General features: G+C 44.3%; 1 protein-coding gene across 4 annotated transcripts; it reads right to left on the minus strand.

The window, feature by feature from the left end:
- Window positions 1-27,840: 27,840 nt before the first annotated feature.
- On the minus strand, window positions 27,841-224,092 carry LOC138650175 (disintegrin and metalloproteinase domain-containing protein 10-like). 4 transcript variants are annotated; one of them, XM_069740617.1, is made up of 16 exons: window positions 223,977-224,092; window positions 203,443-203,593; window positions 197,549-197,667; window positions 175,420-175,566; window positions 165,137-165,222; window positions 164,712-164,834; window positions 154,853-154,945; window positions 148,649-148,817; window positions 109,663-109,832; window positions 96,226-96,397; window positions 85,904-86,048; window positions 63,092-63,275; window positions 45,358-45,457; window positions 41,406-41,623; window positions 30,475-30,571; window positions 27,841-29,812 (listed from the first exon to the last, which is right to left on the minus strand). In XM_069740617.1, the coding sequence occupies exons 1-16, from the start codon at window positions 224,032-224,034 to the stop codon at window positions 29,679-29,681; spliced, it is 2,166 nt and encodes a 721-aa protein (XP_069596718.1). In that variant the 5' UTR covers window positions 224,035-224,092; the 3' UTR covers window positions 27,841-29,678. The 4 variants fall into 4 exon arrangements, with proteins under 4 accessions (XP_069596718.1, XP_069596719.1, XP_069596720.1 ...); XM_069740618.1 differs by lacking the exon at window positions 175,420-175,566; XM_069740619.1 differs by lacking the exons at window positions 96,226-96,397; window positions 109,663-109,832.
- Between the last annotated feature and the right edge of the window lie 64,266 nt (window positions 224,093-288,358).

The following is a 288,358-nucleotide window of genomic DNA, read 5'->3' on the forward strand; positions in this document are numbered from 1 at the left end:
TACACCAATACCTCACATGTGGGGGTAAACCACTGTTTGGGCACATGGTAAGGCTCGGAAGGGAAGGAGCGCCATTTGACTTTTTCAATGAAAAATTATCTCCATCGTTAGCGGACACCATGTCGCGTTTGGAGAGCCCCTGTGTGCCTAAGCATTGGAGCTCCCCCACAAGTGACCCCATTTTGGAAACTAGACCCCCAAGGAACTTATCTAGATGACTAGTGAGCACTTTAAACCCTCAGGTGCTTCACAAATTGATATGTAAAAATGAAAAAGTACTTTTGTTCACAAAAAAATTCTTTTCGCCTCAATTTTATCATTTTCACATGGGCAATAGGATACAATGGATCATACAATTTGTTGGGCAATTTCTCCTGAGTACACTGATACCTCATATGTGGGGGTAAACCACTGTTTGGGCACTCAGCAGGGCTCGGAAGGGGAGGCGCGCCATTTGACTTTTTGAATGGAAAATTAGCTCCAATTGTTAGCGGACACCATGTCGCGTTTGGAGAGCCCCTGTGTGCCTAAACATTGGAGCTCCCCCACAAGTGACCCCATTTTGGAAACTAGACCCCTCAAGGAACTTATCTAGATGCATATTGAGCACTTTAAACCCCCAGGTGCTTCACAGAAGTTTATAACGCAGAGCCATGAAAATAAAAAATAATTTTTCTTTCCTCAAAAATGATTTTTTAGCCTGGAATTTCCTATTTTGCCAAGGGTAATAGGAGAAATTGGACCCCAAATGTTGTTGTCCAGTTTGTCCTGAGTACGCTGATACCCCATATGTGGGGGTAAACCACTGTTTGGGCGCACGGCAGGGCTCGGAAGGGAAGGCATGCCATTTGGCTTTTTAAATGGAAAATTAGCTCCAATCATTAGCGGACACCATATCACGTTTGGAGAGCCCTGTGTGCCTAAACATTGGAGATCCCCCAGAAATGACCCCATTTTGGAAACTAGACCCCCAAAGGAACTAATCTAGATGTGTGGTGAGGACTTTGAACCCCCAAGTGCTTCACAGAAGTTTATAACGCAGAGCCATGAAAAAAAAAAAAATTATTTTCTCAAAAATGATTTTTAGCCTGCAATTTTTTATTTTCCCAAGGGTAACAGGAGAAATTTGACCCCAAAAGTTGTTGTCCAGTTTGTCCTGAGTACGGTGATACCCCATATATGGGGGTAAACCACTGTTTGGGCACATGCCGGGGCTCGGAAGTGAAGTAGTGACATTTTGAAATGCAGACTTTGATGGAATGCTCTGTGGGTGTCACGTTGCGTTTGCAGAGCCCCTGATGTGGCTTAACAGTAGAAACCACCCACAAGTGACCCCATTTTGGAAACTAGACCCCGAAAGGAACTTATCTAGATGTGTGGTGAGCACTTTGAACCCCCAAGTGCTTCACAGAAGTTTATAATGCAGAGCCGTGAAAATAATAAATACGTTTTCTTTCCTCAAAAATAATTATTTAGCCCAGAATTTTTTAATTTTCCCAAGGGTAACAGGAGAAATTTGACCCCAATATTTGTTGTCCAGTTTCTCCTGAGTACGGTGATACCCCATATGTGGGGGTAAACTACTGTTTGGGCACATCCCGGGGCTCGGAATTGAAGTAGTGACGTTTTGAAATGCAGACTTTGATGGAATGCTCTGCGGGCGTCACGTTGTGTTAGCAGAGCCCCTGATGTGGCTAAACAGTAGAAACCCCCCACAAGTGACCCCATTTTGGAAACTAGACCCCGAAAGGAACTTATCTAGATGTGTGGTGAACACTTTGAACCCCTAAGTGCTTCATAGAAGTTTATAATGCAGAGCCGTGAAAATAATAAATACGTTTTCTTTCCTCAAAAATAATTATTTAGCCCAGAATTTTTTATTTTCCCAAGGGTTACTGGAGAAATTGGACCCCAAAAGTTGTTGTCCAGTTTCTCCTGAGTACGCTGATACCCCATGTGTGGAGGTAAACCACTGTTTGGGCACACGTCGGGGCTCAGAAGGGAAGTAGTGACTTTTGAAATGCAGACTTTGATGGAATGGTCTGTGGGCATCATGTTGCGTTTGCAGAGCCCCTGGTGTGCCTAAACAGTAGAAACCCCCCACAAGTGACCCCATTTTAGAAACTAGACCCCCCAAGGAACTTATCTAGATATGTGGTGAGCACTTTGAACCCCCAAGTGCTTCACAGATGTTTACAACGCAGAGCCGTGAAAATAAAAAATCATTTTTCTTTCCTCAAAAATGATGTTTTAGCAAGCATTTTTTTATTTTCACAAGGGTAACAGGAGAAATTGGACCCCAGTAATTGTTGCGCAGTTTATCCTGAGTATGCTGGTACCCCATATGTGGGGGTAAACCACTGTTTGGGCACATGTCGAGGCTCGGAATTGAGGGAGCACCATTTGACTTTTTGAATACAAGATTGGCTGGAATCAATGGTGGCGCCATGTTGCGTTTGGAGACCCCTGATGTGCCTAAACAGTGGAAACCCCTCAATTCTACCTCGAACACTAACCCCAACATACCCCTAACCCTAATCCCAACTGTAGCCATAACCCTAATCACAACCCTAACCACAACCCTAATTCCAACCCTAACCCTAAGGCTATGTGCCCACGTTGCGGATTCGTGTGAGATTTTTCAGCATCATTTTTGAAAAATCCGCGGGTAAAAGGCACTGCGTTTTACCTGCGGATTTTCCACGGATTTCCAGTGTTTTTTTGTGCGGATTTCACCTGCGGATTCCTATTGAGGAACAGGTGTAAAACGCTGCGGAATCCGCACAAAGAATTGACATGCTTCGGAAAATACAACGCAGCGTTTGCGCGCGGTATTTTCCGCACCATGGGCACAGCGGATTTGGTTTTCCATAGGTTTACATGGTACTGTAAACCTGATGGAACACTGCTGCGAATCCGCAGCCAAATCCGCACCGTGTGCACATAGCCTAATTCTAAAGGTATGTGCACACGCTGCGGAAAACGCTGCGGATCCGCAGCAGTTTCCCATGAGTTTACAGTTCAATGTAAACCTATGGGAAACAAAAATCGCTGTACACATGCTGCGGAAAAACTGCATGGAAACGCAGCGGTTTACATTCCGCAGCATGTCACTTCTTTGTGCGGATTCCGCAGCGGTTTTACAACTGCTGAAATAGAAAATCGCAGTTGTAAAACCGCAGTGAAATGCGCAGAAAAAATGCGGTAAATCCGCAATAAATCCGCAGCGGTTTAGCACTGCAGCGGAAAAATCCGCAGAGGACCAGAATACGTGTGCACATACCGAAACCCTAAACCTAGCCCTAACCCTAGCCCTAACCCTACCCCTAACCCTACCCCTAGCCCTAACCCTAGCCCTAACCCTAATAATCTATCTCAGTGATCAAAATGCACTTTGGAACGAATCTGCCGGCCGGCAGATTCGGCGGGCGCACTGCGCATGCGCCCGCCATTTTGGAAGATGGCGGCGCCCAGGGAGAAGACGGACAGACCCCGGCAGGATCGGTAAGTATGATGGGGTGGGGGGGAGCACGGGGGGGGGATCGGCGCATGGGGGGGTGGATCGGAGCGCGGGAGGGGTGGAACGGAGCACGGGGGGGTGGAACGGAGCACGGGGGGTGGAACGGAGCACGGGGGTGGAACGGAGCACGGGGGGTGGAACGGAGCACGGGGGTTGGATCGGAGTGCAGGGGGGGTGATTGGAGCACGGGGAGGGTGATTGGAGCACGGGGGGAGCGGACAAGAGCACGGGGGGAGCGGAGCACAGGACAGAGGGGAGCCGGAGCAGTGTTCCGGACAGATCGGTGGCTTGGAGGGGCGATAGGTGGGGTGGGGTGGGGGCACATTAGTGTTTCCAGCCATGGCCGATGATATTGCAGCATCGGCCATGGCTGGATTGTAATATTTCACCAGTTATTATAGGTGAAATATTACAAATCGCTCTGATTGGCAGTTTCACTTTCAATAGCCAATCAGAGCGATCGTAGCCATGGGGGGGTGAAGGCACACCCCCTGGGCTAAACTACTACTGTCCCTGTCCCTGCAGATCGGGTGAAATGGGAGTTAACCCTTTCACCGGATCTGCAGGGACGCGATCTTTCCATGACGCCACATAGGCATCATGGGTCGGATTGGCACCGACATTCATGATGCCTACGTGGCGTCATGGGTCGGGAAGGGGTTAATTAGGTTAGCAGTTAACAAAAAAAATGCCAGATCTGACCTTCAAACCAGATTAGAAAATAAATTCGCAAAAATAGAGTTAGCAAATCAAATGTCCGTTTCTCTTTATCTCTTTAAACAAATCCAGGAAACAAAACTCCAGCTTGATGCTGTACTCACCACTAGGACGGAAAGATCACTAACTTGGACTAAGGCCACCTTTTATAATTATGCTAACAAACCCAGTAGAATGCTAGCACGTAAACTACGTGCGAGAGAATCACTCAATACAATTTTTTTCCATAAAAGACCCTACAGGCAAGGTGTCAACACATCCGGACACCATTTACAATATAGAGTATTACATAACTACTACCAAAATTTATAATCTGCAGCCTCCGCCACCTCCCCTTCTGCAAAAATTTTTACAAGATCTCCGACAACCCAAAATTTCAGAACTGATGGCCCAACAACTCCACTCAAATATTTCTGTAGAAGAAATAACCTCGGCTGTTAAAAATGTAAAAAAAGGAAAGCCCCCCCGGGCTGTTAGGAGTCGAGTTTCCTCTGCTGCACAGGGGGAATCTCGATCCATCTCCGCTGCGGTCTCCCATTCCCCTCCAGCCGCAGTGGAGTCTGCTCAGCAGGGACGTCGATCCCAGCGTCTCGCTCAGTCTGACTCTGTGAGAAGAGTTATTGCTGCTTCTCCAGCTTCTGCCTTTGAAGCCTATTCTGGTCAGCAGCGAGCGGACTTCTCTGGGACTAAGTCCTTATCTGCACACACTGAGCATGCCCAGGGCAAGATCTCCCGTTGGAGATCGAGGGTCATGTGCTCAGGCTCTGCGGCACATTCCATTGGTCCTCTTGGCAGGTCCTAGAAGGGCAAAAGTTCTGTAGCCATTTCCTGTGCTGCAGCTATATAAACTGCGCATGACCGCACGGCCATGCGCTAGTATTGTCTTACAATTGATATGTGTGTATGTGTGAGTGCAAGTCGTTCTTGGTTACCCCTTCCCTATTGAATGTCTGTTCGCGGAAGGTGTACGGCTGCTATCTAGCGCCCGACTTAGCCTACTACACTAAACACACATCACAGCGTCCTGTAGCTGTGCCTGCCAGTACGGCGCCGTGCGCCTGCCTTGCGCTTTCCATACCCAAGTCTGGGTGGTTAGTGGCGTCCGTTAGTGCGGCATCGCTCGCGCACTTGTGCGCTTATATTTCTGAAGGTTCTCTACACACCCAGTTGCGGTGTTGTGCCAGCAAGGGCCTAATCGGGCTTCAATCCCTTCTGGGGTTAAGTCCGCTGGCCACTTGCTCGCTCTCTAGTGCGGTATTGCGGTCCTGTGAATTAACAGGATCGCTTTCCTCACGCTGGGTGAGGTTTAACCCACGCGTGTTTACTTTAGTGTACCGCTATAGAGTCTGCAAATTGCTAGCAGCAGGTTCTCACCTGCACGGTGGACCCCGGACTGCGAACGCATCTTCGTCACCTGTCTTGGTGCGTTCCGCCAGTCCTAACATAATACTAGCGCCAGGGTCTGGCTAGTAAATGGCAGACGGTCAGCGTCTACAGCAGTACATCCAGCAGCTGGAGGGTAGGTTGGCGGCTCTCGAGCGCACAACCTCAGCTGTGGACGTTACTGCTGTCGCTGTTCAGGCTGCAAGTGCAGCTGCAGCCAGTTTGTCCGCTGCCACCCCTGCTCCGACCTTATCCCGTCTCCCGCTTCCAGACAAGTTTGCTGGTGACAGTAAGCCATGTCGGGGATTCGTGAGCCAGTGCTCCATACTAGGGTTGAGCGAAACGGGTCGAACATTTTCAAAAGTCGCCGACTTTTGGCTAAGTCGGGGTTTCATGAAACCCGATCCGACCCCTGTGCGGGGTCGGCCATGCGGTACGCGACTTTCGCGCCAAAGTCGCGTTTCAATGACGCGAAAAGCGCCATTTCTCAGCCAATGAAGGTAAACGCAGAGTGTGGGCAGCGTGATGACATAGGTCCTGGTCCCCACCATCTTAGAGAAGGGCATTGCAGTGATTGGCTTGCTGTCTGCGACGTCACAGGGGCTATAAAGAGGCGTTCCCGCCGACCGCCATCTTACTGCTGCTGATCTGAGCTTAGGGAGAGGTTGCTGCCGCTTTGTCAGAAGCAGGGATAGCGTTAGGCAGGGTCCATTAACCACAAAACCGCTTGTGCTGCAGCGATTTGCACTGTCCAACACCACCCTCGGTGTGCAGGGACAGTGGAAGTTTTTTTTTTTTTTTTTTTCCCCTCAGCGCTGTAGCTCATTGGGCTGCCCTAGAAGGCTCCCTGATAGCTGCATTGCTGTGTGTACGCCGCTGTGCAAACCAACTGCTTTTTTCAAAGCACAAATCCTCTTGTTCCTTCCTTTCTGCACAGCTATCTTTTTTGTTTGTCCACACTTTTTATTTCATTTGTGCATCAGTCCACTCCTTATTGCTGCCTGCCATACCTGGCTGAGATTACTGCAGGCAGGGAGATAGTAGCTGCCTGCCATACCTGGCTGAGATTACTGCAGGCAGGGAGATAGTAATTGTAGGACATTCCCTGTTTTTTGTTTTTTTTTTTTTTTGGTGGGAGATTAAGATTGGCAATTTGGCATTTCTGCTAGAGTGCCATCCCTGTGTGTGCCATCTCTCTCACATAGTGGGCCATAGAAAGCCTTTTCATTTTTCTGTATTTTTTTTTGTGGGGTGTATAAATTCTCCCTGATAAAAATACAGTGGGAGATTAATATTGGCCTTTGGGCTTGTGTGCCAGTCCTGAGTGTGCCATCTCTCTCACAAATAGTGGGCCATAGAAAGCCTATTTTATTTTTTTTGGGGTTTTATAAATTCTCCCTGAAAAAAAGGGAGATTAATATTGGCCTCTGGGCTTGTGTGCCAGTCCTGAGCGTGCCATCTGTGCCAGCCCTAGGCGTGCCATCTCTCTCACAAATAGTGGGCCATAGAAAGCCTATTTATTTATTTTTTTGGTTTTATAAATTCTCCCTGAAAAAAAGGGAGATTAATATTGGCCTCTGGGCTTGTGTGCCAGTCCTGAGCGTGCCATCTGTGCCAGCCCTGAGCGTGCCATCTCTCTCACAAATAGTGGGCCATAGAAAGCCTATTTAATTTTTTTTTTTGTTTTATAAATTTTCCCTGAAAAAAGGGAGATTAATATTGGCCTCTGGGCTTGTGTGCCAGTTGTGAGCGTGCCATCTGTGCCAGTCCTGAGCGTGCCATCTCTCTCACAAATAGTGGGCCATAGAAAGCCTATTTAAATATTTTTTTGGTTTTATAAATTCTCCCAGAAAAAAAGGGAGATTAATATTGGCCTCTGGGCTTGTGTGCCAGTCCTGAGCGTGCCATCTGTGCCAGCCCTGAGCGTGCCATCTCTCTCACAAATAGTGGGCCATAGAAAGCCTATTTAATTTTTTTTTTTGTTTTATCAATTTTCCCTGAAAAAAGGGAGATTAATATTGGCCTCTGGGCTTGTGTGCCAGTTGTGAGCGTGCCATCTGTGCCAGTCCTGAGCGTGCCATCTCTCTCACAAATAGTGGGCCATAGAAAGCCTATTTAAATATTTTTTTGGTTTTATAAATTCTCCCAGAAAAAAAGGGAGATTAATATTGGCCTCTGGGCTTCTGTGCCAGTCCTGAGCGTGCCATCTGTGCCAGTCCTGAGCGTCCCATCTCTCTCACAAATAGTGGGCCATAGAAAGCCTATTTTATTTTTTTTTTGGGTTTTAGAAATTCTCCCTGAAAAAAGGGAGATTAATATTGGCCTCTGGGCTTGTGTGCCAGTTGTGAGCGTGCCATCTGTGCCAGTCCTGAGCGTGCCATCTCTCTCACAAATAGTGGGCCATAGAAAGCCTATTTAAATATTTTTTTGGTTTTATAAATTCTCCCAGAAAAAAAGGGAGATTAATATTGGCCTCTGGGCTTCTGTGCCAGTCCTGAGCGTGCCATCTGTGCCAGTCCTGAGCGTCCCATCTCTCTCACAAATAGTGGGCCATAGAAAGCCTATTTTTTTTTTTTTGGGGGTTTTATAAATTCTCCCTGAAAAAAAGGGAGATTAATATTGGCCTCTGGGCTTGTGTGCCAGTCCTGAGCGTGCCATCTGTGCCAGCCCTGAGCGTGCCATCTCTCTCACAAATAGTGGGCCATAGAAAGCCTATTTAATTTTTTTTTTTGTTTTATAAATTTTCCCTGAAAAAAGGGAGATTAATATTGGCCTCTGGGCTTGTGTGCCAGTTGTGAGCGTGCCATCTGTGCCAGTCCTGAGCGTGCCATCTCTCTCACAAATAGTGGGCCATAGAAAGCCTATTTAAATATTTTTTTGGTTTTATAAATTCTCCCAGAAAAAAAGGGAGATTAATATTGGCCTCTGGGCTTCTGTGCCAGTCCTGAGCGTGCCATCTGTGCCAGTCCTGAGCGTCCCATCTCTCTCACAAATAGTGGGCCATAGAAAGCCTATTTTTTTTTTTTTTTGGGTTTTAGAAATTCTCCCTGGAAAAAAAAAGGGAGATTAATATTGCCCTTTGGGCTTGTGTGCCAGTACTAAGCGTTCCATCTCTCTCTCTCTCTCAGTCAGTGGGCCATAGAACGCCTATTTTTGGTTTTATTTGTTTTCTAAATTCTCCCTGAAAAAATCATTTTATTTTATTTGGTTTCTAAATTCTTCCTGATAAAATCATATTTTTTTTATTATTTTTTTTTCTAAAGTCTCCCTGAAAAAAAAAAAAAGAAAACAACCCAAAAAAACAGTGGAAGATTAATATTGGCCTTTCTGCTTGTGTGCCAGTCTTGACTCCTGGGTGTGCCATCTCTCTCTCTCTCTCTCTCTCTCTCTCTCTCTCCAATTGTGGTCCATAGAAAGCCTATATTTTTTTTCCTTGATTTGGGTTCCAAAATCTACCAGAGAAAATAACTCCATCAATCATTGGTAGAAAAATATTGGCCTCTGGGCTTGTGTGCCACTCCTGATTCCTGTGTGCGTCATCTCTCACTCAGTGGCCCATAGAAAGCATATAGTTTGTTACATTTGTTTTCTAAATTCTCCCTGCAAAAATCTATTTTTTTTTTTTTGGGGGGTTTCTAAAGTGTTCCTGAAAAAAATAAAAATAAAAAAAAAATAATAGTGTGACATTAATATTAACATTTGTGCTTCAGTGACAGTCCTGCGTGTGGGGCATCTCTCTAATTTGCAGCCACCAAAAAAAGAGTGTGTAACATTGGGCCTGATTTTCGCTGTGGTCTCACCAACCTGTAAAGGGGTAGCTAAATCATACTGAAGTTATAGCTCACCGTGTAAGTTGTGTGACTGCAACAAATAACGTTAGTTTGGTTACGTTTTTAAAACAATGAGGAAGTCTAGTGGAAGAGGTCGTGGCCGGGGGCGTTCATTGTCAGCTGGTAATGAGGGTAGTGGTAGTGGTGGAGCATCAGGTGGTCGTGGGGGAAAAAATATTGCACCTAAGTCTGGAGCTGTGGAGCCAGGTTCGTCGTCTGGCTACACAAGGCCTCGAACGCTCCCTTTTCTGGGATTAGGAAAACCGCTTTTAAAGCCGGAGCAGCAAGAGCAAGTTTTGGCTTATCTTGCTGACTCAGCCTCTAGCTCTTTTGCCTCATCTCGTGAAACTGGTAAAAGTAAAAGCAGCGCGTCGTTAGTGGATGTTCACGGTCAGGGACAAGTCACTTCCTTGTCCTCTTCAGCAAAAACAACAACAGAGAAGAATGCAGCAGGCGACACAACGGGTTACTCCATGGAGCTCTTTACACATACCGTCCCTGGCTTAGAAAGTGAAGCAGTTAACAGTCCATGCCCATTACAAATTGAATCTGACATGGAGTGCACTGACGCACAGCCACAGCCAGACTACTATGCTGGTCCTTTGACTCAGACCACAACATTGCCCTCGCAGGGTGCTGATCAAGAATCAGACCCTGATGAGACTATGTTGCCCCATCACGAACGCTATACCACCGAACGACACGGTGACACAGACGAAGTTGCGCAGGAGGTACAAGAAGAGTTATTAGATGACCCAGTTCTTGACCCCGATTGGCAGCCATTGGGGGAACAGGGTGCAGGCGGCAGCAGTTCTGAAGCAGAGGAGGAGGAGGGGCCGCAGCAGGCATCAACATCGCCACAGGTTCCATCTGCCGGGCCCGTATCTTGCCCAAAACGCGTGGCAAAGCCAAAACCTGGTGGAGGACAGCGTGGCCATCCGGTTAAAGCTCAGTCTGCAATGCCTGAAAAGGTATCCGATGCTAGAAAGAGTGCAGTCTGGCATTTTTTTAAACAACATCCAATTGATCAGCGCAAAGTCATCTGTCAAAAATGTTCTACTTCCTTAAGCAGAGGTCAGAATCTGAAAAGTCTCAATACTAGTTGCATGCATAGACATTTAACCACCATGCATTTGAAAGCTTGGACTAACTACCAAACGTCCCTTAAGGTTGTTGCACCCTCGGCCAATGAAGCTAGTCATCAACGCAACATCCCTTCCGGCAGTGTAGGACCACCATTTAGCGCACCACCTGCTGTATCTGTGCAGGTATCTTTGCCAGGCCAAAGCAGTCAGGGTCAGGGAATCACCAGTTTCGTAGTAGGAAACACTGCATCTAGGGCACCGGCGGCAACAATACCATCTCCCACCGTCTCTCAGTCTGCCATGTCCACCGGCACCCCCGCTAGTTCCACGATCTCCAGCTCTCCAGTCCAGCTCACCCTACATGAGACTATGGTTAGAAAAAGGAAATACTTAGCCTCGCATCCGCGTACACAGGGTTTGAACGCCCACATAGCTAGACTAATCTCGTTAGAGATGATGCCCTACCGGTTAGTTGAAAGCGAAGCTTTCAAAGACCTGATGGACTACGCTGTACCACGCTACGAGCTACCCAGTCGACACTTTTTTTCCAGAAAAGCCATCCCAGCCCTCCACCAGCATGTTAAAGAGCGCATCGTCCATGCACTCAGGCAATCTGTGAGCACAAAGGTGCACCTGACAACAGATGCATGGACCAGTAGGCATGGCCAGGGACGTTACGTGTCCATCACGGCACACTGGGTAAATGTGGTGGATTCAGGGTCCACAGGGGACAGCAAGTTTGGGACAGTTCTGCCTAGCCCACGGTCTAGTAAACAGTTGTCTGTAGCCGTTCGCACCCCCTCCTCCTCCTCCTCCTCCTCCTCGTCCTCCTGCAGAAGCAAGAGCTCGTCCACAGACCGCAGTCGCACAAACACTCCATCCGCACCTGCCACTGTTGCACACCAGGTCTCCCATTATGGGGCAGCTACTGGCATACGTCAGCAGGCTGTATTGGCTATGAAGTGTTTGGGCGACAATAGACACACCGCGGAAGTTCTGTCCGAGTTCTTGCAGCAAGAAACGCAGTCGTGGCTGGGCACTGTAGATCTTGAGGCAGGCAAGGTAGTGAGTGATAACGGAAGGAATTTCATGGCTGCCATCTCCCTTTCCCAACTGAAACACATTCCTTGCCTGGCTCACACCTTAAACCTGGTGGTGCAGTGCTTCCTGAAAAGTTATCCGGGGTTATCCGACCTGCTCCTCAAAGTGCGTGGACTTTGCGCACATATCCGCCGTTCGCCTGTACACTCCAGCCGTATGCAGACCTATCAGCGTTCTTTGAACCTTCCCCAGCATCGCCTAATCATAGACGTTGCAACAAGGTGGAACTCAACACTGCACATGCTTCAGAGACTGTGCGAACAGAGGCGGGCTGTTATGTTTTTGTGGGAGGATACACATACACGGGCAGGCAGTAGGATGGCAGACATGGAGTTGTCAGGTGTGCAGTGGTCGAAGATTCAAGACATGTGTCAAGTCCTTCAGTGTTTTGAGGAATGCACACGGCTGGTTAGTGCAGACAACGCCATAATAAGCATGAGCATCCCCCTAATGCGTCTGCTGATGCAAAGTTTGACGCACATAAAGGATCAGGCGTCTGCACCAGAGGAAGAGGAAAGCCTTGATGACAGTCAGCGATTGTCTGGTCAGGGCAGTGTACATGACGAGGTACCGGGCGAAGAGGAGGTGGAGGATGAGGAGGATGATGGGGATGAGTATATTTTTAATGAGGAAGCTTTCCCGGGGGCACGGGAAATTGGTGGCGTGGCAAGGCCGGGTTCTGGTTTTTTGAGGGACACAAGTGACGTAGATTTGCCTGCAACTGCCCCTCAACCAAGCACAACCGCAGATTTGACAACGGGAACTTTGGCCCACATGGCGGATTATGCCTTGCGTATCCTCAAAAGGGACACACGCATTACAAAAATGATGAACGATGACGATTACTGGTTGGCCTGCCTCCTTGATCCTCGCTATAAAGGCAAATTGCAAAATATTATGCCACATGAGAACTTGGAACTAATATTAGCAACAAAACAATCAACTCTTGTTGACCGTTTGCTTCTGGCATTCCCTGCACACAGCGCCCGTGATCGTTCTCACACGAGCTCCAGGGGCCAGCAGACCAGAGGTGTTAGAGGGGCAGAAATCAGAAGTGGCGTTGGCCAGAGGGGTTTTCTGACCAGGTTGTGGAGTGATTTTTCTATGACCGCAGACAGGACAGGTACTGCAGCATCAATTCAAAGTGACAGGAGACAACATTTGTCCAGTATGGTTACAAACTATTTTTCATCCCTTATCGACGTTCTCCCTCAACCGTCATTCCCATTTGATTACTGGGCATCCAAATTAGACACCTGGCCAGAATTGGCAGAATATGCATTGCAGGAGCTTGCTTGCCCGGCAGCTAGTGTCCTATCAGAAAGAGTATTCAGTGCTGCAGGTTCAATACTAACAGAAAAAAGGACTCGTCTGGCTACCCAAAATGTAGATGATCTAACCTTCATTAAAATGAACCACAACTGGATTTCAAAATCTTTTGCCCCACCCTGCCCGGCTGACACCTAGCTTTCCTATGAAAAGGTCTTGCCTGTGGACTATTCTGAATGACTTTTCCAATCTCGTAATTTTCTTCACCTGATTGTCCAGCATACGACATGTTTCCACCTCACGAAATGGCCAAACTCCCCACACGGGGCCGTGCTATCGCCACTTTGCGCTTGGACCCTTGAGAGTGCTGTTTGTCTGAAGAGGTGGGTGTGGCCGCTTTTGGTCGACGGCACTGCCACTGGGTCCCTCATAGTACAATAAAGTGTCTCTGGCGGTGGTGGTGCGCACCCAACGTCAGACACACCGTTGTAATATGAGGGGCCCTGTGCCTGTACCGCCGGCCACAAGACAGTTCCCCCCCCCAGCTCAAACAGTGCTCTACCACTAGCAAAATTATCTCTCACAGCTTCACCAATGTGTAGTCTAGCCGCTGACATCCTTCAATGCCTGGCACTGACAATACCATTGTTTTGACATTTTTGTTATGTTAGGCCTTCGAAGCCTGTCTGCGGTCCCTTCTTTCTACAACTACTACACTGACCAGGCCACTGCTGGCCGTGTTACCCTGGAACCAATTTAAAAGTGCCTACAGTCAGCCCAATTTTGTTATGTTAGGCCTTCGAAGACTGTCTGCCGTCACTCCTTCCACTAGACTTCCACTGACCATACACTGCTGCCCATGTACCCCTGGAACCAATTTAAAGTGCCTACAGCCAGCCCAATTTTGTTATGTTAGGCCTTCGAAGCCTGTCTGCGGTCACTCCTTCCACTAGACTTCCACTGACCAGACCACTGCTGCCCGTGTACCCCTGGAACCAATTTAAAAGTGCCTACAGCCAGCCCAAGTTTGTTATGTTAGGCCTTGGAAGCCTGTCTGCGGTCACTCCTTCCACTAGACTTCCACTGACCAGACCACTGCTGCCCGTGTACCCCTGGAACCAATTTAAAAGTGCCTACAGCCAGCCCAAGTTTGTTATGTTAGGCCTTGGAAGCCTGTCTGCGGTCACTCCTTCCACTAGACTTCCACTGACCAGACCACTGCTGCCCGTGTACCCCTGGAACCAATTTAAAAGTGCCTACAGCCAGCCCAAGTTTGTTATGTTAGGCCTTGGAAGCCTGTCTGCGGTCACTCCTTCCACTAGACTTCCACTGACCAGACCACTGCTGCCCGTGTACCCCTGGAACCAATTTAAAAGTGCCTACAGCCAGCCCAAGTTTGTTATGTTAGGCCTTCTAAGCCTGTCTGCGGTCCATTCTTTCAACTACTACTACACTGACCAGGTCACTGCTGCCCGTGTACCCCTGGAACCAATTTAAAATTGCCTACAGCCATGTGTTATTATTTTAGGCCTTCGATGCCTGTCTGCGGTCACTCCTTCCACTAGGCCTCCACTGACCACACCACTGCTGTCCGTGTACCCCTGGAACCAATTTAAAATTGCCTACAGCCAGCCCAATTTTTTTATTTTAGGCCTTCGATGCCTGTCTGCGGTCCATTCTTTCAACTACTACTACACTGACCAGGTCACTGCTGCCCGTGTACCCCTGGAACCAATTTAAAATTGCCTACAGCCATGTGTTATTATTTTAGGCATTCGATGCCTGTCTGCGGTCCATTTTTTCAACTACTACTACACTGACCAGGTCACTGCTGCCCGTGTACCCCTGGAACCAATTTAAAATTGCCTACAGCCATGTGTTATTATTTTAGGCCTTCGATGCCTGTCTGCGGTCACTCCTTCCACTAGGCCTCCACTGACCACACCACTGCTGCCCGTGTACCCCTGGAACCAATTTAAAATTGCCTACAGCCAGCCCAATTTTTTTATTTTAGGCCTTCGATGCCTGTCTGCGGTCCATTCTTTCAACTACTACTACACTGACCAGGTCACTGCTGCCCGTGTACCCCTGGAACCAATTTAAAATTGCCTACAGCCATGTGTTATTATTTTAGGCCTTCGATGCCTGTCTGCGGTCACTCCTTCCACTAGGCCTCCACTGACCACACCACTGCTGTCCGTGTACCCCTGGAACCAATTTAAAATTGCCTACAGCCATGTGTTATTATTTTAGGCCTTCGATGCCTGTCTGCGGTCCATTCTTTCAACTACTACTACACTGACCAGGGCACTGCTGGCCGTGTACCCCTGGAACCAACATCAGAAAATATAAAAATAAGTATTTTGCTTATAAAAAAGAAAATACTGGTGAGATATCAAATGCAGACATTTTAACATTAAAAACAAACACACAACTAAAATCTGGTACAGTACTAAAAATGGCCACCAGCTACAATTACTTTCTCCTGCAAGTAGTTAACTGAAAGTTTTTTTAAATTGAAAACACACATATGGCATCCACCGAGTGTTGTCCTGTCGCGTCTTCTTTATATTATTGCCGAGAAGATGCAAAATAATGAAAATAATAAAATCATTAATTACCAAAATAATAGAGAAAGTCAACACCACATTGCAAATAAACATTCATTCCAAATAAAGAAGCAGGGCGCGTCCGAGGGTGAGTATATACCTAATAAGAATATAATCACCCTCGGACGCGCAATGCTTATTTCCAACAGCCTTCCTTCCTAAGAATCAGCCCTTCCGTCGTGTAGAGAGACGTTGTGTTACACTCCAAGGTGTTCCCCAGGTTGCCTTTCCTGAGCTTCGATCTTCCGGCTCTCGTTTAGTAGTTCTTGGAAACTACTCTGCATTAGGCCTTCAAATTGGGTATGGGGTGTAGAGAGATGGTGTGTTCCACTCCAAGGTGTTCCCCAGGTTGCCTTTCCTGAGCTTCGATCTTCCGGCTCTCGTTTAGTAGTTGTTGGAAACTACGCTGCATTAGGCCTTCAAATTGGGTATGGGGTGTAGCGAGAGGGTGTGTTACACTCCAAGGTGTTCCCCAGGTTGCCTTTCCTGAGCTTCGATCTTCCGGCTCTCGTTTAGTAGTTCTTGGAAACTACACTGCATTAGGCCTTCAAATTGGGTATGGGGTGTAGAGAGAGGGTGTGTTACACTCCAAGGTGTTCCCCAGGTTGCCTTTCCTGAGCTTCGATATTCCGGCTCTCGTTTAGTAGTTGTCGGAAACTACGCTGCATTAGGCCTACAAATTGGGTATGGGGCGTAGAGAGAGGGTGTGTTACACTCCAAGGTGTTCCCCAGGTTGCCTTTCCTGAGCTTCGATATTCCGGCTCTCGTTTAGTAGTTGTCGGAAACTACGCTGCATTAGGCCTACAAATTGGGTATGGGGTGTAGAGAGAGGGTGTGTTACACTCCAAGGTGTTCCCCAGGTTGCCTTTCCTGAGCTTCGATCTTCATGCTCTCGTTTAGTAGTTGTCGGAAACTACGCTGCATTAGGCCTACAAATTGGGTATGGGGTGTAGAGAGAGGGTGTGTTACACTCCAAGGTGTTCCCCAGGTTGCCTTTCCTGAGCTTCGATCTTCATGCTCTCGTTTAGTAGTTGTCGGAAACTACGCTGCATTAGGCCTACAAATTGGGTATGGGGTGTAGAGAGAGGGTTTGTTACACTCCAAGGTGTTCCCCAGGTTGCCTTTCCTGAGCTTCGATCTTCCGGCTCTCGTTTAGTAGTTGTTGGAAACTACGCTGCATTAGGCCTTCAAATTGGGTATGGGGTGTAGCGAGAGGGTGTGTTACACTCCAAGGTGTTCCCCAGGTTGCCTTTCCTGAGCTTCGATCTTCCGGCTCTCGTTTAGTAGTTCTTGGAAACTACACTGCATTAGACCTTCAAATTGGGTATGGGGTGTAGAGAGAGGGTGTGTTACACTCTAAGGTGTTCCCCAGGTTTCCTTGCCATTGCTTCGGTCTTCCGACTCTCGTTTAGTAGTTGTAGAAAAGTACACTGCATTAGGCCATACAAAATGGGTATGGGGTGGAGAGAGATGGTGTGTTACACTCCAAGGTGTTCCCCAGGTTGCCTTTCCTGAGCTTCTATCTTCAGGCTCTCATTAAATTGTGGTTAAATGGAACAACTGCATTTGGCGTACTAGTTGGTTTGGGGCCTACTATCGGTGTCTGCCACTCCTTGCTGTTCTCCTCCACTGAACAAAGCTGTGCCGCCTGTTTACTACGGTTGCCAATTTTGAACTGCATTTCGACTACTTACTGATTTGGCCCTACTCTCTGTGTCAGCCTCTCATTCCAGTTGTCCTCCACTGCAATGCCCCCTGGTTATTCCTGTGTTACCAATTTTGAACTGCATTTAGCCCACTTTCTTCTTTGGGCCTATATCTGTGTTTCCACTTCATCGTGCCCATTGCCCAGCCAGTGATAGATGAGTCTGCTGGTACATTGACCCATAACGCAACATTCCCCGTGCACGCTACACAACAACATTGTGACCCTGCTGAAAGTCAGGTTGCTCTTCCCGCATACCATACCACCTTACACGGGGACAAAGAGGAAGGTGCAGATGAAAGTGCAGGTTCCTTCATCAGGTGGGGGGAGGAATACTAGTTGGCGACGTCACTGGCACAGGGCCTCTCATAGTACGCAAAAGTGTTGCTGCCGGTGGGAGGCGCCCCCGCCGTGCAAACACACCGCTGTACTTTGAGGGGCCCTGTGCCAGTGCCAATGCCAACGAGTGGGCCCCCCCTGCTTGCTCAGGTTCACAGCACTTGCAAAGTTGAAATACTTACCTCTCCCTGCTCCACTGCCGTGACGTGGTCCAGATTTCCTGGGCCCACTAATTACTTGAACCAGCCCTACCCCCCACAACTTTAGCCAAATGACCCCCAATTTCAAATGCCTTCCAATTATTATAAGGTAAATTACGCTTGACAAGCTTCATTAAGAAGAATGGATGGTTTTGACATTAAAATGGCCACTCTAGGTGTTTTCCTGGCCCCCACTCACTGCCGACTATGCTGCCCCATTGACTTGCATTGGGTTTCGTGTTTCGGTCGATCCCGACTTTACGTCATAATCGGCCGATTTCACTCGACCCGACTTTGGACATAGTCGGGTTTCGCAAAACCCGGCTCGACTCTAAAAAGGTCAAGGTCGCTCAACTCTACTCCATACATCTCGAGCTGCTGGCTGCACGTTTTCCTACGGAACGGGCGAAAGTGGGATTCATTATATCTCTCTTGTCGGGCAGGGCGTTGGAGTGGGCAACGCCGCTTTGGGAACGTGGTGATCGTGTGGTGCAGAGTGCTCCTATCTTCCTGGACGCTCTGAGGCAGGTCTTTCTGGGACCTCGTGTCACCCACGATACCGCGCTCCAATTGTTGGCAATTACTCAGGCTTCGTCCATGGTCAGCCAGTTTGCCATCCTATTCCGGACTCTAGCTTCTGAGCTGGAATGGCCGGATAAAGTCCTTATTCCGGTGTTCTGGAAAGGACTGGCAGATCATGTGAAGGACGCCTTGGCCACCAGGGAGATTCCCGCCACACTGGAGGAGCTTATTACTATAGCTACCCGCATCGATCTCCGTTTTAACGAGCGGAGGTTGGAGCGGACCCAGTGTAGGCAGAGGTTTCGGCTGGCTCCCATCTTTGCCAAACCTCTAGAATCTCCTGTTATGGCGTCCGACTCCCATGAGGCCATGGAGGTTTCTCGAGCGGGATCTAGGTCTCAGACCGCTCGAGTACCTGTGCTATGTAAAAATTGCCAGCAACCGGGACATTTCGCTAATAAATGTCCACGGCGGTCGGGAAAACGATCGCGTCTAGTGTCCATTGGAGGAGGTTCACTGGACACCGCGGCATTTTCCTCAAAATTGTCCTTTAAAGGGACAATCCTGTTAGGCATATCCACTCTTACAGTAGAGCTTTGTGTGGATTCAGGAGCAGAGGGAAATTTTATGTCTTCTGCTTTTGCTCAGCGCCACGCAATACCTCTGGCTATGCTAGCCAAACCAGTAACCGTGAGAGTGGTGAATGGGTCGACACTTCCATTACAGATCACACATCAGACTGTCCCTTTCACGTTAGCCATGTCCCCATCCCACCAGGAGACTATTTCCCTTCTTGTCCTTCCCGAGGGAATGGATGAGATTCTGCTGGGAATGCCCTGGCTTCGTTTCCACTCCCCACATATTGAGTGGACCTCTGGGAGGATATTGGGTTGGAGTGAATCCTGTAAGGGCAGATGTGTGAAAGAGTGCGTTCAGGTTTCCACCACTGAGATACCCGCAGATCTCTCTACTCTCCCCAAACACTATTGGTCTTATGCAGACGTCTTTTCCAAAAAAGCCGCGGAGACCCTTCCGCCTCACCGTCCCTATGACTGTCCTATAGATCTCTTGCCTGGAGCAGAACCTCCTCGGGGACGTGTCTATCCCCTCTCTCTCCCGGAAACGGAGGCTATGTCCCAATACATCCAGGAGAATTTGGCAAGAGGATTTATTAGGAAGTCAGTGTCACCAGCTGGGGCAGGGTTCTTCTTCGTACAGAAGAAGAATGGAGAGTTGCGTCCTTGCATAGACTACAGGGGTCTTAACGCCATCACCGTTAAAAATAAGTACCCGCTGCCCCTGATTTCTGAGCTTTTTGATAGGCTACGGGGAGCTAAGGTATTTACCAAATTAGACCTGCGGGGAGCTTATAACCTGATTCGCATTCGTGAGGGGGACGAATGGAAGACGGCGTTTAACACCAGAGATGGGCATTATGAGTATCTGGTGATGCCCTTCGGGCTCTGTAATGCCCCAGCCGTTTTCCAAGACTTTGTCAACGACATCTTCCGGGATATGCTTTCCACCTCGGTCGTAGTCTATCTGGATGATATTCTCATCTTCTCTCCAGATATTGACTCCCACCGGAGAGATGTTGGCAGAGTCTTCGACCTCTTACGGGCAAACTCTCTTTACGCAAAGTTGGAGAAGTGTGTGTTTGAGCAGGAGTCTTTACCTTTCTTGGGCTATATCATCTCTGCCCAAGGATTGGCTATGGATCCTGCCAAACTACAGGCTGTGATGGACTGGCAAGAACCCCATTCACTTAAAGCGGTGCAGCGCTTTATGGGGTTCATTAATTATTACCGCCAGTTCATCCCCCATTTCTCAACTTTGGTAGCTCCCTTGGTAGCCCTCACCAAGAAGGGAGCAAATCCCAAAGTGTGGTCTGAAGAGGTCTCCAGGGCCTTTTCTTCTACTAAGTCTCATTTTGCTAGCGCTCCCATCCTACATCGTCCCGATGTCGATAAGCCGTTTATAATGGAGGTGGATGCCTCTTCCGTTGGTGCTGGAGCAGTCCTCTTCCAGAAGGATGCTCAAGGTCGGAAGCATCCGTGCTTTTTCTTCTCCAAGACCTTCACACCAGCGGAGAGGAATTATTCCATCGGGGACAGGGAGTTGCTAGCGATGAAGCTGGCTTTCTCTGAGTGGAGACATCTCTTGGAGGGGGCTCGTTTTCCCTTTCAAGTATTTACAGACCATAAAAATTTGCTATATTTGCAAACAGCCCAGAGGCTAAATTCTCGCCAGGCCAGATGGTCCTTATTCTTCTCCCGATTCCACTTCACCCTCCATTATGTCGCTGGGGAGAAGAACATTCGAGCTGATGCTCTTTCTCGCTCTGTTGTGTCATCTGAGGAGGAGGAAGGAGAGCCTCGGCTTATTGTTCCTTCTGAGAGCTTGAGAACCGTGGCTCCGGTGTCGCTTGAGTCTGTGCCTCCAGGCAAGACTTTTGTGCCCATAAATTTGCGACCGGAGGTTCTCTCTTGGGCTCATTCCTCCAGGGTGGGTGGACACTTTGGGACTAAAAGGACATCTGAGCTGCTGGCGAGGACGTACTGGTGGCCGCATATGCTGCGAGATGTCAGGGATTACGTTCTGGCGTGTGTCTCATGCGCCAAAAATAAGTCTCCTCGACAACGGCCGTCTGGGTTACTCTATCCCTTGCCGGTGGCAGACAGGCCCTGGGAGATGGTCGGGATGGACTTTGTAGTGGGTTTGCCCAAGTCTCGCGGCTGTACCGTCATTTGGGTAATTACCGATCATTTCTCGAAAATGGTGCACTTGGTGCCGCTCCCACGGTTACCTTCTGCACGGGCCTTGGCAGCGTTGTTCATAAGACACATCTTCCGCCTACACGGCATGCCAGACAAAATTGTCAGTGACCGGGGTCCCCAGTTTGCGTCTCGGTTCTGGAGAGAGCTTTGTCGTCTTCTCAGCATTGAGTTAAATCTCTCTTCCGCATATCATCCCGAGACGAATGGGTTGGTAGAGAGGGCCAATCAGACTCTGGTCACATATCTGCGACATTTTGTTTCTGCCAGGCAGGATGACTGGGCATCTTTATTACCATGGGCAGAGTTCGCCCTTAATAACGCTGTAGCCGATTCCACCGGTCAGACTCCTTTCCTCCTTAATTACGGCCAGCATCCGCGGGTTCCTGTGCCTATGCCCGTGTCCTCTGCTGACTCCAGGGTGGCAGACTGGGCAGTGGAGGCACGGGACATTTGGGACCGCACTCAGGATGCCATTCGGGCCTCGAAGGAGAGAATGAGGTCCTCCGCCGATGCACATCGGCGCCCTGCCCCGGCCTTTGCTCCTGGCGACTTGGTGTGGCTCTCCGCCCGTAACATCAGGCTGCGAGTTGAGTCCACTAAGTTTGCTCCTCGCTACTTGGGCCCATTCAAGGTCCTCGAGCAGGTTAATCCCGTGGTCTACCACCTGGCTCTTCCTCCACGCTTGGGTATCACCGACACCTTTCATGTGTCCCTCTTGAAACCCGTATACATGTCCCGGTTTTCCGAGTCATCTGCCGGGACATCGGGTTCGTCTACGGACGATTACGAGGTGAACGCTATTTTAGGGTGCAAGGTGGTACGCGGCAAAAAGTTTTATTTGGTGGATTGGAAGGGTTATGGTCCAGAGGACAGGTCTTGGGAGCCTGCTGAAAACATTCGGGCCCCACAGCTCATTGCTGCCTTCGAGCGTAGCGAGGCCCAAGGAGGGGGGGGCCCTAGGAGGGGGGGTAATGTTAGGAGTCGAGTTTCCTCTGCTGCACAGGGGGAATCTCGATCCGTCTCCGCTGCGGTCTCCCATTCCCCTCCAGCCGCAGTGGAGTCTGCTCAGCAGGGACGTCGATCCCAGCGTCTCGCTCAGTCTGACTCTGTGAGAAGAGTTATTGCTGCTTCTCCAGCTTCTGCCTTTGAAGCCTATTCTGGTCAGCAGCGAGCGGACTTCTCTGGGACTAAGTCCTTATCTGCACACACTGAGCATGCCCAGGGCAAGATCTCCCGTTGGAGATCGAGGGTCATGTGCTCAGGCTCTGCGGCACATTCCATTGGTCCTCTTGGCAGGTCCTAGAAGGGCAAAAGTTCTGTAGCCATTTCCTGTGCTGCAGCTATATAAACTGCGCATGACCGCACGGCCATGCGCTAGTATTGTCTTACAATTGATATGTGTGTATGTGTGAGTGCAAGTCGTTCTTGGTTACCCCTTCCCTATTGAATGTCTGTTCGCGGAAGGTGTACGGCTGCTATCTAGCGCCCGACTTAGCCTACTACACTAAACACACATCACAGCGTCCTGTAGCTGTGCCTGCCAGTACGGCGCCGTGCGCCTGCCTTGCGCTTTCCATACCCAAGTCTGGGTGGTTAGTGGCGTCCGTTAGTGCGGCATCGCTCGCGCACTTGTGCGCTTATATTTCTGAAGGTTCTCTACACACCCAGTTGCGGTGTTGTGCCAGCAAGGGCCTAATCGGGCTTCAATCCCTTCTGGGGTTAAGTCCGCTGGCCACTTGCTCGCTCTCTAGTGCGGTATTGCGGTCCTGTGAATTAACAGGATCGCTTTCCTCACGCTGGGTGAGGTTTAACCCACGCGTGTTTACTTTAGTGTACCGCTATAGAGTCTGCAAATTGCTAGCAGCAGGTTCTCACCTGCACGGTGGACCCCGGACTGCGAACGCATCTTCGTCACCTGTCTTGGTGCGTTCCGCCAGTCCTAACACGGGCCTGATGGTCTTACGGCAGCATATTCTAAAAATTTTTATGAGATCCTCATGCCTCACATCAAAGGCTTTTGCGATGCTTTTTTTCATGGCTCACAAATGCCCCCAGAATTTTTTGTTGCTCATGTCACTGTAATACCCAAACCCAAAAGAGACCATCTCTTGACTAAGAATTATAGGCTCATTTCTCTACTAAACATAGATTTAAAAATTTTCACAGCAATTATTACCAGTAGACTAAACAAATTGCTACCTTCTCTTATCCACCGAGACCAGGTAGGATTCATACCAACAAGACAGACCCCGGATAACATTCGACGTAATCTCAATGTCATTCACATGGGAAACCTATGTAAGGAACAGCTCCTATTCCTACCCTTAGATATTGAAAAGGCTTTTGACTCGTTATCATGGACATATCTATTTACAGTTCTCTCTAAATTTGGTTTTACCCCCGAACTCATTGTGTGTCTTAAATTATTGTACGATCTTCCCACAGCATATTTTAAACTTCCAACAACAAGCCCCACACCTATAATTATACAACGTGGCACTAAGCAGGGGTGTCCACTTTCCCCAGCCCTTTTCACATTAACTATAGATCCCTTAGCCAAAGCTATTAGGACAAATCTGAACATAACAGGACTCACAAATTTGGGCGATCAATACAAAGTTAGTCTTTTCGCAGATGACCTCCTTTTAACTATTACTAACACCCACACTACCCTCCCTAATCTATTTTCATTGCTCCATGAATTCGGAGATATTTCGGGACTCAAAATTAATATTAACAAATCTGAAGCACTTCGTTACCAATAGCAATACCAGCCAAGACATTTTCCAAATTATACTCCACTATTAACAGATTCATATGGCAAGGAAAGAAAGCTAGAATTACACAAAAAGTAATGTTTTTCCATAGAAGACTAGAGGGTATATCACTTGCGAACTTTGCACTTTATTTTAAATCTGCCCAAATAGCACAACTGACATATATCTGTTCTCAAAATCATAAACCAAGATGGGTCCATTTAGAGTCTCCTCTCATTAACCTATTCCCATTACCCGTTCTAATGTGGTCTACAGAGAAAATCCAAAAAGATATAAACCTAACGGCACCCTTTACAGCCCATTCTCTTATTCTTTGGAGGAAAGCTAGATTTAAATATAAGCTACAATCTGAACCTTCCCTTTTAACCTCCATCGTATGCAACCCGATGTTCTTACTGGGCCTCAACACAAATATGTTTACATGGTGGATCCTACAGGGGATTACTACATTAAAACACTTGTGCTCTCCATTTAACATTTTACTGGATAGGCTGGAATTTGTTTGGAATTATGAGCCTCCAGTTGGAGAGACCATGCACATAAACCAGGTCTTCCACTTTGCCAGTAGTATAGTATTCTTCCAAACAAAAACTCCCTACGTGTGTCTAGTTTTGAGCAAAATGCATCAGTGACCCAATGGGAAGAGGAACAATATCTTTAATATACTCAATTATTAACCCACCTCATGATGAGACAAAATTGAAATTCATGATACAGTGGGAGGAGGAGATGGATTCGATTTGCCATTGAAGGATTGGAGATTTTGTTGTGATACATTGTCCAAGGGAAGCCACCAATCGCCCCTTGTGGAGACCTCATTGAAAGTCCTCCACAGAACCTACCTAGTGACAACTAAACTTTACAGTACATATACAAATATTTCAGCTGCACGTTTTTTTGAGGCTGTGGTCTACCTGAGGACATGAAACACATCTGGTGGACTTGTCCAGCAGTCTCGGCTCTGTCATAGAGTGAATCTCATGGTGAATCAATTGATAGGCAAGAAAATTATTCTGGATCCTGCCGTTTTCCTCCTTGGGGCAAGGCACTCGTCTCTTCCTAAAGGTCTTCATAAATTAGTAAATTTTCTTTTCATGGCTACCAAAATTCATATAGCAGCAAAATGGAAATCCCCAACGCTGTCATTTCTGCTTGTTAAAGAAAGGATGAATAATATGTAAAGCGCCAAGGAATAAATGGTGCTATAATAATATAATAATAAATAATAATAATATTATGCTTTATGAATTCATTGAAGCTACTAGAAATGACATATGGGATCAGTTCTTTAAGATTTTGAGACCATGGATAGATTTGGAATCTAATACACAAATGGACCAGATTTTACGTCTTTCACCGTAACATCTTCGGACAGGGGAAATGGGGAATTAGATCTAGAACTTCAATATATAATCAATCTGTATTTGTCCTTGGTTCGCCGTGTGGGTGAGATTGGACTGGAAGTATCATTGAAACTAGGGTAATAATGATACTACAATGTTTACTTTGGATTTAATACTTTCTTTCCCTACTGTTTTATCCTCTTGCTGTCACTGTATTGTCTTTCCCTATGTCAGTTATATGTTTCTTATGATAAGCCAAAAATCCCCCCGCAAGGGAATATGTTTCCAATGTGTATTCTTTTTTTACAGTTAAAAATTCCAATAAAAACATGTTGAAATTAATACCAATGTTAGCTGTGTTTAGTGTAGAGATAGGTGCTAGGTATCATCTGCTGGAAATGAGTGTTCCTTCTGGTCACAAGCATCTCTTCCACAGTCCATAACTTGATTGCTTTTTTCATGCATTCATTGACAAATTCAATTTTTTTACGGTGATCTGTACTCAGAAATTCATCAAAGTAGGCGGGGTTGCTTGCTTTCCTCCAAAGCTTGTTGCTGTCATATACAAGAAAAAAATCTATTCGGGGATGATTCAAATCCATTCTATATTCTGCAATAATACCGCTAAGTAGGGATAGCGTATTATAAGCATCTAGTCAGGGATTATTGCCTTATAAATTATAATCTGCTTTTTTCCATGGACTCATTGACAGATTTGTGTATTTTACGGTAATCTGTACTCAGAAATTTATCAAAGCAGGCAAAATTAATTGATTTAATGTATCCATTCACAGTTTCTCTGTACCATCTGTATGTAAGAGGTGGTGGTGGAAGACCTTACGCAACTGAAGCTGGAATTACCTCTTCAGAACTCTCCATCACTTTGTTTTCATCCATTTTTGGGTGCTTCTTGAAGTATTTTGAGGGTCATTGTCCTGCTGGAAGATTCATGATCTAGGATGCAAGCCCAGGTTACTGACACTTGGCACTACATTGGGACCCAAAATCATTTGGGAATTTTCACATTTCTTGAGGCATTGCACACAGTGAAGGCAACCCTCAAATATCTTTGAACCGCCATCATATTTGACTGTAACTACTGTGTTATTTTATTTGTAGGCCTCATTCCATTTACAGTAAACAGTAGAATTATATTCTTTACCAAAAAAGCTCTTTCTTGGTCTTATTATTATTATTATTATTATTATTATTATTATTATTTATAAAAACTATGAAAATGGAGTAAATAGTCAGATAATGCGAGTTAACCTCATCACATCTTCCACTTGACCTCTGGATGCTGGCTTGAAGGATAACAGTAAGTGGGATATGCCTCTAACAATATTCAACCAGACAGCCAAGACATCCAGACAGCCAAGAGATCCATAGACCAAAGAATCAGAGACTCTTTACAAAACCACAGCCAGGAGCACTCTACAGGATAGCTGCCAGATCCTGGCTCCATCATGAGGGACACAGATTTGACCATGGCCCCAGTTGAAAGAATACAGATCTGCTTCATTGACCATTACTGAGTCATGGATATGTTTGGAGTAGTCAGGATTTGGACCCACCGGTCACCTGAGCCCCATTGAAACATTTGGCAAAGCCAGGATGTTCAGAGAAGCCAGGATATGACCCTCCGGCCACCTGGCCTTGTACCTCAATGGACTGTCAGCTTCTTAAGCATGTTGTTAAATCCTATCTGTGTGCCACAGGTGGGGGTAGTCAGCCCTGAAATCTCTGAAGTCACAGCAAGTCCAGGCAAGTCAGTGGAAGGATTGGACAGTACTATGTGTTAATTGCCTGTTTTGTGGTTCAATAAAATGTTGTCACACTATTTTACTCTCACCCTGTGGTGTCTGAGTAGTATTGTGCCCATGGTAAACGGAGAGCAGGCGTTCGGTGGGATGATCGATGGCCCATGCAGTTTTGGCTAGCATACTAGAACACCCACTGATCCTTGTGTCTCCACAGCCCTTCACATTATGTTTTAATGTTGTAGCTGCCTATATCCAGTCTTTGCACTGCAATAGCCTGCACTTTCTGGGATTTCACACTTGCATTTATCCACCAATTGTATTGATTCACGCTCTCAGGTAGGCAGTAGGTAGCGTTCATACAAGAACTGGATTCTTGTATTAAAACAATGTGACATTTATTTTTCACTGGTTGCACAGTACAAAACAAAACAATAAACAAATTCCTAGCCCTGTGCAGGCGGTAACTAAACAACAAAGACCCTGGCTACTGATACACGGCTGAACTAGTCCCAATCTAGTCAAACAGGACAACTATTGTCCATAGCAACCACTGATACTTGCAGTTTGATGAACATGACCTGTGCAGTCTCTTCTCAGAGTGAAATTCTGGCTTGTCTCTTTCTCCAGTTCCAATACAATCCACTCTGGTCAGCTTCCCACAGCTGACTCACTAATGCACCACCACCAGACTTGCTACAATATATATGGTATATATATATATATATATATATATATATATATATATATATACACACATATATATATATATATATATATATACGGTATATATATATACATATATATATATATACCGTATATATATATATATATATATATATATATACAGCCATGGCCAAAAGTATTCACACCCCTGCAATTCTGTCCGATAATACTCAGTTTCTTCCTGAAAATGATTGCAAACACAAATTATTTGGTATTATTATCTTCATTCATTGTGTTCAAAAAACACAAAAAGAATTGTCCTAAAGCCAAATTGGATATAATATCACACCAAACATAAAAAAGGGGGTGGACAAAGGTATTGGCACCCTTTGAAAAATCATGTGATGCTTCTCTAATTTGTGTAATTAACAGCACCTCTAACTTACCTGTGGCACCTAACAGGTGTTGGCAATAACTAAATCACACTTGCAGCCAGTTGACATGGATTAAAGTTGACTCAACCTCTGTCCTGTGTCCTTGTAAGTACCATATTGAGCATGGAGAAAAGAAACAAGACCAAGAACTGTCTGAGGACTTGAGAAACCAAATTGTGAGGAAGCATGAGCAATCTCAAGGCTACAAGTCCATCTCCAAAGACCTGAATGTTCCTGTGTCTACCGTGCGCAGTGTCATCAAGAAGTTTAAAGCCCATGGCACTGTGGCTAACCTCCCTAGATGTGGACGGAAAAGAAAAATTGACAAGAGATTTCAACGCAAGATTGTGCGGATGTTGGATAAAGAACCTCGACTAACATCCAAACAAGTTCAAGCTGCCCTGCAGTCCGAGGGTACAACAGTGTCAACCCGTACTATCCTTCGGCATCTGAATGAAAAGGGACTGTATGGTAGGAGACCAAGGAAGACCCCACTTCTTACCCCGAGACATAAAAAAGCCAGGCTGGAGTTTGCCAAAACTTACCAGAAAAAGCCTAAAACGTTTTGGAAGAATGTTCTCTGGTCAGATGAGACAAAAGTAGAGCTTTTTGGGCAAAGGCATCAACATAGAGTTTACAAGAGAAAAAAAGAGGCATTCAAAGAAAAGAACACGGTCCCTACAGTCAAACATGGCAGAGGTTCCCTGATGTTTTGGGGTTCCTTTGCTGCCTCTGGCACTGGACTGCTTGACCGTGTGCATGGCGTTATCTAGTCTGAAGACTACCAACAAATGTTTCAGCATAATGCAGGGCCCAGTGTGAGAAAGCTGGGTCTCCCTCAGAGGTCATGGGTCTTCGAGCAGGACAATTACCCAAAACACACTTCAAAAAGCACTAGAAAATGGTTTGAGAGAAAGCACTGGACTTCTAAGGTGGCCAGCAATGAGTCCAGACCTGAATCCCATAGAACACCTGTGGAGAGATCTAAAAATGACAGTTTGGAGAAGGCACCCTTCAAATATCAGGGACCCGGAGCAGTTTGCCAAAGAAGAATGGTCTAAAATTCCAGCAGAGCATTGTAAGAAACTCATTGATGGTAACCGGAAGCGGTTGGTCGCAGTTATTTTGGCTAAAGGTTGTGCAACCAAGTATTAGGCTGAGGGTGCCAATACTTTCGTCTGGCCCATTTTTGGAGTTTTGTGTGAAATGATCAATGTTTTGCTTTTTTGCTTCATTCTCTTTTGTGCTTTTTCATTTAAGACAAATTAAATGAAGATAATAATACCAAAGAATTTGTGATTGCAATCATTTTCAGGAAGAAACTGAGTATTATCTGACAGAATTGCAGGGGTGTGAATACTTTTGGCCATGACTGTATATAGTTTTCAGCTTTATAACACTTATAGTGTTTTGTTTTGTTTTTTCAGTTTAATACGATATCCCATCTCAGTATATATACAAAAACTGTCAATCATTCTATGAGTCTTTTGTTCGGTTCAGCGGCTTTTTACGTCAATTACTGAATAAAATCATTGTGAAGAAATGGTCTTCTGGCATCTTAGCAATATACCAAAAGGCTCAGCTGACTTTCCTTAACTTTTACTTTCACATTAGAGATTCTCTACAATATAGACTGTTATTTTAGATTCTGGTCTCTGACTGCACATAAATGGAAGACATATATAATTCTTCTTCCTGCTCACTAATAGGTCCTTGATGGTCGGTCCTGGATCTTCTAGAATTAGCTCTACTAGTTGGCTTTGTTGTTTTTTGTACTAGAAAAAAAAACAGATTAACAATTTTATAAGTATAAAAAAGTGTCAAAAATAAAACCAAGCTTAATCATATGAAAACTTATGTGAGTTTCTTGCTTTCTTTCTAAAGCTAACAAGTGAAAGTCAAGTAACAGTGCCACTGATATATTATAGGTATGTAAATAAAAATCTTTATTATTCAATGACAAAAAAATGAAAATGGTGAGGAGTTGTAATATTTAATGTCCATTATTATTATTAGTTTGGATTAAATTGTTAAACTTTACTAATCTTATGTTTTGAGCTGGTGGGGCAGGGCTCTGGACAGTATTTGTCTTCTTCCCCTTCTGGCAGCTGAAAATGTAATCCTAGTGCTATATTGCCATACAACTGGGGAGGCACTTCTTCACTGAAAACTAGGGCTGACCACCTGAACATAAGATTGCTATGCAGAGAACTGACTGTAAGGAGAGTGACTGAGCATGCAAGTCTACACACTTTGAACACCATATGGAAGGTCTTTGAAGGTCTTTATGTAATATATAAGTCTAAAGAAATATTCTGTCAGAGCCTTGTTCTCAGACTTGGGATGAGTCCTAATGATCAGCAAGTTATTAGCTATCTTGAATGTAGGTGAAAACTTACATCTATGGCACAATCCTTTTAAGAATTCTCATTGTTACCTGTACTGGAGTCCAGAGTCCGGCCAAATATAAATATGGTCCCAGCCATCATGGCTCCAAGTGTTAATATAATGAGGAGAATCGCCCACCATCGAGTCTATATGAAATAGAAAAGAAGAATACATATAAGCCAATTTAGCGAAAACTTTATACACAAATTATTTTGGACACATTGTTTTGTTTTGTAGCAAGAAGAAAACAATATTCTGCAACACATATCCAGTAAACTTTGTTTCCAGGAGATCCACCTTTTGTCAGTACAGGGACGTAACTATTCAAAGCCTTGCAGCAAAAACTTAATAGATCTTTCTCTAGTTCAAATTCAGTGAAAGGGCAGCAACTATTGGGAAATTTTGAGAAAAACAGGTATCTTTCAATAAGGGCTCTCAAAAAATTGACACCAAAGATAAATAAGGTATGGTCTGAGAATAACTCTCAATTCAGAAAATACTTCTTTAAGGGCTGTCACTTTAGACATGGGTATACATTTAACAAAATTGTCTAAAGGAAAAAAAAACAATCAACATGAAAGCTTTGCTTTTTGAACAGGCCTTAACCCCTTCACCAGTCAAGCCAGTTTTCACCTTTATGACCAAGCCAAATTTTTCAATTCTGAACAGTGTCAATTTAAAAGGTTATAACTCTGGAATGCATCAACATATCCCATTGATTCAGAGACTGTTTTTTTCGCAACATACTGTATTTCATAATAATGGTAAAAATGTTCTGACTTGACTTGTGTTTGTGTGGGAAGATTTGGAAATTTAGAAATTTTCTAATTTTAATTGTTATGCCCTTAAACCAGAGTTATGTCATACAAAATAGTTAATAAATTACAAGTACCATATATCTACTTAACAGCAGCACGATTTTCAAAAAATTATGCTTTTGTTAGGAAGTTAGAAGGGTTAAAATTTGAACAGCAATTTCTATTTTTTTCAACAAAACTTACAAAACCATTTTTTTCGGGACCACATCACATTTTAGGTGACTTTGAGGGCCCTATGTGACAGAAAATATCCAAAAGTGACACCATTCTAAAAATTGAACTCCTCAAGGTGCTCAAAATCACATCTAAGAAATTTATTAAACCTTCGGGAGCTTCACAGTAACTAAAGCAATGTGGAAGGAAAAAATGAAAATGTGACTTTTTTCCATAAAAATGTTACTTTAGCCCAAATTTTTTTAACAGGAATTTTTTTTAACAGGAAAAAAGGCAGCATACAATTTGTTGAGCAATTTCTCCAGAGTATGCAAATACCCCATAGGTGTTGGAAAACCACTGTTTGGGCACACGACAGGGCTTGGAAGGGAAGGAGCAACATTTGAATTTTCAAGCACAAAATTGTCTGGAATAGATAGCGGATGCCATGTCGCATTTGCAGAGCCCCTGATGTGCTCAAACAATAGAAATTCCCCCATAAGTCACCTGATTTTTAAACTAGACCCCTCAAGGAATTTATATGGTATAGGTGTGTGGTGAGAACCTTGAATCCCCAGGTACTTCACAGAATTTTATAATATTTAGCCGAGAAAATAAAAAATCATTTTTGCCCATAAAATGTTGTTTTAGCCCCAAATTTTGTATTTTCACACAGGTAACAGGGGAAGATGCACTGTACACTTAGTTGTGCAATTTCACCTGAGTACGTCGATACCCCATATGTGGAGGGAAAATACTGTTTGGGCACATGGCAGGGCTTGGAACGGAAGAAGCACCATTTAACTAAAAAAATCAAAATTGTCTGGAATCATTAGCGGATGCTAGGTTGCATCTGAAGAGCTCCTGATGTGCCTAAAGAGTGGAAACCCATTTTGGAAACTAAACCCCTCAAGGAACTTATCTAGAAGTGTGGTAAATAGAAATTGGCGAACCTGGACAGTAAGGTTCGGGGTTGGCACCTAACACCTACTGTTCAGGCATGGACCTCAAACAAGGACTTCTCCAGGAAGTTCAGGTTCAGCACCCCAAACATCGAGTGTTATGTGCATGACAACATGAGAAACACTTGTGGCTCTGATTGGTGGTAAGGTCATTACATGACAGCATCAGCCAGCAGCTGTGACTGGCAGTAAAAAGTTTACTGTCGGTCATACACGTCGTCTGTATTGACATCAAGCTCACGGAATAGTAATGGAGAGGTGTCTATTAGACGCAGATCCTATAGTTATATAGTAACTAAACACACAGAATAAAGTCCTTTATTTCAAATAGAAATGCATACCATTTTACCTTTTTATTTAAAAATAAAAACAAAAAATATATATTCACCATATGTCCATTCCATTGAAGCCCTCATCCACTTTAAAAATAGAAAATACTAAACAACAATAATACTCACCTAATGCCTATTACATTGAAGCCCTGGTCTCCTGTAAAAATAACAAAAAATGAAAAAAACTATATCCCTTACCTGTCCAAAGTGAACATGTCCCACGCTGTAATCCATGTACATGGAGCCAAGATGCGACTGTCCAGACTGAAACCACGGGAGAGTAAACTTCTACGAGCGCAGCCTCAGTGACTAGCGGTGACGTTGTCAAGGTTACCGCTCGTCCCTGAGGCTGCATTCTCAGCTCACTTCACTGTGAGCTGGAACAATGAACTGCAGTGACCTCAGTGAAATCACCGCTAGCACAGTGAGAAAAAGTCCCATGCTGCAGTGCTGAGCTAATTGAGTTCACCACAGTTCACCATAAAAAATTCTCACAGTGAACTGTAGGGAAAATTTTAAATAACATTTGCGATTACATTTATCTTGCCCTTTATGCTAAGCACTTACAGTTCATTGGGGTTTCCATTTAAATCTCCGCGTGACGTGATTTAGATGAAACTCCTAAATGATCCAGTCACTAAAATGAGGCAGCAGAGTTACTCTGGACTTCATATGGCCTGTGTCCAGCATTGTTCTTCTTTTCAGAAGTGCACAAAACTGTGGTTAACTGTGCTTTTATTCACGCCAAAAAAGATGGACACCACCGGACCACATGCCAGATGACATCCCATATGTCTCATTCTTGGAGAATCTTCCGCCGGGAGTTCTGTCTGAATCACGCATTTCAGAGATTTACACTTAAAACCCAGTGTTAGCGCTCAATGTAGAGAGCAGGATAAATGGGAGCCGAGCCTTACTGCGATGTTTGCGAAGTGGAATGAACACATTAACAGCAGGTGAAGAATTGGTTTTCTATATTTTTTATGCCATTCCTCATATGGTATAAGTGATTAGTCAACTTTTTTGTTCGGGTCGCAGTGATACCAGATTCATATTGCTTTTTTATGTTTGGCTGCTGTCACACACTAAGGCTACGTTCACACTAGCGTTATGCTAGTTTGCGTCGGGGTTTGCGTCGGGCGATGCAGCGGCGACGCATGCGTCATGCGCCCCTATATTTAACATGGGGGACGCATGCGTTTTTGTTTGTTGCGTTGTGCGACGGATGCGTCTTTTTTGCCGCAACAAGTTGCATTTTTCTTGCGTCCAAATTTCGGCAAAAAACTACGCATGCGTCGCAAAACGCAGCGTTTTGCGCGCGTTTTGGTGCGTTTTTGCGTGCGTTGTGTGCTGCGTCGCCGACGCAGCGGCACACAACGCTAATGTGAACGTAGACTTAAAGACACTTTTTATTGTAAAAAAAGTAACGTCACAGTGTCATGTCAGGACTTTATTTTGTGGGACGAGTTTTTATTGGTACCTTATCATTTTTTAATCGCTTTCTGTTTTGATTTTTGGAAGGCAGAATTAACTAAAAACATCAATTCAGGTGATAAAATTGATAAGGCAGCTTACATTTTTACTCTTTTACAGAATAAAAAATAATTTTAAAGAAAAAATAATTATTTTTGCATTATTGTATTCTGAGAGCTATAGCATTTTTATTTTTTCAATGATGGAGCTGTTTGGTGGCTTGTTTTTTGTAGGACAAGATGACATTTTCAGCTATACCATTTTTATTTGTATTCGTCTTTTTGATTGTGTTTTATTCTACTTTTTGTTTGGTGGTATGACGAGAAAACATAGTTTTTGCCTCATTTTTTATTTATTTTCTTACGGTTTTCACTAAAAGGGTTAACTAGTGTGACAGTCTTATGGTTGGGTTGCTTGCTGGACGTGGTGATACCAAACATGTACGGTATATTTTTTGTTTCTTTTTTCTACATAAAAATACAAATTTATGGGTATAAAATATACATATATATACATATACATACTGTACATATATATATATATATATATATATATATATATATATATATATGTAGTCCAACTATTCAACTAAATCACAAAGGAGAGTAGGAGAGTATACTAACAACACCACCAAACAGAAAACTACCCCTAAAACATGAATCTTTATTAATAACCACAGGTAATACCAACAATCAAGAAAATAGATTAAAAACATCCCACCAGGGATTCTCAGCCCAGCAATCAGGGTAACGGACCATATAGGGAAGAATATACCAAAAGAAAAATGAAAAAATGAAAAAGTGATAAAAAATGAAAAATATGAAAAAATAATATACAATGTATAATATACCTTCCCAGTCCCTAATAGGCCCTGAAGTCTGATAACCTTCCTGTCAGCAAAGGTTGGCACCCTAATTTGCGATGTGGCGCCCCCGCTCAACGGCAGCTGTCCCTTCAATCCCTAGGCAATCCCTCCGTCTATCACAATCACAGGTACAAGAACAATTGATTGTAGATCAAATTAGATCTACATCTATTGCATAACCACAGTCAGCACTACTATATGGCTCTAATCCAATCTCAATCTTATAATTCTAACCTCCTGCTCCAGTGAAACCTAGTCTCTGACATTGGTATTAATTAGAGCTTTATTGCATATGACGTATAGTCAGACTATGGAGCCGGAAGATCAGTGGCTATACTAAGTCTAAGCTGCCCTTCTGGGTATCACAAGAAAAAATCAATCAATTATGCACTCCAGATCCAAATAGTTATTGGACCAAAAAATCATTCTCATCTTTCTCAAAGAAAACAATATTCTCCTGTTTATAGTGTGCATCTCAGATACCTCATATTATAAAGTGCTGAGTGTGCAAATAAAGTGTAGAATCATAGCTCATAGATTTGGTCACTTAGCTTATCACTTCCCAACAAGTCCCTTCAAACAGCTGTGACGATACACCAGCTCTCACTGTCCCGACGCGTTTCTCCCCCATGCATCCTTCCCTGAGGGTTCATCGGGGACTTAGAAATAACTCCAATTGTCCTTAATAGGATGGCGAGCTTCAGACAGGAACCATTCTCCTATCTGCACAGATTCTGGCAGTTGAAGTGTACCTACAATAAAAATTACAGACCTCTCCATTCTTTGTAGGTGGGAAAATGTGTAAAATTAGCAGTGTATCAAATAATTATTTTGGCCACTGTATATATATTTTTTATTATTATTTTGTGATTTTTGTAAAAATATTTTGAAAATGTTTTTTTTGTTTTTTTTTTACTTAGGGTGGTTTCACATTTGCGTTTTTTTTTTGCGTTTTTGCGGTAAAAAACGCAAAAAAACCGCATGCGTTTGTTTCTCCTATACTTAACATTAAAAACGCATGCGTTTTTTTGCATGCGTTTTGACGCGTTTTTGCAACGCATGCGTTTTTTTACAGCATGCGTTTTGTTGCAGAAATGCAACATGTAGTAATTTTAGCGGCGTTTAGCGGCGTTTTTTTGCCACGAAAAAAACGCATGCGTTTTTTCGCGGTAAAAAACCCCATTGATGTCTATGTAAACGCATGCGTTTTTAAGCACATGCGTTTGCATGCGTTTTCAAACGCATGCGTTTTTATAGAAAAACACAAGAATACACACTTATAAGCTATCCCCCAACCCTAACCCTATAACACAAACTCTAACACAAACTCTAACACAAACCCTAACCCTAACCCTAGGGATCCTAACCCTAACACAAACCCTAACCCTAACCCTAAAACACAAACTCTAACACAAACTGTAACACAAACTGTAACACAAACTGTAACACAAACTAACACAAACTGTAACACAAACTAACACAAACTCTAACACAAACCCTAACACAAACCCTAACTCTAACCCTAGGGATCCTAACCCTAACACAAACCCTAACCCTAACCCTAACCCTAGCCCTAAACCTAACCCTAGGGATCTTAACCCTAACCCTAACACAAACCCTAACCTTAACCCTAAAACACAAACTCTAACACAAACTCTAACACAAACTCTAACACAAACCCTAACCCTAACCCTAGGGATCCTAACCCTAACCCTAACACAAACCCTAACCCTAAAACACAAACTCTAACACAAACTCTAACCCTAACCCTAACCCTAACCTTAACCCTAGGGATCCTAACCCTAACACAAACACTAACCCTAACCCTAACACACAAACTGTAACACAAACTGTAACACAAACTGTAACACAAACTGTAACACAAACTGTAACACAAACTGTAACACAAACCCTAACCCAAACTGTAACCCTAGCCCTAACCCTAACCCTAGCCCTAACCCTAACCCTAGGGATCCGAACCCTAACCCTAGGGTTAGGATGCCTTAGGGTTAGTGTTGTGAATTCTGTTGTCGGGCTCCCTCCTGTGGTCATGAATGACACTTCGGCTGGTTCTGTCCATGGACTTTCTCTGGTGGCTGTGGGTGTTTCTGAGTTTCCTTCCACAGGTGACGAGGTTAATTCGTTAGCTGGCTGCTCTATTTAACTCCTCTTAGATCTTTGCTCCATGCCACCTGTCAATGTTCCAGTATTGGTCTAGTTCACTCCTGGATCGTTCTTGTGACCTGTCTTCCCAGCAGAAGCTAAGTGACTGCTTGTTTTTCTCTGGTTTGCTATTTTTCTGTCCAGCTTGCTATTTTGATTGTTGTCTTGCTTGCTGGAAGCTCTGGGATGCAGAGGGAGCGCCTCCGCACCGTGAGTCGGTGCTGAGGGTCTTTTGCGCCCTCTGCGTGGTCTTTTTGTAGGTTTTTGTGCTGACCGCAAAGCTACCTTTCCTATCCTCAGTCTGTTCAGTAAGTCGGGCCTCACTTTGCTTAATCTATTTCATCTCTGTGTTTGTATTTTCATCTTTACTCGCAGTCATTATATGTGGGGGGCTGCCTTTTCCTTTGGGGAATTTCTCTGAGGCAAGGTAGGCTTTATTTTTCTATCTTTAGGGCTAGCTAGTTCCTTAGGCTGTGCCGAGTTGCATAGGGAGCGTTAGGAGCAATCCACGGCTATTTCTAGTGTGGTTGATAGGATTAGGGATTGCGGTCAGCAGAGTTCCCACGTCCCAGAGCTCGTCCTATATTATCAGTAACTATCAGGTCATTCCGTGTGCTCTTAACCACCAGGTCCATTATTGTCCTGACCACCAGGTCATAACAGGTTAGGGTTAGGGTTACGGTTACAGTTAGGGTTTTTGTTAGGGTTAGGAACCCTAGGGTTAGAGTTTGTGTTTTAGGGTTAGGGTTAGAGTTTGTGTTAGGGTTAGGGTTAGGATCCCTAGGGTTAGGGTTAGGGTTTGTGTTAGGGTTAGGGTTAGAGTTTGTGTTAGGGTTAGGATCCCTAGGGTTAGGGTTAGGGTTTGTGTTAGGGTTAGGGTTAGGATCCCTAGGGTTAGGGTTAGGGTTTGTGTTAGGGTTAGGATCCCTAGGGTTAGGGTTAGGGTTTGTGTTAGGGTTAGGGTTAGAGTTTGTGTTAGGTTTAGGGTTTGTGTTAGGGTTAGGGTTAGGATCCCTAGGGTTAGGGTTTGTGTTAGGGCTAGAGTTTGTGTTAGGGTTAGGATCCCTAGGGTTAGGGTTAGGGTTTGTGTTAGGGTTAGGATCCCTAGGGTTAGGGTTAGTGTTAGGATCCTTAGGGTTAGGGTTTGTGTTAGGGTTAGAGTTAGTGTTAGGGTTAGGGTTTTTGTTAGGGTTAGGGTTAGGATCCCTAGGGTTAGGGTTAGGGTTAGGGTTCGTGTTACGGTTAGGGTTATGATCCCTAGGGTTAGGGTTAGGGTTAGGGTTTGTGTTAGGGTTAGGATCCCTAGGGTTAGGGTTAGGATTTGTGTTAGGGTTTGTGCTAGAGTTTGGGTTAGAGTTTGGGTTAGAGTTTGGGTTAGAGTTTGGGTTAGAGTTTGGGTTAGAGTTTGTTTTACAGTTTGGGTTAGAGTTTGGGTTAGGGTTAGAGTTTGTGTTAGGGTTAGGGTTTGTTTTAGGGTTAGGGTTAGGATCCCTAGGGTTAGGGTTAGGGTTTGTGTTAGGGTTAGGGTTAGGGTTTGTGTTAGGGTTAGGGTTAGGATCCCTAGGGTTAGGGTTAGGGTTTGTGTTAGGGTTAGGGTTAGGATCCCTAGGGTTAGGGTTTGTGTTAGGGTTAGGATCCCTAGGGTTAGGGTTAGGGTTTGTGTTAGGGTTAGGATCCCTAGGGTTAGGGTTAGTGTTAGGGTTAGGATCCCTAGGGTTAGGGTTAGGGTTTGTGTTAGGGTTAGAGTTTGTGTTAGGGTTAGGGTTTTTGTTAGGGTTAGGATCCCTAGGGTTATGGTTAGGGTTAGGGTTCGTGTTACGGTTAGGGTTATGATCCCTAGGGTTAGGGTTAGGGTTTGTGTTAGGGTTAGGATCCCTAGGGTTAGGGTTAGGGTTAGGGTTTGTGTTAGGGTTAGGGTTAGAGTTTGTGTTAGGGTTAGGATCCCTAGGGTTAGGGTTAGGGTTTGGGTTAGGGTTAGGATTTGTGTTAGGGTTTGTGCTAGAGTTTGTGTTAGAGTTTGGGTTAGAGTTTGGGTTAGAGTTTGGGTTAGAGTTTGTTTTACAGTTTGGGTTAGAGTTTGGGTTAGGGTTAGAGTTTGTGTTAGGGTTAGGGTTTGTGTTAGGGTGAGGGTTAGGATCCCTAGGGATAGGGTTAGGGTTTGTGTTAGGGTTAGGGTTTGTGTTAGGGTTAGGGTTAGGATCCCTAGGGTTAGGGTTAGGGTTTGTGTTAGGGTTAGGATCCCTCTGATTACTTTTAGAAAGTATTGCACTGAACGAGCATGGGAGCATGGTTTAAGGGGTTTTCCATAGCCTGGTGACCCAAAAGTCGTCATGATGACCACGGGTCACCATAGCAACAATCAAGCTCTCATGATTATGTTGCAGTGGTGCTGATCAGAGCTGAGCTCGCTCCCTCTCCCTGCCTTCTAAACACTGCGATTGATATCGATCACAGCATATAAGGGGTGAAAATGACAGGAGCAGTGCGGGTGCTGTTTCTGACAGTGAGAGACGGGTGTCAGCTAAGATTTTAGCTGAACAACCAGCAGTGATCACGCGCACAGTTTTTGTGGCACAAAATCACCAGGAGGTATCCAAACATCCCAGGTCAGGAAGTCCTTCCCAACCAGGCCATATGGATACATCCAAGGTCTTGAAGGTGTTAATTGTGCAAACTTGATGATGAATGAATTCTCACAAATCTTCACCCTGGACTAAGACATCATAGTAATGAGAATTAAAGCTATTTTTCACTACAGTACTCACACAATCCCCTTTTAATCATTATACTTGCCCAAATAAAATCAGTGGTGGCACCATTCCAGTGCTGTCGGCACTGGCTCTCCCAAGGATTGCCTGACATTGTTATGCTATATGATTCCTGTAGTCAATCAGCAGCAGTTTCACTGTTCTCTCCTTCAGAAAAGCTATTGCTGACACTGCTGCAATGGCACCTGCGCCTGAGTGAGTATAGGTGTTACTATTTTACTGGGGGAAAAAACTATTGAGAAGGGGTTGTCGAATATTGTACAACTTTTTAAAGGACTCTTAACTAATTATTATTCATCACTGTCCATTCAGAAACATCAACATTTTTCAAACTAAACTTATTGGACTGCAGTTCTAGAAGTCCTGACTCAAGAAGGGATGGTAAAAAACAAAGAGCTGGATAAAAAAAAAAAGTTCACATTATGTAAAGACTAAATTTCAGTGAAAGCTCTTATGGTAAGTGGGGTCCTTTCTCTCTCTCTTACGCCTATAAAGTGTACGTTGTTATGGTAAGAGGGGTCAGTTCTTTTTCTCTCGCCTGGCAAGTGGAAACTCTTGTCGTCGCAGGGATCCTCTCTCTCTCTTACACCTAACAGGATAATTTCTTATGGTCAAGACTGGCATAATTTCTTTCGCTTGTAAGCTCTTATATTAAGTAGAGTTCTTTATCTCTCTTACGCCTATAAATTGTAAGCGCTTATGGTAAGATGGGTCCTTTCTCTTTCTCTCGCCTGGAGAGTGAAAGCTCTTATGGTGAGATGGGCCTATTCACGCTCTCTCTCTTTCACCTGGAGAGTGTAAACTCTTATGTTCAGCGGGTTCCTGTCTTTCTCTCTCTCCATCTTTCTTACGACTATAAAGTGTAAGCTCTTATAGTGAGAGGGGTCTTCCAATTCTCTCTCTCTTTTGCCTATAAAGCGTAAGCTCTTATGGTCAGTGGGTTCCTTTCTCTCTTGCCTGTTAAAAGTAAATCGCTATGGTCAATGGGGTCCTCTCTCGCCCATAGAGTGTAAACTCTTATGCATTCATTCTCTTTCATGCTCTCTCCTCTCCCTCATATGTACTTTGCAAGTAATTACAAGCTTTCCTTGACTGAGGTTCAAGCTAAATTATTAGTTGCAAATTGAATTTTTGGGGAACATTTGGCAAAGTCGGTAAATTCAAATTTCAAAAGATCGGCTCATCTCCAGTCAACAGCTATCTCTCCTGATTCCTCCATACATAGAAATGCTCAGAGGCTGAGCGCTTTTGTTTTCTCAATGAAAGAGCTGCTGCCAGACTCCAGTAGGGGCTTAACTTCTGGAGAACAAAAGGATGAAAGGATCACTCCTTGGTAATCTGTCATGAATAATGATTGATCCTTATATTCCTACATATGAAGATGTGTAGGTTTAAATTAGCTAATGTACCCATTATGTAATCATATATCACAAAATATGTAATTACCTTCATCCAGGCTGCAGGGTCAAACTCTATTAAATTTAAGAATGAATTTTTCAGTCTGGCAATGGGTCCATCTGCATCAACAAGCCGGCAGACATGAAATTTATCACAGTAGCCTTGTCTCTTCTCACATGGTGCACCAGCAGGTAGAAATATCAAAGTCATATTAAATAGATGTCCCAGCTCATAAGACTTTGTACTTCTACAGGAATGCACATCGCCTGTAAATCAGTCAACAGAATATTATTAGAATACAATAACCAGATATTAAAGTGTTTATATTTTGCTGATCTATTCACATGATTGGCCATTAATATCAGACAGATCAATGGGGGTCAAACACCAGTCCTTCTTTACTGATCACCTGTTTATTGCTTCTACAGCAGACAGTAGTACCCAGTGTACACAGCTGAAAAAGCATGACTTCAGCTGATGTCTAAGAACGCCGTTTGTGCTCGAAACGCGTCTAGCGACTACATGGTAGCTTCCATCCAAATGATGTAATTTTTCGCTTGTCAGCAGTGATAAGTTTTCCATCCATGCTGTCTGTCAGTTTCCAAATCTGTTAACGAACAACTTTTTGGGAGCACCAACCACAACCTCAACCTTCCAGACACTACTCAGACAGGTGTACTGTTTTCTTTCACCATAAATCTCCTGTTTAAGAAGAGCCGAGTAGTTGTGAATAGGGTTTAAGTCAGGTGTAGAAGGATTGGCCATATCATGGCCTGCTCTGGCTAGCCAAGCAGTGGAGTACTTGATGCATGCTATGGAGCATTGTACTGTATACAAATCACAGTTTCCTTGAAAAATGCAGACTTTTTCTTATACCACTGCTTGAAGAAAGTCTTCTGACAACTGACAGTAGGATTGGAAGTTAATTTTGAGTCCATCTTTAAACTGTAAAGGTTCAACTGGCTCATCTTTAATAATATCAGCCAATACCAGTACCCCACCTCCACTTTGCTGTCGTCTGAGATGAAGTGGAAGTATGTGCCCATTACTGAGTCAGCCACGGACACATCCATCTGGTCCTTGAAGGGTCACTCTCATCTCATCAGTCCATGAAGCCTTTGGCCTAGTCTTGACATTTCAACATACGTTTTTCATTTGGAGGTGGTCGGGTTTTAGCCTTCCTTAACTTGGCCATGTGTCTGAGCACTGAACACCTTGTACATTCGGGCACACCTGGGAGGTTACAGTTCTGAAATATGGCAGCACTGGAGGATAATGGGTTCCTGGTCGCTTCACATTTGATTCTCAAATTTTTGGCAACTAAGGTGCATATTTTTTCTCAAAAGGTTTTTTAACACCCTTTTGACTATTTTCAACAAAACTTTGATAATTCTGGGGTCACACACTAATAAGGTGCATCCCTGTGTAAGAGTTTTACCAATTTTTTACTTTTCAGAGTCAGGTATGTCTCTTTTTTAAGCACATTTTCCCTGAGTAAAACAGCTAATAATTCTGAACACTTTGATAAAAGGTGTTGTATCCTTAGGCCAAATCCTTCTTCATTATACCTACATACATCACCTGATCTTCTTCAAACCAATAGGCATTGAAGTTTATACAGCTTTGACTTGGAGAATATGCATCAAAATTACAAGGAAAAAATATTCACTTGAATAATAATTGTGCAGATAGTGTATTTAAAGGGAACCTGTCAGGTCCTCTGTGCCCCAAAACCACCAGACCAGCAGTTGCCTTTGCATATATAGAAACACAGCGTAACAGTCCCTGTGTTACATTACATACATACAGTTGGGAAAAAAAAGTATTTAGTTGGCCACCAATTGTGCAAGTTCTCCCACTTAAAAAGATGAGAGAGGCCTGTAATTGACATCATAAGTAGACCACAACTATGAAAGTCAAAATGAGAAAACAAATCCAGAAAATCACCCTGTCTTTTTTTGCAAGATTTATTTTGAAAATTAAGGTGGAAAATAAGTATTTGGTCATTAACAAAAGTTCATCTCAATATTTTGTTAAATATCCTTTGTTGGCAATGACAGAGGTCAAACGTTTTCTGTAAGGCTTCACTAGGTTGGCAAACACTGTTGGTGGTATATTGGGCCATTCCTCCATGCAGATCTCCTCTAGAACAGTGATGCTTTGGGCCTGTCGCTGAGCAACATGGACTTTCAACTACCTCCAAAAGTTTTCTATGGGGTTGAGATCTGGAGACTGGCTAGGCCACTCCAGGACCATCAAATGCTTCTTACAAAGCCACTCCTTCATTGCCCTGGTGGTGTGCTTGGGATCATTATCATGCTGAAAGACCCATCCACGTTTCATCTTCAATGCCCTTGCTGATGGAAGGAGGTTTGCACTCAAAATCTCACGATACATGGTCCCATTCATTCTCTCATGTACAAGGATCAGTCATCCTGGTCCTTTTGCAGAGAAACAAAGCATGATGTTGCCACCCCCAAGCTTCACAGTATGGTGTTCTTTGAATGCAACTCAGCATTCTGTCTCCTCCAAACACGATGAGTTTTGTTTCTACCAAACAGTTCTACTTTGATTTCATCAGACCATACGACATTCTCCCAATACTCTTCTGGATAATCGAAACGCTCTCTAGCAAACTTCAGACGGGCCTGAACATGTACTGGCTTTAGCAGGATTCACGTCTGGCACTGCAGGATCTGAGTCCCTGGTGGCATAGTGTGTTACTGATGGTAGCCTTTCTTATGGTGGTCCCAGCTCTATGCATGTCATTCCCTATGTCCCCCCCCCGTGTGGTTCTGCAACTTTTGCTCACTGTTCTTGTGATCATTTTGACCCCACGGGGTGAGATCTTGCGTGGAGCACTAGATCAAGGGAGATTATCAGTGGTCTGTTATGTCTTCCATTTTCTTACTATTGCTCCCACAGTTGATTTCATCACACTAAGCTGCTTGCCTATTGCAGATTCAGTCTTCCCAGCCTGGTACAGGGCTACAATTTTGTTTCTGGTGTCCTTCAACAGCTCTTTGGTCTTCACCATAGTGGAATTTGGAGTGTGACTGTTTGAGGTTGTGGACAGGTGTCTTTTATACTGATAACAAGTTCAAACAGGTGCCCTTACTACAGGTAATGAGTGGAGGACAGAGGAGCCTCTTAAAGAAGAAGTTTCAAGCCTGTGAGAGCCAGAAATCTTGCATGTTTTTAGGTGACCAAATACTTACTTTCCACCATAATTTGCAAAATAAATCTTGCCAAATCAAACAAGGTGATGTTCTGGATTTGTTTCCTCATTTTGACTCTCATAGTTGTGGTCTACCTATGATGTCAATTACAGGCCTCTCTCGTCTTTTTAAGTGGGAGAACTTGCACAATTGGTGGCTGACTAAATACTTTTTTTCCCCACTGTAAGCAGATCTTTAGAAAAAGTATGTCTAAAGTCTGTTTAAGATATGTAAATGAGGGTTTTGACTAGTTGAAGGGGCATTAGTATCCCCAGAGTAGACGGGCCATAAATCAGGCTATCACTCCCCTGTGTCGTGATAACATAACTTACAAGCACCGGTGACATCGCATACGCTATACTTACCTTGAGCATGTGCACGGCTTCTTCCCTGCTCATCATTGATCCTCTGAAGCCGGGTATATGTGTCCTGGCTTCAGAGAAACATACTGCACATGATTGAAAGTCTCTGCACTTCCGATCATACACACTAAGGTTGCTACTGTCTTTTGACTGGACCAGAAAAAATGGCACTATTTCCTTCTCTAATGGAGAGCCAAGAAAATCAGAGCCAAAAAGAAAAGAAGCCATCCAAGAATTTCTGTCCATTCATTACAAAAGTGTGGTTCTAAAAACTTCCGAAAGGTCTAAATATTTTCAAATTAATAATTATTATTTTCATCCGGTTGACAAAGGAAAATCACAATTTTGAGAACATTCCAAAATTTGATTCGATTTATATTGGCCCAAGCAGATCCATTCTTGAAACATATTTGTTCTTACCTGGTCTTTGACAGCAGAGATGGCATTTTATATACAGTGATTGGGTATCACAATCACATTGCTCTAAACCATATTTCTTGCACACTGATTGGCGGCACATCTGAAAAGAAAAAGAAAAATGTGCTATAATGCGCAACACAGTTCTTGCTTTTTGAATCCTAATTTAATTTGAAAACTATTACAATTCAGCCATGATTTGCTTGTGGTCATAAAAGATTTTATCTGTGGACAGCGACAAATTTTTAGTCTATGCAGAATATATAGTTTGAGATTAAAAAATATTGCAGATATTCATCTTCAGTAGAATCATCAGCACTTATACATTGTGGGAGAATGAGCTGTTTGACTTGGGACATATGGCAAGCATAATCAAAATTATATTATTGAGGCTAACAGGCAGATTATTTCTACAAAAAAAGACAAAGAGATCATACAAAATAATATATATAGTTTACATAGCACCATCTGCCATCTCCACCATAGTTACAGCTAAGTCTGGCAAGCCCAGCTTTTTTTTTTTGCAGGCAATGACTGTCTGAAAATAGCCACAGTCAAGTAATTACCGTATATACTCGAGTATAAGCCGACCCGAGTATAAGCCGACCCCCCCTAATTTTGCCACAAAAAACTGGGAAAACTTATTGACTCGAGTATAAGCCTAGGGTGGAAATGCAGCATTTACCGGTGAATTTCAAAAATAAAAATAGATAATTATTTACCCATAGCTGTGCCATATAGTGCTCTGCACCGTTCATATTGCCCCATATCTGTGCCCCATATATGCTCTGCACCGTTCATTTTTGCCCAATATCTGTGCCCCATACAGTGCTCTGCACCGTTCATATTGCCCCATAGATGCTGCACAGATGCCCCATAGTGCTCTGCACCGTTCATATTGCCCTATAGATGCTGCACAGATGCCCCATATATTGCTCTTCACAGTTCATATTGCCCCATAGATGCTGCACAGATGCCCCATATATTGCTCTTCACCGTTCATATTGCCCCATAGATGCTGCACAGATGCCCCATATATTGCTCTGCAGCGTTCATTGTGCCCCATAGATGCTGCACAGATGCCCCATATAGTGCTCTGCAGTGTTCATTGTGCCCCATAGATGCTGCACAGATGCCCCATACAGTGCTCTGCATCGTTCATTGTGCCCCATAGATGCCCCATATAGTGCTCTGCAGCGTTCATTGTGCCCCATAGATGCTGCACAGATGCCCCATACAGTGCTCTGCAGCGTTCATTGTGCCCCATAGATGCCCCATATAGTGCTCTGCAGCGTTCATTGTGCCCCATAGATGCTGCACATAAATCTGTGCCATGGCCGCTGCTGCTGCAATAAAAAAAAAAAACACATACTCACCTCTCTTGATTGCAGCTCCCGGCGTCTCGTTCCGGCGTCTCCCCGCTCTGACTGATCAGGCAGAGGGCGCCGCGCACACTATATGCGTCATCGCGCCCTCTGACTTGAACAGTCAGAGCGCAGACGCCGGGAAGATGGAGCGACGCCCGGCGGCTGGAACGTGGACAGGTAAATATAACATACTCACCTAGTCCTAGCGATCCTCGCGCTGTCCCTGCCTTCCTCCCCGTCTTCTGTGCTGCAGCCTCTTCCTGTCAGCGGTCACCGGCACCGCTGATTAGAGAAATGAATAGGCGGCTCCACCCCTATGGGAGGTGGAGTCGCCTATTCATTTCTGTAATGAGCGGTGCCGGTGACCGCTGAAGAGGGGAAGAAGCTGCAGCACAGAAGACGGGGAAGAAGGCAGGGACAGCGCGAGGATCGCTGGGACTAGGTAAGTATACCTCAGCGCCCTCACCCCCTCACCCGCCGACCCCACCGTTACCGTGACTCGAGTATAAGCCGAGAGAGGCACTTTCAGCCCAAAAATTTGGGCTGAAAATCTCGGCTTATACTCGAGTATATACGGTAGTTGGGCAGTACTGTAAACACAAACATTTTTTGTCCCAATTCATAAAGTTTTTTATGCCGGTCTTGATGAGAGGGAGTTCGAGGCGCCTGATTCTTTAAGAGGTGCACATATTTAAATGAATAAGGTGAGGTAGAAAAATATTGGGAATTGAGAGTCCTCAGGTATAAAAGTGGTCTGCAATCTGTATGAGTCTCACCACAAATCTTACTCCAATCAAGGTCTGGGTAAGATTTATTCCCCTGTTAGGCTGCCGTCTGTTATGTTTGCTAATGACAGGTGTTATGAAGGCAATCCAGAAACACAGTGTGCTTAGCGATCAGAGCGCACACAGTGATCTGACAAATACCCAAAAATACAAGAACGAGCTCTGAGACGTGGAAACTCTGTAGACTGCACACCTGATCCTATCCTAAACACAACTAAAAGCGGCTGTGGATTGCGCCTAACAACTACCTAGGCAACTCGGCACAGCCTAAGAAACTAGCTAGCCTGAAGATAGAAAAATAGGCCTGACTTGCCCCCAGAGAAATTCCCCAAAGGAAAAGGCAGCCCCCCACATATAATGACTGTGAGTAAGATGAAAAGACAAAACGTAGGGATGAAATAGATTCAGCAAAGTGGGGCCCGATATTCTAGGACAGAGCGAGGACAGTAAAGCGAACTTTGCAGTCTACAAAAAACCCTAAAGCAAAACCACGCAAAGGGGGCAAAAAAAAAACCACCGTGCCGAACTAACGGCACGGCGGTACACCCTTTGCGTCTCAGAGCTTCCAGCAAAACAAAAGACAAGCTGGACAGAAAAAAAGCAACAAAAAAGCAAAAAGCACTTAGCTATACAGAGCAGCAGGTCACAGGAACAATCAGGAGAAGCTCAGATCCAACACTGAAACATTGACAAGGAGCAAGGATAGCAGCATCAGGCGGAGTTAAGTAATGAAGCAGTTAACGAGCTCACCAGAACACCTGAGGGAGGAAGCTCAGAAGCTGCAGTACCACTTGTGACCACAGGAGTGAATTCAGCCACAGAATTCACAACAGTACCCCCCCCTTGAGGAGGGGTCACCGAACCCTCACCAGAGCCCCCAGGCCGACCAGGATGAGCCGCATGAAAGGCACGAACAAGATCGGAAGCATGAACATCAGAGGCAAAAACCCAGGAATTATCTTCCTGAGCATAACCCTTCCATTTAACCAGATACTGGAGTTTCCGTCTAGAAACACGAGAATCCAAAATCTTCTCCACAATATACTCCAATTCCCCCTCCACCAAAACCGGGGCAGGAGGCTCAACAGATGGAACCATAGGTGCCACGTATCTCCGCAACAACGACCTATGGAATACATTATGTATGGAAAAGGAGTCTGGGAGGGTCAAACGAAAAGACACAGGATTGAGAACCTCAGAAATCCTATACGGACCAATAAAATGAGGTTTAAATTTAGGAGAGGAAACCTTCATAGGAATATGACGAGAAGATAACCAAACCAGATCCCCAACACGAAGTCGGGGACCCACACGGCGTCTGCGATTAGCGAAAAGTTGAGCTTTCTCCTGGGACAAGATCAAATTGTCCACTACCTGAGTCCAGATCTGCTGCAACCTATCCACCACAGAATCCACACCAGGACAGTCCGAAGACTCAACCTGTCCTGAAGAGAAACGAGGATGGAACCCAGAATTGCAAAAAAATGGAGAAACCAAGGTAGCCGAGCTGGCCCGATTATTAAGGGCGAACTCAGCCAACGGCAAAAAGGACACCCAATCATCCTGGTCTGCAGAAACAAAACATCTCAGATATGTTTCCAAGGTCTGATTTGTTCGTTCGGTCTGGCCATTAGTCTGAGGATGGAAAGCCGAGGAAAAGGATAGGTCAATGCCCATCCTACCACAAAAGGCTCGCCAAAACCTTGAAACAAACTGGGAACCTCTGTCAGAAACAATATTCTCAGGAATGCCATGCAACCGAACCACATGCTGAAAGAACAAAGGTACCAAATCAGAGGAGGAAGGCAATTTAGCCAAGGGCACCAGATGGACCATTTTAGAAAAGCGATCACAGACCACCCAAATGACTGACATCTTTTGAGAAACGGGAAGGTCAGAAATGAAATCCATCGAAATATGTGTCCAAGGCCTCTTTGGGACCGGCAAGGGCAAAAGCAACCCACTGGCACGAGAACAGCAGGGCTTAGCCCTAGCACAAATCCCACAGGACTGCACAAAAGTACGTACATCCCGTGACAGAGATGGCCACCAGAAGGATCTAGCCACTAACTCTCTGGTACCAAAGATTCCAGGATGACCAGCCAACACCGAACAATGAAGTTCAGAGATAAGTTTATTAGTCCACCTATCAGGGACGAACAGTTTCTCTGCTGGACAACGATCAGGTTTATTCGCCTGAAATTTTTGCAGCACCCACCGCAAATCAGGGGAGATGGCAGACACAATGACTCCTTCCTTGAGGATACCCGCTGGCTCAGATAAACCCGGAGAGTCGGGCACAAAACTCCTAGACAGAGCATCCGCCTTCACATTTTTAGAGCCCGGAAGGTACGAAATCACAAAGTCGAAGCGGGCAAAAAATAACGACCAACGGGCCTGTCTAGGATTCAAGCGCTTGGCAGACTCGAGATAAGTCAAGTTCTTATGATCAGTCAATACCACCACGCGATGCTTAGCTCCTTCAAGCCAATGAAGCCACTCCTCGAATGCCCACTTCATGGCCAGCAACTCTCGATTGCCCACATCATAATTACGCTCAGCGGGCGAAAACTTCCTGGAAAAGAAAGCACATGGTTTCATCACTGAGCAACCAGAACCTCTCTGTGACAAAACCGCCCCTGCTCCAATCTCAGAAGCATCAACCTCGACCTGGAACGGAAGAGAAACATCGGGCTGACACAACACAGGGGCAGAACAAAAACGACGCTTCAACTCCTGAAAAGCTTCCACAGCAGCAGAAGACCAATTAACCAAATCAGCACCCTTCTTGGTCAAATCGGTCAATGGTTTGGCAATGCTAGAAAAATTACAGATGAAGCGACGATAAAAATTAGCAAAGCCCAGGAACTTTTGCAGACTTTTCAGAGATGTCGGCTGAATCCAATCCTGGATGGCTTGGACCTTAACTGGATCCATCTCGATAGTAGAAGGGGTAAAGATGAACCCCAAAAATGAAACTTTCTGCACACCGAAGAGACACTTTGATCCCTTCACAAACAAAGAGTTAGCACGCAGGACCTGAAAAACCATTCTGACCTGCTTCACATGAGACTCCCAATCATCTGAGAAGATCAAAATGTCATCCAAGTAAACAATCAGGAATTTATCCAGATACTCACGGAAGATGTCATGCATAAAAGACTGAAACACAGATGGAGCATTGGCAAGTCCGAACGGCATCACTAGATACTCAAAATGACCCTCGGGCGTATTGAATGCAGTTTTCCATTCATCTCCTTGCCTGATTCTCACCAGATTATACGCACCACGAAGATCTATCTTAGTGAACCAACTAGCCCCCTTAATCCGAGCAAACAAGTCAGATAACAATGGCAAGGGATACTGAAATTTAACAGTGATCTTATTAAGAAGGCGGTAATCAATACACGGTCTCAGCGAACCATCCTTCTTGGCTACAAAGAAGAACCCTGCTCCCAGTGGTGATGACGATGGGCGAATATGTCCCTTCTCCAGGGATTCCTTCACATAACTGCGCATAGCGGCGTGTTCGGGCACGGATAAATTAAATAATCGACCTTTAGGGAATTTACTACCAGGAATCAAATTGATAGCACAATCACAATCCCTATGCGGAGGTAGAGCATCGGACTTGGGCTCTTCAAATACATCCTGATAATCAGACAAGAACTCTGGGACCTCAGAAGGGGTGGATGACGAAATCGACAAAAATGGAACATCACCATGTACCCCCTGACAACCCCAGCTGGATACCGACATGGATTTCCAATCCAATACTGGATTATGGGTTTGTAGCCATGGCAACCCCAACACGACCACATCATGCAGATTATGCAACACCAGAAAGCGAATAACTTCCTGATGTGCAGGAGCCATGCACATGGTCAGCTGGGCCCAGTATTGAGGTTTATTCTTGGCCAAAGGTGTAGCATCAATTCCTCTCAATGGAATAGGACACCGCAAAGGCTCCAAGAAAAACCCACAACGTTTAGCATAATCCAAATCCATCAGATTCAGGGCAGCGCCAGAATCCACAAACGCCATGACAGAAAACGACGACAAAGAGCATATCAAGGTAATGGACAGAAGGAATTTGGACTGTACAGTACCAATGACGGCAGACCTAGCGGACCGCTTAGTGCGCTTAGGACAATCAGAAATAGCATGAGTGGAATCACCACAGTAGAAACACAGACCATTCAGACGTCTGTATTCCTGCCGTTCAACTCTAGTCATAGTCCTATCGCACTGCATAGGCTCAGGTTTAACCTCAGGCAGTACCGCCAAATGGTGCACAGATTTACACTCGCGCAAGCGTCGACCGATCTGAATGGCCAAAGACAAAGACTCATTCAAACCAGCAGGCATAGGAAATCCCACCATGACATCCTTAAGAGCCTCAGAGAGACCCTTTCTGAACAAAGCTGCCAGCGCAGATTCATTCCACTGAGTGAGTACTGACCATTTCCTAAATTTCTGACAATATACTTCTATATCATCCTGACCCTGGCACAAAGCCAGCAAATTTTTCTCAGCCTGATCCACTGAATTAGGCTCATCGTACAGCAATCCGAGCGCCAGGAAAAACGCATCGACACTACTCAATGCAGGGTCTCCTGGCGCAAGAGAAAATGCCCAGTCTTGAGGGTCGCCGCGCAAAAAAGAAATAATAATCAAAACCTGTTGAATAGGATTACCAGAAGAATGAGGTTTCAAGGCCAGAAATAGCTTACAATTATTTTTGAAACTTAGAAACTTAGTTCTATCTCCAAAAAACAAATCAGGAATAGGAATTCTTGGTTCTAACATAGATTTCTGATCAATAGTATCTTGAATTTTTTGTACATTTATAACGAGATTATCCATTGAAGAGCACAGACCCTGAATATCCATGTCCACACCTGTGTCCAGAATCACCCAAATGTCTAGGGGAAAAAAAAAAGTGAACACAGAGCAGAAAAAAAAAAAGGATGTCAGAACTTTTTCTTTCCCTCTATTGAGAATCATTAGTTAGGCTCCTTGTACTGTTATGTTTGCTAATGACAGGTGTTATGAAGGCAATCCAGAAACACAGTGTGCTTAGCGATCAGAGCGCACACAGTGATCTGACAAATACCCAAAAATACAAGAACGAGCTCTGAGACGTGGAAACTCTGTAGACTGCACACCTGTTCCTATCCTAAACACAACTAAAAGCGGCTGTGGATTGCGCCTAACAACTACCTAGGCAACTCGGCACAGCCTAAGAAACTAGCTAGCCTGAAGATAGAAAAATAGGCCTGACTTGCCCCCAGAGAAATTCCCCAAAGGAAAAGGCAGCCCCCCACATATAATGACTGTGAGTAAGATGAAAAGACAAAACGTAGGGATGAAATAGATTCAGCAAAGTGGGGCCCGATATTCTAGGACAGAGCGAGGACAGTAAAGCGAACTTTGCAGTCTACAAAAAACCCTAAAGCAAAACCACGCAAAGGGGGCAAAAAAAAAAACCACCGTGCCGAACTAACGGCACGGCGGTACACCCTTTGCGTCTCAGAGCTTCCAGCAAAACAAAAGACAAGCTGGACAGAAAAAAAGCAACAAAAAAGCAAAAAGCACTTAGCTATACAGAGCAGCAGGTCACAGGAACAATCAGGAGAAGCTCAGATCCAACACTGAAACATTGACAAGGAGCAAGGATAGCAGCATCAGGCGGAGTTAAGTAATGAAGCAGTTAACGAGCTCACCAGAACACCTGAGGGAGGAAGCTCAGAAGCTGCAGTACCACTTGTGACCACAGGAGTGAATTCAGCCACAGAATTCACAACAGCCGTCACACTAGCAGTATTTGGTCAGTATTTTACATCAGTATTTGTAAGCCAAAACCAGGAGTGGAACAAATAGAGGAAAAGTATAATAGAAACATATGCACCACTTCTGTATTTATCACCCACTCCTGGTTTTGGCTTACAAATACTGATGTAAAATACTGACCAAATACTGCTAGCGTGACGGCAGCCTTACCCTTTGGGCCAGTCCGAGCCTGGGTATAAGTGTGGTATAAAAATGTTGTGACTTTTTATTATTTATTATTATTATTATTATTTATTTATATAGCACCATTAATTCCATGGTGCTGTACATGAGAAGGGATTACATCAAAATACAAATATCACTTACAGTAAACAAAACTAACAATGACAGACTGGTAGAGAGGGAAGAGGACCCTGCCCTTACAGGCTTACATTCTACAGGATTATGGGGAAGGAGATGGTTAGTCGAGGGTTGCTGTAGCTCCAATGGTGTTGAGTTGGCCGTGTGGTCTTTACAGGCTGTAAGCTTCTTTGAAGAGGAGGGTTTTCAGGTTTCTTTTGAAGGATCCAAAATTCTTTCCCAGCGATTGCTAGGAAGAGGCACGATCAGCGGAATATACAGACGCTGAAAGGCGGGGGACCTGGGTGACAGGCTGACACACGCAGTGCGCATGCCCAGGAATCCTAGCCCCGCACTGTGCATAATGCATAACACACTGCGGGGCTGTGATTCCCAAGGTGGGTGGCTGCACTGCCCGCACAGGCGCAGTCTGCAAGCCTGGCTGGGACGTCAGATGGCCCCACACAGTAGTACACAGCGCAGGCGCCGATTTTGAAGTGAAAACAGTGCGGAGGGGGCGGTGCCAAAAGCCCCTGAAGATTGGAGTGACGGCAGAGTACCGGTTCAAGCTGGGGAGTGAGGACCTGCCTCCCTGGCGAAAGACAGGTATTTTGGAGAAGTTTCAAAACGCTTTATTTTGGGAATACATGAACCAAAAACTAAAAGAGCCACCTTGTTAGAATGCAGCATTACTGCTGCACAAGGTGGCTCTTTTAGTTTATAACGGCTGGAGGGGGGTGACAGTGGCCCTGTAAAGAAATCTTTCCTAGATGTAGGAATCCCTTTTTTCTACCCAAAAGGAAAGGCTATTGAGCATTTTGAAAGTTTTTGGAGTGAATAATTTATGCACCAGTTTTTTAGTATTGATCATTAAAGATAAGCAAATTTACCAAAATTAGAATTTGATAGATTAACTAATTCAGGTTTATTCTATGCAAATGGAATGAGCCCCAATTGCTGAGAAATAAACCCCTATCCATGCGCTGAGATTGTCACACCCTAAAACGTAATGAACAGATGGGTGAGGAAGGAGTTACCTCATGTCTTCTGCTGGCTTCCAGCCCAATTTGCTTCAGCAGGAGGTCTCTTCACCTTTGGTGCTGGCTAGGCTTCAATGTACATTCTGACATTATTACATCAGAACATATGCTGCGACCACATGCTCATGTGAGGTGGCGCTTTATAACGTCAGGCAGTGCACTGAGGCCCAGTTGACATCTGAAGTACAAGCAAAGAGTGAAGAAGAGATAGGCAGAGGACTGCCAAGCAGCTGTGTCAGTAAAAGCAGGTGAGGGGCTAGGGGAGTATAATTTTTATTGTTTTCTAACCCTTTCCTAGGGTTTTCTTATCCAGAAAATGATAGCAGACTAGCAAGTAATTTGATAGAATAGCACGTTAGGGTTGACGGAACGCACCAAATATATTTATTAGATGAGATAGGTGCGTTCACAACCCGGGATCCACCGTGCAGGAAAGAACCTGCTGCTAAGTAAGGCGGTGAAGTAAATTAGTATAAACGAACTCTGTTACTTCACAGAGCCCGTAGTAAAGAGAACGCTGTGCCCTGTTTAGCTCACAGGGAACACAGCTACTGAGTAGAGCCGACAGTGGTCATGCAGTCCCAACCAAACTCACTGCTCCTCTCCCGTGGAGCCGGAATTCTAATGGCTATTAGCCAGCCCTGAATTCACTCATGAGAATCTCTTCGCCTGGAGGTGCCAGCATTCTAGGGGCTTATTTCAGCCGGGTCCCTGACCACACACATGACCACACTGGCGCTGAGGTCGTACATATTTGATACTAGAGCATGGCCGTGTGGTCATGAAAACCTTTTATAGCTGCAGCAACTTCAGGACCTTCCTAGAAGGACCAATGGAAGGCTGCCACAGAACTTGATCAGGTACAGGGCCCTCCTGGAGGACCAATGGAAGTTGCTGCAGTACCTGAGCATGTGACCCTAGACCTCCACTGAAAGATCTTACCCTGGGCATGCTCAGTGTGTGCAAAGCAGGACTTAGTCCCAGAAAAGCCTGCCCGCCGCAGGCCAGTGCAGGGTACAATAGCAGAGCCTGGAGAGGCAGCAGTAACCCTTTGCACAGTATCAGATTCAATGAGACGCTGGGACCGATGTCTCCGCTGAGCAGGCTGCACTGTGGACGATGCAGAATGGGAGACCGCAGCAGACACGGCTCGACATTCCCCCTGTGCAGCGGCGGGAACTCAACTCCTAACAGCACATACCAAATTCTTAACAATTCAGATTTGAATTTTTTTTTTAAAATTTCATATTAATTCAAATTGTTTGGAGTCTGCTCACTCTTTCCTATTGAATGTACAGTATATATACATTTCCTAATGAAAGTTCACTTGTTCGAATAAAGGAACAGCAAACAAAGATTTCTCAAGAAAAGAGAAATAGCATTATCCAGGTCAGCGAAAGTAGTCTCTTGGCCTAGAAAATTACCAAACTGCATCATGTGAGTGCCATGACAGTTAGAAGAATACGAAATGAAGTCTGTCCATCCATGCAAAAGGCAAGAGGAGGACATCTAGGCAAAATATTGGAGTTTAAAAGTTTGCTTATCACAAGTTCTATCAGTTTTGGCGTGAAGTTTGTATGTTTTGTAATAGTAAGATCCCAGACACCCATGCAAGCACAGTGTGATGCACATAATACAAGTCTGGAATGGTGGCTCACAAAATAGTGAAGAAGCCTCGACTTCAATATGGTCATAAGAAGTGTTGGCTCGAGTTTGTAAAAAAGTATGAAAATGGTCAGTAAAAGTTTGGAAAAGGGTGATTTATAGGGATGAGATGAAAGTTAGCAGGCGTACTGCACAACGGAGGCAGCGGATGCATTTCTCCGGCGCATCCGCTGCCCCATTGTAAGGTGCGGGGAGGTGGGGGCGGAGTTCCGGCCGCGCATGCACGGTCGGAAAAAGCGGTCCGTCAGGAGCAAAAAACGTTACATGTAGCGTTTTTTGATCCCGACGGTCCGCAAAAGCATGACGCATCCGTCGCTCGACGGATGCGACGTGTGGCAATCCGTCGCAAATGCGTCGTCAATACAAGTCTATGGGGAAAAAACGCATCCTGCAAGCACTTTTGCAGGATGCGTTTTTTCTGCAAAACGACGCATTGTGACGGATTGCAGAAAACGCTAGTGTGAAAGTAGCCTTAACCCTTGCTCTGCCTCCTGTGTGTCACTGCATCCTACGCACCTGCTAGCATCCTACACAGCATTACATGAACACCCGATTTCTTAAATTATGACTGGTCAGAACAATCAAAGTAATTGTTACCGTCACTTTTCGTGTCTCCCCTATTTCCTCATCGATTGTAAGCTTGTGAGCAGTGCCCTCATCCATCTTGGTATCTGTTCTTTATGTGATTATTGTTATTCTGTAATGTCTTTTATTGTCTGTACAAGTCCCCTCTAAAATGTAAAGTGCTGCGGAATATGCTGGCGCTATAGAAATAAAGTTTATTATTATGATTTATTATTCTGTAGGCTGAAGGTCATATATCATACATAAATTTGACTTACAACTATTTAGCATATGATTCGTTATGCAGATTCTTGTCTTGTCACTGAATTGCTACTGTTTTGCTCCTAAAAAATTTTTTTTTATTTTTTATTATTTTGTCAGTATTTTGTAAATCCATCTTTGGGTTTCATAGTTACATAGTTCCATAGGTTAAAAGCAGACCTCTGTCCATCAAGTTCAACCATTCTCCACGAATTACGCATTTTGTCATAATTTATCAGTAAGGCTAGGTTCACTGCTAATGTCTGCTAGCGGACTTCGTTACATGGTGAAATTATCACAATTAACGTCATGTAACGGATCCGTTAGCGCACCCATTGACTGCAATGTGCTAACGGACCCCTAACGCATCACAAACGTATGCCATTTTTGGCATGCTTCTGCGATGTGCCGTTAGTTTCAGACGGACCTCGAACGCTGCTTGCAGCGTTCAGGGTCCGTTCCTCGGTAGCACAGATCAGGCATCTGCGCTAGCGGGATTGCCAAATGCAATCCCTTCTTGGACATTGCGTTAGCTCAGTCTGTTAGTGTATACGCTAAACGGATTGCACTAACGCAATGTGAACCTAGCCTTACACACAATGCTATGTGTACTGATGAAATCATCCAGCCCTTTTTTAAAAAGTTGTTACAGTGTCTGCCATTACTACCTCTTATGATAGGGCATTCCACAGTCTGACTGCGCTTACTGCAAAGAACCCTTTCCTATCTACCCACTGGAATCACTTTTCTTCCACCTGTAATGAGTGCCCCTTAGTCCTTGGTATGGTCTTTGGAAGGAATAAGTCATGTGCCAGGCCTTTGTACTGGCCACACATATACATACAATTGAGATCTGCTCTGAGGCATGTTTTTTTCTAAGTTAAACAAGCCCAACTTTTCCAACTTCTCATCATATGAGAGGCCTTTCATCCCTTGTAGTAATGTAGTTGCCTGCCTTTGAACTGACTCTAACTTTCTGAATACCCTTTTTAAAATGTGGAGCCCAAAACTGGATGACAATAGTGCCTGAATCTTTCTGGACATGTTCTCGATTAGTTTCAAATATGTCTTGACCAAAATCTGATTCCAGGTCTCTTCTACACATTCCTAAAGTTGTGTACTGGTCAACTGACTTGAGTATTTATATAGTTTTTTTCTTCAACTCTATCTACAAGTGTTTTATTGGGTTGAGGTCTGGAGACCAATCCAGCACATTTATTTCATTGTCATTGAACCATTTCTTCACCAATCTCGACATATGCTTGAGGTCACTGTCCAGCTGGGACACTATGTCATCCTTTTCATACCCATAGTACTCAAGTGTATGAAGTAACTCTTCTTGTAGGGTACTCACATATAGCTCAGCATTGAGACACCCATCGATCCTGGTCAAGTATCCAATGCTTTTGGCTGTGAAACAACCCCATATCATCAGGGTTCCTCCACAGAACATGGCAGTTCCTTCAATTTCTCAATTTATTAGCACCTTTTTCCCTTGTTCATTTCAGACCCATTTGCACCCATCAGAGACTAGTCTGCTAACTTTCATCTCATCCCTATAAATCACCCTTTTCCAAACTTTTACTGACCATTTTCATACTTTTTTACAAACTCGAGCCAACACTTCTTATGACCATATTGAAGTCGAGGCTTCTTCACCATTTTGTGAGCCACCATTCCAGACTTGTATTATGTGCATCACACTGTGCTTGCATGGGTGTCTGGGATCTTACTATTACAAAACATACAAACTTCACGCCAAAACTGATAGAACTTGTGATAAGCAAACTTTTAAACTCCAATATTTTGCCTAGATGTCCTCCTCTTGCCTTTTGCATGGATGGACAGACTTCATTTCGTATTCTTCTAACTGTCATGGCACTCACATGATGCAGTTTGGTAATTTTCTAGGCCAAGAGACTACTTTCGCTGACCTGGATAATGCTATTTCTCTTTTCTTGAGAAATCTTTGTTTGCTGTTCCTTTATTCGAACAAGTGAACTTTCATTAGGGAATGTATATATACTGTACATTCAATAGGAAAGAGTGAGCAGACTCCAAACAATTTGAATTAATATGAAATTTAAAAAAAATTAAAAAATTCAAATCTGAATTGTTAAGAATTTGGTATGTGCTGTTAGGAGTCGAGTTCCCGCCGCTGCACAGGGGGAATGCCAAAGAATTGGCGTAGTCTTGGAGACGGGAGTCGGAGGTTCTGATTATTGAGGATATTTACCTTAGGTCATTAGCAGAACGGAGGGCATGGGTAGGGTGGTAGACGGAGACGAGGGAGGAGATGTTGGATGGTGCTGAACCTTGGAGCGCTTTGTGGGTGAGAGTGATAAGTTTATATTGAACTCTGGAATGCATGAGTAACCAGTGCAATGATTGGCACAGGGTAGAGGCATCTGTCCAATGGTTGGTAAGGAATATGATCCTGGCTGCAAGCATTCAAGAGAGATTCGAGAGGGGAGAGTTTGGTAAGAGGGAAACAGATTAGTAGAGAGTCACAATAGCCCAGATGAGAATGAATAAACAGTAAGAGTTTTTGCAGAGTTGAAAGTAAGTAAGGTCGAATTCTAGAAATGTTTTTGAGGTGCAGATAACAAGAGCAAGCCAGTGACCAGAGGTGGGGGTTGAATGAAAGCTCCAAATCAAGTATGACCCAAAGACAGCGGGCATGTTGCTGGGGAGTAATGGTAGAACCACAGATAGAAATGGCAATTTCGGGCAAAGGTAGGTTAGAGGAGGGAGGAAACACAAGGAGTTCAGTTTTCAACAGATTCAGATACAGGGAGGACATGATGATGGAAACTGAATCTGTTGAAAACTGAACTCCTTGTGTTTCATGCCTGGAGCATGCATAAATTCTGCGTCTTGGTGTAGGTGACATGATGATATCATTCCTTCACCCCGATTTGGATGCTCATTGTGCTGGCAGAGTCAGGGTTAGGTGAGTATACTGTGTTTTTTATGATATAAGTTAGTATTTGTAAGGGAATGAGAGGACATTATACAATATGTAGGTGGATGTGAGGGACATCATGCTATATATAGTGGGATGTGGAGACATCATACTGTGCATAGAGAGCTGTAGGGCACTCATCCTATATATAGTGGGGTATGGGGATATTAAACTGTATATAGGAAGCTGTTGGGGCCCCATTCTGTGTGTAGCGAGCTGTTGGGCCCCATACTGTATATAAGGTGCTATGAGGGACCACATACTGTATATAAAGGAGCTTTGGGGGACATCATACTGTAAATACGGAGCTGTGTGGACATCATAGATATAAAGGCAGTTGGTATTCTAACTGCCAAAGGAGGCATTATTACTTTCTAGGGGCAAAGTGTGTACACTATTACTTTCTAGGGCACTCACAGAAAGCCTTAATATTTTATTGGTTGTTATTTTACTTTCTAGAGAGCACAAAGGGGAATTTTACTATGCAAGGAGCACAGTGGTGGGCATTTTTATGAGAGGCATTAAGAGGAGCAACATTATCATGTTACACAGAAGGTGCAGAAATAGGGACAATTACAATAGCATAGACTTAGCCTATTGGTATCATCAGGATGAAAAGTTGGTGTAGGTTGGAAATATATGGGTATTATTTTGGAATGTGAGAAGACAAATGTATTTGTTGTAAACTCTACAGACTTGCCACTGCTGGAGAAGTTATGTCATTCTGAGACATATGGAAAAGACGGGAAAAGTAAATGACTGCATTAGAAAGCACATCACCTGAAAGTCAATATACAATGCTAAAAAAAATAAAGGGAACACTTAAACAACAGAATATAACTCCAAGTAAATCAAACTTCTGCGAAATCAAACTGTCCACTTAGGAAGCAACACTGTTTGACAATCAATTTCACATGCTGTTGTGCAAATGGAATAGACAACAGATGGAAATTATTGGCAATTATCAAGACACACTCAATAAAGGAGTGGTTCTGCAGGTGGGGACCACAGACCACATCTCAGTACCAAATGGCTGATGTTTTGGTCACTTTTAAATGTTGGTTGTGCTTTCACACTCGTGGTAGCATGAGACAGACTCTACAACCCACACAAGTGTTTCAGGTAGTGCAGCTCATCCAGGATGGCACATCAATGCGAGCTGTGGCAAAAAGGTTTGCTGTGTCTGTCAGCATAGTATCCAGAGACGCTACCAGGAGACAGGCCAGTACACCAAGAGACGTGGAGGGGGCCGTAGGACAGCAACAACCCAGCAGCAGGACCGCTACCTCAGCCTTTGTGCAAGGAGGAACAGAAGGAGCACTGCCAGAGCCCTGCAAAATGACCTCCAGGAGGCCACAAATGTGCATGTGTCTGGACATATGGTTAGAAACCGACTCCATGAGGATGGTCTAAGTGCCCCACGTCCACAGATGGGGGTTGTGCTCACAGCCCAACACCGTGCAGAACGCTTGGCATTTTCCACAGAACACCAGGATTGGCAAATTCGCAACTGGCGCCCTGTGCTCTTCACGAATGAAAGAAGGTTCACACTGAGCACGTGACAGATGTGACAATGTCTGGAGATGCCGTGGAGAGCGATCTTCTGCCTGCAACATCCTTCAGCATGACCGGTTTGGCAGTGGATCAGTATTGGTGTGGGGTGGCATTTCTTTGGAGGGCCGCACAGCCCTCCAGTGCTCGCCAGAGGTAGCCTGACTGCCATTAGGTACTGAGATGAGATTCTCAGACCCCTTGTGAGACCATATGCTGGTGCGGTTGGCCCGGGGTTCCTCCTAATGCAGGACAATGCCAGACCGCATGTGGCTGGAGTGTCGCACCAGCTCCTGCAAGATAAAAGCATTGAAGCTATGGACTGGCCCGCCTGTTCCCCAGACCTGAATCCGATTGAACACATCTGGGACATCATGTCTCGCACCATCCACCAACCTCACGTTGTACCACAGATTGTCCAGGAGTTGGTGGATGCTTTAGTCCAGGTCTGGGAGGAGATCCCTCAGGAGAACGTCCGATGCCTTATCAGTAGCATGCCCAGACATTGTAGGGAGATCATACAGGCATGTTAAGGCCACACCCACTACTGAGCATCATTTCCTTGTCTTGAGGCATTTCCACTGAAGTTGGATCAGCCTGTAACTTCATTCTCCACTTTGATTTTGAGCATCATTCCAACTCCAGACCTCGGTGGGATATTAGTTGTGATTTACGTAGATCATTTTTAGGTTTTATTGTTCTCAACACATTCCACTATGTAACAAGTAAAGATTTACAACTGGAATATTTCATTCAGTGATATCTAGGATGTGGGATTTTAGTGTTCCCTTTATTTTTTTTGAGCAGTTTATATCTGCAGTGCAATCTTTTATCATATTCTTCAGAATTGCTATATGGTCACCCTAAGGCAGTAATATCAGTCTTGGTTTTTGTATATTTTTTATACCAGAATAAAAATCATTGTTCTCAGCAGCATATCGCCCCTTGTAAACAGGAGATTTGCTTCCGATAACTTGATATGTATGGGGACAGAATGCTCTATTAGTGATCGTTCTGTCCCCATCATTCTTTTTTCAACGTGTGTAAAGAGGCCAATAAAAAAGCGCCAAACCATATGAATATAGTCGATAAACTCTCGTTTAATGGTATAAAATGTTATTGTGTGATGATACAAATATATAAGCATTTGGGGCCCCACTTTTTTTTGTCGAGGCTACACTTTGTCTAAAACTGGCCTTACTGGAATGGTCATCCAATGAGTTTATAGAGGCCATATTTAATTGAGATTACTGGGGGTTTTTTTATCGTTCTTTTCATAACCAAAAGTTGTCAAAAAAACTTAACACTTTACTTTCTATACTGAATTGGGCCCAATAGAAAATATTTTAATTTTCCCTAAAATATACAATATATGTGACTTAGATTGATGCACAAAAAATGACTTACCCCATTCAGACAAATTCTTGTTCCAGAGTTGCACAATGTGTAGTTGCTTTTTGAAGTGGAAGTGGGACATAAAGAAATTGTTCCTGTGCAGAAACTTTGAAATGTACATTCAGCTTCCTCGCGACACAGTTCCCCTTTAGGCTTATATGAGCAGAAGTTATTGCAGCACTGTCCTTGACTGGGACTAAAATGGTTATAAAAAGATTGATGTTGGTCCACTCACAATATTACATTTAGGTGATATTGTATTACAGTGTCATTAAATGCATGTGACACTATTATGAATATGGTAAAAGAGGATCAATGAGGAACTACTTCTAGACCGAGGAGATTGCTTCCCTATGACCCATATTAAGAGAATTATGGCTGCCCACCAAAGCAAAAGCTAAAAAAAAATTTAAATACAAATAATTATGCAGGTCTTATGTATAGAGATAGCAAACATTTACCAATAGTGCTCTTAATTCACTATACAAACATTTTGCCCATACATACCAAAGTCCTTTCCTAAACATCCAACATGTTTGACATAATTTTGCAAATAAACATTCTGAGGTCATTGAGTTTTAATTGACAAGGTCATCTCTAGTAATTAGTAAAGTAGCACTCATTCAAAGCGCCAGCTTTCCAAATTGTGAAAAAAAACATTACTGCATAGCCATTGATTGGATAGAAAATATGTATATAAAACTCTGATGTCTGAATTTTTGAGGTTCTTTTGATGCAAATATAGTCTTTTTAATGGTAAATACAAATATGCTACTGGTTACCAATAATAAACATCTAACAACACACTGTAGTATAAGACTTCATAGGTTTCTTAAATTGTAAAACTTATCCCTTTTGAGGGGTAGATGACTATCGTGATGATGTTTATGAACAGCATGAGCAAACAGAAAAGGCTGTGGCTTTTTTACACTGGGTGGTACAAAAATTATCCCTTTTTGGGAAGCATCAAAACCTTTTTTTTGCTAAATGGACAAGTCATTCAAAAATTATCTCTTTATTTAGGGAGTTAAAACGGATGTGCTGTTTTGACCGGGAAGAAGAAATTAGTTCTCAACTAGGAATGAAAAATTATCCCTTTTTTGGGCACTGCGACAGGTTTGCTACTTTCAAGCACATATATTTCTGAAGGAAATATTGCAAAATTAAATCCAGGAAGTGATTGACCATAAGGCAACCAGAATGTTCTGAACATTGTTGCTCACAAAAATTTCTAGCCACAATATATAGGGAGTCAGCCAGCGTGAATGTCTCTTTGTCCACTGAATGACTTTTCTTACCCATGCCTTCAAGCTGTAAAAGTGATTAGAAGTGCATTGCCTTTCATGTGTAAAAACTGCACTGCCTGCTTGAGATGGGGTCATGTCAGTTGAGCAGGATATGGAGAAGGTGTAGAAGAGACAGATAACTGTTGCCTGGCTGTGAAAATAAATGTAGCTTCCAGTCACGGAGGATCTATCATCTATCAAAGTTGTAGTGTTGCTTCATTGCCGCTCAAATATTCAACTAGTTGGCCATGAAATACATGTATTGTCCTTGTCAGTAGTGGCGGCTCCAAGTATATAAAGAGCAGTGCACTTTATAGCCCAAAAACAAGTTGAGAGAGCAGCCTACCTTCTCCTTCACATGAAAGAATAGAGAAGGCACCTGTTTCTGTGAGAAATATTGGCCGCTGTGTGTCTCCCAGTAAAGATGAGTGCACCATCTAATTTCTCAAAAACCAGATCTGTTTTGGGACAACTGTTTAAATAGTCAAATCAAATATGTACAGTTGTGAGAAAAAGTATTTGCCCCATTCCTGATTACATATTCTTTTGCATGTTTGTCACACTTAAATGTTTCAGATCAACAAACAAATTTAAGTATTAGACAAGATAGCACAATTAAAAATGCAGTTTTTAAATGAAGGCCTTTATTGTTAAGGGAAAAAGAAATCCAAACCTACAGGGCCCTGTGTGAAAAAGCGATTGCCCCTTAAACCTAATAACTGGTTAGGCCATTCTTAGTAGCAACAACTGCAAAGAATTTGCGATAACTGGCAATGGGTTTATCACAATGCTCTGGAGGAATTTTGGCCCATTCATCTTTGCAGAATTGTTGTAATTCAACCACATTGGAGGGTTTCCAAGCATGAACTGCCTTGTTAAAGGGAACCTGTCACCTGAATTTGGCGGGACCGGTTTTCGGTCATATGGGCGGAGTTTTCGGGTGTTTGATTCACCCTTTCCTTACCCGCTGGCTGCATGCTGACCGCAATATTGGATTGAAGTTCATTCTCTGTCCTCCGTTGCTCAGGCGTGTACTACGGAGGACAGAGAATGAACTTCAATCCAATATTGCGGCCAGCATGCAGCCAGCGGGTAAGGAAAGGGTGAATCAAACACCCGAAAACTCCGCCCATATGACCGAAAACCGGTCCCGCCAAATTCAGGTGACAGGTTCGCTTTAAGATCAAGCAACAACATCTCAATCAGATTAAGGCCACTCCATAGTCTTAATTTTGTTTCCCTTAAGCCATTCAGAGGTGGACTTGCTGTGTGTTTTGGATAATTGTTCTGCTGCATAAACCAAGTGCACTTTAGCTTGAGGTCACAAACAGATGGCTAGACATTCTCCGTCAGGATTTTTTGGTAGACAGCAGAATTCATGGTTTCATTTACCATAGCAAGTCTTCCAGGTCCTGAAGCAGCAAAACAGTCCCAGACCCTGACACTATCATCACCATATTTTACTGTCGGTATGATGTGACTTTTCTGAAATGCTGTGTTACTTCTACACCAGATGTTATGGGACATACACCTTCCAAAAAGTTTAACTTTTGTCTCGTCAGTGCACAAAGTGTTCTCCCAAAAATCTTGGGGATAATCAAGTTGTTTTCTGGCAAAACTGAGACAAGATTTTATGTTCTTATTGCTCAGAAGTGGTTTTTGACTTGTAACTCTGTCATGCAGGCCATTTTTGCCCAGTCTCTTTCTTATAGTGGAGTCATGAACACTGACCTTAACTAAGGCAAGTGAGGCCATCAGTTCTTTGGATGCTGTTGTGGGGTCTTTGTGACTTCTTGGATGAGTCATCACTGCACTCTTGGGGTAATTTTGGTAAGGCCGGCCAGCCACTCCTGAGAAAGTTTACCACTGTTCTATGTTTTCACCATTTGTGGATAATGGCTCACACTGTGGTTAGCTGTAGTCCCAAAGCTTGAGCAATAGCTTTCTAACCTTTTCCAGACTGATAGATCTCAATTACTTTGTTTCTCATTTGTTGCAAAATTTCTTTGGATTACAGCATGATGTCTCGCTTTTGAGTATCTTTTGATCTACTTCACGTCGTAAGGCTGCATAAACCAAGTGCACTATAGCTTGAGGTCACAAACAGATGGCTGGACATTCTCCTTCAGGATTTTTTGGTAGACAGAAGAATTAAAGGTTTCATTTACCACAGCAAGTCTTCCAGGTCCTGAAGCAGCAAAACAGCCCCAGACCATGACACTACCATCACCATATTTTACTGTTGGCATCATGTTCATTTTCTGAAATGCTGTGCTACATCTACACCAGATCTTATGGAACATACACCTTCCAAAAAGTTAAACTTTTGTTTCGTGAGTACACAGAGTATCTCCCAAAAAATCTTGGGGATAATCAAGTTGTTTTCTGGCAAAACTGAGACAAGCCTTTATGTTCTTATTGTTTAGCAGTGGTTTTTGATTTGGAACTCTGTCATACAGGACATTTTTGCCCAGTCTCTTTCTTATGGTGGAGTCATGAACACTGACCTTAACTAAGGCAAGTGAGGCCATCAGTTCTTTGGATGCTGTTGTGGGGTCTTTTGTGACCTCTTGGATGTGTCGTCGTTGCGCTCTTGGGGTAATTTTGGTAAGGCCGGCCAGCCACTCCTGAGAAAGTTTACCACTGTTCCATGTTTTCACCATTTGTGGACAATGGCTCACACTGTGGTTAGCTGTAATCCCAAAGCTTGAGCAATAGCTTGATAACCTTTTCCAGACTGATAGATCTCAATTACTTTGTTTCTCATTTGCAGCAAAATTTCTTTGGATTACAGCATGATGTCTCGCTTTTGAGTATCTTTTGATCTACTTCACTTTGTAAGGTAGGTCCTATTGAAGTGATTTTTTGATTGAGAACAGGTGTGACAGTATTCAGACCTGCATGTGGTTAAGAAATTTGAACGCAGCTTCCCAAAGATGTGATAAACTCAATTACTTTATGTTTCAAGTGTGGGGGCAATCACTTTTTCACACAGGGCCCTGTAGGTTTGGATTTCCTTTTCCCTTATTTCCTCAGTAATAAAGACCTTTATTTAAAAACTGCATTTTGTGTTTACTTGTGTTATCTTTGTCTAACATTTAAATGTGTTTGGTGATCCGAAACATTTAAGTGTGACAAATATACAAAATAATAGGAAATCAGGAAGAGGGCAAAGACTTTTTCAAACAGCTGTATGCATATACAGTTATATGAAAACGTTTGGGCATCCCTATTAATCTTAAGCTTAATGTTTTATAAAAATTGTTTTTTTGCAACAGCTATTTCAGTTTCATATATCTAATAACTGTTGGACACAGTAATGTTTCTGCCTTGAAATGAGGTTTATTGGAAAATGTGCAATCTGCATTCAAGCAAAATTTGACAGGTGCATAAGTATGGGCACCCCACCAGAAAAGTTACATTAATATTTAGTAGATCCTCCTTTTGCAAAAATAACAGCCTCTAGTTGCTTCCTGTAGCTTTTAATGAGTTCCTGGATCCTGGATGAAGGTATTTTTGACCATTCCTCTTTACAAAACAATTCCAGTTCAGTTAAGTTTGATGTTTGCCGAGCATGGACAGCCCTCTTCAAATGATCCCACAGATGTTCAATGATATTCAGGTCTTGGGACTGGGATGGCCATTCCAGAACAGTGTAATTGTTCCTCCGCATGAATGCCTGAGTAGATTTGGAGCAGTGTTTTGGATCATTGTCTTGCTGAAAGATCCATCCCCTGCATAACTTCAACTTTGTCACTGATTCATGAACATTATTGTCAAGAATCTGCTGATACTGAGAGGAATCCATGCGTCCCTCAACTTTAACAAGATTCCTGGTGCCGGCATTGGTCACACAGCCCCAAAGCATGATGGAACCTCCACCAAATTTTACTGTGGGTAGCAAGTGTTTTTCTTGGAATGTTGTATTTTTTGGCCGTCATGCATAACGCCTTTTTGTATGACCAAACAACTCAATCTTGGTTTCATCAGTCCACAGAACCTTCTTCCAAAAAGAAATTGGCTTCTCCAAATGTGCTTTTGCATACCTCAGCTGACTCTGTTTGTGGCGTGCTTGCAGAAATGGCTTCTTTCGCATCACTCTCCCATACAGCTTCTCCTTGTGCAAAGTGCATTGTATAGTTGACCGATGCACAGTGACACCATCTGCAGCAAGTTGATGCTGCAGCTCTCTGGAGGTGGTCTGAGGATTGTTCTTGACTGATCTCACCATTCTTCTTCTCTGCCTTTCTGATGTTTTTCTTGGCCTGCCACTTCTGGCCTTAACAAGAACTGTACCTGTGTTCTTCCATTTCCTTACTATGTTCCTCACAGTGGAAATTGACAGGTTAAATCTCTGAGACAGCTTTTTGTACCCTTCCCCTGAACAACTATGTTGAATAATCTTTGTTTTCAGATCATTCTACTCAATACTGAGCAAAGGATCTAAATACTTATGACTATGTGATATTTTAGTTTTTCTTTTTTATTAAATTTGCAAAAATGTCTACATTTCTATTTTTTCCAGTCAAGATGGGGTGCAGAGTGTATATTAATGTGAAAAAATGAACTTTTTGAATTTACCAAATGGCTGCAATGAAACAAAGAGTGAAAACTGTAAAGGGTTCTGAATACTTTCTGTACCCACTGTTAATGTAATGGTAGAGGTATTAACCCTAGAGATGAGCGAATCTTTTGACTTTTGGTTTAGTTCGGCAAACATTTAAATGTTCACTGATTTGTTCGACGAACTTAGTCGAACGTCAAAAGCTACGCCTCCCCTACTGCACTTTTTCAGGCACATGACAGCTGATCTGATCAGCTGTCATGTGTTCCCCTAACAGCTGCGGATGGAATCGCAATCCACCCGCAGCTGTTAACATGTTAAATGCTGCTGTTGGTTTCTGACAGCAGCATTTACCATGCACGTGCCAGAAGCGGGTCGCAAACAACGTCAATAGGCGCCCCTGTTACATGACCACGGGGTGTCAATAAGTTGGTATGACAATCCTGGGTCTGACGGAGACCCCTGTGATTTTCATTGCCATTCTGTCAGATGACAGCATGAGCTCGCAGCTGTGACTGGAGGTAAAACGTTTACCTCCAGTCACAGGCGTCAGCTGATGTGATTACTGCTCCCATCAGCATATGCCTGCTGCAGCTGATAACAGCTACAGCAGGCACCAATGATAGGAGTATTCATCAGCCAGCACCTCCACTATAAATAAATGAAAAAAAATAACATGAGATCCCCTGTATTTTTGATAACCGGCCAGGCAAAATTGGCTGCAATCCTCAGCTGTCAGCTTTAGCAAGGCTGGTTATCAAGAATAGATGGGTCCCACACCATTGTTTTAATAATTTAAATAAATAATTTAAAAAACTACGTGGGGTTCTCCCCATTTTTGACAACTAGCCAAGCTAAAGCAGATAGCTGGGGGATGGTATTCTAAGGCTGGGAAGGGGCCATATATAGTGTCTTCCCCAGAGTAAAAATAGCAGCCCATAGCCACCCCAGAAAATGAGAATCTATTAGATGCACCAATGTTGGCAAGTGGGGTAATAGTTGGGGGGTTGATGTCACCTTCGTATTGTCCGGTGACATCGAGCCCATAGGTTAGTAACGGATGACAGGGAAGGAAAATTGTGGTTTATTATTTTAATTCTGTTACAGGAGACCATGGCTTCTGTGGACATGCGTATGGGTTAATTTAGGTTCATTAAAAAAGTCCTTGTCATTCTTTCAATCAAAGAACTTTATTTTGTCTGTGTGTTTATTTACAATATAACTATAGGATTATTAATGGATAGGTGTCTTATAAGCGCCTCTACATTACTAACCAGACAATACAAAGGTGACATCAACCCCACAAATATGAACCCAACGTGCCACCACCACAGGGCAAGTGTGAAGAACTGAGCAAAGCAGAATTACCGCACCTTATAAATGTGCCATTCTGGGGCGGCTGTGGGCTGCTATTTTGAAGCTGGGGGCCAATATCCATGGCCTCTTAAAATCCTGGGAATGCCAGTCCCCAGCTGTCTGCATTAGCTTGGCTGGTTGTCAAAAGGGAAGGGACCCCACGCGTTTTTTAAAATTATTTACTTAAATTAAAAAAAGGTGTATGACCCCTCTATTCTTCGTAACCAGCCGGAGAACAGTGCAAACAGTACTGCTGATTACCAGGTGCTGGAATGTGTCACACTGATGACACAGAAATGTCTTCCGTGTGTCATCAGTGTGCGCGTGTGCAGAACATTTTGCAGCCCGTGCTGCTACTGGAAACACTGACATCTGAAAGAGACCTTAATTAACTGGGTCATTTACTGAACTTTTGACGACTTTTGACGATTTTTAGGAAAAATGCTTGGGAATCTGAACACTAATTCAAATTCGATAATTTTGTGCCGAATATGAGATTGTCAAATGTTTTACGAACACGTTCGCTCATCTCTAATTAAGACCTAACTTTTTTAACAATATTAAACTGAATGAATTATGACAAAAATTAAAGGACAGTAACAAGTCACAACCAAACATGTATAAGGTGCATAAGAATGAGGTGCTCATTGATATCAGTTCTCTTTAAAATAATGGTTTAATCTCACTCATTAATCCTAATGAGACTTATCTCTCCTGAGTTCATGTATGGGGCATGATAGGGTATATTAGTGCCAGTTCCCCTGTATCTGAGCTCCTGCTGATATTGGCTCTAAAGGGATACATCTCATCAGAATTGATGGATGAGATTGAAACATTATTTTTAAAAGCACTGGTATTAATGAGCACCTTATTCTTATGCACCTTATACTGTACATGTTTGGTTGCGACTTGTTACTGTACTCTCACTCATGGCTGGTTACTTGTTATACTGTTTGAACATGAGAGTGCATTAGGACCTCTGCCTAAAAAAGGGGATCCTTTTACCGTTTAACATTAGGGTTGAGCGAAACGGGTCGAACATTTTCAAAAGTCGCCGACTTTTGGCTAAGTCGGGGTTTCATGAAACCCGATCCGACCCCTGTGCGGGGTCGGCCATGCGGTACGCGACTTTCGCGCCAAAGTCGCGTTTCAATGACGCGAAAAGCGCCATTTCTCAGCCAATGAAGGTAAACGCAGAGTGTGGGCAGCGTGATGACATAGGTCCTGGTCCCCACCATCTTAGAGAAGGGCATTGCAGTGATTGGCTTGCTGTCTGCGACGTCACAGGGGCTATAAAGAGGCGTTCCCGCCGACCGCCATCTTACTGCTGCTGATCTGAGCTTAGGGAGAGGTTGCTGCCGCTTTGTCAGAAGCAGGGATAGCGTTAGGCAGGGTCCATTAACCACAAAACCGCTTGTGCTGCAGCGATTTGCACTGTCCAACACCACCCTCGGTGTGCAGGGACAGTGGAAGTTTTTTTTTTTTTTTTTTTCCCCTCAGCGCTGTAGCTCATTGGGCTGCCCTAGAAGGCTCCCTGATAGCTGCATTGCTGTGTGTACGCCGCTGTGCAAACCAACTGCTTTTTTCAAAGCACAAATCCTCTTGTTCCTTCCTTTCTGCACAGCTATCTTTTTTGTTTGTCCACACTTTTTATTTCATTTGTGCATCAGTCCACTCCTTATTGCTGCCTGCCATACCTGGCTGAGATTACTGCAGGCAGGGAGATAGTAGCTGCCTGCCATACCTGGCTGAGATTACTGCAGGCAGGGAGATAGTAATTGTAGGACATTCCCTGTTTTGTTTTTTTTTGGTGGGAGATTAAGATTGGCAATTTGGCATTTCTGCTAGAGTGCCATCCCTGTGTGTGCCATCTCTCTCACATAGTGGGCCATAGAAAGCCTTTTCATTTTTCTGTATTTTTTTTTGTGGGGTGTATAAATTCTCCCTGATAAAAATACAGTGGGAGATTAATATTGGCCTTTGGGCTTGTGTGCCAGTCCTGAGTGTGCCATCTCTCTCACAAATAGTGGGCCATAGAAAGCCTATTTATTTTTTTTTTTGGTTTTATAAATTCTCCCTGAAAAAAAGGGAGATTAATATTGGCCTCTGGGCTTGTGTGCCAGTCCTGAGCGTGCCATCTGTGCCAGCCCTGAGCGTGCCATCTCTCTCACAAATAGTGGGCCATAGAAAGCCTATTTAATTTTTTTTTTTGTTTTATAAATTTTCCCTGAAAAAAGGGAGATTAATATTGGCCTCTGGGCTTGTGTGCCAGTTGTGAGCGTGCCATCTGTGCCAGTCCTGAGCGTGCCATCTCTCTCACAAATAGTGGGCCATAGAAAGCCTATTTAAATATTTTTTTGGTTTTATAAATTCTCCCAGAAAAAAAGGGAGATTAATATTGGCCTCTGGGCTTGTGTGCCAGTCCTGAGCGTGCCATCTGTGCCAGCCAGCCCTGAGCGTGCCATCTCTCTCACAAATAGTGGGCCATAGAAAGCCTATTTAATTTTTTTTTTTGTTTTATCAATTTTCCCTGAAAAAAGGGAGATTAATATTGGCCTCTGGGCTTGTGTGCCAGTTGTGAGCGTGCCATCTGTGCCAGTCCTGAGCGTGCCATCTCTCTCACAAATAGTGGGCCATAGAAAGCCTATTTAAATATTTTTTTGGTTTTATAAATTCTCCCAGAAAAAAAGGGAGATTAATATTGGCCTCTGGGCTTGTGTGCCAGTCCTGAGCGTGCCATCTGTGCCAGCCAGCCCTGAGCGTGCCATCTCTCTCACAAATAGTGGGCCATAGAAAGCCTATTTAATTTTTTTTTTTGTTTTATCAATTTTCCCTGAAAAAAGGGAGATTAATATTGGCCTCTGGGCTTGTGTGCCAGTTGTGAGCGTGCCATCTGTGCCAGTCCTGAGCGTGCCATCTCTCTCACAAATAGTGGGCCATAGAAAGCCTATTTAAATATTTTTTTGGTTTTATAAATTCTCCCAGAAAAAAAGGGAGATTAATATTGGCCTCTGGGCTTGTGTGCCAGTCCTGAGCGTGCCATCTGTGCCAGCCAGCCCTGAGCGTGCCATCTCTCTCACAAATAGTGGGCCATAGAAAGCCTATTTAATTTTTTTTTTTGTTTTATCAATTTTCCCTGAAAAAAGGGAGATTAATATTGGCCTCTGGGCTTGTGTGCCAGTTGTGAGCGTGCCATCTGTGCCAGTCCTGAGCGTGCCATCTCTCTCACAAATAGTGGGCCATAGAAAGCCTATTTAAATATTTTTTTGGTTTTATAAATTCTCCCAGAAAAAAAGGGAGATTAATATTGGCCTCTGGGCTTCTGTGCCAGTCCTGAGCGTGCCATCTGTGCCAGTCCTGAGCGTCCCATCTCTCTCACAAATAGTGGGCCATAGAAAGCCTATTTTATTTTTTTTTTGGGTTTCAGAAATTCTCCCTGGAAAAAAAAAGGGAGATTAATATTGCCCTTTGGGCTTGTGTGCCAGTACTAAGCGTTCCATCTCTCTCTCTCTCTCAGTCAGTGGGCCATAGAACGCATATTTTTGGTTTTATTTGTTTTCTAAATTCTCCCTGAAAAAATCATTTTATTTTATTTGGTTTCTAAATTCTTCCTGATAAAATCATATTTTTTTTATTATTTTTATTTCTAAAGTCTCCCTGAAAAAAAAAAAAAAAAAAACAACCAAAAAAACAGTGGGAGATTAATATTGGCCTTTCTGCTTGTGTGCCAGTCTTGACTCCTGGGTGTGCCATCTCTCTCTCTCTCTCTCTCTCTCTCTCTCTCTCTCCAATTGTGGTCCATAGAAAGCCTATATTTTTTTTCCTTGATTTGGGTTCTAAAATCTACCAGAGAAAATAACTACATCAATCATTGGTAGAAAAATATTGGCCTCTGGGTTTGTGTGCCACTCCTGACTCCTGTGTGCGTCATCTCTCAGTCAGTGGGCCATAGAACGCCTATTTTTGGTTTTATTTGTTTTCTAAATTCTCCCTGAAAAAATCATTTTATTTTATTTGGTTTCTAAATTCTTCCTGATAAAATCATATTTTTTTTATTATTTTTTTTTCTAAAGTCTCCCTGAAAAAAAAAAAAAAAACAGTGGGAGATTAATATTGGCCTTTCTGCTTGTGTGCCAGTCTTGACTCCTGGGTGCGTCATCTCTCAGTCAGTGGGCCATAGAACGCCTATTTTTGGTTTTATTTGTTTTATAAATTCTCCCTGAAAAAATCATTTTATTTTATTTGGTTTCTAAATTCTTCCTGATAAAATCATATTTTTTTTATTATTTTTTTTTCTAAAGTCTCCCTGAAAAAAAAAAAAAAAAAACAACCAAAAAAAACAGTGGGAGATTAATATTGGCCTTTCTGCTTGTGTGCCAGTCTTGACTCCTGGGTGCGTCATCTCTCAGTCAGTGGGCCATAGAACGCCTATTTTTGGTTTTATTTGTTTTATAAATTCTCCCTGAAAAAATCATTTTATTTTATTTGGTTTCTAAATTCTTCCTGATAAAATCATATTTTTTTTATTATTTTTTTTTCTAAAGTCTCCCTGAAAAAAAAAAAAAAAAAACAACCAAAAAAAACAGTGGGAGATTAATATTGGCCTTTCTGCTTGTGTGCCAGTCTTGACTCCTGGGTGTGCCATCTCTCTCTCTCTCTCTCTCTCTCTCTCTCTCTCTCTCTCTCTCCAATTGTGGTCCATAGAAAGCCTATATTTTTTTTCCTTGATTTGGGTTCTAAAATCTACCAGAGAAAATAACTACATCAATCATTGGTAGAAAAATATTGGCCTCTGGGTTTGTGTGCCACTCCTGACTCCTGTGTGCGTCATCTCTCAGTCAGTGGGCCATAGAACGCCTATTTTTGTTTTTATTTGTTTTATAAATTCTCCCTGAAAAAATCATTTTATTTTATTTGGTTTCTAAATTCTTCCTGATAAAATCATATTTTTTTTATTATTTTTTTTTCTAAAGTCTCCCTGAAAAAAAAAAAAAAAAAAAAAAAAAAAAAAAAAACAGTGGGAGATTAATATTGGCCTTTCTGCTTGTGTGCCAGTCTTGACTCCTGGGTGTGCCATCTCTCTCTCTCTCTCTCTCCAATTGTGGTCCATAGAAAGCCTACATTTTTTTTCCTTGATTTGGGTTCCAAAATCTACCAGAGAAAATAACTCCATCAATCATTGGTAGAAAAATATTGGCCTCTGGGCTTGTGTGCCACTCCTGATTCCTGTGTGCGTCATCTCTCACTCAGTGGCCCATAGAAAGCATATAGTTTGTTACATTTGTTTTCTAAATTCTCCCTGCAAAAATCTATTTTTTTTTTTTTGGGGGGTTTCTAAAGTGTTCCTGAAAAAAATAAAAATAAAAAAAAAATAATAGTGTGACATTAATATTAACATTTGTGCTTCAGTGACAGTCCTGCGTGTGGGGCATCTCTCTAATTTGCAGCCACCAAAAAAAGAGTGTGTAACATTGGGCCTGATTTTCGCTGTGGTCTCACCAACCTGTAAAGGGGTAGCTAAATCATACTGAAGTTATAGCTCACCGTGTAAGTTGTGTGACTGCAACAAATAACGTTAGTTTGGTTACGTTTTTAAAACAATGAGGAAGTCTAGTGGAAGAGGTCGTGGCCGGGGGCGTTCATTGTCAGCTGGTAATGAGGGTAGTGGTAGTGGTGGAGCATCAGGTGGTCGTGGGGGAAAAAATATTGCACCTAAGTCTGGAGCTGTGGAGCCAGGTTCGTCGTCCGGCTACACAAGGCCTCGAACGCTCCCTTTTCTGGGATTAGGAAAACCGCTTTTAAAGCCGGAGCAGCAAGAGCAAGTTTTGGCTTATCTTGCTGACTCAGCCTCTAGCTCTTTTGCCTCATCTCGTGAAACTGGTAAAAGTAAAAGCAGCGCGTCGTTAGTGGATGTTCACGGTCAGGGACAAGTCACTTCCTTGTCCTCTTCAGCAAAAACAACAACAGAGAAGAATGCAGCAGGCGACACAACGGGTTACTCCATGGAGCTCTTTACACATACCGTCCCTGGCTTAGAAAGTGAAGCAGTTAACAGTCCATGCCCATTACAAATTGAATCTGACATGGAGTGCACTGACGCACAGCCACAGCCAGACTACTATGCTGGTCCTTTGACTCAGACCACAACATTGCCCTCGCAGGGTGCTGATCAAGAATCAGACCCTGATGAGACTATGTTGCCCCATCACGAACGCTATACCACCGAACGACACGGTGACACAGACGAAGTTGCGCAGGAGGTACAAGAAGAGTTATTAGATGACCCAGTTCTTGACCCCGATTGGCAGCCATTGGGGGAACAGGGTGCAGGCGGCAGCAGTTCTGAAGCAGAGGAGGAGGAGGGGCCGCAGCAGGCATCAACATCGCCACAGGTTCCATCTGCCGGGCCCGTATCTTGCCCAAAACGCGTGGCAAAGCCAAAACCTGGTGGAGGACAGCGTGGCCATCCGGTTAAAGCTCAGTCTGCAATGCCTGAAAAGGTATCCGATGCTAGAAAGAGTGCAGTCTGGCATTTTTTTAAACAACATCCAATTGATCAGCGCAAAGTCATCTGTCAAAAATGTTCTACTTCCTTAAGCAGAGGTCAGAATCTGAAAAGTCTCAATACTAGTTGCATGCATAGACATTTAACCACCATGCATTTGAAAGCTTGGACTAACTACCAAACGTCCCTTAAGGTTGTTGCACCCTCGGCCAATGAAGCTAGTCATCAACGCAACATCCCTTCCGGCAGTGTAGGACCACAATTTAGCGCACCACCTGCTGTATCTGTGCAGGTATCTTTGCCAGGCCAAAGCAGTCAGGGTCAGGGAATCACCAGTTTCGTAGTAGGAAACACTGCATCTAGGGCACCGGCGGCAACAATACCATCTCCCACCGTCTCTCAGTCTGCCATGTCCACCGGCACCCCCGCTAGTTCCACGATCTCCAGCTCTCCAGTCCAGCTCACCCTACATGAGACTATGGTTAGAAAAAGGAAATACTTAGCCTCGCATCCGCGTACACAGGGTTTGAACGCCCACATAGCTAGACTAATCTCGTTAGAGATGATGCCCTACCGGTTAGTTGAAAGCGAAGCTTTCAAAGACCTGATGGACTACGCTGTACCACGCTACGAGCTACCCAGTCGACACTTTTTTTCCAGAAAAGCCATCCCAGCCCTCCACCAGCATGTTAAAGAGCGCATCGTCCATGCACTCAGGCAATCTGTGAGCACAAAGGTGCACCTGACAACAGATGCATGGACCAGTAGGCATGGCCAGGGACGTTACGTGTCCATCACGGCACACTGGGTAAATGTGGTGGATTCAGGGTCCACAGGGGACAGCAAGTTTGGGACAGTTCTGCCTAGCCCACGGTCTAGTAAACAGTTGTCTGTAGCCGTTCGCACCCCCTCCTCCTCCTCCTCCTCGTCCTCCTGCAGAAGCAAGAGCTCGTCCACAGACCGCAGTCGCACAAACACTCCATCCGCACCTGCCACTGTTGCACACCAGGTCTCCCATTATGGGGCAGCTACTGGCATACGTCAGCAGGCTGTATTGGCTATGAAGTGTTTGGGCGACAATAGACACACCGCGGAAGTTCTGTCCGAGTTCTTGCAGCAAGAAACGCAGTCGTGGCTGGGCACTGTAGATCTTGAGGCAGGCAAGGTAGTGAGTGATAACGGAAGGAATTTCATGGCTGCCATCTCCCTTTCCCAACTGAAACACATTCCTTGCCTGGCTCACACCTTAAACCTGGTGGTGCAGTGCTTCCTGAAAAGTTATCCGGGGTTATCCGACCTGCTCCTCAAAGTGCGTGGACTTTGCGCACATATCCGCCGTTCGCCTGTACACTCCAGCCGTATGCAGACCTATCAGCGTTCTTTGAACCTTCCCCAGCATCGCCTAATCATAGACGTTGCAACAAGGTGGAACTCAACACTGCACATGCTTCAGAGACTGTGCGAACAGAGGCGGGCTGTTATGTTTTTGTGGGAGGATACACATACACGGGCAGGCAGTAGGATGGCAGACATGGAGTTGTCAGGTGTGCAGTGGTCGAAGATTCAAGACATGTGTCAAGTCCTTCAGTGTTTTGAGGAATGCACACGGCTGGTTAGTGCAGACAACGCCATAATAAGCATGAGCATCCCCCTAATGCGTCTGCTGATGCAAAGTTTGACGCACATAAAGGATCAGGCGTCTGCACCAGAGGAAGAGGAAAGCCTTGATGACAGTCAGCGATTGTCTGGTCAGGGCAGTGTACATGACGAGGTACCGGGCGAAGAGGAGGTGGAGGATGAGGAGGATGATGGGGATGAGTATATTTTTAATGAGGAAGCTTTCCCGGGGGCACGGGAAATTGGTGGCGTGGCAAGGCCGGGTTCTGGTTTTTTGAGGGACACAAGTGACGTAGATTTGCCTGCAACTGCCCCTCAACCAAGCACAACCGCAGATTTGACAACGGGAACTTTGGCCCACATGGCGGATTATGCCTTGCGTATCCTCAAAAGGGACACACGCATTACAAAAATGATGAACGATGACGATTACTGGTTGGCCTGCCTCCTTGATCCTCGCTATAAAGGCAAATTGCAAAATATTATGCCACATGAGAACTTGGAACTAATATTAGCAACAAAACAATCAACTCTTGTTGACCGTTTGCTTCTGGCATTCCCTGCACACAGCGCCCGTGATCGTTCTCACACGAGCTCCAGGGGCCAGCAGACCAGAGGTGTTAGAGGGGCAGAAATCAGAAGTGGCGTTGGACAGAGGGGTTTTCTGACCAGGTTGTGGAGTGATTTTTCTATGACCGCAGACAGGACAGGTACTGCAGCATCAATTCAAAGTGACAGGAGACAACATTTGTCCAGTATGGTTACAAACTATTTTTCATCCCTTATCGACGTTCTCCCTCAACCGTCATTCCCATTTGATTACTGGGCATCCAAATTAGACACCTGGCCAGAATTGGCAGAATATGCATTGCAGGAGCTTGCTTGCCCGGCAGCTAGTGTCCTATCAGAAAGAGTATTCAGTGCTGCAGGTTCAATACTAACAGAAAAAAGGACTCGTCTGGCTACCCAAAATGTAGATGATCTAACCTTCATTAAAATGAACCACAACTGGATTTCAAAATCTTTTGCCCCACCCTGCCCGGCTGACACCTAGCTTTCCTATGAAAAGGTCTTGCCTGTGGACTATTCTGAATGACTTTTCCAATCTCGTAATTTTCTTCACCTGATTGTCCAGCATACGACATGTTTCCACCTCACGAAATGGCCAAACTCCCCACACGGGGCCGTGCTATCGCCACTTTGCGCTTGGACCCTTGAGAGTGCTGTTTGTCTGAAGAGGTGGGTGTGGCCGCTTTTGGTCGACGGCACTGCCACTGGGTCCCTCATAGTACAATAAAGTGTCTCTGGCGGTGGTGGTGCGCACCCAACGTCAGACACACCGTTGTAATATGAGGGGCCCTGTGCCTGTACCGCCGGCCACAAGACAGTTCCCCCCCCCAGCTCAAACAGTGCTCTACCACTAGCAAAATTATCTCTCACAGCTTCACCAATGTGTAGTCTAGCCGCTGACATCCTTCAATGCCTGGCACTGACAATACCATTGTTTTGACATTTTTGTTATGTTAGGCCTTCGAAGCCTGTCTGCGGTCCCTTCTTTCTACAACTACTACACTGACCAGGCCACTGCTGGCCGTGTTACCCTGGAACCAATTTAAAAGTGCCTACAGTCAGCCCAATTTTGTTATGTTAGGCCTTCGAAGACTGTCTGCCGTCACTCCTTCCACTAGACTTCCACTGACCATACACTGCTGCCCATGTACCCCTGGAACCAATTTAAAGTGCCTACAGCCAGCCCAATTTTGTTATGTTAGGCCTTCGAAGCCTGTCTGCGGTCACTCCTTCCACTAGACTTCCACTGACCAGACCACTGCTGCCCGTGTACCCCTGGAACCAATTTAAAAGTGCCTACAGCCAGCCCAAGTTTGTTATGTTAGGCCTTGGAAGCCTGTCTGCGGTCACTCCTTCCACTAGACTTCCACTGACCAGACCACTGCTGCCCGTGTACCCCTGGAACCAATTTAAAAGTGCCTACAGCCAGCCCAAGTTTGTTATGTTAGGCCTTGGAAGCCTGTCTGCGGTCACTCCTTCCACTAGACTTCCACTGACCAGACCACTGCTGCCCGTGTACCCCTGGAACCAATTTAAAAGTGCCTACAGCCAGCCCAAGTTTGTTATGTTAGGCCTTGGAAGCCTGTCTGCGGTCACTCCTTCCACTAGACTTCCACTGACCAGACCACTGCTGCCCGTGTACCCCTGGAACCAATTTAAAAGTGCCTACAGCCAGCCCAAGTTTGTTATGTTAGGCCTTCTAAGCCTGTCTGCGGTCCATTCTTTCAACTACTACTACACTGACCAGGTCACTGCTGCCCGTGTACCCCTGGAACCAATTTAAAATTGCCTACAGCCAGCCCAATTTTTTTATTTTAGGCCTTCGATGCCTGTCTGCGGTCCATTCTTTCAACTACTACTACACTGACCAGGTCACTGCTGTCCGTGTACCCCTGGAACCAATTTAAAATTGCCTACAGCCATGTGTTATTATTTTAGGCCTTCGATGCCTGTCTGCGGTCACTCCTTCCACTAGGCCTCCACTGACCACACCACTGCTGTCCGTGTACCCCTGGAACCAATTTAAAATTGCCTACAGCCAGCCCAATTTTTTTATTTTAGGCCTTCGATGCCTGTCTGCGGTCCATTCTTTCAACTACTACTACACTGACCAGGTCACTGCTGCCCGTGTACCCCTGGAACCAATTTAAAAGTGCCTACAGCCAGCCCAAGTTTGTTATGTTAGGCCTTCTAAGCCTGTCTGCGGTCCATTCTTTCAACTACTACTACACTGACCAGGTCACTGCTGTCCGTGTACCCCTGTAACCAATTTAAAATTGCCTACAGCCATGTGTTATTATTTTAGGCATTCGATGCCTGTCTGCGGTCCATTTTTTCAACTACTACTACACTGACCAGGTCACTGCTGCCCGTGTACCCCTGGAACCAATTTAAAATTGCCTACAGCCATGTGTTATTATTTTAGGCCTTCGATGCCTGTCTGCGGTCACTCCTTCCACTAGGCCTCCACTGACCACACCACTGCTGCCCGTGTACCCCTGGAACCAATTTAAAATTGCCTACAGCCAGCCCAATTTTTTTATTTTAGGCCTTCGATGCCTGTCTGCGGTCCATTCTTTCAACTACTACTACACTGACCAGGTCACTGCTGCCCGTGTACCCCTGGAACCAATTTAAAATTGCCTACAGCCATGTGTTATTATTTTAGGCCTTCGATGCCTGTCTGCGGTCACTCCTTCCACTAGGCCTCCACTGACCACACCACTGCTGTCCGTGTACCCCTGGAACCAATTTAAAATTGCCTACAGCCATGTGTTATTATTTTAGGCCTTCGATGCCTGTCTGCGGTCACTCCTTCCACTAGGCCTCCACTGACCACACCACTGCTGTCCGTGTACCCCTGGAACCAATTTAAAATTGCCTACAGCCATGTGTTATTATTTTAGGCCTTCGATGCCTGTCTGCGGTCACTCCTTCCACTAGGCCTCCACTGACCACACCACTGCTGTCCGTGTACCCCTGGAACCAATTTAAAATTGCCTACAGCCATGTGTTATTATTTTAGGCCTTCGATGCCTGTCTGCGGTCCATTCTTTCAACTACTACTACACTGACCAGGGCACTGCTGGCCGTGTACCCCTGGAACCAACATCAGAAAATATAAAAATAAGTATTTTGCTTATAAAAAAGAAAATACTGGTGAGATATCAAATGCAGACATTTTAACATTAAAAACAAACACACAACTCTAATCTGGTACAGTACTAAAAATGGCCACCAGCTACAATTACTTTCTCCTGCAAGTAGTTAACTGAAAGTTTTTTTAAATTGAAAACACACATATGGCATCCACCGAGTGTTGTCCTGTCGCGTCTTCTTTATATTATTGCCGAGAAGATGCAAAATAATGAAAATAATAAAATCATTAATTACCAAAATAATAGAGAAAGTCAACACCACATTGCAAATAAACATTCATTCCAAATAAAGAAGCAGGGCGCGTCCGAGGGTGAGTATATACCTAATAAGAATATAATCACCCTCGGACGCGCAATGCTTATTTCCAACAGCCTTCCTTCCTAAGAATCAGCCCTTCCGTCGTGTAGAGAGACGTTGTGTTACACTCCAAGGTGTTCCCCAGGTTGCCTTTCCTGAGCTTCGATCTTCCGGCTCTCGTTTAGTAGTTCTTGGAAACTACTCTGCATTAGGCCTTCAAATTGGGTATGGGGTGTAGAGAGATGGTGTGTTCCACTCCAAGGTGTTCCCCAGGTTGCCTTTCCTGAGCTTCGATCTTCCGGCTCTCGTTTAGTAGTTGTTGGAAACTACGCTGCATTAGGCCTTCAAATTGGGTATGGGGTGTAGCGAGAGGGTGTGTTACACTCCAAGGTGTTCCCCAGGTTGCCTTTCCTGAGCTTCGATCTTCCGGCTCTCGTTTAGTAGTTCTTGGAAACTACACTGCATTAGGCCTTCAAATTGGGTATGGGGTGTAGAGAGAGGGTGTGTTACACTCCAAGGTGTTCCCCAGGTTGCCTTTCCTGAGCTTCGATATTCCGGCTCTCGTTTAGTAGTTGTCGGAAACTACGCTGCATTAGGCCTACAAATTGGGTATGGGGCGTAGAGAGAGGGTGTGTTACACTCCAAGGTGTTCCCCAGGTTGCCTTTCCTGAGCTTCGATATTCCGGCTCTCGTTTAGTAGTTGTCGGAAACTACGCTGCATTAGGCCTACAAATTGGGTATGGGGTGTAGAGAGAGGGTGTGTTACACTCCAAGGTGTTCCCCAGGTTGCCTTTCCTGAGCTTCGATCTTCATGCTCTCGTTTAGTAGTTGTCGGAAACTACGCTGCATTAGGCCTACAAATTGGGTATGGGGTGTAGAGAGAGGGTTTGTTACACTCCAAGGTGTTCCCCAGGTTGCCTTTCCTGAGCTTCGATCTTCCGGCTCTCGTTTAGTAGTTGTTGGAAACTACGCTGCATTAGGCCTTCAAATTGGGTATGGGGTGTAGCGAGAGGGTGTGTTACACTCCAAGGTGTTCCCCAGGTTGCCTTTCCTGAGCTTCGATCTTCCGGCTCTCGTTTAGTAGTTCTTGGAAACTACACTGCATTAGGCCTTCAAATTGGGTATGGGGTGTAGAGAGAGGGTGTGTTACACTCTAAGGTGTTCCCCAGGTTTCCTTGCCATTGCTTCGGTCTTCCGACTCTCGTTTAGTAGTTGTAGAAAAGTACACTGCATTAGGCCATACAAAATGGGTATGGGGTGGAGAGAGATGGTGTGTTACACTCCAAGGTGTTCCCCAGGTTGCCTTTCCTGAGCTTCTATCTTCAGGCTCTCATTAAATTGTGGTTAAATGGAACAACTGCATTTGGCGTACTAGTTGGTTTGGGGCCTACTATCGGTGTCTGCCACTCCTTGCTGTTCTCCTCCACTGAACAAAGCTGTGCCGCCTGTTTACTACGGTTGCCAATTTTGAACTGCATTTCGACTACTTACTGATTTGGCCCTACTCTCTGTGTCAGCCTCTCATTCCAGTTGTCCTCCACTGCAATGCCCCCTGGTTATTCCTGTGTTACCAATTTTGAACTGCATTTAGCCCACTTTCTTCTTTGGGCCTATATCTGTGTTTCCACTTCATCGTGCCCATTGCCCAGCCAGTGATAGATGAGTCTGCTGGTACATTGACCCATAACGCAACATTCCCCGTGCACGCTACACAACAACATTGTGACCCTGCTGAAAGTCAGGTTGCTCTTCCCGCATACCATACCACCTTACACGGGGACAAAGAGGAAGGTGCAGATGAAAGTGCAGGTTCCTTCATCAGGTGGGGGGAGGAATACTAGTTGGCGACGTCACTGGCACAGGGCCTCTCATAGTACGCAAAAGTGTTGCTGCCGGTGGGAGGCGCCCCCGCCGTGCAAACACACCGCTGTACTTTGAGGGGCCCTGTGCCAGTGCCAATGCCAACGAGTGGGCCCCCCCTGCTTGCTCAGGTTCACAGCACTTGCAAAGTTGAAATACTTACCTCTCCCTGCTCCACTGCCGTGACGTGGTCCAGATTTCCTGGGCCCACTAATTACTTGAACCAGCCCTACCCCCCACAACTTTAGCCAAATGACCCCCAATTTCAAATGCCTTCCAATTATTATAAGGTAAATTACGCTTGACAAGCTTCATTAAGAAGAATGGATGGTTTTGACATTAAAATGGCCACTCTAGGTGTTTTCCTGGCCCCCACTCACTGCCGACTATGCTGCCCCATTGACTTGCATTGGGTTTCGTGTTTCGGTCGATCCCGACTTTACGTCATAATCGGCCGATTTCACTCGACCCGACTTTGGACATAGTCGGGTTTCGCAAAACCCGGCTCGACTCTAAAAAGGTCAAGGTCGCTCAACTCTATTTAACATGTTTGCTAGACCTAGAGGTCTTAGTGAACATCAGCCAGGCTCAGACATGTCCAAAAGGTATAGAATCTGGAAAAGCTCCCTTATATAGACAACATTGTGCAGCATTTGGTGCAGTGGTCTTGAAACACATTGACACATGGCGGTCTTCAGATTAACTTCCTGTTCTTTAGTAATGTTCTACACAAGTTATGTGCTGCAATCCACTACCAAAATATTTGTGCCTCTGCCATGTAATGCAGATGAAGATTTCAATTACACACACCCAGGGACACCTGTATACGGTGCTTAGGGTCAGTGAAACAACCATCGGCCCAATTTGTCCATTACACTGCTTGGCCTGCCCTCATCTTTAATATTGTCTGTCAGGTATGGACTGGGGCTGAAATTTAGCCCTGGCATTTGAAATCACACAGGCCCTGTCCCCAGGCACCAGATGGGATATATTACTAATATTACCCTGGATGGAGGAAAGCAAGATATCCTACAAGACCAATATTTCAAATGAAACCCTTGGCCTGATGGGGTAAGTGACGGAGTCAGTGACTTTGTGGTCCATCACAAATCTTAACAGTATGGATGTCTTGAGAACACTGATTCTTTTAACAACATAGCAGATAAGGCAGCCCATGACCAGACAGGCCCTTCTGGCATTTGCTGGAATTGCCAGATGGCCAGTCTGGCCCTGCTGGCTGTGATAGCCCCCATGATTGATTGTGCTATATCATGTGATGTAATTGTTTCAGAGCACTATGAGGAAGCAGGCGCAGCCACACCTGATTTTATTAGCCCAATTTCTAGGTTTTCAGCTGCGTTTGAAATGGGTATTTTTTTTGCGATCCTTGTGAACCGAATCACCAAGTGGGGATGCTGGTACTTACAAATCTGAGGAAATTCAACTTAAAGTTGATCCTTGGCGGATTGCTCAGCTCAGCTCTACTATCTATTAACATATCTATTTGGTAGATACTACTGCACACATAAAACATACATTTTATTTAGTTTTCTCTTTTTGTTTTTCTCTGCATGCCTAGTCCTATATTTGAAATGTAAACCATAGCATACCTGCATTGTTTACCAGGCTTTAATGTACACTGCAAATCTTCTCCTGCATTGACACCATAACAGCACAAGTCATTTTCCTTAAGGCCTACATCACATTGTTCCCCATCTTCCACTATTTGATTGCCACATGTTGGTCGACCACTTTCTGAAAAAAATAGCACAGAGATTCAGCAACTTAAATGACTGTAATTTTCATGTGAAATTTCATACTGATTGTAAGCAGCACAGAGAAGAACACACAAATCACTGATTCATGTAGAGCAAACCTTGGCAAATTGTGGCCTACGAACCAAGACAGCCAGATGGCTGAACACAGTGGTGCATGAGCCACCACATGATACCACCCAACCATGCCTGTGTCCTACTTTCACCATTATCTGCATCCTCAGGATGCAGATAGCAGTGACTACAATGGTGGAGGAAGTAATAGACAGCTCCTCCTTTCACCATTCAGTGTGTGCTAATGAGACAACAGATGTGATTACATCAATGAGGCTGTTTGTGCGTGTGTGTGTGTGTATGTGTGTGTGTGTGGGCTCCTATTGTACAAAGGGGAGAAAACTCAAAAGGGGTGATAAAGTAAACCACCCCCTAAATGAAGCGAACCATCACTATTAAAATTAATTATTTTTTATTGAAAACATTTTTTTTTAAATATAAAAAGCAACATATATATTATACACAAAGAACATACCCCAAGGAGGGCAACACTGGCAAATCAATTAATATCAAATAACGTTCGATTATACTTAAATAAGTGTTTATGCATCCAAATAATCAATTGTATATAAAATATGCATTTGCATATGAATTATAGTATCAACTGGTTCACCAAGTGCTAAAAAGCATCTTTTGGTTGATTTGGCAAATAATCCCCATATATGCATATATATTCATGCTACATCTCAATGCAAACACTTAAACAACCTATACTTCAAACTAAGGGGATAATAATCCTATTCAAAAAGATCCATATTCAAAGTGCATGTGGGACATTACCTCCTTTGTTGGATATGGATCTTTTTGAATAGGTTACTATTATCCCCTTAGTTTGAAGTTTGAAGTTCAATAACACAAACGTGGCCTTTTCTGGCAAAACGGGAAACAAAAGATCACGTAAAGTACAGTCCATAGGCCCGCAGAGATCCACCTACTCAGGGTGCAATCAACAGTCCAGCATAGTTGCACATAAACACTTCTCTGGAGCTTCCTGACTCCGCATCCACAGACAGACAAAAAAAACCTCAGTGGTCAGACATTTAACTTGTTGAACCACACCCTGGGGGAAGAGATATGGCGAGTAACCATCGCACCCATCTCTTACAGTCACTCACAAAAAAGCCCAATTCGATCATGGCTGACTAACCCATCTCAGCACATAACAAGCAGGAGCAAATCTTCTGGATTTTTACATCATGGAAGACAGCAATCTTGGTGATAACTATCTCCCCTCACTTACATTGCCAGTGACCCTGCCACACTGTATATAACGGGACAGTGAGTACAATCATACTGTATAAAGGGAGCTGTGAGGACTATCACACTGACTATAGGGGGTTGTAGTGGGGTGGGCTGTGAAGACCATCATAATGTCTGCGAGAGGGCTATGGTGCCATCAATCTGTGACAATTATCACATGTGGGGGCTGTGATGAACATTATAATAAATCTGTCATACAGTGAATAGAGCTGTGGGGAAATCATACTGTGTAGGGGGCCATGATATTATGGTGAGGAGCATATTGTGTGTGGGAGCCATCATGCTATGCTATGGGAGTGCTGTGGCAAACCTTACAAGGTTCGGTTCGGTGAACGTTTCAATGTTCGCTGGACATGTTCATTGAACGGTTCGTCAAACGTACCCAAACTCCATTGGATTTAATAGGATGCAAAACCAAAAGCATAGCCAACACCTTAAGGGGGTTAAAAAACTTGCCAAACAGCTCAAATTAGGGGAAGACACCAGGAAAAGAGGCATCAATTGACCCAGAGTACAAATAGTATAATTGAGTAGGGTGAATGCATGGGACAGTGCTTGGACCAACATTTCTAGATGAAGCATTGATCAGTAATAGGAGGATGAGAGTCAGGTGTAGGCCTGGTGCTCTGAGAGCCCTGCCAAATTCAGGCAACACACATGAAGGAGACCTAACTTGGAGTCCTCACATTTCCAAAAATTAGGGGCAGACACCAGAAAAAGTGGTATCAATTGACCCACAGTAGAAATTTGATAATTGCACAGCAGCAGTCAGCCATGTACCATTCATGAAGTATCAAGGTCTGGGCCAGCATTTACAGCTTTGAATTTAAGTTTTAATTAAGTACTGCCAGTCAGGGAACCCTACTGCTACAGGCAACACACATGACGGAGACTCAACTTGGATTCTCCACATTTAAAAAAATCATTGTCACAATGTTACGACTGCGACCGCAAACGCGGCCCAGCCGACGCCTCCATGTCACCAGACCATGACGATATGGGGCGAGCGTCCCAGGTGGGAACAGAATGTGGACCCAATGGACCACATAGGGTAACCTGGACCTACCCAGACTAGGGAAGGACAGAGGGTAGGGTCTGTGGCAGCTGAGCATGTGGACAAGATGGCGATATGCAAAACTTCAGGTATGAAGAAAGAAAGTTTACTTAAATGAAATCACAGTACATAAACAGAACATAATGATGCCAGGCTCCCGATTCCGCACATCAAGGAAGGGTACATGTCTCAGGATAACAGACAAAGGCAGGAGGATATCACGGGTTGATGCAGTCCAGGGTTATCTGGCATGGGCATACTAGGACAGCCTCTCTCTCAGCCTTCAAGCGTAGCACAGGCTCAGCAGGAGAACATCAGACACCGACCTAGGACAGACGTCATCACAGAATGGACCCCGGGAATCCAGCAGAACATTGGGACACAGACAGAACATCAATACTCAGGCAGGACATAGGCTGGACATCAGGACACAGGCTGGACATCAGGACACGGGTATCTATTTTACTCCTGGGCACTTAAGCCCTTCTGAGCTTTATGGACGCCAGGCCCTTCTTAATCTAAACAGGAAGCTCCCTTCCTTTTACTACCATGACACCTCCTGCATTAACTATTTACACTGATCTGGAGCATTGCTAGTCTATGTGTACAAAATGCCCCCATCTAGTGACCCAATATGTGTACTGTGCTCTCCCTGCATACCATTCAATTGGTACAGCCAAAGGAACATTAAAATAAGTATGTTCAATATCTATACATACAGTATATATATCAGCATTAAATATACATTTTAACAGCAGTACGAGACAACGTATATACATTTACACATACTCCACCCCGGGACATGCTCAGGGGCTCAGGACGGCTACTGCGACCCCTTACACTACCAGTAATGTGGATGCCCCTTATATTTCCATTAACTGATGACAGACCTGAGGGAGGGCTTGCTTTTTTGTGGATTGAGTTGAAGCTTTTATTGGGAACATTTTACATAACGTTTTGCATCACAGTTATCTGGCACTCTACGCTGAGCACTTACTTTGGGGGTTTCCATCTAAATCTCTGAGTGACATGACAGATCAATCCCCCGAGGGATCCATTCACCATAGTGAGGCAGTAGATTTACTCTGGCCTCCGTCTGGCCCCTGTTCAGAGGTGTCCTTTTCAGAAGTGCACAAAACTGTGGCTGATGGCACTTTTATACAATCCTAAAAAGACTTAAGGTACCTTCACATTAAGCGACGCTGCAGCGAGCTAGACAACGATCCCAATCGCTGCAGCGTCGCTGTGTGGTCGCTGGAGACAGTGCCTCCAACTGCCTGATTATAGGGAATCTTCCACCGGGGGTTCTGTCGCTGTGCTTTCCTGCACTGACTGTGAGCGCCGGCCGGAAAGCACAGCGGTGACGTCACCGCTGTGCTTTCCGGCCACTGCGCTTACACAGTGCAGAGAAGCAGAGCGCCGGAGAGGACAGACACCGGAATGTAAGTATGTAGCGTTTGTTTTTTTTTACGTTTACGCTTGTAACCAGGGTAAACATCGGGTTACTAAGCGCAGCCCTGCGCTTAGTAACCCGATGTTTACCCGGGTTACCAGTGAAGACATCGCTGAATCGGCATCACACACGCCGATTCAGCGATGTCTGCGGGAGGTCGAGCGACGAAATAAAGTTCTGGACTTTCTGCGCCGACCAACGATGGCACAGCAGGATCCAGATCGCTGCTGCCTGTCAAACTGAACAATATCGCTAACCAGGACGCTGCAACGTCACAGATCGCTAGCGATATCATTCAGTGTGAAGGTACCTTTACACCACTGGATCACAGGTCAGACAACATCCACAGTGCCTCCAACTGCCTGATTATAGGGAATCTTCCACCGGGGGTTCTGTCTGAATTACGTATTTAAGATTTACACGGAAACCCCTGTGTTTGCCTTCAGCGCAGACTGCAAGATAAATGTGCGCCGAGCCTTACTGCGATCTTTGGGAGGCAGAATGAAAATATCAGCAGTAGGTGAAGTTTTGTTTTTATTTACTTTTTACGACGTTCCTCATGTGGTATAAGTGATTAGGCGATTTTACTCTTCGAGTCGGTGCGATTACAGTGATTCCAGATTTATATCGGCTTTTTATGTTTGGCTGCTGTCACACTAAAAGACGCTTTTTATTGTGAAAATTAGTTTTTGCATCACCATATTTTGAGAGCTATAATTTTTTCAGATTTCGGCCAACACAGTCATTTGTGGCTTGTTTTTTGCGGGACGAGCTGACGTTTTTATTGGTACCATTTTCGAGCACATGACATTATTGATTGCTTTCTATTCTGATTTTTGGGAGACAGAATGAACAAAAACCAACAATTCAGGAATTGTGTTTTTTTTTTAATGCGTGTAGTAAAATTGATAAGACAGCTGTCTTCTTCGGGTCAGTATGATTACAGCGACACCTCATTTATATAGTTTTGTTATGTTTTGGCACTTTTACACAATAAAAATTATTTTCTAGAAAAAATAATTATTTTTGCATCACTTTATTCTGAGAGCTATAACTTTTTATTTTTCTGCTGATGGAACTGAGTGGTGGCTTGTTTTTTGTGGGACAAAATGATGTTTTCAGCGGTACCATTTTTATTTACATCGTCTTTTTGATCGCATTTTATTGAACTTTTTGTTCAGCGGTATGATGATAAAGCATTGTTTTTTGCCTAGTTTTTTATTTATTTCTTTTATGGTGTGCACTGAAGGGGTTAACTAGTGGGACAGTTTTATAGAGCGGGTCGTTACAGACATGGCTATACCAAATATGTGTATATTTGAAGCATCCCCAGATCATCACCGATCCTCCACCAAATTTCACAGTGGTGGCAAGACACTGTAACTTGTACGCCTCTCTAGGTCTCCGTCTAACCATTAGATGACCAGGTGTTGATCTGGAGATGCTTCAGCAAGGCTGGAATTGGGCAGGTTAATCTTTGCGAAGGACGTATGAATCAAGCCGCATACAAAGTGATCCTGGAAAAACAGTTGATTCCTTCTGCTCAGGCAATGTTCCCTAATTCTGAGGACTGTTTTTTTCCAGCAGGACAATGCGCCATGCCACACAGCTAGGTCAATCAAGGTATGGATGAAGGACCACCACATCAAATCCCTGTCATGGCCAGCCCAATCTCCAGACCTAAACCCAATTGAAAACCGCTGGAATGTAATCAAGAGGAAGATGGATAATCACAAGCCATCAAACAAAGAAGAACTGCTTACATTTTTGTACCAGGAGTGGCATAAGGTCACCCAAAAGCAGTGTTAAAGACTGGTGGAAAGCATGCCAAGATGCATGAAAGCTTTGATTAAAAATCATGGTTATTCCACAAAATATTGATTTTTGAACTCTACCTGAGTTAAAACATTAGTATTGTTGTTTCTTAATGATTATGAACTTGGGATTTTTTTTGCATTATTTGAGGTCTGCAAGCAATGCATTTTTTTGTTATTTTGACTATTTTTTATTTTCAGAACATAAATACAAAATTTATTGCTTCGAACTTCGGAGACATGTTGTCAGTAGTTTATAGAATAAAAGAACAATTTACATTTTACTCAAAAATATACCTATAAAGAGAAAAATCAGAGAAACTGAACATTTCAACGGTATCTTAATTTTTGCCAGAGCTATATATGTACTCTATGTGTATATATCTACTATATATGACCATAAACTTATCCGTCCTAGTGTGAGAGCTAAGGTAGTCCCCTAGAAAGAGCCCGTCCGTGCAGATACATAATAATCAACCCAAGATATAGCTTTACCCAAACCGTGCACGTAAGGTCTAATGGATGCTCTCCTCCAGTGCCCCGACGCGCGTTTCGCCCCCTGCTTCTTCCGGAGGCTTGACTATGGGGTAGGGAGGGTTACTTTATAGGGGGCCGTAGCTAATGAAGGTACCAGCATTGAAGAGAAAGATCGCTGAGCGGAAGTCCTGTGAGGGCTCAACGGCGCATGCGGCCATCAAAGTACTCCGTGACGAAGGAACGCTTCCTAACTTGCGCCAAGAGCAACTTAATTGCTGCTGCTTTGGTTGTATATGGTCATTACAATGGCAGTTTGCAATTTTCACTCAGTAACATCCACTACTTGTTTCTGAAACCACCCATGGAGTCAAAATTGTCACTACACCTGAATATAAATTTACAAATGGGTATAATTTCCAAAATGGAGTAACTTGATGTGGGATTATGCTTTTCTAGCACATAGGGGCACTTTATATGGAGTCCGCAAATTATTCTTGGAAAATTTACGCTCCAGGAGGCAAATATTGCTCCGTCCCTCCCAAGTCTTGCCGTGTAGCTAAGCAGTACTGTACATTCACATATGGGGGTTTTCTACATTCAACAGAAATTGTGGAACAAATTTTGGTGCCATTATCAAAATGTAAAGCTTGGAGCTAACACTCAATCTTGGTGGTAAAAATGTAAATATTTATTTCTTCACTGCCCAGTGGTATAAAATTCTGTGACACCCTGTGGTTTCAATATAATCTCTGCACCCCAAGATAAATTCATTGAGAGGTTTTATTTGTAAAATGGGGTCACTTATGGGGGGTTCTGCTGTTCTAGAACCTCAGGGGCTCTACCAATGTGACATGGCACTCTCAAACCAGCGCAGCAAAATGTGCATTGTATTATGGCGCTCCTTCCCTTCTGAGGTTTGCACTGTGCCTCAAAAGTAGTTTTCGACCACATATGGGGTATCGGTGAACTCAAGAGAAATTGCACAACAACTTTTGGGGTCCATTTTCTCCTGATACCCTTATGAACATAGAAAATTTAGAATTAAAAAGATTTTTATTGGAAAAATGTCATTTTTTTATTTTCACGCTTAACGTTATAAACATTTGTGAAGCACCTGGTGGTTTGAGGTGCTCAATGCACATCTAGATACGTTCCCTAAGGGATTTTGTTTGCAAAATGGTGTCACTTGTGGGGGGTTTCCACTGTTTAGGCACATCAGGGACTCTCCAAACGCAACATGGTGTCAGGTAATTATTCCAGCAAATTTTACATTCAAAAATTTAAAAGACGCTCCTTTCCTTCCAAGCCCTGCTGTGCACAGTTGTTTATATTCACATACTGGGTATCGGCGTACTAAGGAGAAATTGCACAACACATTGTATGGTGCAATCTCTCCTGTTACCCCTATGAAAATGCAAAATTTGTAGCTAAAATCATTTTTGTGGTAAAAATATGATTTTTTTATTTTCATGGCTCAATGTTATAAACTTCCGTGAATCAGCGGGGGTTCAAGTTGCTCACCACCCATCTAGATAAGTTCCATAAAGGGTCTAGTTTACAAAATGGTGTCACTTGTTGAGGGTTTCCACTGTTTAGGCACACCAGGGGCTCTCCAAACACGGCATGGCATCCGCTAATTATGACAGCAAATTTTACATTGAACTATTGAAATGGCGCTTTTTCCCTTTCAAGCTTTGCTGTGCGCCCAAACAATAGCTTTCCACCACATATGGGGTATCGGCATGCTGAGGAGAAATTGCACAACAAATTGTATGGTCCAGTTTCTCCTGTTACCTTTGTGAAAGTTTAAAAAAAATAGGTCATAAGGAAAATTTTTGTAAAAGAAAGTTAAATATTAATTTTTTCCTTCCATATTCCATTAATTCCTATGAAGCACCTGAAGGGTTAATAAACTTCTTGAATGTGGTTTTGAGCACCTTGAGGAGTACAGTTTTTACAATAGTGTCATTTTTGGGTATTTTCTATCATATAGACCCCTAAAAGTAACTTCAAATGTGAAGTGGCCCCTAAAAAAAAGGTTTTGCTAATCTTGTTGTAAAAAAGAGAAATCGCTGGTCAACATTTAATCCTTATAACTTCCTAACAACAACACAAATATGTTTCAAAATTGTGGTGATGTAAAGTAGAAATTTTCAAAATTTTAGCCAAATTTTACATTTTTTCACAAATAAACGTAAGTCACATCAAAGAAATTTTACCACTGTCAGTGGTCAGAATCAGTGGGATCCTTTGAAGTGTTCCAGAGTTATCTACTATATAATTGTCTAAGGGTCACTTCCGTCTTTCTGTCTGTCTGTCCTTCTGTCTGTCATGGATATTCATTGGTCGCGGCCTCTGTCTGTTATGGAATCCAAGTCGCTGATTGGTCTGTCATGGCTGTCGCTACCAATCAGCAATGGCCAGAGTCCGATTAGTCCCTCCCCTGCAGTAAGCGCCCGGCGCCTGCTCCATAATCCCCGCAGTCACCGCTCACACAGGGTTAATGCCAGCGGTAACGGACCGCGTTATGCCGTAGGTAACTCACTCCGTTACCACCGCTATTAACCCTGTGTGACCAAGTTTTTACTATTGATGCTGCCTATGCAGCGTCAATAGTAAAAACATCTAATGTTAAAAATAATAAAGAAAATAAAAAATCATTATATACTCACCTTCCGCCGCCTTTCCCGCTCCTGGCTACGGTCCGGTGACTGCACCATGCAAGCGGCAGGTTCCGGTGGTATGGGAGAAGGACCTGCCATGACGTCACGGTCATGTGACTGCGACGTCATCACAGGCCCTGCGGCGTGAGAAGGACCTGCCATGACGTCACGGTCATGTGACCGGGACGTCATCACAGGCCCTGCGCAAGAACGACCTGCCATGATGTCATGGTCATGTAACCGCGACGTCATCACAGGTCCTGCGCGACAAGGACCTGCCATGACGTCACGGTCATGTGATCGAACTACAACTGGCCCTCGGAAGGTGAGTATATGTTTTTGTTTTGTTTTTTTTTAACCTGTGACATACGTAGCTGGGCAATATACTACGTGACTGGGCAATATAGTACGTGACTGGGCAATATACTACGTAACTGGGCAATATACTGCGTGGCTCTGTGCTGTATACTACGTGACTGGGCAATATACTACGTGACTGGGCAATATACTACGTAACTGGGCAATATACTGCGTGGCTCTGTGCTGTATACTACGTGACTGGGCAATATACTACGTAGCTGGGCAATATACTACGTGACTGGGCAACATACTACATGACTCTGTGCTGTATACTACGTCACTGGGCAATATACTACATAGCTGGGCAATATACTATGTGGCTGGGCAGTATACTACGTCGCTGTGCAATATACTACGTGGCACTGTGCTGTATACTACGTCACTGGGCAATATACTACGTGGCTGGGCAATATACTACGTAGCTGGGTAATATACTACGTGGCTGGGCAATATACTACGTGGGCTGTGCAATATACTACGTGGGCTGTGCAATATACTACATGGCTGGGCAATATACTACGTTGCTGGGCAATATACTACGTGACTGGGCAATATACTATGTGGCTGGGCAATATACTACGTGACTGGGCAATATACTACGTGGCTGGACAATATACTACGTGGCTGGGCAATATACTACGCGGCTGGGCAATATACTATGTGGGCTGTGCAATATACTATGTGGCTGGGCAATATACTACGTGACTGGGCAATATACTACGTGGGCTGGGCAATATACTATGTGGACTTTGCAATATACTACGTGGACTGTGCAATATACTACGTGGACATGCATATTCTAGAATACCCGATGCGTTAGAATCGGGCCACCATCTAGTGATCTCATAAATTGACAGTTGTCAGAATAGTAAAAATTGGCTTGGTCAGGAAGGCTTTGGGGTGAAGGGGTTAATCCCCTATGTTTTGCTTCCTTCTATTTGGATATTTCGTAAATACTTATACTGTATACTATTTCAGTTGTAAATCAATTATGGAATAAACGTGAAATATAATTTACTTACCAACAAAACACTTGTCCTTTTTTATTTTTAAAAGGGTCGCTATATAATAAATTGAGCAGGTAGAAAATTTGTCATTATTGTACTGGTTTCCATCCATGGCATAAGGAAACATCAAATAATTTCCATTCGGACTGGAAACAGTGAAATTTGCACACTGATCATCTTTGTCATGCTGAAAACAAAATATGCCATGAATAATTGTTAAAGAACATTTACATTAGAAAAGTTATGTACTATAGAAACTGTAGAACTTTTATCAAATTACAGTAAATTCTGTTTTTTTTGCTGTACTTGGATCTGCCATAACTGACTAGTGTGCATGTTAATGAGAAACAGAAATAAACTGCTGCCAGATGATTTTGAAAAAAACGCCCTGGGGATGTGACAGGTTCCCTTTAAGTTATTTTGTCCTATTTGATTTTTGCTTCACAAAAAAAAGAAAAACTTGAGTCAAAGAAATTATGAGCTAATTGAAGGAAGTGCTGGGTGTTAGACACCAACCAATCTACTATTGATGACCTACCCTGCAGATAGGTCTTCAATGCTTATGTCTGGACACCGTCCTTAAAGGGAACCTGTCACCAGAAATAATGCTGTTAACCTGCAGATACACGGTTCATATCCAGGTTAACAACATTATAATGCTCTCCGACGCCTGCACGCAGCCGAATACAGCAGGGAGGAAATGAAGTTTATTCTCCTCTCCAGCATTTGGTATTCAGTCATAGGGGTGGCGCCGGTTGAGCAATTTAAAGCCAATGTCAGTTAGGGCCATGGGCGTGGTTATAGCGAACCGTTCTGTATACTCAGAGCGTGACTGAACCACCATGACTGAATACCGAATTCTGGCGAGGATAATAAATTTCATTTTCTACCCACTAAATTTGGCTGTGCGCAGGTGTCAGACAGCTGTTAACCTGTAGATTAACCGCATATCTGCAGGTTAACAGCGTTATTTCTGGTGACAGGTTCCCTTTAAGTGTATTGCCAATTTAAGAAGCACAGGACATCTGTGAAGGTCCCACTTTTCGTTACATCCCACTATGGTAATCAGGCTATTGTTGACAGCATAGAAATTGCTTTATAATTTCAAGGCTATTTTAACTTTTTTATTTGTTCCTGTTGCGTTGTAATTGCAATGTACTGATAAGCATATGCTATACCAAACTGTAATATACTGTGCCTATTTTGGCTGTAGACTGTGGTGTAGTGGGCTGGTGGCCACTGTAAATGAGGGCTCTACAATAGTGTAGCTAGACCGTAGAAATGGTAATTTTCTGGCTGCAAGCATGCAGGAAGAAGTACTAGTGTTAGCGCTGGCCCATTAAAAGTTCAACGTTGATGTAGATTTCTGCGATGTGGTGCCAAATTGCTGTGTTATTACTGAGTTCGGTAGGGGAAAAAGAGGAGTCTATATATAATCAGTGCTTGTGCAAGGTGGGTAGTGTGCAGGGAGCACAAGAGGTATGCCTGAGAAAGTTACTGTTGGCCTAAAAGTGTATTATTAGTGTAACGTGGCATGTGGCGTGTTATGACCTGGTGGTCAGGACAATAATGGACCTGGTGGTTAAGAGCACACGGAATGACCTGATAGTTTCTGATAATAAGGACGAGCTCTGGGACGTGGGAACTCTGCTGACCGCAATCCCTAAACCTATCAAACACACTAGAAATAGCCGTGGATTGCGCCTAACGCTCCCTATGCAACTCGGCACAGCCTAAGAAACTAGCTAGCCCTGAAGATAGAAAAATAAAGCCTACCTTGCCTCAGAGAAATTCCCCAAAGGAAAAGGCAGCCCCCCACATATAATGACTGTGAGTAAAGATGAAAATACAAACACAGAGATGAAATAGATTTAGCAAAGTGAGGCCCGACTTACTGAACAGACCGAGGATAGGAAAGGTTACTTTGCGGTCAGCACAAAAACCTACAAAAAGACCACGAAGAGGGCGCAAAAAGACCCTCCGCACCGACTCACGGTGCGGAGGCGCTCCCTCTGCGTCCCAGAGCTTCCAGCAAGCAAGACAACAAATTAAATAGCAAGCTGGACAGAAAAATAGCAAACCAAAGAAATACAAGCTGGAACTTAGCTTCTGCTGGGAAGACAGGTCACAAGAACGATCCAGGAGTGAACAGACCAATACTGGAACATTGACAGGTGGCATGGAGCAAAGATCTAAGTGGAGTTAAATAGAGCAGCAGCTAACGAATTAACCTCATCACCTGTGAAACTCAGAAACACCCACATGGACAGAACCAGCCGAAGTACCATTCATGACCACAGGAGGGAGCCCGACAACAGAATTCACAACAGTACCCCCCCTTGAGGAGGGATCACCGAACCCTCACCAGAGCCCCCAGGCCGACCAGGATGAGCCAAATGAAAGGCACGAACCAGATCGGCAGCATGAACATCAGAGGCAAAAACCCAGGAATTATCTTCCTGACCATAACCCTTCCACTTGACCAGGTACTGGAGTTTCCGTCTCGAAACACGAGAATCCAAAATCTTCACCACATACTCCAACTCCCCCTCAACTAACACCGGGGCAGGAGGATCAACGGATGGAACCACAGGCGCCACGTATCTCCGCAACAACGACCTATGGAACACATTATGGATGGCAAAAGAAGCAGGAAGGGCCAAACGAAATGACACAGGATTGATAACCTCAGAAATCTTATACGGACCAATGAAACGAGGCTTAAACTTAGGAGAGGAAACCTTCATAGGAACATAACGAGACGACAACCAAACCAAATCCCCAACACGAAGTCGGGGACCCACACAGCGCCGGCAGTTAGCGAAACGTTGAGCCTTCTCCTGGGACAATGTCAAATTGTCCACCACATGAGTCCAAATCTGCTGCAACCTATCCTCCACAGTATCTACACCAGGACAGTCTGAAGACTCAACCTGCCCTGAAGAGAAACGAGGATGGAAACCAGAATTGGAGAAAAACGGCGAAACCAAAGTAGCCGAGCTGGCCCGATTATTAAGGGGCGAACTCAGCCAACGGCAAAAAGGACACCCAATCATCCTGATCAGCAGAAACAAAGCATTTCAGATATGTTTCCAAAGTTTGATTAGTTCGTTCGGTTTGGCTATTTGTCTGAGGATGGAAAGCCGAGGAAAAAGACAAATCAATGCCCATCCTAGCACAAAAGGATCGCCAAAACCTTGAAACAAACTGGGAACCTCTGTCAGAAACGATGTTCTCCGGGATACCATGTAAACGAACCACATGCTGGAAAAATAATGGCACCAAATCAGAGGAGGAAGGCAATTTAGACAAAGGTTCCAAATGGACCATCTTAGAAAAGCGATCACAAACCACCCAAATGACCGACATGTTTTGAGAGACGGGGAGATCCGAAATAAAATCCATAGAAATATGCGTCCAGGGCCTCTTTGGGTCCGGCAAGGGCAAAAGCAACCCACTGGCACGAGAACAGCAGGGCTTAGCCCGAGCACAAGTCCCACAGGACTGCACAAAAGAACGCACATCCCGCGACAAAGACGGCCACCAGAAGGATCTAGCCACCAAATCTCTGGTACCAAAGATTCCAGGATGCCCGGCCAACACTGAACAATGAATCTCAGAGATAATTTTTGCAGCACCCGCCGCAAATCAGGGGAGATGGCAGACAAAATTACCCCCTCTTTGAGAATACCCGCCGGCTCAGGAACACCCGGAGAGTCAGGCACAAAACTCCTTGACAGGGCATCAGCCTTCACATTCTTAGAGCCCGGAAGGTACGAAACCACAAAATCAAAACGGGAGAAAAATAATGACCATCGAGCCTGTCTCGGATTCAACCGTTTGGCAGACTCAAGATAAGTCAAATTCTTGTGATGTGTCAAGACCACCACACGATGCTTGGCTCCTTCCAGCCAATGACGCCACTCCTCGAATGCCCACTTCATGGCCAACAATTCACGATTACCAACATCATAGTTACGCTCAGCAGGCAAAAACTTTCTAGAAAAGAAAGCACATGGCTTCATCACCGAGCCCTCAGAACTTCTTTGCAACAAAACAGCCCCTGCTCCAATCTCAGAAGCATCAACCTCAACCTGAAACGGAAGCGAAACATCTGGCTGGCACAACACAGGGGCAGAAGAAAAACGACGCTTCAACTCCTGAAAAGCCTCTACAGCCGCAGAAGACCAATTGACCACATCAGCACCCTTCTTGGTCAAATCAGTCAACGGTTTAGCAACAGTAGAAAAATTAGCGATGAAGCGCCGATAAAAATTAGCAAAGCCCAGGAACTTTTGCAGGCTCTTCACAGATGTCGGCTGAGTCCAATCGTAAATGGCCTGGACTTTAACAGGGTCCATCTCGATAGTAGAAGGGGAAAAATGAACCCCAAAAATGAAACCTTCTGAACTCCAAAGAGACACTTTGACCCCTTCACAAACAAGGAATTCGCACAAAGGACCTGGAACACCATTCTGACCTGCTTCACATGAGACTCCCAATCATCCGAAAAGACCAAAATATCATCCAAATACACAATCAGGAATTTATCCAGGTACTCTCGGAAGATGTCATGCATAAAGGACTGAAATACTGATGGAGCATTGGAAAGCCCGAATGGCATAACCAGGTACTCAAAATGACCCTCGGGCGTATTAAATGCTGTTTTCCATTCATCGCATTGTTTAATACGCACAAGATTAATCGCCCCTCGAAGATCTATCTTGGTGAACCAACTAGCCCCTTTAATACGAGCAAATAAATCAGACAGCAACGGCAAAGGATACTGAAATTTGACTGTAATCTTATTAAGAAGGCGATAATCAATACAAGGTCTCAAAGAACCATCCTTCTTGGCCACAAAAAAGAACCCTGCTCCTAACGGTGATGACGACGGGCCAATATGGCCCTTCTCTAAGGATTCCTTTATATAACTCCGCATAGCGGCGTGTTCTGGCACAGATAAATTGAACAATCGGCCCTTAGGAAACTTACTACCAGGAATCAAATTAATTGCACAATCGCAATCCCTATGAGGAGGTAGGGCACTGGCTTTGGGCTCATCAAATACATCCCGATAATCCGACAAAAACTCTGGAACTTCAGAAGGAGTGGAAGACGAAATAGACAAAAATGGAACATCACCATGTACCCCCTGGCAACCCCAGCTGGACACAGACATAGATTTCCAGTCCAATACTGGATTATGAACCTGTAGCCATGGCAACCCCAAAACGACCACATCATGCAGATTATGCAACACCAGAAAGCGGATATCCTCCTGATGTGCAGGAGCCATGCACATGGTCAATTGGGTCCAATACTGAGGCTTATTCTTGGCCAAAGGCGTAGCATCAATTCCTCTCAATGGAATAGGATACTGCAAGGGCTCCAAGAAAAAACCACAGCGCCTAGCATACTCCAAGTCCATCAAATTCAGGGCAGCGCCTGAATCCACAAATGCCATAACAGAATAGGATGACAAAGAGCAAATCAGAGTAACAGACAATAGAAATTTACTGTACCGTACCAATGGTGTCAGACCTAGCGAACCGCTTAGTGCGCTTAGGACAATCGGAGATAGCATGAGTGGAATCACCACAGTAAAAACATAGCCCATTCCGACGTCTGTGTTCTTGCCGTTCAGCTCTGGTCAAAGTCCTATCACATTGCATAGGCTCAGGCCCATGCTCAGATAGTACCGCCAAATGGTGCACAGCTTTACGCACACGCAGGCGTCGATCGATCTGAATGGCCAAGGACATAGACTCATTCAGACCAGCAGGCATGGGAAACCCCACCATGACATCCTTAAGGGCTTCAGAGAGACCCTTTCTGAAGATTGCTGCCAGGGCACATTCATTCCACTGAGTGAGCACAGACCACTTTCTAAACTTCTGACAATATATCTCCGCTTCATCCTGACCCTGACACAGAGCCAGCAAGATTTTCTCTGCCTGATCCACTGAAATAGGTTCGTCATAAAGCAATCCAAGCGCCAGGAAAAACGCATCAACATCACGCAATGCCGGATCTCCTGGCGCAAGGGAAAATGCCCAGTCTTGAGGGTCACCACGTAACAAAGAAATAATGATCTTTACTTGTTGAACAGGGTCACCTGAGGAGCGAGGTTTCAAGGCAAGAAACAATTTACAATTATTTTTGAAATTCAAGAACTTAGATCTATCACCAAAAAACTAATCAGGAATTGGAATCCTAGGCTCTGACATCGGATTCTGAACCACAAAATCTTGAATGTTTTGTATCCTTGTAGTGAGATCATCCATCCAAGAGGACAGACCTTGAATATCCATGTTTACACCAGTGTCCTTAACCACCCAGAGGTAAAGGGGAAAATAGAGACAAAACACACTGCAAAGAAAAAAAAATGGTCTCAGAACTTCTCTTATCCCTCTATTGAGATGCATTAGTACTTTGGGCCACCTGTACTGTTATGACCTGGTGGTCAGGACAATAATGGACCTGGTGGTTAAGAGCACACGGAATGACCTGATAGTTACTGATAATAAGGACGAGCTCTGGGACGTGGGAACTCTGCTGACCGCAATCCCTAAACCTATCAAACACACTAGAAATAGCCGTGGATTGCGCCTAACGCTCCCTATGCAACTCGGCACAGCCTAAGAAACTAGCTAGCCCTGAAGATAGAAAAATAAAGCCTACCTTGCCTCAGAGAAATTCCCCAAAGGAAAAGGCAGCCCCCCACATATAATGACTGTGAGTAAAGATGAAAATACAAACACAGAGATGAAATAGATTTAGCAAAGTGAGGCCCGACTTACTGAACAGACCGAGGATAGGAAAGGTTACTTTGCGGTCAGCACAAAAACCTACAAAAAGACCATGCAGAGGGCGCAAAAAGACCCTCCGCACCGACTCACGGTGCGGAGGCGCTCCCTCTGCGTCCCAGAGCTTCCAGCAAGCAAGACAACAAATTAAATAGCAAGCTGGACAGAAAAATAGCAAACCAAAGAAATACAAGCTGGAACTTAGCTTCTGATGGGAAGACAGGTCACAAGAACGATCCAGGAGTGAACAGACCAATACTGGAACATTGACAGGTGGCATGGAGCAAAGATCTAAGTGGAGTTAAATAGAGCAGCAGCTAACGAATTAACCTCGTCACCTGTGAAACTCAGAAACACCCACCAGAGGAAGTCCATGGACAGAACCAGCCGAAGTACCATTCATGACCACAGGAGGGAGCCCGACAACAGAATTCACAACAGTGGCGGTAGCAGTGGACGAGGTACTCATCTCTTACTCGCCAGCACATTAACTGAAGGTGGGGGTCCTGGCTGGGTGTGTGGACTTTTGCTATGGGGCGTTACGCTCTTGCAGGCCACATGTTTCCCATGATTTAGGTTGGCCAGGACCAGATGTTGAACAGAACAATTCACATTATACAATAAAGCAATGCACATGTTCTTCAAGGGGGAAAGTGGGCAGTATGTCCATCTACTCACATTTCCCCCTTTTTTAACGATGGAGGTCCTCTACCACCTGGAAGACACCAAACACTTCACCACAAATAAACGTTATGGAGTCCTTTTCCTTGTTTATGTTCACAGTTATTGTTATGTTCTTTACATGAACTGATGCAAACCCTCAAAAAAACTGTGATATTCCAAGTTGTGAGATAGCAAATCCACTGCATATGGTATGTTTAGTGCACTCCTCTTCCAGGATGCCGTTCCCTTTCTGTCGATCGAAAAATAGGAAAATTCAGTTCAGCAGGGCCCGCACCCATTCCTATCTCCTTTATTTATTCTGATTCACATCCACTATCCACCATACCTTGGTTCCGTTAACAGCAAGGTAGTAGGGGTTGGTTTGGGGGTCGGTGAGAGCCTCACTGGAATCTGTGCTTTAAAGGCTTCTAGTCACTTGGCTCTGCTGATGGCCAGACTTTTGCTATGGGGCGTTACGCTCTTGCAGGCCACATGTTTCCCATGATTTATGTTGGCCAGGACCAGATGTTGAACAGAACAATTCACATTATACAATAAAGCAATGTACATGTTCTTCAAGGGGGAACGTGGGCAGTATGTCCATCTACTCACATTTCCCCCTTTTTTAATGATGGAGGTCCTCTACCACCTGGAAGACGCCAAACACTTCACCACAAATAAACGTTATGGAGTCCTTTTCCTTGTTTATGTTCACAGTTGTTATGTTCTTTACATGAACTGATGCAAACCCTCAAAAAAACTGTGAAATTCCAAGTTGTGAGATAGCAAAACCATTGCATATGGTATGTTTAGTGCACTCCTCTTCCAGGAAGCCGCTCCCTCTCTGTCGATCGAATCTTATTCTGAATCACATCCGCTATCCACCATACCTTGGTTCCATTAACAGCAAGGTAGTAGGGGTTGGTTTGGGGGTCGGTGAGAGCCTCACTGGAATCTGTGCTTTAAAGGCTTCTAGTCACTTGGCTCTGCTGATGACCAGAAACCAAGTCAGAGTAAGGGTCCCCATCTGACTCTCCTCCTGCCTCTGATCCATCCACAGGGGACCCTGTGACCTGCTCTGCCAAGCTACCTGGCCTTCCCTCTTCTTCTGGCCACATACCTCTAACTCTTCTGTCCTTACACCTGGCTGGCACACAAGCCTGCTCCCTAGATTCTGTCCTTAGCCTAGTCCAAGACAGAAACTGACACCTATCAGGATGGTGCTTTCTCATTTGGCATCAGCGGTCTGCCAGATAAGGAAGCAATGTTGTGAATTCAGCTTTTAGGCTCCCTCCGGTGGTTGTAGAGGGTAATGCAGTTGTGCCTGGACTGCAGGATTGGACAGGTGTATCTACTAATTGCAAAACTGACTGGGGTATATAGCTTTGCAGGACTCTTTAGTCCCTGCCAGTTGTCCATTGTTTTTGGAGGATTCACATCCCTTCTGGTCTCTCCTGTTCGCTGCGCTTTTCTTCAAAGATAAGTCCTGGCTTTGTTTTTGCTGTCCACCTGCGGTAGACCTAATAGTTCTGTGCATTTTCATGTTTTGTCTTGTCCAGCTTTGTCTGTGAAGTATTTTTTGCAGCCTTGTTGTGTCTCTCGAGATGCAGATATGCCCTCCATGTCTTTAGTCAGATGTGGTGTTTTGTATTTTCTGTGGTGGATATTTTCTAGTGTTTTAATACTGACCGCATAGTACTCTGTTCTTTTCTTTCTATTTAGCTAGTATGGCCTCCTATGCTAAATCCTGATTTCATGTCTGCGTGTGTTTTTTCCCTCTCCTCTCACAGTCAATATTTGTGGGGGCTGTCTGTCCTTCGGGAATTTTCTCTGAGGCAAGATAGGTTTCCTGTTTCTGTCTTTAGGGGTAGTTAGTTTCTTAGGCTGTGTCGAGGGGTCTAGGGAGTGTTAGGTACCCCCCACGGCTACTTCTAGTTGCGCTGCTAGGTTCAGGGTTTGTGGTCTGTACAGGTGCCACCTTCTCCAGAGTACGTCTCATGCTGCTCCAAGGCCACCAGATCATAACAAGCAATCACTCCCTTCATGAAGTTGTCCTTCAGCCGCTGCCTCACGAGGTCCATGAACTCTCACAGCCGACCATGACCTCTTCCTCCATTGAACAATACACTCAACATCAGGCCTTCACAACTCTCAACTCTGTCACCGTGTGGTGCTACACTCTCCTTTACTTCCTTACACTGGGTGTGGTTCTTTTCAGCCCACCATTCCATTTGCTCAACTTCACCCATTTTCCTTTGTCACCCTGCACTAGGTGGGCTTTCTTCTTCCACTTTGCCTTACTGGGGTAGACACCTCATACTGTGGGTTGGCACTTTCAAACACAACACTCCCTTCCACAGGCAAAACCTCTAGTAGGCTGAACAGTTCTTTGCGCCCCTTTGTATCTTTTATGCCCACGATGGCCAGTGTGCTGCACCAGTAGCTGCCATCTTAAAGTTTGTAAGCGCCATCTCTTCATTCTTCCTAGTAAGAGATTTGATCCTGTCGACTCCGCTAAGTGTAACGTGGTGCAGGGTGGTAGCCATGGGTGAGATATTTATCTCTTACGCCCCCACACATGACATGAAAGTGTGGGTCCTGGCTGGGTGTGTGGACTTGTGCTCCGGGTGAACTACAGTCCAGTTAATAAGAGTCCTATTCGCAATGCATGGTTCCACATCCTCTTCCCACTCAAGGAAACTAGTTTGTAAATATGGCCGGTACTTAGCTTCTCTGCTCCTGATGCCTTGGAACTCCCAGGGGCGCTCTCTTCATCTCACATTCTCTGTCCCATCCTGGCCTGTTACCTTTCTGAGTTATAAATCTGGAGCAGTACTGCTAGGCGTCCCCTCCCAGGACCAGTCTCCATTTGACCACTCTCTTCTTCTGTCGGTTTTCCTTCCTTTTTATTCTGGATCACGCTATCCACTATCTCAGTCTCCTCTTGTTTCGGTACACCCACAGCATACGGCACTGCTTACTGTCAAAACCTTTTGTCTGCTTCTGGCGCACACTGGGCCCTATCTAACAGGAAGCTGTCTTTGTCCCTTCACCTTAACTCCTCCCACTCTGGGCCAATCCAACTATTGACGCTAACCCAACCTACTGTTGGGCTGAACACAACACCAACACTTGTAATGCATACCACTACTCACATTATACAATACAGTAGTACAATGCATGTTCTTCAAGGTGGAGCACGGGTAGCATGTCCTCTCCTTACACTAAGAGTCTGTTCACCAAAAACTGTGCCACTGGCTTTAAATCAAAGGACAATTGGAGCAAATGCCTTTGATCATGAGTGGAAGCTGATCAGTGAATTACTAAATATGAGAAATCTAGCAAGCCAGAAGGGCCAAAGTAAGACTTTGCAGTATTGTCACAGTGGGAAAGTTTGTGAACTGATGGACAGAGAACTTGATTTTGTGATTGGTTTTGTGTGGAGACTGTGTTGGCTGTGTGAGACTTCAGTCCCGATAGGAGACAGTGTTGACTAAGTATGGGCTGTGCGGGGCTTCAGCTCTGATAGGGACAAGTGGAAAGTGAGAACTTAGTTACACTGTGGCTTAGAACTGTTAGTTCCAGTCCTATCACACTAACTGAACAGTGGAATCTAGAGTGGCAATAGTAGTCCAATGGTCAACTGCAAAAAAAGCCAAGTCTCAGAGAGTATTGCTCCTTCTGTATGAAGTGAAAGGTTAAAGTGCTGCATTACACGAGTAGATGAAGTTAACCTGTGACAAGTTACAGTTGTTATGTCTGAAGACAATGTTGATCTGTGTGAGGGTAAAGTTAATCACATTAGCTATTATTGCAATACTAATACTACAGTTAGGTCCATATATATTTGGACAGAGACAACATTTTTCTAATTTTGCTAATAGACATTACCACAATGAATTTTAAACAAAACAATTCAGATGCAGTTGAAGAACAGACTTTCAGCTTTCATTTGAGGGTATCCACATTAAAATTGGATGAAGGGTTTAGGAGTTTCAGCTCCTTAACATGTGCCACCCCTGTTTTTAAAGGGACCAAAAGTAATTGGACAGATTCAATAATTTTAAATAAAATGTTCATTTTTAGTACTTGGTTGAAAACCCTTTGTTGGCAATGACTGCCTGAAGTCTTCAACTCCTGGACATCACCAGACGCTGTGTTTCCTCCTTTTTGATGTTCTGCCCGGCCTACACTACAGTGGTTTTCAGTTGCTGTTTGTTTGTGGGCCTTTCTGTCTGAAGTTTAGTCTTTAACAAGTGAAATGCATGCTCAATTGGGTTGAGATCAGATGACTCACTTGGCCATTCAAGAATATTCCACTTCTTTGCTTTAATAAACTCCTGTGTTGCTTTGGCTTTATGTTTTGGGTCATTGTCCATCTGTAGTATGAAGCGACGACCGATCAGTTTGGCTGCATTTGGCTGGATCTGAGCACACAGTATGTCTCTGAACACCTCAGAATTAATTCGGCTGCTTCTGTCCTGTGTCACATCATCAATAAACACTAGTGACCCAGTGCCACTGGCAGCCATGCAAGCCCAAGCCATCACATTGCCTCCGCCGTGTTTTACAGATGATGTGGTATGCTATGGATCATGAGCTGTACCACGCCTTAGCCATACTTTTCTCTTTCCATCATTCTGGTACAGGTTGATCTTGGTTTCATCTGGCCAAAAAATGTTATTCCAGAACTGCGCTGGCTTTTTAAGATGTTTTTTAGCAAAGTCCAGTCTAGAGTTTTTATTCTTGATGCTTATGAGTGGCTTGCACCATGCAGTGAACCCTCTGTATTTACTTTCATGCAGTCTTCTCTTTATGGTAGATTTGGATATTGATACGCCGACCTCCTGGAGAGTGTTGTTCACTTGGTTGGCTGTTGTGAAGGGGTTTCTCTTCATCCTGGAAATTATTCTGCGATCATCCACCACTGTTGTCTTCCGTGGGCGCCCAGGTCTTTTTGCATTGATGAGTTCACCAGTGCTTTCTTTCTTTCTCAGGATGTACCAAATTGTAGATTTTGCCACTCCTAATATTGTAGCAATTTCTCGGATGGGTTTTTTCTGTTTTCAAAGCTTAAGGATGGCTTGTTTCACCTGCATGGAGAGCTCCTTTGACCTCATGTTTACTTCACAGCAAAACCTTCCAAATGTAAGCACCACACCTCAAATCCACTCCAGGCCTTTTATCTGCTTAACTGAGAATGACATAACGAAGGGATCGCCCACACCTCTCCATGAAATAGCCTTGGAGTCAATTGTCCAATTACTTGTGGTCCCTTTAAAAACAGGGTGGCACATGTTAAGGAGCTGAAACTCCTAAACCCCTCATCCAATTTTAATGTGGATACCCTTAAATGAAAGCTAAAAGTCTCAACTTCAACTGCATATAAATTGTTTTGTTTAAAATTCATTGTGGTAATATCTATAACCAAAATTAGAAAAATGTTGTCTCTGTCCAAATATATATGGACCTAACTGTATATTGTGCTGTTGCAAGCTAAAGTGAGCTGTTCATAAAGAGGACAAGAACTGGGATAGAGATTGCGTTGATCTCTTAATGGTTATCGATAATGCTCAAATTGTGCATTGCTGGGTGCACGTTTTCATGCCCAAAGGATATTTGGGAAGTAAAGGGTAGTTGGGAGCGAGTTTTAGGAAAGATAGTGGCTTAAAGCTCTCAGCGATCCATGAATTCATTAGGTCCATAAAAGCAAATTGCCTGGTGAAACTTAGTGACAAACACCTAGGCAGGGAAGGCTGTGGCAGGGTGTAGCCTTCTAGAGATCCAGAGAGGCACTGTTGGACTGACTAAAGTAAACAACCAATTTAGGCACAATTAGACCTCTGTGAATTCCTGGACGTGGTAGGGAAATCCTCAGAATTGGATCTATAGTTAACCATCACAATCATCATGAACAAATATTCCTCAACATATTACTTTTTTTTTTTAACCCGCTACCAGAAAAAATATGCATACTTACAGGAGAGCCCAAGCTATGTGCAAATTCATGCGCCAGAGTAATATGAATAAGTCTTGGAGGCAAATATTGTCCATACTTTTGTATAGTTACTATTCCAGTGTTTCGGGAGGCCTCTGTGGCAGGTGCATCTTTAAATTTGGAAAACTTAGAACATATTCCTCCAGTATTCCCTGTGTAAAACATAATACTTATACAGTGTTTCAGACAAGACTAATCAAAAATAAGAATGTGTCAAAATATCTTGTATATTGTCTTCTGTGTTTCCTAAGAAGTAAAATATTTAACCACTTGAGGATGTGGCCTATTTTGGCCCTAATTACCAAACTATTATTTTTGTTTCACAGGAGCAATAGTTATATTTTTTATGGATATAGCCATGTGAGAATTGATTTTCGCAGGATGAGCAAAACAGCATTTCTGTCATTTTATTCATGTTTTCATTTTTCTCGTTCACAAATAAAGTGTTAACTATTCTGTGGCTCAAATGAATTAAGGGAACACTTAAAGCGAACCTGTCACCAGGTTTGGCTGATATAAGATACGGCCACCGCCTTTCAGGGCTTATCTACAGCTTTTTTTAACAAATGGGTAAGAAGTTAAGGATTTTCACTACGAATTATGTCCTACATCTGATCAGATCTATGTCAGACCTCATGATGTAAATATTCACTAACGTTTGGATCATTGATATTTTTGTTTTCCTTGGGTCTAGTAGTTATGTGAAGATATACAGTTTATCATTTTTCTTTAAGTGTGATTTCTTCTGTCTGGTTGTTGTGATGCCATTTTCCTGGTGATGAATAGAAAGTGCATGAAGTTGTCATCATGCAAGACCTTAATCTTAGCCAAAATGCTTTAGAAATTGTGATCAACTTTGGAGGAAGTTTTCCATGGTTGTCCACTTCTAGGTTTGTCAGCTGTTATATAATCTTTTTCTTTTTTTTATTATATGAGACACTTGACTCTGAAAGCAGATGAGTTCCATGGATACCTCTTTTTGACTTTTGCCTGACTTCTCTCTCAGAATAATAAGTATCTTGACATCTGGTGATAAATTTGGCTTTGTCTTTGCCAAGTCTTAACCGAAAAACACACAAAGAAAAAACATTTAGGCAAAATTCCACTACCCATGACAAAATGTGCAACACAATTGGCCTAGCAAATATTGAAAACTAACACACAAAGTCAATGTCAAACACAATTTTCATTCTTATAGCTGACAACCATTTGCTTTTGGTTTAATAACATCAGCAGGAAAATGGCATCACAACAACCAGACAGAAGTAAACAGTTTAAAAATAAAAGGCAAAAACTTTTGGAAGCCACTGTATGCAAACTAAGGCATAAGTTGTATTTTATGAAACCTTTCTTTTTTTGTGACTTAAATGTGTATCACATATTTGATTTAAGAGAACATAGAAGTCTCATCTGTAGAGATGAGCACATTTATTACAGTGACATATAATTTTACTGTTCCTGTGTTAGTTACATGCTTCACACTGATAACTCCCCCTTCCATATATAAATAATCCCTGGAGACAGGTTTTCATGCAGATCAGTGTCTGGCCCATAGTCCTGAACAGTTCATTTACATATAAGAAGAATGTGGATTTCTCTGGAATAAGACATCAGATCACAGATATCAATGTATCATTATGGTCAACTTCCTATGACCTATATACCAATACAGACAGCTTAGGAAGGCTGATCTTACTGACAGATTCACTTTAAGTAGTAAATTTAAAAAAAAAATTGGCATCACTTTAAAGATACTGATGGACAGAATAAAGTTAACATGTTTATGTACCACCGAGTGCTTGCTATATAAGCAAAACTGAAAAAAGTAACAAATTATGTTTTTAAAACCCACAAAGATGGGTTTTTTTGCCAACAGAAAAGTTATGGCTTTTGGAAAGCTAATTTTGGCTATGATATACTATGGGCACCTATTGTAAAAAATATACTAGTATCTTCACTCAGATGTATAATAAATTTAAGTAAATTTAAGTGACGCCTACAGTGAAGCATGGTGGTTGCAGTGTCCTTACATGGGGCTGCAGTACTGCTGATGTCAGGGAGCTACATTTCATTGATGGTGTCATGCATTCATAGATGTGCCCTTGATAGAAGTGCAATTTCCCAACATGACAAGGATCCAAAACACACATCTGTTGTATTTCTGAAGAAGAACAGGGTGAAAGTGATTGAGTGGCCAAATATGTTTCCTGATCTGAATGCAATGGGCAATTCCAAAGAGACAAATTGACCATCACTCTCCACCCTGCATCTACGCTCTAAAAGAGGTCGTTCTTGAAGAATGGAACAACATAGATTTTGCAGTATGTCACGAACTTGTTCATTCCATACTTAGAAGGCTTCGTGCTGTCCTTAAAAATAATAATAATCTTTATTTTTATATAGCACTAACATATTCCGCAGCGCTTTGCAGACATTATCATCGCTGTCCCCAATGGGGCTCACAATCTAAATTCCCTATCAGTATGTCTTTGGAATGTGGGAGGAAACCGGAGTACCAGGAGGAAACCCACGCAAACACGGAGAGAACATACAAACTCTTTGCAGATGTTGTCCTTGGTGGGATTAGAACCCAGGACGCCAGCTCTGCAAGGATTCTGTGCTAAACACTTAACCACCGTGTGGCCCTCATGTAGGTCATGCAAAATACTAGATGTAGTAGTTTTTTCTGTAAGTCATATTCATTTTTGTTTCAACTAATTTGTGTCAAACTGATAATTTTGTAATAAAAGTTATATTATTCTTGCTTTTATGCTTTAGGTTAAATGTTGGAAATTGTTCTTTTGTTCTTGTGTTCAGTGAGATATTGATTAAAATTTTATTTTTCAAAGGGGTGTACTCAATTATCCTGAGCTACACAATTCCTTGGGACCGTCATACAATATACACACGTGGTCAAAATTGTTGGTACCCCTCGTTTAATGACAGAAAAACCCACTATGGTCACAGATATAACTTGAATCTGACAAAAGTAATAATAAGTAAAAGATCTATGAAAATGAACAAATGAAAGTCAGACATTGCTTTTCAACCATGCTTCCACAGAATTTTAAAAAATTAAAACTCATGAAATAGGCCTGGACAGAAATGATGGTACCCCTCAAAAAAAATGACAAAAGGAACATGTTAAATCAAGGTGTGTCCACTAATTAGCATCACAGGTGTCTACAATCTTGGAATCAGTGAGTGGGCCTGTATATGGGGCTACAGATACTCACTGTGCTGTTTGATGTCATAGTGTGTATCACACTCAACATGGACCAGAGGAAGTGAAGGAAAGAGTTGTCTCAGGACTGGAGATAAGAAAGAAAATTATAGACAAACATGTTAAAGGTAAAAGTAATAAGACCATCTCCAAGCAGCTTGATATTCCTTAGACTACAGTTGCACATATTATTCAGAAATTTAAGGTCCATGGAACTGTAGCCAACCTCCCTGGATGTGGAAGGAGGGAAATTGATGACAAATCAAAGAGACGGATAATACGAATGGTAACAAAAGAGCCAAGAAAAACTTCTAAACAGGTTAAAGATGAACTTCAAACTCAAGAAACATCAGTGTCAGATCGCACCTTCCTTCGTTGTCTGAGCCAAAGTGGACTTCATTGGAGACGACCAAGGAGGACACCATTGTTGAAAAAAATCTTTAAAAAGCCAGATTAGAATTTGCCAAACTTCATGTTGACAAGCCACAAAGCTTCTGGGAGAATGTCCCATGGACAGATGAGACAAAAGTGGAATGTTTTGGCAAGGCACATCAGCTCTATGTTCACAGATGGACAAATTAAGCATATCAAGAAAAGAACACTGTCCCCACCGTCCCTACTGTGAAACATGGAGGAGGCTCTGTTATGTTCTGGGGCTGCTTTGCTGATCTGGCACAGGGTGTCTATAATCTGTGCAGGTTACAATTAAATCTCAAGACTATCAAGGGATTCTAGAAAGAAATGTGCTGCCCAGTGTCAGAAAGCTTGGTCTCAGTCGCAGGTCATGTTCCTTGCAAGAGGATAATGACCCAAAACACACAGCTAAAAACACCCAAGAATGGCTAAGAGGAAAACATTGGACTATTCTGAAGTGGCCTTCTATTAGCCCATCACCTAAATCCTATTGAGCATCTGTTCTGTCTCCGCCATCTAATATTGCTACCCTGATTATCTGTTTGCGTAATTGCAGGTTTCTCAGTATGGATGTTCATATCTTTATTTGTTTTTAGTGCTTTGGCTCCCTCTAGCGGTCAGAGTTATGTTGGCAGTTCAATCTTGTTTTTGTATTATCCATGTCTGATTCTCCTCCTCCTTTGCAATGCATTATGGTAGCTCAGCCTCCATTTCCCTCCATTTTTCCTTTCACTTTCTTCGGTTTGCCTTCAAGGAAAGACGCTTCACTTCATCCCCCTTGCGATTGCATTGCCGGTATGTCTTTATGCTTCCTATAGATATTTCTGCTCTATATTAGCTTAGTTTAACCAGTTGTACTCCTAGTTTAGTCACTAGCTTTCTAAATGTTATGCATAATGTATATCATGTGTATTATGTATCTGTTCTATGCCATGCACTGATTCTATGTATATCATTGTTCACAGTTTCACCACATCAATATACCACTACGTTTAATAAAGCACAGACTCAACCACAGTCTCCTTATTGGACCCCGGTATAGCGGTTTAGCTGACTGTATAGCTACGTATGAGCCTGCCTCAGCTAGTGAGGACAGAACAGTGAAACGGCAGCCATCCAACTAGTGGGATTCAAGTCACCGGCTACTCAGAGACTAAATACAGCTACAGCAATCTCTGCACAGCCAAGCACTTTCCCAAGACACCATGTCTCACAAATCGCATAGGACAAGATCTGTTACTTTCGTCTCCTCAAAGACAACATCCATCAGCAGCGCTGTCGCCATTGCCCGCGCAAATGCTGAAGCTGCCAAAATACGAGCGAGCTTTGCTGACCAAGAGATGCAACTTAAATTAGAAAAAGCATGCCTAGATAACGAAGAGAGAAGGTCGCGCTTAGAGAGAGCCAATCAAGAGAGAAGGTTGCAGTTAGAAAAAGCACGCATAGATGATGAGAGAGCCGATCAAGAGAGAAGGTTGCAGTTAGAAAAAGCACGCATAGATGATGAGAGAGCCGATCAAGAGAGAAGGTCGCAGTTAGAGAAGGCACGTGTGGATGCCGCCTTAGAACGCCTAGCAGCAAAAAGGGAAGCTGCCGCAGCCCTCGCCGAAGCAGAATCGCTAGAAGCCGCGCAAAATCCCAAGCTGCATAGCCAAAGCAGTACGTCGAGTCTGGAGTTTCCACTGCAAGACTCACCACAACGCACATTTCAGTATGTTAATGACCTTCCTGATCCAAACTATAACCCTGAACCAGTACCAAAACCAGAATACGACACCTCCAGCGAAGTGAGCGAGAGTCGTCACGAGGCTCAGGACAGAAACAAACTCGAAAATGTGAGGCAAAACAACTCTGCTAATGACTACCTTGCCCCTCATCAGGTAACCAACGTGGATCACCCTGCTGACACACCGTACATCAGGCCGAAGCAATACGACACCGGCTGGCACCACCCTGAGGACACTAACAGGTACGAACGCACCTCACATCACTATCAGGGCGACCCATCACCAGTATACTCTGCTGACAACCGGTTCACGACAGAATTTGCCAAGTTCTTCACACGACGTGAACTGGTTGCCAAGGGACTCATGAAATTCACTGACCGAGCTGAAGGTTACAGAGCTTGGAAAGCTTCCTTCCAAAATGTCATTAGAGACTTGGGGCTGCAACACAGGGAAGAGATAGACCTGTTAGTCAAATACCTGGGAGAAGAGTCAGTCAAACACGCAGTAAGGATCAGAGACATTAATATAAACCGCCCTGAGACTGGCCTCAAAGAGATCTGGAAAAGGCTGGATGAGTGTTACGGCTCAGCAGAAGTAATAGAAAGAGCCTTGTTCAAAAGAATCGATGACTTTCCTAAAATATCTAACAAAGGTCTCCAGAAACTTAGAGAGCTAAGCGACTTGCTAAAGGAAGTCCAAGTTGCCAAATACGAGGACGACCTACAGGGACTTGCATTTCTCGACACAGCCAGAGGTGTTAACCCTATAGTCCAGAAGTTGCCCTACAATCTGCAGGAGAGGTGGCTCACACATGGTTCCACGTACAAATACAAACACAGCGTTCCATTCCCTCCCTTCTCCGTTTTTGTAGACTTCATACACCAACAAGCGAGAATTAGAAACAATCCCAGCTTTGACTTTGCAATACCATATGCCACACCGTCACCACCTGCAAATCCACGCAGAACATCTGTGGCAGTACACAAGACTTATGTTTCTTCTTCAGGTTCTAATTACAGGTCTGCTGGCTGCTCCCAATCAGAGACAAAGGTGCAGGACCCTGACAAGCAGTGCCCACTTCATCAGAAGCCTCATCCTCTCCTGAAATGCAAAGCCTTCAGAGGAAAATCTATGCCAGATCGCAGAAGCTTCCTGAAAGAAAACGGTATCTGCTACAAGTGCGGCTCGTCCACAGCTCATCTCGCCAAGGATTGCAAGGTCAGTGTAAAATGCACAGAATGTGGCACCACAGACCATAACACCGCTCTACACCCTGGCCAAGCTCCATGGAGTACACAAAACACGCCAGCTGACAGTGAGCATGGCGAGGAGGAAAGGAGCACTGATACAGCTACGCCAGAGATCACTTCACAATGCACCGAGGTCTGCAAAGGGACAATAGACCGTAGATCCTGTTCAAAAATATGCCTCGTCAAAGTATACCCGAAGGGCCATAGAGACCAAGCTGTAAGACTGTATGCTATCTTGGATGATCAAAGTAATCGATCCTTGGCTAGATCAACGTTCTTTGACCTATTCAACATCAAAGGGCCAAGCACTCCCTACTCCTTAAAGATGTGTGCAGGTACTGTGACAACAGCAGGCAGGAAAGCTACTGACTACCAGATCGAGTCTTTAGACGGACAATTCTGCCTACTGCTACCTACGATCATCGAATGTAACCAGATCCCAGACAACAGATCTGAAATCCCTACACCAGATGTAGCAATCCATCACGCTCACTTAAAACGAATAGCACACCTTATACCGGAACTCGACCATCAGGCCCAGATAATTCTGCTGTTGGGGAGAGATATCCTGCAGGTTCATAAAGTGAGACATCATATCAATGGACTCCACAATGCTCCCTATGCCCAAAGGCTAGACCTAGGATGGGTCATAATTGGCAACGTATGCTTGGGACGCATGCACGCCCCATCTTCTGTGACAAGCATGCTGACAAATACATTGGAGAAAGGACGTCCATCTCTGTTTCAACCTTGTAACAATGAGTTCCATGTCAGGGAACTGCCACACAGCATCCAACTGCCCAACCATTTAATAGACTTTACTCACGACAGCAGTATAGTGTCGGGAAGCTATGAGGATCAGTTAGGGTGCACAGTCTTCCAGAGAACTAAGCAGGACAACCAAGTGGCAATGTCGGTAGAGGACAAGTTGTTCTTAGAGGTAATGGACAAGGGACTCGTTAAAGATGAGACCAACAGCTGGGTCGCACCTCTTCCCTTCAAAACCCACAGACCACGTCTACCGAACAACAGAAATCAGGCATTACAACGTTTCTCCTCTCTCATTCGTAATCTGCAAAAGAAACTAGAGATGAAAGATCACTTTTTCTCCTTCATGTCAAAGATTTTTGAAAACTGTCACGCAGAACTAGCTCCCACTCTCAAAGACTCTGAAGAATGCTGGTTCCTACCCATGTTCGGAGTATACCACCCTAAGAAACCAGGCCAGATCAGAGTCGTGTTTGATTCCAGTGCTAAATTTAATGATGTCTTCCTGAATGACGTTCTGCTGACAGGACCAGACCTCAATAACAAACTACTGGGTGTACTTATGCGCTTCCGTAAGGATTACATTGCCTTCATCGCTGACATCCAGCAAATGTTCCATTGTTTCCTTGTGAGAGAGAGAGACAGGAACTTCCTAAGATTCTTCTGGTACAGAGACAATGATCCTACTAAAGAAGTCACAGAGTATCGCATGAGAGTGCACATCTTTGGCAACAGTCTTTCACCTGCAGTCACCATTTACGGACTCAAAAGGTCTGCTCAGGAAGGAGAAGCAGAATACGGAGCAGATGTCAGACAATTCATAGAAAAGGACTTTTATGTCGACGACTGTCTAAAAGCCATGCCTTCAAATGAGACTGCCATCAGTCTTCTCAGGAGAGCTCAGGACATGCTTGCCTGCTTGAACCTTAGGCTTCATAAATAGCCTCAAACAGCCAAGAACTCATGGAAGCGTTCCCTTCTCAGGACCTATGTAATGGTCTCAGAGACCTGGACCAGGGGTCAGACCCCGCACCAATGCAACGCAGCCTCGGGCTTCTCTGGAATCTACAATCAGACACTTTCACCTTTCAGGTCAGCCAGGAAGAAAGGCCTTTCACACGTAGAGGCGTCCTGTCTACCATCAACAGTCTGTACGACCCCTTGGGTTTCGCAGCTCCTGTTACTATACAAGGCAAGGCCCTACTAAGAGACTTAACTAGGGAAACATCTGACTGGGATGCACCTCTGCCACCTGATAAGAGGATCCAGTGGGAAGAGTGGAAGAACTCGTTAGAGGCACTCTCCAACCTGTATGTGCCAAGACCATACACCCCTGTGCCATCTACTGAGATACAGAGCCAAAGACTGTACGTATTTGCAGATGCTTCTGTCAAAGCAATTGCCGCTGTTGCCTACCTCAAAACTGTAGACTCCAAATGTCAGTGCCACATTGGTTTCGTCATGGGAAAGGCCAAACTCACACCACAACCAGATCACACTATACCCAGGTTAGAGCTTTGTGCCGCAGTCTTAGCCGTTGAGTTAGCGGAGTTCATCGCATCCAAAATAGATATCGACCTGACACAGGCCAAGTTCTACTCAGACAGCAAAGTAGTCCTGGGATATATCCACAACGAAACCAGGCGATTCTACGTTTATGTCAATAACAGAGTGCTACGAATCAAGAGATCAGTTCACCCACAGCAGTGGCATTACATACCCACAGACCAGAATCCCGCAGATCATGCAACTAGAGCAGTTGACGCAAGTCGACTAGGAAGCACAATGTGGCTCTCTGGACCAAAACTATTGTACATTGAGGAATGTTTTCCAGACACCTTCGAACTTGTAGGAGAGGACTCAGATGCTGAAATCCGCCCTCAGGTGTCTATACTACATACAATGACCTCTGTTATCCAGCTTGGATCTTGCAGGTTCAACAGATTCTCAAGTTGGAAGTCACTTACTCCAGCCATTACCTGCCTGACTCATATAGCTCGCTCATTCAGGACCACCAGAACTCGTGACATGGAAAAATGTAAAGGAGCAGCGAGGCTTACCCACGAAAGCCTAATCACCTTCATGGCTGAAGCTGCAGCTATAATCAATGCAAGACCCCTAGTTCCAGTTCCTAACGACCCGGAGGAGCCTTTGTTATTGACTCCAGCTACTTTACTTACCCAGAAAACAGGACTGTCCAGTGCCCCTCCAGGAGGATTCGACGTGAAGGACCTCTACAAGCGCCAATGGAGACAGGTACAAAGTCTTGCAAATACTTTCTGGGACAGGTGGCGCAAACAATATTTGTCTACCCTGCAGCCACGTACCAAGTGGCAATCTACTAAACCTAATCTGAACATAGGTGACCTCGTTCTTGTGAAAGACTGTCAGATTCACCGGAACCAGTGGACACTTGGACTAGTTACCGCAACATTCCCGAGCAAGGACGGCAATGTCCGCAAAGCTGAACTAAGGATGACCAAAGGGAATGAACCTAAGACATTTTTCAGACCGGTATCTGAACTGGTCCTATTGTTGCCTTCGGAAGAAAGGAGTAGTGACATCCGTTGATGCCAGACGGGGAGTGTTCTGTCTCCGCCATCTAATATTGCTACCCTGATTATCTGTTTGCGTAATTGCAGGTTTCTCAGTATGGATGTTCATATCTTTATTTGTTTTTAGTGCTTTGGCTCCCTCTAGCGGTCAGAGTTATGTTGGCAGTTCAATCTTGTTTTTGTATTATCCATGTCTGATTCTCCTCCTCCTTTGCAATGCATTATGGTAGCTCAGCCTCCATTTCCCTCCATTTTTCCTTTCACTTTCTTCGGTTTGCCTTCAAGGAAAGACGCTTCACTTCATCCCCCTTGCGATTGCATTGCCGGTATGTCTTTATGCTTCCTATAGATATTTCTGCTCTATATTAGCTTAGTTTAACCAGTTGTACTCCCAGTTTAGTCACTAGCTTTCTAAATGTTATGCATAATGTATATCATGTGTATTATGTATCTGTTCTATGCCATGCACTGATTCTATGTATATCATTGTTCACAGTTTCACCGCATCAATATACCACTACGTTTAATAAAGCACAGACTCAACCACAGTCTCCTTATTGGACCCCGGTATAGCGGTTTAGCTGACTGTATAGCTACGTATGAGCCTGCCTCAGCTAGTGAGGACAGAACAGCATCTTTGGAAAGAGCTGAAACATGCGGTCTGGAAAAGGCAACCTTCAAACACGAGACAACTGGAGCAGTTTGCTCTTGAGGAGTGGGCCAAAATACCTGTCGAGAGGTGCAGAAGTCTCCTTGACAGCTACAGGAATCATTTGATTGCAGTGATTGCCTCTAAAGGTTGTGCAACAAAATAATAAGTTAAGGGTACCATCATTTCTGTCCAGACCTATTTCATGAGTTTTATTTTTTTTATTCTGTGGAAGCATGGTTGAAAAGCAATGTCTGACTTTCATTTGTTTATTTGTACAAGTCCCCTCTATAATTTGTAAAGCGCTGCGGAATATGTTGGCGCTATATAAATAAAATTATTATTATTATTATTATTATTATTTTCATAGATTTTTATTTATTATTACTTTTGTCAGATTCAAGTTATTTCCATGGCCATTGTGGCCGATCACGATGACGTACTATTCACGCCCATGGTCAGACAGGCCCAGGTCACCTGGACGAGATAATAATTCGGATGTCGGATGTCAGAGAGGGGACATGCTTGTCTATAATTTTCTTTCTAATCTCCTGAGACAACTTTCCTTCACTTCCTCTGGTCTATGTTGAGTGTGATACACACCATGTCACCAAACAGCACAGAGAGTATCTGTAGCCCTATATACAGGCCCACTCACTGATTCCAAGATTGTAGACACCTGTGATGCTAGGTAGTGGACACACCTTCACTTAACATGTCCCTTTTGTCACATTATTTTCAGGGGTACCAGCATTTCTGTCCAGGCCTATTTCATGAGTTTTATTTTTTTTTTTTTATTCTGTGGAAGCATGGTTGAAAAGCAATGTCTGACTTTCATTTATTTATTTGCATAGATCTTTTATTTATTATTACTTTTTTCAGATTCAAGTTATTTCTGTGACGATTGTGGGGTTTTTTGTGCATGTAAATGGGTCCATCTGTTGTCCATGTGCACCACAGACCTCAGGTGGAGATCAAACAGATCCATCATAGCCAGTGTGCTAATGAACATGGTCGATTTTCCACAAACTGGTGGTCTGCATTGAAAAAAATAACAGTATGCACACAAAGCCAGTCATACGCACAATTTTCAGACATGACTGACCAATTCTTTCATATACAGTGGGGGAAATAGGTATTTGATCCCTTGCTAATTTTGTAAGTTTGCCCACTGACAAAGACATGAACAGTCTATAATTTTAAGGGTAGGTTAATTTTAACATTGAGAGATAGAATATAAAATCCAGAAAAACACATTGTATAAATTATATAAATTTGTCTGCATTTTGCAGTGAGAAATAAACATTTGGTCGCTCTGGCAAATAAGACTTAATACTTGGTGGAAAAACCCTTGTTGGCAAGCACAGCAGTCAGACATTTTTTGTAGTTGATGATGAGGTTTGCGCACATGTCAAGAGGAATTTTTGTCCACTCCTCTTTTCCGATCATCTCTAAATCATTAAGATTTTGAGGCTGTCACTTGGCAACTTGGAGCGTCAACTCCCTCCATAAGTTTTCTATGGGAATAAGGTCTGGAGACTGGCTAGGCCACTCCATGACCAATCAGAGACGCGGGATTTCCAAGACAGACAGACAGACAGAAAGACAGACCAATCAGAGACGCGGGATTTCCAGGACAGACAGACAGGCAGAAAGACAGACAGACAGACAGACGGAAAAACCCTTAGACAATTATATATAAAGAAGATATAATTGTCTAAGGGTTTTTCCGTCTGTCTGTCTGTCTGTCTGTCTTTTTGTCTGTCTGTCTGTCCTGGAAATCCCGCGTCTCTGATTGGTCGAGGCCGCAGCGACGATGATGTCATAAAGGATGTAGACATCCCGCGTCTATCTATCTATATCTATCTATATATATAATTGTCTAAGGGTTTTTCCGTCTGTCTGTCTGTCTGTCCTGGAAATCCCGCGTCAATCAGCGACAGGCACAGCGACGATGATGTCATAAAGGACGTAGAAATCCCACGTTTCTGATTCAGCGACGGGCACAGTATCGACGTAGATGTCATAATGGTTGCCATGGCGACGATGATGTCATAAAGGTTGCCTCGACCAATCAGCGACGGGCACAATCTGCAGCGAATTCTGGAATCATCATTGTCCATATACTACGGGGACATGCATATTCTAGAATACCCGATGCGTTAGAATCGGGCCACAATCTAGTCTATATATAATTGTCTAAGGGTCACTTCCGTCTGTCTGTCTTTCTGTCACAGTTATTCGTTCACTGATTGGTCTCGGCAGCTGCCTATCATGGCTGCCGCGACCAATCAGTGACGGGCACAATTCGATTAGTCCCTCCCCTACTCCCCTACTCCCCTGCATTCACTGCCTGGCGCCCGCTCCGTAATCCCCTCCACTCACCGCTCACACAGGGTTAATGGCAGCGGTAACAGCCCGCGGTGTAATGCGCTCCGTTACCAATGCTATAAAACCCTGTGTGTCCCCAACTATTTACTATTGATGCTGCCTATGCGGCATCAATAGTAAAAATACGTCATCTTAAAAATAATTAAAAAAACAAAAAACCTGCTGTACTCCACCCTCCGCCGCCTTTGCCGCTCCTCGCCACACTCCCGGGTCCGCTCAATTGCAAGCGGCAGCTTCCGGTCCCAGGGCTGATGTGCGACAAGGACCTGCCATGACGTCACGGTCATGTGACCGCGACGTCATCATAGGTCCTGCTCACACAAGCCCTGGGACCGCAAGCTGCCGCTTGCAGTGGATCGATCCCGGGAGCGTGGCGAGGAGCGGCAAAGGCGGCAGATGGTGAGTATAGCAGGACTTCCAACGGGCCTTCGAAAGGTGAGTATATGTTTATTTTTTTTTTACGTCTCTATACTACGTGGCTCTGTGTTGGGCAATATACTATGTGGCTCTACTATATACTATGTGGCTGGGAAATATACTACGTGACTGGGCAATATACTACGTGGCTGGGCAATATACTACGTGGCTCTGCTATATACTATGTGGCTGGGCAATATACTACGTGACTGCGCAATATACCGTACTACGTGGCTCTGCTATATACTACGTGGCTGGGCAATATACTACGTCACTGGGCAGTATACTATGTAACTGGGCATCATACTACGTGACTGGGCAATATACTACGTCGCTGTGCAATATGCTACGTCACTGGGCAATATACTACGTGGCTGGGCAATATACTACGTCGCTGGGCAATATACTACTCGGACATGCATATTCTAGAATACCCGATGCATTAGAATCGGGCCACCATCTAGTCTACTATATAATTGTCTAAGGGTCACTTCCGTCTTTCTGTCTGTCTGTCCTTCTGTCTGTCACGGATATTCATTGGTCGCAGCCTCTGTCTGTCATGGAAATCCAAGTCGCTGATTGGTCGCGGCAAAACAGCCACGACCAATCAGCGACGGGCACAGTCCGGAAGAAAATGGCCGCTCCTTCCTCCCTGCAGTCAGTGCCCGGCGCCCGCATACTCCCCTCCAGTCAGCACTCACACAGGGTTAATGGCAGCGTTAATGCAGCTATTAACCCTGTGTGACCAACTTTTTACTATTCATGCAGCCTATGCAGCATGAATAGTAAAAATATCTGATGTTAAAAATAATAAAAAAAATAAAAAATTGTTACATACTCACCCTCGGTTAGCTCCTGGATCAAAGCGGCCGGTTACCGATGCTCCTCGCGACGCCCCGGTGACCGCTCCATGCATTGCGGTCTCGTGAGATGATGACGTGCGGTCTCACGAGACCGTTACGTCATCTTGTGAGACCGCAATGCACTCTTCAGACCGGAGCGCGCGAGGAGCATCGGTAACCGGCCGCTTCGATCCGGAAGGTGAGTATGTAACCATTTTTTATTTTAATTCTTTTTTTAACAGGGATATGGTGCATACTACGTGACTGGCCAATATACTACGTGACTGGGCAGTATACTACATGTCTGTGCTGTATACTATGTGGCTCTGTGCTGTATACTACGTGACTGGGCAATATACTATGTGGCTGGGCAATATACTATGTGGCTGGGCAATATACTACGTGGATGGGCAATATACTATGTGGCTGGGCAATATACTATGTGGCTGGGCAATATACTACATGGCTGGGCAATATACTACGTGGCTGGGCAATATACTACGTGGCTCTGTGCTGTATACTACATCACATATAATCAAAGAAGAAAAAGAGCCAAAAAGAACGTGCACACCTGCTACAAAATATATAGCAAAATATAGAATAAATTTTATTACAACCAAAGACACCATACAAATATAAAATCAATTAAAAAACTGTACTAAACTACACAACACCCCCATATAACAGCCTATGCAGGAAATACGAAATCTGCAAAAAACACGCTAAATATACTGTACTAATAAACACCTAGTTCACAAGAAATACAATATGAGGTATACCAACATGAATGTTTATAACAAAGATACACCGACCAAGCCCTCTAAAAAACACACACACACTATAGGCATCCCTATATGTGTCCTAAATGAAAACAAATGAAAGGGCATATAGCGTGTACACATATATAATATGCTGGTGGCCCTGAAAGGGTGAAAGGAATGCTGAAAATGAGTTAAATTGAGGTGTTCCTGGGGCTGCCGCCGTGGCTCTTGAGGTAGTGAAGTGCTATGGGGGTCAAGACCTTACCTTGATTTTATATTTGTATGGTGTCTTTGCTTGTAATAAAATTTATTCTATATTTTGCTATATATTTTGTAGCAGGTGTGCACGTTCTTTTTGGCTCTTTTTCTTCTTTGATTATATTTGTTGTTTTCATGCCTAATGTAGCACCCTGTTACCTCATCATATACTTGCTTATATTCTAGTGGTGCACCCGCCACTATTCTTATTTTCAGTATACTACATCACTGAGCAATATACTATGTGGCTAGGCAATATACTTCGTGTCTGTGCTGTATACTACGTGGCTCTGTGCTGTATACTACATCACTGGGCAATATACTATGTGGCTAGGCAATATACTACGTGGCTGGGCAATATACTATGTGACTGGGCAATATACTACGTGGCTCTGTGCTGTATAAAATGTCACTGGGCAATATACTATGGGGCTAGGCAATATACTATGTGGCTGGGCAATATATTACGTGGCTGGGCAATATACTATGTGGCTGGGCAATATACTACGTGGGCAATATACTACGTGGTGGGGCAATATTCTACGTGGACATGCATATTCTAGAATAAACGATGCGTTAGAATCGAGCTACCATCTAGTATATATATATATATATATTATATATATATATATATATATATATATACACAGTATATATGTATATACACTGCTCACAAAAATATATGGAACACTTAAACAACAGAATATACTGTAACTCCAAGTAAATCAAGCTTATTTGAAATCAAACTATCCACTTAGGAAGCAACACTGTTTGACAATCAGTTTCACATGCTGTTGTGCAAATGGAATAGACAACAGTTGGAAATTATTGGCAAGTATCTACACACTCAATAAAGGAGTGGTTCTGCAGGTGGTGACCACAGACCACATCTCAGTACCAATGCTTTCTGGCTGATGTTTTGGTCACTTTTGAATGTTGATTGTGATTTCACACTCGTAGTATCATGAGATGGACTCTACAACCCACACAAGTGGCTCAGGTAGTGCAGCTCATCCAGGATGGCACATCAATGTGAGCTGTGGCAAGAACGTTTGCTGTGTCTGTCAGCAAACAGGCCAGTACACCAGGAGACATGGAGGAGAGCAACAACCCAGCAGCAGGACCGCTACCTCAGCCTTTATGCAAGGAGGAACAGGAGGAGCACTGCCAGAGCCCTGCAAAATGACCTTCAGCAGGCCAAAAATGCATGTGTCTGCTTAAATGTTTAGAAACCAACTCCATGAGGATGGTCTGAGTGCTTAACATCCACAGATGGGGCTGTGCTCACAGCCCAAAATCGTACAGAATGCTTGGTATTTGCACTGAACACCAGGATTGGCAATTTTGCCACTGGCACCCTTTGCTCTTCACAGATGAAAGCAGGTTCACACTGAGCACATGTGACAGACATAACAGAGTCTGGAGACGCCGTAGAGAGTGATCTGCTGCCTGCAACATCCTTCAGCATGACCGGTTTGGCAGTAGGTCAGTAATGGTGTGGGGTGGCATTTCTTTGGAGGGCCACACAGCCCTCCATGTGCTCACCAGAGGTAGCCTGACTGCCATTAGGTACTGAGATGAATCCTCAGACCATATGCTGGTGTGATTGGCCCTGGGTTCCTCCTAATGCAGGACAATGCCAGACCTCATGTGGCTGGAGTGTGTCAGCAGTTCCTGCAAGATGAAGGCATTGAACCTATGGACTGGCCCTCCCATTCCCCAGACCTGAATCCGATTGAACGCATCTGGGACATCATGTCTCGCACCATCCACCAACGTCACGTTGCACCACAGACTGTCTAGTAGTTGGCGGATGCTTTAGTCCAGGTCTGGGAGGAGATCCCTAATGAGACAATCTGCCGCCTCATCAGGAGCATGCCCAGATGTTGAAGGGAGGTCATAAAGGCATGTGGAGGCCACACACACTACTGAGCATCATTTCCTTGTCTCGAGGCATTTTCACTGAAGTTGGATCAGCCTGTAACTTCATTTTACACTTTGATTTTGAGCATCATTCTAACTCCAGACCTCCGTGGGATATTAGTTGTGATATACGTTGATAATTTTTAGGTTCTATTGTTCTCAACACATTCAACTATGTAATGAATAAAGATTTACAACTGGAATATTTCATTCAGTTATATCTAGGATGTGGGATATTAATCTTCCCTTTATTTTTTTGAGCAGTGTATATATATATATATATATATATATATATATATATATATATACAGTGCCTTGCGAAAGTATACGACTCCCTGGAACCTTTCAACCTTTTCCCACATGTCATGTTTCAAACATAAAGGTACTAAATGTACATTTTTGGTGAAGAATCAACAAGTGGAACACAATTGTGAAGTTGAACAAAATTTATTCAGCTTTGATCAAGTTTCCTGTGCATTTATAGCTCACACATCCCCAAAAACATCAGCGATCCACCTCCATGCTTTACAGTAGGAATGATGTTTCTTTCATCATAGGCCTTGTTGACCTCTCTCCAAATATAAGGTTTATGGTTGTAGCCAAAAAGTTTAATTTTAATCTCATCACTCCAAATTACCTTGTTCCAGAAGTTTTGAGGCTTGTTTCTTTGCTGTTTAGCGTATTGTAGGCGAGATCCTTTGTGACATTTGCGCAGTAATGGCTTTCTTCTGATGACCCGACCATGCAGCCCATTTTTCTTCAAGTGCCTCCTTATTGTGCATCTTGAAACAGTCACACCGCCAGTTTTCAGAGAGTCCTATATTTCAGCTGATGTTATTTGTGGGTTTTTCTTTGCATCTCGAACAATTTTCCTGGCAGTTGTGGATGACATTTTTGTTAGTCTACCTGACCGTGGCTTTGTTTTTACAGAGCCCCTGATTTTCCATTTCTTAATCACAGTTTGAATGCTGTTGACTAGCATTATCAATTCCTTGGATATCTTTTTTTGTAACTCTGGACCAAGTAGCGCCCCTCACCCTCAGAACCTCCAAGTACAGAGTAAAACATCCCAGGCTCACATCGCAAACTCACCTTCTCCAGCGACGCTCTAGAAGTGCTGAAAGCTTATGGAGGAAAACTGGCTTTGGTCGCAGGGTGGATTTTTGGCATGTTGTCAGAGCTCAAGTTGCAGTTCAAGTGAAGGTCTCGGGTGCTGGGTTTCTTTTTATACACACACACTAATTAACCGATCATTTACTGAGCACAGATGAGGATGTAAACTAGGATTGGGGGCATTATAAAGACCAGGTGACAAAATTTTTGTCTTGCCAAAATGTGACCATTCTGTGTCCATTAACTGATCAATATTTCTGCATTGATGCCAATTTATTTTCTTAACCTAAACCACATTTCAGAGGGTTTTAGCTTTCAAAAGTATAATTTATACAACCAATGGATGATTTTAACGTCAGGTTATAAGCTTTTATTTACATAACATGGATAAGCGACATAACTTCTGTCAGGGAATGTATCTGAAACTCTACCTCTCCAAAACTGAACTTCTTCTGCTCCCACCATCTGCTAACCTCCTTAAATCTGACATTTCCCTCTCTGTGGGTGGCACCATAATAACACCCCGGCAGCAGGCACGCTGTCTGGGTGTTAAGGTACCTTCACACATAATGATTTCGTTAACGATATCGTTGCAACGTCACACTTTTTGTGACGTAGCAACTATCCCGCTAACGATCTCATTCTGTGTGACAGCGACCAACGATCAGACCCCTGCTGGGAGATCGTTGGTCGTTGGGGAATGATCAGGACCTTTTTTTTGGTCGCTGATCACCCGCTGTCATCACTGGATCGGCGTGTGTGACGCCGATCCAGCGATGTGTTCACTTGTAACCAGGGCCGCGCTTAGTAACCCGATATTTATCCTGGTTACCATTGTAAAAGTAAAAAAAAAAAAACACTACATACTCACATTCCGATGTCTGTCACATCGCCCGCCGTCAGCTTTCCTGCACTGACTGTCAGCGCCGGCCGTAAAGCAGGGCACAGCAGTACTGAGCATCCTCCGTCACCTCCCAATTCATTGCAAGTCCATGACAGTGTCTTCTCTCAACTATCAGTTTACTATAAATTGTCCCATGCACCTATGCGCCTCCTCTTTCCAATAAATTATAAGTCCCTGATAGCATCACAATTAATTCATTTCACGTCCATATCTAATGTCCTCCTCCCCATCCTACTGTTCATAAGTCCATTATAAGTCCCCCTTACTCCCATCCCAATCTCCCACATGCATCATTATCCTCTCCACCAACACCATTATTGCCCTCTCCACCACCTCCATCATTGTCCATTTGCCATCCAAATCATTGTTCTCCCCCACCACTGTTGTGAATTCTGTGGCAGAGCTCCCTCCTGTGGTCACAAGTGGTACTTCGGCTGATTCTCTCTGTGAGCTTCCGTTGGTGGAGAGTGGTACTGCGGCTTCTGAGTTTCCTTCCTCAGGTGATGTGGTGAAGTCGTTAGGTGCTGCTCTATTTAACTCCACCTAGTGCTTTGATCCTGGCCTCCAGTCAATGTTCTAGTATTGGACCTGTTTCCTCCTGGATTGTTCCTGTGGCCTGCTGCTCTGCATAGCTAAGTTCAGCTTTTGCTATTTGTTTGCTGTTTTTTTCTGTCCAGCTTGCTTATTTGTTTTTTTCTTGCTTGCTGGAAGCTCTGGGACGCAGAGGGTGTACCTCCGTGCCGTTGGTTCGGTACGGAGGGTCTTTTTGCCCCCTTTGCGTGGTTGTTTGTAGGGTTTTGTGTTGACCGCAAAGTTACCTTTCCTGTCCTCGCTCTGTTCAGAGGGTCGGGCCTCACTTTGCTAAATCTATTTCATCTCTACATTTGTCTTTTCATCTTAACTCACAGTCATTATATGTGGGGGCTGCCTTTTCCTTTGGGGTATTTCTCTGAGGCAAGGTAGGCTTATTTTCTATCTTCAGGCTAGCTAGTTTCTCAGGCTGTGCCGAGTTGCATAGGGAGCGTTAGGCGCAATCCACGGCTGCCTCTAGTGTGGTTGGAGAGGATTAGGGATTGCGGTCAGCAGAGTTCCCACGTCTCAGAGCTCGTTCTATGTTTTTGGGTTATTGTCAGGTCACTGTATGTGCTCTGACTTCTATGTCCATTGTGGTACTGAATTACCAGATCATAACAGTACTGGAGGCCAAAAGTACTAATGATTCTCAATAGAGGGAAAAAGAAGTTCTGAGACCATTTTTTTTTCTCTGCACTGTGTTTTGCCTTTTTTTTCCCCTAGACATTTGGGTGGTTCAGGACACAGGTGTAGCGATGGACATTAAAGGTCTGTCTTCATGTGTGGATCAGCTCATGGCAAGAGTACAAAATATTCAAGACTTTGTGCTTCAGAATTCTATGTTAGAACCAAGAATTCCTATTCCTGATTTGTTTTTTGGAGATAGAACTAAATTTCTGAGTTTCAAAAATAATTGTAAACTATTTCTGGCTTTGAAACCTCGCTCCTCTGGTGACCCAGTTCAACAAGTTAGGATCATTATTTCTTTTTTACGTGGCGACCCTCAGGACTGGGCATTTTCCCTTGCGCCAGGAGATCGTGCATTAAGTAATATCGATGCGTTTTTCCTGGCGCTCGGATTGCTGTACGATGAACCTAATTCAGTGGATCAGGCAGAGAAAAATTTGCTGGCTCTGTGTCAGGGTCAGGATGAGATAGAGGTATATTGTCAGAAATTTAGAAAGTGGTCCGTACTCACTCAATGGAATGAAGGTGCGCTCGCAGCTATTTTCAGAAAGGGTCTCTCTGAAGCCCTTAAAGATGCCATGGTTTTCCTATGCCTGCTGGTCTGAATGAGTCTATGTCTTTGGCCATTCAGATCGGTCGACGCTTGCGTGAGCGTAAATCTGTGCACCATTTGGCGGTATTATCTGAGCATAAACCTGAGCCTATGCAGTGCGATAGGACTTTGACCAGAGTTGAACGGCAAGAACACAGACATCTGAATGGGCTGTGTTTCTACTGTGGTGATTCCACTCATGCTATCTCTGATTGTCCTAAGCGCACTAAGCGATTCGCTAGGTCTGCCACCATTGGTACGGTACAGTCAAAATTTCTTTTGTCCGTTACCTTGATCTGCTCTTTGTCATCTTATTCTGTCATGGCATTTGTGGATTCAGGCGCTGCCCTGAATTTGATGGACTTGGAGTATGCTAGGCGTTGTGGGTTTATCTTGGAGCCCTTGCAGTGTCCTATTCCATTGAGAGGAATTGATGCTACGCCTTTGGCCAAGAATAAGCCTCAGTACTGGACCCAGCTGACCATGTGCATGGCTCCTGCACATCAGGAGGTTATTCGCTTTCTGGTGTTGCATAATCTGCATGATGTGGTCGTGTTGGGGTTGCCATGGCTACAAGTCCATAATCCAGTATTAGATTGGAAATCCATGTCTGTGTCCAGCTGGGGTTGTCAGGGGGTACATGGTGATGTCCCATTTCTGTCTATTTCGTCATCCACCCCTTCTGAGGTTCCAGAGTTCTTGTCTGATTACCGGGATGTATTTGATGAGCCCAAGTCCGATACCCTACCTCCGCATAGGGATTGTGATTGTGCTATCGATTTGATTCCTGGTAGTAAATTCCCAAAGGGTCGACTGTTTAATTTATCTGTGCCTGAGCACGCCGCTATGCAGAGTTACGTGAAGGAGTCCTTGGAGAAGGGGCATATTCGCCCGTCATCGTCGCCATTAGGAGCAGGGTTCTTTTTTGTGGCCAAGAAGGATGGTTTGCTGAGACCTTGTATAGATTACCGCCTTCTAAATAAGATCACGGTTAAATTTCAGTACCCCTTGCCGTTGTTATCTGATTTGTTTGCTCGGATTAAGGGGGCTAGTTGGTTCACCAAGATAGATCTTCGTGGTGCGTATAATCTTGTGCGTATTAAGCGAGGCGATGAATGGAAAACTGCATTTAATACGCCCGAGGGCCATTTTGAGTATCTTGTAATGCCATTCGGACTTGCCAATGCTCCATCAGTGTTTCAGTCCTTTATGCATGACATCTTCCGAGAGTACCTGGATAAATTCCTGATTGTGTACTTGGATGACATTTTGATCTTCTCAGATGATTGGGAGTCTCATGTGAAGCAGGTCAGAACGGTGTTTCAGGTCCTGCGTGCGAATTCTTTGTTTGTGAAGGGATCAAAGTGTCTCTTTGGGGTTCAGAAGGTTTCGTTTTTGGGGTTCATCTTTTCCCCTTCTACTATCGAAATGGACCCTGTTAAGGTCCAAGCCATCCATGATTGGACTCAGCCGACATCTCTGAAAAGTCTGCAAAAGTTCCTGGGATTTGCTAATTTTTATCGTCGCTTCATCTGCAATTTTTCTAGTATTGTTAAACCATTGACCGATTTGACCAAGAAGGGTGCTGATGTGGTCAATTGGTCTTCTGCTGCTGTGGAAGCTTTTCAAGAGTTGAAGCGTCGTTTTTCTTCTGCCCCTGTGTTGTGTCAACCAGATGTTTCGCTTCCATTCCAGGTCGAGCTTGATGCTTCTGAGATTGGAGCAGGGGCTGTTTTGTCGCAGAGAAGTTCTGATTGCTCGGTGATGAAACCATGCGCCTTCTTTTCCAGGAAGTTTTCGCCTGCTGAGCGAAATTATGATGTTGGCAATCAAGAGTTGCTGGCCATGAAGTGGGCATTCGAGGAGTGGCGTCATTGGCTTGAAGGAGCTAAGCATCGCGTGGTGGTCTTGACTGATCATAAGAACTTGACTTATCTCGAGTCTGCCAAGCGGTTGAATCCTAGACAGGCTCGTTGGTCGCTGTTTTTTGCCCGTTTTGATTTTGTGATTTTGTACCTTCCGGGCTCTAAAAATGTGAAGGCGGATGCTCTGTCTAGGAGTTTTGTGCCCGACTCTCCGGGTTTATCTGAGCCGGCGGGTATTCTCAAAGAGGGAGTAATTGTGTCTGCCATCTCCCCTGATTTGCGGCGGGTGCTGCAAAAATTTTAGGCTAATAAACCTGATCGTTGCCCAGCGGAGAAACTGTTTGTCCCTGATAGGTGGACGAATAAAGTTATCTCTGAGGTTCATTGTTCGGTGTTGGCTGGTCATCCTGGAATCTTTGGTACCAGAGAGTTAGTGGCTAGATCCTTTTGGTGGCCATCTCTGTCGCGGGATGTGTGTTCTTTTGTGCAGTCCTGTGGGATTTGTGCTCGGGCTAAGCCCTGCTGTTCTCGTGCCAGTGGGTTGCTTTTGCCCTTGCCGGTCCCGAAGAGGCCTTGGACACATATCTCTATGGATTTTATTTCAGATCTTCCCGTCTCTCAAAAAATGTCAGTCATTTGGGTGGTTTGTGATCGCTTCTCTAAGATGGTCCATTTGGTACCCTTGTCTAAATTACCTTCCTCCTCTGATTTGATGCCATTGTTCTTCCAGCATGTGGTTTGTTTACATGGCATTCCAGAGAATATCGTTTCTGACAGAGGTTCCCAGTTTGTTTCGAGGTTTTGGCGAGCTTTTTGTGCTAGGATGGGCATTGACTTGTCTTTTTCCTCGGCTTTCCATCCTCAGACTAATGGCCAGACCGAACGAACCAATCAGACCTTGGAAACATATCTGAGATGCTTTGTTTCTGCTGATCAGGATGACTGTGTGTCCTTTTTGCCTTTGGCTGAGTTCGCCCTTAATAATCGGGCCAGCTCGGCTACCTTGGTTTCGCCGTTTTTCTGCAACTCTGGGTTCCATCCTCGTTTCTCTTCAGGGCAGGTTGAGTCTTCGGACTGTCCTGGTGTGGATACTGTGGTGGACAGGTTGCAGCAGATTTGGACTCATGTAGTGGACAATTTGACCTTGTCCCAGGAGAAGGCTCAACGTTTCGCTAATCGCAGATGCTGTGTGGGTCCCCGACTTCGTGTTGGGGATTTGGTTTGGTTATCTTCTCGTCATATTCCTATGAAGGTTTCCTCTCCTAAGTTTAAACCTCGTTTCATTGGTCCGTATAGGATTTCTGAGGTTCTTAATCCTGTGTCTTTTCGTCTGACCCTTCCAGATTCTTTTTCCATTCATAACGTATTCCATAGGTCATTGTTGCGGAGATACGTGGCCCCTATGGTTCCATCTGTTGACCCTCCTGCCCCGGTTTTGGTGGAGGGGGAGTTGGAGTATATTGTGGAGAAGATTTTGGATTCTCGTGTTTCAAGACGGAAACTCCAGTATCTGGTTAAGTGGAAGGGTTATGCTCAGGAAGATAATTCCTGGGTCTTTGCCTCTGATGTCCATGCTCCCGATCTTGTTCGTGCCTTTCATATGGCTCATCCTGGTCGTCCTGGGGGCTCTGGTGAGGGTTACTGTTGTGAATTCTGTGGCAGAGCTCCCTCCTGGGGTCACAAGTGGTACTTCGGCTGATTCTCTCTGTGAGCTTCCGTTGGTGGAGGAGAGTGGCACTGTGGCTTCTGAGTTTCCTTCCTCAGGTGATGTGGTGAAGTCGTTAGGTGCTGCTCTATTTAACTCCACCTAGTGCTTTGATCCTGGCCTCCAGTCAATGTTCTAGTATTGGACCTGTTTCCTCCTGGATTGTTCCTGTGGCCTGCTGCTCTGCATAGCTAAGTTCAGCTTTTGCTATTTGTTTGCTGTTTTTTTCTGTCCAGCTTGCGTATTTGTTTTTTTTCTTGCTTGCTGGAAGCTCTGGGATGCAGAGGGTGTACCTCCGTGCCGTTGGTTCGGTATGGAGGGTCTTTTTGCCCCCTTTGCGTGGTTGTTTGTAGGGTTTTGTGTTGACCGCAAAGTTACCTTTCCTGTCCTCGCTCTGTTCAGAGGGTCGGGCCTCACTTTGCTAAATCTATTTCATCTCTACGTTTGTCTTTTCATCTTAACTCACAGTCATTATATGTGGGGGCTGCCTTTTCCTTTGGGGTATTTCTCTGAGGCAAGGTAGGCTTATTTTCTATCTTCAGGCTAGCTAGTTTCTCAGGCTGTGCCGAGTTGCATAGGGAGCGTTAGGCGCAATCCACGGCTGCCTCTAGTGTGGTTGGAGAGGATTAGGGATTGCGGTCAGCAGAGTTCCCACGTCTCAGAGCTCGTTCTATGTTTTTGGGTTATTGTCAGGTCACTGTATGTGCTCTGACTTCTATGTCCATTGTGGTACTGAATTACCAGATCATAACACACCACCCCATCATTGCTCTTTTCACTACCTCCATCATTGCCTTCTCCCCCACCACCTCCATTGCACTTTCTACCACCTCAAACATTGTTCTCGCACACCACTTCCATAATTCCCCTCTCCAACACCCCAATCATTGCCCTCCCCCATCACTTCCATCTTCATTCCCTCCCCCACCATTGTCCTTTCCACCACATCCATCATTGCCTTCTCCTCCACCACCCCCATCATTGCCTTCTCCCCACCATACCCATCATTGCCCATTCCACCACTTCCATTATTGCCTTCTCCCCCTCCACCCCATCATTGCCTTCTTCACCACCTCCATCATTTCCTCTCCACCACCTCCAATCATTGTTCTCACCCACCACTTCCATCATTTCCATCTCCAACACCCCAATCATTGTTCTCCGCCACCATTCCCTTAATTGACCTCCCCACCACCCCATCATTGTCCTTTCCACCACCTCTATCATTGCCTTCTCCCCCACCACCTTACCATTGCCCTTTCCACCACCTGCATCATTGCCTTCTCCCCCACCACCTCATCATTGCCCTTTCCACCACCACCATCATTGTCCTTTCTGCCACCACCATCATTGCCTTTTACCCCACCACACCATCATTGCCCATTCAACCACCTCCATCATTGCCCTTTAGGCATCAGAGCTGCTGTGATCGCTCCCTGTCCACCGCACATGAGGGCAATCTGGCCAGGGGCCAGATAAACAGGTCAGATTGTCCTCACTCCTCACTCCCTCCACCTCTGGGCCCCAATGCAGCTGCACCAGCTGCACAAGCGGTATGTCTGCCCCTGAGGGAGACACTACCAAAGGGACCAATTCCTTTAAAAGGATTTATGTAAAACATTAGGGATGCAAATGGACGGAGGAAGCTTTAATCTGAATGCCACTAGATTGATCACTTCCAGGATCTCATATGGACCAATAAACTTTGAACGCAACTTCGCCAATGCCACTTAAGCTTAATATTCCTAGATGACAACCAAACCTTATACCAAATCTTAAAAACAGCACTCACAGAACGTTTTCTATCTGCCTTCCATTTTTAGCGAATCTGATAGGTCCCAATATTCTTTTGAATCTCCCTCCAGACATCCCCAAGTCTCTGCATGGCATCCTCTATCCCTGGACATTCAGAGCTAATCCTAGAAAATTCAGCAAAATGAGGATGAAAACTATAATTAGTGAAAAATTATGAGGTTCCTGTGGACTGATTTATTTGACTGTTAAAGGCAAACTCAGTGAAAGATAAAAACGAAGACCGATCCTCAAGCCGAGCTGCCCCAAAGCACCTTAACATTTGGTCCAAAGATTGATTTGTTCTCTCAGTCTGAAGTAGCAGAAGGAGCCAACGACTGAACTTTACGGATCTCTTCTTCCAATTCCGAGGTTACAATAGAAACTACAATACCATGAGGAATAATACATTTAAATCTAGAGAAAAACAATGACCATCTGACCTGTCTAGGAGTTAGTTATTTAGCTGACTCAATGTAAGCTAGATTCTTGTGATCAGTGACCACAACCACAGTAACTGGATGAACCACCCTCTCCAAAAAATGCCTCAAATTCCTCAAAGGCCAATTTAATAGCAAGTAACTCATGATTTCCAACATCATAATTTGTTTCTGCAGGTGAGAATTTTTTTGGGGAAAAAAGCACATGGACATGGGGCAAACAGGATCATGGGGTGCATTAAAAGAGGTCTGGATACACATGATGAGAGCATTATACTGCATCTGTACAAATCCCTAGTTAGACCGCACATGGAGTACTGTGTCCAGTTTTGGGCACCGGTGCTCAGGAAGGATATAATGGAACTAGAGAGAGTACAAAGGAGGGCAACAAAATTAATAAAGGGGATGGGAGAACTACAATACCCAGATAGATTAGCGAAATTAGGATTATTTAGTCTAGAAAAAAGACGACTGAGGGGCGATCTAATAACCATGTATAAGTATATAAGGGGACAATACAAATATCTCACTGAGGATCTGTTTATACCAAGGAAGGTGACGGGCACAAAGGGGCATTCTTTGCGTCTGGAGGATAGAAGGTTTTTCCACCAACATAGAAGAGGATTCTTTACTGTTAGGGCGGTGAGAATCTGGAATTGCTTGCCTGAGGAGGTGGTGATGGCGAACTCAGTCGAGGGGTTCAAGAGAGGCCTGGATGTCTTTCTGGAGCAGAACAATATTGTATCATACAATTATTAGGTTCTGTAGAAGGACGTAGATCTGGGGATTTATTATGATGGAATATAGACTGAACTGGATGGACAAATGTCTTTTTTCGGCCTTACTAACTATGTTACTATGTTACTATGACACAGGTTAATCAGTGTTTTGGGCCCCTGCTATAAAATTGTCCCCACTCCAACATCCAAAGCATCCACCTCCACAATGAATGGTTCTTGGAGAATGTGTTGAATTAGAATAGCAGCAGACACCCAACTATCAAACCCTGAGATTCGCCCCCTTACGCGTGAGGTCAGTAAGAGGTTTATAAATCTGAGAAAAACCATTGGCAAATTTTCGGTACTAGTTGGCGAATCCAAGAAAACGTTACAGAACGATGAGATCCTGAGGTTGAACCCAATTAATTATGGCCTGCGCCTTCCAGAGTCCATCCTAAATCCTTCTGCTGACAAGTACAAAAAAAAAGCGTAAAATGACATTCGTGAACAGAAAAAAAACACTTCTTTAAATTAGCAAACAAAGAGTTCTCCTTCAATCTTTGTAATACAACACGGTAAGAGTTCAAATTAGGAGACAAAATTAAAATATCATCCAGGTAAATCACAACATATCTTCCAATGCAATCAGAGAAGATATAATTCATAAAATTTTGAAAAACTTTAGGTGCATTGGATAACCCAAATGACATGACAAGATTTTCAAATAAATCCTCAGACGTTAAGAACATCATTTTCCACTCATCACCCTTCCATATGCATATCAAATTGTATGCCCCTCTAAAATCAAGTTTAGAAAACTACCTGGCACCCAGAAGCTGATTATATAGGTCAGGGATGAGTGGAAGTGGGTGTTACCATCTTTTCAGTTAGCCATTAAAAGGTATCAACCACTGAGGACTCTCAATTCTAACTATTTTTCTTGGAAGTGGGTGAGTATTTTTAACCGTGATTTTGTTTAGTTCTCTAAATCTAGGAAAGGGCGGAGATCCATTCCCCATCTTTCTTCTTTACAAAGAAAAATCCGTCAGCTACAGGGGAGGAAGAAGGATGGATATTACCATTATGCAAACTTTTGTTAACATATTCTTTAACCCCTTAGTGACTACCAATACAGTTAGTGCTGGTACCAACTATAGTCGTTTAACCCCTTGAATGCTGCTGTCAAGAATGACTACAGCATCTAGATGGTTAAAAGAGTCTGGGGGCTTCCTCTTTAAATCTCATTGGTGCTCTGAGATCTTGATTGTGTGGTTCTCATGTTTGCCATGGCAATTTATGGCTAAATAATGGACTTAAAATCTGCCAGCTACAGTGCCCTGTTAAGAAGTGATCAATATTTACATGGTAAAAATAAACTTCTCGTCAAAGCAAGTCGGGAACTAAAAATAACTTTCATTGGACTATTTGAAAAAAACCAAACACAACATAGAAAAAAGTGCAAAGTGCAGTAAAGTGCAAAAGTAGGCATGTAACATATAAGTATATCAGTAACCAAGTAGCATCCTCCCTATGTCATAAATTGTGGAGACCAAGGTAAACCTCAGCTGAAATACTAGGCCCTTAATCAGGGAAACCTAGTCACAGTAAAAAGGAACCTACCCTTTGGGGTGGCGTCTGAGACATTAACTGGCCGAAAGAATCTATGAATCTATGGGGGAATCTATTACGGGACATGCAGATCATGACACCCAACATGTTCACTATATCTGAGGATACAGCCTGCAATAAGTGGTGAGATCGTTCCCATATCTTATGATAAAAAGGCACTAATAGTATGGTGCTATTATCCATTTTACTATAGGGCTATTTATGTTTAAGTCATATTGTGTCTTCCAATGGCTCCACCTCCAATAAATGGACCTACTCCTGGGAAGTATAATGGCCTGCTGTTCACCGTGTCTCTCATAGATTCTGTGGTCCATTTGTATGGCCTGGGTCATGGCCTTCGCTAGAGAACAAGTAACTAGAGCAGTGGTCCCCAATCCAGGCCTCGAGGGCCGCCAACAGTGCAGGTTTTCAGGATTTCTTTAGTATTGCACAGGGGTTGGAATCATCACCTGTGCAGATGATCACATTACCACCGATGCAATACTAAGGAAATCCTGAAAATCTGCACTGTTGGCAGCCCTCGAGGCCTGAAGTTGGGGACCACTGAACTAGAGCATCCTTAAGGGTTTTGGAAAGGCCTTTATGGAACTGGCACCTGAGAGCTGCATCATTCCACAGAACTTCAGTGGACCACTATCACAATTGAATCCAGTAGTACTTAGCAGTGTGGCCCCCATGTGCCATCTTCATAACCTTTACATAGTAACATAGTTAAGGTTGAAGGAAGACTAAGTCCATCTAGTTCAACCCATAGTCTAACCTAACATGCCCTAACATGTTGATCCAGAGGAAGGCTAAAAAAAACCCATGTGGCAAAGAGTAAGCTCCACATTGACAAAAACAATTCCTTCCCGACTCCACATACAGCAATCAGACTAGTTCCCTGGATCAACACCCTATTAAGGAATCTAATATATATATATATAACCTGTAACATTATACTTTTCAAGAAAGGCATCCAGTCCCCTCTTAAATTTAAGTAATGAATCACTCATTACCACATCATACGGCAGAGAGTTCCATAGTCTCACTGCTCTTACAGTGAAGAACCTGCATCTGTTGTTATGCTTAAACCTTCTTCCCTCCAGACGTAGAGGATGCCCCCTTGTCCCTGTCTCAGGTCTATGATTATAAAGATCATCAGAAAGGTCTTTGTACTGTCCCCTCATATACGTATAGATTAAGATAAGATCACCCCTTAGTCATTGTTTTTCCAAACTAAATAGCCCCAAGTGTAATAACCTATCTTGGTATTGCAGACCCCCCAGTCCTCTAATAACCTTGGTCGCTCTTCTCTGCACCAGCTCTAGTTCAGCTATGCCTTTCTTATACACCGGAGACCAGAACTGTGCACAGTATTCTAAGTGTGGTCGTACTAGTGACTTGTATAGAGGTAAAATTATGTTCTCCTCATGAGCATCTATGCCTCTTTTAATGCATCCCATTATTTTATTTGCCTTTGTTGCAGCTGCCTGACACTGGCCACTAAATGTGAGTTTGTCATCCACCCATACACCCAGGTCTTTTTCATTGACAGTTTTGCCAAGAGTTTTAGAATTAAGCACATAATTATACATCTTATTACTTCTACCCAAATGCATGACCTTACATTTATCCCCATTAAAGCTCATTTGCCATTTGTCAGCCCAAGCCTCTAGTTTACATAAATCATCCTGTAATATAAAATTGTCCTCCTCTGTATTGATTACCCTGCAGAGTTTAGTGTCATCTGCAAATATTGAAATTCTGCTCTGTATGCCCCCTACAAGGTCATTAATAAATATGTTAAAAAGAAGAGGGTCCAATACTGACCCTTGTGGTACCCCACTGATAACCGCGACCCAGTCCGAGTGTGCTCCATTAATAACCACCCTTTGTTTCCTATCCCGGAGCCAGCTCTTAACCCACTTACACATATTTTCCTCTATCCCCATTATTCTCATTTTATGTATCAACCTTTTGTGTGGCACCTTATCAAAAGCTTTTGAAAAGTTCATATACACTATGTCCACTGAGTTCCCTTGGTCCAGTCCGGAACTTACCTCTTCATAGAAATTGATCAGATTTGTCTGACAAGAACATGTACTATGGAGGACAGAGAATTTACTTCAATCCAATATTGCAGCCAGCATGCAGCCAGCGGGTAAGGAAAGGGTGAATCAAACACCCAAAAACCCCGCCTCCATGGCTGAAGATTGTTCCCTCCAAATTCAGGTGACAGTGTCCCTTTAATATTAGGTCTAGCAGTGCCCCCTTCTTGTTAGCTGCTGAACCAGTTGTGAAAGGTAATTGTCTCTCATAGTTGTCAAAAACCGATTACCTTTGTTTGCTGGAACTGCAGGTTTCTGTTCCCCAATCTATTTCAGGGTAGTTCAAGTCCCCCACAATAATGACTTCTCCTTGAGTTGCAGCTTCATCTATTTGCTTAATTTAGATATTCTCCGATGCTTCCATTATTTTTGGAGATTTATAACAAACCCCTATCAGTAATTTATTGTTTTTTCCCCCTCCCCTTATCTCCACCCACAGGGACTCTACATTTTCTTTAGATTCACCTATATTATCACGCAGAATGGGTTTTAAGGAAGATTTTACATATTAAACGTGCGCTCTTGAGGAATGCCGGTGAGCGGGTACACACTTCCAGTGGCGACGGCGGTGCGCACGCGCACAGTAGACACGCTGCATAATGAATGCCACCATAAAAGAGCCCGCATCGGTGAGCTCAATACATTCCCTCTTTTTGATAAAGCCTACACAAAATGCGCATCAGGGGGGTTGATTCGGCCCCCAGGCATCTGACTCTACTCAACATGGGTAAGATACTTTATAACTAGGTATACCGCTATTGCTTTTTTCCCCTATATGGATGATGGTCACTATGACAGCCTTTGGGGTATGCATTATTTTACGGATATCCAATTCTCTCTAACTTATATTGGTGCTATGTGAATACTATTTGGATTGGGTGCCATATACTCTATATGATTTATTGTGGACTATATTAGTACCATGGGTTTGGTTTATACAAAATGTTTTGAATTTGCTGGGGATTTACTGTTTCTAAACTAGGGCCTTTTTCCTTTGCTTTACTTCTGTGTTATTTTGTGATTTATTTTGTTCATAGTATTTATAATAAAAAGTACAATTTTTAAACTTAATTTTCTTTGTGTATGGAACTCCATTTTTCGGTGCTTAAATGATTTTACATATAGACACACACCTCCCCCTCGCTTATCCATTCGGTCATTTCTGAACAGAATATAGCCCTGCAAGTTAACAGCCCAGTTATGGCTCTCATCCAGCCATGTTTCAGATATCCCCACCATGTCATAATTATGCTCCAATTCTAATTCGTCAATTTTGTTGGCGAGGCTTCTGGCATTAGTATACATGCACTTTATGTATCTCTCTGTACCTCTATTCTTTCTTAAATTATTAATTGTTCTAACCCCACCCCCCATGCCACCGCCACCCCCAACTTCCTTATTTGTGCCCAGGTCTCTATCTGCACTATCTTCCCCTCCTATAAAATGAATACCCTCTCCCCCATTCCCTAGTTTAAACACTCCTCCAACCTTCTAGCCATTTTCTTCCCCAGCACAGCTGCACCTTCCCCATTGTGATTCAGCCCGTCCCTAGCGTAGAATTTGTAGCCAACTGAGAAGTCGGCCCAGTTCTGCAGGAACCCAAACCCCTCATTCTTACACCAATTCTTGAGCCACTTATTAACCTCCCTAATCTCCCATTGCCTCTCTGGCGTGGCACATGGTGCAGGCAGTATTTTGCAAAATACCACGTTGGAGGTCCTTGCTTTCAGCTTGCAGCCTAATTCCCTGAAATCGTTTTTAAGGATCTTTCACCTACAGTACCTCTAACTTTGTCATTTGTGCCAATGTGCACCATGATCGCTGGGTCCTCACCAGTCCTTCCCAGTAATCTGTCAACCCGATCAGCGATATGTCAGACTCGAGCGCCAGGTAGGCAGCACACCGTTCGATGATCCCTGTCTTTGTGACAGATTGCCATATCTGTTCCCCTCATAACTGAGTCCCCCACTACCAGCACCTGTCTGGCCTGCCCTGCTCTCCTATTTCCCTCCTTACTGGAGCAGTCACTCCTCCGGCTTTCAGAGGACATGCCTGGCTGCAGCAATGTTACCCCGGTACTGGCACCCTGCTCATCTGCCAACTTAGCAAACTTATTGGGGTGTGCCAGATCAGGACTAGCCGCCCTGGCACTCTTCCCTTCCTAACTGTCACCCACTTCCTAACTGTCACCCAGCTAGCTACCTCACTGTCCTGCAGCTCCATCCTACCATCCCCCCCTCATCTATCCCATTGAGCATCTTCTCAGTAAGCAGACGACTCCTTTCCATATTGTCAATGGATCTCAGTGTTGCCAGCTGCACATTTAGATTCAGAATCTGGGCTTCCAAATGCACAATGTGCTCACATCTCGCACAGCAGTATGCACCCTCGACCGGCTGCTCAAGGACTGCATACATGTGGCAAGATGTGCACTGGAAGGCATTAACAAGAGTGGAGCACATTTCCTAATGGGGATTGCACAGACAGAAAAGTTAAATAAATAAATGCAAAGTATTAATAAAATACAAAGAGCAATTCAATAATTCCTCCCTTGGAAACTCCCTGAATCCAAAGTCACTGAATCACAAGTCACACACTTACCGCCGTTCACACTTACGCTTAGGTCACACTCAGCTCATTCACACACGCTAAGCTGAAGATTTAAAGAGATTTTTTTTTCTTTTTCCCCTCAGCAGCAATCCACCTTGCTGTTCAATGCACTTCCCAAAAATGATCGGCGACCTGGATCCTGTCAGGTTCATAATAGATCAGACCTAAAGTGTCAAAAAAGGCGTCTACAAAAGACAGTTCTGGGGATTGTGGGGAAAATGAAAATGCCCAGGTCTGAGGATCCCCTCACATTAGGGACATTATTATCTCCACCTGCTGGAACTAATCCCCTGACGACCAGAGACATGTTTAAAAATAATCTGCAGCTTTTCCTGAACATCTTCCACTGTTCTTTATCTACAAAAAAATTATCAGCGAGGGCCATTACAGGTTTGGGGGAGACTAACTATACATCAGAGGGTACTGACATCACAGCTACTGCCGGGAGTGGAGGGCTATAGGAAGTATTCATGCAATTAATTATCTTACCCTGCAACTGCTTTTGTGATGATTCCAGACTCTGGCATTCCTTATCCAGATCCTGAATCATCTACTTCAAATTCGCCACCTGGTCACTAAGCATGTTAACAGGATGTATACTGGTGAAAAAGAAAAACGTACAGTATTGGCCAGACATAATGTGAAGCCAAGTCACTTCTCATGGACAAACTGTGGGATAGTCAAAAAGTCCAAGGTCAAAAGCCAGGAGGGAAGAGACAAAAGCATAGTCAGATCACTGTCCAAGGTCAAAATGCCATGAGGATAGCGGATAAAAACACAGAGGTTAAAGAAATGGGTGGTCAGAATGAGGTCCAAGGTCATTCAATGAAAGATCATAAAGCAAAACACTAGACACTGAGACAATCAAATGCACTTAGCTGAAGCTACGTCTGACAGAGGTCTGGGACTAAAAGCCCAGCTAAGTAGTGGAGCAATCACCTGGAAGCAATTAACTAGGATACTGAGTTGTCAATCAAAGTAGTGAAAGCTTCAGCATGCTCCTGTACCAGATTGGACGGCTGAGCCATCAGTAAGTACAACCCAGACACATGAAGGGGTGGAATTGTGACAATTTATATGTCTGATCTACAGACACCTGTTATATACGTATCTCATGAAATAAAATCCAAGATTAATTGGGCAAATTCTTTGGGACCCATCTCAGATGAGTATATCCCCAAAATATCACACAGATTATCACAACTATATGTCACACATAGGGCATACAAAACACATTTTTGGCTGCTTGCCCACAGGTCCTATGTGCCCTAAATGAAATGTACTGCAGAAGAGGTGAACCTTCTACACATGATATGAACTTGTCCATATGTACAGATGTTTTGGACAAAACAGTTTTAAATTTAATCCATCTAGTGATGAGAGTCACAGTTCTAAGAGATCCTATTACGCGTATTCTGGGATATAACGATACCAACTGAACAGATGATACTAGGGTCCATATTAATATAAAAATACAAACTTTATTATTAAAATATAACAGACTCAAGTAATGGGGGAATAGTCACAAAGAATTGTCACACACAGTATAGTGCAAAATTGTCCACGCAGGGAACCAAATTGTAACTATGAGGTAACAATCATCACCCTAAAATATATTACGTTCTAAATTGTGTCATATAGGGTACATTCCATCATATGTCACCTCAATCGTGCCCCTAACGCCCACCAAACCACGCTATATCATTTATCTAAGAGTAAGCCTTTAAGCGTAAATACAGATAATACTGTAATTAGCCACAGTAATTACCGGCAGTCCAAAGCACGATATACAATTCAGTCCATGCGCGTCCGCCTCGACAAGCGTTTCGGACCTTCCTTCTTTGGGGGGCCTGCACACCTCTAGTATGCATCTTATTTATATCCCTACCGCCATTATTACGGCTTGAAAGGCATCACCATGTGACGGGAAGTGACAGTCCCGGACGGAAATGAAGCGCCCGTCTCCATGCCAACCGCGACACCAGGTGGCATCGGTGTCACGTGGCGGCAGGTCCTGACTGGACACTACCCACCACAGAAAGATGCTGAAAGCCACCGGGGGCAGCAGAAGCAGGGTAGATGCGTGTGTACAGGCCGAGAACACCTTCACCATAGCGCTGTCACAATAATATCAAAAAGTGTGAGATTATCATCAAATATTAAAGAGAGTAAACCATATCTTAACCATAAAGTAAAAAAAATTAGAAAAAAAAAATTTGATTTTAACACAATGCATTTATCGTTACAGTAACAAACGCTACATAATAATATCATCTGAAGTTTCATATGGACATAATTTATTAGTCAAGTGCGGAACTCCATTGATACATATATTGTATCTTATTCTCCTCCTCATTCATGCTTTCCAAGGCTGGATATATCCCGAAACCGTGTATTGCAATAAAAGTTGACGCTGATAATCAAACCACACAGGGATGGGATGACATATATTTATATAGGAGGTAAATAACTATATCTGCTAATATAAAATAAACAATAAAAACACATTAAAAACATATACACATACTGGGTAATATTTCAATAAGCAGCAGGGGACCTTATCAGAATTATCCCTAGACTAATGGAATCATTGATCATAGAAATGGGGCAAAGCTCATATTTTCATTGAGTCCAGATGGATGGACCGTGTGAAGGGTTCAAATCCATCTGGACTCCTTTTGGGCAAGTCTCTTTGATATTCCACCCCCAAGGATGCCGACCTCAAGTTTGTCGATACCACGGACCATGAGGAGGCTTCCATCACAGCCATGATAATCCCTAAAATGGCGGGGGAGAGTTTTTAACATGGATGCGTCCGTCTATGCTGTATGTCCGTGCAATAAAATATATGTTGGTTGGACCACACGACAGCTCTAAGTACGCATCAGAGAACATTGATGGTAGTGTAGCTGCAGTGACACAGACGGAGGCATCCATGTTAAAAACTCTCCCCCACCATTTTAGGGATTATCATGGCTGTAACAGTACCCTCCTCAGGGACTGTGATATCGACAAACTTGAGGTCGGCATCCGCGGGGGTGGAATCTCAAAGAGACTTGCACAAATGGAGCCAAGATGGATTTGAACCCTTCAAACGGTCCATCCATCTGGACTCAATGAAAGTATGAGCTTTGCCCAATTTCTATGTTCAATGAATCCATTAGTCTAGGGATAATTCTGATAAAGTCCCCTGCTGCTTATCGAAATGTTACCCAGTATGTATATATGTTTTTAATGTCTTTTTATTGTTTATTTTATATTGGCAGATATAGTTATTTACCTCCTATATAAATATATGTGATCCCATTCCTGTGCGGTTTGATTATCAGTGTCAACTTTCATTGCAATACACGGTTCCGGGATATATCCAGCCTTGGAAAGCATGAATGAGATGGAGAATAAGATACAATATATGTACCAATGGAGTTCCGGACTTCACTAACAAATTATGTCCATATCAAACTTCGAATGATATTATTATGTAGTGTTTGTTGCTGTAAGGATAAATGTGTTGTGTTATAATCAAATTTTCTTTTTTCAAATTTTTTTTACTTTATGGTTAAGATATGGTTTACTCTCTTTGATATTTGGTGATAATCTCACACTTTTTGATATTATTGTGACAGCGCTATGGTGAAGGTGTTCCCGGCCTCTATGCACGTGTCTACCCTGCTTCTGCCGCCCCCGGTGGTTTTCGGCGCCTTTCTGTGGTGGGTGGTGTCCAGTCAGGACCTGTCGCCACATGACCCTGACCCTGCCTGGCGTCGTGGTTGGCATGGAGACGGGCGCATCATTTCCTGCCAGGACGTCACTTCCGGTCACGTGGTGACAGCTTTTAAGCCGTAATAATCGCAGTAGGGTTATAAATAAGATGCATACCAGAGGTGTGCAGGTCCCCGAAGAAGGAAGGTCCGAAACACGCGTCGGGACGGACGCGCATGGACTGAATTGTATATCGTGCCCTGGACTGCCGGTAATTACTGTGGCTAATTATATTCGGAATTTACGCTTAAAGGCTTACACTTAGATAAATGATATAGCGTGGTTTGTTAGGCCTTAGGGGCACGATTGAGGTGACATATAAAGGAATGTAACCTATATGACACAATTTAGAGCGTAATATATTTTATGGTGATGATTGTTACCTCATACTTACAATCCGGTTCCCTTAGTGGCCAATTTTGCACTATACTGTGTGTGACAATTCTTTGTGACTATTCCCCCATTACTTGAGTCTGTTATATTTTAATAATAAAGTTTGTATTTTTATATTAATATGGACCCTAGTATCATCTGTTCTGTTGGTATCGTTATGTGATTTGTGATGATAGGTCACACTAGTCCTAATTACTTATAGACATGGCCCTGATAATTATTTAGGGTAAATTGTTGTAATGTGTTATTGTTGTATAAGATTTCGCTATCTGGCATTCTGGAATAAGTAGATGAAACATTTGCAGATGAACAGCGGAAAGTAGTGATTGCAAGACTTCTTTAAGGAAATTTATTGTTTCTCCCTGGTTGTCAGAAAATCTACCCAAATACAGGGAGTTCATTAACAAGGTCAATTATATTATTCTTATGGAAAACATGTGTACCTTAAATAAGTCATAAATATCTATGGGGTGTGTTCTTGGTTGACACCAGAAAAATCTATAGGCCTTCAAACACACAGGATTACTGTAATGTTTGGTGAAGTAGTATTGAGTATATCTCACTGTTCCCAAAGAATCAGAATTAGGTATTTGAAATAGAATTGTTTCTGTAATTTCCTACATTGATATTTTCACTGTGTATGCCGTAAGTTTTTTCTTCATTATCGAGATTCGTCATGCTTGTTTTATTGGGATAGTTGTGGGGGGAAGAAGGCTGAATTTTTTTTCCTCTTTTTGTTTTTGTTTTGCTGTATATTTTTGGAAAACTTAATAACAAAATACAAAATCAATGTGAAAATTGCCTTGGCAGCAAAAGGTAAAATGTGAACTTGAAAAATATTAAAAACCTGAAAATGTCAAATGTTCAAATGTCTACTGTATGAAGCTTTGTTTCTACATTCTGTTTGGAGACTTTACCTTCTTTTCCTATCCAAGCAAGCCCAAGGATCCCATTGTAATCTCTATTTGTCAACAAGTATGAGAGGCACACGTTATTCCAGTTGGCACTGGAGTGTAACATAAGAAGTTTTTCTGGTCCAATATAAGCTGAATGCATACCACTGCCAGGCTGTTCCTCCTGAATTATCTGAAATATTGGTAAAAATAAATCACATATAATATACTTTCACAGTGTAAAAATTGCAACCCAGCCTCTCAGTGCAAAGGTTTCCTGACTTCATCAAGTAGCTGCTTAAGGCAGGGGGTCACACTTGCGAGTTCAATGCGAGAAACTTGTGCGAGTCTCTCGCATCAATACCCGGCACTGCCGCCGACTCTCAGGACTGGAGCATGCGCATACATGTATTTCTATGCAGCCGCACACTCCAGTCCCAAGTCCCGGCAGCAGTGCTGGGTATTGATGAGAGACTCGCACGAGTTTCTCGCATTGAACTCGCAAGTGTGACCCCAGCCTAAAGCTGTGGATTGGGCATTGTAGGATGTAGGAAGAGGCATGGTGGTAGCCTACTTAGAGAAGCCGTGCTTAAGTTACTTTCACAGATCCACATGAGTATTAACTTAAAAATAGACTGATTTTGTCCTTAGGTTTCATCCTTGTTTGTTTTTCAGTGAAACAGGCAAATTGGCAGACAATGAATTAGTTATAAATGCATGAAAAATTAATAGAATGCCGAAGTACAAAGTATGTCTTTTGCATTTCATCCGTTCTTTAAGGATCCCCATAAACTTTAATGTCAGAGTTTGATCCACAAAATAGACGAGAATAGGACATGTTCTGAATGGACTGGAGATATAAATCCACTTAAAAAAAGATGTGTGTATGGATTAATTAAATTTGATTGCTGTGCTCTCTGTAAAAAAAAAAAAAGCAGACAGCACAGTGTATGGGTGAATGCATCCTTAGGCGAAGCAGCTAGTCCCTTGCAAACTTATGTGGTTCATCCAACCTTACTTAATCATTTAGTAATTGATTTGATATCAAGCAAAAATGGCACTCGTAGTAGAAACATAACTCCAAACTAAAATCTGTAATTGGGCCTCAAAACTATCATGGTCCTTTTATAACACTTATTAGCGCCTTAAAGAACCAAGGCCCAAGTACAATTGCTATCTCTACAACCTCTATAACTATGCTCATGGCCCTTTGGTTTTGCTTGAACATGATTAAATATGTCTTGGAAAAAATATTTTATCATAGAAATAATCAGATACCAATTTTTCCTACCTGGCAGCCGATGTCATGATTCGATAGCAATGTCTTTCTTGTAAGCAATGCGCTAGCGATAGTAAATGTTGCTACAAAGGACTTTAACATTTTACAATACCATTACGCTAAGATTATTCTTTGTACACTTAGTTAGTATGATGATTATGAATGGACACCTTTCAAAGCATTTTTTTTAAGAACCTTTTCCCAGAGGCGTATCTAGGATTGGTGTAGCCAGGGCATGTGCCTCGTGCGCAGCCGGCAGGGGGGCCAGGTCAGCTGCCTAACACGGCAGTCTGAAGGTTTTCCCCGGCGGTTGCATTCTGCTGGCCCCTGGACTAGAAGTCGGCAGTTCTCTGAACCGGCTGTCAAGCTGATAGCCAGCACAGAGAAGCTGCAGCGCTCTGGCTCCCAGCATTCAATTGTACTTGCGTCATTCAGACATGGGTACAATTGAAGCTCTGACCACCGGGTCAGAGCAATGCCAGCAGTGTGATCAGGTCATGGGATCACACTGCTGACTTCACTCGCTGGCGCCCAGAGACACTGTTTGGTAGTAAGTGCTCCACGTTAGTAGAGCTGAAGTCACCAAAGATTGGGGGGGTATTTACTGCCTGGGCAGGAGTTGTGATTACTATGTGTGTGTGGTATTTACTGTTTGTGTCTGTATTTACTGTGTGTGGGGGTATTTACTGTGTGAGGGTATTACTGTGTGTAGAGGTATTACTGTGTGTAGGGGTATTACTGTGTGTGCTGTGGTATGGCGAGTGGCCATGTGGTTAATGGGCGGTATGTATCACAGAGATGGGTGGCCCTGTGATGGAAGCCTGGGCTTATTTTCCTCAGTAGATCTACTGATGAGTGTTACTATACATTGGGAAGGCTTCCAGGGGACTTGGAGAGATGGGTGGGTCCAGTCACCTATATACCCCACCCAAGGGGGTGTGTCTGAACACCCAAGATGGAGTCTGTGTGTTGCACATGGGCAGTGCTGGCTAGGCTGAGCCGGAGATAGGAGGCATGTGGTATAACTCCGGAGAGGACACGACGCCTCTGAGGATAAGAGGTATCCGGGAACCTGTGCGGTTGTCACGGACAGTTAACGGACACTAATCCATGTTAGACACAACAAGGCTCAGTGAGGACTGTGGGTACTGTAGAGCGGAATGGTTGCCAGACGGTGCACAGGGTGCTGCATGTTATCAATGAGACCTGGTTTATGGTGTGTATTAATAAACCGAATGGACTGTTTAACCCTGAGTGTTCCAGCGCATGCTTCAACGACAAGCCAAGTGAGTATCCCCCATCCACAGAGAGTGGAGAATCGTCACAGTGTGTATTTACTGTGTGTGGAGGAATTAATGTGTGTGTGCAATTACTGCATGTTTGTATTTACTGTGTGTAGGGTTATTTACTGTGTGTGTACATTTACTGTGTGGGAGGGGTATTACTGTGTGTGGGGGTATTACTGTGTCTATATACTCTGTGGTAGGGGGTATTACTGTGTGTATATTTACTGTGTGTGGGGATTTAATGTGTGGGGGAATTACTGTGTGTGTGTAATTACTGCATGTCTGTATTTACTCTGAATGTGTGTAGGGGTATTTACTGTGTGTGTATATTTACTGTGTGGGAGGAGTATTACTGCGTGTATTTACTGTGTAAGGGGGAATTCCTGTGTGGGGAGGGTATTACTGTGTGTGTATTTACTGTGTGTTGGGGTATTACTGTGTGGGAGGGGTATTACTGTGTGTGGGGGTATTACTGTGTCTATATACTCTGTGGTAGGGGGCATTACTGTGTGGGGGGTATTACTGTGTGTATATTTACTGTGTGTGGGGATTTAATGTGTGGGGGAATTACTGTGTGTGTGTAATTACTGCATGTCTGTATTTACTCTGAATGTGTGTAGGGGTATTTACTGTGTGTGTATATTTACTGTGTGGGAGGAGTATTACTGCGTGTATTTACAGTGTAAGGGGGAATTCCTGTGTGTGGAGGGTATTACTGTGTGTGTATTTACTGTGTGTTGGGGTATTACTGTGTGGGGGGTATTACTGTGTGTATTTACTGTGTGGGGGTGATATTGTGTGTGTATTTACTGTGGGGTGCATTACTGTGTGTGTCTGTTTGTGGGGGGTATTAGTGTGTGTGAGGTATTACTATGTGTGGGGTATTTACTGCCGTGGGGAGAATAGTTACTGTTTGGGGGGTATTTACTGCATGTGTGGAGGCATTTAGTTTAATGGTGGCATTCAGTGAAACAGGCGTGGGGGAGACTTATTGTGAGGGGGAATTTTGTGTATCGGGCCTGGGGGACATTTATTGTGATGGGGTATTTAGTGTAACAGGACTGGACAAGATATAGTGTGGGGATGATTTGAGGGCACAAATTTGGAGAGCAAAGAAGGGACAGGTGCAGGAACGATATGGGGAGGTGGTGAAATTGAAAGACACAATATTAGGAGGAAGGGGTGAGATGAGGGGTATGTAAGGGTGTGGACACAGTATGAGGAATGGGGTTATGCATGTGGACACAGTGTGAGGAGCGAAGGGAAAAGTGTGATGGGATGGGTGCAGACACAGTATGGGTAGTGGAGGGATGTGTGAGGAGGCAGTATGAAACGTGAGAGGCTAAATGTATGAGAGGAATAGTGCGAGGAGACAGTATTGGGGAGGAAAGTGTGAGTGGGCACAGAATGGAGACTGAGTAGTGTTTGGGGTGGCATGGGGGGACAGTGTTAGGGCACAGCATACCAAGGAGGGGAAGTGTGGTGAGAGGGCATATTATAGAGACTGAGCTCTATAGGGGGGACCAAGTGTGAAGATGGGCCCATTATGGAAAGGAGAGGGCAGTGTGGAGGGCATGCACCATAAGAGGGACAGTGTGGGGGGTCATATTTTATGCAGGGATATAGTGAGCAGCAATTATTTATTCAGTGGCTCACTGCAGGGAAGATATTTTTTATTTGGGAGCATTGTAATGACACTGCTATCTTTAAGGGCATTGTGTGGAGATGTGATGCAGGAGCACGGAGAAGATGGAAGTCTGCAGAAACAGGTTGTGGATGAGAAAACTCATCAAGGAGTCTGGACAAAATGAAGAAAAGAAAGGAAACTTCTCTTCCTGCTTCTGTTTTTCACTGAACATTGAATTAGAAAGAGCAGCTCGTCGGCATGAGACTAAGTGTACACATCCCATATGTGCTTGGAGGGGTAAGTTGGCGCCGAAAGTAGTTCTTGCTTTGGGTGCTAGAAAACCTAGATACAGCTCTGCATTTTCCTTAATTTATCACCAATCCAAACAGAAGGTGATTGCTTAGGGATTGGTGAAAAGGGAATGTGGTAGCCCAAGTGGTCATAATGGAGTGGTGTCCATACCACTCCAGACATTGTCTATGGGACTAGTTAAGATAACAGAGTGCTGTACATGGCTTTCTCCAGCAGCCCCATAGAAAAATAGTGGCACAAATGATTTGCATACTTTGGATAGGTGATAACTTTATCTGCTAAGAATTGCCTCTTAGAAACACATGTTTTTAAAGCAATTGTGCAACAGGGTTTCATGAAAAATGTTTAACCTTTTTCTTCTTCAACATCTAAAGTGGGGAAATAAGTATTTGATACTCTGCCGATTTTGCAAGTTTTCCCACCTACAAAGAATGGAGAGATCTGTAATTTTTATTGTAGGTACATTTCAACTACGAGAGACAGAATTTAAAAATAAAAACAGAAAATCACATCCTCCTTCCCTCAGTAAGAACATTGAAAACAGGTCATGGCTGGGTCTTCTAGCATGGCAATGATGCAAAACACACACCAGAGCAACTAAGGAATGGCTCCGTAACAAGCATTTCAAGGTCCTAAAGTGACCTAGCCTGTCTCCAGAATCAAATCTAATAGAAAATCTTTGGAGGTAGCTGAAACTCAATGTTGCCCAGTGACGGCACTGAAACCTGAAAAATCTGGAGAAAATCTGTATGGAGGAGTGGGCCAAAATCCCTGTTGCAGTGTGGTGTGTGCTAACTTGGTTAAGAACTACAGGAAACGTCTGACCTCTGTAAATGCAAACAAAGATGTCTGTACCAAATATTAAGTTATGTTTTTCTATTGTGTCAAATACTTATTTCATGCAATAAAATGCAAATTTATGATGTAAAAATCATACAATGTTATGGTTTGGTTTTTCTTAGATTCTGTCTCTCACAGTTGAAGTGTACCTGCCACAAAAATTACCGACCTCTCTATTCTTTGTAGGTGGGAAACCTTGCAAATCAGCAGCGTATCAAATAGTTATTTTTCCCACTGTATGTATCACGTAATAATAGATTGCAGAGAGAGTTGACAGTGAATCTTTCCTAAGGGTTGATAGCACTTATCTATAATCTCTTGCATAATTTTCTATGCTAATTTATGAATACATTTAAATTGAACTTTGATTTGGTCATCAGGCAGCTTGGACGAATTATACAAGAGCTATAAGGTTTACAAACCTTGTTGTTACAACATGCTCACTCTTGTTTTACTGCTAACTCAGCCAGCTAGGTACTGTAATACAAGAAGGCGGAAAAAGCCAAAAGGTCAAACATTTTTAAGAAACTGTACTGCCAAAAAATACTTTGCTGAAAAAAAAAATTACATACGTTTTAGTAAAAAAATAAAACAAATTCCCCCAAAAGAGTCCAAACCCTATAACCTAACTAAACCACAGTTTATAACAATATAACTACCGTATACTATTATTATTATTATTATTATTATTATTATTATTATTATTTAAAAAACAACAATTATTTCATGAAAAAAAGAAGTGAAAACCATAATTTAACAAAATTATATACAAGCTACAGCATTAATGACATGGTATGTAATGTACAATGATATAATTTATATCAATTTACATTAAACGTTTTGAAATAAAAGTCGTAACCACTTATTTAGCAATCCATACTTACATTTAACACCTTTACTTTAAAGTTAATATTTCTGATGCCATTAAAGTTTACTTGCTCATATACTGAATTTACTGATCGCATGTATTCAGCAATCTAAAAAAATACATAGAAATATGAAAAAACAAAAATTCCACCTGTCAGTACAGAATTAAGAAATAAACATCACTGTGAAAAGCATGAGAGAATATTTTCTTACCAAATATGCTACTGAAGGATTTTTTTTCCATCTCTATTGATTTCTACTAGGTTAAAATAATAAACTCATATGTTAATCACTCTCCTAAGTCAACTTCTTCTCCTGCAGCCAATCACTAGGTTCAGCAGCTCTCCCAGTGATTGGCTACAGTGGTCTCCTGAGTTAGTGCCGTGATGTCACCATTGCAGCTTGACAACAAAGACCATGGCAGTTGCAAAGATGCTGTGCTGGACCTTAGGAGAATGAGTAACTCATGAGATTATTTTTTAAACTAATTTTACCACTTGCTAATGTAGGGAGTATGGTAAAATATGTTACTGCCTTTGCCTTTCGCTCTCGTCCCGATGCCATATGTTATTAGTGTTTGTGTATAGATTAACATATGTTGATATTGCTACATGATTTAAGTGTACTACCACCTCGTATATAATGGTACTGCTACACAGTAGGTGTATTAACGTGTTTTGTTCACTATATATATATATATATATATATATATATACATACAGTATATACTGTATATATATCAGCCAAAATTCCGAATGCATATTAACAAAATCTGGGAAAAAAGAGAGAAATAATCTCTACAGTAACAACCCAGATTATATATCCATATTCGCTCCAAAAACTGAGTATAAAGCAAGGAGAAAAACAGGGAGCATATGGTAAAGATATAGATAAGATAATCTTTATTACTACGAAAAAGTTAAACCAGTCATTGGACATCAGTAGTGATCACATAGTAACCCACAACATAACACATGAAGGGGGGACGGAACACCCCACATCTAACCACCCCAACACACTGTAACAAATACTGGTAATATAATGAGCACCATAAAATAGGTACACAGAAAAAAAGGGGAAATACAACCATAACGGGGCCCAGGGGATAAGGAAGAAATCTATATTGGCAACTGGAGTAGCCTCTGTGACTGCAGTATCACCCAACCAATGCATAGCAGCCCGTACGCAGGACCTAGTCAGCGGTATGGGGCAGGTAGATTGTAACAGCCATAATGGCCCCTATATACCCCGGTGACATGTGCAGCATACCACGAGCCCAGCAGGATAGGTAAACGGTATAGAAATAAAGAAGTCACAGCGGGGCCGGTGCCCAGCGCAGAGACTGAAGCCAGCATGTAATAACAGCTGGGGTGACCCCAGCGACCATAATGGAGCCCAGAGACAATTGCTTACCCGTGCAAGTGGAGGGGAGGAAGATGTGGAGGAGTCCCACCGGTAGAAACGCCCCGACGCGCGTTACGTGGCGTACACACGCCGCTTCCTCAAGGGGAAGTGTATTAACGTGTTTTGTTCACTATATATATATTATATACACACAGTATATACTGTATATATATATATAATGCAATATATATATTTGCTATTGGGTATATCTGTTAAATATAGAAAGTATAGTACTAAAGTTTGCCCACATGATGGAGTATCACCTTAGAATAGTGTACCCATATCCAGGATCTAAGAAGTATCATTTCTCCTTGCGGAGAGTGACATGTTAGGCATGTCGAGGTGAGGAGACTTAAAGCCGCAATGCTCCTCTGGGAACTATGCAAATTGTCTCTTCAGACAGGAAGAGGACTAGAACTCTAGTGCCACCTATTGGAAGGTAGCAATAATAACAGTCAATGTCGACCCTTTAACGAGCCTTGTCACATGACTTAAGATAATAGCCAAACCAGAATCTCAATATGCAGACACTGTGTTTCGAGGTACTGCCCCTCGAAGGAAGGTGCAGGGAGAGAAGAGGAAATTTGTAATGCTGATTCTGATGTAATTGGTGTGAAGAATATGGATGTGCTGTGTAAAGGAAACAGTAAAGTTGTTTGAAGAGTTGAAAAGGACTGTATATCAATCTTTGTTGCATCCACTGATGGGAACCTGCATGAAGCAGAGGAGGCCCTGACGGCGCAGAGAATGGAGCCACAGGTACACAAAGTAATGGACAATGTTTTCATGTATTGGGAGACCAGAGCACTGATATACCACATTGTTTGGCCATGACTACAGCCCTGGTCCAGCCGCCTACACTGATATACTGGTACATTGTATATCAGCTCCCTATCTTTGACAAAGGCTCAAGACCTGAACCCGCATCTTTGAAGGCAGATGATGGCTATATTATTTACAGCGTCATTTACAGCTCGCCGCTCAGGGGCGCACTGTACTAATCACCCATTGGCACCCCTTCATTGATGTGTGGTATCTCCATGTCCACAAAAGTCTAATCTATCAAAATATTATTCAAAAGTCCAACAAGCCTTCACATAGCTTTGTCAATAGAAAAAAAAGTTATGGCTCTCAAAAAAAGTGAGAGAAATAAAATGAGCGGGAAGGACAGAGAAAGTCTTTCTCCAGAAAACCCCTCTAACTCAATAAATTCAAAAGTATGGGTCCCATCTCTGTCTTGCAGAAATGAAAATTTGAAGCCTTCTTTTTACCTTTTTGGGGGGAGTGTGAGTTGTTTCAAAACATAAAGCAAATTATATTGATTTCGTCCTGAAAATGTTGTTTTTATAACATATGTATCTACACTAACTAAGATTTTATAATTATTACCATATTTTGCTGACTATAAGACGCACCCGACCATAAAAAGCACCTCAAGTTTTGGGGAGGAAAATAAGAAAAGCATGTTTTAATAAAATGGTGGTGCGTTTGATAGTTTGATTTATGGTTGCTTACAGAAGGGATGCAGTTGCAATGGAGCAGAATCCAAGGAGGCAGAGTCGCTGCTGCAGAAAACTGGCAGCGGCAGCAGCAGGAATGGAGCGATGCTGCAGGTCTTAGGTTGGGAGGAAGGGGTATTCAGAGGTGCAAGGCCGCGTCGGGATTTCCAAAAATGTCAGCAGACTTCCCACTCTTCCCATTATTTTCACTGCAGTAGACTTTGGGAAAATGGCCACCAGAGGCGGCGCATGTGCAGAATGAGATCTCAGGTTTGGCCCAACTCTAGTTCAAAGTTTGGTTTAGTATCTGAACGGGACCCCAAACCAAACCGAAGTCAATGGGCACCCGAACTTCAGTGCTTTAAAATGGCTGTGAAATGATCATAGTAAGAGCTTAGGGGCTGCAAAAGGAAGCAAAATGGGGAAAAGAGCAAGACAATAGCCCTGCTAACAAATGTGGACAGAAAAATGACTTAAAATAACATAGAATAAAAAATAGAAAAAATAATAATCTTGAAACAGGAAGCGGAGGTCAAAGTGGAGGAGGGGGAAGAGATGGACGTGGCAGTGTGGGTGGAAGAGGCAAGGGAAGAGTAATCAAACACTGTTTTTGTGGGGGGTTTGCTTTTTTTCATGTTTTTTTATGGAACTGACTTAACCTCTTAACAACGAATGATACGCTTTAAAACAGCGATCCGGAATAAGCCTATAGCACCCCCAAAGTCCAAAAATCTCAGCTGTAGAGAATAATTATTTTCTAGGCCCAGCCACAACTCGGACAGATACAGGTGTAGAGTATAATTATTTTTTTTAGGACCATTACTTGTACAGACACAGCTTTTGGGCACAGAACTCTCACAGACAGGGGTGCAGAGTACACATAGAGGCTTAACCCCTTCATGACTGGAGGTATTTTCATTTTTGTTTTTTTCATTTTTTGCTCCCCTTCTTCCCAAAGACATAACTTTTTTTTTTTTCAGTCAATATGGCCATGGGAGGGCTTGTTTTTTTGCGGGACCAGTTGTACTTTTGAACAACACCATTGGGTTTAACATATTGTGTGCTTGAAAACATAAAAAAGTGCAACTCTACAATTGTTTTTTGTTTTGCTTTTTTACTATGTTCACTAAATGCTAAAACTGACCTGCTATTATGATTCTCCAGGTCATTACGAGTTAATAGACACCAAACATGTCTCGGTTCTTTTTTAGCGAAGTTGTAAAAAAAAATCCAAACTTTGCTTAAAAAAAAACAAAAAACAATTGCGCCATTTTCTGATACCTGTAGCATCTCCATTTTTCATGATCTTAGGCTTGGTGAGGGCTTATTTTTTGCGTGCGAGCTGAAGTTTTTAATGATATCATTTTGGTGCAGATATGATCTTTTGATCACCCATTGCAGTTTAATGCAATGTTGCGGCGAACAAAAAAACGTAATTCGGGCATTTTTCCTTTTTTTCTAATTACGTCGTTTAGCGATTGGGTTAATTCTTTTTTTACATTGAAAGATCGGGCGATTCTAAATGCGGCGATACCAAGTATGCGTATGTTTGATTTTTTTATTGTTTTATTTTGAATTGGGCAAAAGGGAAGTGATTTAAACTTTTCTATTTTTTTATTTTCTTCTATTTTTTCACTTTTGGCATGCTTCAATAGTCTCCATGGTAGACTAGAAGCTGCCATAACCCGATCGGCTCTGCTACATACAAGCGATGATCAAATCACCTGTATGTAGCAGAACTGCTGACTTGCTCATAGCAATCCGACAGTGACAACCATAGAGGTCTGCTTGAGACCTCTGGTTGTCATGCCAACCCATCAGCTACCCGCGGTCATGTAACATGGGAGTCGATGGGTGGGATTTCCGCGCGCATACCAGAAGCGTATGTTAATTGCCGCTGCCAGAGTTGGACAGCGGCATTTAATTGGTTAAGAATCACGGATGGATGGCGAATCCTCTTGTGGCTGTTAGCGGCACATGTCAGATGTTCAAAATAGCTGACATGTGCCACAAATATGTGGGCTCACCGCCAGAGCCCACATCAATGGGTGGGTGTCTGCCATCGACGTATTATTACGCCCGATGTCAAAAAAGGGATAAAGGGACAGTTCTCCAACAGGAATGGGTGCAAAGTACACACAGAGACTTAAAGGCACAGTACTCCCTCATGCACGGGTGCAGAGTACATACAGATACTTAAAGGCACAGTTATCTCAGGTAGTAGTACAGAGTACACACAGAGGCTTAAGGTACCGTCACACTTAGCGACGCTGCAGCGATACCGACAAGATGTTGATCGCTGCAGCGTCGCTGTTTGGTCGCTGGAGAGCTGTCACACAGACAGCTCTCCAGCGACCAACGATCCCGAAGTCCCCGGGTATCCAGGGTAAACAACGGGTTACTAAGCGCAGGGCCGCGCTTAGTAGCCCGATGTTTACACTGGTTACCGTTGTAAATGTAAAAAAAAAACAAACACTACATACTTACATTCCCGGTGTCTGGTCATGTCCCTCGCCTTCAGCTTCCCGCACTGACTGAGCGCCGACCGTAAAGTACAGCGGTGACGTCACCGCTGTGCTGTGCTTTACGGCTGACCGGCGCTCACCAGTCAGTGCGGGAAGCTGACGGCGGGGGACATGACCAGACACCGGGAATGTAAGTATGTAGTGTTTGTTTTTTTACATTTACAACAGTAACCAGGGTAAACATCGGGCTACTAAGCGTGGCCCTGTGCTTAGTAACCCAATGTTTACCCTGGTTACCAGTGAAGACATCGCTGGATCGGCGTCACACTCGCCGATTCAGCGATGTCAGCGGGAGATCCAGCGACAAAATAAAGTGCTGGACTTTCCCCAGCAACCAAAGATGGCACAGCAGGGGCCTGATCGTTGGTCGCTGTCACACATAACGATTTCGTTAACTATATCGTTGCTACATCACAAAAAGCAACGATATCGTTAACGATATCGTTCAGTGTGACGGTACCTTTAGAGGCACAATACTTGGCATGGCTGTACCCACAGCCTGCAAGCTTGTTGATTGGCTGCACTGCAGTCTTTCAACAAACTTTACTCGAACACTAAATTGGACTTCCAGGAAATTCCGAGCTTGGAGTTTGGTACTGGATACTAGGTGTCCGGTACAAACCCCATACTTTCCTGTTCAGGTTCGTTAATCCCTATTAAAGACTTTTTTCAAGAATTTTTGAAGTTCAATTTGTAAGTCTATGAACAAAGATGTCTGAGAAAACACCATACCGAGAGTTTCCTATGCAAATGTTAGTGACACAATACAGACTGAAACACTTTGTATGTACTGTAAATACATTCATATTTTACAATAAAATTAACTAACCTCTGGCCACAGATTCTTAACAACCACCTTAAAAATTCTGAGCATAAAACCATACTAGCCCTGGTAAATATTTTTTGTCACACCTGTCCTAGTGGAATAGGTGACTTACCTCTGGTTCCATTTCTGTTTAATTTTTGAAGTGAATCAATTTGCTGCAAATGACATTTTTTGGAAAAAAAAAATCGACAAAGCTGGCGATGTCTAGTTCATCTCTTCTCATGACTATCATATATCTCATATCGTATTGGTAGATAATGAATGTTTTCTGTTATGACCTGGTGGTTAGGAGCACCCGGAACGACCTGATAGTTAAACTCACACAGGACAAGCTCTGGGATGTGGGAGCTCTGCTGACCGCAACCCCTAATCCGGATTTGGGCTCTTCAAATACATCCCAGTAATCTGATAAAAACTCAGGGACTTCAGAAGGAGTGGAAGACGAAATTGACAACAATGGAACATCACCATGTACCCCCTGACAACCCCAGCCGGACACAGACATAGATTTCCAATCCAACACTGGATTATGGACCTGTAGCCATGGCAACCCCAAAACGACCACATCATGCAGATTATGCAACACCAAAAAGCGAATATCCTCCTGATGTGCAGGAGCCATGCACATGGTCAATTGAGTCCAGTACTGAGGCTTATTCTTGGCGAAAGGTGTAGCATCAATTCCTCTCAATGGAATAGGATACTGCAAGGGCTCCAAGAAAAAACCACAGTGCCTGGCAAACTCCAAGTCCATCAAATTCAGGGCAGCGCCTGAATCCACAAATGCCATAACAGAATAGGACGACAGAGAGCAAATCAGAGTAACGGACAAAAGAAATTTAGACTGTACCGTACCAATGGTGGCAGACCTAGCGAACCGCTTAGTGCGCTTAGGACAATCGGAGATAGCATGAGTGGATTCACCACAGTAAAAACACAGCCCATTCCGACGTCTGTGTTCTTGCCGTTCAGCTCTGGTCAAAGATCTATCACATTGCATAGGCTCAGGTCTATGCTCAGAGAATACCGCCAAATGGTGCACAGCTTTGCGCTAACGCAAGCGCCGATCGATCTGAATGGCCAAGGACATAGACTCATTCAGACCAGCAGGCGTGGGAAATCCCACCATGACATCCTTAAGGGCTTCAGAAAGACCCTTTCTGAAAATTGCCGCCAGGGCACTCTCATTCCACTGAGTAAGCACAGACCACTTTCTAAACTTCTGACAGTACACCTCCGCTTCATCCTGACCCTGACACAAAGCCAGCAAGATTTTCTCTGCCTGATCCACTGAACTTGGTTCATCACCAAGCAATCCAAGCGCCAGAAAAAACGCATCAACATCACGCAATGCAGGATCTCCTGGCGCAAGGGAAAATGCCCAGTCTTGAGGGTCACCACGCAACAAAGAAATAATAATTTTCACTTGTTGAACGGGGTCACCAGAGGAGCGGGGTTTCAAAGCCAGAAACAGTTTACAATTATTTTTGAAATTCAGGAACTTAGATCTATCCCCAGAAAATAAATCAGGAATAGGAATTCTAGGCTCTAACATCGGATTCTGAACCACAAAATCTTGAATGTTTTGTACCCTTGCAGTGAGATGATCCACACAAGAGGACAGACCTTGAATGTCCATATCTACACCTGTGTCCTGAACCACCCGGAGGTTAAGGGGAAAAGAAAGACAAAACACAGTGCAAAGAAAAAAAAATGGTCTCAGAACTTCTCTTATCCCTCTATTGAGATGCATTAATACTTTGGGCAAGCTGTACTGTTATGACCTGGTGGTTAGGAGCACCCGGAACGACCTGATAGTTAAACTCACACAGGACAAGCTCTGGGATGTGGGAGCTCTGCTAACCGCAACCCCTAATCCTATCACAACAACTAGAAATAGCCGTGGAGCGTTCCTGACACTCCCTAGACGCCTCTTCACAACCTAAGAGCTAACTAGCCCTAGAGATAGAAAATAAAGCCTACCTTGCCTCAGAGAAATTCCCCAAAGGAAAAGGCAGCCCCCCACATATATTGACTGTGAGTAAAGATGAAAGTCACAAACGCAGAAATAAAACAGGTTTCAGCAAAGGGAGGCCAGACTTACTAAACAGACAGAGGATAGGAAAGGTATCTTTGCGGTCAGCACAAAAAACTACAAAAGACCACGCAGAGTGTGCAAAAAGACCTCCGCACCGACTAACGGTGCGGAGAGGCCACTCTGCATCCCAGAGCTTCCAGCTAGCAAGGCAAAATCATGAAATCCAGCTGGACAAGGAAACAATGAACAAATAATAACTAGCAGGAACTTAGCTTCTGCTGGAGTAGACAGGTCACCAGAAAGATCCAAGAGCGAACTGAACCAATGCAGGAACATTGACAGCTGGCATGGAACAACGATCTGAGTGGAGTTAAATAGAGCAGCCAGCCAAAGGATAAACCACGTCACCTGTGGAAGGAACCTCAGAAGCAGCAGCTCCACTCACAACCACCAGAGGGAGTCCATGGACAGAACTCGCCGAAGTACCATTCATGACCACAGGAGGGAGTTCGATAACATAATTCACAACAGTTTTCATGGAACAGCATAGTATTGTGGCTATCCTTTTTTGATGAGTCACTTCAACGTATTTCTAATGTAATATGTAATGATAAAGTAGGGTGATATAGAACTTTCCAAGAGGTTTAAATGGAACTTGTCACCCCGTTTTTTAAAGATTAGATAAAAATAGTGTGAAATAGGGGCAGAGCTGGGCTTTACATTAGTGCCTTTTTGGTGCCTTTATTTCCCCATTAGGCTGCCGAAATACCTTTGTGAAGTGGCCGTTTTGTCCTGTCACTCAAGTTGGTCAGGTCGGATGGGCGTGGTCAAATAGCGGTTCCTCTGCCACCTCTTGCGTTTCCCTGCGCAATTTAGTTGGCGTTGTGTTTAGCGCCTGCGCAGTAACGTCTAATTTGGCGCCTGCGCATTATGCTTTGCCCAACTGTGGGCATAGCATAATTTACATCACTGCGCATGCGCGGGTCGTAACTTTAGCCTGGGTGCCCCGGAAGTGATCATATGGGCATAGTGTTTATCTGGATGCCGGTAAAATTTTCTCAGCCCGAACTGCGAGCGATTTTGGCACCAAACTTACGCTCGCAGTTCGGGCTGAGAAAATTTTACCGGCATCCAGAAAAACACTATGCCCATATGATCACTTCTGGGGCACCCAGGCTAAAGTTACGACCCGCGCATGCGCAGTGATGTAAATTATGCTATGCCCACAGTTGGGCAAAGCATAATGCACAGGCGCCAGAGGCGAATTCACTGCGCAACTGCTAAGAAAGAGCGCGATCTGTGCGATTCACAGATCGCGTTTACGACAGACACGCCGAGAAGCAGGGGGGAGGAACCGCTATTTGACCACGCCCATCCGACCTGACCAACTTGAGTGACAGGACAAAACGGCCACTTCACAAAGGTATTTCGGTAGCCTAACGGGGGAATAAAGGCACCAAAAAGGCACTAATGTAAAGCCCAGCTCTGCCCCTATTTCACACTATTTTTATCTAATCTTTAAAAAACGGGTGACAGGATCCCTTTAATTATCTTTCTTACATTATTTTTATAGTCTGTTTATACCTGAGATATCGCTTCTTGTAAGTTTCCAAATCTTTTGAAAAATAAATAGTCAGCCTTCAAATGGATGGGACATGTTGTACGGGATGGATCCACACTTCTCTTGGTTCTAAGTACAGACTCTTCCTACATGGGGATCAAAAAATTACAAACTGTATGTAAAAGAAATTTAGCCATTTATGAAAATACTAAAATCTTGGTTTGCTTCAAGTGTAAACATTTTAGTGATCAATAGCAAGATACAGATGAAACAATAGTTAACATTAAAGATGATGAGCCATTACTCACTGTCTCACTAGTAACTACTAAACAGTGCGCTATTAATCTATGCTATGTTATTCTAAATGAAGAATCTAAATTTTCATAAAAAACAGTAAACTAATTGCTCAGTACAGTAGCAGAAGTATTGAAAAAAAATAATTTCTAACCTTTGTTTTCCACTTCATTTTCTCCAAAAATTCATATTTCTTCAAAGCCAGATCAAATGACTTTACATCTTTCATAAGGGAGTAGTCTAAAAATACAAGTATATAAGAGTTAATGGCAATTTGATATGAAAATATTATATTAGTTACATAGATGCATGGCTAACATGATTGAAAAATAAAGATATACTGTATATCCTTCAACTTTAAGAGCTGAAAGCCGATCGAGATACAACTATAATTAATGAACCAATCTGCCATAAAAAAAGCTATTTTTTCCTCCTGATCCCAAGTGTCGATAAACTGGATTAAAGTTCTCACACATTTATTTAAAGAGGCTGTGCCATGACAGACAATTTGCTGTTAAAAGGTTCTAAACAAATATAAATGTTCATAAAAAATGTTTAAAGTGAATAATTTGAATAATAAACACCTTTTTCTATGTTCTCTGGTTCACTTGTGTGACCTTCATGTCCTTCATGTCGTAGTGAATAGGAAAGCTTGTGGGAGGAATTACAAGAAGACCCATGTGACATCAGCTGCCTCTCCTTCATTGGCTCAGTGCCACATCACTGCCGCTCTAGTCACCTTCCCCACTGTGGTGGTCAAATAGGCCCCTACTACATTCCAGCTTCACAGTAATCCACTCTTCTTGTTTGTGCTCAGTATTTCATCTCTGAAAAAACACTCCCCTGTCTAACACTTAGAAATCTACGGGTCTGCCCGTAGAAGCTCACTAGAGCGAAACGATCGTCGTCATAGGAACCTCAGGTTCTCCCTGCTGTATCCTGCTTTTTTAACATGAAGCCTCAATAAAGGACAGACTTTTTGCACAGATGGTGAGTGCTCGTTTTCTTGTTTATTGCACTATACCAATATAAATGCTCGCCACCCGGGCGTAGAACGGGTTCAATAGCTAGTATATATATATACATACATACATACACACACAGTTATGGCCAAAAGTATTGACACCCCTGCAATTCTGTAAGTTTCTTCCTGAAAATGATTGCAATCACAAATTCTTTGGTATTATTATCTTCATTTAATTTGTCTTAAATGAGAAACAAACAGAAGAGAATGAAGCAAAAAGCAAAACATTGATCATTTCACAAAAAACTACAAAAATGGGCCAGACAAAAGTATTGGCACCCTCAGCCTAATACTTGGTTGCACAACCTTTAGCCAAAATAACTGCGACCAACCGCTTCCAGTAACCATCAATGAGTTTCTTACAATGCTCCGCTGGAATTTTAGACCATTCTTCTTTGGCAAACTGCTCCAGGTCCCTGATATTTGAAGGGTGCCTTCTCCAAACTGCCATTTTTAGATCTCTCCACAGGTGTTCTATGCCGCAGGGGTCCCCAACTCCAGTCCTCAAGGCCCACCAACATGTCATGTTTTCAGGATTTCCTTAGTCTTGCCCAGGTAATAATTGCATCACCTGTGCAATGCAAAGGAAATCCTGAAAACATGACCTGTTGGTGGGCCTTGAGGACTGGAGTTGGGGACCCCTGTTCTATGGGATTCAGGTCTGGACTCATTGCTGGCCACCTTAGAAGTCTCCAGTGCTTTCTCTCAAACCATTTTCTAGTGCTTTTTAAAGTGTGTTTTGGGTCATTGTCCTGCTGGAAGACCCATGACCTCTGAGGGAGACCCAGCTTTCTCACACTGGGTCCTACATTATGCTGCAAAATTTGTTGGTAGTCTTCAGACTTCATAATGGCATGCACACGGTCAAGCAGTCCAGTGCCAGAGGCAGCAAAGCAACCCCAGAGCATCAGGGAACCTCCGCCATGTTTGACTATAGGGACCATTTTTTTTTCTTTGAATGCCTCTTTTTTCTGCTGTAAACTGTATGTTGATGCCTTTGCCCAAAAAAGCTCTACTTTTGTCTCATCTGATCAGAGAACATTCTTCCAAAACATTTTAGGCATTTTCAGGTAAGTTTTGGCAAAGTCCAGCCTTTTATGTCTCGGGGTAAGAAGTGGGGTCTTCCTGGGTCTCTTACCATACAGTCCTTTTAATTCAGACGCCAATGGATAGTACGGGTTGACACTGTTGTACCCTTGGACTGCAGGGCAGCTTGAACTTGTTTGGATGTTAGTCGAGGTTCTTTATCCAACATCCGCACAATCTTGCGTTGAAATCTCTTGTCAATTTTTCTTTTCCATCCACATCTAGGGAGGTTAGCCACAGTGCCATGGGCTTTAAACTTCGTGATGACACTGCGCACGGTAGACACAGGAACATTCAGGTCTTTGGAGATGGACTTGTAGCTTTGAGATTGCTCATCCTTCCTCACAATTTGGTTTCTCAAGTCCTCAGACAGTTCTTTGGTCTTCTTTCTTTTCTCCATGCTCAATGTGGTACACACAAGGACACAGGACAGAGGTTGAGTCAACTTTAATCCATGTCAACTGGCTGCAAGTGTGATTTAGTTATTGCCAACACCTGTTAGGTTCCACAGGTAAGTTACAGGTGCTGTTAATTACACAAATTAGAGAAGCATCGCATGATTTTTCGAACAGTGCCAATACTTTTGTGTACCCCCTTTTTATGTTTGGTGTGGAATTACCGTATATCCAATTTGGCTTTAGGACAATTCTTTTTGTGTTTTTTCATTGAAGACAAATTAAATGAAGATAATAATAACAAAGAATTTGTGTTTGCAATCATTTTCAGGAAGAAACTGAGTATTATCTGACAGAATTGCAGGGGTGTCAATACTTTTGGCCACAGCTGTATATATATGCATGTAATGCACACACAATGTTTTCCAGTGTCGCAGTCTGAGCATGGATTCAGGTCTCCTGACCCAAGGTGTGCACCTTGCATGTTTTTTTTACCACTAAACCAAATGGTAAACCAACCACATGGTGCAGATTTTAAAATCCGCAATATATCAGTTAAGTTAGGGAACTCTTTTTAAGCATGCAAATATCGGCTTTAAGTCTCCTCATCTCGGCATGCTTAGCATGTCTATCTCTGCAAGGAGAAACGATACTTCTTGGATAACGGTCTGACGCCTCTCACTCAGCCAAACCAGATCTCCGCTTTGCACTGACTAGGGACAGTACCCCGAAACACAGTGTCTGCAAATTGAGATTCTGGTTTGGCTATTATTCTAAGTCCTGTGACAAGGCTTGCTAAAGGGTAGACATTGACTGTTAGGATTGCTACCTTCCAATAGGTGGCACTAGAGTTCTAGTTCTCTTCCTCTCTGAAGAGACAATTTGCATAATAAGCATGCAAACAATGGCACAGAGTGGGATGCAGGCACTTGGGGCATGACAAGTGTTTTGTGCCCTCTAAGAGCAAATTTATACAAGCTGAAAAAAGCATTTCTAGAAACACTTGTTTCCAAATTATGAACTTTTTTAAAGAGGTCTGTGTGGTGACAGTTATCACACGTACCAGAGACATGTTCACACACATGCTCATTACAATCTATGGGGCTGCGCACATGTCCATGTGACCCACACATAGATAAGTCTGTTTGTTCCGGCAGCACGGAAATCAATGCGTCCCGCACATGTGTACATAGATGACATTATTGTGTGACATCAGTGTGCCACATTCCAGACTAGAATGCAAAATAGAAATTACATATGATTAGGTGTTAGATGTGCATAGATACATACAGATGGCTAAATAGATATCAGTGAAATATATAATTAGTGTCTTACATCTGTAGTTTACTGAACTTGTTAATAAATTAGTTAAAAAAATGACTTGGGGCTACCCCCCCCCCTTTTTGATAATTATTAAAGGTAAAGCAGAAGCAGAAGGCTAATATTAACAGGCTGGGAAGGTCCCTGGTTACTGGGCCCTTCCCAGAATGAAAATACCAGCTTACAGCTGCCCCAGAATGGGCGCATAACATTAGATGCACCAATTCTAGTGCTTTGCCCGGATCTTTGCTTACTGCCCTGATATGGTGGCAATCAGGGTAATGGTAGCTGGGGTTGATGTCAGTTGGCGTCAAGCCCTGGGGTTAGTAATGGAGAGATATCTATCAGACACCCCTATTACTATCCCAGTAATAAAAAATAAAAAATCACTCACAAAAAGCTCTCTATTTGAATAAAGACTGCCCCACCCTATCCCTCATTCACCAATTTATTGAAAAAAAGCGAAGGCCTTAGTTTTCCCAATCAGGATTACAGTATACTTGTTGCTTATGATATTTGAATACCTTGTAGTATATATGATTCTTCAGTAAGAATCTGATTCTATTGAGCTGGTGGCAGGCTCTTTTTGATAGTATTGCAGAATATATGGCGTTATACCGTAAATTTTACTTGCACTTTTTTTGACACTTGCACTTTTTGCACCACTGCACTTTTATATAAAATGTGATTCTTTGCAATTCACAGCTGTCATCAACCCCAATACCATTATCCCAATTGCCACTGCACTAGAGCAATCGGGAAGAGCCAGGCAAAGTGTCAGAATTGGCACATCTAATGTGATGCTCAACTTCTGAGACAGTTGTGGTCTGGTATTTTTGTCTGGGTAGGGATCAATAACCATGAACCTTCCCAGTCTGATATATAAGCCTGCAGGTGTCTGCTTTACCTTGGCTGGATATCAAATATACATTGTTTTTTTTCAATTACTTATTTATTAAGTTAATACAAGTGCAGTAAACTACATATGCATGCCACTAATTATATATCTTATGGATATCTATCTATCTACCCCATATCTATCTATTTATACCTTTGTACATCTATTCTAACATACCAAAGAGAGACAAAAACGTATGCGTGAAAAAGCGGCAAAAAAGCAAATAAAAACACAGGGAAAAATGCAAGTGAGTGAGGTGTGGGATTCAAGTGGAAGTTCAGCTGTGTGAAAGCCTAAACAATCACTGATCATGGGAATGTACCAATTACAGCCAGGAAAGGGACTCATGCATGGCGCTCGAGCACCCGCGATACTCGATTGAGTAACAAGCATACCCATGCACACCGACGCTCAGTTGAGTATTGAGCTGTGACGAGCACGCTCGGTCATGACTAGTTAGAATTTAAAAAAATATATATTGGTCACTTTTTTAATCTCGGGATCGCTCTCCCAGCAATTCTGTGTCTTGTCTCACAGAATTGTAAGTGAGAGAATAGGCAGGGAGCAGGGGAGTAATGGGAGGACTTACAAGGAATGGAAAGGAAAGGAATATTGTCCTCTGCCTGTGTGTTGATATTCTGTACTTAACCCTGCCATCACATGACTTATAAATATTCATTTCTCTAATTAACTGCAGGATAGTGCTCCTCCCCACTGCCTGTATGTTGACTTTCAGTACTTTGTCTAGCTGTGCTTTACATGCAGCGTATGAATATTCACTTCACTCACTAACTGAAGGGTAGTGTTCCTCCCAACTGCCTGTGTTGACTTTCAGTACTTTGCCCAGCTGTGCTTTACATGCAGCTTATGAATATTCACTTCGCTCATTAACTGAAGGGTAGTGCTCCTCCCAACTGCCTGTGTTGACTTTCAGTACTTTGCCCAGCTGTGCTTTGCATGCAGCTTATGAATATTCACTTCGCTCATTAACTGAAGGGTAGTGCTTCTCCCTGCTGCCTGTGTGTTGTCTTTCTGCACCTTATCTTCTCCAGTAGTAGAGAGTACCACCTGTTATTTTTTAAACTTGTTTGACAATTTCTGTCGTTAGTAGCACTGGGCTGGGGATCACTTATAATATTAATTTCTGCCACATACTCCTGTGTATGAAATCTTATATACCAGACCACATACACACCCTAACAACAAATTGTGGGGTGCCAAGATGTAGCAAAATAGTTCAGTGCACACATATATGACAACCAATAAAGGCCAAAAGCACCAGAAGAACCAAAAATATATATATACTAGATGGCAGCCCGATTCTAAAGAATCGGGAGTCTAGAATCCATATATACTTTATTTATTCAAATGTAAGAATAATACAATTAATAAATAATAGTAAGAAAGAACAAAAATAATAGGCAGTATATGGAGAAAACACCAAACAAAAGTTCAAAATTGGTGTGAAAATGTCACTGAACCACTTCACAACTAAATATATATAGTTTTGGTAAATGGTATTATCATTTTTTTGACGAAATTCGGCAGGAGCTTGAAGAGCAACGTCACTGGGCCCGCCTCCACGCAGTAGAAACTTGCTGTGAGGTAAAAATTCAAAAATCACACCAAAATGGCGGGCGGAGTGTGTCACAGTACGGCACGTTTCTGATTGGTCGCTCGCAGCAGGCGGCAACCAATCAGACACTGGACACTGTTGACGTCACTTATATCCGGACATTAGCTCCGGACATTAGCTCCGGACATTAGCTCCGGACATTAGCTCCGGACAGGAAGTTGGCACAAATTGCAGGAAGTAGTATTCTAGGCAATTATATATTAGATATTTTTTTTTTTTAAGTGACAACTTTATTAAACTTAGAAATAATACAAGTATAAAGGATAGAAATGACAGGGAGATGACAAAAACTCACCACAATGGTGGCAGAGCAGTCCCCAGCAGGCAATCAAACCCAATTAATGAGTATACAAATCGTCAGCTCAAAAAGTGCCAGTTCATCGTGCAAAAATTCATAGAAATGTGCACATATACCGTACTGTAATTGTACACACACCAATTGTAAGAGATGCAATGGACACCACAGACTATCATCAAAAGTGCCAAACCAAGACATACACATGAAAATAGAGCATGACCAGTAACAAAAAGTAACAAACAGATTACCTGAGGGACCACACCGCCACCCGCCCCAACGCGCGTTTCGGCTACGTGCCTTCTTCCGGCAATTATATATGCACATTTCTATGAATTTTTGCACGATGCACTGACACTTTTGGAGCTGACTATTTGTATACTCATTAATTGGGTTTGATTGCCTGTTGGGGACTGCTCTGCCACCATTGTGGTGAGTTTTTGTCGTCTCCCTGTCATCTCTATCCTTTATACTTGTTGTATTTCTAAGTTTAATAAAGTTGTTACTTTAAAAAGAAAAAACATTTTTGGTTCTTCTGGTGCTTTTGGCCTTTAATGGTTATCATACTCCTGTGTATGTAACCCCTTAAACATTTTTTTCCCATTTTTTTTCTATAATAAAAAACACAAAAGAGGTTGCTCTATTTGCCTTTTACATGCAGTTTGCTTCTGGCTTCCTGAATCAATTCATGTGAACCCTGAAGCTAAGCTTCAGTAAATGGGTGGAAATGACAAGCTATGTGGAGTTTATGGGCAGAAAAGCAGAGACACATTTCAGTGTTGAAGGATATCTAATTCTTGTCAGATCTATAGCAAAGTGGTAGATAGTTATGCTGCCTTAAGCTTTGTAATAAAAGGTTTGTCACTTTGGTTAATTAAATGGTGATTCAGGACAAGCTCGTAACAAATACCGTACTCTTTTAATTAGATGACATCATAGTGAAAGAATTACATATTTAGATATACTGAATAATATATATCCACATTTGTGGAGTAAAGTGCTCTTTTTTAGTGACTTCTGTATTTCTGCCTTAGGGTACCGTTACACAGTGGCATTTTGATCGCTACGACGGCACGATTTGTGACGTTCCAGCGATATATCCGTGACGTTACAGCGATCTCGCTGTGTCTGACACGCTCCTACGATCAGGGACCCCACTGAGAATCGTACGTCGTAGCAGATCGTTTGAAACTTTCTTTCGTCGTCTAGTGTCCCGCTGTGGCGGCATGATCGCATGGTGTAACAAAGGTGTGCACGATATTGTATACGATGTGCGCATAGTAACCAACGGCTTCTACATCGCACATACGTCATGAAATTATCGCTCCAGCGTCGTACATTGCAAAGTGTGACAGCAGTCTACGATGCTGGAGCGATATTGTTACGACGCTGGAGCGTCACGGATCGTGCCGTCGTAGCGATCAAAATGTCCCTGTGTGACGGTACCCTTACTCTCTATATGTTTTATCTCACTTTTTAAGTTGACTTTCTACACCATGCTCCATACAGTTATGCAAATTGGATTAAACTCTCATAAAGTTGTAATTTCTGTTTTTTCAAATGAACTCCAAGATGGTATTGTGTCTCGGGGCTCTATGGATCACTGAAATCAATCTCAAACACCTGTGATAATTAGTTCGCCATGTGAATCCAATTAAAGGAAAACTATTTAAAGGGAACCTGTCACCCCGTTTTTTTCAGTAGGAGATAAAAAATACCGTTAAATAGGGCCTGAGCTGTGCTTTACAATAGGGTATTTTTTGTCCCCTGATTCCCTACCTATGCTGCCAAAATACCTTACAAAAGTGGCATTTTTTGCCTGTCAATCAGGCTGGTCAGGTCAGATGGGCGTGGTCACAGCGCTGTTTCTCCCCCACATCTTGCTTATGTTCCTGTTGGTGGCGTAGTGCTTCTCACATGCGCAAGTGCTGAATGCACTGCGCAGCTGTAGAAAAAGAGCGCACTCGCCGCTATTCAGCGGTTTCTCGGTGGGCGCGGCCATCTTCCTGAGGCCGCGCATGCGCAGATGGAGTCTCCTGCTTCCCGGGGCTTCAGCAAAATGGCCGCGGGATGCCGCGCGTGCGCAGATGGACATCGCGGCGGCCATTTTCCTGAAGCCGAGTTCGAATCTCGGCTTCAGGAAAATGGCCGCCGCGATGTCCATCTGCGCACGCGCGGCATCCCGCGGCCATTTTCCTGAAGCCCTGGGAAGCAGGAGACTCCATCTGCGCACGCGCGGCCTCAGGAAGATGGCCGCGCCCACCGAGAAACCGCTGAATAGCGGCGAGCGTGCTCTTTTTCTACAGCTGCGCAGTGCATTCGGCACTTGCGCATGCGAGAAGCACTACGCCACCAACGGGAACATAAGCAAGATGTGGGGGAGAAACAGCGCTGTGACCACGCCCATCTGACCTGACCAGCCTGATTGACAGGCGAAAAAGTCCACTTTTGTAAGGTATTTCGGCAGCATAGGTAGGGAATCAGGGGACAAAAAATACCCTATTGTAAAGCACAGCTCAGGCTCTATTTAACGGTATTTTTATCTCCTACTGAAAAAACGGGGTGACAGGTTCCCTTTAAGAAGGCCCATTCCACATTACGAAGCAGGCCACAGGTTTCAAACATTAAAGAATGGGATAGAAAAAGTACCCTTTTGCTGCCAAAAAGCATTATGGGAAAGAAAAAGAACCTTTCTGTTGGCGAAAAGCGTCAAGTAGTGTAATGCCTTGGACAAGGCATAAAAACATGAGATATATTTTATAATAACTTACTCTTGATCATCGTACTGTCAAGAGATCTGTGGCTGATGCAGAGCACAAATGGGTTTGTGCAGATGAAGCCATTATGAGGAAGGTTTCTGCCAGACAAATTCATTAGATATAGGGAGCAGCTGCTAAAATACCATCACACAGCAGCAGACAGGTTTTTGAAGCTGATGGTGCCTAGAGTCACGCGAACCTCAATGATCCTCCAGGAGCTTGCAGTTGTGACTAAATCTACTATTCAGCCACCCCTAAGCAGTGCACACAAGCAGAAATGGTTGCAGGGGACTCAGACATATAGCGCTACATGTGCTCTTAGACTTAGTTTGAAACCAAAGAAGGGGTCCAATCTTAACATGTAACTTGAGTTGTCAAGATGTTTTTAAATGTGATGCCACAAATTCAACAAATGACCATTATTTGTTCTTTACAACCTATAAACTGTCTGTTAAAATTGTTGTGCATAATAATTTGTAACATTACATTTTTTTTTTTTTAATTAGTTTTGAAGAAAATACTATTACCAATGGGAGGTTTGTTCAATAAATAATAATTTGATTTATATTAAAACAATTGATGATTTGAATATTATGCTGACTCATTTGCACTGACCTTATAAAAAAATCAGAGAAAAATAGCATTTGCATATTTTTGCATATAATTTGGAACGCTGCGTATATTGTCTTTTTGTTTCAACAAGTTTGCTTATCCAGATGTTTTAGACTTTTACCAAATTGTGCATTTTGTTTTATGCATCTCTCTCCAGTCCCTGCCAATGTAAGGTTCTGGAGAAATTTTAATTTTTTGATTCTTCAAATGATGTTCGACTTTTTGTGCTGAAAAGTCTCAAAAGCCAGTTTGAGACCAAAAGTAAAGAGTTCTTTTAATTTTATACTAAATTCATGAACTGTGTGCGCCATTTTGGTGAAAAATATGTCCGCGAATACCACAAGATAAAAAAAGAAAAGTGACTTCAGTACTTCACAAATGATGAATCAGGCCCATTGAGTTTTTTACTTACCAATATCTCTCTCATGATACATGTATGAATCCACTGTGCCATTGTTATGCTTCTCGTATTCTATGTAAAATGTACCATTTCTTGTTTGCATAGAACCATGAAAATAACCATCAATCACAGATCCATGACAAAAGGAATCATTTTCATCTAATAAAAAATATGATTATATCAATGACTTTGTAAGTGCAGCAAAGGTATACTCACGTTTAATAAGTGCAAACATTAAATATGATAAATTGCTTGCTTTAGGCAAATTTCACATAAAGATACTGGGAATTAACATTTATAACTTTGAGCAACCTTACTCAACATTCCTATAAATACAGTGGGGCAAAAAAGTATTTAGTCAGTCAGCAATAGTGCAAGTTCCACCACTTAAAAAGATGAGAGGCGTCTGTAATTTACATCATAGGTAGACCTCAACTATGGGAGACAAACTGAGAAAAAAAATCCAGAAAATCACATTGTCTGTTTTTTTAACATTTTATTTGCATATTATGGTGGAAAATAAGTATTTGGTCAGAAACAAAATTTCATCTCAATACTTTGTAATATATCCTTTGTTAGCAATGACAGAGGTCAAACGTTTTCTGTAAGTCTTCACAAGGTTGCCACACACTGTTGTTGGTATGTTGGCCCATTCCTCCATGCAGATCTCCTCTAGAGCAGTGATGTTTTTGGCTTTTCGCTTGGCAACACGGACTTTCAACTCCCTCCAAAGGTTTTCTATAGGGTTGAGATCTGGAGACTGGCAAGGCCACTCCAGGACCTTGAAATGCTTCTTACGAAGCCACTCCTTCGTTGCCCTGGCGGTGTGCTTTGGATCATTGTCATGTTGAAAGACCCAGCCACGTTTCATTTTCAATGCCCTTGCTGATGGAAGGAGGTTTGCACTCAACATCTCACGATACATGGCCCCATTCATTCTTTCATGTACCCGGATCAGTCGTCCTGGCCCCTTTGCAGAGAAACAGCCCCAAAGCATGATGTTTCCACCACCATGCTTTACAGTAGGTATGGTGTTTGATGGATGCAACTCAGTATTCTTTTTCCTCCAAACACGTCAAGTTGTGTTTCTACCAAACAGTTCCAGTTTGGTTTCATCAGACCATAGGACATTCTCCCAAAACTCCTCTGGATCATCCAAATGCTCTCTAGCAAACTTCAGACGGGCCCGGACATGTACTGGCTTAAGCAGTGGGACACGTCTGGCACTGCAGGATCTGAGTCCATGGTGGCGTAGTGTGTTACTTATGGTAGGCCTTGTTACATTGGTCCCAGCTCTCTGCAGTTCATTCACTAGGTCCCCCCGCGTGGTTCTGGGATTTTTGCTCACCGTTCTTGTGATCATTCTGACCCCACGGGGTGGGATTTTGCATGGAGCCCCAGATCGAGGGAGATTATCAGTGGTCTTGTATGTCTTCCATTTTCTAATTATTGCTTCCACTGTTGATTTCTTCACTCCAAGCTGGTTGGCTATTGCAGATTCAGTCTTCCCAGCCTGGTGAAGGGCTACAATTTTGTTTCTGGTGTCCTTTGACAGCTCTTTGGTCTTCACCATAGTGGAGTTTGGAGTCAGACTGTTTGAGGGTGTGCACAGGTGTCTTTTTATACTGATAACAAGTTTAAACAGGTGCCATTACTACAGGTAATGAGTGGAGGAAAGAGGAGACTCTTAAAGAAGAAGTTACAGGTCTGTGAGAGCCAGAAATCTTGATTGTTTGTTTCTGACCAAATACTTATTTTCCACCATAATATGCAAAAAAAATGTTAAAAAACAGACAATGTGATTTTCTGCATTTTTTTTTCTCAGTTTGTCTCCCATAGTTGAGGTCTACCTATGATGTAAATTACAGGCGCCTCTCATCTTTTTAAGTGGTGGAACTTGCACTATTGCTGACTGACTAAATACTTTTTTGCCCCACTGTATATATGCTCAATTCAATTGTGTACATTTATTCTATTGAGGACAGGGGGACAAGCCACCATATATAATGGGCCCCATATAATGTTCCAGTATATGATGGGCCCCATATAATGCAACATTCATAATATCCACCATATAATGCTCCATACAATATATGATGGGCCCCATATATTGCCCCATATATAATAGGACCCATAGATTGCTCCATACATAATGGGCCCCATATAATGCTCCATATATAATGGACACCATATAATGCTCCATACAATATATGATGGGCCCCATATATTGCTCCATATATAATAGGACCCATATATTGCTCCATACATAATGGGCCCCATATAATGCTCCATATATAATGGACACCATATAATGCTCCATACAATATATGATGGGCCCCATATATTGCTCCATATATAATAGGACCCATATATTGCTCCATACCTAATGGGCCCCATATGATGCTCCATATATAATGGGCACCATATAATGCTCCATACAGTATATGATTGGCCCATATATTGCTCCATGTATAATGGGCCCCATTTAATGCTCCAGTATACTGTATGCTGGGCCTCATATATCGCTCCAGTACAAGATGGGTCCCATATAATGCTCTAGTATATGCAAGTCCCCATATAATGCTCCAGTATATGCTGAGCCCCATATAATGCTCTGGTATATGATAAGCCACATATAATGCTCCAGTATATGATGGGCCTCATATAATTCATTCATAATATTCCCCATATAATGCTCCATACAATATATGATGGGCCCCATATATTGCTCCATATATAAAAGGGCCCATATATTGCTCTATACATAATGGGCTCCATACATAATGGGCCCCATATAATGCTCCATATTTAATAGGCACCATATAATTCTCCGTACATCATATGATTGGCCCTATATATTGCTCCATGTATAATGGACCCCATTTAATGCTCCAGTATATGTTGGGCCCGATATAATGCTCCAGTATATGCTGGGCCCCATATAATGCTCCAGTATATGCTGGGTGTTAGGGCTAGAGGAACTCTCCAAATAATTAGAAGGATGGTATAAGGTGCGTTCGCAGCCCAGGGTCCACCGTGCAGAGATGGAACCTGCTGCTGAGTAATGACGGACTATATGGCGGTATAATGTGACTACACACACAGGTTAGCTTCACCCGGTATGAAGGAAGCGAACCCTGTTGCGTCACAAAGAGCGCAAGCAAGGAGTCACAGAACTCTGTCCCAAGACTCAGGGAAATAGTTCCTCTAGAACTCTTGCACTCGACACCGCTACTGGGGTGTCAGAGATTCAACAAAATAATAATTTAATGCACAAGAGTGCGTGCAGTGCCGCTCTGGCGGATGCCACTAACCACCCAGACTTGGGCCAGGAATGCGCTCTATTAGTGCACGGTGCCGCACTGGCGGTCACTGCTATCAGACCCTGTATTGTGTGCTAGCTGTGTGGAATAGCACTGTCAGGTGCTAGGTAGCTTCCACAATTCGCGAACAGTTAACAACACTAGGGATGGGAATGATTCGGAGCTTTCATCCATCGACAGACATACATCCACACACACAGGTTAATAAGTTTATACTAGCGCTTGGCTGTGTGGCCATACGAACCTTTTATAGCGGAAGCTCTCCAGGACCTTCCTAGTGGTCCAATAGGAGCTGCTACAGGGCCTGAGCATGTGACCCCCGACCTCCAATGAGAGGTCGTCCCTTGGGCATGCTCAGAAGAAGAAAAGCAGGACTTAGTCCCAAGGACGTCTGCCCACCACTGATCAGTGCTGGTTTCAATGGCTGTGCCTGGTAGGACAGCAGTAACCAGCTGCACAGTATCAGCTTGAGACAGACGCTGGGACCAATGTCTATACTGAGTAGGCTCCACCTCAGCAGGAGGAGAATGGGAGACTGCAGCAGAGATGGTTCGAGATTCCCCATGTGCAGCGGTGGGAACTCGACACCTAACATTACCCCCCCTCCTTGGGGCTTGCCACGCTCGAAGGCAGCAATGAGCTGCGGAGCCCGAATGTGCTCAACAGGCTCCCAGGACCTATCCTCTGGGCCATGACCCTTCTAATCCACCAAATAGAATTTTTTTGCCATGTACCACCTTACACCCCATGATGGTATTCACCTCGTATTCATCCGTGGACGAGCCTGATGTCCCGGCAGATGACTCGGAAAACCGTGACATGTGGACGGGCTTTAGGAGGGACACATGAAAGGTGTCGGTGATGATTAGGCGTGGAGGAAGGGCCAGACGGTAGACCACTGTTATGATCTGGTGGCCTAGGAGCAGCATGAGACGGACTCTGGAGAAGGTGGTCCCTGTACTGACCGCAAACCCTGAATCTAGCAGCGCAACTAGAAGTAGCCGTGGGGGGTACCTAACACTCCCTAGACCCCTCGGCACAGCCTCAGAACTAACTTCCCCTAAAGACAGAAACATGAAATCTATCTTGCCTCAGAGAAAATCCCCAAAGGATAGATAGCCCCCCACAAATATTGACGGTGAGAGGAGAGGGAAATAACATACGCAGATATGAAATCAGATTTTAGCATAGGATAGGATACTATGCGGTCAGTATTAAAACACTAGAAAATATCCACCACAGAAAATATAGATCGCCACATCTGACTAAAGACATGGAGGGTATATCTGCATCTCCAGAGACACAGCTTGGCTGCAAAAAATCCTTCACAGACAAAGCTGGACAAAACAAAAACATGAATATGCACAGAACTATAAGGTCCACAGCAGGTGGACAGCAAAAACAAAGCCAGGACTTATCTTTGTAGAAAAGCACAGCAAACTGGAGAGACCAGCAGGGAAGTGAATCCTCCAAAAACAATGGACAACTGGCAGGGACTAAAGAGTCCTGCAAAGCTATATACCCCAGTCAGTCCTGCAATTAGTAGATACACCTGTCCAATCCTGCAGTCCAGGCACAACTGCACTACCCTCTACAACCACCGGAGGGAGCCCAAAAGCTGAATTCACAACAGACCACAGGATTAACCTGTTCCAGGACCTTGAAGGGACCTAGGTAGGGAGGCGCAAACTTAGTGGACTCTACTCACAACCTGATGTTATGGGCGGAGAGCCACACTAAGTTGCCAGGAGCAAAGGTCGGAGCGGGGTGCCGATGTGCATTGGCGGAGACACGGGCATGGGTACAGGAACCCGCGGATGCTGGCCGTAATTAAGGAGGAATGGGGTCTGCTCAGTGGAGTCAGCTACGGCATTGTTCAGCGCAAACTCCACCCATGGTAGCAAGGATGCTCAGTCATCCGGCCTGGCTGAGACAAAATGTCGCAGGTATGTGACCAGGCTCTGGTTGGCCTTCTCTACCAGCCCATTCGTCTCGAGATGGTATGCTGAAGAGATTCAGCTCGATGCTAAGAAGACAACAAAGCTCTCTCCAGAACCGAGACGCAAACTGGGGACACCGGTCACTGACAATTTTGTCTGGCATACCGTGTAGGCGGAAAACGTGCTTAATAAACAATGCTGCCAAGGACTGTGCAGAAGGTAGTCGTGGAAGAGGCACCAAGTGTACCATTTTGGAACAATGGTTGGTGACTACCCAAATAATGGTGCAGCTACGGGACCTGGGTAAGCCCACCACAAAGTCCATCCCGACCACTTCCCAGGGCCTGTCCGCCACCGGCAGGGGGTAAAGTAGCCCAGCAGGCCACTGTCGAGGAGACTTATTCTTGGCACAGGGGACACACGCCCGAATATAGTCTCCGACATCACGGGCCATATGCGGCCACCAGTACATCCTCGCCAGAAGCTCAGATGTCCTCTTGGTCCCACAATGTCCACCCACCCCGGACGAGTGAACCCAAGAGAGAACCTCCAGTCGCAAACTAGATGGCACAAAGGTCTTGCCCGGGGACAGAGACTCTAGCGAAACCGGGGCCACGGTCCTCAGGCTTTCGGGAGGGACAATTATCCGAGGCTCCTCCTCTACTGATGACACTACGGAGCGGGAGAGAGTGTCAGCATGGATGTTCTTCTCCATGGAAAGATAATGGAGGGTGAAGTGGAAGAGGGAGAAGAACAAGGACCATCTAGCCTGGCGAGAGTTTAGCCGCTGGCAGTCTGTAAATAAGCCAAATCTTTGTAGTCGGTATACACTTGGAAGGTAAAATGAGCCCCCTCCAGGAGGTGTCTCCACTCTGAGAAGGCCAACTTCATAGCTAGCAACTCCCTGTCCCCGATGGAAAAATTCCTCTCTGCTGGTGTGAAGGTCTTGGAGAAAAAAAAGCAAAGATGCTTCTGACCTTGAGCATCCTTTTGGAAGAGGACTGCTCCAGCACTGACGGATGAGGCATCCACCTCCATTATAATGGTTTATGTTGTGAATTCTGCTTTTGAGCTCCCTCTGATGGTAGTAGATAGTAATGCAGTTGTTCCTGGGCTGCAGTCTTGGACAGGTGTATCTGCTAATTGCAGTTCTGACTGTGGTATTTAGGCTTGCAGGACTCATTAGTCCTTGTCAGTTGTCAATGTGTTTTGGGATATTATGGATCTCTTTCTGGCTTCTCCTGCTTGGTTGACATTTCAGCAAAGATAAGTGTCTGTTTCTTTTTCTGTGGCACACAGACTATGTGCTTGTTTTTGATTGTATTCCTGCTCTGAATGTAGGATTCGCTGGAGTTGCAGATATATGCTCCTACGTCTTTAGTTAGATGGAGGAAGTTTTTGTATATTCTACTGTGGATATTTTTGAAGGGTTTTAATACTGACCGCACAGAACTCTGTCCTATCCTGTCCTATTTAGCTAGAGTGGCCTCTTGTGCTAAATCCTGTTTTTCTGCCTGTGTATGTTTTTTCCTCTCCGACTCACCACCAATATTTGTGGGGGGCTGTCTATCCTTTGGGGTTCTGCTCTGAGGCAAGATAGTATTCCTATTTCCACCTTTAGGGGTAATTAGTCCTCCGGCTGTGACGAGGTGTCTAGGATTGGTTGGGCACACTCCACGGCTACTTCTAGTTGCGGTGTTAAGATCAGGATTGTGGTCAGTATAGTGACCACCTACTCCAGTGAAAGTTTTCATGCTGCTCCAAGGTCACCGGATCATAACAGTACAACTGGCCCGTAATGAGTTAAATGCCTCTCAGAAGAAGGGAAGAAAGGTGTTGAGCCATTTTTTTTCTTCAGTCTGCTTTCTGTTCTCTTCCCTCTTAATCTTTGGGTGACTGAGGAGCCTTGTGCTAGCATGAATGTTCAGGAAATAGCTTCTCGTGTAGACCAGCTTGCTGCTAGGGTACAGGGTATTTCAGATTATATTGTTCAGACTCCTGCTTTAGAACCGAAGATTCCTACTCCTGATTTGTTTTCTGGTGACAGGTCCAAATTTTTGAGTTTTAAAAACAACTTTAAACTGTTTTTTGCTCTGAGACCTCGATCCTCCGGTGATTCCATTCAGCAGGTAAAAATCGTTATCTCCCTGCTGCGTGGCGACCCGCAGGATTGGGCGTTTTCCCTGGAATCTGGGAATCTGGCTTTGCTTAATATAGACTCCTTTTTTCAGGCTTTGGGATTATTATATGATGAACCTAATTCTGTGGATCAAGCTGAGAAGACCTTGTTGGCCCTGTCTCAGAGTCAAGAGGCGGCAGAATTGTATTGTCAGAAATTCAGAAAATGGTCTGTGTTGACTAAATGGAATAATGATGCTTTGGCAGCAATTTTCAGAAGGGGTCTTTCTGAATCCGTTAAAGATGTTATGGTGGGGTTTCCCATGCCTTCCGGTCTGAGTGATTCTATGTCTCTGGCCATTCAGATTGACCGGCGCTTGCGGGAGCGCAGAACTGTGCGCGCTGTGGCGTTGTCCTTAGAGCAGATTCCTGAGCCAATGCAGTGTGATAGGATTTTGTCTAGAACAGAACGACAAGGATTCAGACGTCAAAATGGGTTGTGTTATTATTGTGGTGATGCTTCTCATGTCATTTCAGTCTGTCCTAAGCGGACAAAGAGGATCGCTAGTTCATTTACCATCAGTACTGTACAGCCTAAATTTCTGTTATCTGTGTCCTTGATCTGCTCATTGTCATCATTTTCTGTCATGGCGTTTGTGGATTCAGGTGCCGCCTTGAACTTAATGGACTTTGAGTTTGCCAGGCGCTGTGGTTTTCCCTTGCAGCCTTTGCAGGACCCTATTCCTTTAAGGGGCATTGATGCTACACCCTTGGCTAAAAATAAGCCCGTTTTGGACACAGGTGACCATGCGCATGGCGCCAGCCCATCAGGAAGATTGTCGATTTCTGGTGTTGCATAATTTGCATGATGCTATCGTGCTGGGTTTTCCGTGGTTGCAGGTACATAATCCTGTGTTGGATTGGAAGTCCATGTCTGTGACTAGTTGGGGTTGTCAAGGGGTTCATAATGATGTTCATTTGATGTCAATCTCCTCTTCTTCCTCTTCTGAAATTCCAGAGTTTTTGTCTGATTTTCAGGATGTAATCAATGAGCTCAAGTCCAGTTTCCTTCCTCCGCACAGGGACTGCGATTGTGCCATTGACTTGATTCCAGGCTGTAAGTTTCCTAAGGGTCGACTTTTCAACCTGTCTGTACCTGAACATACCGCCATGCGGAGCTATATTAAGGAGTCTTTGGAGAAAGGGCATATTCGGCCATCTTCTTCACCGTTGGGAGCGGGGTTCTTTTTTGTTGCTAAAAAAGATGGTTCCTTGAGACCCTGTATTGATTATCGCCTCTTGAATAAGATCACGGTCAAGTTTCAATACCCTTTACCTTTGCTTACCGATTTGTTTGCTAGGATTAAGGGAGCTAGTTGGTTTACGAAGATTGACCTTCGGGGGGCATATAATCTTGTTCGTATTAAGCAGAGTGATGAATGGAAAACTGCGTTTAATATGCCCGAAGGCCATTTTGAATACCTTGTAATGCCATTTGAGCTCACTAATGCTCCATCTGTTTTTCAGTCCTTCATGCATGATATCTTCCGGACTTATATTGATAAGTTCTTGATTGTATATTTGGACGATATTTTGATTTTTTTCCGATGATTGGGAGTCTCATGTGGAACAGGTCAGGATGGTATTTCAGATCCTTCGTGACAATGCCCTGTTTGTGAAAGGGTCTAAGTGTCTCTTTGGGGTGCAGAAGGTCTCTTTTTTGGGCTTTATTTTTTCTCCCTCATCTATAGAGATGGATCCGGTTAAGGTTCAGGCTATTCATGATTGGATTCAGCCCACATCTGTGAAGAGCCTTCAGAAATTTTTGGGTTTTGCAAATTTTTATCGCCGTTTCATTGCTAATTTTTCCAGCGTGGTTAAACCCTTGACCGATTTGACGAAGAAAGGCGCGGATGTGGCGATTTGGTCCTCTGCAGCTGTCTCTGCCTTTCAGGAGCTTAAACGTCGATTTACTTCTGCTCCGGTGTTGCGCCAACCGGATGTTTCTCTTCCGTTTCAGGTTGAGGTTGACGCTTCTGAGATTGGGGCAGGGGCCGTTTTGTCTCAGAGGGATCCTATTGGTTTCTTAATGAAACCGTGTGCCTTCTTTTCCCGTAAGTTTTCGCCTGCTGAACGCAATTATGATGTCGGCAATCGGGAGTTGTTGGCTATGAAGTGGGCGTTTGAGGAGTGGCGACATTGGCTTGAGTGAGCTAAGCACCGTATTGTGGTCTTGACTGATCATAAGAATTTGATTTACCTCGAGTCTGCCAAATGGCTGAATCCTAGACAGGCTCGATGGTCTTTGTTTTTTTCCCATCTTGATTTTGTGGTCTCGTACCTTCCGGGTTCTAAGAACATTAAGGCTGATGCCCTCTCTAGGAGTTTTTTTGCCTGATTCTCCTGAGGTCTTGGAACCGGTCGGTATTTTGAAAGGGGTGGTCCTTTCTGCCATTTCCCCTGATTTACGACGGGTTCTTCAGGAATTTCAAGCTGATAAACCTGACCGCTGTCCTGTGGGGAAATTGTTTGTTCCTGACAGATGGACTAGTAGAGTGATTTCTGAGGTTCACTGTTCCGTGTTGGCTGGTCATCCTGGCATTTTTGGTACCAGAGACTTGGTTGGTAGGTCCTTTTGGTGGCCTTCTTTGTCACGTGATGTGCGTTCTTTTGTGCAGTCCTGTGGGACTTGTGCGCGGGCCAAGCCTTTTTGTTCCCGTGCTAGTGGGTTGCTTTTGCCATTGCCGATCCCTGACAGGCCCTAGACGCATATTTCTATGGATTTTATTTCCGATCTTCCGGTTTCCTAGAGGATGTCTGTTATCTAGGTTGTTTGTGACCGGTTCTCTAAGATGGTTCATTTGGTGCCTTTGCCTAAATTGCCTTCCTCTTCGGATTTGGTTCCGTTGTTTTTTGAGCATGTGGTCCGTTTGCATGGTATTCCGGAGAATATTGTGTCCGACAGAGGAACCCAGTTTGTTTCTAGGTTTTGGCAGACCTTTTGTGCTAGGCTGGGCATTGATTTGTCTTTTTCTTCTGCGTTCCATCCTCAGACAAATGGTCAGACCGAGCGAACTAATCAGACCTTGGAGACGTATTTGAGATGCTTTGTGTCTGCTGATCAGGATGATTGGGTGGATTTCTTGCCATTGGCCGAGTTTGCCCTTAATAATAGGGCTAGTTCGGCTACCTTGATTTCGCCTTTCTTTTGTAATTTTGGTTTTCATCCTCGTTTTTCTTCTGGGCAGGTTGAGCCTTCTGACTGTCCTGGTGTGGATTCTGTGGTGGACAGGTTGCAGCAGATTTGGGCTCATGTGGTGGACAATTTGGTGTTGTCTCAAGAGGAGGCTCAACGTTTTGCTAATCATCGTCGGTGTGTTGGTTCCCGGCTTCAGGTTGGGGATTTGGTCTGGTTGTCTTCCCGTCATGTTCTTATGAAGGTTTCTTCTCCTAAGTTTAAGCCTCGGTTTATTGGTCCTTATAGGATTTCTGAGATTATTAATCCGGTGTCTTTTTGACTGGCGCTTCCGGCCTCTTTTGCTATCCATAATGTCTTCCATAGATCTTTATTGCGGAAATATGTGGAGCCCGTTGTTCCCTCTGTTGATCCTCCGGCCCCTGTGTTGGTTGATGGGGAGTTGGAATATGTTGTTGAGAAGATTTTGGATTCCCGTTTTTCGAGGCGGAAGCTTCAGTACCTTGTCAAATGGAAGGGTTATGGCCAGGAGGATAATTCTTGGGTTTTTGCCTCTGATGTCCATGCTGCTGATTTGGTTCGTGCCTTTCATTTGGCTCATCCTGATCGTCCTGGAGGCTCTGGTGAGGGTTCGGTGACCCCTCCTCAAGGGGGGGGGTACTGTTGTGATTTCTGCTTTTGAGCTCCCTCTGGTGGCAGTAGATGGTAATGCAGTTGTTCCTGGGCTGCAGTCTTGGACAGGTGTATCTGCTAATTGCAGTTCTGACTGGGGTATTTAGGCTTGCAGGACTCATTAGTCCTTGCCAGTTGTCAATGTGTTTTGGGATATTATGGATCTCTTTCTGGCTTCTCCTGCTTGGTTGCCATTTCAGCAAAGATAAGTGTCTGTTTCTTTTTCTGTGGCACACAGACTGTGTGCTTGTTTTTGATTGTATTCCTGCTCTGAATGTAGGATTCGCTGGAGTTGCAGATATACGCTCCTATGTCTTTAGTTAGATGGAGGAAGTTTTTGTATATTCTGCTGTGGATATTTTTGAAGGGTTTTAATACTGACCGCACAGAACTCTGTCCTATCCTGTCCTATTTAGCTAGAGTGGCCTCTTGTGCTAAAGCCTGTTTTTCTGCCTGTGTATGTTTTTTCCTCTCTGACTCACAGCCAATATTTGTGGGTGGCTGTCTATCCTTTGGGGTTCTGCTCTGAGGCAAGATAGTATTCCTATTTCCATCTTTAGGGGTAATTAGTCCTCCGGCTGTGACGAGGTGTGTTGTGAGTTCCGTTCTGGAGCTCCCTCCTGTGGTTGCTAATGGTATTTTTGCGGGTTCTGCCTTTGGGCTCCCTCTGGTGGTTTCAAGTGGAACTGCTGCTCCGTTGGGTGGCTGTAGCAGCTGCCTTCACTAATCGCCTTGCCTTGGTTTGTTATTTAAACCTGCTCTGGGCTTTAGTCCATGCCTGCTGTCAATGTTCTTGGTTGGATTTGATTCTTCCCTTGGATTTCTCATATGGCCAGTCCTTGTCTGCAAAATATAAGTTTTGCTAGTTTTGTTTGTCCATTTGTTTGGACTCTATTGCTTTGCATTTTGTCTCTTTTGTCCAGCTTGTCACTATGTCTTATTCAGGCTAGCTGGAAGCTCTGGGAAAGCAGATTTGCCCCTCCACACCGTGAGTCGGTGTGGAGTTCATTTTTGTAAACTCTGCGTGGATTTTGTAATTTTTAATACTGACCGCACAGTATCTTTTGCTCTCTGTCTATCTAGTTTAGTTTTGGCCTCCCTTTGCAGAAATCTAATTTCATTTCTGTGTTCGTCATTTCCCTCTCCTTTCACAGTCAATATTTGTGGGGGGCTGTCTTTCCTTTTGGGGGTTTCTCTGAGGCAAAATGGCTTTCTATTTCCTTCTTTAGGGGTAGTTATATCTGACGCTGTGACGAGGTGTCTAGGGAGTGTCAGGAACATCCCACGGCTATTTCTAGTTGTGTTGTTAGGATTAGGGACTGCGGTCAGTAGAGATACCACCTTCTCAGAGCTCGTTCCATGTTGCATTTTAGCCACCAGGTCATTTCAGTGTGGCCTCTTAACCACCAGGTCATAACAGTACAGCAGGCCAAGAATGAATTGAATGCATCTCAAAAGAAGGAAAAAAGAAGAGTTCTGAACCATTTTTTTTTCTGTGCTCTGTTCTATCTTCTTTTTCCTCTTGATATCTGGGTGGTGCTGGATATATGCTCTGGTATGGAGGTTCAGGGTTTGTTTTCTCGTGTGGATCAACTTGCTGCAAGAGTCCAGAGTATCCAAGATTATATTGTTCAGACTCCGGCTCTAGAGCCAAGAATTCCTACTCCTGATTTGTTTTTTGGGGACAGATCCAAGTTTTTGAACTTTAAAAATAGCTGCAAATTGTTTTTTGCTTTGAAACCCCGTTCTTCTGGTGATCCCATTCAGCAAGTGAAAATTATCATATCCTTACTGCGTGGTGATCCTCAAGACTGGGCATTTGCTCTTGAAACAGGGAATCCGGCATTATTGAATGTAGATGCATTCTTTCAGGCGCTCGGATTGTTGTATGATGAACCTAACTCTGTAGAGCATGCTGAGAAAACACTGTTGGCCCTGTGTCAGGGTCAGGAAGCGGCAGAGTTATATTGCCAGAAATTTAGAAAATGGTCTGTGCTCACTAAATGGAATGAAGAGGCGCTGGCTGCTATTTTCAGAAAAGGTCTTTCTGAAACCCTTAAAGATGTTATGGTGGGCTTTCCTACGCCTACCGGTTTGAGCAAATCTATGTCTCTAGCCATTCAGATTGATCGGCGCTTGCGTGAGCGCAAGGCGGTGCACCATACGGCAGTGTCCTCTGAGCGAAGTCCTGAGCCTATGCAATGTGATAGGATTTTGACTAGAGCAGAAAGGCAGAAATTTAGACGTTAGAATGGCCTGTGTTTTTACTGTGGTGATTCAGCTCATGCTATTTCTGATTGCCCTAAGCGTACTACCAGGGTCCCTAGGTCTGTTACCATTAGTACTGTGCAGCCTAAATTTCTCTTGTCTGTTACCCTGATTTGCTCATTGTTGTCCTTTTCTGTTATGGCATTTGTGGATTCTGGCGCTGCCCTGAACTTAATGGACTTAGAATTTGCCAAGCGCTGTGGTTTTTCCTTGGAACCTTTGCGGAGTCCTATTCCCTTAAGGGGGATTGATGCTACGCCATTGGCCAAGAATAAACCTCAGTACTGGACACAGTTAACCATGTGCATGGCTCCAGCACATCAGGAAAATATTCGTTTTTTGGTGTTGCATAATTTGCATGATGTTGTTGTGCTGGGTTTTCCATGGTTACAGGTACATAATCCAGTGCTGGATTGGAAATCTATGTCTGTGACTGGTTGGGGTTGTCAGGGGATACATAGTGATATTCCTTTGATGTCCATTTCCTCGTCCCCTTCTTCTGAAGTTCCTGAGTTTTTGTCGGATTTCCAGGATGTATTTGATGAGCCCAAGTCCAGTTCCCTGCCTCCTCATAGGGACTGCGATTGTGCCATTAATTTGATTCCTGGCTGTAAGTTCCCTAAGGGCCGACTTTTCAATCTGTCTGTGCCAGAGCATGCCGCTATGCGGAGTTATGTAAAGGAGTCCTTGGAGAAAGGGCATATTCGCCCGTCTTCGTCACCGTTGGGAGCGGGATTTTTTTTTGTTGCCAAGAAGGATGGCTCCTTGAGACCCTGTATAGATTATCGCCTTCTCAATAAGATCACTGTCAAATTCCAGTATCCGTTACCTTTGCTTTCTGATTTGTTTGCTCGGATTAAGGGTGCTAGTTGGTTTACTAAAATCGACATCCGAGGGGCGTATAATCTTGTGCGTATTAAACAAGGTGATGAATGGAAAACAGCATTTAATACGCCTGAAGGCCATTTTGAATACCTTGTGATGCCATTCGGGCTCTCTAATGCTCCATCTGGTATTTCAGTCATTTATGCATGATATCTTCCGGAATTATCTGGATAAATTTATGATTGTGTATTTGGATGATATTTTGGTTTTCTCCGATGATTGGGAGTCTCATGTGAAGCAGGTTAGGATGGTGTTTCAGGTCCTTCGTACTAATGTTGTTTATGAAGGGGTCTAAGTGCCTCTTTGGAGTTCAGAGGGTTTCTTTTTTGGGTTTCATTTTTTCTCCCTCGGCTATTGAAATGGACCCTGTTAAAGTCCAGGCCATTCATGATTGGACTCAACCTACATCTGTAAAGAGCCTTCAGAAATTTTTGGGCTTTGCCAATTTTTATCGTCACTTTATTGCTAATTTTTCTAGTGTGGTGAAGCCTCTGACCGATTTGACGAGGAAGGGCGCTGATGTGGAGAATTGGTCCGCTGGCAGTCTGTAAATAAGCCAAATCTTTGTAGTCGGTATACACTTGGAAGGGAAAATGAGCCCCCTCCAGGAGGTGTCTCCACTCTGAGAAGGCCAACTTCATAGCTAGCAACTCCCTGTCCCCGATGGAAAAATTCCTCTCTGCTGGTGTGAAGGTCTTGGAGAAAAAAAAGCAAAGATGCTTCTGACCTTGAGCATCCTTTTGGAAGAGGACTGCTCCAGCACTGACGGATGAGGCATCCACCTCCATTATAATGGTTTATGTTGTGAATTCTGCTTTTGAGCTCCTTCTGGTGGTAGTAGATAGTAATGCAGTTGTTCCTGGGCTGCAGTCTTGGACAGGTGTATCTGCTAATTGCAGTTCTGACTGGGGTATTTAGGCTTGCAGGACTCATTAGTCCTTGTCAGTTGTCAATGTGTTTTGGGATATTATGGATCTCTTTCTGGCTTCTCCTGCTTGGTTAACATTTCAGCAAAGATAAGTGTCTGTTTCTTTTTCAGTGTCACAGACTGTGTGCTTGTTTTTGATTGCATTCCTGCTCTGAATGTAGGATTCGCTGGAGTTGCAGATATACGCTCCTACATCTTTAGTTAGATGGAGGAAGTTTTTGTATATTCTACTGTGGATATTTTTGAAGGGTTTTAATACTGACCGCACAGAACTCTGTCCTATCCTGTCCTATTTAGCTAGAGTGGCCTCTTGTGCTAAATCCTGTTTTTCTGCCTGTGTATGTTTTTTCCTCTCCGACTCACCACCAATATTTGTGGGGGGCTGTCTATCCTTTGGGGTTCTGCTCTGAGGCAAGATAGTATTCCTATTTCCATCTTTAGGGGTAATTAGTGCTCCGGCTGTGACGAGGTGTCTAGGATTGGTTGGGTACACTCCACGGCTACTTCTAGTTGCGGTGTTAAGATCAGGATTGTGGTCAGTATAGTGACCACCTACTCCAGCGAAAGTTTTCATGCTGCTCCAAGGTCACCGGATCATAACAGTACAACTGGCCCGTAATGAGTTAAATGCCTCTCAGAAGAAGGGAAGAAAGGTGTTGAGCCATTTTTTTTCTTCAGTCTGCTTTCTGTTCTCTTCCCTCTTAATCTTTGGGTGACTGAGGAGCCTTGTGCTAGCATGAATGTTCAGGAAATAGCTTCTCGTGTAGACCAGCTTTCTGCTAGGGTACAGGGTATTTCAGATTATATTGTTCAGACTCCTGCTTTAGAACCGAAGATTCCTACTCCTGATTTGTTTTCTGGTGACAGGTCCAAATTTTTGAGTTTTAAAAACAACTGTAAACTGTTTTTTGCTCTGAGACCTCGATCCTCCGGTGATTCCTTTCAGCAGGTAAAAATTGTTATCTCCCTGCTCCGTGGCGACCCGCAGGATTGGGCGTTTTCTCTGGAATCTGGAAATCTGGCTTTGCTTAATATAGACTCCTTTTTTCAGGCTTTGGGATTATTATATGATGAACCTAATTCTGTGGATCAAGCTGAGAAGACCTTGTTAGCCCTGTCTCAGGGTCAAGAGGCGGCAGAATTGTATTGTCAGAAATTCAGAAAATGGTCTGTGTTGACTAAATGGAATAATGATGCTTTGGCAGCAATTTTCAGAAGGGGTCTTTCTGAATCCGTTAAAGATGTTATGGTGGGGTTTCCCATGCCTTCCGGTCTGAGTGATTCTATGTCTCTGGCCATTCAGATTGACCGGCGCTTGCGGGAGCGCAGAACTGTGCGCGCTGTGGCGTTGTCCTCAGAGCAGATTCCTGAGCCAATGCAGTGTGATAGGATTCTGTCTAGAACAGAACGACAAGGATTCAGACGTCAAAATGGGTTGTGTTATTATTGTGGCGATGCTTCTCATGTCATTTCAGTCTGTCCTAAGCGGACAAAGAGGATCGCTAGTTCATTTACCATCAGTACTGTACAGCCTAAATGTCATGATCCAGTTCTGAGATTATGTTCAGCTCTTGTCTCTGGACTGGTCATGTGGGAGTTAATCCTCTCTGCCTCACCCTGGAGCTGGCTGAACTATTTAAGTCCTCTGTAGCCATTGGGCCAGTGTCAGCTATAGTTCATGCTGCAAGGTTTGAGCTCCTGACCTGATCCCTGTTAATGTGTTCCTGTTTGCCTCTGACTGCCTACACCCGTTTATGACTTGTTCTGACCTTTGGCCTGTACCCCGACTCCGTCTCTGTCTCACGTTTTGGTTACCACGTTCCCGGTAGGTTCTGACATCTTGCTTGTCCCCGACGATTCTCTGCTCGCCCCTTCTGTACCGCGCTGCTATCTCCGTGTATGACCTTGGCTTGTTTCATGTCCCTTTCATTACCTGTGACACCTGTGTTGTTGTTCAGTGTTGCTGTGCTGTGTGTGCGCAACCTCTTTTCCTTAGCCAGCACCCCCTGGTGGAGATTGCTCTATACTGCACTGCAGCAGCACATCACACTAAATTTCTGTTATCTGTGTCCTTGATCTGCTCATTGTCATCATTTTCTGTCATGGCGTTTGTGGATTCAGGTGCCGCCTTGAACTTAATGGACTTTGAGTTTGCCAGGCGTTGTGGTTTTCCCTTGCAGCCTTTGCAGGACCCTATTCCTTTAAGGGGCATTGATGCTACACCCTTGGCTAAAAATAAGCCCGTTTTGGACACAGGTGACCATGCGCATGGCGCCAGCCCATCAGGAAGATTGTCGATTTCTGGTGTTGCATAATTTGCATGATGCTATCGTGCTGGGTTTTCCGTGGTTGCAGGTACATAATCCTGTGTTGGATTGGAAGTCCATGTCTGTGACTAGTTGGGGTTGTCAAGGGGTTCATAATGATGTTCATTTGATGTCAATCTCCTCTTCTTCCTCTTCTGAAATTCCAGAGTTTTTGTCTGATTTTCAGGATGTAATCGATGAGCCCAAGTCCAGTTTCCTTCCTCCGCACAGGTACTGCGATTGTGCCATTGACTTGATTCCAGGCTGTAAGTTTCCTAAGGGTCGACTTTTCAACCTGTCTGTACCTGAACATACCGCCATGCGGAGCTATATTAAGGAGTCTTTGGAGAAAGGGCATATTCGGCCATCTTCTTCACCGTTGGGAGTGGGGTTCTTTTTTGTTGCTAAAAAAGATGGTTCCTTGAGACCCTGTATTGATTATCGCCTCTTGAATAAGATCACGGTCAAGTTTCAATACCCTTTGGAGTAGATGAGAATATCATCCAGATAGACTACGACCGAGGTGGTGAGCATATCCAGGAAGATATCATTCACAAAGTCTTGGAAAACAGCAGGAGCATTACAGAGCCCGAAGGGCATCACCAGGTATTCATAGTGCCAGTCCCTGGTGTTAAATGCCGTCTTCCATTTGTCCCCCTCATGGATGCAAATCAGGTTGTAAGCACCCTGCAGATCAAGCTTAGTAAATACCCTCGCTCCCCGCAACCTATCGAATTGCTCAGATATCAGAGGCAGAGGGTATTTGTTCTTAACGGTGATTGCATTAAGACCCTTTCAATCTATGCATGGACGTAGTTCTCTGTTCTTCTTCTGCACGAAGAAGAACCCCGCCCCTGCAGGTGATACTGAATTCCTAATGAATCCTCTTGCCAGATTCTCTGAATGTATTGGGTCATTGCCTCCGTCTCGTGAGAGATAGGGGATAGACTCGACCCCGGGGAGGCTCTGCACCAGGCAAGAGGTCAATAGGACAGTCATAGGGGCAGTGGGGTGGAAGGGTCTCCACAGCCCTCTTGGAGAACATGTCCACATAGGGCCAATAGTGCTTGGGGAGAGAGGAAAGATCTGCGGGTACTTCAGTAGTAGCAACCTGAACGCACTCTCTCAGACATCTAAGCTCACAAGATTCACTCCATCCCAGAATTCTCCCAGAGGACCACTCTATATGAGGAGAGTGGTAGCGTAGTCATGGTATCCCTAACAGAACCTCATCAATTCCCTTGGGAATAACTAGCAGGGAGATAATCTCCTGATGGGATGGAGACATGGATAAAGTAAATAGGATGGTCTGGTGCATTATTTGTGAGGGCCGAGTCGACCTATTCACCACTCGTACAGTCACCAGCTTGGCGAGCATCACCAGGGGTATTGCGTGGCATTGGGCAAAGGCAGAGGACATAAAATTCCCCTCCGCCCTGGAATCCACACAAAGCTCGACTGTAAGAGTGGATAGGCCAAAGGTGATTGTCCCTTTGAAGGACAGTTTGGAGGAAAATGTCGCCGTGTCTAGTGTACCTCTTCCTACATCCGCTAGACGCTGACGTTTTCCTGACCGCTGGGAACATCTGGAGGCAAGATGTTCGGCAGACATGACAGACCTTGAGTGCACAAATGATCCGGGATTTAGATCCCACTCATGACACCTCCATGGCCTCATGTGGCTCGGACGCCTGGACCAGAGATTCCAGAGGTATGGCGAAGGAGGGAGCCAGCCGAAGCCTCTGCCTACACTGGGCTCGCTCCAACCTTCGCTCGTTAAAACGAAAGTCGATGCGAGTTGATACAGCTATTGGCTCCTCCAGTGTGGCGGGAATCTTCCTAGTGGCCAAAGCGTCCTTCACATGGTCAGCCAGCCCCCTCCAAAATACAGGGATGAGGGCTTTATCCGGCCACTCCAGCTCAGATGCTAAAGTCCGGAAATGGACGGAAAAATGGCTGACCAAGGATGAGCCCTGTGTCAGTGCCAGCATTTGAAGCGCCGGGTGACTTGAGGTCCCAAAAAGACCTGTTTCAGAGTGCTCAGGAACAGCAGAGCACTCTGCACCACATGATTGTCATGCCCCCACAGCCCACTCCAACGTCCTGTCCGACAAGAGAGATATTATGAATCACACTTTAGCCAGCTCTGAGGGGAAACATGCAGCCAGAAGCTCAAGATGTATCGCACACTGGTTCACAAATCCCCTGCATGACATGCTATCGTCAGAGTACTTATCTGGCAGTGGGAGGCGGGATAAGGTTGGAACAGGGGTGGCAGTGGACAAACTAGCTGCAGCCACGCTAGCAGCCTGAACAGCTACTGCGGTAACATCCACAGCCGAGGTTGTGCGCTCGAGAGCACCCAGCCTGCCCTCCAGCTGCTGGATGTACCACTGCAGTCGCGGTACCGCACAAAGAGCGCAAGCAAGGAGTCACGGAACTCTGTCAAAAGACTCAGGGAACGAGTTCCTCTAGACCTCTTGCGCTCGACACTGCTACTGGGGTGTCAGAGATTAACAGAAATAATAATTTAATGCACAAGAGAGCGTGCAGTGCCGCTCTGGCGGACGCCACTAACCACCCAGACTTTGGCCAGGAAAGTGCTCTATTAGTACACCGTGCTGCACTAGAGATCACTGCTATCAGATGCTGTATCGTGTGCTAGCTGTGCAGACTAGCACTGTCAGGTGCTAGGTAGCTTCCACCATTCACGAACAGTCAACAACACTAGGGATGGGAATGATTCGGAGCTTTCATCCATCGACAGGCATACATCCACACACACGTTAATAAGTTTATACTAACTCACGGCCATGCGGCCATTCGAACCTTTTATAGCGGAAGCTCTCCAGGACCTTCCTAGTGGTCCAATAGGAGCTGCTACAGGGCCTGAGCATGTGACCCCCGACCTCCAATGAGAGGTCGTCCCTTGGGCATGCTCAGAAGAAGAAAAGCAGGACTAAGTCCCAGGGACGCCTGCCCGCCGCTGATCAGTACTTGTTACAATGGATGAGCCTGGAAGGACAGCAGTAACAAGCCGCTTGAGCCAGACGCTGGGACCGACGTCTCTGCTGAGCAGGATCCACTGCAGCTGGAGGAGAATGGGAGACCACAGCGGAGATGCTTGGAGATTCCCCTGTGCACTGGGCCCCATATAATGTTCTAGTATATAATGGGTCCTATATGATGGGCCCCATATAATGTTCCAGTATATGATGGGCTACATATAATGCTCCAATATATATTGCACCCCATATAATGCTCCAGTATATGATCAGCTCCAGTATATGATGGGCCCCATATAATGTTCTAGTATATAATGGGCCCCATGTAATGCTCCAGTATATGCTGGGCCCCATATAATGCTCCGGTGTATGATGGGCCCCATATATTTCTGCAGTATATGGTGGGCCCCATATATTGCTACAGCATATGATGGGCCTCATATAATGCTCCAGTATATTCTGGGCATCATATAATTCTCTAGTATATGCTGGGCCTCATATAATACCCCAGTATATATGGGGCCATATATTACTCCAGTATATAATGGGCCCATATAAGGCTCCAGTATATGCCTGCAGTGCACAGGCGCTGTGCCCCTGACCTTTTTCCGGCACCTGCGGACTGCCATACTTTGCTCTGCCCTCAACAGGGCAGACAAAGTAACCTGCGCAGGAGCCACAGCAGGAGGAAGAGAAGAGGACGTCATCCTATGAAAATGGGAGGCGCCGGACTCGGACCACGACACTCATCGGACCCGAATCGGGACCGCCCCTGGGTGAGTATAATCTAACCTGTTTTTCTTATCTTTCAGGGTACATCGGGGGCTTATCTACAGCATTACAGAATGCTGTAGATGAGCCCCTGATGCCAGTGGCCGCAGCTCATACTCGAATTTTGGGGTGACAGACTCCCTTTAATCAGAAATCCACGCACTTACACACCTTGGCTGCTATCAATAACATTCTTAATGGTTGTCGAGGAATGTTCTACTACGCTCTGTGCATTTGGGCATGCAAATCATCATGCCAGCCACTCGCTTTACCATTGCCAACAAATAAAAGGGTTGGACTGAAGTTAAAGTAATTTTCATTCTAAATCCATTTTTTAGTGCCATAATCTAAACTATTTTCTAATATACTTGCATTAATAATTCTGTAGCTACACTGTGTAACTGAGATTTTATATTTTTTACCTTCTTCCTTTTTGATAATGCTTCGTTTGAGAATTCCATTGCGGTGTCAAAATAGCTGCCGCGCAAGTGATGTCACTGTCTCTGCACACCAGCTCGCTACTACTGATCTGAGCCGACAACAGAGGGCACTGTCATTGTGCACATCACTCAGTGCACAGCACACAGAGACTAGACACATTATCAGTAACATGTGTATCTATCCTGTGATTTTCATAATTCCACAACCTTTCCTTCTTGGTGTTGTAATTTCAATGTAATGGAATGTGTATATACAGCATAATTTGTAGATAGAGGAGCTACTACTTACCTTTGAGTTTGCCTGAATATACAAATGAGATATCCATGGGTACAAATGTATCATCAGATAGTACTTTAAAATCATCCGTGAATACACTTTTATCTCTCCTTAATGACAACTCATATTTCCTGCATAAGGAGACAAACTTACTATTGTTAACTATAAGACAAAAAATAATTAGAATTATTATAGACTTAATTGTCAAAGAGATGTTCCAAAATTACAGCTTACCACCTATTAGCAGGAAAGGTGGTGTCCGATCACTATCATTTGGGTTATGTGTTCGTCATTTAAACAGTGTGGCTATCACGCATGTGTTCTGCAGATCCATTCACTGTTTATATAATTGACATAAATTATTGAGTACAGTGCTTTACTTCCATACGCAAAAAATGACCTGTAGATAGGTATTCAGTTATAATTATGGGACAATTATTTTTAGCAAAGCAAAAACTTTACTAAATACTGTTCATTTCTGTGTTGTGTCCTGTGTTATCAGTGTGTGTTACTGAATGGAATTGGGACTGAAATGTGATTGATTGCTCTGGTTGAGAATACAGGCTCACACAAGTGGCTAATACACCTCTCTATCCATTGTTGGCCTGCCCTGGGCTATGGTGTCCTGATATTAAGGCAATATGATCACTATGATGGCTATAATTTGTTTTTATTTTTCTGAATTTCATGTATCTTACCTTACTTTCCTGAACCTGATGCTACCTGCCTGGATTCTATGAATAGCATGCTACCAGCTTCTCAAAATCTGTTGAGTATGAAGCTGGAAACTCTCTGTAAGACCTTTAACAATTCTTGACCTTTCAGGCTGCCATCACACTAGCAGTATTTGGTCAGTATTTTACATCAGTATTTGTAAGCCAAAACGAGGAGTGGAACAATCAGATAAAAAGTATAATAGAAACATATGCATCACTTCTGTATTTATCACCCACTCCTGGTTTTGGCTTGCTAATACTGATGTAAAATACTGACCAAATACTGCGAGTGTGACGTCAGCCTCAGAGTTGTTTAAATCTATTCTTTTAGCCATTTTGCCTGAAGAAAACAAGCTGCCTTGGAATTGGAAAGGGGTGTTGTATCCTTAGATCACACCATCCATCATTACACCAGTACACATCACCTGATCTGTTTTATCCAATAATCATTCGAGTATTCCAGTTTATACAGCTTAGAGTTAGAAAATATGCATAAAAATTATAAAATGGTCAGAATACTGACTTGCCTAATAATTGAGCGCACAGTGAAGTCAACTGGTTTACAGAAAACGTGTTCAGAAAGAAAGACGCACATTAATGGCCAAAGATTTCAGAAGAATCAAACGTGAAGTGACCAGGACGACATCCTCCAGTGCCATCATACTCCAGAGCTGTAATCTCCTTGGTCAGAAGTGCAAGGTGCTCAGAGACATGGTCGAGGTGAGGCAGGCTGAAACCTGACCAACACTGAACAAGGCACAGAAATTGAAACAGAGATTTTTTTTAAAAAAGCTTTATGGACTGATGATGTGAGATGAACTCTTGAAAATGCTGTATTGTATGCATTGAAATACTGCTTGGCTAGATAATAAAGACCATAAAGATGAAATTATAATGACATGGCCCCCTCCTCACCTGACCTAAACCCTATTAAGAACTTATGGGCCCTTATTCAATGGGAGATGTACAGTGAAAGAAAACAGTACACCGCTCTGAACCGCGTCTGGGAGGCTGTGGTTGGTGCTCCCCCCCCCAAAAAAAATGATTGTCAATAGATTAAGAAACTGACAAAACTTACAAGAAGCAAAATGAACATAAACATTGCTGTAATTAAATAAGTAAAAAGCAAAAGAAAGTGCATTTAAATGGCACAGGGTTCTTAGCAACACTGTTTTTGATCAAAAATAACATGAAAGTCATCCCACCATCGGCAAGGTGACCATGATGGGGAGGTCCTAAGCTGTCTAATATTAAAAACCTTACCATGTGTCAGAGTTGACCTCAGTGTGTGAATAAGGCCAAGCAAAGGACCGGGTTCCAACCTGTGGACACCAGCCTAGGGAAAGTTTTTAAATGTAATTTCCAGCTCAAAGGAAAATATTTAGATTGACAGTCTTCAGTGGTTGATATCTTTTAATGGCTAACTGAAAAGATAGTAATAAATTGCAAGCTTTCAAGACTACTCTGGTTTCTTCATACTGTATCAGTTCAAGAGAGGGAGGACAGGGTCCAACTGACATAATCCATTTACAGAAGACTTGTGAATCTTAGTGAACAGAAGGGTGGCTATATTGGTCAAAATATATTTGAAATTTTAGAAATGTTTTTTCTGTACATTTTGAGTTGTTTTGTACATTTTTAATTATTCTCAATTTATCAGATGAAAATAAACAATTGAGATGGGAAAATTTTTCATTAAGTTACATAATAATTCTGTACAATAATAGTTACCAAAAGTTTATGCACACAAGGATATTCTCCTAAGAAATTCCAGACAATTCCATACAGGAAAGAAATATATCTTGGTACCAGACAATTCCAGAAATTCCAGCCAATTTTTCAGACAAGTCAAATGGTGCTCTTTCCATTTTGAGAGATGCCGTGCGACCAAACAGTAGTTCTACTTCACACATTGGATATTGTTGTACTAAGGAGAAATTGTACAACAAATTGTATTTTGCATTTTTACTGTTACTCTTGTGAAAATAAAAAAATTGGGGCAAAAAAACTTTTGTGGGAAAAATGTGATAAAATGTTATAGAATTATGTGAAGCACTTGGAGGTTCAAGGTGCTCACCACACATCTAGATAACTTCCTTGAGGGGTCTAGTTTCCAAAATAGGGTGATTTTTAGTGGGTTTCCACTATTTAGGCACATCTGTGGCTCTCCAAACGCGACATGGTGTCTGCTATTGATTCCAGCAAATTTTGCATTCAAAAAGTCAAATGGCGCGCCTTCATTTCTGAGCCTTGCCAAGTACTCAAACAATAATTATCCTCCACATATTGGGTATCAGAGGTCTCAGTCATTGAACAAGAAATTGTATGGTGCCGTTTCTACTGTTACTCTAGTGAAAATTAAAAAAATGGTGCTAAAAGAAAAAAATCTGTAAAAGGTGATTTTTTAATTTACACGGCTCAATGTTATAAACTTACAGTATGTGAAGCACCTGAGTTGCGCAAGGAGCTCACCACACATCTAGATAAGTTCCTTAAGGGGTCTAGTTTCCAAAATGGGGTTGCTTGTGGGAGCTTCCACTGTTTAGTCACATCAGGGTTTCTGAAAATGCGTCATGGTGTCCGCTAATGATTCCAGCAAATTTTGCATTCAAAACATCATATGGCGCTCCTACCCTTCTGGGCTCTGCTGTGTGCGCCCATTCAGTAGTTTTCCCCAACATGTGGGGTATAGGTGTAATCAGGAGAAATTGCACAACAAATTTTATGGTGCAATTTCTCCTGTTACCCTTGTGAAAATGCAAAATTTGGGGTTAAAGAACATTTTGGTGGGAAGAATGAGATTTTTTATTTTCATGGCTCAACGCTATAAACTTCTGTGAAGCACCTGGTGGCTCAAGGTGCTCATGACACATCTAGATAAGTTCCATGACGGACCTAGTTTCCAAAATGGGGTCACTTGTGCGGGGTTTACACTCTTTAGGCACATCAGATGCTCTCCAAACACGACATGGCGTTCACTAATAATTACATCAAATTTTGCATACAGAAAGTCATATGGTGCTCTTTGCCTTCCGATCCCAAATATGTGGTATCAGCGTGCTTAGGAGAAATTGCATAATACATTTTGGGGTCCAATTTCTTCTGACACCCTTGTGAAAACAAAAAAATTGGGATATAAAGTAAAATTTTTGATGAAAAAAGTGAAATGTTCATTTTTTCCCTCCGTATTGCATCAGTTCCTGTGAAGCACCTGAAGGGTTAATAAACTTCTTGAATGTTGTTTTTAGGACCTTGAGGGGGTGCAGTTTTTAGAATGTTGTCAGTTTGGTGTATTTTCTGTCATATAGACCCCTGAAAGTCATTTCAAATGTGATGTGGTCCCATGCCCCATCCCCCACCTTTATAAATGTGGGAGTACGGCTGGTGTGACTTTCCTTGTGAAGGCTTCTTAATGGCGTTGCCCACATCGTTTTCGCTAGATCATTCTCTAGCTATCATTGCATCCAAGACAAAAGCGGTATTCATTGATGAAGAGGGCAGACCTCTATTCTAGCCTCCATTGCTGTCTTCCTCTGTAAGATAGCTTTCGAGAGCAGTGGTGTGAGGTCAATGGAACACCTGTAGCTGGACATCTGGCTTTTAGCCTAATGTCCTGCAAATGCTTTGGCATTATACATAGATACTGTTTGATGCCTTAGGCTTGGTATGTAACAGCTAATTTCACTTGCAGTAAAATATGGATTAATCTTGGAACCAATGGTACGGCCATTTCTTCATAGTGTCCCAGGAATTGTTTTTCAGCTTGACAGCCCTATGCCTCATGTTGCTCGTGATACTGTGAACAAGCTGTGCTGCACAAACGTACTACCATGGCCTGCAGCCTTTCCAGAATTGTCTCGCAGAGCACATATGGGATGTCATTGGTCGGCATTTGCAAAGGTTGCCACTATTAATACCAAGATGTCTTAGTGCATATATTTCCTTGACTGACACTCACCCTTCATACTGAATAACTCGAGATGGTTTGAAAATTTTGTTTCCATTTTTAAATACTTTGCATATCATTAACAAGCTATGTTGATACTGTATTTTTCATAATTCCACACTTTTTTCTTCTTGGTGTTACAATTTCAGTGTTGTGGAGTATATTTGCTATTACTATCTATGGAAAAACAACTTTAACCCCTTAATGACCGCCAATACGTCTTTTAACTGACCTGAGATATAAGAGAATAGCCTCCCCATACAGGAGACAATCCAGCATCTGTCGGTTGTACACTATAGCTGACAACTTGCTGTACCAGCCACGATCAGTATTTGCACCATCTAAATCTGTTTAACCCCTTAGATGCTGCTGTCAATAGTGACTACATCATTATAATTGGTTAACAGAGTGTGGGGGCTTCTTCTTTGTCACAATTGGTGCCCTCAGATCATGATTTTGTTGTCCTGATGTTTGCCATGGCAATTCATGACCAAATAGTGGCCTTAGAGTCTGACGGCTGTAGTAATCTGTTTAGAAGTTAGAGACATTTAGGTGGTAAAAATACACATTTTCATTTCTGTCATACCACTTTGCATTAATTCCTGTAAAGCACCTGAAGGGTTAATATACTACCTGACAGCAGTTTTCAATATGTTTAGGGGTGCTGTTTTTAAAATGGTATCACGTTTGTGGGTTTCCCAATATATGGGACCCCTAAAGTCACTTCAAACATGGATAAGTCCCTAAAAAAATAAATTTTGTAAATTTCTTTGAAAAAATGAAAAATTGCTGCTACATTTTTAAACCTCCTAAAATCCTAACAAAATAAAATAACATTTTACAAATGGTGCTGATGTAAAGCAGACATGTGGGAAATGTTATTTATTAATGGTTTGCTGTTGTATGACTATCTGGATTAAAGGGATAATCATTCAAATTTAGAAAATTGCTAATTTTTTAACATTTTTCTCAAATTTTTGATATTTTTTATAAATAAACACAAAAAATGTTGAACAAAATTTACCATTATCATAAAGTATAATGTGTCACGAAAAAAAAATCTCAAAATCACTGGGATTTGTTGAAGCGTTGCAGAGTTATTACCACATAAAGTGACACTGGTCAGATTTCAAATATTTGGCTCGGTCACTAAGGGGTTAAGATGAATTTGTTATTGTCATATACTACTCATTAGTAAAAACAGATTTTTTTGCAGAAGTTGATTTACATAGAAGTCTTTTTACCTATTGTATCCAAATATCTGCAGCTGTATTGGGATTTGCTCCTGATTGGTGGCTCTCTTTGATCTCAGGTGATCTTTAAAAAGTTCATCCCTATTATAGGATACCGGCTCATAGTATTTCAGAAATGGCCTGATATTGTGTCCTTTAATTCCTATAAAGCAAAATAATAATAATTTCATTTCTACATTACCAACAAATTCCATAGCACTTTACAAATCAGATGGGACAAGTACAAACTAAATAAGATATTACATAGAAATACCTCATTCAAGAATTCAAATAAGACCAGAGAGGGCATGCTCAGAAGCTTATTTTCTATGAGGAAATAGGGGGACACAAAAGGTAAGAAGGTCTTCTACTGTATGGTCCATCCATCATTAAAACAAATAAATAGAGGTATTCAAATAATGCTGCATGACCCAATCACAAGCCAAGATGTGAATAAGTAAAGATTCAAAGTACTATTGAGAGCATGGTGGATGTGGGAACAAATGATATAAGGAACCAGATTCTAAGGAAAAGTTATGGAGAAAAAGGAATAGATTAGTAAGGTGAGGCTACACACCAGTATAAATAAATGCATTTTTAGGGCACGTATAAAACTGGGGGTACAAGGAATTAATGGGAAACCAGATTGTCTGGGTTAGTGCATTCTATAGAACTGGAGCAGCATGAGAGAAGCCTTGGAGGCAGGAGTGGGTGGTTTGGATTAAAAAAGATGTAAGTCTTACATCATTAGCAGAACAGAGAGCACATGTAGGGTGATAGAGATGAGGGAGGAACTATTGAGAGCTTGATGAGAGAGTTAAGTTTATATTGTACTCTGTAGCTCATGGGTACCCAGTACAATGACTAGCAAAGGGTGGAGGCATCACTGTAGAGACTATACAGAAATATAACCCTGGCTTCCGCATTCAAGATCTATTGGAGAGGGGAGAGTTTAGTAAGAGGGAGACCAACAATAGATAGTTGTAGTAGACCAGGCAGGAATGAATCAGAGCAACAGTTAAGAGTTTTTTCAATGTCAAAGGTAAGAAAAGGATGGATTCTGGATATGTTTAGAGGTGCAAATGATATTAGCAAATGAGTGATCAGATGTAGGGAATGAAGGAAAGGTCTGAGACAATGATAACATCAAGACAGCTAGCATGTAGCTTGGGAGATATGGTAAGCCATCCTCACAAATGAAAAATTATGGATTTAGTTTTGGTTAGTGGTACAGGTAGTAGAATGAGAAGAAATGAAGAGCCCGGTAACTTCTTATTCCATTATCGGTTCAAAGACATAAAGCAAACTTGTTGAAGTGTGGAAGGATTTGGATTCATGCAATTAGTGTATTGAGAGAAAATTTCCTGTTGGCTATGGTCATTTTTTTCTTTGAAGTAATTGGACAGATTGTTAGCGCTCAGGTGGATGATTGTGGCCTACATTTTAAGACTGAGTAGGGAGTGTAAAGTGTCAAATAGTCATTTAGGGACGTTGGACAGTGAGGTAATGAGGGTGGTGAAGTAGGTTTATTCATTGGCAAGATGAAGGGAAGAGTTATATGTTTTGAGCATAAACTTATAATGGATGAATTCTTTTGGCTTACAAGATTTTCTCCTCAGATGTTCGGCATATGTAGAGCACTGCTGGAGAAAACATGATTGCAGCGTGTGCCAGGGTTGCCATTGTCTGTGCCTGGTCATTAGATTGCTATACGTGTGGTATGTATGGATATATTAGTGGACACACATTTTGATACAGAAGGAAGTTTGTAGTAAGAGAGTGGGAGAAGGGAGTTTTTCTGAAGTAAATTCTGTATTCAGTGAAGACACTTTCCCATTACTGAGACAGAAGATGATGGCTGCTACTGATGAGATTGTATGCAGACAGGAGGAGCTAGAGACAGAGCTCCATCCTCCTCCTATATACGTAGAATCTTTTCAGTAACCACTAGGGTTGAGCGAAACGGGTCGGCCATTTTCAGAAGTCGCCGACTTTTGGCAAAGTCGGGTTTCATGAAACCCAACGCGACCCCTGTGTGGGGTCGGCCATGAGGTCCGCAATCTTCTGATTCTGGTATCGGAATTCCGATCCCGAGTTCCGATATGTTTGCAATATCGGAAATCGGTATCGGAATCCATATTTAAGTGTAAAATAAACAATTAAAATAAAAAATATTGCTATACTCACCCTCGGACGCGCCCTGGTACTAACCGGCAGGCTTCCTTCCTTAGAATCAGCGCGTGAAGGGCCTTAGATGACGTCGCGGCTTGTGATTGGTTGCGCGACCGCCCATGTGACCGCTCGCGCAACCAATCACAAGCCGCGACGTCACCGAAGGTCCATCAAGCTCTGATTCTTATGAAGGAAGGCTGCCGGAAAGAAGCAGCGCGCGTCCGAGGGTGAGTATATACCTTAGGAAGGAAGGCTGCCGGAAAGAAGCATTGCGCGTCCGAGGGTGAGTATATACCTAATAGGTATATACTCACCCTCGGACGCGCCCTGCTTCTTTCCGGCAGCCTTCCTTCCTAAGAATCAGCGCTTGAAGGACCTTCGGTGACGTCGTGGCTTGTGATTGGTCGCGCGAGCGGTCACATGGGCGGTCGCGCGACCAATCACAAGCCGCGACGTCATCTAAGGCCCTTCACGCGCTGATTCTAAGGAAGGAAGGCTGCCGGTTAGTACCAGGGCGCATCCGAGGGTGAGTATAGCAATATTTTTTATTTTAATTCTTTATTTTACACTTAAATATGGATCCCAGGGCCTTATGGAGAGTTTCCTCTCCTTCAGACCCTGGGAACCATTGGAAACCCAATGCACTGCATTGGGTTTCGTGTTTCGGCCGACCCCGACCCCGACTTTTTTATAGGATCGGCCGATTTCACTCGACCCGACTTTTGAAAAAGTCAGGTTTCGTGAAACCCGACCCGATCCTATAAAAGTAAAAGTCGCTCAACCCTAGTAACCACCATCTCCTGTCTCATTAATGGGAAAGAGTCTTCACTGACTTCAAATTTTACATTAGAATTGAGAATTTTGATAATGTCTGATCAATTCTGGCAGAGAAAGAAGCAGATTTCTCTGATAATATATATTACAAAGTTGCTTATTTTTACATGTACTATTGAACTATGAAATAAAAATTAAAACAATGGTTTCTATTTAACTCCTTTCTGAGATTAGACATACTATGCCGTCGAGGTGACCCGTGCCCGTATGATCACCGACGGGATAGTACATCTAACGCAATCAGCTGCGCTCACAGGGGGAGTGTGGCCGATCGAGGTCGGGTGTCAGTTGACTATCACAGTTGACATCCGGCACTATGTGCCAGGAGTGGTCATGGTTATTAGGGTTAGGGTTACGGTTGGGGCTAAAGTTAAGGTCAGGGCTAAAGTTAGTGTTGGGTCTAGAGTTAGTAGGGGTATGGTTGGGATTAGTGTTAGGGGTGTGTTGGGGTTAGGGGTGTGTTGGGGTTGGGATTAGGGTTAGGGGTGTGTTCGGGTAAGAGGTGTGGTTAAGGTTGGGATTAGGGTTAGGGGTGTGTTGGGATAGGGGTGTGGTTAGGGTTTGAATTAGTTAGAATTAGAGTTCGAATTGGGAGGTTTCCACTGTTTAGGCACACCAGGGGCTCTGCAAACGCAACATGACAGCCGATCTCAATCTATACAATTCGGCGTTGAAAAAGTAAAACAGTGCTCCTTCCCTTCTGAGCTCTGCCGTGTGCCCAAACAGTGGTTTATCCCCACATATGGGGTATCTGCGTACTCAGGACAAATTGAACAACTACTTTTGGGGTCTAATTTTTCCAATTACCCATGAAAAAATACAAAACTGGGGGCTAAAAAATCATTTTTGTGGGAAAAAAAGGGATTTTTATTTTCACGGCTCTGCGTTATAAACTTTAGTGAACCACTTGGGGGTTCAAAGTGCTCACCGCACATCTAGATAGGTTCCTTGAGGGGTCTAGTTTCTAAAATGAGGTCACTTGTGGGGGGTTTCAATGTTTAGGCACATCAGGGGCTCTCAAAACGAGACATGGCGTCCAATCTCAATTCCAGCTAACTTTGCATTGAAAAGTCAAATGGCGCTCCTTCCCTTCCAACTCTGTTATGCACCCAAACAGTGGTTTACCCCCACATATGGGGTTTCGGCGTACTCAGGACAAATTGTACAACTTTTGGGGTCCATTTTCTCCTGTTACCTTGGTAAAAAAAAAAAACTGGATCAGAATTATTTTTTTTGTGAAAAAAAGTTAAATGTTCATTTTTTTTTTAAACATTCCAAAAATTCCTGTGAAACACCTGAAGGGTTAATAAACTTATTGAATGTGGTTTTGAGCACCTTGAGGGGTGCAGTTTTTAGAATGGTGTCACACTTGGTTATTTTCTATCATATAGACCCCTCAAAGTGACTTTAAATGTGATGTGGTCCCTAAAAAAAATGGTGTTGCAAAAATGAGAAATTGCTGGTCAACTTTTAACCCTTATAACTCCCTAACAAAAAAAAATTTTGGTTCCAAAATTGTGCTGTGGTAAAGTAGACATGTGGGAAATGTTACTTATTAAGTATTTTGTATGACATATCTCTGTGATTTAAGGGCATGAAAATTCAAAGTTGGAAAATTACAACATTTTTGCCAAATTTCTGTTTTTTTTCACAAATAAACTCAAGTAATGCCAAGGAAATTTTACCACTAACATGAAGTACAATATGTCACGAGAAAACAATGTCAGAATCACCGGGATCTGTTGAAGCGTTCCAGAGTTATGGCTATGTGCACACGTTGCAGATTTGACTGTGGAATTTTCTGTGCAGATTCTGCATTTCTTGCCAGAAAACACAGGTCAGAATCTGCGTGTTTATAACCTCATTGTTCTGCCCATTCTAGCGAAGGTCAGGTTTCGTATCTAGCTTTAAAAAGGTTTAATACCATAGTTTTGGTTTTGCTGTGTTATAGAACCACCTAGTGGTGGTTAAATTTATTACCTGTGTTTTTCAGTAACTATTAGAGTGTTGCATTCTGGGATTCACCAAGGTATCATGGGAAGGGGAAACTCTATTTTCTCTCTGTGTATTTCCCTGGACACACGTGTTAATCTGCTGTGTTGAACTACCTCACTTACTTGCCATTCCGGTTAAGATTATCCGGTAAGACCATTATCCCTGTTCTTGCTATGTAATGTTGTACAGAGTGTGATTAACTGTATAGCAGCTAGTACACAGGAAATGTGATTTTTGGTTACCTGCTGTATGTAGTTATTATAGAAGTTGCATCATCCTGTATGCTTTCCCTGTTAGTTGCAGTCATGTTATTATTTGCCCAATACTTATACAAATCATTTGTATTCTTATAGTTTTACCGCGCTCATGTTTACCAATAAACAAGTTAGACTACAGAGAACAGTCTGCTTATTTGGGAGACAGAAGTGGTTTATGCCGTATGTCGGATCACACACCGTATCAACGTGTATGAAGACAGAACAGTAAAACGGATTCTTGACGCCAGCTTGGCCAGTAAAACGGATTCTTGACGCCAGTGGAGGCCAGTAAAACAGAAGCTAAATACCAGCAGAGGCTAGCAAACCCAGGCTAGACGCCAGCAATAACAAGACCACTTACACAGCCGCTTGTACCTCACCGCACAGCCTGCAGATACCGCAGCAGCCGCCATATTGCCCGCCAAGCGCTACACGTCTCAGTCTACGCTGAAGTCATTCCTACCCGCTCTGAGACGTCCTACAGCCTGCAAACGGACACACGATGTCTGCAAGTCGAGCATCCTCAGTCAGGACGAGGTCTCAAACAAGCCGCTCTAGCAAGTCTTCCTCGAAAAGGTCTGTCACCCTCGCCCGAGCAGAAGCTGAGGCGGCGAAGGTAAGATCCTCCTTCGCTGCACAAGAGATGCAGTTAAAGTTAAGACAAGCAGAGCAAGAAGCAGAAAGAACCCGCCTGCAAGCAGATAGAGAAGCAGAAAGAGCCTGCCAAGAAGCAGAAAGAGCCCGCCTGCAAGCAGAGCAAGAAGCAGAAAGAGCCCGCTGCAAGCAGATAGAGAAGCAGAAAGAGCCCGCCTGCAAGCCGATAGAGACGCAGATACAGCACGCCTGCGAGCGACCTTAGAAAGGCTTTCCGCCGAAAAAGAAGCAGCAGCCGCAATAGCCAAAGCTGAGTTCTTAGAAGCTGTGGAGTTTCCCGAATCTGAGCGTGACAGCGACGTACGTGGACCAGACCTTGATCGTCAGGACCCTGCTCAACGCGTCTCAGAATATGTCCACCAACATCCCGGAATTGAAGACAACTCTGATCCGTTACACCAACCAGCCTATACAGATTACCAGAGATCCTTCCCCCAAACACCGTACTGGAAGCAGGAAGGTATACTGCGAAACGACGTCGACCACCATCGTCTTACAGAACAGAAGGTACGGCCTCCTCCCAGACTGACAGGGACACCCTTCGCTTCAGAACGGTTTTATACAGACTTTCCTAAGCCAGAAGCTCCTACCAGGTATGAGGATGCACCACACACACTGCATGACAACAGCACACCAGCTCATGTTGACACTGACTCAGCCACTATGAACTTTGCAAGGTTCTTTACCCGCCGGGAGCTGGTGACCAAGGGACTTGTAAAGTTCACCGATCGAGCTGAAAGCTACAGAGCTTGGCGAACCTCCTTCCAGAACGCCATCAGAGACTTGCATCTTTCCAGTAGTGAAGAGTTAGATCTGCTGGTTAAGTGGCTTGGGAACGAGTCAGCTGAACACGCCAAAAGAATCAGGAACATTAACATAAAGTACCCACACACAGGACTTCGCATGGTGTGGGAGAGACTCGAAGAATGTTATGGGTCAATAGAAGCTATAGAAAATGCTTTGTATAAAAGAATTGATGATTTCCCCAAGATAGCAAATAAGGGTTATCAAAAGCTCAGGGAACTGAGCGACTTGTTAATGGAGGTACATGCTGCTCAGGCAGAAGGTGACCTACCAGGGTTGGCATTCCTGGACACTGCCAGAGGTGTCAACCCGATTGTCCAAAAGCTCCCTTACAATTTACAAGAAAAGTGGGTCAGTCACGGGTCCCGTTACAAACAGGCTCATAAGGTGCCATTTCCTCCTTTCAGGGTGTTTGTAGACTTTGTTGCTCAGCAGGCTAAAGTTAGAAATGACCCCAGTTTCGATTTCACTATGTCATGTACCACTGCCTCCGGTGTAAAACCCAGTAAAACACCAGTGGCAGTACACAAAACTAATGTTACCTCCACAGGTTTTCCTTACAGGGCAAGTAAGTCCTCTCCAGAGGAGGACAAACCTCAGGATCTCAGCAAACACTGCCCCCTACACAAGAAACCTCATCCTCTACTAAAATGTAGAGCCTTCAGGGAGAAGCCTCTAGAAGACCGTAAGAGCTTCCTAAGGGAAAACAAGATATGCTTCAGATGCTGCGCAACTACCTCACACTTCGCCAAGAACCTTGAAACCAGTGTGAAATGCGCAGAATGCAGTAGTGTGGAGCACAACACGGCTTTACACCCTGGACCACCCTCAGGGGTATCGTCACGAGTAGAAGAGTCTGCCGAAAAACAGACAGACACTGACATTGACACCCCAGTGGTCACTTCTCAGTGTACAGAGATCTGCAAGGAATTTGTAGCAGGGAGATCCTGCTCGAAGATCTGTCTTGTCAGAGTATTCCCAGTGAGCCAACGGGATAAGGCAATCAAGGTATATGCAATATTGGACGATCAGAGCAACAGGTCTCTAGCTAAGTCCTTTTTCTTCAACACCTTCAACATTGCTGGTCCCGGCTCTCCGTACTCTTTGAAGACATGTGCAGGTACTGTCGAGACGGCGGGGAGAAAGGCGACCGGATTCAAAGTAGAGTCTATAGACGGTCAAACCTGCTTATCCTTGCCATCGATACTGGAGTGCAATCAAATTCCCGACAACAGGTCGGAGATACCTACACCAGAGGTAGCAGCTCATCATACCCACTTGAAATGTATAGCTCACCTGATACCGGAGCTTGACCAAGGAGCTCCTATCGTCTTACTCCTCAGAAGAGACATTTTACAGGTCCACAAGGCTAGAGGACAGATCAACGGCCCACAAAACGCCCCATATGCTCAGAGACTTGACCTAGGATGGGTCATTGTGGGAGACGTCTGTTTGGGTGGAGCACACAGGCAGACATCAGTCAACAGCATGCTCACCAATACCCTTGAGAATGGACGCCCGTCTCTCTTCCAGCCATGCGAGAGCAGTTTCCTGATTAAAGAATTGCCACACAACGCCCTTCCACCTTGTCCGTTAGCTGATCCTTCCTGTGAAGACCATGCATGCGATGGTGAGGAAGATCATATAGGGTGCACAGTTTTCCACAGGACAAGAGAAGACAACCAGGTAGTTTAGCAACGTCCATAGAGGACAGACTGTTCTTGGACATCATGGAGCGGGAGATAGTAAGAGATGAATCAAAGAGTTGGGTCGCACCTTTACCATTCAAACCACAGAGGCAACGCTTACCCAACAACAGAGAACTTGTGTACAGTCGATTTGTCTCCCTTACACGCAAACTGCAGAAGTCACCAGAGACAAAAGAACACTTCTTTACCTTCATGGAGAGAATATTCCAGAGTGGCCACGTGGAAATTGCACCTGTACTTCAAGATTCCGAGGAATGTTGGTACTTACCTATTTTCGGCGTGTATCATCCGAAGAAACCTGGTCAGATAAGAGTGGTATTTGACTCAAGTGCCAGATATGAAGGTGTTTCTTTAAACGACGTCTTTCTATCTTGTCCAGACCTCAACAACAGACTTCTGGGAGTACTTCTTCGTTTCCGCAAAGATGCAGTAGCATTTATGGTCGACATACAACAGATGTTTCACTGCTTCCTTGTTAAAGAAGAACACAGAAACTACTTGAGGTTTTTCTGGTACCGCGATAATGACCCCTACAAGGACATCGTGGAATATCGTATGAAGGTACACATCTTCGGGAACAGCCCTTCCCCTGCTGTCGCTATCTATGGGCTTAGACATTCAGCCAGAGAGGGTGAAGCAAAGTACGGATCGGATGTAAGATCTTTTGTGGAAAAGGATTTCTACGTAGATGACTGCCTGAAATCCACACCCACAGATGAGTCGGCAGTCAGTCTCCTGAAAAGGGCGCAAGAAATGCTCGCTTCATGCAATTTGAGGTTGCACAAAATTGCTTCCAACAGCCAAAAACTAATGGCAGCCTTTCCCTCTCAAGATTACTCAACCGATTTAAAAGACTTGGATTTAAGCACGGACTCCCTCCCTATGCAGCGGAGCCTGGGTTTACTTTGGGATTTGAAAAGGGATGCATTCACCTTCCAGATCAGCGAAGAAGAGAAACCTTTCACGCGTAGAGGCGTCCTGTCCGTTGTGAACAGCTTGTACGATCCTCTGGGATTTGTAACTCCTGTAACTATCCAAAGTAAAATGATGTTGAGAGACTTCACCCAAGAGACGTCCGATTGGGATGATCTGCTTCCCAGTGAGAAAAGAGACTTGTGGGTAAGATGGAAGAACTCGTTAGAAGCCCTGTCAAGTCTCTACGTTGCACGACCATATGCTTCTGTGCCATCAACAGAAATCAAGATGCAAAGGCTTTGTGTCTTCTGCGATGCCTCAACCAAAGCAATTGCAGCAGTGGCGTATTTGAAAACTACTGACATCAATGAACAATGCCACGTGAGGCTTGTTATGAGCCGGACAAAATTGGCCCCACTCCGTGAACACACAGTACCCAGACTGGAACTCTGTGCAGCTGTGTTAGCAGTAGAGTTAGCTGAGCTTATCTCAACAGAAATGGACCTGAAGGTCAAAGAAATCGAGTTCTACACCGACAGCAAGGTAGTGTTGGGGTACATTTGCAATGAAATTCGTCGTTTCTATGTCTATGTCAGCAATCGGGTGCTAAGGATCAGGAGATCCACCAACCCTAAACAGTGGCATTATGTGTCCACAAACCACAATCCTGCAGACCACGCAACCAGATCCATTGAAGCAAGACTCACACATGAAAGTTTAACCACATTCCTGGCAGAAGTTTCGGCCATCATTAATGCTAGACCATTGACTTCACTTTCTAGTGACTCTGAGGATCCGACCATTCTCACCCCTGCCATGTTACTTACTCAGAAAGCCAGCGTTCTCAGCGCTCCACCTGGAGAATTTAGCAACAAGGACCTCTACAGACGACAATGGAGACAAGTCCAAAGTCTCTCCAATACCTTCTGGGACAGATGGAGGAAGCAGTACCTCTCTACCTTACAACCCAGGAAGAAGTGGCAGACCGACAAACCAAACATCAAAACCGGTGATTTCGTTCTCATGAAAGACAGCCAGTCTCACCGTAATGAGTGGCCACTAGGCCTCATCACTAAGATACTCCCAAGCAAAGATGGGAAGGTGCGTAAGGTCGAGGTCAAAGTATGCAAGTCCGGGGAGAGTAAACTATTCCTCAGACCAGATGCGGAACTTGCCTTACTGTTTTCGCCAAAAGAACCTGTGGGTGGCATCGGTTGATGCCAAGCGGGGAGTGTTCTGCCCATTCTAGCGAAGGTCAGGTTTCGTATCTAGCTTTAAAAAGGTTTAATACCATAGTTTTGGTTTTGCTGTGTTATAGCACCACCTAGTGGTGGTTAAATTTATTACCTGTGTTTTTCAGTAACTATTAGAGTGTTGCATTCTGGGATTCACCAAGGTATCATGGGAAGGGGAAACTCCATTTTCTCTCTGTGTATTTCCCTGGACACACGTGTTAATCTGCTGTGTTGAACTACCTCACTTACTTGCCATTCCGGTTAAGATTATCCGGTAAGACCATTATCCCTGTTCTTGCTATGTAATGTTGTACAGAGTGTGATTAACTGTATAGCAGCTAGTACACAGGAAATGTGATTTTTGGTTACCTGCTGTATGTAGTTATTATAGAAGTTGCATCATCCTGTATGCTTCCCCTGTTAGTTGCAGTAATGTTATTATTTGCCCAATACTTATACAAATCATTTGTATTCTTATAGTTTTACCGCGCTCATGTTTACCAATAAACAAGTTAGACTACAGAGAACAGTCTGCTTATTTGGGAGACAGAAGTGGTTTATGCCGTATGTCGGATCACACACCGTATCAACGTGTATGAAGACAGAACACTCATAAAGGGACAGTGGTCAGAATTGTAAAAATTGGCCCGGTCATTAACATGCAAACCACCCTTGGGGGTAAAGGGGTTAAAATCAGTTGTACTTATCTGAATTTGGTAGTTCAGCACATAGATTAGAAATTGGTAATAAGCACATGGATTTCTGCAAGCTTCATTCACATAAATGGAACAGTCACATGAATTTCTTTACCAAAATCTCTTGCCTATGAACATGCCCTTGTTCAGAAATCTGTTCATCGCAAGTGTGTTGTTCTATTTCATCAAGGAGGTTGTCCACTTTCTAATTAATTTTTAAAAATGTGCATCCATTCAGCCACATCCTGGACTAGAGCGCTGTGCTAGGAGGTGGTGGCACTTTTGGAATAGGGGCTTTGGCTCTGAAATGGTTGCTATATTATATCAGTAATTAGATGGAATGACTGCTTTTAAAAGCATTAGAATGTGATCGGCTACTTTAAGTTGGCCATATATTAAATTAAAATTACAAACCTGATTGAAGTTTTTTCTTTTTTATTAATTATTAGCATCCTCTGACTGACAGGTTATATAGGAAGAGCTGCAGCTGTTTCCCCATTATGCCAAGGTGTTGCAACAGAGTTGTGATTCATATAGTTGAGCATATTACCTCTAGCAGGGCCGGACTGGCCATTTGGCAATTCTGGCAAATGCCAGAAGGGCCTGTCTGGTTGTGGGCTGCCTTGCTGCTGCATTGTTAACAAAATCTGTGTTGTCAGGACACCCATACTGTTAAGAGTTGTGATGGAGCACAAAGTCGCTGACTCCTTTACTTACCCCAGCAGGCCACGGGTATCATGAGACATATTGGTCTTGTAGTAAATCCTGTTTTCCCTCTAGCCAGGGTATTATTATTAATATATCCCATCTGATACTTGGTGATGGGGACAACATGGGCCTGTGTGATTTCAAATGCCAAGGCTGAATTTCAGCCCCAGTCCGTACCTGACCTCTAGCACCCTGTTTGTTCACACGTGTTACATTTTTTTTTGTTACAGTTCCGTATTATGCAGTGCCCTGAGTTCTTTTCCCATTTACGTTTTAATGATTGTAATCATTTGGGTAGGACAGGCTGGTCCCCTAATGTGTAAGGGGTTGTGCAGATTTTTGTTTTGGGCAGTGGCGTAACTTGAAAATCATGGGCAGCAATGTAAAATCTCCGTCAGGTTCCCAACTATTACAGGCCTTTAATAAATTTGTCTTTGCACGTGGGTCAAAAGGTCCTTTTTGGGTGTTCTCACTCTCCAGGATCCAGTAGAAAATGAAAATCCTGTACCCAATATAATTACCATAAATACACACCTAGTTGTGGGTGCCACAAGCTGGACCTCCAACAATATGATATTTATGACTTATACTATTAATATAAAACTCATGGAACAAAACATTTAAAAAGGACCTTTCCCCAGGTCAAAAGTGGACAGTTTTTGAAATTACTTCATTCCCCAAGTATTTTGGGGGGGGGGGGAGTGGATCTAGTCATGTGGAACCATTTAATTTAGTGCAAACTTATGTGGTCATTATGTGGGGGTTAGTAATGCAGAGCAGTAGTGATGAGCGAATATACTCGTTACTCGAGAACTCGGGTTTTCATCGCCGCAGCTGAATGATTTACATCTGTTAGCCAGCATAAGTACATGTGGGGGTTGCCTGGTTGCTAGGGAATCCCCACATGTACTTATGCTGGCTAACAGATGTAAATCATTCAGCTGCTGCAAGGAAAACTAAATCTCGGAGCCAGGGCCAGCTTCAGTACCCGGCATACCCGGGCAAGTGCCGGGGCCCTGGTGAGACAGGGGGGCCCATTCAGGGCCGGCGTTAGGGGCAGGCAGCTGCCAGTGCCTAGGGCCCCGCTCCCTCAGGGGCCCACAGCTAGCAGTACATCACGCAGCTGCTATGAGGCCCCTGTGAGGCAGGGGGGGCGCCTGTCGCAAGCACCAACTCCCCCGCCGCCACTTTGAACTTTACCGGCGTCTGCCGGTAAAGTTCAAAGCAAATGATGGAGGAGAGATCGTCACCTGACGCTCCCTCTCCCATCATTCCCCACTCTGACACTGCCGCTGCGGGTGTGCAATGACGTCATTGCGCACTCGCTGTGTGCCAGGCAGTGCAGTGGCAGCCACCGAGACCGGAGCAGGGAGGGAGCAGTGCGGCGCGGGCACGTTGAGAGGTGAGGAGTGTTTTTTTTTGCAACTAACAGTGAGTACTGGACTATGGGGCCATTCTTGGGGGGAAGGGGACTGTGCTGTATACTACATGTCTGTGCTATATACTACATGTCTGTGCTATATACTACATGGCTGCTCTATATAGTACATGGCTGTGTTATATACTACCTGGGCCGTGTTATATTTAATATGTGGGCTGTTATATGCTACGTGGGCTGTGCTATATACTACATGGCTGTTCTATAAACTACGTGGGCCGTGTTATATACTATGTGGCTGTGCTATATACTATATGGGCTGTTATATGCTATGCGGGCTGTGCTATATACTACATGACTGTTCTATATACTACGTGGGCTCTGTTATATAATATGTGGCTGTGCTATATACTATATGGGCTGTTATATGCTACGTGGGCTGTGCTATATACTACGTGGCTGTGTTATATGCTACGTGGGCTGTTATATACTGCATGGCTGTGTTATATGCTACGTGGCTGTGCTATATACTACTGTTATGATAGGCAATTCAGTAACACAATGTACATAGCGATCAGAGCACATACAGTGATCTGACAATAATCCAAAATAATAGAACGAGCTCTGAGACGTGGAAACTCTGTAGACCGCAATTCCTGATCCTCTCCAAACACAACTAGAGGCAGCTGTGGATTGCGCCTAACGCTCCCTATGCAACTCGGCACAGCCTGAGAAACTAACTAGCCTGAAGATAGAAAAATAAGCCTACCTTGCCTCAGAGAAATACCCCAAAGGAAAAGGCAGCCCCCCACATATAATGACTGTGAGTAAGATGAAAAGACAAACGTAGGGATGAAATAGATTCAGCAAAGTGAGGCCCGATATTCTAGACAGAACGAGGATAGGAAAGATAACTTTGCGATCTACACAAAACCCTAAAGAAAACCACGCAAAGGGGGCAAAAAGACCCTCCGTACCGAACTAACGGCACGGAGGTACACCCTTTGCGTCCCAGAGCTTCCAGCAAAACAAATAGACAAGCTGGACAGAAAAAATAGCAACAAATAGCAAAGAAGCACTTAGCTATGCAGAGCAGCAGGCCACAGGAATGATCCAGAGAAACACAAGTCCAACACTGGAACATTGACAGGAAGCATGGATCAAAGCATCAGGTGGAGTTAAGTAGAGAAGCAGCTAACGACCTCACCAGATCACCTGAGGGAGGAAACTCAGAAGCAGCAGTACCACTTTCCTCCACAAACGGAAGCTCCCAGAGAGAATCAGCCGAAGTACCACTTGTGACCACAGGAGTGAACTCTGCCACAGAATTCACAACAGTACCCCCCTCCCCCTTGAGGAGGGGTCACCAAACCCTCACCAGAGCCCCCAGGCCGACCAGGATGAGCCACATGAAAGGCACGAACAAGATCGGGAGCATGGACATCAGAGGCAAAAACCCAGGAATTATCTTCCTGAGCATAACCCTTCCATTTAACCAGATACTGGAGTTTCCGTCTTGAAACACGAGAATCCAAAATCTTCTCCACAATATACTCCAATTCCCCCTCCACCAAAACCGGGGCAGGAGGCTCAACAGATGGGACCATAGGTGCCACGTATCTCCGCAACAATGACCTATGGAATACGTTATGTATGGAAAAAGAATCTGGAAGGGTCAGACGAAAAGACACAGGATTAAGAACCTCAGAAATCCTATACGGACCAATAAAACGAGGTTTAAACTTAGGAGAGGAAACCTTCATAGGAATATGACGAGAAGATAACCAAACCAGATCCCCAACACGAAGTCGGGGACCCACACGGCGTCTGCGATTAGCGAAAAGTTGAGCCTTCTCCTGGGACAAGGTCAAATTGTCCACTACCTGAGTCCAAATCTGCTGCAACCTGTCCACCACAGTATCCACACCAGGACAGTCCGAAGACTCAACCTGTCCTGAAGAGAAACGAGGATGGAACCCAGAATTGCAGAAAAACGGCGAAACCAAGGTAGCCGAGCTGGCCCGATTATTAAGGGCGAACTCAGCCAAAGGCAAAAAGGACACCCAGTCATCCTGATCAGCAGAAACAAAGCATCTCAGATATGTTTCCAAGGTCTGATTGGTTCGTTCGGTCTGGCCATTAGTCTGAGGATGGAAAGCCGAGGAAAAAGACAAGTCAATGCCCATCCTACCACAAAAGGCTCGCCAAAACCTCGAAACAAACTGGGAACCTCTGTCAGAAACAATATTCTCTGGAATGCCATGCAAACGAACCACATGCTGGAAGAACAAAGGCACCAAATCAGAGGAGGAAGGCAATTTAGACAAGGGTACCAGATGGACCATCTTAGAAAAGCGATCACAGACCACCCAAATGACTGACATCTTTTGAGAAACGGGAAGGTCAGAAATAAAATCCATAGAGATATGTGTCCAAGGCCTCTTCGGGACCGGCAAGGGCAAAAGCAACCCACTGGCACGAGAACAGCAGGGCTTAGCCCGAGCACAAATCCCACAGGACTGCACAAAAGTACGCACATCCCGCGACAGAGAGGGCCACCAAAAGGATCTAGCCACTAACTCTCTGGTACCAAAGATTCCAGGATGACCAGCCAACACCGAACAATGAAGTTCAGAGATAACTCTATTCGTCCACCTATCAGGGACAAACAGTTTCTCCGCTGGGCAACGATCAGGTTTATTAGCCTGAAATTTTTGCAGCACCCGCCGCAAATCAGGGGAGATGGCAGACACAATTACTCCTTCCTTGAGGATACCCGCCGGCTCAGACAAACCCGGAGAGTCGGGCACAAAACTCCTAGACAGAGCATCCGCCTTCACATTTTTAGAGCCCAGAAGGTACGAAATCACAAAGTCAAAACGGGCAAAAAACAACGACCAACGAGCTTGTCTAGGATTCAAGCGCTTGGCAGACTCGAGATAAGTCAAGTTCTTATGATCAGTCAATACCACCACGCGATGCTTAGCTCCTTCAAGCCAATGACGCCACTCCTCGAATGCCCACTTCATGGCCAGCAACTCTCGGTTGCCCACATCATAATTTCGCTCAGCAGGCGAAAACTTCCTGGAAAAGAAAGCGCATGGTTTCATCACTGAGCAACCAGAACCTCTCTGTGACAAAACAGCCCCTGCTCCAATCTCAGAAGCATCAACCTCGACCTGGAACGGAAGAGAAACATCTGGTTGACACAACACAGGGGCAGAAGAAAAACGACGCTTCAACTCTTGAAAAGCTTCCACAGCAGCAGAAGACCAATTGACCAAATCAGCACCCTTCTTGGTCAAATCGGTCAATGGTTTGGCAACACTAGAAAAATTGCAGATGAAGCGACGATAAAAATTAGCAAAGCCCAGGAACTTTTGCAGACTTTTCAGAGATGTCGGCTGAGTCCAATCATGGATGGCTTGGACCTTAACCGGATCCATCTCGATAGTAGAAGGGGAAAAGATGAACCCCAAAAATGAAACCTTCTGCACACCAAAGAGACACTTTGATCCCTTCACAAACAAAGAATTAGCACGCAGGACCTGAAAAACCGTTCTGACCTGCTTCACATGAGACTCCCAATCATCCGAGAAGATCAAAATGTCATCCAAGTACACAATCAGGAATTTATCCAGGTACTCACGGATATGCATAAAGGATTGAAACACTGATGGAGCATTGGCAAGTCCGAACGGCATCACTAGATACTCAAAATGACCCTCGGGCGTATTAAATGCAGTTTTCCATTCATCGCCTTGCCTGATTCTCACCAGATTATACGCACCACGAAGATCTATCTTAGTGAACCAACTAGCCCCCTTAATCCGAGCAAACAAATCAGATAACAATGGCAAGGGGTACTGAAATTTAACAGTGATCTTATTAAGAAGGCGGTAGTCTATATACGGTCTCAGCGAACCATCCTTCTTGGCTACAAAAAAGAACCCTGCTCCTAATGGCGACGATGACGGGCGAATATGCCCCTTCTCCAGGGATTCCTTCACATAACTGCGCATAGCGGTGTGCTCAGGCACGGATAAATTAAGCAGTCGACCTTTTGGGAATTTACTACCAGGAATCAAATTGATAGCACAATCACAATCCCTATGCAGAGGCAGGGCATCGGACTTGGGCTCATCAAATACATCCCGGTAATCAGACAAGAACTCTGGAACCTCAGAAGGGGTGGATGACGAAATTGACAGAAATGGAACATCACCATGTACCCCCTGACAACCCCAGCTGGACACCAACATGGAATTCCAATCCAATACTGGATTATGGGCTTGTAGCCATGGCAACCCCAACATGACCACATCATGCAGATTATGCAACACCAGAAAGCGAATAACCTCCTGATGTGCAGGAGCCATGCACATGGTCAGCTGGGTCCAGTATTGAGGCTTATTCTTGGCCAAAGGTGTAGCATCAATTCCTCTCAATGGAATAGGACACTGCAAGGGCTCCAATAAAAACCCACAACGTTTAGCATAATCCAAGTCCATCAAATTCAGGGCAGCGCCTGAATCCACAAACGCCATGACAGAATACGACGACAAGGAGCATATCAAGGTAACGGACAGAAGAAATTTTGACTGTACAGTACCAATGGCGGCAGACCTAGCGAACCGCTTAGTGCGCTTAGGACAATCAGAGATAGCATGAGTGGAATCACCACAGTAGAAACACAGCCCATTCAGACGTCTGTGTTCTTGCCGTTCAACTCTGGTCATAGTCCTATCGCACTGCATAGGCTCAGGTTTAATCTCAGGTAATACCGCCAAATGGTACACAGATTTACGCTCACGCAAGCGTCGACCGATCTGAATGGCCAAAGACATAGACTCATTCAAACCAGCGGGCATAGGAAATCCCACCATGACATCCTTAATGGCTTCAGAGAGACCCTTTCTGAAAATGGCTGCAAGCGCAGATTCATTCCATTGAGTGAGCACGGACCATTTTCTAAATTTCTGGCAATATAGCTCTATCTCATCCTGAGCCTGACAAAGAGCCAGCAAATTTTTTTCTGCCTGATCTACTGAATTAGGCTCATCGTACAGCAATCCAAGCGCCAGGAAAAACGCATCGATATCACTCAATGCAGGATCTCCTGACGCAAGAGAAAATGCCCAGTCCTGAGGGTCGCCACGCAAAAAAGAAATGACGATCCTTACCTGTTGCGCTGGGTCACCAGAGGAGCGAGGTTTCAAAGCCAGAAACAGTTTTCAATTATTCTTGAAACTCAGAAATTTAGTTCTATCTCCAAAAAACAAATCTGGAATAGGAATTCTCGGTTCTAACAAAGAATTCTGAACCACAAAATTTTGAATATCTTGAACTCTTGCCGTGAGCTGATCTACACATGAAGACAGACCTTTAATGTCCATTGTAACACCTGTGTCCTGAACCACCCAAATGTCTAGGGGAAAAAAGACAAATCACAGTGCAAAGGAAAAAAAATGGTCTCAGAACTTCTTTTTTCCCTCTATTGAGAATCATTAGTACTTTTGGCTTCCTGTACTGTTATGATAGGCAATTCAGTAACACAATGTACATAGCGATCAGAGCACATACAGTGATCTGACAATAATCCAAAATAATAGAACGAGCTCTGAGACGTGGAAACTCTGTAGACCGCAATTCCTGATCCTCTCCAAACACAACTAGAGGCAGCTGTGGATTGCGCCTAACGCTTCCTATGCAACTCGGCACAGCCTGAGAAACTAACTAGCCTGAAGATAGAAAAATAAGCCTACCTTGCCTCAGAGAAATACCCCAAAGGAAAAGGCAGCCCCCCACATATAATGACTGTGAGTAAGATGAAAAGACAAATGTAGGGATGAAATAGATTCAGCAAAGTGAGGCCCGATATTCTAGACAGAACGAGGATAGGAAAGATAACTTTGCGGTCTACACAAAACCCTAAAGAAAACCACGCAAAGGGGGCAAAAAGACCCTCCGTACCGAACTAACGGCACGGAGGTACACCCTTTGCGTCCCAGAGCTTCCAGCAAAACAAATAGACAAGCTGGACAGAAAAAATAGCAACAAATAGCAAAGAAGCACTTAGCTATGCAGAGCAGCAGGCCACAGGAATGATCCAGAGAAACACAAGTCCAACACTGGAACATTGACAGGAAGCATGGATCAAAGCATCAGGTGGAGTTAAGTAGAGAAGCAGCTAACGACCTCACCAGATCACCTGAGGGAGGAAACTCAGAAGCAGCAGTACCACTTTCCTCCACAAACGGAAGCTCCCAGAGAGAATCAGCCGAAGTACCACTTGTGACCACAGGAGTGAACTCTGCCACAGAATTCGCAACATACTACGTGGGCTGTGTTATATACTATATGGCTGTGTTTATATGCGATCATGAATCGTGGTATGTGTTAAAGGGGGGGCCCACTGAGACTCTTTTGCCCGGGGCCCTCAAAAACCTGGAGCCGGTCCTGCTCGGAGCACTCAAATATACTCGGAGGACCTCCGAGCGTGCTCGGGAAATCTCGAGTAACGAGTATATTTGCTCATCACTACAGAGCAGCCTATAGACATGCCCCCAGAGAATCCTGTGAATACCGCCTCCTTAGTAAAGACCATAAATGTTAGCACTAAATAAAGAAGCACATATATCTGGATTCATATGGTGCATTTAAAAAAAAAGAAAAAAGTGGCATACATGGGGAGCAACAGCAATAAAACAAAAATGGGTCACTTTTTACATGGTGACAGGTCATCTTTGAGCACATCAAGGCAATATTGTATAGTTTCCTGCATATCTGAAATGCAATATGTAATCATAATTATGTCTAAATTTGTATGTATTTCAACATATTTTAAAGAAGAAAATACTCAGTGCTACATACCCCATACAGTTTCCTCCTGGTCCTAACAGAATTGATAGTATTCAAGATATACAGTAAAACTAATATAAATAAGCACTCCTACAAACTATCCCAAAACATGCTGCTGCTATAATTATAGGTTGCTTAGAATTCTAGAAATGTCTTCAGCCTACGGCAGTGTTGTTTCCAGGGCTAAACAAGCTACTCCTGGCACTGAATGGAGGCAGAAGGCATTTGTTGTAATGGAGGAACAATACACATCCTACTTACTGGCTTCCCAGTCTTTACTGACAGTGAAAAGCGGGTTAAGAGAAGAAAAGTAGTAAAAAGATTCTTACCTAGCAGAAAAAAGCTCATGGGTATCAGAAATTGTACAGCGGAGTGTTTAGGTAGCATTGTGTTAGCTTGCAGTGTCGTGTGCTCAGCTGCGGAGTATTTTACTCCAGGTCAGAAGGAAGTATATTGCCAAGCCCATAGCTGCACATGTATGGGCATGCATGATCTCTTAAGAAACTCATAAATATCATACAAGTTATTTCTCTAATAAGCACATTACCCATGCCCATGAACCCTACACGGGAATAGGCCTCACTCCATAACAAGAGTCAAACATATAGATCCTATTATAATTACCCACAATAGGAGCAAGAAGTGTTTCTAAGCACAATATTTAAAACAATGAATTTATTTATTTAACATCAATAAATTACAACAATAAAACAGATTGGTGCCTCAAACCAAAACAAACAGCAGAGGCCAGCAAAATGTGGAACGACGCAAACTTACTGGATAAGAGAATCTATCCACTAAGATTGTGATCTTTTAATAATATAGGTATACATATACAGTCAATAGAATGTTGCATACTCTCAATTAGACAATAATAATACAATATTTGCAACTAAAAACTTTCCGTGTTACCAGTGTGACAGGTGTGGGAAGTTGGAGCCATATCCACAATTTCAAAGCAGGTACTAGGGGCGCAGTTCAACTATACACAAGAACACCCATAGCCAAATACTATTACCTTGTCCCTTCAAAGACCCACATGCACAAAGACTGCACAATATCCATTCCTCAACATGTAACCTTTAAGCGTATCCAACGAAAAAATACACTGCCAAGTGACAGGCCATGCCTCCGGACCCCAACGCGCGTTTCGCGGTTGCTTCTTCCTGGGGTTGTGTCTATGAACAGGCGTCTTAGGACTTATACCATCACACAACCAATCAAAATTAAGTAGGAGGAGTTACACCATCATGAAGCCAATAAGTGTAAGCGGGCATGTCTATACATGAGAGTCATATGACTCATGCCGTCAAGCGGCCAATCAAATTCAAGTGGGAGGAGCTATACCATCATGCCACCAATGAATGCAGGCAGGAAAGATTGGAAATAACAGATGCTTCACAAAAATTGCGAGAGGGAACAAAGAGCTCCACAATAACCATCCAGCCAACCACCAGGAAAACCGGAGGAGGGATTACATGTATTCACATCACTGATAGAGGGTGATGCTTCAAAAAGGTTGTGGGAAGGGGCAAAAGATTCCAATATAACCATGCGCCAAATTCATTAAGAGGCGCACGTGAATGATATATACAACAATCACAATGTATGTGATGAATACAAAATAGTCTCAGTGTATCCTACATGTGGTATACGGCAGTCTCAATGTATACCAAGTGATGTATACAGCAGTCACAGTGTACGCTGTGTGATGCATACAGCAGTCCCAATTAATCATACGTGATGTACAGTACAGACCAAAAGTTTGGATACACCTTCTCCTTTAAAGATTTTTCTGTATTTTCATGACTATGAAAATTATACATTCACACTGAAGGCATCAAAACTATGAATTGAAGGGACTCTGTCACCTCAGTTTGGCGGGATATTAAAATGAGTTGTTACCGGTCATATGGGTGGCGTATCCTCATAATTTCTCCACCCCGTCCGTCCCTTTTTTCCGTAATAGTTTAGTGCATAAGAGTATGCGTGCGCCATACTTGGCGCGTGCGCCTGCAGTCTTCGGTGGCGCATGCGCAGTATGCTTTGCCCTACTGCGGGCAAAGCTGAAAAATATTACTGCGCATGTGCCCGCGCACTATGTTCCGGAAGTATTTCGGTGTGTTCTGGAACATAGTGCGCTGTTTTTTTCACTTAGTGCCAGCAAGAAGCAGTGAAATTAAATCACTGCAGATTTTTTAACTAAATCCAAATTCTGAATTCACGATATATATTTCTGCTTGTAAATGAAAGTGTGATCCTTATGCTTTTAGAAGTGCCATTTTTTTTTAAATAAAGGGAGAGATCCCTATTTTGGAACACTAAACACAGGTGTTTTCCTACTAAAAGTGTATGCATTGTGTTAAAATATTTTTTCCAGTCCTCTACATTGCCTTAATAGTCTAATAGTAGATGCTTACATATGCCACTTGAGAACAGTCGCCAGATGAAGGTGCTTTCATGCTGAACGCAGTTCTACCTACAGTTCATGGTCCCATACTATGTTGCAAAGCATATGGCCATTGCACACACAGAGGCATATGTCAGCCGAATCATGGATATGATGTAGATGATGAGGATTGTGTGTTGAGCAAAACCTTGAAATCAAACAGAGGAGATGAGGAGTTGAGGTCATCAGATGAGGAGGTTGTTAGCGTCAGTGATAAACAGCACAGGCAAGGACCAAAAATATCTGGCCGCAGTCAGTTTTGGAGCAGGTAATGCCACACGTGTTGTTGGTGGAGAAGGCTCTACAGTGCCTGAAAGGCCTTGTCATGGTGATGGCAAGATGTAGATGTCCCGACAATGATAGACTAGGAATCACTGCTCTTTATTAGCACATGAAGTTACATCACCTGCATATTCGGCGTTCTATATTAAGACATTTAATTGCAACTGCAGCCCAAGGCTGCCACCATGAATTTCAGAGCCCCATACTGGCAAAATATTTGGGGCCCCCTTGAGACTCCACTCAGGTTCCAACCCAGCCCCACCCTCTCCCTTCAAACTGTCCATAGTCTCACCGCTCTCTCTTGGAAAAACTCAATTTCTATACAATGTCCTCACCAATCACTCTTTATCAGTTCCCAGCACCAGATCACATACATAGCCAGCAGATTTTGTTTTGTACAAAAGATTTGTACATAGCCGTACTCTACTCTGTCACATTAATCACTTGTCAAAATATCCAATACAATTTAGGTATATTTTTATCTATTTTTCAATGTTTAAAATGACCAATAATACCACAACAATACCAAGCAAGGAACAAATAACGCCACAAGATCATATATTACCACCTCGGTGACTGAATAATACCACATAAAAGGAATAAATACCGCCACACCATTACCAGACAGCATATTACCACAACAGTGACTGAATAATAGCAAATAAAAGGAATAAATACCACTGCTCCATGCCCAGACAACATATTACCACAACATAGTAGTGACCTATAATAACACATACAAGGAATAAATACCCCTGCACCATCGCCCAACCACATATATTACCCTACATAGTGACCAAATACTACAATACTGATCATTAATAAAAAAAAAAAATACTAATATCACCATAAGTGCCATTATACACAGGAGATCTGTACTTGGTATGCAGTGTTTGCGTACAGGTAATACAGTGATCACTGTTGTGAATTCCGCTCTTGGGCTCCCTCCGGTGGTTTGTGAGTTGTGGTATGGCTGCTCCTTGGATTTAGCAGTCTGCAGCTGCTTCCACTGATTGTCTTTCTGCTCGGCTATTTATGCCTGGCTCTTTCCTTCAGCCAGTGCCACTTGTCTATGGTTCCTGGTTGGATTCACATCTCTTTTGGATTTCCCTGATATCCTGACCAGTTCAGCAAAGTTAAGTCCTTGCTTGCTCTTTTCTGTCCACAGGTTGTGGACTTATTCGTTCTGTGCTTTCTATGTTTTGTCCAGCTTGTCAGTATGGATTAATTCAGTTAAGCTGGAAGCTCTGGGAAGCAGATTTACCCTCCATACCTTTAGTCAGGTGTGGAGATTTTTGTAAACTCTGTGTGGATTTTTGTAGTTTTTAATACTGACCGCACAGTATTCTATCCTGTCCTATCTATCTAGCTAGACTGGCCTCCTGTGCTACATCCTGGTTTCATTCTGTGTATGTCTTTTGCCTCTCCACTCACAGTCATTACTTGTGGGGGGCTATCTATCCTTTGGGGATTTTCTCTGAGGCAAGATAGTTTTCCTGTTTCTATCTTTAGGGGTAGTTAGTTCTCAGGCTGTGACAAGGTGCCTAGGGAGTGACAGGAGCATCCCACGGCTACTTCTAGTGTTGTGTTGAGCTTAGGGACTGCGGTCAGTACAGGTACCACCTCCTTCAGAGCTCGTCCATGTTGCTCCTAAACCACCGGTTCATAACAGATCACCAGTGACCATACACAAAAAGAGAAACAGACAAGGTCCTAAGAAAGGGGATCACCACAACAAGGATATGGCAAAAAATATATACACAGCTTTATTGAAATATATATACAAACAAGGGTAACAAACACATAGACATATAAAAACACTTAAAAAGCATACAAATGCTATACACAACAGCCCCTAATACGGCCGTACCCCACATAGGACTCGAGCCATATACACATAATGTAATAACCTAGAACTAAATTGATCATAGAATGAAAGAAATAGGCCAAGCTACCTAGGCACTCCCCTGGGTACTACAAATGGAAGCAGACCACTGATAGTGTGAATGCAAAATAGCAAACTAAAAAGCCCACATTGACATACAAATCCCTGCACTACAAGTGCTAGATAAGGGACACACATACACAAACCTGCCTAGCATATAGAAACGACAGGTGTGTACAAGACGGTACATAAATGTCAAGCAGCAAAAGTATCAGCATAGTGCCTCAATAGCATGTGACCAACAATCTAACATGCCACTATACAGAAAAATAGCACCAAGATGGTATAAGCTGTAGAGATAGCATATTACCCAGGGCACATAATGCCCAAGCCTATAGCGCCTGGAAAAAGAGTCCTAATGTGGGCTACAAGGAGACCCAACGTGTATCGCCACCACACCGGGCGGCTTCGTCACCGGTTCATAACAGATCACCAGTGACATTATACACAGCAGCTCTGTATACAGTGTCTGTGTTCAGGTAATACAGTGATCACTGGTGACATTGTACACCACAGGACCTCTGTAAAAAGCATACAGTGTATAGTGTCAGTGTGCAGGTAACACACTGACTCACCAGTCTCTAGGTGAAGTCCTTCATCTTAGCTTTTCATCATCATCCAGCACAAACCACCATCACTTCTTCCAGCCAGAACTCGCCCCTGCAGGAAATAACACAGTTATCTAGAGCACAGCTTGCAGAGCACATTACTTAATTTTTCCCAACTTCTACAGTACACCAGATGAAGAAAAAAAGGAGACATAGTGTCGCTCTGTACAGTATCAGGATCCCCCTCCCATTGAAAACAGTATCCTCAAAAAATAAAATACATGACTGCAGTAATAATATCCCTTAATTAGCCCTTAGGGTAATAATATACCCTATACTGGCCACATTGTGTCTAATTCCTGGCTCCATCCATATGTTCTCCCATCCTGCCTTCATGAGTATCCATTCTCCCCATGTGATGTCCCATCCTGCCCCATGATCCTTCCTCATCTGTGCCATGATCTTGCCCCATGATCCTTCCTCATCTGTGCCATGATCCTGCCCCATCTGTCACCATCGTATTCATCCTGCCCCATGATCCTGTACCATGTTTCTACATCCTGCCCCATCTGTCTCTATCCTGCCCCATGATCTTGCACCATGTGTCTCCATCCTGCCCCATCTATCTCCATCCAGTCCCATCTGTCTCCATACCTCCCTATTTTTCTCCATCCTGCCCATGATCCTGCACGTGTCTGCATCCTGCACTATATCTCCATCCTGTCCCATGATGCTGCACCATGTGTCTCCATCCTGTCTCATGTTCCTGTCCTATCTGTCTCCATTCTGCCCCTTGACCCTGCACCATGTTTCTCCATCCTGTCCCATGATCCTGCACCATGTGTCTCCATCCTGCCCCATCTGTCTCCATCCAGCCTCATGATCCTGCATCATCTGTCTCCATCCTGCCCCTTGTCTCCATCCTGCACCATGATCCTGCACCATGTGTCTCCTTCCTGCCCCATCTGTCTCCATCCTGCCCCATGATCCTGTACCGTGTCACAAGGAACAATATGGCTTGAGGAGGAAAGTATGGAACACATCGGGTAGCTTAAAAGATGGAGGAAGTTTCAGATGAAAAGCTGGAGAGTTAATGACCTCGATTATCTCATAAGTACCAATAAATCTGGGACCCAGCTCAGCAGAAGGAACATTAAACTTGATATTTTTTTTATGGGAAACCATACCTTGTCCCCAATTCCAAAGCTCGAGCCTCTAGAATGTCTCTTATTAGCAGCTGAGGTCAGACCAGCCTGCGACTTCTTCAGTTTCTCTCTGACTTCAGACCAAATAGCCTTTAATTTATCCACAGATTTTTCAACCTCTGGAATATTAATCACAGTGGTTGAAAGGGAACTAAAATGAGCATGCAATCCATGATTACAAAAAATTGACTAGTTTTAATGGATTCTTGATACTGATCATTAATAGCAAATTCAGCTAACAGCAGAGGTTCCACCCAGTCAGACTGATGATCACATAACACTGAAGATATTGCTTGAATTTTTGATTAGTACGTTCTGTCTGACCATTGGTGGCTTGTTGTTAGGCAAAAGAAAAAAAAACACAGAGAACAAAAGCACCATCAATAAGATAGAAAATCGTATTTTTATTTAACCCCTTAACGACCGCCGATACATCTTTTAACGGCGGTCATTAAGGGTACTTAAACCACAGCGCCGTTAATTATTGGCGCTGTGGAAAATGTGAATAGCGCCCCCCAGAGTCCGATTTTCTCTGGGGTCTCGGCTGCCAGGTCGGTTTTTACCGACCCCGCTTTTGCGATCGCTGGTAATTAACCGTTTATCGGCGGTCGGAAAAAAAATCCGGTTTTGCATTTATTTTCTCTCCCCTCTGATGTGATCGCACATTAGAGAGGGGAGAAATAGGGTCCCCCGAGCTCCCCATGGTACCTTATGTACCGAAAAAGCTGTCCCCCGGTCCCGGGCCCTCCTTTGTCTCCTCTGGCATTAAGAAAATGCCGGGCGCATGTGCAGATGCGCCCGCCAAAATCTATCTTCCGCAGGATTTGGGAGTTGATTGGGGTCGGATTTTACCCACCCCAGGGGCGACCCCAGGGGCGATCGCAAACCCGGGGGTCTTTATAGACCCCCGATGTTGCGATCGCCCCATATAACATATATATATATATATATATATATATATATATTTTTTTTTTTTAAAGTTTGTTTTGCATTTTCTCTCTCCTCTGATGTGATCGCACATCAGAGGGGAGAGAAATACTGTCCCCCGAGCCCCCACGGTACCTATGTCCCCACAGACGCTGTCCCCCGGTCCCCGGCCCACAGCCCCCTTCTTCTTTTCGGCTGGAAGAAAATGGCGGGCGCATGCGCAGTGCACCCGCCAAGATCTGCCAGTGGACACCCGGCAACCAGTGAGAATTTTCTCATTGGCTTCTGGGTTTTGATTACTATAATATGTCCTATCACAGTGATCAAAACCCCTAATGTTTGATAAGCATGGCAGCACTTGGCCTGTACCTCTCTCTTCTCTCCTTGTAGTTGTTCTGGGAGAGAAGAGAGAGAGACTACAGTTGAAGTGCTGCCCCATCAGTGACAAAAAAAACTTTTTTTTTACATAATTTTTTTTCTAATAATTTTTTTAAAATAATTTTTTAGGGTTTGGGTTAGGCATATTAGGGTTAGGGTAACACATATTAGGGTTACGCATATTAGGGTTTAGGGTTACGCATATTAGCAGCGTTGGACTGGTTTGTCTGGGACCCACAGGAGGAATTGACCCTAGGGGCCCATTCTACAGCTATATCCAAATACCTATATGGTTACAGATACAAGAAATGTCATAGGGATCTATGACTGGCACTACCTGGTCATCACGGCAGATAACTCATCACATATGTCGTTTTATGAGGTTGGCATCAGTTATGGAGCTGTTGTGATATCACAGCCCATTGTGGTCAGGGAAGATGCTGTAATATTTCAGGTGAGTGACATTACAAGGGGAGTCATTGAGACACACAGCTTCTGACAGTACAACTTTTCCAAACATGTAAAACGCTGTATAATCACAATTATGTATCGCTCAGTTGAAAGGGATTGCCCAAGACCAAAGCCGCCCATCAGTGCTCATAACAATGAGATCCAGTCCCAACATCACTGGAAAGCTGCCAGTGCGGGAGGTGAATATATATTTACTAGATGGTGGCCCGATTCTAACGCATCGGGTATTCTAGAATATGCATGTCCACGTAGTATATTGCCCAGTCTCGTAGTATATTGCCCAGCCACGTAGTATATTGCCCAGCCACGTAGTATATTGCCCAGTCACGTAGTATATTGCCCAGCCACGTAGTATATTGCCCAGCCACGTAGTATATTGCCCGGCCACGTAGTATATTGCCCAGCCACGTAGTATATTGCCCAGTCACGTAGTATATTGCCCAGCCACGTAGTATATTGCCCAGCCACGTAGTATATTGCCCAGCCACGTACTATATTGCCCAGCCACGTAGTATATTGCCCAGCAACGTAGTATATTGCCCAGTCACATAGTATATTGCCCTGTCAAGTAGTATATTGCCCAGTCACGTAGTATATTGCCCAGCCATATAGTATACAGCACAGAGCCACGTAGTATATTGCCCAGCCACGTAGTATATTGCCCAGCCACGTAGTATATTGCCCAGCCACGTACTATATTGCCCAGCCACGTAGTATATTGCCCAGCAACGTAGTATATTGCCCAGTCACATAGTATATTGCCCAGTCACGTAGTATATTGCCCAGCCACGTAATATATTGCCCAGGCATGTAGTATATTGCCCAGCCACGTAGTATATTGCCCAGCCACGTAGTATATTGCCCAGGCACGTAGTATATTGCCCAGCCACGTAGTATATTGCCCAGTCACGTAGTATATTGCCCAGACACGTAGTATATTGCCCAGCCACGTAGTATATTGCCCAGGCACATAGTATATTGTCCAGCCACGTAGTATATTGCCCAGTCACGTAGTATATTGCCCAGCCATATAGTATACAGCACAGAGCCACGTAGTATATTACGCAGCCACGTAGTATATTGCCCAGCCACGTAGTATATTGCCCAGCCACGTACTATATTGCCCAGCCACGTAGTATATTGCCCAGCAACGTAGTATATTGCCCAGTCACACAGTATATTGCCCAGTTGCGTAGTATATTGCCCAGTCACGTAGTATATTGCCCAGCCACGTAGTATATTGCCCAGTCACGTAGTATATAGCAGAGGCACGCAGTACGGTATATTGCTCAGTCACGTAGTATATTGCCCAGCCACATAGTATATAGCAGAGCCATGTAGAATATTGCCCAGTGACGTACTATATTGCCCAGCTACGTAGTATATTGCCCAGCTACGTAGTATATTGCCCAGCCACATAGTATATTGCCCAGTCACGTAGTATACAGCACAGAGCCCCGTGGTATATTGCCCAGCCACGTAGTATATTGCCCAGTGACGTAGTATATTGTCCAGCCACGTTTTATACAGCATAAAGCCACGTAGTATACACAGCACAGAGCCACGTAGTATATTGCACAGCGACGTAGTATATTGCCCAGCTACGTAGTATACAGCACAGAGCCATGTAGTATATACAGCAGAGCCACGTAGTATACAGTTAGGTCCATATATATTTGGACAGAGACAACATTTTTCTAATTTTGGCTATAGACATTACCACAATGAATTTTAAAGAAAACAATTCAGAAGCAGTTGAAGTTCAGGCTTTCAGCTTTCATTTGAGGGTATCCACATTAAAATTGGGTGAAGGATTTAGGAGTTTCAGCTCCTTAACATGTGCCACCCTGTTTTTAAAGGGACCAAAAGTAATTGGACAATTGACTCCAAGGCTATTTCAGGGACAGGTTTGGACAATCCCTTCGTTAGGTCATTCTCAATTAAGCAGATGAAAGGCCTGGAGTTGATTTGAGTTGTGGTGCTTGCATTTGGAAAGTTTTGCTGTGAAGTAAACATGCAATCAAAGGAGCTATCCATGCAGGTGAAACAAGCCATCCTTCAGCTGCGAAAACAGAAAAAACCCATCCGAGAAATTGCTACAATACTAGGAGTGGCAAAATCTACAGTTTGGTACATCCTGAGAAAGAAAGATAGCACTGGTGAACTCATCAATGCAAAAAGACCTGGGCGCCCACGGAAGACAACAGTGGTGGATGATCGCAGAATAATCTCCATGGTGAAGAGAAACCCCTTCACAACAGGCAACCAAGTGACCAACACTCTCCGGGAGGTAGGCGTATCAATATCCAAATCTACCATAAAGAGAAGACAGCATTAAAGCAAATACAGGGGGTTCACTGCACGGTGTAAGCCACTCATAAGCATCAAGAATAAAAAGGCTAGACTGGACTTTGCTAAAAAACATCTAAAAAAGCCAGCACAGTTCTGGAAGAACATTCTTTGGACAAATGAAACCAAGATCAACCTCTACCAGAATGATGGAAAGAGAAAAGTATGGCGAAGGCGTGGTACAGCTCATAATGCAAAGCATACCACATCATCTGTAAAACATGGCGGAGGCAGTGTGATGGCTTGGGCATGCATGGCTGCCAGTGGAACTGGGTCACTAGTGTTTATTGATGATGTGACACAGGACAGAAGCAGCCGAATGAATTATGAGGTATTCAGACATACTGTGTGCTCAGATCCAGCCAAATGCAGCCAAACTGATTGGTCATTGTTTCATACTACAGATGGACAATGACCCAAAACATAAAGCCAAAGCAACCCAGGAGTTTATTAAAGCAACGAAGTGGAATATTCTTGAATGGCCAAGTCAGTCACCTGATCTCAACCCAATTGAGCATGCATTTCACTTGTTAAAGACTAAACTTCAAACAAAAAGGCCCACAAACAAACAGCAACTGAAAACCACTGCAGTGAAGGCCTGGCAGAGCATCAAAAAGGAGGAAACACAGCGTCTGATGATGTCCATGAGTTCAAGACTTCAGGCAGTCATTGCCAACAAAGGGTTTTCAACCAAGTACTAACAATGAACATTTTATTTAAAATTATTGGATCTGTCCAATTACTTCTGGTCCCTGTAAAAACAGGGAGGCACATGTTAAGAAGCTGAAATTCCTAAACCCTCATCCAATTTTAATGTGGATACCCTCAAATGAAAGCTGAAAGTCTGAACTTCAACTGCATCTGAATTGTTTTGTTTAAAATTCATTGTGGTAATGTCTATAAGCAAAATTAGAAAAATGTTGTCTCTGTCCAAATATATATGAACCTAACTGTATACAGCACAGAGCCACGTAGTATATTGCACAGTGACGTAGTATATTGCACAGCGACGTAGTATATTGCCCAGACACGTAGTATACAGCACAGAGCCACGTAGTATATACAGCACAGAGCCACGTAGTATATTGCCCAGCCACGTTGTATACAGCACAGAGCCACGTAGTATACACAGCACAAAGCCACGTAGTATATTGCACAGCAACGTAGTATATTGCCCAGCTACGTAGTATACAGCACAGCGCCACGTAGTATATACAGCAGAGCCACGTAGTATATACAGCACAGAGCCACGTAGTATATACAGCACAGAGCCACGTAGTATATTGCCCAGCCACGTAGTATATACATCACAGAGCCACGTAGTATATTGCCCAGCCACGTAGTATATACAGCACAGAGCCACGTAGTATGTTGCCCAGCCACGTAGTATATTGCCTTCCTCACTGTCTCACGTGACCTGATTTCCTGAGGACCCCTTCCCCACTGTGTCACCTAATTTCTTGAGGGCCCCCTGTGTGCCCCTTTGGGGCCCTTCCCCAGAGGTGAAATGGTGGGAGAGGTGACCGGGCCCCACAGCAAATTAGGAGACAGTGGGGAAGGGGGACCACAGGAAATTAGAAATTTTATATGGGGGCCTCCCAGACCCACACCTTGTCTCACCGCTTTAGATTGCAGGGGCCGGGGGGGCCTCCCATAACTGTCTCAGTGGCTGTCTACTGCTGCAGCCTGCAGGCATATTTTACTCACATACTGTCTTACATACATTAGTACATTGATTTATTACAATAGTAGTGACTCACTAACTAAGACAGGAAATTCCTGGACTGTCTCTGAACCATCAGCTACAGGCAGCGCAGCACTGCAGCCTCTCCGACTCCGACTATGAATGATAGTGCAGGACTCAGTGCGCCTGTGCAGGCTCTGTGGTGCTTGGGCAGGAGGACAGTCGACCAATCACAGCACAGCTCACTCTGTGCTGTGACCTGTGAGGTCACACAAAGCAAAACTAATGCTGGTTGGCTGCATGTCAGCCAATCAGCATTAGAATTCCGCAGTCCAACCAGACCACAGAAGTAGAAGAGGAGGCGGAATTGAGAAGATCATGAATGATGCTCATGCAAATCAAATGTATGCAATGGTATGTGACTGAGACTGAGTGACTCCTGACTGGTGCTGGTGGGGTGAGGAGGGGTGGTGCCGTGGCCGGGTCTGCTGAGTGGCGAATCGCTGCGCAGGGGCTGCCTGCTCTCAATAGCATGATAGCAGCCAGGCAGCCAGTAGCGCACAGTCAGCACTGCAGCGGCTGCAGGCAGTACTAGTCACTGCACTGTCTGCAGCCAGCCCAGCACTGAGCGCGGCGCGTGGTAATGAATGGTCCACTAGTGTGGTGATGTGATGTGATGTCATGTGATGTGGAGAAGGAGCTGCAGCGCGGCTGCACTTCTCACACAGGAGTCAGACATGAGATGATCACACTATGCGAGCGTGAATGAGGCAGCCTGGGCACTGCAGGGACAAATGAAGGAGGCAGGCAGGGCCAGGGGGCGGGGCCCACCGGAGGATTCTCCGGTGTCCCGGTGCCCCAGTCCGACGCTGCAAATTAGGGTTAGGGTTACAGATATTAGGGTTACGGTCGGATATTAGTGTTAGGGTTACGCATATTAGGGTTATGCACATTAGGGTTAGGGTTACACATATAAGGGTTAGCAGAGGAAATAAATAAAATGGCCCGCAGAACTTTCAGTGCGGTGCAAGCTTACAGCCTGCGTTGCTCCAGCAGTGAAACAGAACCTGCCTCTGAAGCTGAGCAGCTTTCAGACAGTGATGACGACTCTTCCTCAACGGGATCACCCAGCCCGATGGTAGTCGGTCGTCACTGCTGAAGCTTCAGAGGCAGGACCAAGTACCGCAGTCCCCCCACCGCTGTGGTATAATCACACCTCATTTTCCCCTCAAATTTCCCCTTTTTCTGCAGTCCCTGGAATAAGAGTAGATATCGTCAATTTTACCCCCATTGATTTCTTTCAAATTTTCATTAGCCCCGAAGTCCTGCAATTAATCGTCCACCAAACAAACCTATATGCCCGACAATATATTTCCCAAAAACCCACTGCCTTTCATTCCCGTTCCTGGATCCCCACAAATGTCCCCGAAATAAAAAAAATTCTTAAGCCTCACCCTGAATATGGGTTTAGTAAAAAAAACACTCCGCTCTTACTGGGCAACAAAAGCTGTCCACAGCACCCCTGTATTTGCAGCTGTCATGTCCCGAGTCCATTACGAAGCACTGATGAGATTCCTCCACTTCAGTGACAAATCCCAAGCCCTCCCAAGAACTGACCCCAACTACGATCGGCTAAATGAATTGAGACCCCTAATTTCCCTCCTAAAAGCTTCATTTCTAAATTCCTATACCCCAGAGCAAAATGTGGCAGTCGACGAGTCCTTGATGAGCTACAAGGGCCGTCTGTCATTCCGCCAATTTATTCCCTCCAAGAGAGCCAAATACGGCATAGAATTATAGAAAACTTGCAAGAGCTCATCAGGGTACACGTCCACCTTCCAAATTTATGAAGGTAGGGACCGCCAAATAAACCCCCAAACTGCCCCCAGACAATTGGTATCCCAGGCAAAATTGTCTGGGAGCTAATGACGCCCTTTCTCCATCAAGGGTATCATGTGTATACTGACAACTACTACATGAGCATCCTCTTATATAAATCCCTCCATGCTGCAAATACAGGGGCCTGTGGGACAGTCAGGAAAAACAGAGTGGGGTTTCCGTCATAGTTGGTGTCCAAACGTTTGGAGAGGGGGGCGTCATTCTCATTCTCAAGTGACCAACTTCTTGCAGTGAAGTGGAAAGACAGGAAGGACGGCTTTCCACACTGCATGCGGACACCACTGTGACGGTCAGAGAGAGGGGTGCCACCAGGGACAAGGAAAAACCAGTCTGCGTCACAGACTATAATAAATATATGGGTGGCCTAGACTTGTCAGACCAGGTTCTGCAACCATACCTGGTCAACAGGAAGACCAGGGCCTGGTACAAAAAGGTGGCAATCTACCTTATTCAAACTGCCACATATAACAGCTTTGTCCTGTATAAAAAGTCCCAAGGACCACTGACGTTCCTGCACTTTCAGGAAAAAATTGTAGAGAGCCTCATATTTGAGTCAATGGCACCGGGGGAAGCCTTCGACTCTGAGGATTCCCGGAGACTTGCAGATCGTCATTTTCCTCACCTTGTCCCTGTCACTCCCACCCAAAGGTATCCTCAAAAAAGATGCCGAGTTTGCAGAAAGCATGGCAGACGGAGTGATTCCCGATTCTATTGCCCCACATGCCCATCCCAACCAGGCCTTTGTATCTCCCCCTGTTTTGAGACCTACCACACCACCTACAATTATTAGTTTGCTTGTTTTTTTTCAATAATTTTTATTTTCTGCTTAGTGGCCCCAGTAGAACAATTTGGAACAATTGATAAAGAATATTTTAATTAGTAGATCCCATTTTACCCCATTTCACAATTAATTCCAGAACTTGATCAATCCCATACCAAACTACTATCCCAACAAATTCTCATCCACGTACCCACGTCAATAAGCGTTAGAATGTGGACCCCACACATAATCTTGAATAGTCAGATCATCTGAAAATGAATTCTAGGACTTGATTACTCACAAACATTTTTGACCATTTATCTAACTTTGACTGTTTTTACGACTGTCTTGCTACACAAAACTTTGGCTTCCATTTATATTACTTATATTTATGTTGATGATACGGTCATGATCATTTTATTGTAGGATTTCTAAAAAATGAGGAAGTTCCATACTTATACACTATGGCCTTTACTTTATGGTTCTTGCCGAATCTCTGGTACCAGACAATACTTTCTATAGAGAACTGGTTGTTTTGTGCATATAGCAGTTCTGACCTTGGCGGGTGGAAGCTTGCTATGGTGAACCACGTCTATTGACACATTCGTCTCTCATATAGGGATTGATGGAGCTAAAAGGACGTTGTACGACCAGTCTCTGAAAGTGTCTGCCATTCTAGCCCTGATGGTGTTCTTTCATCTTTGGAACAAACTTTGCTTTGCCACATAGTTGGCTGCATTTTCCTCCACATTTTGCCCTTCATTCCAGTACAGTTTTTTCTTCTTGCTACAATATATGCAAATTTGGGACAACTGTTTTGTTAGCAAGACCAATTTTATAATCAGCAAATGTGTTTTAGGAGCATGTCTCCATCTGTGAGTAATAATTCCTGGAAGGATTTTCTTGTTTGCTCAATGTCTCTAGAAGCTTTGACTGGGTCCTGGATCTTCAATTTCACCCTAAAGACCAAATGGTGTGCCATCTATTATAGACACTGCTTTGTCACCAGTACTCACATTGCTGCCATATTGGATATATTTATGAACACTTAAAAACTAGTGAAATAAAATTTGAGGTGTGTTCCTCAGAACTTACAATAAAGAATCATAAAAGAGACAGTGAAAAAAATGCAAATTGTAAATTTTCAAGCTTGTGTTACATCAACTGCATAAAAAATGGTGGCATCAAACTACTCATTACCTCCCTAGATAAATAGACTAGAGGGTACAATTTATAAAAAGACATTTATGGGGGATTTACGTTGCTCTTGAACCATACAGGCTCTGCCAGTATAACAATCTATTTCAAATAAAGCCAAACTTGTCACATTGTGCCCCTTTCTGTCCAAGCCCTGCCATTTGTCCAAACAGAACTTTTTGACTACATATGGGATATCGCTGTGCTCATTGTGGGTAACGAATTGTGGGGTCCACTTTTTGGTGTTATTTCTGAAAAAAGTGAGAAATTCAGGTCTAAAATAAGATTTTCGTGAAAAAAATGTTTTTTTTCAATATGACGACCTAATGTTATCAAACTCTGTTGTACATGTGGTTTCAAATTGCTCAATATACACCTGATTAAAATCTTTGAGGGGTGTAGTTTCCAAAATGGGGTCAGTTGTGGGGGGTTTCTGCTGTTAGGCATATCTACAAACCCCAAATTGCGTCCGCTCTCACAATTAAGAGATTAAAAAGTCAAACGGCGCTCCTTCCCTTCCGAGCTCCGCAGGGCACCCAAACAGAGGTTTACCCCCACATATGGGGTATCGACATACTCAGGACAAACTGCACAACAACTTTTAGGGTCCAATTTCTCTTGATACCCTTGGGAAAATAAAAAATTGGGGGCAAAAAGATCATTTTTGTTAAAAAAATATTATTTTTAATTTTTTCGGCTCATTACATTATAAACTTGTGTGAAGCACTTGGGGGTTAAAAGTGTTGACCACACACCTAGATAAGTTCCTTAGGGGGTCTAGTTTCCAAAATGGTGTCACTTGTGGGGGGTTTCTGTTGTGAATTCCGCTCTTGGGCTCCCTCCGGTGGTTGTAAGTGGCACTTTTGTGAGTTCTGCTCTTGGGCTCCCTCCGGTGGTTTTAAGTGGAATGGCTGCTCCTTGGATTTAGCAGTCTGCAGCTGCTTCCACTGATTGTCTTTCTGCTCGGCTATTTATGCCTGGCTCTTTCCTTCAGCCAGTGCCACTTGTCAATGGTTCCTGGTTGGATTCACATCTCTGCTTGGATTTCCTTGATATCCTGACCAGTTCAGCAAAGATAAGTCCTTGCTTTGCTCTTTTCTGTCCACATGTAGTGGACTTAATTGTTCTGTACATTCTATGTTTTTTGTCCAGCTTGTCAATATGGATTTATTCAGTTAAGCTGGAAGCTCTGGGAAGCAGATTTACCCTCCACACCTTTAGTCAGGTGTGGAGATTTTTGTAAACTCTGTGTGGATTTTTCTAGTTTTTTAATACTGACCGCACAGTATTCTGTCCTGTTCTATCTATCTAGCTAGACTGGCCTCCTTTGCTACATCCTGGTTTCATTCTACGTATGTCATTTCCCTCTCCACTCACAGTCATTATTTGTGGGGGGCTGTCTATCCTTTGGGGATTTTCTCTGAGGCAAGATAGCTTTCCTGTTTCTATCTTTAGGGGTAGTTAGTTCTCCGGCTGTGACGAGGTGTCTAGGGAGTGACAGGAACATCCCACGGCTACTGCTAGTGTTGTGTTAAGCTTAGGAACTGCGGTCAGTACAGGTACCACCTCCTTCAGAGCTCGTCCCATGTTGCTCCTAAACCACCAGTTCATAACAGGTTTCCATTGTTTAGGCACATCAGGGGCTCTGCAAACACGACATGGGAGCCAATCACAATTCCAAGGAATTCTGTGTTGAAAAAGTCAAACGGCACTCCTACACTTTTGAGCTCTGCTGTGCACCCAAACTGTGGTTTCCCCCCCCCCCCCCCATATGGGGTATCGCCATTCTCCAGACAAATTGCACAACAAATGTTGTGGTTCATTTTCTCTTTTTACACTTGTGAAAATAAAAAAAATTTGTTCTGAAGTAAAATGTTTGTGAAAAAAAGTTAAATGTTCATTTTTTCCTTCCACATTGCTTCAGTTTCTGTGCAGCAACTGAAGGGTTAATAAAGTTCTTGAATGTGGTTTTGTGCACCTTGAGGGGTGCAGTTTTTAGAATGGTGTCACTTTTGGGCATTTTCTGCCATATAGACCCCCAAAAATGACTTTAAATGTGAGGTGGTCCCTAAAGAAATGGTTTTGCAAATTTTGTTGTAAAAATAAGAAATTGCTGGTCAAATTTTAACAAAAATTGTTTCCAAAATTGTGCTGATGTAAAGTAGACATATGGGAAATTATTATTTATTGACCATTTTGTGTGACATATCTCTCTGATGTAAGGGCATAAAAGCTCAAAGTTTGAAAATTGCAAAATTTTCGCCATCTTTCTGTTTTTTAAATAAATAAACGCAAGTAATATCGAAGAAATGTTACCACTAAGGGTACTTTCACACTAGCGTTTTTTGTAAATCCGACACAATGCGTCGTTTTGCAGAAAAAATGCATCCTGCAAAAGTGCTTGCAGGATGCGTTTTTTCCCCATAGACTTCTATTGGCGACCGTTGGGAAAAAAAAACCCCTACATGTAACGTTTTTTTCTCCCGACGGACCGCTTTTTCCGACCGCGCATGCGCGGCCGGAACTCCGCCCCCACCTCCCCGCACCTCACAATGGGGCAGCGGATGCGCCGGAAAAATGCATCCGCTGCACCCATTGTGCAAAGCGTTAAACGCTAGCATCGGAATCTCTCCCCAACGCATTGCGACGGGGAGATTCTGACGCTAGTGTGAAAGAAGCCTAACATGTAGTACAATATGTCACGAAAAAACAATCTCAGAATCAGCGGGATCCGATGAAGTGTTCCCAAGTTATAACCTCATAAAGGGACAGAATTGTTGTCATTGAGTACCAAATTGGCTCCGTCACTAAGGGGTTAAATGTCATAAATAACAATTTTAGGAAACATCATGCCAAATGACAACAACAGGAAGACAAAAAGGAAGGAGACATGCTGATACAGCAGAGAGACAGTGAGCACCTAAATAACCAAAGGCATGTGGGAATCCTATCCCAGAAATACAAAGACCCAAGGAGGGTACATACTCATATTAAGTATATATAATATCCAATCAGTTAGGCACATGTTGCATATATGAGATATGTAGGTCAGAAAGGATTAATCCCACTTACCCATAAGTAGTGGCAGTTTCCACGTGTCTCCCTGCTGGTCCCTTGACACACGTTTCACGCAGCTTTTTTTGAAAAGGGCAGCATATTGTGTCATGCCTCAAGGGGTTTAACCACTTTCTGCCCTCAGACATACTATTACGTCCATGTGACCTGGGCCCTAATTCCCATGGACGGAATAGTATGTCACATGCGATCAGCCGCGCTCACGGGTGAAGTGCGGCTGATCGTGGCTGGGTGTCAGATGATTATCACAGCTGACACCCGGTACTAAGTGCCATGAGCAGTCATGGACCGCTCCCGACACTTTAACCCCTTGGAAAACTGCGATCAAACAAGGCATACAGAAGCATCGAGCAGGGATGGAGCTCCCTGCGTGCTTCCCACAGATCGTCAGAACGTCAAAACAGCGCGATGTTCTGAAGTTCTCCCTGCCTGCAGACCCCCTGGATCCAAGATGGCAGCGGTGTCCTTCCAGGTCCTTCAGGGAGATGGCTTCTCAGTGCCTGCTGAGAGCAGGCACCGGCAAGCCTCCTTCCCTGCCTGTCAGATCAGTGATGTCCCACCCTGGGACAATGAAAAAAAGTAAAAAAAAATATTATACTGTGTAAAAATATTTAAAAAAAAAATGTTAAAGAAAATGTCATGTGCCCGAAAATGGTACCAATAAAAATGTCAACTCATCCCGAAAAAACAAGACCTCACATGACTCTGTGGGCCAAAATATGGAAAAATTATAGCTCTCAAAATGTAATGCAAAAACTATTTTTTGCAATAAAAAGCATCTTTTAGCGTATGAAAGCTGCCAAATATAAAAAATGCGCTATAGAAATCCGCTATAAATAGTAAATCAAACCCCCCTTCATCACCCACTTAGTTTGGAAATAAATACATTTTTTTATTTTATTATTTTTCCCTTTTTCCCATTAGGGTTAGGGCTAAAGTTAGGATTATTGCTGAGGCTAAAGTTAGGGTTAGGGTGGGGGCTAAAGTTAGGGTTAGAATTGGAGTTAAAGTTAGGGTTAGGGCTAAAGTTGGAGTTAGAGTTGGGGCTAAAGCTGGGGTTAGGGTTTGGATTCGGGTTGGGATTACGTTTACAGTTGGGGTTGGGTTGGGATTAGGGGTGTGTCAGGGTTAGGGGTGTGGTTAGGGTTGTGATTAGGGGTGTGTTCGGGTTAGGTTTATGGCTAGAGTTGGAATTAGGGTTAAGGGTTTGGGTTGGGGTTAGTGTTGGAGTTAGTGTTGGGGGGATTTCCATTGTTTAGGCATATCAGGGGATCTCCAAAAGCAACATGGCATCCGATATCAATTCCAGCCACTTCTGCCTGGAAAAAGTCAAACATGCGCCTTCCATTTCGAGCTCTGCCATGCGCCCAAACAGTGGTTTACCCCCATATATGGGGTATCAGCGAACTCAGGACAAATTGGACAACAGATTTTGTGAGCCAATTTTTCCTGTTACCAATGTGAAAATAAAAATTTGGGGGCTAAAAAATCATTTTTGTGGAAAAGATTTTTTATTTTTTCGGCTCTGCGTTATAAACATTAGTGAAACACTTGGGAGTTCAAAGTTCTCACAACACATCTAGATAAGTTCCTTCGGGAGTCTAGTATCCAACATGGGGTCGCTTGTGGGGGGATTTCTACTGTTTAGGTACATCAGGGGCTTTGCAAACGCAATGTAACGCTCGCAGACCATTCCATCAAAGTCTTTACACCTAAAAAGAAACAACTAACTTTTTTATGTTGTAGAAACCCCAAAAAATATATATGTACATAATGTGTTATATGACAGTAATCATATAGTCAGAGGAGTTCGTCAAGAAAGTAAGGGGATTTTTTTCAGAGTTAACCATATAAATCTTTATTAAATATATTAAATATAACAAACATCCATATAGACAAACAGTGTTTATGTATGAGAAGCAGCTAAAACAGTTTCCTGCCGTAACCAGAGATGGACAGTCTGACGCCAGGAGATAGGAGAAAAGGATCGTGTCCCACCAAACTTAAACTGGGCCTAATGGTGTCACCCCCACATGCCACACCTGTGACTTAATACCACCACACCATGACCAGGCCACATAGTGACCGAATAATACTACATACAAGGGACAAATACCACCGCACCATTTCCAGACCACATATTACCACCACATAGTGACTGAATACTACAGTACTGATCAGTAATAAAAAAAAACCACAATACTATCACCATAAGTGCCAGTATTCACAGGAGATCTGTACTTAGTATGCAGTGTCTGTGTAGAGGTAATACAGAGATCACTGGTGACATTATACACAGGACCTCTATATAGTATACAGTGTATAGTGTCAGTGTATAGGTAACACTGACTCACCAGTGACGTCTCTAGGTGAAGTCCTTCATCTTTCATCCAGCACAGACCGCCATCATTCCTTCCAGCCAGGACTCGTTTCTGCAGGAAATAACACAGTTATCTCGAGCTCCGCTTGCAGAACACATTACTTAATTTTTCACAACTTCTACATTACACCACATGAAGAAAAAAAGGTGATATAGTGTCACTCTGCACAGTAACAGGACCGCCCCCCCATTTAAAACAGTATACTCAAAAAATAAAATAAATACATCACTGCAGTAACAATATCCCTTAATTATCCCCTATGGTAATAATATTCCCCACCCTGGCCCCGTTTATCTCATTCCTGGCTCCAGCCATATGTTGTCGTATCCTGCCCTCATGAGTATCCATTCTACCCCATATGATCTCCCCATCCTGCCCCACCAGCCTCCATCGTATCCGTCCTGCCCCATGATCCAATCATGCCCCGTATCTACATTCTGCCCATGCCTCAAGTCCTGCCCCCAGTGTGTCCAGCATATTACCCCCATGTTGTCCAGCAATCTGCCCCAGTGTGTCCAGCATATTACCCCCAGTGTGTCCAGCAGTCTGCCCCTGTGTGTCCAGCATATTACCCCCAGTGTCCAGCATTGCCCCAGTGTGTCCAGTATATTACCCCCAGTGTGTCCAGCAATCTGCCCCAGTGTCCAGCATTGCCCCAGTGTGTCCAGCATTCTGCCCCATGGTCTCCAGTATTGCCCCAGTGTGTCCAGCAATCTGCCCCATGGTCTCCTGTATTGCCCCAGTGTGTCCAGCATTCTGCCCCATGGTCTCCAGTATTGCCCCGGTGTGTCCAGCAATCTGCCCCATGGTCTCCAGTATTGCCCCAGTATGTCCAGAAGTCTGCCCCAGGGTCTCCAGCATTGCCTCAATGTGTCCTGAGATCTGCCCCATGGTCTCCAGTATTCAGTGTGTCCAGCATTCTGCCCCATAGTCTCCTGTACTGCCCCAGTGTGTCCAGCATTCTGCCCCATGATCTCCAGTATTGCCCCAGTGTGTCCAGCATTCTGCCCCATGGTCTCCAGTATTGCCCCAGTGTGTCCAGCATTCTGCCCCATGGTCTCCAGTATTGCCCCAGTGTGTCCAGCATTCTGCCCCATGGTCTCCAGTATTGCCCCAGTGTGTCCAGCAATCTGCCCCATAGTCTCCTGTATTGCCCCAGTGTGTCCAGCAATCTGCCCCATGGTCTCCTGTATTGCCCCAGTGTGTCCAGCAATCTGCCCCATGGTCTCCTGTATTGCCCCAGTGTGTCCAGCAATCTGCCCCATGGTCTCCTGTATTGCCCCAGTGTGTCCAGCAATCTGCCCCATGGTCTCCTGTATTGCCCCAGTGTGTCCAGCATTCTGCCCCATGGTCTCCAGCATTGCCCCAGCCCCAGACAGTCAGAAATAAAGAAAAAAAAAAAAAAGTAAAATCCTCACCTCTCCCGTTCCCAGCGCAGGTCCGGTGCAGTCAGCGTCTCTCCGGCTCTGCGACGCTCAGGACAGAGAGGCAGAGCGGCGCGCACAGTAGTGACGTCATCGCGCCCTCTGCTCTGAGACGTCGCAGAGTCAGAGGACGCTGAAGCCGCAGGAACCAGGAGAGGTGAGTATTAGGCTATATTCACACTTTGCGGATTTTGCTGCGGATCCGCAGCGGATTTGACCGCTGCGGATCTGCAGCAGTTTCCCATGAGTTTACATTTCAATGTAAACCTATGGGAAACAAAAAACGCTGTGCACATGCTGCAGAAAAATCCGCGCGGAAACGCTGCGGATTACATTCCGCAGCATGTCACTTATTTTCTGCGGATTTTCAGCTGCTCCAATAGAAAACTGCAGTTGAAAATCCGCAGAAGAAAACGCAGTAAAAACCGCGATAAATCCGCAGTAAAAACCGCGATGGGTTTTCACTGCGGATTTTGCAATTCCGCTGCGGAAAAATCCGCAGTGGAATCTGCAAAGTGTGCACATAGCCTTAGAGCGGGGGGCGGGGGCGGGGGCGGGACCCGGGGGTGGGGGGAGCTGGCCCTGGTCGTGGCGGCGGACGGCGCCGCCTGAAGATTTAAAGGGGCGTCTTTTTTTTTTTTTTTTTTTTATCTTCTTCTCCTGCAGCGCCGGCCGCCCCCAGCATTGTGCCGCCCGGGGCGGACCGCCCCCCCCCCCGCACTCCCCTTCCTACGCCACTGTGTGGGGGAGTTTTATTGAAGAAAGGTATTTACGACTGGCATAGCTGCAGTGGAAAGTTGTGCTAGCTAAAACCGGTCTGATTCCCTTCTGTAAATGCAAGAAGTCCTTTGTTCCATTATTGTTAGATATTGGGCCAAAGATTTAGGCTAGAAAAAGGAAAAATACATATTGTTATCATTCGTCGGCGGTTCTGTCAGCCACTCTAAACATGAGCTTCTAACTCCATCAGGTAAAAAGGTAGGGAGTTACAGGCATTAGGCAAATTTAGGTTAAATTTAGTTAAACTGAAGAGATAGGAGGGTCTGGGAAAACCAGCCCTTTTTGTAATGTCATCAGGATGAGCTATACGTCTGCCAGGCACCCCAGCCTGCAGTCTGTCTGCTGGAGCCTATGTGAGTCTGACTTGAGGAGCTGTTCCTAACCAGAGTCCTAATGCATTGGGACATATGGAACTAGCCTGGTTGCCTGCAATGCTCTGAACACATGTAAGTGTTATTTCTCATTTAACCCCTGTTATTTTTATAATTACCTTGTACATATTTTCAATTGACTCATATTGTAACATCTTTATATAACTGTTTATAAACACTGCCTGAAACCTTTGATGGGGTATATTATTTAATACTAGATTCGTTCTTCCAGTTCTAAAACGAACGCTAAGTCTTCTGAAGGGAATTACACTACTGTTTTGGGTTAGCTTCGGACCCGTTTAATCGAAGCTGGTGACAGCATACGTTTGTACTGGGTAGTAGGGAGTCGTTGTAGCGACTGCGGTGTTGATAATTATTGTTCCTGCCTGAGTGGGAGTAGTTTATCCCGTCGCTGCAGCGGGCCCAATAGCCAGTACATAGCAGGCAGCCTTTCTGGCGACTAATTACCCCAGGTACAGTACCTAATCTGACTTGAGAGTAAGGGGGGCGCCAGAGAGCTGCAAGTTTCAAGTGGAAATGTAAGTGAGATATACATAAATCCCTGCAGTTCGTGGTATATTGAAGAGCAGTGGGATACCTAAAATAAGCCCCTGCTGTAAACTAAGAGGTCAATAGACTTGTGTTTTTATTTATCACATTGTGGAGTGGAGGGATAACTAAGATAAGCCCCCCTGCACATGTGATAGTCGTCTGTTGGCCTAAAGTCACCCCGATCTGTGACGTGGGGGTGACGGTCATGGTGTGAATTGTGACAGCAGTAGAAGGGCACAGGGCTGGCAGCAGGAGGGAGCAGGGTTGGCAGTAGGAGGGCACAGGTCTGGCAGCAGTAGGAGGGCGCAGGGCTGGCAGCAGGACAGCGCAGGGCTGGCAGCAGTAGGTAGGCGCAAGGCTGGCGGCAGCAGCAGGGCGCAGGGCTGGTGGCAGTAGGAGGGCGCAGGGCTGGTGGCACTAAGAGGGCGCAGGGCTGGCGGCAGTAGGAGGACGCAGGGCTGGCGGCAGTAGGAGGGCTCAGGACTGCTGGCAGTAGGAGGGCACAGGGTTGGCAGCAATAGGTCGCAGGGCTGACAGCACTAGGAAGGTGCAGGGCTGGCGGCAAAAGGAGGGTGCAGGGCTAGCAGCAGGAGGGCGCAGGGTTGGCGGCAGAATGGTGCGGGTCTGGCGGCAGTAGGAGGGCGCATGGCTGACGGCAGTAGAAGCGCGCAGGGCTGGCGGCAGTAGGATGGTGCAGGGTTGATGGCATTAGGAGGGCGCAGGGCTGGCGGCACTAGGAGGGCACAGGGCTGACATCAGAAGGGCGCAGGGCTGGCAGCAGTAGGAGGGCGCAGGGCTGGCAGCAGTAGGAGGGCACAGGGCTGGCTGCAGTAGGAGGGCACAGGGCTAGCAGCAGGAGGGCGCAGGGCTGGCAGCAGGAAGGCGCAGAGCTGGCAGTAGGAGGGCGCATGTCTGGCGGCAGCAGGAGGGCGCAGGGCTGGCTTCAGTAGGAGGGCGCAGGACTGACGGCACTAGGAGGGTGCAGGGCTGACGGCAGTATGAGAGTGCCAGACTGGCGGCAGTAGGAGGGCGCAGGGCTGGCGGCAGGAGGTCGCAGGGCTAGCAGCAGGAGGGCGCAGGGTTGATGGCAGGAGGGCACGGGTCTAGTGGCAGAATGAGGGTGCACGGCTGACGGCAGCAGAAGTGCGCAGGGCGGGCGGCAGTAGGAGGGCGCAGGGTTGATGGTATTAGGAGGGTGCAGGGCTGGGAGGAGTAGGAGGGCGTAGGGCTGGTAGGAGGGCACAGGGCTGGCAGCAGTAGGAGGGCACAGGGCTGGCTGCAGTAGGAGGGCACAGGGCTAGCAGCAGGAGGGCGCAGGGCTGGCAGCAGGAAGGCGCAGAGCTGGCAGTAGGAGGGCGCATGTCTGGCGGCAGCAGGAGGGCGCAGGGCTGGCTTCAGTAGGAGGGCGCAGGACTGACGGCACTAGGAGGGTGCAGGGCTGACGGCAGTATGAGAGTGCCAGACTGGCGGCAGTAGGAGGGCGCAGGGCTGGCGGCAGGAGGTCGCAGGGCTAGCAGCAGGAGGGCGCAGGGTTGGCGGCAGGAGGGCACGGGTCTAGTGGCAGAATGAGGGTGCACGGCTGACGGTAGCAGAAGTGCGCAGGGCGGGCGGCAGTAGGAGGGCGCAGGGTTGATGGCATTAGGAGGGTGCAGGGCTGGGAGGAGTAGGAGGGCGTAGGGCTGGTAGGAGGGCGCAGGGCTGGCGGCACTAGGAGGGCGCAGGGCTGGCAGCAGTAGGAAAGCACAGGGCAGGCAGCAGTAGGAGGGCGCAGGGCTGGTGGCACTGAGGGTGCAGAGCTGGCGGCAGTAGGAGGGTGCAGGGCTGGCAGTAGGAGGGCGCAGGGCTGGTGGCACTAAGAGGGCGCAGGGCTGGCGGCAGTAGGAGGGCGCAGGGCTGGCGGCAGTAGGAGGGCTCAGGACTGCCGGCAGTAGGAGGGCGCAGGGCTGGCGGCAGTAGGAAGGCGCAGAGCTGGCGGCAGTAGGAAGGCGCAGGGCTGGCTGCAGTAGGAGGGCGCAGGGCGGGCGGCAGTATGAGAGCGCAGGGCTGGCAGCAGTAGGAGGGAGTAGGGCTGGCAGCAGTAGGAGGTAGCAGGGCTAGCAGCAGGAGGGCGCAGGGCTGGCTGCAGGAGGGCACAGGTCTGGCGGCAGCAGGAGGGCGCAGGGCTGGCGGAAGTAGGAGAGTGCAGGGCTGACGGCAGTAGGAGGGCGCAGGACTGGCAGCAGTAAAAGGGCGCAGGGCTGGCAGCAGGAGGGGCAGGGCTGGCAGTAGGAGGGCGCAGGGCTGGCTTCAGTAGGAGGGCGCAGGACTGACGGCACTAGGAGGTTGCAGGGCTGACGGCAGTAGAAGAGAGCAGGGTTGATGGTATTAGAAGGGCGCAGGGCTAGGAGCAGTAGGAGGGTGTCGGGCTGGTAGGAGGGTGCAGGGCTGGCGGCACTAGGAGTGCGCAAAGCTGACAGCAGGAGGGCGCAGGGCTGGCAGCAGTAGGAGGGCGCAGGGCTGGCAGCAGCAGGAGGGCGCAGGGCTGGCGGCAGCAGGAGGGTGCAGGGCTGGCAGCAGTAGGAGGTTGCAGGGCTAGCAGCAGGAGGGCGCAGGGTTGGCGGAAGCAGGAGGGCGCAGAGCTGGCGGCAGCAGGAGGGCGCAGGGCTGGCAGCAGTAGGAGGTTGCAGGGCTATCAGCAGGAGGGCGCAGGGCTGGTGGCAGCAGGAGGGTGCAGGGCTGGTGGCAGCAGGAGGGCGCAGGGCTGGCAGCAGTAGGAGGTTGCAGGGCTAGCAGCAGGAGGGCGCAGGGCTGGTGGCAGCAGGAGGGCACAGGGCTGGCGGCAGCAGGAGGGCGCAGGGCTGGCAGCAGTAGGAGGTTGCAGGGCTGGCGGCAGCAGGAGGGCACAGGGCTGGTGGCAGTAGGAGGGCGCAGGGTTGGCAGCAGCAGGAGGGCGAAGGGCTGGCGGCAGCAGGAGGGCGCAGAGCTGTCATGCAGCCAGTAGTACAGCATCCTGCCACTATTGAGCCGCATGCTAATATTCGGCATCACATGGAAAGTCTCATCAGACTACCACCAGTAGGAGGCGCTCACACCCACGTGTGCTGCTCCGGATGGAAACAGTGAATGGAGCCGCTGAGCGCAGTTCTGTAGGAAGCGGCCGCTGCCGGGTGCAGCTCTGCTCGGTCACGCTGTAGTCACTACCAATGGCCAGCAGAGGCCGCTACACCCTGAGCAAGGCCCAGCAGTGCAGTGTAAGATGACAGCTTACATGCGGGTGTTGGTTGTAGTCCCACAAGCTGCAGACCCCTGCTGTATAGAGCGATGGGCACAACAGCCCGTCTCCGGTAATCCCCCTCACCCGCCAGGACGTGTCTGTCTCCAACCTCCACATTTTGAATCTAAACATCCGGCCGTTTCCACCTACAGCCCCCGCGCTGCTACCTAGGAAACGGGGCAGGGCTTAGAGCCAGCCAATAGCTGCAGACCATTTCCTCTGTCTGTCCTATCAAGCCAGGAACCATTCGGAGTCGGTCCAGACAGTGTGACTGAACAGAAAAAGGGCAGCCACTTATGTAAATGCACACCACGAACAAATAAAATGACAATCACAAAAAAAATATAAAGACAGGAAATTTATTAACAAACCACAACTTCAAAAAAACATAAAACATAATTAAAATCAATAGCACATAAGAAACTTGGTCCACATACAGATATTATATATAGTATACAAATGCATATTGCTAAGCCTGCACACACCTATATGTGATAAGGAACCTGCCCTCTGGCTCATGGGACTGCCGGCTTGCAGACGGGGATGACATTTCCTCCTCTCTCTCTCTATGTGGGTAACTTCATGGTTCCTTGGCCTTATTATGGGCATTTGCTTTAACTAGGTCACAAACTATGCCGGTGTTCTATCCACTGTTGTGGAGTTTCCTCCATTTTTTGTTACCGGTAACACCCAGGTGGTCTGTCCTTGGATATCATTACTAGGGCAGTTTTTTCCTTCCCTGCGCGTACTTACCGTCATTAGGGGTCTGTGCGTGCTATAGGGGTCTGGGTTCGGCCTACTGTGTTTTCAGTCCCATGAGCCAGATGGTAGGTTCCTTATCACATATAGGTGTGTGCAGGCTTAGCAATATGCATTTGTATACTATATAAAATATCTATATATGGACCAAGTTTCTTATGTGCTATTGTTTTTAATTATGTTTTATGTTTTATTGAAGTTGTGGTTTGTTAATAAATTTCCTGTCTTTATATTTTGGTGATTGTCATTTTATTTGTTCGTGGTGTGCATTTACGTAAGTGGCTGCCCTTTTTCTGTTCAGTCTCATTGCACTGGCCGCTTTTTTTGCACCCCGATTGGTATTTATTACCTTATAGTATAAGTAGTGCGCTCTTTGTGTCTTTTTGCCTTGGTCCGGACAGTGTGGGCACAGATACTGGGCTGGACTGTGAGTTGAGAGTGGCAGGATGGAGCAGGCAGACATGGTGGGCTGTTGGCAGCTATGAGGAGCCACTGGAGGAGGAAGATGGTGGCTGCTGTGCATGACGCCATGTTTGTGGTGGGCCTGGAGAGCTGCCTGCTGTGACAGGTCAGGGAAGGAAGGTGCACAGCTGGCAGCAGCCCCTCTGTGGGGGCACAATGACCCTGCGCCCCCAGTGGTGCTTCCCACCCTTTCTCTAGTGTGATTGCTCCTGTGTGTCCTCCCCAGAAGAGCAGCAGTTCAGGAGGCCCCGCCATCCTGGGCAGAGAGTGGGCGCCTGTTCTTCTCATGGCAGCATACTTCCTCAGTGAAGCTCCGCCTCTTCCACCTGTGTCCAGCGTTTCCCTGCGTACCCATCTTTAACATTGGGTATTCGGGGACATGCGTTGTATGCCGATGAGTCCGCGTGCGGCGATTTGAGGTGTGCGGCGCCCACACGGAAACACATCACTGACTTCTGAACAGGCCTCTATAGCCGGCAGACTCTAAGGCCATTATTTGGCCATGAATTGTCATGGCAAACATCAGGACTACACAATCATGATCTTGGGGTGTTGATGGAGTTAATGAGGAAGCCCCAATACTCAACCATTTATATAACGTAGTCACTATTTACAGCAGCATCTAAGGGGTTAAACAGATATGGACGGTGCCAACACTGACCATGGCTGATGCAGCAATTTGTTATCTATAGTGTACAGTCGACAGCTGCTGGATTGTCACCAACTGGGGGATGCTATTCTCTTATATCTCAGGTCAGTAAAAAGACGTGTTGGCTGTCATTGAGGGGTTAAATAATACTTAGATTTTTCCACCATAAAGAATGCATTTAACCAAGCAGAAAAGGTGGAAATAAATGGTTTTGTAATGTCCAGTTGTTTATGATGACAGGTACTGCGTAAGCTCAGCCATCTGATCGTCCACCTGCAGACGGAATAATGCCAGGGAGCATACTTCAACAGATGAAAGCTTGTTATCATTTTTAATGGAGCATATTTTTTTTATAAATGTAAACTAAAAAAACATTTATTTCCACCTTTTCTGCTTAGTTAAATGTATTCTTTATGGTGGCACAACCCCTTTAAGTTATAATTTAGTAGATGACAGTAAACATTTACTTATCATAAACCATTTTTTGAAGTGTTTTGTGTACAATATATTGAATATTTGAGCATATATGCATTTCCTATTACATTTTATGTTATTAATAGGATACAAAATTATTGCATCAGTCTCAGTTAAACACTGTCATCAGTGGGATTATTGTTTGCTTTCTATCTATGGGTAAATACCTTTGAGATTTATTATGTTAGCTTTGAGACCTATTATACTTCCAATGGTATGTCATAATATTGCTAACAAGATAAAGCCCTTTTGGAAATTAACCACATGAGATAAGCGTTTAAATTAGTGATTATGATCAGGAGACGGAATATAATAATTTTACATTATTTCTTTGAGTTAATTTAGATGATTTATAAATAAAACCTATTTCTCAAAAATATTTTTGGAGAAATATAACATTTAAACATTTCCAATTCCAATAAAGTTGGAACACTGTTTTTGGTCTTATTAGTGTGTCCTGAACATCCATCTATTTGGGCTTCAATGTTTATTGTGTTGTTATTATCACGACCCATTTCTTTAGAAGCCTTTTATGTTTTCTGTGTTTCTATTTAATCTTTTCTGTGTTATGCACAGGTACATTGGTCAACATAATGGATTTTCGGGCCAGAGAAAAATCGTGGCTCAGTGAGATGGATAAGGTCTGATGCGCAGCAGCCAGTTGACTCTATATGGGAGGATACATTTTCCACTATTATGAACTATATTGAAAAGCGTTGCAGATTGTGGTGGAACAAAATGTTCTTGGAAAGATATATAAGTAATAAAATGATTCCTAGAGGACTGAGGGTGAGGGTCATTCAGTCCTATCCGGTGGAGGATCTGAGATTCATTGCCAAGTGGGAGGAGACATGCAATAATTGCTCTGTTGCGCTCATGCAGCTTTTGGTTGATTTAAACACCGCTAAAATCAATGAACTTGATGGTTTGATTGATAACTTAACAAGCTGAAGTTCGAGCTGGATGCTCAACTGATAAAATCAATCAGTTTGAAACCAATCTTGATAAATCTATGGACATAGTGGTGAAGAATTCAGGAGACACAAATGTCAAAATATACCAGAGATTCAAAGGACTATCAATCTAAAAGGGTATATCTTTGGCGTAATAAAAACAATGCAAATTTACAGAAAAGTATATCCAATATATCTATTTCCTCTATGAGTGGGTGTTCTGATGGATCTACTGCTTCTACTTCAACTGCAGGATTTATGGATAGCAGTAGGCTTCGGGATCACTCATATCATTCATATAAGAGAAATATTCCACCATCCAGGACTATTAGGGATAATAAGGTATTTAACCTGAGCCACTACATTCTTTCCACTATAGATTTGGGGCTTCTTGGTAAGGGTCTCTCCTTTGCACCTACATCTGGATTTGACTTGTTTGCCACTGTTAAAGACCTTCATATGTTTGCGAGCTCACTGCTGTTTAAAAAATATTTTAGTACCAACAATGTTAAATCTCTCTTTCCTACAGAAGAGGAACAGGAAGCTCTGAGAATTTTGGAGGAATTGGCAATTGAATACACTAGAGGAGGAGGTAAGATCCCTCCTACAATTCGTCCACGCTCCAGCAGGTTTCCCCCATTGTCAACATGTGCCAATGTTGATTTGTTTGTCAAGGTGGTGATGGATGAATTGTATAAAATCCCGAAATTTGTGATCAAAGACAATCTTACACGTGAGGAGAGGAATCGGTTGAGGTATCTCCAGGAACTCCCAGATGTTGTTCTAAAACCAGCTGACAAAGGTGGTAATGTCGTCCTCTGGCCTACTAGTATGTACAGTATGAGAGAGAGGCCTTCCGTCAACTTAATAACACCATGTGTTATCGGAGGCTGACATACAATCCTCTCTCTGTATACTCAGCTCAACTTGACCTAAGGTCTGCTCTGGTGGTTCCTGAACCCACTATTTCTACCCTTTACCTCCTTCCGAAAATCCATAAGAATATATTCTCACCACCTGGCAGACCGATCATTTCTGTCAGGGGTAACTTCCTGGAGCACATAAACAGGTGGATTGATTACCATTTACAACCCCTAGTCTCGGGCCTCCCTTCCTTCCTTAAAGGGCCACTGTCACCCCCCTGCAGCCGTTATAAACTAAAAGAGCCACCTTGTGCCGCAGTAATGCTGCATTCTAACAAGGTGGCTCTTTTAGTTTTGTGTTCAGGTATTATTAAAATAAAGCGTTTTGAAACTCTGCAGAAATACCTGTCTTTGTCCACGGAGGCGGGTCTGAAGCCTCCTCTGTGAAGTGCCCAACAGCCGTCACTCACATCTTCTGGGGCGATGGTCGCCACCCCCTGCGCGCTGTTTTCTTTTCAAATCCGGCGCCCGCGCTGTGTAAATACTTGTGGGGCAGGCGCAGTAAGCTCTGGCTGCCTGACGTCACAGCCAGGCTTGCAGACTGCGCCTGTGCTGGCAGTGCGGCCACCCACCTCGGGACTCCCTGCCCCGCACTGTGTTATGCATTATGCACAGTGCGGGGCTAGGATTCCTGGGCATGCGCACTGCATGTCTCAGACTCTCACCCACGTCCCCCGCCCCCCTCCTTCCAGCCTCTGACTATTCAGCTGAGCTCATCCTGCCGCCTCCTCTTTCTGCTCATCGCAGGGAAAGAAACAACCTAGGAATCTTTCCTGCTAGCTGGTGTGTGTTGTCTAGCTGTGTTCTGTAGGTCTATGGATTGGATATGTTACTAAATAGGGGGTGATCTTTACCCAGCGATAAGTAAAGTTATATACTGATCTGGCCATACATTATACCGCACTATGGATATATATTGGATGTTGGGGGAGCATTATACCGCACTATGGCTATATATTGGATGTTGGGGGAGCATTATACCGCACTATGGATATATATTGGATGTTGGGGGAGCATTATACCGCACTGCTGATGAATATACGGACCTGTCGGGGGAGCATTATACCGCACTGCTGATCAATATACGGACCTGTCGGGGGAGCATTATACCGCACTGCTGATCAATATACGGACCTGTTGGGGGAGCATTATACCGCACTGCGGATCAATATACGGACCTGTTGGGGGAGCATTATACCGCACTGCTGATGAATATACAGACCTGTTGGGGGAGCATTATACCGCACTGCTGATGAATATACGGACCTGTTGGGGGAGCATTATACCGCACCGCTGATCAATATACGGACCTGTTGGGGGAGCATTATACCGCACTGCTGATCAATATACGGACCGTTTATTGATCAGCAGTGCAGTATAATGCTCCCCCAACAGGTCCGTATATTGATCGGCAGTGCGGTATAATGCTCCCCCAACAGGTCCGTTTATTGATCCGCAGTGCGGTATAATGCTCCCCCAACATCTACGTTTATTGATCAGCAGTGCGGTATAATGCTCCCACAAAAGGTCTGTATATTCATCCGCAGTGCGGTATAATGCTCCCCCAACAGGTCCGTATATTCATCAGCAGTGCGGTATAATGCTCCCCCAACAGGTCTGTTTATTGATCAGCAGTGCGGTATAATGCTCCCCCAACATCTCCGTTTATTGATCAGCAGTGCGGTATAATGCTCCCCCAACATCTCCGTTTATTGATCAGCAGTGCGGTATAATGCTCCCCCAACAGTTCCGTATATTGATCCGCAGTGCGGTATAATGCTCCCCCAACATCCAATATATATCCATAGTGCGGTGTAATGCTCCCCCAACATCCAATATATATCCATAGTGCGGTATAATGCTCCCCCAACATCCAATATATATCCATAGTGCGGTGTAATGCTCCCCCAACATCCAATATATATCCATAGTGCGGTATAATGTATGGCCAGATCAGTATATAACTTTACTTATCGCTGGGTAAAGATCACCCCCAATTTAGTAACATATCCATACACCTAAAGAACACAGCTAGCAGGAAAGTTTCCTAGGTTGTTTCTTTCCCGGCCATTGCTATGAGCAGAAGGAGGAGGCGGCAGGATGAGCTCAGCTGAATAGCCAGAGGCTGGAAGGAGGGGGGCGGGGGACGTGGGTGAGAGTCTGAGACATGCAGTGCGCATGCCCAGGAATCCTAGCCCCGCACTGTGCATAATGCATAACACAGTGCGGGGCAGGGAGTCCCGAGGTGGGTGGCCGCACTGCCAGCACAGGCGCAGTCTGCAAGCCTGGCTGTGACGTGAGACAGCCAGAGCTTACTGCGCCTGCCCCACAAGTATTTACACAGCGCTGGCGCCGGATTTGAAAAGAAAACAGCGCGCAGGGGGCGGCGACCATCGCCCCAGAAGATGTGAGTGACGGCTGTTGGGCACTTCACAGAGGAGGCTTCAGACCCGCCTCCGTGGACAAAGACAGGTATTTCTGCAGAGTTTCAAAACGCTTTATTTTAATAATACCTGAACACAAAACTAAAAGAGCCACCTTGTTAGAATGCAGCATTACTGCTGCACAAGGTGGCTCTTTTAGTTTATAATGGCTGCAGGGGGGTGACAGTGGCCCTTTAAAGACACGGGTGATTTGTTGCGCAGGGTCGACGGACTGCAATTGGAGGATGATAGTCTACTAGTCTCGGCGGATGTGGAATCCCTCTATACGAACATCAAACATAAGGATGGTTTATCTGCGGTACGGTTTTTTCTTGGTATATCCTCTTTATCTATAGGTTTTAGGGACCTTCTGCTGGAACTTTTAGAGTTCACCCTCACACACAACTTTTTTGTGTTTAAGGGCCACGTCTAACTACATCTCCAGGGTACCGCCATGGGGGCGGCCTTTGCACCCTCCTTTGCTGGTTTATTCCTGGGGCTGTGGGAGAGGGAACTCGTCCTGTCTGATGAATTGGGGTCCATGGCAGGGCACTCCGGTCGACCTTGAGCAACGGATCCAAACCCTGAATAGTAATGACCTCAATATTCATTTGACATTCGTATACAGTGGCACTTATTTGGATTTTCTTGATGTGACGATAAGGAGGGACCCTACAGGCACCTTACAAACTGATATCTTTTGTAAGGAAACATCCACTAATACATTATTGCATGCGTCTTCGGGTCATCTGTGACATATGATCAGATCAGTACCGGTTGGACCGTTTCTTCGCCTCCGCCGGATATGTTCTTCTGATGCTGATTTTTTGTGTAGGGCGGATGACCTGAAAGTACATTTTAGATCTCAGCGATATAGCAAAAGGTCCATCAAGCATGCATTCAACAGAGCAAAGCATGCTACACGCCATACCCTCCTATATGGTAGTGATCCTTCATTCAACCCTGATGACTCTCCCAAGTTGAGATTTATCACCACTTTTTGTTCTCAGTCCAATAGGATTAGATCTATTTTGGAAGGGGCCTGGCCAATTTTGAGGGTGGACCCTGTTATTGCCAAATTAATACCTGAAAAACCATCTTTGGCTTTCAGGCGTGCAAAAAATCTTAAGGACCATCTCATCTCCAGTCATTACTCTTGTCACAACAAAACCACATTTTTGGATAAATATCCAATAAGGGGTGGCTGTGTTCCGTGTGGTGGGTGTGTCGCTTGTCCCAATATCGATAGGTGTGACTCTTTCTCCAACTTTGATGGTACTAAACATTACAACATCAGACAACATATTACTTGCACCACTCGATATGTAGTTTATTATGCGACATGTCCTTGCGGACTTTTTTACCGTATATACTTGAGTATATTGAGCCGAGATTTTCAGCCCATTTTTGGGGGCTGAAAGTCCCCCTCTCGGCTTATACTCGAGTCATACCCAGGGGTCGGCAGGGGAGGGGGAGCGGTGGCTGTCTAATTATAATCACCTGCTTCTGGAGCGGTCCCTGCTGGTCCCTGGCTGCCCGGCGCCCCAGCTTCTTCCTGTACTGAGCGGTCACATGGTACCACTCATTACAGTAATGAATATGCGGCTCCACCTCCCGTAGGGGTGAAGCCGCATATTCATTACTGTAATGAGCGGTAACAGTGACCCTTCAGTACAGGGAGAAGCAGCAGTGCCGGGGAAGCAGGGACTTCACAGCGCCAGGAGCAGGTGAGTATAACGGGGAGGGGAGCGCAGCGCTGTGCGATATTCACCTGCTCCTCATTCCGGCGCCGCTGCGGCTTCAGCGTCTTCTGCAGTGATGCTCCAGTCAGAGGGCGCGATGACGTGGTTAGTGCGCGCCCTCTGCCTGAATGTCAGTGCAGAAGACGCTAAAGATTGGGCGGCGCCGGAACGAAGTCAGGTGAATATTGATAGTGCCGGGGGCCTGAGCGTCAGAGAGGTGAGTATGTGATTTTTTTTTTTTATCGCAGCAACAGCAAATGGGGCAAGTGTCTGTATGGAGCATATATGGGGCCATAACGTTTGTGCAGCACTATATGGGGCAAGTGTCTGTATGGGGCCATAATCAACGTTTGCGCAGCACTATATGGGGCAAGTGTCTGTATGGGGCCATAACGTTTGTGCAGCACTATAATGGGGCAAGTGTCTGTATGGGGCCATAATCAACGTTTGAGCAGCACTATATGGGGCAAGTGTCCGTATGGAGCATCTATGGGGCCATAACATTTGTGCAGCATTATATGGGGCAAGTGTCTGTATGGGGCCATAATCAACTTTTGTGCAGGACTATATGGGGCCATAATCAACATTTGTGCAGAATTATATCGGGCACATGTGTCTATGGAGCATCTTATGGGGCCATTATTAACCTTTATGCAGGATTATGTGGGGCATATTTTAATATGGAGCATCTTGTGGGGTCATCATAAACTTTATGGAGCATTATATGGGGCTCCTGATTCAATAAGGATATTCAAAAACACTTAACCTACTGATGTCTCAATTAATTTTACTTTTATTGGTATCTATTTTTACTTTTGACATTTACCGGTAGCTGCTGCATTTCCCACCCTAGGCTTATACTCGAGTCATTAAGTTTTCCCAGTTTTTTGTGGCAAAATTAGGGGGTCGGCTTATACTCGGGTCACCTTATACTCGAGTATACACGGTATGTTGGATTAAGAACACGTCAATTAAAAGTCTGCAAAAGAGAACATGTATTGGGCATCCAGGCGGCATCCTGCCACACGGACGCGTCCACTCTCAAGACTTTACCCTGTCATTTTAAAAAATGTCATAACTGTGACAGTACCTGCCTCAGGGTTAGGGGTATAGATGCCCTTAAAATTAATATCCGAGGGGGTGGTCTGTCTAAGAGACTGGGTAGGCTGGAGACGAGATGGATTTGGCAACCCAACACAGTCCAACCATTTGGCCTTAATGAAGGCCTCTCCTTTGCGCCCTTCCTTTAGTCTTCTGGCTGCTGTGCATCATAGTTGTGCTCTTACCTGCACCCTGCTGCTTTTTGGTTCGTGTTTTTAACTATTTTGCTTATCCTGATTCTAGTGTCCTGATTGCGGTTTGTGTATCTATATGGAGCTGTGATGTGAAGTTTATTGAACACTGTGTACCAATGGAGGCTTGGTCTTCTACAGCAATCGGTCCATTATGTGTTGCATGCCCTTTCGTTTCTACGTTTATACATGCGTTTTTGTTGTGGTGTTATATGTAAATGTTATTTTCATTTTCTATATCTTAATATGGACATTGGTTGATACATATACAGTGGGGCAAAAAAGTATTTAGTCAGTCAGCAATAGTGCAAGTTCCACCACTTAAAAAGATGAGAGGCGTCTGTAATTTACATCATAGGTAGACCTCAACTATGGGAGACAAACTGAGAAAAAAAAATCCAGAAAATCACATTGTCTGTTTTTTTAACATTTTATTTGCATATTATGGTGGAAAATAAGTATTTGGTCAGAAACAAAATTTCATCTCAATACTTTGTAATATATCCTTTGTTGGCAATGACAGAGGTCAAACGTTTTCTGTAAGTCTTCACAAGGTTGCCACACACTGTTGTTGGTATGTTGGCCCATTCCTCCATGCAGATCTCCTCTAGAGCAGTGATGTTTTTGGCTTTTCGCTTGGCAACACGGACTTTCAACTCCCTCCAAAGGTTTTCTATAGGGTTGAGATCTGGAAACTGGCTAGGCCACTCCAGGACCTTGAAATGCTTCTGACGAAGCCACTCCTTCGTTGCCCTGGCGGTGTGCTTTGGATCATTGTCATGTTGAAAGACCCAGCCACGTTTCATCTTCAATGCCCTTGCTGATGGAAGGAGGTTTGCACTCAAAATCTCACGATACATGGCCCCATTCATTCTTTCATGTACCCGGATCAGTCGTCCTGGCCCCTTTGCAGAGAAACAGCCCCAAAGCATGATGTTTCCACCACCATACTTTACAGTAGGTATGGTGTTTGATGGATGCAACTCAGTATTCTTTTTCCTCCAAACACGACAAGTTGTGTTTCTACCAAACAGTTCCAGTTTGGTTTCATCAGACCATAGGACATTCTCCCAAAACTCCTCTGGATCATCCAAATGCTCTCTAGCAAACTTCAGACGGGCCCGGACATGTACTGGCTTAAGCAGTGGGACACGTCTGGCACTGCAGGATCTGAGTCCATGGTGGCGTAGTGTGTTACTTATGGTAGGCCTTGTTACATTGGTCCCAGCTCTCTGCAGTTCATTCACTAGGTCCCCCCGCGTGGTTCTGGGATTTTTGCTCACCGTTCTTTGATCATTCTGACCCCACGGGGTGGGATTTTGCGTGGAGCCCCAGATCGAGGGAGATTATCAGTGGTCTTGTATGTCTTCCATTTTCTAATTATTGCTCCCACTGTTGATTTCTTCACTCCAAGCTGGTTGGCTATTGCAGATTCAGTCTTCCCAGCCTGGTGCAGGGCTACAATTTTGTTTCTGGTGTCCTTTGACAGCTCTTTGGTCTTCACCATAGTGGAGTTTGGAGTCAGACGGTTTGAGGGTGTGCACAGGTGTCTTTTTATACTGATAACAAGTTTAAACAGGTGCCATTACTACAGGTAATGAGTGGAGGAAAGAGGAAACTCTTAAAGAAGAAGTTACAGGTCTGTGAGAGCCAGAAATCTTGATTGTTTGTTTCTGACCAAATACTTATTTTCCACCATAATATGCAAATAAAATGTTAAAAAAACAGACAATGTGATTTTCTGGATTTTTTTTTCTCAGTTTGTCTCCTATAGTTGAGGTCTACCTATGATGTAAATTACAGACGCCTCTCATCTTTTTAAGTGGTGGAACTTGCACTATTGCTGACTGACTAAATACTTTTTTGCCCCACTGTATGTGATTTTTTAATAATTTTATGACTGTGCCACATTTTGGGTGACAGTAATTATGGTTCTGTGTTACACTTGTGAAACCAGCTGTTTATGTAGCTTTGTTTGTTGATGTATTATGATTTATTATTATCATCATCATTATTACTATTCAATATGGTCATCAAGTATACAAGTTTATGCTGTTATATATGTCATCTACATGTATTTATGCCACATATTTTTTCTATATCTGTGGGCATCTCTCTTAGTTTGTATTAAGATCTACATATATGTGCCGATCGCTGTGTTTATGTCATATGTATGCATTGTCTTTTCCATACTTATGGGCAGGTTTTCCCTATACCAAGATGGCCGCGCTATGACTTTTGCGCATGCGCAGACCGCTGTGTGTACTGGATCTCATGTTCTTCCGGCTGTCCCCTGACGCTTGGTCACATGGGCCCGTGTGTACCAGCGTTGGTGGGCATGATCCGGCTGCGACTGCTAATTGGTACCTCCGCAATCATGTTATCTATAAATGGACGAGTTATTTTATCTTTGGCACACCCCTCTTGCGGAAAGTTGATCTGAAACACGCGTTGGGAGGGTGGCGGACGGCGTGGCACATCGTGCACCTTGCATTGGGTATGTTATTTGATATACTATATGAATGCCTTGTTGATTCTTATTTGTTTACATTGGTGGAATGTTTTCCATATGTATAATACTGTTTCTTTACATCTGATACATGGTACTCTTGATTAGGCATCTTTGTTATGCTTGACTAAGATTGATTGGGTGTTTGTGCCACTCTGCTCTCCTACTATGTAGTTTGCAGGTGTTTGCCAATTTTAGCCTTTGTTGTTGTTTTAGACCTGTTTTATTTACAGTATGTCTTCAATAAAATATATACTTTTTATAATTTTTGGACTAGTACACTATTTTTTCTGTGGTTTTTTTTCCAATTCCAATAAAGTTGGAACACTGTAAAATTGAAAAAAGCAAGAATGCAATGATATGGAAAACTTATAGCCACATTTATTCACAACAGAACATCAAACACAGATCAGACACTTTTCAATTGCACAAAATAACTTAGAAATTAATGGCAAATGGCTCAGGATTTGACGCAGGTAAAATCTGCATCTGATATCACTGGCAGGTCACCTGTGTTTTTGATGCGTTTTTTTACATGCAGTTTTTCATTTTTGTCACTTGAAATAAAGCTTATTGAAAGTTGGCTTCTGGGAAGGAAAAAAAAGTGATTTCCTGTTTGCAGACAGGGTATGTGCACAGTCAGTAAACGCTATAGGTTGGATGCTGCCTACATCTGCAGTGTCCAACCCGCAATGGCCAGATGTTACAGAATAGTGGATGGGATTTCAAGAAATCCTATGCCCATTATGCGTTCAAAGACGATCATGCAGGCGGTAGACCTGCTTAACCGGACATGAGGCGCGTCTTTCCAGACCGCAGCATGTCTATTTACGATGCAGAGATGCTCAGTCCCAGCAACGTAAATTTCCCATAGACTATCATTACATGCGGTAAAACCGCATCTAATTATTAGTCACATGCGTAATAACTGCGGAAACACAGCTTACTACGCATGTGTACTAATTGACAAATGCTGAATCTTGTGTCACACCTGGAAGTACGTGATGGGCCGGGGTCGCACTTGCGAGTGTGATGCAAGAAGTTTATGCAGCCGCACACTCCAGTCCCGTCTGCTGGGTGTTGATGCGAGAGACAACTTTCTCACATCACACTTGCAAGTGTGACACCGGCCACACAGAAATATGTAATGTCCTTTCCTTTTTTACTAAATAAATAATTTTTTAAAACAAAAATGGCTTGCAATTTTGCAAATTAACAGAGGGAAAGCCACCAACTGGGGGCCAATGTTTATAGCCTGGGAGTTATACCCATGGAGTGCTAATAATATCAGCTCACAGCTGTATACTTAGCCTTTACTGGCTATTAAAATAGGGGGACCCCCCAAAAAAATTACGTGGAGTCCCTCTATAATTAATAATCAGCAAAGGCTAGGCAGACAGCTGCGGTCTGATATTAATAGCCTAGGAAGGTACCATGGATATTGCCCCCCGAGGCTACAAACTCCAGCTCACAGCCACCAAAGAAATGGCACATCTCTAAGATGTGCCAATTCCGACACTTAGCCCTGTAGCGGTGGCAAGTGGGGTAATAGTTTGGGGGTTAATATCACCTTTGTATTGTAAGGTGACATCATGCCCATTAGTAATGGAGAGGTGTCAATAAGACACCTCTCCATTACTAAGCCTATAGTTGTTCAGGAGTTAAAGACACAGTCAGTATAAAGTATTTTAATAAAATAAAACACCATTCAGTTTTTCCATTTTTATTGTTCTGCTAATTCCCGGAATCCCTCGATCTCCAGCAAAAAAAAAAAAAAAAAAACCAACACAAATACTCTCTGTTCCGACATAGTCCTTAATAACGAGTGTCCCACGACGAGTCCAGCTCTGCTACATCCGGATGCCTGACATACAGATGTAGCAGAACTTGTAGAGTACCGCAGGAGATAACTCTCCTTCGGTCACCTGCACTGCAATTCTCACAATCAGCTGATCGTGAGAACCAGCCTAGTGACCAGAGGTAACCCCGGCGGTCACGTGCACGGCAGAATAATTGCTGGAGTTTTGGGAGAGGAATATTGTCCCATTCTTATATCATTTGGGATTATAGCTGCTTTACAGTCCGGTGTCTTTGCTAAATTCCATTTCATAATGCTTCAAATGTTTTCTATTGGTGAAAGGTCTAGACTGCAGGCGGACGGTTCTGCGATGTCATGGTGTTGCAACAGATGCAGAATATGGTTTAGCATTGTAGGCTAAAATATCCAATATGATAACAAGCTGGATGGTCCCTCTGTTCTTGAGTCCACAGGACACACGGTCCTTGGTTTCTATAAACAATTTAAAAATTGATTAATCTATTCTCAAACCAGTTTTCCATTTTGACTCATTCCATTGTAAATGAGGTTTGGGCCAGAGAAATTTGCAGCACTTCTACATTGTAATTGCAGTGATTTCTGGAAGTATTACATAGTAACATAGTAACATAGTAAGTAAGGCCGAAAAAAGACATTTGTCCATCCAGTTCATAATAATAATAATCTTTATTTTTATATAGCGCTAACATATTCCGCAGCGCTTTACATTTTGCACACATTATCATTGCTGTCCCCGATGGGGCTCACAATCTAAATTCCCTATCAGTATGTCTTTGGAATGTGGGAGGAAACCGGAGTGCCCGGGGGAAACCCACGCAAACACGGAGAGAACATACAAACTCTTTGCAGATGTTGTCCTTGGTGGGGTTTGAACCCAGGACTCCAGCGCTGCAAGGCTGCTGTGCTAACCACTGCGCCACCGTGCCGCCCAGCCTATATTCCATCATAATAAATCCCCAGATCTACGTCCTTCTACAGAACCTAATAATTGTATGATACAATATTGTTCTGCTCCAGGAAGACATCCAGGCCTCTCTTGAACCCCTCGACTGAGTTCGCCATCACCACCTCCTCAGGCAAGCAATTCCAGATTCTCACTGCCCTAACAGTAAAGAAGCCTCTTCTATGTTGGTGGAAAAACCTTCTCTCCTCCAGACGCAAAGAATGCCCTCTTGTGCCCGTCACCTTCCTTGGTATAAACAGATCCTCAGCGAGATATTTGTATTGTCCCCTTATATACTTATACATGGTTATTAGATCGCCCCTCAGTCGTCTTTTTTTCTAGACTAAATAATCCTAATTTCGCTAATCTATCTGGGTATTGTAGTTCTCCCATCCCCTTTATTAATTTTGTTGCCCTCCTTTGTACTCTCTCTAGTTCCATTATATCCTTCCTGAGCACCGGTGCCCAAAACTGGACACAGTACTCCATGTGCGGTCTAACTAGGGATTTGTACAGAGGCAGTATAATGCTCTCATCATGTGTATCCAGACCTCTCTTAATGCACCCCATGATCCTGTTTGCCTTGGCAGCTGCTGCCTGGCACTGGCTGCTCCAGGTAAGTTTATCATTAACTAGGATCCCCAAGTCCTTCTCCCTGTCAGATTTACCCAGTGGTTTCCCGTTCAGTGTGTAATGGTGATATTGATTCCTTCTTCCCATGTGTATAACCTTACATTTATCATTGTTAAACCTCATCTGCCACCTTTCAGCCCAAGTTTCCAACTTATCCAGATCCATCTGTAGCAGAATACTATCTTCTCTTGTATTAACTGCTTTACATAGTTTTGTATCATCTGCAAATATCGATATTTTACTGTGTAAACCTTCTACCAGATCATTAATGAATATGTTGAAGAGAACAGGTCCCAATACCGACCCCTGTGGTACCCCACTGGTCACAGCGACCCAGTTAGAGACTATACCATTTATAACCACCCTCTGCTTTCTATCACTAAGCCAGTTACTAACCCATTTACACACATTTTCCCCCAGACCAAGCATTCTCATTTTGTGTACCAACCTCTTGTGCGGCACGGTATCAAACGCTTTGGAAAAATCGAGATATACCACGTCCAATGACTCACCGTGGTCCAGCCTATAGCTTACCTCTTCATAAAAACTGATTAGATTGGTTTGACAGGAGCGATTTCTCATAAACCCATGCTGATATGGAGTTAAACAGTTATTCTCATTGAGATAATCCAGAATAACATCCCTCAGAAACCCTTCAAATATTTTACCAACAATAGAGGTTAGACTTACTGGCCTATAATTTCCAGGTTCACTATTAGAGCCCTTTTTGAATATTGGCACCACATTTGCTATGCGCCAGTCCTGCGGAACAGACCCCGTCGCTATAGAGTCCCTAAAAATAAGAAATAATGGTTTATCTATTACATTACTTAGTTCTCTTAGTACTCGTGGGTGTATGCCATCCGGACCCGGAGATTTATCTATTTTAATCTTATTTAGCCGGTTTCGCACCTCTTCTTGGGTTAGATTTGTGACCCTTAATATAGGGTTTTCATTGTTTCTTGGGATTTCACCTAGCATTTCATTTTCCACCGTGAATACCGTGGAGAAGAAGGTGTTTAATATGTTAGCTTTTTCCTCGTCATCTACAACCATTCTTTCCTCACTATTTTCTAAGGGGCCTACATTTTCAGTTTTTATTCTTTTACTATTGATATAGTTGAAGAACAGTTTGGGATTAGTTTTACTCTCCTTAGCAATGTGCTTCTCTGTTTCCTTTTTGGCAACTTTAATTAGTTTTTTAGATAAAGTATGTTTCTCCCTATAGTTTTTTAGAGCTTCAATGGTGCCATCCTGCTTTAGTAGTGCAAATGCTTTCTTTTTACTGTTAATTGCCTGTCTTACTTCTTTGTTTAGCCACATTGGGTTTTTCCTATTTCTAGTCCTTTTATTCCCACAAGGTATAAACCGCTTACAGTACCTATTTAGGATGTTCTTAAACATTTTCCATTTATTATCTGTATTCTTATTTCTGAGGATATTGTCCCAGTCTACCAGATTAAGGGCATCTCTAAACTGGTCAAACTTTGCCTTCCTAAAGTTCAGTGTTTTTGTGACTCCCTGACAAGTCCCCCTAGTGAAAGACAGGTGAAACTGTACAATATTGTGGTCGCTATTTCCTAGATGCCCGACCACCTGCAGATTTGTTATTCTGTCAGGTCTATTAGATAGTATTAGGTCTAAAAGTGCTGCTCCTCTGGTTGGATTCTGCACCAATTGTGAAAGATAATTTATCTTGGTTATTAGCAGAAACCTGTTGCCTTTATGGGTTTCACAGGTTTCTGTTTCCCAGTTAATATCCGGGTAGTTAAAGTCCCCCATAACCAGGACCTCATTATGGGTTGCAGCTTCATCTATCTGCTTTAGAAGTAGACTTTCCATGGTTTCTGTTATATTTGGGGGTTTGTAACAGACCCCAATGAGAATTTTGTTACCATTTTTCACTCCATGAATTTCGACCCATATGGACTCGACATCCTCATTCCCTTCGCTAATATCCTCCCTTAAAGTGGACTTTAGACAAGACTTTACATAGAGACAAACCCCTCCTCATCTCCGATTTTTACGATCCTTTCTAAACAGACTGTAACCCTGTAAGTTAACTGCCCAGTCATAGCTTTCATCTAACCATGTCTCAGTTATTCCCACTATGTCAAAGTTACCTGTAGATATTTCTGCTTCTAGTTCTTCCATCTTGTTTGTCAGGCTTCTGGCGTTTGCGAGCATGCAGTTTAGAGGATTTTGTTTTGTTCCAATCTCCTTGCTGTGGATTGTTTTAGAAATGTTCTTACCTCCCTTCTGAGTATGTTTTCATGGTTCTTCTTTGTTCGAGTCTAATGTTTTTCTTCCTGTCCCCTCTTCTTCTAGTTTAACGCCCTCCTGATGAGTGTAGCGAGACTTTTGGCGAATGTGTGCTTCCCAGGTTTGTTGAGGTGTAGTCCGTCTCTGGCGAGGAGTCCATCGTACAAGTAATTCACACCGTGGTCCAGGAATCCAAATCCTTGTTGTCTGCACCATCGTCTTAGCCAGTTGTTCGCATCAAGGATCCTGTTCCATCTTCTGGTGCCATGCCCGTCTACTGGAAGGATAGAAGAAAAAACTACCTGTGCATCCAGTTCCTTTACTTTCTTCCCCAACTCTTCAAAGTTCTTGCAGATTGTCGGTAGGTCCTTCCTTGTCGTGTCATTGGTGCCAACATGTATCAGAAGAAATGGGTGGACGTCCTTGGAGCTGAAGAGCTTTGGTATCCTATCGGTCACATCCTTGATCATCGCACCTGGAAGGCAGCATACTTCTCTTGCGGTTATGTCCGGTCTGCAGATGGCTGCTTCTGTGCCTCTCAGTAGTGAGTCTCCCACCACCACTACTCTTCGTTGCTTCTTGGCTGTACTTTTTGCTGTCACTTGTTGCTGTGTGCCTTTTTCTTTTTTGCTTGCTGGTATTGCTTCATCCTTAGGTGTGCCATCTTCATCCTCTACAAAGATTTGATATCGGTTCTTCAGTTGTGTGGTTGGTGATTTCTCCATCGTCTTCTATCTTCTTTTGGTCACATGCTTCCACTCATCTGCTTTTGGAGGTTCTCTGACACTTTTTTCACCTTCTGTGACCAGTAGAGATGCTTCTGTTCTGTCTAGGAAGTCTTCATTCTCTTTGATGAGTTTCAAAGTTGCTATTCTTTCTTCCAGACCCCGCACCTTTTCTTCTAAAAGGGCCACTAGTCTACATTTCTGACAGGTGAAATTGGATTCTTCTTCTGGTCGATCTGCGAACATGTAGTACATGCTGCAGCTGACCATGTAGGTTGTCACATCTGCCATGTTGCTCCTAGATCCTACTGACTTGCTGTGTGTTTTCCTTCTTGTGTAATCTACTCAGCCAAGCTTTCTTGCAATAATGTCCTACAGGCAAAAATTCCCTGGTTTGGTGATGCTTTCCAAGCAGCTGGTCCCGGCTGTACCCAACGATCTTCTTGCTGAGGGAGACTTTTCGCTTTTCCCAGAAGGCACCTGGAATATGCAAATTATCCTCCTCAAGCTTGAATCCCTGGTTTGGTGATGCTTTCCAAGCAGCTGGTCCCGGCTGTACCCAACGATCTTCTTGCTGAGGGAGACTTTTCGCTTTTCCCAGAAGGCACCTGGAATATGCAAATTATCCTCCTCAAGCTTGAATCCCTGGTTTGGTGATGCTTTCCAAGCAGCTGGTCCCGGCTGTACCCAACGATCTTCTTGCTGAGGGAGACTTTTCGCTTTTCCCAGAAAGCACCTGGAATATGCAAATTATCCTCCTCAAGCTTGAATCCCTGGTTTGGTGATGCTTTCCAAGCAGCTGGTCCCGGCTGTACCCAACGATCTTCTTGCTGAGGGAGACTTTTCGCTTTTCCCAGAAGGCACCTGGAATATGCAAATTATCCTCCTCAAGCTTGAATCCCTGGTTTGGTGATGCTTTCCAAGCAGCTGGTCCCAGCTGTACCCAACGATCTTCTTGCTGAGGGAGACTTTTCGCTTTTCCCAGAAGGCACCTGGAATATGCAAATTATCCTCCTCAAGCTTGAATCCCTGGTTTGGTGATGCTTTCCAAGCAGCTGGTCCCGGCTGTACCCAACGATCTTCTTGCTGAGGGAGACTTTTCGCTTTTCCCAGAAGGCACCTGGAATATGCAAATTATCCTCCTCAAGCTTGAATCCCTGGTTTGGTGATGCTTTCCAAGCAGCTGGTCCCAGCTGTACCTAACGATCTTCTTGCTGAGGGAGACTTTTCGCTTTTCCCAGAAGGCACCTGGAATATGCAAATTATCCTCCTCAAGCTTGAATCCCTGGTTTGGTGATGCTTTCCAAGCAGCTGGTCCCGGCTGTACCCAACGATCTTCTTGCTGAGGGAGACTTTTCGCTTTTCCCAGAAGGCACCTGGAATATGCAAATTATCCTCCTCAAGCTTGAATCCCTGGTTTGGTGATGCTTTCCAAGCAGCTGGTCCCGGCTGTACCCAACGATCTTCTTGCTGAGGGAGACTTTTTGCTTTTCCCAGAAGGCACCTGGAATATGCAAATTATCCTCCTCAAGCTTGAATCCCTGGTTTCATGAGTCCCAATTCTCATCTTGTCACCAACTGATAATAAAAGGGTCAAATATGAATAGACTCATTTTTAAACACCAAGAACCTGATTCATAAATGTGGTATCACGAAGTGACTGTCCTGACGTGACACGACCAGACGAGGGGGCGGTCGCAAAACAGCGAAACACACAAGGGTACACCAGGGACACTTTAACAACGGTGGGCCCTGTCGGTAGGGAACAGGGAATTGGACACCTCTTGCACTCACCTGAGGATGTGTCCTGCTCTTACTATCGTCACTATACAAGTTTTTTTACCACGTCGCCGAGCAGGACACCTAATCCCTCACTTGCCCTGCTCCTATCGCTAAGTAAGGAACTGGAAGGTGAGAACACTGGTCCCACCGCTGCACTAATACAACACAGGAGAAAGTTACAGATAACAGAGGGACAAAGCAACAATAAACCCCACACTTAGCATCTCTGCTTCAATGCACCGCACAGCAGAGTTAGGCACCAGATATCGGAATTCAGCTGAAGAACCACAGCACTCAGCAAGCTCTTTCTCCAGCCAGGTTAGTCTCCAAAAGGACCTGTATAACCAACAGTCAGCTGATGCATCAGGTGACCTTTTAAAGAAAGGTGGGAGTGGTCACCACCTGCATAAGCAGACTGGGCAGCAATGTAATTACACCAGCAGCCACCTGGGGGAGGAAAAACTGGATTAACCCCACGACTCCCTGAGGAAGCCAACTACGCGGAATGTGCGTGGGGGCTTGCACGTCCACTCTCTGCCAGGTGCACTCCCTCCCACGTGTGTAATCATTAGAATCTCTTTTTTGACATGATGAGCAATATGTTCCCCGTTTCTTGGGCTCTGCCCAGCATTTGCTGGAAAGATTTATGCACTTTTTTGCTCTGGGGCACTGTTGTCACTCTCTTTTGTTCCTAATATAGCCGTGGAGGCCCCTTGGCGGTTGGTAACGCCCACTGGTTCTTGTCCCCCCAATTTTTAATCTCGTCTTGTTTTTTGTACTTGGGCTATATGCCCCTTTGAACTTTTGTGAGTGAGATTACATAATAAAGATATTTTTATATTTAAATTTGTAAGTGTCTCACTTTATGTCATACTATTGTATGTGTTTCTGAGGATATAACTCCGGGTTCTCTGTAGGATTAAATTAACCCCAGATAGCCTGAAAGGAAAAAAGTTTTAATCTGAGAGGCCAGATCTGTTACAGATCCAAACATGTATCGTGACAGTACACCCCTTTCAATGAGGGGCCTCTGTACCCTCAACACCGGACCTCACCAGAAAACAACCTACGGTGAGGACGCCTCGATCCATCAGAGTTCACCTCGGCAATCATCTGACCCTCAGGTTTATGGCAAACGTGGCCTGATGGAAATGCCAACAGTGTAGGCTCTGGAGGCGCCACAAATCTCCAGAGCGCCAACCTGGGGAATGAGTTGTGTACATGCATAACTGGAGGAAACTCCAACTGAAAAGTCCCCGGGCTGAGAATGGCCGACACTCAATATGGCCCAATCACCCTAGAACTCCAGGTCCCAGTTGCATATTTCCACCGGATGTTTTTGGTGGACACCCATACGTACTTATTCACACACAGGTCCGGACCTGAACGTTTATTTCCATGCATACTTTTGCCACAAGACGGTGAATTCTTTGAGGAATTGACAACAGTGTGTCACTACACTCACACCCCCACAACGCTCAGAGGGAATCACCACCTTCCCCTGACCCCTACTCCTAAAGGGACTCCGACACTCAGGGTTAGCATGTGGTGAGGGTTGAGTAAAAATGGAGGAAATATACACTCCCTGGTCACCTCCCTCCATGCAACCAGGGGGACGTGGCTTCTTAGATGGTTCAGATATTCTGGCGCGAGCTGGGTAGAGACCAATGAAATGACCAGTCTTCCCACAGTAAAAACATGCCCCCACACCACGTTGAACCGCAGGCAACCCCGTTTGGGAACCAACACCTCCCACCTGCATGGATTCATCCGCCTGCTCAGGTGTGCCCCCCTCATTAGCAAGGACTACCAGGGGTACATTTGGTGTATGTATCTCCCTCAAGCATCTATCTACCCGGATAGCAAGGGACATGGTGGCCTCCAACGGCCTGGGGGCAGCGTACTGCACAAGAATATCCTGCAACCTTGGAGAAAGACCCTGCCTAAAATGGCTCCTAAGTGCAGGGCCATTCCTCTGTTTGTCAGTAGCCCACCTCCTGAACTCTGAGCAGTACTCCTCAGCAGTTCTGATTGCTCAGTGATGAAACCATGCGCTTTTTTTTCCAGGAAGTTTTCGCCTGCTGAGCGAAATTATGATGTGGGCAACCGAGAGTTGCTGGCCATGAAGTGGGCATTCGAGGAGTGGCGTCATTGGCTTGAAGGAGCTAAGCATCGCGTGGTGGTATTGACTGATCATAAGAACTTGACTTATCTTGAGTCTGCTAAGCGGTTGAATCCTAGACAGGCTCGTTGGTCGCTGTTTTTTGCCCGTTTTGACTTTGTGATTTCGTACCTTCCGGGCTCTAAAAATGTGAAGACGGATGCTCTGTCTAGGAGTTTTGTGCCCGACTCTCCGGGTTTGTCTGAGCCGGCGGGTATCCTCAAGGAAGGAGTAATTGTGTCTGCCATATCCCCTGATTTGCGGCGGGTGCTGCAAAAATTTCAGGCTAATAAACCTGATCGTTGTCCAGCGGAGAGACTGTTTGTCCCTGATAAGTGGACCAATAAAGTTATCTCTGAGGTTCATTGTTCGGTGTTGGCTGGTCATCCTGGAATCTTTGGTACCAGAGAGTTAGTGGCTAGATCCTTTTGGTGGCCGTCTCTGTCGCGGGATGTGCGTACTTTTGTGCAGTCCTGTGGGATTTGTGCTAGGGCTAAGCCCTGCTGTTCTCGTGCCAGTGGGTTGCTTTTGCCCTTGCCGGTCCCGAAGAGGCCTTGGACACATATCTCTATGGATTTTATTTCTGATCTTCCCGTTTCTCAAAAGATGTCAGTCATTTGGGTGGTCTGTGATCGCTTTTCTAAGATGGTCCATTTGGTACCCTTGTCTAAATTGCCTTCCTCCTCTGATTTGGTGCCATTGTTCTTCCAGCATGTGGTTCGTTTACATGGCATTCCAGAGAATATCGTTTCTGACAGAGGTTCCCAGTTTGTTTCAAGGTTTTGGCGAGCCTTTTGTGGTAGGATGGGCATTGACTTGTCTTTTTCCTCGGCTTTCCATCCTCAGACTAATGGCCAGACCGAACGAACCAATCAGACCTTGGAAACATATCTGAGATGCTTTGTTTCTGCCAATCAGGATGACTGGGTGTCCTTTTTGCCTTTGGCTGAGTTCGCCCTTAATAATCGGGCCAGCTCGGCTACCTTGGTTTCGCCATTTTTCTGCAATTCTGGGTTCCATCCTCGTTTCTCTTCAGGACAGGTTGAGTCTTCTGACTGTCCTGGTGTGGATACTGTGGTGGACAGGTTGCAGCAGATTTGGACTCATGTAGTGGACAATTTGACCTTGTCCCAGGAGAAGGCTCAACGTTTCGCTAATCGCAGACGCCGTGTGGGTCCCCGACTTCGTCTTGGGGATCTGGTTTGGTTATCTTCTCGTCATATTCCTATGAAGGTTTCCTCTCCTAAGTTTAAACCTCGTTTCATTGGTCCGTATAGGATTTCTGAGGTTCTTAATCCTGTGTCTTTTCGTCTGACCCTTCCAGATTCTTTTTCCATACATAACGTATTCCATAGGTCATTGTTGCGGAGATACGTGGCACCTATGGTTCCATCTGTTGATCCTCCTGCCCCGGTTTTGGTGGAGGGGGAATTGGAGTATATTGTGGAGAAGATTTTGCATTCTCGTGTTTCTAGACGGAAACTCCAGTATCTGGTTAAATGGAAGGGTTATGCTCAGGAAGATAATTCCTGGGTTTTTGCCTCTGATGTCCATGCTCCCGATCTTGTTTGTGCCTTTCATGTGGCTCATCCTGGTCGGCCTGGGGGCTCTGGTGAGGGTTCGGTGACCCCTCCTCAAGGGGGGGTACTGTTGTGAATTCAGTGGCAGAGCTCCCTCCTGTGGTCACAAGTGGTACTTCGGCTGATTCTCTCTGTGAGCTTCTGTTGGTGGAGGGAAGTGGTACTGCGGCTTCTGAGTTTCCTCCCTCAGGTGATCTGGTGAGGTCGTTAGGTGCTTCTCTACTTAACTCCACCTAATGCTTTGATCCTGGCTTCCTGTCAATGTTCCAGTGTTGGATTTGCTTTTCCTTGGATCATTCCTGTGGCCTGCTGCTCTGCTAAGTTCTTCTTTGCTATTTGTTTGCTAATTTTTCTGTCCAGCTTGTCTAATTTTTTGCTGGAAGCTCTGGGACGCAAAGGGTGTACCTCCGTGCCGTTAGTTCGGTACGGAGGGTCTTTTTGCCCCCTTTGCGTGGTTTTCTTTAGGGTTTTGTCTAAACCGCAAAGTTACCTTTTCTGTCCTCGCTCTGTTAAGAAAGTCGGGCCTCACTTTGCTGAATCTATTTCATCTCTACGTTTGTCTTTTCATCTTAACTCACAGTCATTATATGTGGGGGGCTGCCTTTTCCTTTGGGGTATTTCTCTGAGGCAAGGTAGGCTTATTTTCTATCTTCAGGCTAGTTAGTTTCTCAGGCTGTGCCGAGTTGCATAGGCAGAGTTAGGCGCAATCCACGGCTGCCTCTAGTGTTGTTTGGAGAGGATTAGGGATTGCGGTCTGCAGAGTTCCCACGTCTCAGAGCTCGTTCTATGATTTTGGGTTATTGTCAGATCACTGTATGTGCTCTGACCGCTATGTCCATTGTGGTACTGAATTGCCTTTCATAACAGGGGTCCTTTTAAGGTCTAAAAACGTCTGAAAATGATGGAAACACTGCTCAAATGACATAGGGACATCATGGGGAATGCCCCTGGAAGCATTCCTGACTTCTAGTTCACAGCTGTAAACATTTTTTCCCGAGATTCATGCCATTTTTCCCGATGAAACAAAAAACACACTAAAACAAAACCAAAGCGGATTTTGCAGGGAAATATGTTAAGGTACATCCTTTGCAGGTTAATGACTTGCCTGTAAGGCCAAATTGTTAACCCCAAACCGAAGTGTTCCAGCATTTTTGAAGCGTTTTTCAACTTTAACCCCTTCACCCTGAAGCCAGTTTTCAACTTCCTAACCAAGCCATTTTTTTCAATTCTGATCACTGTCACTTTATGAGGTCATAACTCTGAAACGCTTCAACGGATCCTGGTGATTCTGAGACTGTTTTCTCGTGACATATTGTACTTTATGATAGTGGTAAAATTTCTTTGATTTGACTTGCGTTTATTTGTGAAAAAAATGGAAATTTGGTGAAAATTTTGAAAATTTTGCAATTTTTTAACTTTTTTATGCTCTTAAATTAGAGAGTCATATCATACAAAATAGTTAATAAATAACATTACCCACATGTCTGCTTTACATTAGCATAATTTTGGAAACATATTTTTTTGTTAGAAAGTTATAAGGGTTAAAAGTTGACCAGCGATTTCTCATTTTTACAACAAAATTTGCAAAACCAATTTTTTAGGGACCACCTCACACTTGAAGTCACTTTGAGGGGTCTATATGACAGAAAATGCCCAAAGGTGACACCATTCTAAAAACTGCACCCCTCAAGGTACTCAAAACTTCAAAACCACATTCAAAAAGTTTATTAACCCTTCAGGTGCTTCACAGGAATTTTCGGAATGTTTAAAAAAATTGAACATTTAACTATTTTTCACAAAATTTTTACTTCAGATCCAATTTGTTTTATTTTACCAAGTTGTTGTACAATTTGTCCTGAGTACGCCGATACCCCATATGTGGGGGTAAACCACTGTTTTGGCACATGGCAGAGTTCGGAAGGGAAGGAGCTCCATTTGACTTTTCAATGCAAATTTGCTGGAATTGAGATCAGACACCATGTCGCGTTTGGAGGGCCCCTGATGTGCCTAAACAGTGGAAACCCCCCACAAGTGACGCCATGTTGGGAAGTAGACCCCCTAAGGAACTAATCTAGATATGTGGTGAGCACTTTGACCTCCCAAGTGCTTCACAGAAGTTTATAATGTAGAGCCGTAAAAAAAAATCATATTTTTTTCACAAAAATGATCTTTTCGCCCCAAGTGGGAGGAACCACTGTTTGGGCACATGGCAGAGCTCGGATGGGAAGGAGCGCCGTTTGGAATGCAGACTTAGATGGATTGGTCTGCAGGAGTCATGTTGCATTTGCAGAGCCCCTGATGTACCTAAACAGTAGAAACAGTAAAAACACCCCACAAGTAGTCCAGGATTTTATTTCCTGTAGAACGTCGTTTGTAGTATACGTCTTGTTTTGTCCGTGTGGATTTTATTATGTGGGGAAAACTATACGCCCCCTCTTTATCAGATTCAGGGAACACTTTAAATCCATTAGTACCGGTAAGGGAGTCCCTAGACTTATAAACCATGTACGCACCCACCATGCAGGAGATACGACATGCCTGCGGTTTGCGGGCCTAGAAAGGGTTACTCTATCAGAACAAGGTGGTGACCTCCACAAACTATTATTAAGAAGAGAGGGGAGGTGGATATTGAGAGTGGATGCAACGGGCCCCTTAGGGTTAAATGACCGCACTGATATGTCAGTCTTCTTAAAAGGTATCTTGGTAATGTTTTGCAGTACTCTGTAGTCTCATTCTTGTAAATATATTTTGCATGTTTGTTAAGTTAATTTGTTCTATTTCACATTGTTTTTAAAGTTTTTACCTTGAGTAGGAGTTGCATAGTGTGGTGATGCTCAAAGGTGGTGTAGCTTTTTCCGGGCGGATAGGCTTGATAAAGTCCTCCCACCTGGAGTAAACATTAGACCCGGAGAAGCTCATGAGAGCGAAACGGCCGTCGTCATTTGGAACCACAGGTTCTCCCTGCTATGTCCTGCTGTTTTAATATGAAGCCTCAATAAAGGAAGGACGCTTTTTGCAGGGATGGTGAGTGCTCGTTTTCTTTCATATTTCGTTCGACACCCCACAAGTGACCCCATATTGGAAAATAGACCCCCAAGGAACTTATCTAGATGTGTCGTGAGAACTTTGAACCCCCAAGTGTTTCACTACAGTGAAATACAGCCGTGAAAATAAAAATATTTTTTTTCCACAAAAATTATTTTTTAGCCCCCGGTTTTGTATTTTCCCAAGGGTAACAGGAGAAATTGGACCCCAAAAGTTGTTGTCCAATTTGTCCTCAGTAAGCTGATACCCCATATGTTGGGGTAAACCCCTGTTTGGGCACACGGGAGAGCTCGGAAGGGAAGGAGCACTGTTTTACTTTTTCAACGCAGAATTGGCTGGAATTGAGATCGGATGCCATGTCGCGATTGGAGAGCCCCTGATGTGCCTAAACAGTGGAAACCCCCAATTCTAACTTAAACCCTAACCCAAACATACCCCTAACCCTAATCCCAACCATAACACTAACCACACCTCTAACCCTGACACACCCCTAACCCTAATCCCAACCCTAATTCCAACCGTAAATGTAATCCAAACCCTAACTTTAGCCCCAAACCCTAACTTTAGCCCCAACCCAAACCCTAACTTTAGCCCCAACCCTAACCCCAACCCTAACTTTAGCCCCAACCTTAACCCTAATTTTACCCCCAACCCTAACCCTAACTTTAGCCTCAACCCTAACCCTAACTTTAGCCCCAACCCTAACCCTAACTTTAGCCCCAACCCTAAAGGGAAAATGGAAATAAATACATTTTTTTACATTTTATTATTTTTCACTAACTAAGGGGGTGATGAAGGGGGGTTTGATTTACTTTTATAGCTTTTTTTGGCTGATTTTTATGATTGGCAGCCGTCACACACTAAAAGACGCTTTTTATTGCAAAAAATAGTTTTTGCATCACCACATTTTGAGAGCTATAATTTATCCATATTTTGCCCACAGAGTCATGTGAGATGTTGTTTTTTGCGGGACGAGTTGACGTTTTTATTGGTACCATTTTCGGGCACATGACATTTTTTGACTGCTTTTTATTACGATTTTTGGGAGGCAAAATGAACAAAAACCAGCAATTCCTAAATTTCTTTTAGGGGGGCGTTTATACCGCTCCACGTGTAGTAAAATTGATAAAGCAGCTTTATTTTTCGGGTCAGTACGATTACAGCGAAACCTCATTTATATCATTTTTTATGTTTTGGCGCTTTTACACAATAAAAACTATTTTATATAAAAAATAATTGTTTTTACATCGCTTTATTCTGAGAGCTATAACTTTTTTATTTTTCTGCTGATGCTGCTGTATGGTGGCTTTTTTTTTTGCGAGACAAGATGAAGTTTTCAGAAGTACCATGGTTATTTATATCCGTCTTTTTGATCACATTTTATTGCACTTTTTGTTCGCCAGTATGATGATAAAGCATTATTTTTTGCCTCCTTTTTTATTTATTTTTTGCTGTGTTCACTGAAGGGGTTAACTAGTGAGATAGTTTAATAGAGCGGGTTGTTACAGATGCGGCGATACCAAATATGTGTACTTTTATTGTTTTTTTTATTTACATAAATAAATGGATTTATTGGAAAATATTTATTTTTTTCTTTATTTGGGGAATTTTTTATTTTTATTTTTTTTATGCATTCGATTTTTTTTATTTTTTTTACTTCATAGCATTGTCCCAGGGTGGGACATCACTATATTTCATCAGATCGCTGATCTGACACTTTGCAAAGCACTGTGTCAGATCAGCGATCTGACAGGCAGTGCAGGAGGCTTTCCGGCGCCTGCTCAGAGCAGGCGCCGGCAAGCCACCTCAGTGAAGGACCCGGAAGCAGCCCCACGGCCATCTTGGATCCGGGGACTCCTTTCAGAACACCGGAACAACGCAATCGCATCGCGTTGTTCCGGTGGGAGAGCGCAGGGAGCCCCCGTCCCTGCGCGATACCCCTCTATGTCGCTGTCACTACTGACAGCGGCATCAGAGGGGTTAAATGCCCACTAGCGCTAGCGCCGATCGTGGGCATTGCTGTGGGGTGTCAGCTGTCACATACAGCTGACACCCACACTTGATCGCCGCGGTGCTCACTGTGAAACCGCGCTGCCATAGTAGTACTGCGGTTTGCGGGAACTCAGTTCCCGCAGAGCAGTACTAGTACGGCGCATGTCGGGAAGGGGTTAACATTGCTTTCAACCACTACAAATGCATTCACTGTGAAAGGTAATTGTAACATTTAACAACCCTAGCTGGCCAGGTGGGGCGTGACACATAAGCAGACCTATCTTGTTTCATTTCTGAAGGAGGGACTCTTAAAGTCACAGAGCCTATTTTTCTGGTGCATCAGGCGGCATTAATCTTCTTAAAGGGCCGTTATTAAACAGTGGGTCTCCTAAGCTGTTGTAGCCTATGCTGTGAGTGGATGGGCTGCCAAGAATTGCGACGCACCACAATACCCCTTTCATAAGATGTCCAGGGGGGACTCCTGAAAAAGTGTTGCATTGAATTCAAGGCCTGCCCTGCTACCAATTCATATGGACCCCAATAAGCCTTTGAACCCACATACTGGATGGGCCCATGAAAATCCACTTCACAATATGCATTTTGTGCTCCGTACTCCTTTGTTTTACACATTGGCAGCAAGGCCAACCCTGCTGCATAGTCAGTCAAATGCACCCCATTACGCCATGGAACCCATATACTGGATGGGCCCATGAAAATCCATTTCACAATATGCATTTTGTACTCCGTACTCCTTTGTTTTACACATTGGCACCAAGGCCAGCCCTACTGCATAGTCAGTCATATGTGCCCCATTATGCCTTGGAACCCACATTCTGGATGGGCCCATGAAAATCCACTTCACAATATGCATTTTATGCTCCGTACTCCTTTGTTTTACACATTGGCACCAAGGCCAGCCCTGCTGCATAGTCAGTCATATGCACCCCATTACGCCTTGGAACCCACATACTGGATGGGCCCATGAAAATCCACTTTACAATATGCATTTTGTGCTCCGTACTCTTTTGTTTTACACATTGGCACCAAGGCCAGCCCTGCTGCATAGTCAGTCATATGCACCCCATTACACCTTGGAACCCACATACTGGATGGGCCCATAAAAATCCACTAAACAATATGCATTTTGTACTCCCGTACTCCTTTTGTTTACACAATGACAGCAAGGCCAGCCCTACTGCATAGTCAGTCATATGCACCCCATTACGCCTTGGAACCCACATACTGGATGGTCCCATGAAAATCCACTTAACAATATGTATTTTGTACTCCGTACTCCTTTGTTTTACACAGTTGGAGCGCCCCCAGACACAGGGCCATGAGTTCTCGGTACCGGGCCTCTCTGGTTCAGTTCTGAGGCTGTCACGGTGGCTAGACCCAGTCCGCGACCCTGCTAAGGGGCGTCCAATAAAGGTGGTTCAGTTTGTCAGGGATTCGTGACGCCACCTGTGGTGTTCGGTCAGGGTGACCGACGCTGGTGTGGGGTCCGCTGGGGTGATGGAATGGCAGCTAGATGGTATATCTTCCCACAGGTGAAGTGTGTCCCCAGGGCTTCCCAGTAAGGTGGATGGTGATGGTGTGAGGTGCAGGCAATAACGAGGACACAAGGTTGCAGTCTCTTTACCTCTTTATTGAAGACTTCAGGATCCTCAATCCAGAGCACGGTTAACAGGGCTGTCTGAGACCGGCCGGTCCGATGGGCACATCCAGAGTTCCCTTTGCAGGTGGAAATCGTTGCTTACCACTAGCGCCTGTGTGTTGTAGTGCTACCCTGCTGAGCATTCGGAATAGTCCTCACAACTTCTGTTCTCGTTCGTTCATTCTTTCTAGTTCTTTCTAATTCTCTCTCTTTCGTTCCAGATGTTTCTAGTTTCTCGTCCCCCAGTTATGTTATGGCTAGGACGCACCCGTATGACGGGAAGGCTCGGAGCTCTTCCGGAACCCTAGAGACGCCCCTCTCCAGGCGTTGCCCACTATGTCTTCGTAGGAAATTTAAGGTAGACAGCCAACCTATAATTAACTGTCCTGCGGAGTTTGAAGTAAGGCATAGAGTCAGTTACTTCCTCGGTGTTCCGGCCACCGGCTACGCGCCTCAGTAGGATGTTGCCTCGGTCTCACGGCACAACTCCTACTGGCTCTCCTTTGTGCTTGATCTCGTTTCTCACTGTTCCACAATATCCTTCGCTTCGTGTCTCTTTCTTAGGATACCGCCGCAAGGTAGTGCAGGCGTGGTTCCGTAACGTTCTGCTCTGTTCGCTAGGTACCTGCCAGGTTCCCACGCCTGACAGGGACCCCCCTGTGTCTTCTCCCTGCAACACCCCCTGCCATGGGATGTTGTCTGAATCCAACCCAGTCAGCTTCTGACTAACTTCCTATCCAACCCCTAGATTTACCAGTGTGAGGAGTGGCCCAATAAATAAAGCCTTTTTCTCCCCCTAGTGGCCGGAGTGTGAAGTGTAATGTGTGCTGGTGATACCTGGTCAGTAGAACTCCTTTAGTGCCATCAGACGTACCATCACTCCCCTTAGTGGCAGAGCGTCATACTGCAACGACCAGGTCTCTGGGGCGCTGCACATTGGCAGCAAGGCCACCCTGCTGCATAGTCATATACACCCCATTACGCCTTTGAACCCACATACTGGATGGGCCCATGAAAATCCACTTAGCAATATGCATTTTGTACTCCCGCACTCCTTTTGTGTACACAGTGACAGCAAGGCCAGCCCTACTGCATAGTCAGTCATATGCACCCCATTGCGCCTTGGAACCCACATACTGGATAGGCCCATGAACATCCACTTCACAATATGCATTTTGTGCTCCGTACTCCTTTGTTTTACACATTGGCACCAAGGCCAGCCCTGCTGCATAGTCATATGCACCCCATTATGCCTTTGAACCCACATACTGGATGGGCCCATGAAAATCCACTTAGCAATATGCATTTTGTACTCCTGTACTCATTTTGTTTACACAGTGACAGCAAGGCCAGCCCTACTGCATAGTCAGTCATATGCACCCCATTGCACCTTGGAACCCACATACTGGATGGGCCCATGAAAATCCACTTCACAATATGCATTTTGTGCTCCGTACTCCTTTGTCTTACACATTGGCACCAAGGCCAGCCCTGCTGCATAGTCAGTGTAACAGGGTCTACCAATCTGGGGTACCTCTTTCAGTACCACCCCGTGTTTCTGGAGGTCTACTCTGCTTTGGCTGGAGTCTGAATGAAGGACGCTGTCTGGAATTCCTTGGTTACATGGGCGCATATAAAAGATCACTGCTTCTCCACGTATTTCCAGTCTGACAACACTTTACTCACAGGACACAGAATATATCACACAGATACAGAGGGCAGGCCAATAGAAAAGTGGCAGGAAAGACATACATTACAATAGCCGCAGGTGGCCAAGGCCTGCCGATATTTGCTGTGGGAATTACAAAGGTGGGGGGGGGGGGCGGACAAAAGGGGTATATCGTGTCCCCTCTGCCCAGGGGCGCAGCCTGTGGGCTGATGCATTAGGGACATGTATCTCACATGGAACCTATTATACATACATTTAACTGCACAACATATTCTGGGTGCTGAGTGGTTCCGTAACACGTAACGGTCAGTCAAATGCACCCCATTACGCCTTTGAACAGCCTGTGGGCTGATGCATTAGGGACATGTATCTCACATGGAACCTATTATACATACATTTAACTGCACAACATATTCTGGGTGCTGAGTGGTTCCGTAACACGTAATGGTCAGTCAAATGCACCCCATTACGCCTTTGAACCCACATACTGGATGGGCCCATGAAAATCCACTTAACAATATGCATTTTGTACTCCCGTACTCCTTTTGTTTACGCAGTGACAGCAATGTCTGCCCTGCTGCATAGTCATATGCACCCACATACTGGATGGGCCCATGAAAATCCAATGGTATTTTGTAATTGTTCCCTCTTTGCAGAATTACTTACAGGAGAATTTGGCAATTTTAGTTGCCAGGTATTTAACACTAATAATAATAATCTTTATTTTTATATAGCGCTAACATATTCCGCAGCGCTTTACAGTTTTGCACACATTATCATCACTGTCCCCGATTGGGCTCACAATCTAGAATTCCTATCAGTATGTCTTTGGAATGTGGGAGGAAACCGGAGTGCCCGGAGGAAACCCACGCAAACACAGAGAGAACATACAAACTCTTTGCAGATGTTGTCCTGGGTGGGATTAGAACCCAGGACCCCAACGCTGCAAGGCTGTAGTGCTAACCACTGCGCCACCGTGCTGCCCGATGAGAGGTGGAGGAAGGCCTCATTAAAACCTAGGCCCAATTTAAAGGAGCGTTTCTCCTACATTTGTAATGCCTATACAATAAGTGTATAGGCTGACAAACATATCCCCAAGGGGGATACATTTATTAAAAACATACTATGGGCATACTAGACACCCTTTCCAAAAAATTGACTGTCTGTAGCAACATGGAACACATGAACCCTGGTGATCTAGTGGTGGAGAATGAGTAGACATTGCTGAAGGCCACATTAAATCCTAGGCCCAATTTAAAAGAGCGTTTCTCCTACATTTGTAATGCCCATACAATAAGTGTATAGGCTGACAAACATTTCCCCAAGGGGGATACATTTATTAAAAACATACTATGGGCATCCTAGACACCCTTGCCAAAAAATTGACTGCCTGTAGCGGCACAGAAGCCGATAAGCCTGGTGATCTAGTGGTGGAAAATGAGGAGACATAAAGCTAAATCATAATGAAATAAAACAAAAATAAAAAATGTGAATCCACCGATGAAAGTAAATAACAAAAGGGAGGGGCGAACACAGGTTCATAGATTTGAAGCCTGAATGTGTCTAACAAGATATGTTTGTCCCTAGCAACTGCTCAGAGACAGGGCTAAAAATAAAAATCTACTATATAATTGTCTAAGGGTCACTTCCGTCTGTCTGTCCTTCTGTCTGTCCTTCTGTCTGTCATGGATATTCATTGGTCGCGGCCTCTGCTGTCAAGGAAATTCAAATCGCTGATTGGTCGCGGCAAAACAGCCACGACCAATCAGCGACGGGCACAGTCCGGAAGATAATGGCCGCTCCTTACTCCCCGCAGTCAGCACCCGGGGCCCGCATACTCCCGTCCGGTCACCGCTCACACAGGGTTAATGCCGGCGTAACGGACCACGTTATGCCGCCGGTAACTCACTCCATTACCGCCGCTATTAATCCTGTGTGAACAAGTTTTTACTATTGATGCTGCCTATGCAGCGTCAATAGTAAAAGGATCTAATGTTAAAAATAATACAAAAAATTAAAAATCAGTGTATACTCACCTTCCGCCGCCTTTCCCACTCCTCGCCATGCTCCGGTAACTGTTCCATGCAAGCGGCAAGTTCCGGTGCCAACGATGGTATGGGAGAAGGACCTGCCATGATGTCACGGTCATGTGACCGCGACGACATCACAGGCCCTGCGCGAGAAGAACCTGCCATGACATCACAGTCATGTGACCGCGACGTCATCACACCCTGGGACCGGAAGCTGCCGACAGAACTACAAGGGGCCCTCGGATCAGAATGTGAGTATGTTTATCTTTTATTTTTTAACCTGTGACATATGTGGCTGGGCAATATACTACGTAGCTGGTCAATATACTACGTGGCTCTGTGCTGTATACTACGTCACTGAGCAATATACTACGTAACTGGGCAATACACTACGTGGCTGGGCAATATGCTCTGTGCTGTATACTACGTCGCTGCGCAATATACTACCTGACTGGGCAATATACTATGTGACTGAGCAATATATTACGTGGGCTGTGCAATATAATACGTGGCTCTGTGCTGTATACTACATCACTGGGCAAGCAATATACTACGTAACTGGGCAATATACTATGTGACTGGGCAATATACTACGTGGCTCTGTGCTGTATACTACGTCGCTGGGCAATATACTATGTGGCTCTGTGCTGTATACTACGTCACTGGGCAATATACTACGTGGCTGGGCAATATGCTCTGTGCTGTATATTACGTCGCTGGGCAATATACTACGTGGCTGCGCAATATACTACATGACTGGGCAATATACTACGTGACTGGGCAATATACTACGTGGGCTGTGCAATATACTACGTGGCTCTGTGCTGTATACTACGTCACTGGGCAATATACTACGTAACTGGGCAATATACTATGTGACTGGGCAATATACTACGTGGCTCTGTGCTGTATACTACATCGCTGGGCAATATACTACGTGGCTCTGTGCTGTATACTACGTCGCTGGACAATATACTACGTCGCTGGGCAATATACTACGTGGCTGGGCAATACACTACGTGGACATGCATATTCTAGAATACCCGATGCATTAGAATCGGGCCACCATCTAGTATAATATAAAAGTCTTTGAATAATTTTCTATTGTTGAGGTATACACTGCCTCATTAGAGGACTGTCCAGGGATTGGGAAAATGGAAAATATTAGAATAAATGGGAATAATAGACTTACATCTCTTTTTTATGACATTTCCCACTGTGTGGGTAACATTTTTTTTTGTTTCCAATTAGTTACGGGCATAATAGTTACAGCCTTGCCAAAAAAAAATTGTGACTTTGGCATCACGGAATCCATTCACTCTGGTGCTCTACTGATTGTGGCTGATAAGGAGAATGATAACAACAAACAGACCAAATCTGGAAGCGTATACCCATGTGTGGTTGTGAAGAGATGCATGAGAATACACCTCCCCAAAACAGAGAATTTATTTGAGGTTATGTTTCGCTGTTTTCACTTGGTGGTGTACACAAGTCTTTCCCAATCCAGCCCTTGTTCATTTTGATAAGAGTCAGCCTGTCAGCATTTTGAGTTGACAGGCGGATGCGCTTATCTGTTATAATTCACCAATGGCACTAAAAACCCGCTCTGACAGAATGCTAGCAGCAGGGCAGGCCAGGATCTCCAAGGCGTAGAGAGCCAGTTCATGCCACGTGTCCAGCTTGGATACCCAATATTTAAAAGGCACAGAGGAATCCCGGAGGACGTTTGTACGATCTGCAAGGTACTCCCTCAGCATCTTCCCAAACATTACATTTCTTGTAACAGCACTAGTGTTGAGCGATACCGTCCGATACTTGAAAGTATCGGTATCGGATAGTATCGGCCGATACCCGAAAAATATCGGATATCGCCGATACCGATATCCGATACCAATACAAGTCAATGGGACATCAAGTATCGGAAGGTATTCTCATGGTTCCCAGGGTCTGAAGGAGAGGAAACTCTCCTTCAGGCCCTGGGATCCATAGGGATGTGTAAAATAAAGAATTAAAATAAAAAATATTGATATGCTCACCTCTCCGGCGGCCCCTGGACTTCACACTGCTAACCGGGAGGCTTCTTTGTTTAAAAAGCGCGCCTTTCGGACCTGTGAATGACGTCTCGGCTTCTGATTGGTCGCGTGCCGCCCATGTGACCGGCACGCGACCAATCAGAGGCCGCGACGTCATTCGCAGGTCCTCAATTCCTAGAATTAGCAGTTTTGTGAATGAGAATGACGTCGCGGTCACATGGGCGGCACGCGGCCAATGAGAAGCCG

Source organism: Ranitomeya imitator, chromosome 1 (genome assembly GCF_032444005.1).
Source record: "Ranitomeya imitator isolate aRanImi1 chromosome 1, aRanImi1.pri, whole genome shotgun sequence".
Classification (NCBI taxonomy): Eukaryota; Metazoa; Chordata; class Amphibia; order Anura; family Dendrobatidae; genus Ranitomeya; species Ranitomeya imitator.

Coding starts and splice junctions, on each gene's coding strand:
- LOC138650175 (XM_069740617.1), bottom strand. CDS start 224,034: ATGCTACCTAAACACTCCGCTGTACAATTTCTGATACCCATGAGCTTT. Junction 154,946..164,711: donor TACAAGAAGCGATATCTCAG/GTATAAACAGAC, acceptor GTATTTTTTTAG/ATTGCTGAATACATGCGATC. Junction 29,813..30,474: donor GACTCTGGACTCCAGTACAG/GTAACAATGAGA, acceptor TTTTTTTTCTAG/TACAAAAAACAACAAAGCCA.